The 288,358-nt window shown below is 40.9% G+C and overlaps 7 protein-coding genes across 8 annotated transcripts in view; 4 read left to right on the forward strand and 3 right to left on the reverse strand.

Annotated features, from left to right (window-relative positions):
- Positions 1-724, reverse strand: part of LOC139443627 (octapeptide-repeat protein T2-like) — a 2,931-nt gene extending 2,207 nt beyond the window's left edge. Inside the window, exon 1 of the mRNA XM_071224582.1 lies at positions 580-724. Coding sequence (XP_071080683.1) covers positions 580-724 — 145 coding nt within the window. The remainder of the gene's footprint in view (positions 1-579) is intronic.
- A 30,136-nt stretch (positions 725-30,860) lies between these two features.
- Positions 30,861-35,855, reverse strand: LOC139442514 (coiled-coil domain-containing protein 32-like). Its single transcript, XM_071223330.1, has 3 exons — positions 35,703-35,855; positions 34,274-34,515; positions 30,861-33,132 (listed from the first exon to the last, which is right to left on the reverse strand). The coding sequence occupies exons 1-3, from the start codon at positions 35,848-35,850 to the stop codon at positions 32,893-32,895; spliced, it is 630 nt and encodes a 209-aa protein (XP_071079431.1). The 5' UTR covers positions 35,851-35,855; the 3' UTR covers positions 30,861-32,892.
- A 63-nt stretch (positions 35,856-35,918) lies between these two features.
- LOC139443509 (dual specificity protein phosphatase 18-like) lies at positions 35,919-44,371 on the forward strand. 2 transcript variants are annotated; one of them, XM_071224498.1, is made up of 2 exons: positions 35,919-36,189; positions 41,543-44,371. In XM_071224498.1, exon 2 carries the CDS (start codon positions 41,801-41,803, stop codon positions 42,407-42,409), a length of 609 nt encoding a protein of 202 aa, XP_071080599.1. In that variant the 5' UTR covers positions 35,919-36,189; positions 41,543-41,800; the 3' UTR covers positions 42,410-44,371. The 2 variants fall into 2 exon arrangements, with proteins under 2 accessions (XP_071080599.1, XP_071080600.1); XM_071224499.1 differs by lacking the exon at positions 35,919-36,189 and adding an exon at positions 39,325-39,380.
- On the forward strand, positions 36,185-38,195 carry LOC139443508 (leucine-rich repeat-containing protein 40-like). The gene has a single exon (XM_071224497.1). The coding sequence runs from the start codon at positions 36,281-36,283 to the stop codon at positions 37,241-37,243; it is 963 nt and encodes a 320-aa protein (XP_071080598.1). The 5' UTR covers positions 36,185-36,280; the 3' UTR covers positions 37,244-38,195.
- A 62,954-nt stretch (positions 44,372-107,325) lies between the features above and the next one.
- Positions 107,326-136,964, reverse strand: LOC139443628 (SUMO-interacting motif-containing protein 1-like). Its single transcript, XM_071224583.1, has 5 exons — positions 136,772-136,964; positions 118,262-118,412; positions 108,848-109,766; positions 108,076-108,342; positions 107,326-107,337 (listed from the first exon to the last, which is right to left on the reverse strand). Exons 1-5 carry the CDS (start codon positions 136,962-136,964, stop codon positions 107,326-107,328), a joined length of 1,542 nt encoding a protein of 513 aa, XP_071080684.1.
- A 17,791-nt stretch (positions 136,965-154,755) lies between these two features.
- LOC139444160 (B-cell lymphoma/leukemia 11A-like) lies at positions 154,756-222,911 on the forward strand. The gene is made up of 3 exons (XM_071225058.1): positions 154,756-155,519; positions 192,750-193,166; positions 213,318-222,911. Exons 1-3 carry the CDS (start codon positions 155,468-155,470, stop codon positions 215,945-215,947), a joined length of 3,099 nt encoding a protein of 1,032 aa, XP_071081159.1. The 5' UTR covers positions 154,756-155,467; the 3' UTR covers positions 215,948-222,911.
- Positions 222,912-255,340: 32,429 nt separating this feature from the next.
- LOC139443629 (flotillin-like protein FloT) lies at positions 255,341-256,249 on the forward strand. Its single transcript, XM_071224584.1, has one exon. The coding sequence runs from the start codon at positions 255,341-255,343 to the stop codon at positions 256,247-256,249; it is 909 nt and encodes a 302-aa protein (XP_071080685.1).
- The last annotated feature ends 32,109 nt before the right edge of the window (positions 256,250-288,358 follow it).

Consider the following 288,358-nt stretch of genomic DNA (forward strand, 5'->3'; position numbering starts at 1 on the left):
CCCTCCTTGTACATTTTATTTTGCATTGGTGAACCTCGCTTAATTGTATTTATATTTTGTCAATGGCTTTTCTTGTGATCCTAAACTATTTTCCTGTATAAAATAAAATAAATACTGTAACAGTTAAGATTTGAATATTTTGTTTTTTTTATGACCCTCCCCATAATTCATTTTCTCCTTGCACGCATAAATCATAATAAATAACCGATCCCTCTGTCCTAATTGGATGGAAAAGGTGACAGTTTTGTTGATCTTCCTTCCTCAAAGATTCCCACATCCAACATGATGTGCAGAAGATACAAAACTATTACCGGTACATTCTCTGGTACTGTCCAGGGGTTGATTTAATGTCCCCTGCTGTCGGTGGGGCATGATCGTGTCAACATCCCAGGCTCAGCACGGGTCTACTAGAACACAAGATGAATACAGTATTGTTGTCAGGATATATGACTCACTGGGAAGTTGGTTCTCACTGGTGTCTCTTGAACTCACAAGGTAATCACTGTGATCTGAGTTGTAGCGGGTGCAGGCTCATAAAGATGCCACATATGTGGGATCTGGGCGCTGATTAAAACATGCAGGAGATGATGATGATGATGATGATGATGACGACGACGATGACAACGATGACGACGACGAGGACAAGGACAAGGACAATGATGATGATGATGATAAAGATGATGATGATGATCATGATCATGATGATGATCATGATGATGATCATGATGATGATGTATGTGTATGTGTGTTTGTTTATGTGTGGTTGCTTGTATTAGTCTGGACTGATGCTGATTTTAAAGTGCTAGGCTAGACACAGTGCTAGACACAGTATACCATCTCCGAGCCGACCAGTTCTTGTTTTATCCTCTAATGCCGAACGCCTGGCAGGGTAACAACAAGTACCATCTTTAATATTTTTTGGTATGACGTGCACTGGGATCGAACCCCTGACCTCTTGCACTCCGGTCAGATGCTCTATCACTAGACCACAGAGGTGGCCTGAAGATCATGATGATGATGATAATAATGATGGTGATGATGCACCATTACTGTGTTAACAAATGTATGTGATTATAAGTTGATGAAAATCAAACACAAAAACTGACTGTTCAAGTGGACAAGATTTCTAAGACCTATGAGCAAAGGGAGATAATCATGTCATTATTAAAAAAGTGTGGTGGTAGAGTACATGATGGTTAAAGGTAATTGTTAAACATCACATGCTGCTGTTCTTTTCGTTGTTGTAAAATAAAAGGTCAGCTGTATAAATGATTGGGATTTTTTATTTATAAAGGATTATACAAATCATGTCATGTCATGACAGATTAACTATAGTAATATGAAAGAATCGTGTGTTCATTAACTTCTTTTGAGTAGTGACCGCCTCCGTGGTCTAGTGGTAGAGCGTCCGGAGAGCGGAAAGTCCGGGGTTTGATCCCCGACCGCGTCATACCAAAAGACGTTAAAAGATGGTACTTGTTGTTACCCTGTCTGGGGCTAAAACAAGGACTGGTCGGCTCGGAGTCAGTATACTGTGTCTGAGTGGGGTATTCATGTTAACCTGCGGAATGGTATCTCAGTGAGCCAGCACTATAAATTGGCATCAGTCCGGACTAGTACAAACACTCACCTAACCTCTTTTGAGTAGTACATAAACTGACCTGCTTCATCAAGATTTTCTGTTGCATTTATCAAATACACTGATTTATTTATTTCATATAATGGAATACTTGGGTCTAGTGGTTGTCACTTGTCATCACTTGTTCCAGTTTGGTGAATGAATATGTAACTGTGAATCCTGAAGCATATAAACTGTGACCTGATCTGATTATCGGCAATAATGGAACTGATGAGGAGGTTATCAGCTGGAATGTGCATCGTCAGTGATGCTGACAGCTCCACTGTGACAGCAACGATTACAGCCACCGCACGGTCAGATAGAGACCTGGGTATCAGTGTGTATCTTCATGTAAGTGTGTCTCTTTACACAATTCACTTCCTTCATAGAGAGTGGGAGCACATGTAGGGACAGCCTGTGCTAGTTAACCAATACATTCACAGGGTCAGATAGAGACCTGGGTATCTGTGTGTATCTTCATGTAAGTGTGTCTCTTTACACAATTCACTTCCTTCATAGAGAGTGGGAGCACATGTAGGGACAGCCTGCGCTAGTTAACCAATACATTCACAGGGTCAGATAGAGACCTGGGTATCTGTGTGTATCTTCATGTAAGTGTGTCTCCTTACACAATTCACTTCCTTCATAGAGAGTGGGAGCACATGTAGGGACAGCCGTGCGCTAGTTAACCAATACATTCACAGGGTCAGATAGAGACCTGGGTATCTGTGTGTATCTTCATGTAAGTGTGTCTCCTTACACAATTCACTTCCTTCATAGAGAGTGGGAGCACATGTAGGGACAGCCGTGCGCTAGTTAACCAATACATTCACAGGGTCAGATAGAGACCTGGGTATCTGTGTGTATCTTCATGTAAGTGTGTCTCCTTACACAATTCACTTCCTTCATAGAGAGTGGGAGCACATGTAGGGACAGCCTGCGCTAGTTAACCAATACATTCACAGGGTCAGATAGAGACCTGGGTATCTGTGTGTATCTTCATGTAAGTGTGTCTCCTTACACTGCACTTCCTTCATAGAGAGTGGGAGCACATGTAGGGACAGCCTGCGCTAGTTAACCAATACATTCACAGGGTCAGATAGAGACCTGGGTATCTGTGTGTATCTTCATGTAAGTGTGTCTCCTTACACAATTCACTTCCTTCATAGAGAGTGGGAGCACATGTAGGGACAGCCTGTGCTAGTTAACCAATACATTCACAGGGTCAGATAGAGACCTGGGTATCTGTGTGTATCTTCATGTAAGTGTGTCTCCTTACACAATTCACTTCCTTCAAAGAGAGTGGGAGCACATGTAGGGACAGGCTGTGCTAGTTAACTAATACATTCACAGGGTCAGATAGAGACCTGGGTATCTGTGTGTATCTTCATATAAGTGTGTCTCTTACAATTCACTTCCTACATAGAGAGTGGGAGCACATGTAGGGACAGCCTGCTCTAGTTAACCAATACATTCACAGGGTCAGCTCCTAACACTTCTTCTATTTCTGAAATGGCTAGGTCTTAGGTTGCACATTGTTTTAGCCATTATGAAAAGAAGTAAGTGACAATAATTGGTGGCCTGTGAGAAGGAGATGACTGGGTCTGTAAGAAGGGAAATGGATGGTCTGTGAGGAGGCTGGATCGTGTGTAAGAAGGAGACTGGATGGTCTGTGAGAAGGAGACTGGATGGTCTGTGAGAAGGAGACTGGATTGTCTGTAAGAAGGAGACTGGATGGTCTGTGAAAAGGAGACTGGATGGTGTGTAAGTAGGAGACTGGATGGTCTGTGAGAAGGAGACTGGATGGTCTGTGAGAACGAGACTGGGTGGTCTGTGAGAAGGAGACTGGATGGTCTGTGAGAAGGAGACTGGATGGTCTGTGAGAAGGAGACTGGATGGTGTGTAAGTAGGAGACTGGATGGTCTGTGAAAAGGAGACTGGATTGTCTGTAAGAAGGAGACTGGATGGTCTGTGAGAAGGAGACTGGGTGGTCTGTGAGAAGGAGACTGGATGGTCTGTGAGAAGGAGACTGGATGGTCTGTGAGAAGGAGACTGGATGGTGTGTGAGAAGGAGACTGGATGGTGTGTAAGTAAGAGACTGGATGGTCTGTGAGAAGGAGACTGGATGGTCTGTGAGAAGGAGACTGGATGGTCTGTGAGAAGGAGACTGGATGGTCTGTAAGAAGGAGACCGGATGGTCTGTGAGAAGGAGACTGGAGGATGTGTGAGAAGGAGACTGGATTGTGTGTTAGAAGGAGACTGGATGGTCTGTGAGAAGGAGATTGGATGGTGTGTAAGAAGGAGACTGGATGGTGTGTAAGAAGGAGACTGGATGGTCTGTGAGAAGGAGATTGGATGGTGTGCAAGAAGGAGACTGGATGGTCTGTAAGAAGGAGACTGGATGGTGTGTAAGAAGGAGACCGGATGGTCTGTGAGAAGGAGACTGGATGGTGTGTTAGAAGGAGACTGGATGGTCTGTAAGAAGGAGATTGGATCGTGTGCAAGAAGGAGACTGGATGGTCTGTAAGAAGGAGACTGGATGGTCTGTAAGAAGGAGACTGGATGGTGTGTAAGAAGGAGACTGGATGGTGTGTTAGAAGGAGACTGGATGGTCTGTGAGAAGGAGACTGGATGGTGTGTTAGAAGGAGACTGGATGGTCTGTGAGAAGGAGATTGGATGGTGTGCAAGAAGGAGACTGGATGGTCTGTAAGAAGGAGACTGGATGGTCTGTAAGAAGGAGACCATATGGTGTGTGAGAAGGCGACTGGATGCTCTGTGAAAAGGAGACTGGATGGTGTGTAAGAAGGAGACTGGATGGTCTGTGAGAAGTAGACTGGATGGTGTGTGAGAAGGAGACTGGATGGTGTGTAAGAAGGAGACTGGATGGTGTGTGAGAAGGAGACTGGATGGTGTGTAAGAAGGAGACTGGATGCTCAGTGAGAAGGAGACTGGATGGTGTGCGAGAAGGAGACTGGATGGTGTGTGAGAAGGAGACTGGATGGTCTGTGAGAAGTAGACTGGATGGTCTGTAAGAAGGAGACCATATGGTGTGTAAGAAGGAGACCGGATGGTCTGTGAGAAGGAGACTGGATGATGTGTGAGAAGGCGACTGGATGCTCTGTGAAAAGGAGACTGGATGGTGTGTAAGAAGGAGACTGGATGGTCTGTGAGAAGGAGACTGGATGGTGTGTGAGAAGGAGACTGGATGGTGTGTAAGAAGGAGACTGGATGGTGTGTGAGAAGGAGACTGGATGGTGTGTAAGAAGGAGACTGGATGCTCGGTGAGAAGGAGACTGGATGGTCTGTGAGAAGGAGACTGGATGCTCTGTGAGAAGGAGACTGGATGGTCTGTAAGAAGGAGACTGGATGGTGTGTGAGAAGGAGACTGGATGGTGTGTGAGAAGTAGACTGGGTGGTGTGTGAGAAGGAGACTGGATGGTGTGTGAGAAGTAGACTGGGTGGTGTGTGAGAAGGAGACTGGATGGTGTGTGAGAAGTAGACTGGGTGGTGTGTGAGAAGGAGACTGGATGGTGTGTAAGAAGGAGACTGGATGGTGTGTGAGAAGGAGACTGGATGGTGTGTGAGAAGGAGACTGGATGCTCTGTGAGAAGGAGACTGGATGCTCTGTGAGAAGGAGACTGCATGGTGTGTTGGTATGTTTTATTGATGACCACAAGTATAGTCACTATAACCTAATTCAGGCGACCACAGCAAGTCTAATTATAACCTTTCTCAGATGGTCACAGCAAGGCTTGGCATAATAACATTAAGCAGATGACAACAGCAAGGCTTGGCACCTTTCCCTTTTTTCAGATGACAACAGCAAGGATTCGCATTATAACGTCATTCAGATGACAACAGCAAGGTTTGGCATTATAACGTCATACAGATGACAACAGCTATGGTTTTTCACACGACCTTATGCTTATTCAGATGACAACAGCAAGTATAACGTCATTCAGATGACAACAGCTATGGTTTTTCACACGACCTCATGCTTATTCAGATGACAACAGCAATTATCAGCATTAAAACATTATTCAGATGACAACAGCAAGTATTAGCATTATCATGTCATTCAGATGACAACAGCAAGGATTGGCATTATAATGTCATTCAGATGACAACAGCTATGGTTTTTCACACGACCTTATGCTTATTCAGATGACAACAGCAACTATTGGCATTAAAACGTTATTCAGATGACAACAGCAAGTATTGGCATTATAATGTCATTCATATTACAACAGCAAGAATTGGCATTATAATGTCATTCAGATGACAACAGCAAGTATTGGCATTATAATGTCATTCAGATTACAACAGCAAGAATTGGCATTATAACGTCATTCAGATGACAACAGCTATGGTTTTTCACACGACCTTATGCTTATTCAGATGACAACAGCAAGTATTGGCATTATAATGTCATTCAGATGACAACAGCAAGAATTGGCATTATCACGTCATTCAGATGACAACAGCAAGTATTGGCATTATAACGTCATTCAGATGACAACAGCAAGGATTGGCATTATAATGTCATTCAGATTACAACAGCAAGGATTGGCATTATAACGTCATTCAGATTACAACAGCAAGAATTGGCATTATAATGTCATTCAGATTACAACAGCAAGGATTGGCATTATAATGTCATTCAGATTACAGCAGCAAGGATTGGCATTATAATGTCATTCAGATGACAACAGCAAGAATTGGCATTATCACGTCATTCAGATGACAACAGCAAGTATTGGCATTATAACGTCATTCAGATTACAACAGCAAGGATTGGCATTATAATGTCATTCAGATTACAACAGCAAGAATTGGCATTATAACGTCATTCAGATGACAACAGCTATGGTTTTTCACACGACCTTATGCTTATTCTGATGACAACAACAAGGCTGTCATGAAAAGCTATGACCACAGTTATTAAAGGCTCATCGACATAACTTTCTTCAGACAACCCTATCCTGACCTTTTCAAGATCTGACGGCATGACTCTCCATGCCATGACACTCTTCAGTAAGTGATAGCCAGTTCTTATCTTGATAACCTTATTCTAGATGACCCAGCAAGAACTGTTCTCTATGACCTTGCTAGGACGAACATGACAAGGTATTGTTGCTTTTATCTGTGTTATGACTCATATTGATACCGATGGTATGTAAGTCAATCTTTGTCTGATTGTTCCCACACAGATAACAGACATAATGCTGGGTCTTGATCAGCCTGATTAGTGCACAGCATGGTCACCACTGCTACATCATCGCTGGTGATAATGTCACACTGCGACTTCCAAACTTCAAAAGTATACACAGTATGTTTTTTATTTACAAATTATTGTTTCTTTCTGAGATGGAATATGTTTGCAGCTATAATATCCAGTCTGAATAAATTATGTAAGGAATATTTAGATGTCTCAGATTTCATTTAGTTTGCAGGAAAGATGAGATGTGTACCTGGCATTTTTTTCTTGTTTAAGCCACATTCAGCATATTCCACAGCCACATACACCTCTAAACAATCTGGACCAAACAAACCAGTGGTTGATATCATAAGCAACATCCCACACAATCGGGGTGCCATAGCACAATCACCCAAATCTCAGAGCCTGCTTCACGGACTCATGTTAGTCGCCTTGTGACAAGCAAGGTAGTTGGGGACCTAATTCTACCCAGAATTCCCACATGGCAGTTCGCACGAAATTGGGATGAACATCTAAAATGCTCTGGAATCTATCTAGGATTATCTCTCAACATGGTATTGGAGACACAAATTGACAAACCTTACTTTCTTTCCTTTTATTCAAGTCAGACCTATTTATTTTCTTGCTTGTAAGGTTTTCCTTAGTGGAATTAGTGAAGCAAAAAATAACAAAAATATTTCAATAAAAAATCTTTTGCAAATTTTAATGGAGACACATCTTTGAAATAAGAAATTATAATGGTCCTGTATTACTTATTTTGAAAACTAAAATAACATAAGAAGAAAACACAATTACAAACATATTTTTCAGTTGCTATTTGAATACAAACAGTTTGTAACAAGATGTAACAAATCATTATACTGTATTCAACGTAATAAGTGCCCACGGCGATATTTGCTAATATGTTGGCTAGTGAACAATCCCAATTAGCACCCCTTCCGATTGATCAATGTACACAAGACCTATTTATTTGTGTATAATACGCACTCATGTGTAATATGCACCCTTAATTATGGGCAATTAAATTCTGGAAAAATATATCTGTCGTATATAAACATTTCAGGCTGTCAGCATAAACCACAAAATTTATCTTTCAACTCTGTTTTTTCACCAAAATAATATTGTAATAAGAGCCCACTATTTCTAATTTTGAGAGTGCCCTGGGTGCTTATTACGTCGAATACGGTACTTTAAATCTAAGGATGGATTGATATGGTTTGAATAATTCTGAAAAAAATAGATAAACACTCAGCTCACACATTCTTAATAAAAAAACACTGATAATATTAAAACGTCTAACCATCTACAGATGTGATGAATCAGATTTGGCCCAGGAAATGGGAACATATGTTTTCATTTAATTCTAATCATGAAGAAAAATAAATTAAGTGAAATTGTGCTGTTCATGATGCCACTTTAGAAGCAACTTTAGGCCTTTTATTTTTTATAAGTTGTTTTACAAATAAGTTGGTCTAAAATTCAATGTAGGTGGTCGAAAAAGAACAGTGAGCGAGTGATGTTTTACGCTGCTTTTAGCAATATTCCAACAATATCACGGCGGGAGACACCAGAAATGGGCTTCACACATTGTACCCATGATGGGAATCAAAATCAGGTCTTCGGCGTGACAAGCGAACGCTCTAACCACTAGGCTACCCGACCGCCCTCGAAAAGAATAAATAATATTGTTCAACTTCCATGTTAGTACTGCTACTTATGAATAAAAAATCAAACAAATTTTAACATGGCAAGATATCGGAAGACATCTTATTATTTTGGTTTTTTTAAACAAAGGTTTTGAAACATATTATTAACTATTTCTTAACATATTATTAACTATTTCTTATGAACAGTGGTGGCAACATCTTGTATTTTCTTATTTCACAAAATTGTCAAACAGAGTTGGCCAAAATAAAAAGTATCAAAAGTCATATTTTTTGTCTTCTAATTTCAGGTTTTTTTACTGATCCGTGTCTAACTAAACAATTATATATAAGGCCCAAGACATTTTAAGAAAAAACACATAAACATATTTTGAATTCTCTATGAACAAATAGTAATGTTATATGAGTACATGTCAACTGGATCGTTCACACACCTAAATTCAAATTTTATTTCAACAAAAGTTATGACCCAGGTTTTTATAGTGTGGAATTACTCAATTCATACCATTTGTATCACAGCGTATCATACAAGGAATTGCTTTGTAGGTCACATAATGTCACAGAGATTGTTCATTAGTTGCGAGTTATTGCCACACGTCTATGCCTACAAATCCTTGGTGTTCCTTATTGAAAGGCAGAAGGTGGGGAATTGAACCACAGCTGTCCCAGCTTAACACTGTATCATTCTATTTGTCCTGGTTGTGAAGAGACAATCAAGCTGTAAACAAGGTCACAAGTTTTTATTTTCTGGTTTACCGATTTTACTGACCGAAAATAAAATGGTTTAGGTTTATTTTCCTCTGCTCTACCATTTCAACTTTGATCAACTGGTTTCTAGAAAAATAAAAAGACAAAAGACAAAAAGTACAAATCTGATACAAATTTTTTACAAAAAATAATTTGTCAAATACATTGTTGGTGATATGTGGCGTCTGCAATTCTCTTTGTAACAGAATAAAGCCGTCTCAGATGCGGGGCGGTCGGGTTGCCTAGTGGTTAAAGCGTTCGCTCGTCACGCCGAAGACCCGGGTTCGATTCCCGACATGGGTACAAAGTGTGAAGCCCATTTCTGGTGTCCCCCGCCGTGATATTGCTGGAATATTGCTAAAAGCAGCGTAAAACCATACTCACTCACTCACCTTCTCAGATGCAGTTACAAAAGAAGAAAAAAAAAGAAGAAAATATTTTATTTATGTGTTACATGTTGTATGTGTACACAGTAGACATAAAAACTTGCATAAAATACATACAACATCAGGCCATAAAAGGCCCATGAGACACAATGAACAATGAAAAACATTATTTATATAATAGAATTATAACTTACAGGATTGCGAAACAATAAAAAAGGATTACAATTATAAGTGATGAAATCTTGCCTACATGCAAACATTTTTTAAATAAGTGTGGCAAGAGGTTTTATATACGTGTTACAATTCATTAAGAACACTGTCTGGTCCACAGGAGAGAATGAAATAAAAGTAGGATCAGATTTTATAATTCTCAACCATAAATCATATCTTAAGTTAGAATGAAATGGACAGTTAATGAGAAAATGTATCTCATCTTCTACAGCGTTATTATTACATAATTTCTATCCTGTAAAGGCGTGATAGGTTTAGCAAATCTACCCAATTCAACTTGTAAGGGTAACGTGCCGCAGTGTAACTTGCTTAGGATACTACGATGGGAACAGTTACACATGCAACTGACAAAATACTAAACATTATCAACATTTATTTTTTCCACTAAACCAACCCCCAACATCTCACTGACCAGTAATAAACAGCCTTTTTATTATTATTCGTTCTTATATGGATTTTGATACTGAAAACATCGGTCGGAAGGTCACCCTAAAAAATGCATTGTACACGATTTTTATTAATCATCTTATAGTTTGATTTGAATTGGTAGTTGATAAATATATAATCCTTGTTAATATTATAAATCTAAAATCTTACTTGTAATGATAACTAATCATTGGAAAAAATTCTGTTTGAATCAAATAAAAAACCCTTGGATTAATTTTATTGTCAAATCAATCTTTCTCATATATAAAGACCTTGTCAATTCTGATTTAATTATTTTCTGATTTTTTGATTGCTGATCCATAAACTAATCTAAAAAATGCAAGGCCTTACATATAAAACTGGAGGTACACACCTGTATTTTATTTTTTATTTCAACTGTCTCAAGTTATTTGGTATGAAAAATCTGTAAAATTTGAGATAAAAATGGGTGACCTATAGATGGGGTTCAAAGGTTTCTTCATGAGGACACATCAAGAGAAATTCCTGTGTGATTTTACACAATCTAGAGTCTCGGCGTTCTGTTTTCTCCGCATTAAAGTTGGAACGCCTGACTGAACCAGGCACCACCCTTCATAGTACCAGGGTGTGATGGCGATACTCCAATCTGACCCCACCCCTACCACCATTATAGTCAGACCTATGTCTCACTCCTCCATAAGGACACTTATCCAAAAAGTTAAATAATTGTTCAGACATTTAGTCAGAAATTTGGAAAACTGCACGTGATTCATATCCGTTCTCCTTGCCATGAGTGTGATGAACTTCAGTCATGCGAGAAACCCTACCAGCCACTGGCTATACAACCAGACTTACATAAACAGGGTTTATGATACTGTTTTTATTAAAGCCACTAATCCCTTTTCTTCTGACTCATTTGAAAATCATTTACCCTAAAACGAAACTTAAATTCAAACACTGATTTCGAATGATGTATCACGTCTGCACAAACACCATCTACGTAAAGAGGGAAAACCATTTGAACCAATACACCTGTATTATCAACTTACAATACTAAATAAAACCTTGTAGGTATAAATCTAAATAATGTTAGGTTTCATAATACAGGTATTATGAATGCTTGAAATTTTCACATTGGGTTAATTTGAAATATGAAAGATTGAAAGGAGTGTTCAGCTAAGATGTGAAAGATTCAGTTGAATTTATCATTATGAATCATGCATGCCCTGATATTTGAGAGTAAACTGTCTGTGACAAATAACACATTATTAGATGAAGCTGTTATTGTGTATCATCATTGGTCCCTGATTGAAGTGTACCGCCTCCATGGTATTTAGTACACGATGTTTACAATACGTCTGAGCCATCTCTGAGGCATGGATGCAAACAGGTTTTGAAACTTGTGAATCACAAGCTGTCCACCTTGTGACAGAATATCAGCATCGGACAAATTTGCACCTGAACATATCAATGTCAAAGAGAGAAGAGAAGAGAAGATAACTCTTACGTTACATCAGCAAAAGGTCTCAGGTTACTGATAAACACAAACACAAATAAACAAAAACATCACAATCATCAAATGTGGCGCTGGAGACTAAATGCTCAACAATTAATTTTAACAAAACTTTTTCATAGAACCTGGTACAAGCTGGTATGAATGAATTCAAGGCCCTGTTTGTTCTCAACATCGAACATCGTAGTCGGCAACAAGAAGGCGACGTGGCATGAAATGGTGTTTAACGTTGCATTCAAGATAATTACACTTGTGTGTGTGTGGCTGCTTGTACTTGTCCAGACTAATGTCGAGTTTATAGTGCTAGCCCATTGAGATACCATGCCACAGTATACTGACTCCAGGCTGACCAGCCCTTGTTTTAGCCCCTTAATGCTGAATGCAGACAGGGTAACAACAAGTACCATATTTTAATGTCTTTTGGTATGACGCGGAAGGGGATCAAACCCCACACTTTCAGGTCTCTAGGTGGATGCTCTACCACTAAACCATGGAAGTGGTCCCTCCGGCTAGAAGGAAGATGAAGTTGCTAGTCCTGTAAAACATGTGAGATATCACTTAATACCACTTAATGCTTTATAAACTATTTGCTGCTCATAAATACTACTGATGTCCTGAAGAGTGATGCCAGTGATTGACTTTACCATTTAGAGTGAGTGAGTGAGTTGGGTTTAACGATGCTTTTAACATTATTCCAGTTATATCACGGCGTGTCGGCTTAATGTGGGAGGAAAGCCCGAAAGCGATGCAGGTCTTGGACGTTTACCACTTCAGTGAAAACCCACGAGCATGGGTATGGTGCTGACAAACCTAGAAACATAACCAGGGCGAACTGGGATTCGAACCCACAATCATAGATTTCTGGCATGTCCAAGGGACGCAACTCTGCACAGCGAATTGGGGTGCCTTATACGACTGGGCCACCCATGCTCCCTTACTATTTAGAAGAGATGCTATCAAGGTATACAGATACAATAACTAGAAAAATGCAACGTCATATTTGTTTTTCACATTAATTCACAAGTAAATGGCATTTGATATGGAAAGTTGAATTCAGAATATGATCTTTTTTTGCTGAAGATATAAGGCACAACAGGTAAGGTCATATATACATAAAGAAAAGTTTTAAAACAAAACGCTTAAATAGTTCTCCAACACGTTTCATTTGTAAGATTAGGAGAATGTAACTAGTAATTGTGACGTCATGTGACAGTTACATTGATTATAATAGCTAATATTTAGGATATATACTTATTTATGTTCTCAAGCATCCTGTCTGTTACACTCCAGGTGGGGTATTGCTGTGCAGTTTTGGGAAGTTGAAGTGTGAACTCATTTGTCGTCCACTTGTGGTGGTGGTCCAATTAACCATACATATTCCACAAATCTTAATAATCAATGTTATTTTATCAGAATAGGCCGACTAAACATTTTCAGATGTTGCCTCTCACAAAATGTAACATGTCACGTGCTGGAGCGGTTGTAATTCCTTCACCATCTCGTAAAGAAACTGTCAGCGTAATTTGTTATCATAAAAATCACAAAGATACCATAAAGTTACAGTTAAATGACCAGGTGACCCTTCCCTCCTCAGTGTTTGACACTGACATATATCTAGCTTACACTTCCTTGATTCTCTCATCTGTCTATCTCTGTAAAAAGTGACTGCTCTAAAATAGTAAAAGAAAAATTAAAAACGTGTTTGATCGAAAATATTTTTTGCCAACATTCTGCTTGTATTGTTCTCTAAAATAAACCATGACAACATTTGACATTTCTTTCATTTTGCCTCGTGCCTTTTGGTATATTGATCAAGAAATTCAGTGAAACAAGAATTTAAGTTGGACTCGCTTATAAAGGAATCGTGAAAGCATGCACCAAAATTGTTTTAAAAAAAGTAGTTTTTATTTTCAAACCTATTCAAAGCAGCTGGAGAGCAATGATGGATCGTGATGGTTATCTTTTGTGGACTGAAAGAGTTTGGTATGCAAAATTGATCACTACAAAAACAGAACATTTATTTTAAAAATTCATTAACTGTTAAAAAAGTGTCATATATATCCTTCAGCACACTGCAGGATCCGACATCCGACTACTTAGTCCACTGACAAACATTAGACAGGATCATTTCGTCTTAATCCAGTCTCACAAGTTTCTCAATACAACAGGTAACCCAGCACGCAAGAGGCAAAAACTGCACAAAGTATTTACCGATGACTCTGTGCAGAATGTCTACAATTTACCAATCAATGCTGAGGTAAATACAGGATAAACAGTTGAAGTTGATGAAAGAGATAGTTTTGATGTTGGTGTTGATGCTGTGACTTGGGCACAACACAATCACCGATTACCACACTGCAGTCGACATGGGTCTATCTTACACCCATCAGGGGTAACACAGTCAGTGATTTATGTGTGAGATTACCTGAAGGTTACGGGAGAGCAGAATATCTGTTTCTGCTTGACAAAACACTGTGGTGTTATTGAAAAAGGTAATGGCATTCATTCCTCACTAGCTCTCGGGAAGGTCTTCCTTCCCACACTGACTACAACCGTCTATGTCTTCCTTCCCACACTAACTAGAACCGTCTAGGTCTTCCTTCCCACACTAACTACAACAGTCTAGGTCTTCCTTCCCACACTGACTAGAACTGTCAAGGTCTTCCTTCCCACACTGACTAGAACAGTCTAGGTCTTCCTTCCCACACTGACTAGAACAGTCTAGGTCTTCCTTCCCACACTGACTAGAACAGTCTAGGTCTTCCTTCCCACACTGACTAGAACTGTCTAGGTCTTCCTTCCCACACTGACTAGAACAGTCTAGGTCTTCCTTCCCACACTGACTAGAACAGTCTAGGTCTTCCTTCCCACACTGACTAGAACAGTCTAGGTCTTCCTTCCCACACTGACTAGAACAGTCTAGGTCTTCCTTCCCACACTGACTAAAACTGTCTAGGTCTTCCTTCTCCCACACTGACTAGAACAGTCTAGGTCTTCCTTCCCACACTGACTAGAACTGTCTAGGTCTTCCTTCCCACACTGACTAGAACTGTCAAGGTTTTCCTTCCCACACTGACTAGAACAGTCTAGGTCTTCCTTCCCACACTGACTAGAACTGTCAAGGTCTTCCTTCCCACACTAACTAGAACAGTCTAGGTCTTTCTTCCCACACTGACTAGAACAGTCTAGGTCTTCCTTCCCACACTGACTAGAACAGTCTAGGTCTTCCTTCCCACACTGACTAGAACTGTCTAAGTCTTCCTTCCCACACTAACTACAACTGTCTAGGTCTTCCTTCCCACACTGACTAAAACTGTCTAGGTCTTCTTTCACACAATAACTACAACCGTCTAGGTCTTCCTTCCCACACTAACTAGAACAGTCTAGGTCTTCCTTCCCACACTGACTAGAACAGTCTAGGTCTTCCTTCCCACACTGACTAGAACTGTCTAGGTCTTCTTTCACACAATAACTATAACCGTCTAGGTCTTCCTTCCCACACTAACTACAACTGTCTAGGTCTTCCTTCCCACACTAACTAGAACAGTCTAGGTCTTCCTTCCCACACTGACTAGAACTGTCTAGGTCTTCCTTCCCACACTAACTACAACTGTCTAGGTCTTCCTTCCCACACTAGCTAGAACCTATTTAACCTATTTATTCCTTGGCACAATATACCATGATATACTTGGCATATATAAAACAATATTTTTAAGTTTATTTCAATTAATATTGTTTATTGAGAACAAGAAAATATTGGCACCTGTACCTTCATTACTTTGAACAGTTTTCCAGTCATATCACAACATGTCAGCTTAACGTGGGAAGTAAGCCAAAATGACGCAGGTCTCAGACATTTACCACTGTGGTAAACCCCGTGAGCAGGGGTGTGGTGCTGACAAACCTGGAAACACAACAGGATTTGCACAGCGAACTGTGGCGCCTTAGACGTCTGAGCCACCCGTACCCCCAATAAGAGTACAGGATCTTTCAAATCACTACCAGCCAATTTCTCCAAAGGCTGCCTAGGCAGTTGTATTATCTACATAATCTCTCATCATCACTCATACCGTGCCCTTTATCTAGGCCAACAGAAAAATACAACACCAGGTGAAAAATTTAAAACCTTAATATCGTAATGCAATAATGCAGGTGAGTCAGCCAGCATAACCTTGTGCTGACTGTTGACTGCAATGGTACAGACAGTGGGCAGGTGAGCGTACTGCTTCACCCCCTTCACACCTGTACACAGGTACATAAAGTCTGACGAACTCCGTGTGGTATACACACTGGAGACTGACTGCATTGTTTAATGACATTGTAAACATATTGACAGACAGAAGAAATACCTGGAAATATCAACCTATGCATATACATGAATAAAGACTGAGAAAAAAATTAAGTTTAAGATTTAATTATTTTCAATCAGGCAAGATGTTTCCTGATTGTAGTACATAACTTGTGTTTTGGGTTGTTTATTGAGTATTACTTGTTGTTAACACGGTGCCTGTGTGATGTTCTGACATGATTAATACGGATATGTGCATAGTGATATCTGCATTGTGAAAGAGGATCAATATGAGATTCCTGCATGGTGAAGGACATCTTCATGAGGCAAGGGAATTAACTGACTGTAAACTAACGTGTCTATAGATGCAGATTTTGGTTGACAGCAGGATTTGCAAAGCATATGTAATGCCAACTCATCGTCAACAAATATTTTCCAAATCTTTTAATTTTTTAATCAAGGCGCTCACATGATTGATGCTCTTTGCAAAGTGAGACCCCTTTTATCACAATATAGATTTGAATTATCGATCAACTAGGTTGGAATTCCTAGGGCTCAATTGCAGCACCACCAGTGGCTATTATGAGTTATGTCCCTTCTATGCCTTTCTTATTGACCAATCAAATTCGACCCCTCATATCACTTGCATTTGCTTCAAATAAAATGGCAGCACCCATCAAGACAATCTGATCGATGATCAAGATATTTATTAAAACAAAACGAGTCTTTCCTTGTAAAGTGCATCAATTCACATGGGCACGTTGATTAAAAATATGAAAAGATTTGGAAACTATATGTCATACCCCTGTTGACAATACACATCAATTGCAAATCCTTCAGTCAACCGAAATCTGCACGTTGAAATCCATGTTGTTTACGAACCGGATGTCGATTTTGTTACGCGATTAGACTAGATTAGACTATCCAAAGACTTGTTAGTCCACCCAAAATGAAACTCCATAATTGCAGCCAAGTTTGGCAAGGGTGGAAACTGGACTTTTCCAGTTAGTTAACTACCTTGCCTCGGGAAGATGGGTGAAGGAGGGTTAATATGAGATACCTGCATGGAGAAGGAGGGTTAACATGAGATATCTCCACTGTAGAGACAATACTACAACACTGCATGTATGGCTGGTGTACATGCATTACTAGATGTACGTACCAATGCATGATGACAGTGTAAAGGTTAACATATTATCATCAACATGACAAATCAAGGGTTAACATGTATTCCAAGGTGTGAGTCAAGCAGTGGTTTTTGTGAATGAATAGATTTGAGTCCCCTCATAACCTTTATCACAATCTAGCCTCAGGGAAGTCTTTAGACTGCAGATTCCCCACAAAGATATAGAGTGTTCTCAGCTTTGACTCATCACAGTCCTCTGAAAGCATTCAAATACAATATTAGCAGAACCATTGACCTCAGTGAAGGCCTAAAATGGAAACTGTTACTTGACAAGCTCCAGATGATATTGACATAGCGCCCTGCTTCAGCAAGTTTGCCTTATGGATTTTCTACATTGTCCGAAACACCTGTAGGAATGTTTCACAGAATGGTGAAACTTAACTTTATATACTGCAGTACTCACTGACGTGCTGAGGTCTGCGTCAGCTATAGGCTGTACTTAAGGTGTCACACTGCTGCCCTGTGTTGCCAGAGCCTAATGACTTTGGGCTCCAGCTTTTTATGTGATCAGAACCAATATGTGATTTACAGGCACGTTATACAGATATGTCCAAGGATAAAACAATATAACTGATTTCTAGTTGGTTTGTACTTAGTATCTAGTTGTAATTGTTTGAATTTATCTCCATAGTTACCTTGTTTTCTAATGTATTTTATGGTGAATAGGTGAAATGGTGTCTACTTTTGTATTGTTTACTTGTTGCAGTTGTACCTGTGAGTGAGTGAGTGAGTGAGTGGGTGGTAGAGTGAGTGAGTGAGTGGTAGGGTGGGTAGGTGGGTGAGTGAGTGAGTTGTAGGGTGAGTGAGTGAGTGATTGGGTTGTAGGGGAGTGAGTGGATCGTAGAGAGAGTGAGTGAGTGAGTGAGTGAGTGAGTGAGTGAGTGAGTGAGTGAGTGCTTGACATAATCGGGGCGAACAGGGATTCGAACTCACAATCATAGGTTTCTGGCGTGCCAAAGGGAAGCAAATCTGCACAGCGAATCGCAGCGCCTTAGACGACTGGGCCACCCGTCATGATATGAGAGGTAGAATCTGATTGGTCAGTAGGAGGGACATAGAAGGGACATAACTCATAATAGCCACTAATGGCATTCTGATCGAGCCCAGAAATTCCAACCTATATTGTGACAAAAGGGGTCTCACTTTGCAAAGAGCATCAAAATCATGTGAGCGCCTTGATTAAAAAAATTAAAAGATTTAGAAAATATCTGTTGACGCTGAGTTGGCATTACACATGCTTTGCAAATCCTGCAGTCAACCCAAATCTGCATCTATAGACACGTTAGTCCAGCCAAAATATAACTCCATAATTCGGCAAAGGGTAGAAACTTGCCTTGGGAGATGCACAAACAAAGACTCCACAACTGTCCCCATTTGGGAAATAAAATCCAGGTGCTCTGTCTGACTATAAGTATAACCTTCAGATTACTGCGCCACACCTCCCACAAAGAGCCCGGGACCTGTTGCACAAAGCAATCTTAGCGCTACGACTGCCATAGGTTGATGTTAGGGTATGGCAATTACGATCACCTTAGCGCTAAGATAGCTTTGTGCAATGGGACCCTGATTTTATATACTGCTTCTCCTCTACCACGAGATGTGTACAATGTTATTCTGGAACTTGTTCCGTCTGGAAACCTCACTTCCTGGACGCTTACTGTTTGGAGTTTCCATATGAAGAAAGGAACTACTGACGCTGCCTTAATTTGTTTACCTAGACACTTTGAAACTTAAGTCTCTGAAGTTGTGTATGAATCAACTATTCTGAAACAATTTAATTTTATTTCAGCAAAATTCTAAATTCAAAATTATGTGCTTCATGTGGGCAATAATAGATATACACTGTCACTGATAACATCTCAGTGAAAAAAATGTTTCTTACAACAACATCTATTGAGAAAGAGAAGCCAAGGAAATAGCTATTCAAGAATGTGAAAAAAATGTTATGGTGAATATATGTATTCATTACAATAGGGGTGGTCGGGTAGCCTAGTGGTTAAAGCGTTCGCTCGTCCCGCCGAAGACCCGGGTTCGATTCCCGACATGGGTACAATGTGTGAAGCCCATTTCTGGTGTCCCCCACCGTGATATTGCTGGAAAATTGCTAAAAGCTGCGTTAAACCATACTCGCTCACTATTCATTACAATAGCAGCCATTTTGTACTTTAGTGATAAAAATAATTCCATTCATAACGCACCAAATTCCACTCAAGTAAAAGCTCATGGCGCTACGTTATTTTTACCCCCGTCAGTGGATCTGTGTGCACTTGATTTTCACTCCCTGGGGAGTATACAACCCAAGCTGCCTGTGAGGCAATAGCAGGTTAACAGTCACATTAACATCTCATCCTACCGGGTACCCATTCACTTTGGATTGGAATCTCTTGTAGAAAGTGGAAGGTGTCATCTCCATGTTGCCCAATAGTTGCCCTCGCTCAGTATTTGGCAATAGTACTTGCCAGGCAGCGCTAGATGCATAGAAACATGGGTTGCTTGGCAACGGTAGATGCAGGGCAGTGGTTGCTGCATTGGTAAGCAACCTGGGTTGCTTGGCAACGGTTGTTTTAGGGCAGCGGTTATTACATTCGGTTAGCTTAACAGAAGTTAAGCTAATTTTCAGAAGTCCCCCAGTACCTCCACATACGCGACCATTTCATCCAAATGATATCTCTTGTCTTAATTTCAAGTTCCGATATCATGAATAACATTGAATATAGAGGTCACTAATACTATATAGTAAGGCTGGTGAACTTGGGTCGGGAGGATCCTGAGTAGGACCGGGGTACCCACAGTTACATTATGTGATATTTTATATAATTATGATTTTTTTTATTAATTATCATTATTTAATGCCAAAAACTCACTATAGCTCAGTGGTTACACTTCAAGTCACTAATGTTCGCATTTCTTTCTGACAATGCACACATTCCTTTTGACTTGTATTTGTCTAAGTAAAGATAAAGCTTCAGTCAACTTCAGTGTACCCATGATCTAATTGTTTGATACATGCATCTAAATAGTTTTTTGCCAGGGCTGCGTTAAAACAATTCCCAAAAAAACATTTTCTTCACAACTCTTGAGACCTACAGCTGGTACCTGGGTAGGGTCGGGTAATAGGGGGTCGAGTACCTGGGTAGTAAATTTGGACTCGTCCCAGCCCAATATATAGCTCTTATGATTTTAGAAAATATGTCCAGACAGTTACATATTGATCTTGTTTCTACAACCAATCTCCATGTTGTGGCCCTACCCAGCAAATAGACAGCTATATCCTCTAACAATCAGCACTGAAATACTCTCATATCTATCACAAGCTTTGAACATGTTGTCAGATCGTATCCACAGATCCAAACTCCAAATAAGGACAAAGTATAATAAAACTCGGATAAAAAAAACACTTGAATCCCCAAACAAAGTTCAAACAGAACTCTTTTTATATTTCTTTAACTGCCTATTGTTAGCCAACATTTGATGAAAAAAACCCACACATATACTACTCAAATGAAGTTAATGAACACCCGATTTTGTTCACATTACCATAGTTATTTTGTCATGGCTAGTGGGTTCAGCAACATGCGGCCTTCCATTTGTTCATGTTCTTTAAGTGACAAACCATTTGATATTCTGGGAGGGAGCTAGGATTTTGTATGCGACTAGATATTTTGTCAGCTTCAGCTGCAAAACTAGATTCTTTAGATCTTTAATTAAACTCTGAGCCATAATATTTTTAAAAACCCATCTTTCAACAATGTATTTTTGGTGACTGATTTTTTTAACAGTCAGAAGCATAAATTTTTTATTAAAGCATTTTTGAGGACAATTTTGGAGGGATAAAATCCAACCCCTTCCCACCTCCAGAATATTAAATGGTCGGTCCCACCCTTGTTTTGAGTAGTATACATGCTGTAACTAAGAAGTTAAATTGGCCAGCATGACTCACATTCGAATATTGCCTCCCTGCATGGAAGACTCCGATGTAAGTCACTGTAATTTACTGCCAATAAGTGACACTTATATGCAATAACCACTACTATTGCTGCTTGTCAATGTGCCATTCTGCGTACCTAGCGACTATAAAATCTACTACATTCGTACATTACGTGACCACAGTATTGTAATAGTTCAGCATTTATTATCAAGTTTCTTCAAACTGCTCCTGAGTCATAGCCCAGTCATACACATCTACAAATGGTTTTACAGCTCTACAATGTTTGACGGTGGCAGTCACTGTGGCATTATAAGAAGTGTATTGACTTTATAGCTTCTTGTCATTTTGCATCCCAGTATATTGTATTTTACATAAACTACCGGACAAAGACAGAACACACCCATGTTTGATGGTGCCTTTAAAGGAAACAAACAAGAATTGGTTATTTGATAGTGATGTACTTTTATTCGGGTATCATAGTTGTGTTTAAGACCTTAAGTTTGCAGTGTTTCAGCGACAGTTTTCAGCCTTGTAACGTTTTGATAATGTTTATTATTTTGGGTCTAATCCAATTTTCAGCAACAGTTTTCAGCCTTGTAATGTTTTGATAATGTTTGTTATTTTGGGTCTAATCCAATTTTCAGCGACAGTTTTCAGCCTTGTAATGTTTTGATAATGTTTGTTATTTTGGGTCTAATCCAATTTTCAGCGACAGTTTTCAGCCTTGTAATGTTTTGATAATGTTTGTTATTTTGGGTCTAATCCAATTTTCAGCGACAGTTTTCAGCCTTGTAATGTTTTGATAATGTTTGTTATTTTGGGTCTAATCCAATTTTCAGCGACAGTTTTCAGCCTTGTAATGTTTTGATAATGTTTGTTATTTTGGGTCTAATCCAATTTTCAGCGACAGTTTTCAGCCTTGTAATGTTTTGATAATGTTTGTTATTTTGGGTCTAATCCAATTTTCAGCGACAGTTTTCAGCCTTGTAATGTTTTGAAAATGTTTGTTATTTTGGGTCTAATCCAATTTTCAGCGACAGTTTTCAGCCTTGTAATGTTTTGATAATGTTTGTTATTTTGGGTCTAATCCAATTTTCAGCGACAGTTTTCAGCCTTGTAATGTTTTGATAATGTTTGTTATTTTGGGTCTAATCCAATTTTCAAGTGTTTCCTTTCTTTTGATCGACAGTTAATATTTGCTCTTAACCATTTTTCATTCATAGTGACACACATATGTTACATGAATTTAATAATATTGGATCCAAGTTCAGTAGTAAATATGTTAATTATCTACTGCCATACAGGCATGGTGGGGCCTATTGCTGCTTATGTTTAATGCTACTATGATGTGAACCACTTCGTATATTCTACTAAAACTGTACCCAACCAGGTCAGCTCTCATTACCAGGTTCTAAAGGAAATGCCTGTGCGTGAAAAAAAGCATTATAAAATAAATGGAGTCAAATCCATTTATAACCTTGTCTTACGAAAGAGATACTAAATGACTCATATTACATTACATTACACTATGTTATCTATTCTATTCTATTCTATTCTATTCTATTCTATTCTATTCTATTCTATTCTATTCTATTCTATTCTATTCTATTCTATTCTATTCTATTCTACTAGTATCTGCTCAAATGTGGTTCTATTTGTTCCCCGACCAGTGGATCCGTTTGCATTCCAGTTATCATTCTCAGCTCCCTTGGGAGTATACAACCCAAGCAGCCTATAGGTGCTAAAGGCCAAGTGACAAACCAAATGGGAGATGAGTGGGGGAAAGAAATACAGACGTACAGTTAATGTGTTAATGCAACCTGGATGACTTCATTAAGAATGGTACCTTCCGGAATAACAAAGTTTCACTGTACAATAAAACACTATGCATACTCCCCAGGGAGCTGAGAATGAGTGCACACTGATCCACTGACCAGAGTAATAATGTAGCGTTATCACCATGCTTTAGAGTGTTGATTAGGTGCATTATAAACATGCACATTATTTCTATGACAATATATACTGTGACAACGAATGTGGAGCGACAATCTAAAAATGATTTAGATTCATTTATGAATAGTTTCTCCAGTTCCTATTCATGTGAATAGGAGAATTTCAATGTCAGGTGACAATAGAAATTCAAACTAACCTTATTTGCAAGAAAGCATTTCATTGGTTGCTATGTTTGAAATCTGACAATGTGTTATGAACACAACGAGTCACCTTGGACAACAACAACTGGCCGGTGTCTCATACGCGTGAGACACAGCTGCGAATAGAGGAATAATGTAATAGTTTAACAGCTTCTTGAAGGACGGGAAATAGTCATAAATACAGTCTGGTTGCTTCCTCTTGAATTCCTCTGCCCTCCTCTACCTAGAGTAGATCTGCCTTAAACAAGTGAATACTTCACTCAAGGTGGTCATTTGAAAATTCCTAACGCCAGTAATGACAGAAAATATAATGACACTTTTCAAATTTCACTTCTGAGGTGTTAACTGTTAAGTTGCTGTTCCTTTGAGACTGCTTGATTTAATCCCTCTCACAATAGTCTCTACTGCCCTCACTGTTTTAAGCCTATTTATATTCATATTTATTGCTTTTGCATTTTTTTGTTTTTCTAAGGATTGTTTTTCTTGGATAGTACAGTCTAAGGGGGACAACTCTTACAGCTCCTATATGTCAGTGCATTGTGTTGCTCTATAATTCACAGCTACTACCCTGTTCCACAAAGCAATTGTCGTACTAAGACAATGGAAATCCCACACTTTAATACAGACTTATGACAGATTTTGTGGAATGGAGCCCAGGTGTACATTATACATATTGACTTACATAATTGAAAAACATATTGTTGATTTGTAGATAACACCTGCATGAACTTTAAGAGCCTACAGCATTTGGTTTCCGATACCATATAAATGGTTTCAAGGGTCATTGCTTGAGAGTGATCTTATTCAGTCAACAATATTTCTCTCATAGCATAAAGTATTTTAATCAATCAAGCAAAGTGTTGTGATTCATAGAAAGACATCAATTTTGAAACAATTTAAAAAAAATAATACTGACAAAATTCATATTGAATGAGTATTTGAGTGATATTGGAGTGTCAGCTTGATGTGGGAGTAAGGACAAAGGTCATCACTTGGTGAAATTCATTAGCTTCTTCCTGATGCTGACAGACCAAGGCTCAGTATCAAGGCAAATCTATTATCAGCAAATCCTGGCACACTTAAGGGATGCAACTCTGCACAATGATCTCACCACCACTGACCACATGGCACATCATGCTGTTTCACAAAATGTAACAAAGGTTGGACTACTACCCATACTGTATTTTTAGGCAATATCAGGTTAATTGTCATCAAGTATTGAAGACAAAACCCTTGTGACAGATGTTTGTTTGTTTGTTGTTTAGCGCCGCACTCAGCAATATACCAGCTATATGATGGCAGTCTGTAAAAAAAGGAATCTGGACCAGACAATCCATTTATTGACATCGTAAGCATCGATCTACGCAAATGGGATACGATGACATGCATCGATCAATTCAGAGAGCCTGACCACCCGATCCTGTTATTCGCCTCTTAATCGTCTTTTACGGCAGGCATTGGTTGACCTAATCTTCCCAAAATCTTCCCAAGTTTTGTGGCAGATGTCTCCTACCCATGTCTGTTCGTTGTTTAATGATGACCGTAGCATTATTCCAGTGATATGACACCTCAATCTGACTAAATCAAGTCTGGATCAGACAATCCAGTGGTATATATTGTTAGCAATGATCCATGTCATCGGAGTACAAGTACACACTATCAACCAAGTCACTGAGCCTGACCACCTGCCCCATTAAGTCGTCTTAAGACCAGCATAGGTTACTGGGAAGCAATTCTAACCCAGATCCCCTCGGGGCTTTTAACCATGAGTCACTGGGTGAGTTAATATTGTAATACAGCCGACATATCCAATATCGTGTTTCATTGCACGGCGTTATTATCTGCACAAAATAAATGAGTTTACAGAAAAAGATATACCGCTCACACAATAAAATGTTAAATGTCATGCAATAAACTGTTAAGCCTGTTGGTATTTAAGTGTATAAATACAATTGTCAAGATTTGTGCAATGTCAGGGCATTCTGATAGCTTTGTGATTGTCTGGCTTGAGGAATTTGTGTTACAGAACATGGTAAAAACCACTGTTTTATAGATAGTTTTATAGTTTTATTTGTCGACATAACACCTCGTATCAGTTAGACATCACATAGTTTCTCAAAAACAATTATCATCATGACAGGGAAAAATACGAGTTCAGTTCAATGAGTATAATTTCTAACTAATTTACAAAATTATAGGTTTATAAGAAATAGTGCAGGTATTTGGTTAAAATCCCAGTTGTGAAAAAATAATAATGACAATTTGTTCGCTTTCTTGAAAATGAACTTCAAGTCTGAAAGAAGTTTTGTTTCCTTGAAGCAGTAATGACAACAAAAATATTACTCTCTAACAAAACTGAATTTCAGCCCATTCAGAAATACTGGTAATCTAAATGAATTCTTATCTGCTCTTATTCTCATTGGTAGTCTCTGGTCACTGCAACACTTCATATAAGACCAAACTGTTCTCTTACAGAAGTACATACCATATTGTCTTGCAGTGAACACCCAAGCATTATGCGCACTCCACCTTCAGGAATGCAGGATTTTGGAAAAACAGATTTTTTTTCGATTATGTGCAGTAGAAAATATATAGTACTGCTTCAGGTGAACAAACCTGGGATAACAAATTAAACTTGGTCAATAAAAACATGAAATTGTGATAACACATCTCCGGACATGATTATTAACCATATCAAGCGTACCGGTATTTCCTTTCTGCATTGTGTTGTATTCCCATATTTGGATTTCTGTGTATCTTTGGGCTTGTGAACTAAGCCAGAAATAAGTCAGCTGTGAAAATAGTAAGAAGTTCTGCATATGAAAAATCCAACCCCACAAATATGCCAAATAAATATATGTGTTCATATTCAAAATTATGTTTATATTTTCATTTAACCAAATTCAAACTACAATGTCTGTATTTTCCTAAAAAGTCAGTAAATGAAAACAGTGTCACCAAACCAATGTTCCACAAGAATGCTCCTAACTGTGTGAGATATACAATGATGGCTATCAGATAACTTGGACAGGTTAAAACAGCATATACTAATAACCTATTTCAGCCAAACAGGCTTGCTTTTCAACATAGGGATAATAGTGTTTCCATTCTGCCTTCTCGGCATCTGGAGAGGTGAGTTAAAATCGTATTTAATGTCGAGTCCAAAATTATTGCACACATAGGTTTTATAGGTGCATGGGTGTGTGCACGCTCTTGTACTAGTCTGGACGAATGCTGGTGTTATAGTGCTAAACCACTGAGATACCAAGTCGCAGTTTAGCAATAATACCCTACTCAAACACAGTATACTGACTCTGGCTGGTCAGTTTTTGTTTCAGCCCGAGCCGAGGCGAGCACAGGCAGGGTAACAACAAATACCATTTTTAAACATTTTTTGGTATGATGTGTCCGGAGACTGAACCCTCGACCTTCTGCTCTCCGAGCGGACACCACTTTACCAGAGGCAGTCAGGCATCTGGAGGAGTATGAACATTGATACAAGTGCTGACCACTTAACAACTACAATAATCAGGACGAATGGTTCATCAAATTGTTGAAACGTGGTGAGTCATCTTGGCAAAAGATCCGGCAAAACATGCAACAAAGGTACCCTGGCATCAAGACCAGAATATTAAATTCCAGGTAGCACAATTTCACGTAAAAAACACACTATATTTTTGGAAGTATTGGCTGAGCACTTTTTTATCTCGAACTTGTTTAAAGAGATATATCTTGGCAAACGCTTGCAAGTAGTGTAGAGATACCAGGTTGTGTACGAAACTACAAGGTCGGGTATAAGGTAGCTGACACCCGGCCTAATCTGGTGCAACTGGAGCCCCTGACAGGTGAGCAGTGCTGTAACCACTGTCGTGCTGCAGCCGCTCGGAGTGACTCACCGTCACGCTGTCACACCTGTACGTCACAGATAGTCTCACACCTGGAGAAGTGTGTCACAGATACATGTCTTTCTCACTCCTGGAGTGTCACAGATACATTATGCATGAACAGATGAAGCAGATTAACATCATACCTAAAATTAGTATTTACCGTAATACGCCTGCATGTGTGCCAAATACAGTCATGTTGGGTATCTCGTGTCTAGGACTGAGACAAGTGGCTGACTAGATTGTTAAACATGTGACTGGATTGATATAGATGTGACTGGATTGACAAAGATGTGATTTGATTGACATAGGTGAGACTGGGTTGATATAGATGTGACTAGATTGCTATGGATGAGACTGGATTGACATAGATGTGACTAGATTGCTATAAATGTGACTGGATTGACAGATGTGATTGGATTGACATAGATGAGACTGGGTTGATATAGATGTGACTAGATTGCTATAGATGTGACTGGATTGACATAGATATGACTGATTGATGCAAATGTGATTGGATTGACATAGATGTGATTGGATTGGCATAGATGTGATTGGATTGATACAGATGTGACTGGATTGATATAGATGTGACTAGATTGATATAGATGTGACTGGATTGACATAGATATGACTGGATTGATATATATGTGACTGGATTGATTTAGATTTGGCTGGATTGATATATATGTGACTGGATTGACATAGATGTGACTAGATTGCTATAGATGTGACTGGATTGACATATATATGACTGATTGATGCAAATGTGACTGGATTGACATAGATGTGATTGGATTTACATAGATGTGATTGGATTGATATAGATGTGACTGGATTGATATAGATGTGACTAGATTGATATAGATGTGACTGGACTGACATAGATGTGACTGGATTGATATAGATGTGACTGGATTGATATAGATGTGGCTGGATTGATATATATGTGACTGGATTGATATATATGTGACTGGATTGACATAGATGTGACTAGATTGCTATAGATGTGACTGGATTGACATAGATATGACTGATTGATGCAAATGTGACTGGATTGACATAGATGTGATTGGATTGACATAGATGTGATTGGATTGATATAGATGTGACTGGATTGATATAGATGTGACTAGATTGATATAGATGTGACTGGACTGAAATAGGTGTGACTGGATTGATAAAGATGTGACTGGATTGATACAGATGTGACTGGATTGATATAGACGTGGCTGGAATGATATAGATGTGACTAGATTGATATATATGTGACTGGATTGATATATATGTGACTGGATTGACATAGATGTGACTAGATTGATAGAGATGTGACTGGATTGATACAGATGTGATGGGATTGATGCACATGTGACTGACGGGATGGAAATAGATGCGACTGGATTGATACAGATGTGATGGGATTGATGCACATGTGACTGACGGGATTGATTTATATGTGACTGGATAGATATAGATGTGATGGAATTGATGCACATGTGACTGACTGGATTGATATAGATGTGATGGGATTGATATAGATGTGATGGAATTGACGCACATGTGACTGACTGGATTGATATAGATGTGACTGGATTGATATAGATGTGACTGGATTGATATAGATGTGACTGGGTTGATATAGATGTGACTGGATTGATATAGATGTGACTAGATTGATATAGATGTGACTGGATTGACATAGATATGATTGGATTGATATAGATGTGACTGGATTGATACAGATGTGATGGGATTGATATAGATGTGACTAGATTGATATAGATGTGACTAGATTGATATAGATGTGACTAGATTGATATAGATGTGACTAGATTGATACAGATGTGATGGGATTGATATAGATGTGACTGGATTGATATAGATGTGACAGGATTGATACAGATGTGATGGGATTGATATAGATGTGACTAGATTGATATAGATGTGACTAGATTGATATAGATGTGACTGGATTGACATAGATATGACTGGATTGATATATATGTGACTGGACTGATACAGATGTGATGTAATTGATGCACATGTGACTGACTGGATTGATATAGATGTGACTGGATAGATATAGATGTGACAGGACTGATACATACATTTAAAAGCAAACGCAACTGTGATCATTTTCACATTTTATGCTTTCAGAACACATGGCAAATTCTTTATACATTATATCAAGCAATGTTTGCTACTGATGTATTTAGGAAGTATGGGCTTGTTTCCATTATCTAATGGTGAGAGTGAGTGAGTGAGGAAGGGAGGGAGCCAGCACCCATGAGAGAGAGAGGCCAGTGATCCAGACAGTACATGGGAGGTAATTGTCATAAGCATGCGGTATCTGGGTCCTATCCTACTCCCAGGATCCCCACAGCATCCATAGATACACATGTACTAGACCCAAATGTGTGTGACCTGGCATTTGAGGGGTGACTGAGTGAGCTGGGTTTAACACTGAGGTCCTCTATAAACTTCGAGAATGAAAACAAGCCAGTAGGTAAAGGGAAGTAACTCTATTTACACCAACCATTCACTTGGAAGGGTTCCCATGAAGAAAATGGTCATTATGGACTATTGAAAAGCATGCACAGATATATAAAATCAGGTGATAACATTAAACCACATAACTGCCTTCCAATATATATGTGACTATTTTTGGCATTAAAGCAAAATAAACAATTTTTCATTATGTGATTGCCGCCTTGAATCTCTAGAACTTTGGACATCTGGTCCTGTAGTTGTGGTTGGTTCTTTTGGCTAAGGAAGTGAGAAGGAGTGCATACAGTATCAGCAATACCTCATCAAGAAGGGGAAGCATGAGGTGACGTGAAGTGGGATGAAACGTCGCGATCAAGATTACTGCACTCACATTGTGACATGCATGCACTCTGTGTGTGTTGGTGGGGTAGGGTGGAATGCCTCACTCAGACACAGCATACTGACTCCAAGCCACTGAGTCCTTGTTTTGTCCCCTTTATAATAATGCCGAGCGCCAGGCAGGGTAACAAGAAGGGCCATCTTTTAACATCTTTTGGTATGACACAGGCCGAGGACTGAACCTTCCTCTCTGCAGGCAGAAGCTCTATCCACTAGAACATGTAGGCATGTGTGCGACTGCTTCCACTAGTCCGATCTTATAGTGCTGTCCTACTGAGATACCATGCCGCTTGTTAACATGAATACCCCACTCAGATACATTATACTGACTCCGATACGACCAGTCCTTGTTTTAGCCCCTTAACGCCGAGTGCCAGGCAGGGTAACAACAACTGCCATCTTTTAATGTCATGGGGTATGACAAAGGCTGGGATTGAACGCCTAACCTTTCGCTCTCCGGGCAGACCCTCTACAATAAGGCCACAGAGGCGGTCTGTCTGCATTAGGATACCGATGGACTTCAATAATTATATCCATGACGGGAAAAGGCCTGGGTTTAAGAATAACCAACTAATGACCTTTATCCATAATCTGTGCAATAAAACATTTCTGCTCATTGAAATGGGAGCACATACGACCCAATGATAAACGTTGTATACGGCCAGGTAAAAACACTTCTATTGAATCAGCCAAACATGACAAATATATTCATGACAAAAATCACCATTTTTAATCAAAAACAACAAATCTGAAACTTAGAGAAGAACTTTATTCTTGAGTGATGATCACCACAGTAGATTGATGCATCAACAAATCACACCACAATCAAACCCTGATGATCTAAACATGATCCAATATTACACAACAACATGTGACTATATTCACACAATAATCACCATTTGACCATCTTCCAAAAAGTCCAGTTTCCACCCTTGCCGAACTAGGCTTGTATCATGGAGTTACATTTTGGCTGGACTAACGAGTCTATGCATAGTCCAATCAAAATCGTGAAACGAAATGGAAATCCAATTCGTAAACTGTTGTGCAGATGCCGGTCGATTGCAGGATTTGCAAAGCATGTGCACCGCCAACTCGTTGTCAACAGATATTTTTCAAACATTTTCATGTTTTTAATGAAGGTGCTCGCGTGATTTGATGCAATTTTATGACAATATAGATCTTGATTACCGATCAGATCATCTTGACTGGGCGCCGCTATTTTGATTGAAACAAATGCAAGTGATGGAATCTGATTGGTCCATATGAGAGGCTTAGAAGGGACATAAGTCCTAACAGCCACTGGTGGCGCTACGATCGACGAATTTCAGCCAAGTTCGGCAAGGGTGGAAACTGGACTTTTTAAGTTAACTCTCTTGCCTTGGGAAGATGCCCTTTGACCTGTGCCGCCAAGGTTTGTGTGCAGTGTGCCATGTGCACTGACTTCGATCTACATGCATGGAATGTTTCAACATGTAAAAATACCTGATGCTTCCAACTCTACACATACGATAAGCATCCATTGCAAAGTTAATTTTAGCCCTTGCGAATGCCGCAGTTAAACATGGATTCCACACTCATACCCAGTATACCGGTACTGACTCTGAGCCTACTAGTCCTAGTTTTATTCCCGAGCTCCATGCAGGGTAAAAACAAGTACCATATTGTGTATAGTGATGTTCATACACTAATGTGATTTTTACAGTGATAGTCCACTGAGATACCACACCACAGTTTAAAATTTGTTTGTTGTTTGTTGTTTAATTTAGCACTCTACAATATTCCTGCTATATGACGACAGTCTGTAAATAATCAAGTCTGGAAAAGACAATCTTGATATACATGTATCATGATCTATGCAATTGGGATACGATGACATGCATCAACGAAGTCAGCGAGCCTGACCACCCAATACCGTTAGTTGCCTCTTACGACAAATATCGTCACCTCTTATGGCAAGCATTTGTTGCTGAAGACCTATTCTAACCCGGATCTTCACAGATCAGCAATTTAACATGCTGACATGGATATCCCCTCTAAGAGTGAGTGAGTGAGTATGGTTTTAACCACCAGGCTACCCGACCGCCCATCCCCTATAAGACTTCAAGAGAAGCACATGGAAGTCAGTGTTGGAGATAGATGGGGGCACACAGTCTGTCCATGGTAGTTCTAAACTAATTGATTAAACAGGTCACAAGCCCTGAGTCTAACATTTAGAAGAAGTGAACAGAAAGCTCCAAGTCATACCATGTGTTTACTGGGAAAGGTCTATTTGTCACTGATGAACCTCAAGCTTGTAATGGGCAAAATATTTTCAGTTTAGTTTATCATAAAAGTGGTGCAGGTCACAGATGGTTGCCACTTGAAGAAACCCACAAGATTAAGTATGGTACTGGCAAAAAACAATATCTGTTTATACCCATGACCAAAGGATTCTGGGGCAGCTAAGGGACACAACTCTTCCCACAACTGGACCACAAGTGGCCCACTATGCTGGATTGAGCACTGCATGAAAAGCGAATCATGTTGACAACACAAACTGTCCATGGTATTATACATGTCATCTATGTGGACTTATCCTGTATGACTATGAGATTCTAAAATCACCAGTTTCTATTAGATAGCTGTCTAACCTCCTGCTCCAGCGAGTTTCTTCTACTGTACAGTGACAAGATGATGCAACAGCAGACACGAATGTCATCATACATCACAGCATCAATCTCATCAGGAAACATCTCAACGTACCGACATAAGTTCTGATGATGCTCTGATGTCTCCTTTTTAGTCTTAAGTCTTGTTCTCACTATTTTCCTGTTCACTGTCTACATTGGAAGCTCCTGCAAGATCTTCTTTTCTCGGACTACTTAATATCTGCACTTCTGCAACATCAGTTGCCATGCAAACAGGCTCTGAGGCTGAATCAGTTGTCTCCCCAGTCTTTGATATCACCATGGCAGCAGTGGCGTTTCCTGCAGCTAGTTCCTCAAGCTCCTGCTCTTCTGCAATTCTGTTCGCTAGGGCATCAGCCTGTACAAGAAGCTTACATGACAAAGAGAGCTAAAGATGTTTTTTGTTGAACAAATGAGCCAAAAATAAATTTGTAAAAAGATAATAATAAAACTTAGAGCATAAAATTCTGAGTTCTACCATGTACTTTTGTAAATATATAGTAATAGTACTATAGTCATGTTCCTAAAGCATATACAGCTGATCTCCAGCCTTCAGTAATCATGCATGTTACACTTCAAGTCTTACCCAAACAAAAAGTTGAGTTTACAGTTTCTAATAAATTAAAATCTGATTCGCCAGAGTACTGGGATATAACACAAAAGCAAACACATCAGTAACAGGCAACAACTCATATTTACATAGTTTGATAGAATTCAAAATACTTCAAATGACAGAAATAGGTATTTATCATAACTGATTATCAAATAGATGGTAGAAACAAATATATAATACATTGTAGCTTATGACTTATGATGATATTCCTGCAAGTTCTCAACAAATCTACCATAATATTATGTTAATATAGCAGTGACTTCATAGTGGCTGTGGAATAGGTCAAAAGTCATTCATTCATCCTTTGCAGGTGGTATTTAAGAAATAAATGACACCACAAGTCATATATTTCTTATATGATATAACAAACTGTAAAAGTTCAGTTTCCACCCTAGTCGAACTAGGTGTCAATTATGTAGTTATATTTTGGCTGGTCTAATGAGTCTATGCACAGCCCAAACAAAATCGTGTCACGAAATTGACATTTTAACAGCATGGAGACTGCCGTGGAGATTTCAGATGGCTGCAGGATTTGCAGAATATGTGTACTTTCAACTGGGCATCGACCAATATTATCAAAATCAAGTGATTTAATGCACTTTGTGAGGTGAGACCCATTTTATTACAATAAATGTCTTGATTATCTATCAGATCTTCTTGTTTGGGCACCGCCAGTTTGTTTGAAGCGAATGTAAGTGATATGAGAGATGGAATCTGACTGGTCAGTAGGAGAGGCATAGATGGGACACAACTAGTAATAACCACAGATGGTGCTACGATTGAGCCCAGAAATTCCAGCCTAGTTTGGCAGAGGTGAAAACTGGACTTTTTTAGTCAGTAAACTCCCTTGCCTCGGGAAGATGACATCACTAGTGATGAGACCCACCTGCAACAACTCTACAACTTCATCTCCAGTGACAGCCTGTTTCTCCGGGTAGAGGCGACGCTGGATGTATGATGCTGATGCGGCTTCTCCTCCACTTGCTAAATGGACAGCTTGTGTCTGACATGACTCCTCCTTCAGGAAACGCTCCATTTGATCATTTCGCAATTTTGACAGGGACTGGACAATATCTCGGGCTGTTGGTTCACGAGGTGCACGGCCCTTCAGTCTGTTTAGTTTTTTCTCTGGAATAATTAAGAATGACTAAGACATAGTATGACATTGAAGAGCTGACTGACTTGGAACAATTATCAAAAGATTTTGGTTGGTTTGTTCGTTGTTTAACACCTCGCTCAGCAATATTCCAACTGTATGATGTCTGTCTGTAAATAATCTAGTCTGGACCAGACAATCAATTTTGAAGTGAGATGTCGTTAACTGTGCTTTGAATTGTGCCGAAGTGGTGTCTCAATCAGGCAGAGAATTTCACTTCATAGCTGCTACAAACAATATCCAAAAGTTTTGAGCTTATAACAGAGGACAACTGCCTTCCTCTGGTTGCTGGAACATTGGGAGCTGATAAAGGATATGTTTGTCACTATTTTCATTCAAGGATCCAAGGGCTAAGGATAGAGTTGGAAGAAAGCTACCCTAACCTTAACACAACAAACCCTTAGGATCGAAGAGGCATGCACGATCGGTGAAGCGATACTAAATATTATGTCTTCGGTAAATCAAAATCTATATACATCTTTGGGTAAATCAAGATTTGAAAGTACTATTGAGCTGCGAACAGCTTCTATAATCACATAGACTAACATCTAGTCTCTGAAATGAACATATCATACAGAAAAAACAGTTCTTCAGTTATCTTAATCAAAATATAATAAAAAGGAGCCCAGTGACTCTCCTTATTTTCAGACACTGCAGTAATCTAGACTTGCCAAACATTATAGGCTTGCATAGGCTGTATTTGATATATATTTGTATCAGGGTCTGTAAGACAGACTAATAATCACACTGTACGTAGAGATCTTGAAGGAATATATATCGACATGACATCTGACATCTAATTTGGTGCAGAACCAGTTACACACCGATACACAAGAGACAATAGCTTAAAGTCTACTCTTAACTGTTGAGACATCAGCACTGATGTTTCGTGATGGAGAATATATCTGTACACAGTTACATCGCAGTGGATAAAACAAAGCTAATCAACAAACTGAGAATGAGATTGAATATATTTCGAACCGCAACAGAATATGTTCGCCTTCATTCAAGGATCCAGGGGCTAACATAAATAACCCCAATGATCGAAGAAGAACGCAGGATCGGCGGCGTGAAAGTCACGGTATCACTATTTCGTTCTGCAAATGGCCACGCCCCCTGATTCTCCAGAATGTATCTGAGCCAACAGAGTTGGGCATACCTAAGGATTCGATATACTTGTCAGAACTGATAAGTTGATGTATAGGGTCCACCGGGCACGGCATCACAGTCACGTTAGATGGGGGTTGGGGTGCCCACGGGTCATTCATGGCTGGAGCCGGTGGCTGTTCAATATCTTCGGCCGCCATATTGGAGGAAGTTTGAACTGCGCATGTACACAGGCTCTAAACACGGAAGTAAACAGGGGTTACTCACGTACCAAATATAAGCTGATAACGAAGTTATAATGTGCAGCGAGTGTCATAACTGCCACTTCACACGGGGACACGTACACCATAGTATACGGACAAAGACTCACAATTTCTCTACGGTTTGGAGCACTGACAATTCTTATTCTTATGAAAAACGACACTTGTTGAGCCCAGACCGTTCAGATCAGACCAGACTGTGTACAAGTTACTACAACAGACAACAGTGGGAGTTCAGATGTTAAGTTGGACTGACATTTGTGGATAAGACTATAAGAGGTGAGTGAATTGTTCAGGACGTGTCTCTGTAATTTGTTGTGACGGAAAGTAGACTCTTATTTGAAGGGAGTTAACAAATACAGTATTTATAATGCTAAAACGTGCTAAACAATGTCTCAAACGCACTTTCCCATTTCTGCCGATCGCTGAAGAACAAGACGACGACAATGAAGTTCCAGAGGCCCAGCAAATCAATGATCGGGATGTGACGTATGTTGTTCCAGACAAAGCAAGACCCATAAACAACATCACTTTTGTAGAAGTTGTCAACCATCGCCAGAAAAGTGTCAATTCCAATGTGTCAGAAGATAAAGATTTAAAAAAAGCACTGGATAAACACCGGAATCCCCTATCTGCAATAGAAATAACCTTGTCGCAATCATCAGTAGAAAACATTCCCCTGACCATCAGCAACTTTCAGAACCTGACGATACTTCGTCTTCAAGAGAATAAACTGAGAGAAATTCCATGGACATTTGTGTACCTACAACATCTCCAAGTGTGTGATTTATCATCAAATTGTTTGTCGGAAATATCTCCTATTATGGGATATATACCAACTTTAGAAGAACTATACCTCAAACATAACACACTTACATACCTACCAACAAGTCTGTTAAAACTCTCACATCTTCAAGTACTAGATGTTACTGGAAACTGTAATCTTGTATCACCACCTATGTCAGTCTGCACTGAGGGCAAGGATGCCATTTTCTCAGCTTTGAGTAAACGCCACAATCGTGTTGATATGTATTCAGAAGTTACCCCATGGTATAATGAACAGTTCCAAGTTCATCACTTTCAAAGCTTGGATTATGTCAAATCTGTGAGCAGCTTGATGCAGATAGCCGTTGACTGTATTCTAGAGTGTAGAGTGAATTATCTATCACAAGTACATGTGCCTCCAACCCTAAAGAACTTCCTGTTGAGAACGGAACAATCGTGCGTCAAACAGTTCCACATATCCAAATGCAGTACTTGTGGTGGCTTTTTCACCAACGAGCACAATTTCAAGAACCATCATTGCAAAAGAATTTGTATAACCTTATCCTGATTTTGAGAAATGATATGATATGTATGTACTCTTTCACTAATTAAGTCCATCTGTCCCCATAATGCCCAGTCAGATGGTCTAACTTCAGTTTCTGGGGTCTCAGTTTATTGTTAATTCATACATGATATTAATCACTGGACTGTATGGTCCAGACTTGATTATTTACAGACCGCCGTCATATAGCTTGAATATTGCTGAGTGCGGCATTACACGAAACCAAGCAACCACTAGGCTGATAGAATAATGTTTATATCCTAAACTGTAATATTTACCCGACTGTTTTACTGTCCTTTGTTAACAGGTATTTTGTTATGGTTAACTTGTTCTTATCGGTATGTGGCTGCAATATTGCCGATGCAAATATTGTTGCAGTGGTTTTAGCACCATGTTTTTTTCTGTTTTCTCCCGATTCCAAATATTTTGTGACTTACATCATGTGCTTGAATAACATATAAGCCAACTCCATTCATGCTTGATTAGTTTAAGAGTAACATTTATGAAAAAAAACAACAACTGATTATACTCTGTTGAGAAATATTGGTATTTCCTGTCAGGGCCTTTAAATCCTTTTGTTTTATATAAATTCAGGGACATGTGGTATGAGATTATGTGACTTATAGCACATCAAAGCAACAATGAACTTAATATTTAACCTTGGTTTTTTCTGTATTTGAGATGAGAGTCGTATTTTATTCTTGTATCAGCAGTCAGAAATACCATGCTTGACTGGGGTATCTTGGCCTTTTGTTGGAGATCAGATATATTCTATAAATGTTAAGGAGCTCAAGCATTGTTATCCCATACATGTTTCCATATAAGGAAGTATATTCTTTGTACACTTGGAAGCAAAAAAGGGCACATTATTTCCTTTACTACAATGCGAGCCATATATAACATTTGATTCAGTATTACAGGGGATTGATTATTTTTTCAGAACTCCAACCCCCCCCCCCCCCCCCCCCCCCGAAAATAATTATTATGATTATTATTGGGTACCCATCCCATTTTGTACAAGTCATTAACATGTGGGGCCAGGTTTTTCTCTCATACTTCCTTTCAAAGCATATGCATAAATACCCTCTTTGTCATGAATGTCATACTTTATGATTTGGTTTTGCAAAACAAAAGTTGTTAGTAATAAATACGGGTCTCATAAGGAATTATATTTGACATTAACATGATTAAGGTCACAAAATGAATTGAAATGAGTACGCACAAAACAAAGTGCATACTTTCAAACAAATGTTCCAGATGGTTGTGTCTATTTGTCTGTTTGTTTACCAACTGTATTCATTTCATTATGTTATATATCAACAACATGTTGTTAATAATAGATGATAGTTGACAAACCTGTTATACATTAGGTCAGAATACCTTAATCAAGTTACAACTCAGGTGCTGTAATTTATAGCAAATTTTACAAATATGTGACAATCTTGAAAAGAAATAGTACATTCTTAGTAATTAACTCAGTATTCTTGGTTTTTTTCAGTCCAGTGTTTGTATGCTCTGTGTGTTTAACGCTGCACTCAGCAATATTCCAGCTATATGACGGCGGTCTGTAAATAATCGAGTCTGGACCAGACAATCCAGTGACTGATGTCATGAGCATCGATCCATGCAATTGGGATAAGATGACATGCATCAACCAAGTCAGTGAGCCTGACCACCCGATCCTGTTATGACAAGCACAGTCGCCTATTACGGCAAGTATGGGTTGCAGAAGACCTATTCTACCCCGGATCTTCACAAGTCGATTGTATGCTACTTGATTAACAAGATATATTTTGATTTAGATTTTTATACATTCATGTTAACCATTTGAATACATTAGTAATATATGACATTAGAACATTCGAAAATTATGGGTATTATTATTTTACACAAAAACATCTCATGCTCCAAATTATCGATGGTATGGTCAAAGGGAGGTAACCCAACAAGGCTCAATGTCCTAGTCGCCACCAACAGCGTGAAAGTTTGAGGAAGGCTTTGTTGTCGAAGCAATGGAATGATAATTCTAATGTGCAGACGACAGGTATCGGATCTCCAGAATGAAAATCTTTAATCGCATCTGTTTTAGTTGACGTGTTCACATTTGCCTCGCTAGACACTGCAACAGGAAACGACCCCGCCGGTATGTATGGAGTTGGACACCATTGCAGTTAGGCCGAATTGAAACTGGGGTCGATAACATTATCCCATTCTGACAAGAAAAAACTCATCAACTTCTTTTACTGCTACACGTTTGTCGTTGATGGACTTCAAAACTGAGTTTAAAAAACATTTATTCTGTAAAAGATATCCACAACCTAGTTACTTCCCTTTGTGTTGTTTCGTATAAAAGGTTTGGGTTTTTCAACGAAACAAGTTTGAAATAATATACTTTAAATCAAAGTTTAAATTAGCTTGGATAAAAGAAAAGACTACTTGAGGCCAGACAAGACTCGCGTTGTGTAGTCGCAGGCTGTACACACGCTGAGGAACAGCAATTATTGTATGAAGCACACGTAAAATATGTTAACCTCGGCTCTCTGCTTTAGATTCGTTTGTCGGTAGATCTCACGGATTTCTAGTCAAAGCTGTTGACAGAAAGCACTAACGTTATAATAGCTAAAGCGCTGTGATAGGAACGGTCAAAGAGTTAGATAGGGGACTCACATTTCTGTTGTAACAAAAACAAGTGTCATGTACACCATTATTAATTTTATTTGAACAGCCCAAATCATCTCAAAGTAGACACAGTTTATGGATAAAACCTTTATTTTACAGTAATGGCGACGTGTCGGTATAGAGCCTTACACCTACGCACTGCTCACTAAGATACACACACCACAGATCAGACCAACGTCCAGTCCAGACCATACTGAAACGTCGCCATTACAGTAAAATAAAGAAGTTGTTATCCATAAATTGTGTCTACTTTGTCATCCGTCACCTTCTGGGACATGCCTATGAACAAACTAAATCATCATGTTAGTAATTTGGTAGGTGATGGTGTTACATTAAAAAAAACAGTTAGGCTAAAATCAACTTCGTTCATTTTTCACATTCATCGAAAAATGGACGATTCCCCCAGGGTGTCGTTGTACAAAGCGATCTTAGCGCTAAGGTGATCGTAACTTCCATACCTTGACATCGACTTACGACCGTCGTAGCGATAAGGTTGTTTTGTAAATGTCCGGGGAATGGCGTCTGAACATTCGTGACCAACTCGTGTTATTCCCGGGACAAGACTCGTGTCCATCTGGTGTCCATTTTTTACCACTGGGTCTCGTCTTTGCCCAAACGGACAAAGCTGAAAGAATTTTCAGCTCGTGGGACTACTGCCAACGTATATTTCCCTATATCTCACATACATGTGTACTATTAAAAACACATCGAACTTAAAGTTATTATACAGTATGATTGAACACATTTAACTGTATCGTGGGTGTATGTTTAGATACTAGACGTATGTAAAATCAAAACATATTCCTGGAGGATTCTTTGACCGAAGTACTTTGAAGTCAGACCGCATTCTGATTGCTTTGTCGTATTTTCGCACAAAACTTTCATCGATAGGCGGCCGAATCGTCTCGCAGATTACGGATAGGGGCGAGTGGGGTCGAATGACGCCTGACATTATTTCAAGATATGAAATTGCGGTTGGTATGTTGCAAATGTGAAGCCAACAGTTCGGCAATTCGAGCGTGGAACATAAGAAATATACTTCATATGTTAGAGAGGTACATTGAAAATAATAGAATGGTTCTCGGCTGAACCTATGCTGTCGTAAGAGGCGATCAAATGGATTGGGTGGGCAGGCTCGGTGACTTGGCTGATTGAGTGTCATTGTACTCAGACGACGTTGACCGTTGTTCACAATATCAATCACTGGATTGTCTTGCCCAGTTTCGACATTTACAATTGCGATCATTTAGGTGGAATATTGGTGGGTGCGGCGTTTAAAAAAACCAAAGCCAGTCCGCTAGTCTACCCACCGCTCCTTGCTAACAACGCCACAGAATCGTTCCTGGTGATTTGAGTTGTTGAAAATTATAAAGTTGGTCAACCCGGTCAGTGAGCCTGACAACCCGATCCTTAAGTCGTCTTTTACGACCAGCATGGATTGTTTAAGACCAATTCTAACCGGTAATTGCATGGGGTTCTGTGGACTTTCTGTATTGATAATACTATGTGAATTTTTATGAAACTGTTGAACCGTAGAAATGTTTTTGTATGCATTCGTTACGTTCAGTTACGTATTCCTTCCTTAGAAATAAGTACCCTACGTTGACCTATATCTGTCTATTGTAGGACTGACGTTCCATCACTGTCAACACCAGCAACGAAAGACGGCTTTTGATGACCAAAGTCATAAACAGACATCAAGGATGAGCCTACGTGGGGTATCCTCAAACAGTGCCAGCAATTCAGATAGTGTATCCACGTATTTTCACTGAACACAGTCAACCTCACCCTAAGATCACCTAATCAGCATTTGAAAATTTATTGAAAATATTGACGCTGGCGTCCCTCGCAGACCATATTAAGACTGTCTTCAGGCCCACTACAATGCGTTACTTCTCTAACCAGGTAGCGGAGATAACCGAACACGTGTATCTTAGCAGCGTGGGCGGGGTGACCCAGGAAAGGTCCCTGGAGGAGCATGGCATCACCCACATCGTGAACGTCGCCACGGAGCTCCAGGACCTGAAGTACCCACAGGATGACCTGAAGATCAAACGTGTGTCCCTGAGAGACTCTGTCACCGAGAACATCCTGCCCCACCTGGAGTCTCTGGTCGACCACGTGGATGAAGTGGCGAGGCAAGGAGGTAGGGTGGCTGTTCATTGTATTGCTGGCGTCAGTCGCTCTGCCACCGTGTGCATCGCCTACCTCGTGAAGCACCACCACATGACCCTGAAGCAGGCTTATCGGAAGGTCTATAAGGCAAGGGAGGTAATTTACCCCAATAGGAGTTTCTGGGCTAGTCTGGTGGCTTTCGAGGAGCTGTATCACGACAACAGCACGGTGGAGATGCTGCCTTACATCTGTGGGATGGAGCCCTCGGTGTACCAGAGGGATACGGAGATGAGGATCCGGCATGGTTGGATGGGAGAACTAGGGACCATGTGGCTGTTTCACCTGGTTCTGATGTTGGTGCAGGTGTATTTTGCTTGATGGTGTCACATTCCACGCCAAAGACTGGATGGAGATTCGTGTCAGAAAAAATGTAACTCGGGTGCAGGAATTCTGCAGCAAAAACTCAGAACTCACGTGCGACGTCTTTTTGGTAAGCCAAAGCTTCGGGGCGCGCTCAGACTCGACCTAACTATCATTGAGGGAATAGATTTATAGAATAAGACAGGACCACTGGCTGATGGCTTGTATCACGTGACTTCATCTGGCAACCGTGATGTGAAACACGAAGCCCCACGATTGGTATTGGTGGAAAGCTCCCTTGCTCCGTGCAACAATGATCTGAATCCTCAATGCTCGTGGTACTGGTTGATAACTCAGGAATGTTCTCACTGACTTGCTCCATAACGCGAGAAGAGTTTACACGCATTGGTTAAAGACACGTTGTATTGGTTGATAACTCAGGAATGTTCTTACTGACTGGCTTCATAACGCGAGAAGAGTTTACACGCATTGGTGTAAGACTTGGTTGTATGTGCTCTCTGGTTGAAGACTTGGTTGTATGTGCTCTCTGGTTGAAGACTTGGTTGTATGTGTTCTCTGGTTGAAGACTTAGTTGTATGTGCTCTCTGGTTGAAGACTTGGTTGTATGTGCTCTCTGGTTGAAGACTTGATTGTATGTGCTCTCTGGTTGAAGACTTGGTTGTATGTGCTCTCTGGTTGAAGACTTAGTTGTATGTGCTCTATGGTTGAAGACTTGATTGTATGTGCTCTCTGGTTGAAGACTTGATTGTATGTGCTCTCTGACTGAAGACTTGATTGTATGTGCTCTCTGGTTGAAGACTTGATTGTATGTGCTCTCTGACTGAAGACTTGATTGTATGTGCTCTCTGGGTGAAGACTTAGTTGTATGTGCTCTCTGACTGAAGACTTGATTGTATGTGCTCTCTGGTTGAAGACTTGATTGTATGTGCTCTCTGACTGAAGACTTGATTGTATGTGCTCTCTGACTGAAGACTTGATTGTATGTGCTCTCTGGGTGAAGACTTAGTTGTATGTGCTCTCTGGGTGAAGACTTGGTTGTATGTGCTCTCTGACTGAAGACTTGATTGTATGTGCTCTCTGGTTGAAGACTTGATTGTATGTGCTCTCTGGGTGAAGACTTAGTTGTATGTGCTCTCTGGGTGAAGACTTGGTTGTATGTGCTCTCTGGTTGAAGACTTAGTTGTATGTGCTCTCTGGTTGAAGACTTGGTTGTATGTGCTCTCTGGTTGAAGACTTGATTGTATGTGCTCTCTGGTTGAAGACTAAGTTGTATGTGCTCTCTGACTGAAGACTTGATTGTATGTGCTCTCTGGTTTAAGACTTGGTTGTATGTGCTCTCTGGTTGAAGACTTGATTGTATGTGCTCTCTGGTTGAAGACTTGATTGTATGTACTCTCTGGCTGACGATCGTATCGGTGTAACAGTGTTAAAGCGGAGTTGTCTACCACACTACGTTATATTTACTGCGCGTTATGTTATATTTCTATTTCAGATCTGGAAGTACAGTAAAACACCGTTGTGTCGAACTTTGAAGTGTCTCGAAGTAAAGCTTTGTGCTTGCGTATTCGAACCTCGGATAACATAAATATTACGTTGGACCCTTCAACTTCGACACAGTGGTATTTGACTGTATTTGAGTTTACCTCCTAATGGAACTACATATGGTTTACGCGTTCCTGTGGTTTTGTCTGTGTGATGTAAATAGTTATACATATATTTGGGTGCGTATATAGATATACATACAAATGCATATAGTTCCTGACTCGGCCGGGACTCGGCTTGTGAGGCAAGTTAGTCACTGGCCAGTGGCTGGCTGCTTGTGTAATGTGATCGTTTGGACGGGTACCGATTTTTTATGTTGTTTGTCCATTTTCATCTCGGGTATGGAATCTCCAAGTATTTATATTAACCTTTGACCTCACTGAACTGCATGATAACTGATATGTTTATGTGTGTCAATCATCAGAACATGATTTGTATTTGTCTAGTTGCAATTGTTTACTCAAGATATTGTCTAGTCTAATCAATAAAGAACTATTTCATTATTCTTATTTCTTCGGAAAAGTGTATGCATCAGGTACGCACTCGTCTCGTTTCATTAAAGCTTAATCATACACTAGTGACATTCAGCTACACAGCTTAACATCCAGCTACAACACGTAATATTTAGCTGCAATGTGTAACATCCAGCTACAACACATGACATGCAACTATAACACGTAAAGCTGAGTACAACACTAACATTCAACTACAAAGCGTATGATTTAACGACAATGCGTAACATGCAGTTAAAACACGTAACATTCAGCTACAACGTGTAACATGTACAACGTGTACAGCTACAACACGTAACGTGCAGCTACAGCACCTTACATCAATCTACAACGTGTAACATTAAGCTACAACGTGTAACATGCAGCTACAATACGTAACATGCAGCTAAAACATGTAACAAGCAGCTACAACGCGTAACATCCAGCTACGACACGTCATATGTAGCTACAACATTAACGTGCACCTACAACAAGTAACGTGCAGCTACAGCACCTAACATCAAGCTACAACGTGTAACATGCAGCTACAATACGTAACGTGCAGCTACGACACCTAACATGCAGCTACAGCACGTAACGTGCAGCTACGACACGTAACGTGCAGCTACGACACGTAACATGCAGCTTCAACACGTAACGTGCAGCTACGACACGTAACATGCAGCTACAGCACCTAACATTAAGCTACAACACGTAACATGCAGCTACAATACGTAACGTGCAGCTACAACACATAAGTAGCTACAACGCGTAACATGCAGCTGCAACACGTAACAAGCAGGTACAACACGTAACGTGCAGCTACGACACCTAACATGCAGCTACAGCACGTAACATGCAGCTACAACACGTTACAAGCAGCTACAACACGTAACAAGCAGCTACAATATGTAACAAGCAGATACAACACGTTACAAGCAGGTACAACACGTAACAAGCAGCTACAATATGTAACAAGCAGATACAACACGTAACATGCAGCTACAACACGTAACAAGCAGCTACAACACGTAACAAGCAGATACAACACGTAACATGCAGCTACAACACGTAACATGCAGCCACAACACGTAACATGCAGCTACAACACGTAACAAGCAGATACAATATGTAACAAGCAGATACAACACGTAACATGCAGCTACAACACGTAACATGCAGCTACAACACGTAACAAGCAGCTACAACACGTAACAAGCAGCTACAATATGTAACAAGCAGATACAACACGTTACAAGCAGGTACAACACGTAACAAGCAGCTACAATATGTAACAAGCAGATACAACACGTAACATGCAGCTACAACACGTAACAAGCAGCTACAACACGTAACAAGCAGATACAACACGTAACATGCAGCTACAACACGTAACATGCAGCCACAACACGTAACATGCAGCTACAACACGTAACAAGCAGATACAATATGTAACAAGCAGATACAACACGTAACATGCAGCTACAACACGTAACATGCAGCTACAACACGTAACAAGCAGCTACAACACGTAACAAGCAGCTACAATATGTAACAAGCAGATACAACACGTAACATGCAGCTACAACAAGTAACAAGCAGCTACAACACGTAACAAGCAGCTACAATATGTAACAAGCAGATACAACACGTAACATGCAGCTACAACACGTAACATGCAGCTACAACACGTAACATGCAGCTACAACACGTAACAAGCAGCTACAATATGTAACAAGCAGATACAACACGTAACATGCAGCTACAACACGTAACATGCAGCTACAACACGTAACAAGCAGCTACAACACGTTACAAACAGCAACAACGTGTAACACGTTACAAGATGTAACATGCAGCTACAACATGTAACAAGCAGCGACAACGTGTAACACGCTACACACAGTAATATGCAGCTACAACAAGTAACAAGCAGCGACAACGTGTAACACGCTACACACAGTAATATGCAGCTACAACATGTAACAAGCAGCGACAACGTGTAACACGCTACACACAGTATTATGCAGCTTCAACAAGTAACAAGCAGCGACAACGTGTAACACGCTACACACAGTTATATGCAGCTTCAACAAGTAACAAGCAGCGACAACGTGTAACACGCTACACGCAGTAATATGCAGCTTCAACACGTAACAACATGTAACATATAGCTACAACACAAAATTAAAAGTATTGAATTTCTTTTTTCCAGCTTGCTTGCTGAAAAGCTCAACGTGACAATTTTCTCCATTTGGGGCAACAATAAATATTTTGCATGAATATAAAATAATCCGTCACCTAACGCCTATGATAAAAACGAGTTTCTGACAAACAATGAGAGCTACGCTACCGACAGGTCCTGCTTTAAGTAAACTGCCAGAGAATTAGGATAACAATGGCTCAGGGATACGAGAGTCCCCCGTGACAACAGCTCCCGTGTGTCGACAGTCGTCTCGTGTGAAGTCCATAAACTACAAGTGCTTACACCAGCACCACGGCGAGTGTTGATAGCAACTCCAACATCGATACCTCAGCGGCTCACGACACCGGTAGCGGCACATCGCGTGTGGAGGCTCCTTACAGCGACATGACGTTGATGATATCACAACCGGGGGCGCTCAACTGTTAACTCAAGTTCTTACAATGTGTTAAGTTTAATAAACCATGCACGTTTACCGCCATTGCCGCACGTGTAGCCTCACTCGAACAAAGCCTTGCTTAAGCACCCTTAAAACTGATATCGTCAACCACTCATAAACTTACTGTGTAGCCAGGAACCGTGTGAATTTTGATATAAGTTATCAGTAAACGATACTTTCCTACAACTTGTCTGTTTCAAATTCTCCTGTTTAAACAGAAACACAAAGCCATACCCCTTCACAAGACTTTGTGGTTACCTGGTATATGCAATACTTCATTTAAAGAAAAACAAGCTGATGATTTACATCTGTTAGAAATATTCCACACTAACCTGTCTATGATCCACGCTAACCAGTGTATCACCCTAACTGGTGTATGATCCATCATAATCAGTGTATAACCCACCTTAACCAGTGTGTGATTCACCTAATCAGTGTATGGTCCGCCCTAACCAGTGTATGATCCACGCTAACCGGTGTATGATCCACCTTAACCAGAGTATGATCCAACCTAACCGGTGTATGAACCACGGTAACCAGTGTATGATCCATCCTAACCAGTGTATGATCCACCCTAACCAGTGAATGATCCACGCTAACCTGGGCATGATCCACCCTAACCAGTGTATGATCCAAGCTAACCAGTGTATGATCCACCCTAACCAGTGTATGATCCACGCTAACCAGAGTATGATCCACCCTAACCAGTGTATGATCCACCCTAACCAGAGTATGATCCACCCTAACCAGTGTATGATCCACGCTAACCAGTGTATGATCCACCCTAACCAGAGTATGATCCACCCTAACCAGTGTATGATCCACGCTAACCAGTGTATGATCCACGCTAACCAGTGTATGGTCCACGCTAACCGGTGTATGATCCATGCTAACCCGTGTATGATCCACGCTAACAGTGTATGATCCACCCTAACTAGTGTATAATCCACGCTAACAGAGTATGATCCACCCTAACAGTGTATGATCCACCCTAACAGTGTATGATCCAGTCTTACCTAGGTATGATCCACCCCATCTAGTGTATGATCCACGCTAACCAGTGTATGATCCACCCTATCAGTGTATGATTGATTCACTCTTACCAGTGTATGATCCACCCTAACCAGTGTATGATCCATCCTAACCAGTGTATGATTCACCCATACCACTTTATGATCCACCCTATCTAGTGTATGGACCGCGCTGACCAGTGTATGATCCATCCTAACCAGCGTATGATCCACCTAACAGTGTATGATCCACGCTGACCAGTGTATGATCCACGCTAACAGTGTATGATCCACCCTAACTAGCGTATGATCCACCTAACAGTGTATGATCCATCCTAACCAGCGTATGATCCACGCTAACAGTGTATGATCCATCCTAACCAGCGTATGATCCACCTAACAGTGTATGATCCATCCTAACCAGCGTATGATCCACGCTAACAGTGTATGATCCACGCTAACAGTGTATGATCCATCCTAACCAGCGTATGATCCACCTAACAGTGTATGATCCACGCTAACAGTGTATGATCCATCCTAACCAGCGTATGATCCACCTAACAGTGTATGATCCATCCTAACCAGCGTATGATCCACGCTAACAGTGTATGATCCACGCTAACAGTGTATGATCCATCCTAACCAGCGTATGATCCACCTAACAGTGTATGATCCACGCTAACAGTGTATGATCCACGCTAACCAGTGTATGATCCACTCTAACCAGTGTAAGATCCAAGCTAACCAGTGTATGATTCACCCTAACCAGTGTATGATCCACGCTAACCAGTGTATGATCCACCCTAACCAGAGTATGATCCACCCTAACCAGTGTATGATCCACGCTAACCAGTGTATGATCCACGCTAACCAGTGTATGGTCCACGCTAACCGGTGTATGATCCATGCTAACCCGTGTATGATCCACGCTAACAGTGTATGATCCACCCTAACTAGTGTATAATCCACGCTAACAGAGTATGATCCACCCTAACAGTGTATGATCCACCCTAACAGTGTATGATCTAGTCTTACCTAGGTATGATCCACCCCATCTAGTGTATGATCCACGCTAACCAGTGTATGATCCACCCTATCAGTGTATGATTGATTCACTCTTACCAGTGTATGATCCACCCTAACCAGTGTATGATCCATCCTAACCAGTGTATGATTCACCCATACCACTTTATGATCCACCCTATCTAGTGTATGGACCGCGCTGACCAGTGTATGATCCATCCTAACCAGCGTATGATCCACCTAACAGTGTATGATCCACGCTGACCAGTGTATGATCCACGCTAACAGTGTATGATCCATCCTAACCAGCGTATGATCCACCTAACAGTGTATGATCCATCCTAACCAGCGTATGATCCACGCTAACAGTGTATGATCCATCCTAACCAGCGTATGATCCACCTAACAGTGTATGATCCATCCTAACCAGCGTATGATCCACGCTAACAGTGTATGATCCACGCTAACAGTGTATGATCCATCCTAACCAGCGTATGATCCACCTAACAGTGTATGATCCACGCTAACAGTGTATGATCCACCCTAACCAGTGTATGATCCACTCTAACCAGTGTAAGATCCAAGCTAACCAGTGTATGATTCACCCTAACCAGTGTATGATTCACCCTAACCAGTGTATGATCCACGCTAACCAGTGTAAGATCCAAGCTAACCAGTGTATGATTCACCCATACCACTGTATGATCCACCCTATCTAGTGTATGGACCGTGCTGACCAGTGTATGATCCACGCTAACAGTGTATGATCCACCCTAACCAGCGTATGATCCACCTAACAGTGTATGATCCACGCTCACAGTGTATGATCCACGCTAACCAGTGTAAGATCCAAGCGAACCAGTGTATGATTCACCCTAACCAGTGTATGATGCACTCTAACCAGTGTATGATTCACTCTAACCAGTGTATGATCCACCCTAACCAGTGCATGATGCACTCTAACCAGTGTATGATTCACCCTAACCAGTGTATGATCCACTCGAACCAGTGTATGATGCACTCTAACCAGTGTATGATTCACTCTAACCAGTGTATGATCCACGCTAACCGGTGTATGATCCATCCTAACCAGTGTATGATCCACGCTAACCAGTGTATGATCCACGCTAACCAGTGTATGATCCACGCTAACCGGTGTATGATCCATCCTAACCAGTGTATGATCCACTCTAACCAGTGTATGATCCACGCTAACCAGTGTATGATCCACTCTAACCAGTGTATGGTCCACGCTAACCCGTGTATGATCCACGCTAACCCGTGTATGATCCACGCTAACAGTGTATGATCCACCCTAACCTGTGTATGATCCACGCTAACCAGTGTATGATCCACGGTAACCAGTGTATAATCCACGCTAACCTGTGTATGATCCACGCTAACAGAGTATGATCCACCCTAACTAGTGTATGATCCACGCTAACAGTGTATGATCCACCCTTACCAAGGTATGATCCACCCTTGCCGGTGTATGATCCACCCTAACCGGTGTATGATCCACCCTAACCAGTGTATGATCCACGCTAACCAGTGTATGATGCACTCTAACCAGTGTATGATTCACCCTAACCAGTGTATGGTCCACGCTAACCCGTGTATGATCTACGCTAACCCGTGTATGATCCACGCTAACAGTGTATGATCCACCCTAACCTGTGTATGATCCACGCTGACCAGTGTATGATCCACGGTAACCAGTGTATGATCCACTCTAACCAGTGTATGATCCACGCTTACCAGTGTATAATCCACGCTAACCTGTGTATGATCCACGCTAACAGAGTATGATCCACCCTGACTAGTGTATAATCCACGCTAACAGTGTATGATCCACCCTAAAAGTGTATGATCCACCCTTACCAAGGTATGATCCACCCTTGCCGGTGTATGATCCACCCTAACCGGTGTATGATTCACCCTAACCTCTGTATGATCCACCGTAACCGGTGTATGATCCACCCTAACTAGTGTATGATCCACGCTAACCTGTGTATGATCCACCCTAACAAGTGTATGATTCACCCTAACCAGTGGATGATCCACGCTAACCAGTGTATGATCCAAGCTAACCAGTGTATGATTCACCCTAACCAGTGGATGATCCACACTAACTAGTGTATGATCCACGCTAACCAGTGTATGATCCACCCTAACCGGTGTATGATTCACCCTAACCTCTGTATGATCCACCGTAACCGGTGTATGATCCACCCTAACTAGTGTATGATCCACGCTAACCTGTGTATGATCCACCCTAACAAGTGTATGATTCACCCTAACCAGTGGATGATCCACGCTAACCAGTGTATGATCCAAGCTAACCAGTGTATGATTCACCCTAACCAGTGGATGATCCACGCTAACTAGTGTATGATCCACGCTAACCAGTGTATGATTCACCCTAACCAGTGTATGATTTACCCTAACCAGTGTATAACCCACCCAAATTAGTGTATGATCTACCCTAACCGGTGTATAACCCACCCAAACCAGTCCATTTATGGCTGAAATAATTCCGAACTCTCTGAACCCATCCAGTGCAAGGCTGAGTCCAAGTCGCTGGTGTGTTGAAGCTGTTTATCAGAGGACGCCGAACATCAATATCTTGAATCGAGAGCCAGCACCCCCAGCGTCCTGAACGTCCGACCCACCAACCTGAGTTCCGGCTACATGTGTCGAGAATATCGACCCAACAGGTTACTTGAGGGATCGACACTTTCGGCGTGACCTTGTCCACGGCAAATACATTGTCTCACACAAGTGGCGCAGACTAACTGTCAGCCCCTAAACAAACCTGAGCCCGTTCATTGTAACATGTACATCGTTTGTGGCGTTCTTAGCAAGTCATTTGCTCCCAGTAACCAAGAACAAAGTTAAGTTTACCGTTACAAAAAAGGAGAAGCAAGAACAGACACGGTGAGCAATATGTAGCATTGTTTCCAAGTGTGAAGATCTTCCCTAGGGACTGATTAATTCCCTTGCACCCGACTCGACGCGTCGCTTGTGAGCGTGACCTTGCAGCGTTGTTAGGTGAGAGTTGACAGTGGGATGTGCTGGGCAACATACAAGCTGGCCCGTGTTTACTCAACAACCAGCTTGATCTATATACCCCGGTCCGTGAGCCAGGTCACTGTGACCTCAGACTATTTGTATACCCAGAGTTCGGGGTGGAGCTACGCTCGTCCTAGGATTTCCATGTGGCGTTTAGGCTCATTATTAACTCACAATAGCTGGCCTTACATCAGTCGATGCATAGCGAGACTGTAGCACAAGTTTCATCGACTTTGGCCAAGGCTTTGTAATATTTGCATATATTTATCACAGTGACTAACTCCACATAGCAGAGCCACACTGAGACATGCTTGCTGATTCGGGTCTCCATCAGTTATGGGCGCGACTTAGGATGGTGGTTACGTCATTAATGGCTTCCATTGACAGCGGCGGGTCAACCGAGGACAGGGCGGATTTATGACTAAGCTATAACAGTCCTGGCCTAGACAGGGTGGACAGACCGGTCGATAAGGCCGTATAGTAATATTGACGGCTGTCACGGGCCTTGCACGCTAAGCCGCGGATGTTGCAACTGTGACCCACTTAATTACCGATTGCCCGGGGGAGTTATAAAATACTGACCACCCCACGTTGGTAATGGGTTTGTTGCGTGACCCCGGTCCCACACTGGATTGTTTGACCATCGTTCAGTTTCAACGGCTCCGTTTCTATGCGGGATGGTGTTACACTGAATCGCTCGTGTCAAGACAATTATGTTGTGACACGAAGTTATGTTTCCCCTGAGCCCATGTATCATTTTTGTTGTCTCGGACGGCGGGTCAGGTCGAACTCTTGACCTAGGACTACTGGTGATGTACTTGTGATGAAAGAACGTCTCTCACGTCGTACACATCTTCTCAACTAATCCTACCGGGTACCCATGTACTACTAGATTATAGTTTTTCGAACAAAGTCACAATAAGGAATAGATTTTATAGTTGTCAACTTCTTTTTTATGAGGAACACAACGTTTCGGAGTACATGCTTACACCTTCATCAGGTGAATGAATGCCATGAGGCAGAGAGCATATATATGTACATGTAAGATCAACAAAATTAATAAGAACAACAAAAGCTGGAACTAACTAGAGAAGCCAACATTTATTTGCTGATATGTGATTAGCAATAGACAAGGGTATATATATATACACAGAGAGAGAGAGAGAGAGAGAGAGAGAGAGAGAGAGAGAGAGAGAGAGAGAGAGAGAGAGAAACTCTTTTATCAACGAGTGTTGATATATTTGATATCAAAAGACACAAGGGTGAGATTTTATTTATCATCCAACTTCATTCTTCCAACTTTTTCAGTTTGTTGACTACAATACTCACCTTTTATTTGACTTTTTAACAGAACAATTTATCTTTATCGACAGTGTAGCCATGAAACGTATAGCCATGACGGATTCGACACTACGTAGCTTTTGAACGATTCAGCATTTTGCACTCACATTTAAAAAATATCACAGATGGATTGTGTAGTTGAATTTAACACAGACTTATAACAGCGAGGGGGCGGTTGGGTAGCCTAGTGGTTAAACCGTTCACTCATCACGCCGAAGACCCGGGTTCGATTCCCGACATGGGTACAATGTGTGAAGCCCATTTCTGGTGTCCCTCGCCGTGATATTGCTGGAATATTGCTAAAAGCGGCGTAAAAAGCATACTCACTCACTCACTATAACAGCGAGAAGACAGAAAGACCCTGGTATAAACACGCATGAGGTTCAAACCGAAGTTTATGGGCGATAGGCAACCCCACATACCTGACCGCTACTGCCAATCCACTTGTGTGATTGAATGTCTGGTGTATGTTATTGAGTGTGAGTGAGTTGGGTTTAACGCCGCTTTTAACAGTATTCCAGTTATATCACGGCGTATCAGCTTAATGTGGGATGGGAGCCCAAAGTGATGTGTTCACTCATACTGTATAATCCCGCACGTCCCAATGTGCTTTAAATTGCATCTGAAATATATATAATACATGGGGAAATAATGTGTGAACCATTACGCAACGAGTTGACAATTGTTTTAGGTATGCCCGTTTGCGCTAAGGCGGAACCCGGTCACAAAAATGGCCACGAGAGGGGCACGAGTCGCTATTCGGCTTGTCCCGGAATAACACGAGTTGGACACGACTGGGCCACCAGTGGCCCCTACTGAGTGTGAGCCTTTAAAGAAATAATTCATTATCTTATCTTTGACTGCACTTCGCCCCTGAAAGCCAAAAGCATCAAACACACACACACCCCATGATGGACAGTAGGTACTCAGTATTGTACTTATTATTGCCATAGGAGCTGATGAAAACGGGGAGTGGATGGACACAATGGGTGCCATGGTAGATTGTCGCTATCGTGTTAGACTAACATTTAGTCACTGAAATGAACATAGCGTACCGAAAAAAACTGTTGTTCAGTTATCTTGATAAAAATATAATAGAAGGGAGCCCAGTGACTCTCTTCATTTTCAGATACTGCAGTAATCTAGACTTGCCAAACACTATAGACTTGCATGGGCTGTATTTGATATATATATTTGTATCAGGATCTGTAAGACAGACTGCTATCGTGTCTGAAGGGTATAGGTGTTCATGTGATTAGCCACATGTTTGTCTGGTCAAGATTAGATTATTTACAGCACGAATATTGGTGGATGAGGTTGTGACCATCAATGGACAATCTGTGCAATTATGTCACTCCTCATTACTGACTGTTATATGTAAGGGGTCGGTGTTTTTGCCTAGAGGTTAAAGCGTCCGCTCGTCACGCCAAAGTCCCGGGTTCGATTCCCGACATGGGTACAATGTGTGAAGCCCATTTCTGGTGTCCCCCACCATGATATTGCTGGAATATTGCTAAAAGCGGCGTAAAATCATACTCACTCACTACTGTTATATGTATGACTTCATCCATGTCAGCCTTGGTCCAGAGACGAAGAGAGAAGGTCCTACCCTTAGCCTGCTAACGTAAGGCTAGGTGTTTCGGAGGTCCAACAACCCACTACGACCATCATGTGCTAACCCGCCACATTGTGCTTCTTGTACATATCTGCTTGGTAGTCCAGTTTCAAATGTATTTGGGGAATAAATAAGTTTATATATGTGTGTATATATATATATAAAGCAAATTTGTTTATAACCCATGCTGCCGACTCCGTGTTGTCACTTCCTACCGGACCCGTGAAGATCCGGGGTAGAATAGGTCTTCAGCAACCCATGCTTGCCGTAAAAGGCGACTATGCTTGTTGTAAAAGGCGATCGGGGGGTCAGGCTCACTGACTTTGTTGATACATGTCATCGATCCCAATTTCGTGGATCGATGCTCATGATATCAATCACTGGATTATCTGGTCCAGACTCGATTATTTACAGACCGCCGTCATATAGCTGGAATATTGCTGAGTGCGGCGTTAAACAACAAACCAACCAACCAACCAGCCATGCTTGCCGTAAAGGCGACTATGCTTGTCGCAAAGGGCGACTAACGGGATCGGGTGGTCAGCCTCGCCGACTTGGTTGATGCATGTCATCGTATCGCAGTTGCGTGGATCGATGCTCGTGATGCCAATCACTGGATTGTCTTGTCCAGAATATTGCTGAGTGCGGCGTTTACCAAAACAAAAGCAAACAAACAAAACGTCCTACCGAAAACCGTACACCAAACATGCACGTAATGGCAATTAGCGTTATAAATGTACCCCCAACGTACAGCCAAATCGTTGTACTCCATGTTCGTTCTCAGCTCCCTGGGGAGTATACAACCCAAGCTGCCTGTGAGGCGCTAGACGGTGAACAGTCACATCATCATTTCACCATTGCGCATTGAGCATGTCCCTCATTGATGTTGACTTTGAGCTCTATTAATAGCCTTATTATTAATATCATCCTACCGGGTACCCATTAACTGTTGGGTGAACAAGTCATATTTCACACAAAGTCACTTGCCTCAGATGAAAGATACTCTCACTTGGAATACCTGTACAAAGATAGTGGTTTAATAAGGTCGGAGTGGAGACGTCGCACGGATTAGCAGAGACGGTGTATTGATTAGCAGACACGTTGGAATAACAAGGATGAGACGTCACTGGACGAAAGGAAACATAAGAAATGAGGTTAATCGTCGTCAGCATCACACTGAAGCTACTTAAAAAGCTCTCAGAGGACGGCAATGGTGATTGATCACTACCTATGATCTTACCTGGCTGGGATGTTGTCATGATGACCCCAATCACAAACGACCAATCATATCTTCATCAACAGCAAGCACCTGGGGCAACGTGAGCGTGCTGGCCAGAGGTGGTCATTACCTGGTCACGCAGAACGCTGGGTGGTGCTAGATGACTCACCCAGGCGTGTGATGGACGCTGGGATGTGTGTTAATGTCCAGATTATCCTACCTGTACAGCTGTCCCGTCATGGGAACGTGGTCAATCTATCGGACCCGCCTTGATAGGATGGACTGATAACTGGACTGAATGAATTATTCATGTTTAATATGCAGGAACGCTCAATAAAATGTAGATGTACCAACTGATTATGATGGTACTCTTATCACTACCTGGTTTGACGCACTATGAATTATGAAGCCCACTACAATGTATGATGGCGTATGCTACTCAAAAGAAGTTAAAGAACACCCAACATCGATTTTTTGTCATATGACTTTAAAAGAAGTTAACTAACACCCACTTTTACTTATAGGACTATTGTTATTCTTTCATAACATCTATTTTGTCATATGACTTTACTTTCTGTTATGACATATTAAAAATGCGAGTGTTCTTCAACTTCTTTTGATATTTCAAAGAACTGGTAGTGAGCGGGTTCTCCTGCCATACTTACCCTCGGATTCTAGCTCATTCCCGACCATACAAGTTGTGTGAAGCTGCTAGTTGAGGTAAGGCCTCAAGATAAGCTTACGGTAAAACCCGTTAATCTGGACTTACGTGGCCCTTGAGATAAGGAAACAGTTCAACCTCCTTTAAAAAACCCGTTAATTCGGTTTCACTCTTACTGACCTGTGTAATTGGCATTCACTTTTACCTGGATTAACGTTGTTCGATTTTATGCTTATCACACTCGCTAATAAAACTGAATTAACATGTATCCGGATAAAAGAATAATTTCTCCGTAGTGGTCTCCGTTTAACCATACATAGACGCGCCCATAATTTCACCCGGAACTAGATGTTCGGATAAACGAGGTTTCAGTATGCACAGCCTCACTGATCGACATTTATCAATGGTCGGAGAGCCTAGTCGCTGTAATTTCCAACCAGACTGTGTATGGTCGTGTTTAGGTGTAAACTATTTAGATATATTCAGCGTAAGGGAATATTTAGGTACTGTTTTATGATCTGAAAATCTGATCAAGAGATGTTAGCTGCGGCGGCAGCTGGATCGCTGACACGTGACGATGCCACCCTAAGACTGACAATTAGTAGTAAACCTAACCTGACATGGATTATGAGAAGAAAACGAGTGGCACTGTGTGGCATTAAATGTGATATTATCGGAGATATAGCAACACTGACACAATTTACACCTAGATTATAGGTCTGGATCGCTGCCAGCCCGTGACAATAAAAACTCTCCTCTTGTTCTCAAACCTTTTGTCAATCATTTATTCCGGGTTTATTATGCGTGTCCCTTTAGCTCCTCCCTCTTTTTGTCTCTCTGTTTTCCTTTTCCGTCCTTAAACTACATTCAGTCTATCCCTAAAAGTACACATCCCTTCTGTCTATTTATACCTTCTGTCTATCCCTTAATGTGATGAGCCCTTCTTGTCCTTTCCTTAATATAATAAGCATTCCTTATCTTTCCATTAAACCCATTTTGTCTTCAATGTATATATCCCTTCTATCTATCCATTAAGATACTTGTGCCTTCTTCTTTCCTTTAAAGTAAATATCCCTTCTGTCTTTCTCTTAAATTAGTGAACCTAACCCTTCTGCCTTGAAGTGCGTCCCCCTTCTCTTTCCTTTACAGTACTTAACCCTTCTGTCTATCTCTTAACGTCCTCACACCTTCTGTCCTCCCCTTGAAGTACATTACCCTTCTCTCTTTCCTTTACAGTACTTAGCCCTTCTGTCCTTCTCTTAACGTCATCACTCCTTCTGTCCTCCCCTTGAAGTACATTACCCTTCTCTCTTTCCTTTACAGTACTTAGCTCTTCTGTCTATCTCTTAACGTCCTGACTCCTTCTGTCCTCCCCTTGAAGTACATTACCCTTCTCTCTTTCCTTTACAGTGCTTAGCTCTTCTGTCTATCTCTTAACGTCCTGACTCCATCTGTCCTCCCCTTGAAGTACTTAGCCCTTCTGTCCATCTCTTAAAGCCTTTACTCCGCATGTCCTTCCCCAAATGTGACTTAGTGACACATCTTTCATTATATTAATATCGTAAAGTGCAGGCAATAACATTAACAATCATTACATGTTCATCTTTAGTCTTTGCTTCTTCATTCATTCATTCCTCACTGACCGTCGCCACGCCTTCGTGACAGTCCGTCACAGTGAAGAGATCTTCTGTGACGAACGCTGTGATCGTTAAGTCAGGGCTTTGGGTCAAAAGCTGGAATATACAAGATGCATCGGAAATCTTTAAAGTAAATCTAAGAATAATACACAAATAAATCAATAAAGTACTCCAGTTCTATGAGTGGACAAAGCATCTTTCTTGTGGCGAGTCTCATGACTACTCAATAACACTGAACATTTCCATAGCGCTATGGATTTATAATTTGTATTGAGCGCCTCTCTGTCCGCATCGTCTGTATCTTATAGTGTACTGCCGATCTCTCATCAAGCCAAAAACTGTAACGCATCAACTTAGAACCATGTTATGATAAATCTATACCGTTTTTTTCCGTATCACTTCTCATCCTGACGACAGTTGGTAATATTTGCCTGACAACATATCTACAGCGAGTTCCGCCTGCCGGTCTCTCGTTAGTGGCCGGCCATTGATTTGTGTGTCCGCTCTGGCTTCATTAAGTCATTGATAAAACACTACAACCACTGCAGATAATAACCGTCCTCAAGTAAAACGCAATCAGTCTGGAACAGATGAGACGCCGGCAACACTTTATTGGGCGGGACCCACCCTCTGATCCCAGCACTGAGAGTACAGGATCCCTGTCGAAACCCTCTGGCATTGGGCATGTAATACAAAAACACACCATGTTTACAGGGCGACATAAAAAGCCACATATCAACTAATACGGACTAGGGTGTAAATGCAGCTAAAACCCATGTCTGAGCGGTGTTCCCTAATCAGAAGGTTCGATCCGGGTTTTGAATACAACGTGTGTCCGGGTTTTACCACAAGATACGTGTTTGATGTACAAATTGGCATTGATGTAGTTAGTTACTTATGAAATATCTTTATGTACGATGTATGATTTAACATATGTAGCCATATTGTACTGACTTACATGGCGTGATCGTCCGATATAAGAAAGAATTGTTTTCTTGACATATGTCGATTTTCTTTTAAAATGCAACATTTATTACCACATTTAGAAATATTGTTTACGAGTTAGGGACAAACTGTTATGGTAGTATAGCTAGGTATAATCACAATTTGCTGTCTTCTAAAACCTTTAGAATAAAAGTCAAATACCTCCTTCTGCAACTCAGTCACGCAAAATTAAAGGGGATTGAACCAGAGACGGCCGACTGCGGTGGAAGATGGTATGAATCATAATCATATAACAGTAACCGTAGATTATCTCCCTTTCATTGTCAGCTTCTTCAGATCTCAGCACGGGGAGCCAAACGGCTAGCAGCTAAGCTTATTTGAATACCATTGATTCTAACAAACAATGAGCTTCAATTTAGTTTTATTTCGTCATAAAAGCCCGCTGTTGCCTAATGTCGGCGTGTTGAATGCGTTCCTGGATGAGGTCGAGGCACATGGCCAGTGTCGCGCGTATAACCCGATAGGAAAAGTAGTTTAATTCAGGATAGCCTGCTTCTTCGCCATTGTCACCCGTGTTGCCTTTGAACATTGACGTGGGCAGCGTGTAACCTGCTTTATCAATATACAACGGACATAAACACTGGGCGATATAGTGGAGAATGTCTATTGTGCAACATATAGAAACAGCCAGTGAATTATATATCGAGGCTAGAGTTTTATCTATGGGGAATCTGACTGAATGATTTATGTCCAGTAAATGGACTTCGATTCCATCTCTGATGCATCACATACATCGTTAATACTTCATATAAAACGTAAATGTGAGCGTATGCATAATATACAACAGCCACGTTAATACAGGTCATGTAACGCCATAGTTTAGCATCACGCCAGTTGGGATTCTGAAGGACACTGGCAGCGCAGGTCACCAAGGTAACATATAGTCGAGTACAAATAGCCAATTACCGATAATATACAGAAATACAACGTTTTGGAACCGTTTGTTGGCTGTAACATTATCCCTGTCATGTTGGCTTAAACTCATACCAGAAGAGGAAAACGGTAGAAATTCGTGTTCACAGAAAAATATAGACGCCCTGTTTGTTCATGATAATACAATAAAACGAAATCGTAGTTTTATGGCGTTAAAGATAGGAACTATTGATAAGTTTTCATGTTCTTCGCAAAAACGAGCCCACTAGCCAGACTGTGATGTTTGATGGGCGAAAACGTTTGCACTTTTAATATGTATTCATATTTGATGATGATGCTGGTATAAGCGTCTGCGTTAGGTCTTTTGAATTCATACATGCATGTATGACTTATGACATTCTGACATTGATGGTTTAATTCTATTTCTAATATTTTGTTGATGTGTGTACACACCATCACTATACCAGTGGATTCACTAAGAAAATGGAGTGCTTGCCCACAGGGAATACCCTGTAAACCTCATGTATAGGGACCACGCTGACGGGCTGCGCTGGGCTGATGACATGGACGGGGCTTGGTGAGCGATCAATGCACACCTGCCACAGTGTACAGGCTGGTGTTTCTAGGCTAGCATGTGACGGGGGACGTTTTGGTTAGTGGACAAACGCGGCCTCGCGGGGCAATGTGGCGGAAATTAAGCATTATCTGGGAAATGCTCTGTCAAGCAACACGTTAGAAATGTTGCGTGTGTGTGTGTGCGTGTTGCCTTCGTGTCAGTGCGTTGATTGCGTGTGTATAGATGTTGCTTGTGCGAATGATGTAGTTTGTCACACGAGTGGTCCATCTCTTGAGTTAAGATTAGGGTAGTCTTGTGGGAAAGTGTTCGCTTGTAACTCGGTTCGATACTCTGTCAGCGTTCTTATGTTCTACGACAATGCTACAGCGGGGTTACATTGATATCCCCACTCCCTAAATGAAATGAAAAGACTTTAAATAGGTAACGCCAGTTTATTCTACCAGTTAATTATATCGGAGCAGATGTTAACGGCTTTTCAAAGTTTAACCATAGAAGTCCTAACTTTTCCAAACGCCAGGCCCGGAGTACGGAAAGTAGGGGATTCGATCCCTGCTACGTCATACCAAAATACAGTACTTGTTGTTACCCTGTCTGGCATTAAGTCTCTCTCTCCTCTCTCTCTCTCTCTCTCTCTCTCTCTCTCTCTCTCTCTCTCACACACACACACACACACACACACGCACGCACGCACGCACGCACGCACGCACACACACACACACACCACACAAACCCACACACCACTGAGTCGGGGACGTCAGACGAACGCCGACACAAGACCATGTTTACCACAACTCCTTTGTTCAAACACGTCATCTCTGTGTGTCAATATAGATGTAACATTGTTAAGTGTATATTCGACCGGTACGAAAGTCTGACTAATGTACACATCTCTGTTTCTGTCGGTCAAAGAAACCTAAGTTTCTACACGACTGATCACAAGAGTCCCACAAACACATACTTGCGATGTAATTTACGACAATGTTGATCTAACTGTTCTGTAACCAGATAGTCCGATAAATTGTCGATTATTTGAAAGTCTAACTCAATATGTCCTTGCGTTTTATTTCACGGTATCCTAGCCTTTCTCCAAAGCTGCACTGAATGAGAAGTCTTTGGGTGTTTAGTAATTTTATCCTTACAACAGGCAAGTCTAGATAAGCGGACAGTACTCTCTAAGAACGCCAGTCTTTATAGGGTCAACTTGTTATATAATCTAGAAATTATTATTTAAAGTAATAATTCACGCCTTGAGCAAGTCTAACCGTATATGGCCTCGTTCTGTGGAGGAGTTATACATATCTGTGTTGGCCTTGACGTTCCTTATATATACATAATCCATAAACACGTTGTGTCCAGAGCTCTGAATGAATGACTGTAACCTAATGTTCTTCTGATCAATTCCACAGCCATTCTGCTGATTAACAGCGATATGACGTTATCTTCCAATGACGTAAGCCATTAGTAAAATCAATCATTGACCTTCGGGCACTGTTGACCCGTCTCGTGGCTCTGTACGCTTGGTATGCCGTCAATGGACTGACTGACTGACCACTGGTCACCTGAATAGTACCTTCCATTCGACACACTGAGCTGCTTCGGCGTAAACCTACCGTCAGAGTCGACAAAGCCTTCAAGGGTCATTACACAAAGATTTAGCACGTGGCCTCTGTTGATAATCCGTCATAATGTGATCATCGATCTCGCCCTGTAGACACAATATCAATAAGCACTACTGGGCGACCACTGTCAATTACCGCTATTCAAGCCTTACGCCATTACGGAGTTACGTCAGCGGAGGTCCATGTGGCCACGGCGGGACTGTACCGGCCCCTGGTCCAGCGTACTATCGATTACTGGCCATATAGAGAAGAGTCCGAGCACGCCAATGCACTCATTAAATCCGTGATGTGATGGCGATTTTTTTGCCAATACTCTTTGTCAAGTCCGAGATGTGATTATTTTCCCTTATACAGCTGTGGGGAGCATCCATGGTGATTCAGCGCCCGCGGTCGAGTGACCGGACATGAGGACAATACTGACGCACCTCCATGGATACCGCGGCCTAAACACGCACTGACCAAGGACAGGCCCATTGCGTAAATAAGGGGTGTTTGACTTGCTAATTGGGAAAACGAGACTAATTTATTTATGAGCATCGAGGGGAATGACTTTCAGGGCAGAAACTGGGCACACTCAGGAAGATGGCACACTGATTTAGACGGGCAGTAGGATGGGGATACACGGGGGTTGAAGATGATTGAGGGAGGGGGTTGATGGATGGGTTCGAGGGATGAGGGTTGGAGGAGGATATCGAGGGAGAAGGGTTGAAGGAGGGGAATTGTACGTATTGATTTAGAATATCTCCGTCATATTTTTTATTGACCAAAGATTTTAATCATTCTGTGACTGAAATAAGGGCTTATTCCTTTGTTTGTTGTTTTAAAAGTCAGGAATATTCCAGTTATATCACGAGGGCCTGTTAATATTCGAGTCATAGTCAGACAAACCAGGGTTGATATCATGAACAACGTCCTATGTCGTCGAGGTACAATAACACTCAATCAAAGAGCCTGACCATCTGGCCCAATCTGGTTGGTTAGGGTAACCCCGCCATTTGGTGTTCACGATGCTGATGTCACAGTAAACGATTGCTTTGGTGTTCACGACCACAGTTGGAAAGACGTCACAGGGTCCCCAATTCGATTGCAGTCTGAAACATCAATATCCTACATTCAAGGGGTGGCTGTATAGTTCTGAGATTATGCGTTGAAGGAGTTCACAAGTCTCTGAAAGACGAGTACGTCAATGTACACGAAGACGTTTTCGGGTATAAAGTGTTGGCGGGCCTGAAAATACAGATCAGTTTCACGAAGCGATCATAGCACTACCAACTGTCGTTGTATGGAAGTTGCGATCGTTTAATCGCTAACATTGTATTGTGGAACATTGTCCTGTCTCGCTTCACACTCGATTATTTACAGATCGGCGTCATATAGCTGGAATACTGATGAGTGCGACGTTAAGCAACAAACAAACAAATCACAAAGCGGTCGTAGCGTTTCCACTACGTTTACTCGTATACTTTCACACTGACTGACGACAGTATCCCAACACTCTGGCAGCCTAAACCTGTCAGATGACATCACAAATGTGTGGCAAGCTTCAGGAGTGAGTGAGTTGGGTTTAACGCCGCTTTTAACAGTATTTCAGTTATATCACAGCGTGTCAGCTTAATGTGGGAGGAAAGCCCGAAGTGATGCAGGTCTCAGACGCTACCACTTCGGTGAAACCCAGGAGCACGGGTATGGTACTGACATACCTAGAAACATAATCGGGACAAACCGGGATTCGAACACACAATCATAGGTTTCTGGTGTGCCCAAGGGACGCAACTCTGCACAGCGAATTGCGACGACTTGTCCACCCGTGCCCCCGACAAGCTTCATGACCTTCCCAAAGGTGATACTGGTCTGGAGAACGATGGCTATGTTGGGCGTATTATACAATATGTGATGGTGTTTCAATGTCAAGGATGATATTCAAAGTGAGTGAATGAATGCTGTTTTACGCCGCGGTCAGTAATAATCCAGCTATTGTACGGAGTCATGTGATGCCCCGAGTCTGTGTTAGGCAAACCAGTGATCGACAACATAAGCACCTTTATGCCATCAGGGTACGATAGTACACAATCAGCCAGGTCATACCCTGTGGCCACCTGTTCATTATATAATATGGCGTTTCACGTTCAGCTCTCCATTTTGACGATGTAGCGGCCCTCGGCTGATGTCATCTCTGTTTGACAGTGATTCATAAACACGTGCTTTTGGTGTAGTCGGAATCGTACAATGGAGATATTTGTTTTACGATTATGGATGTATTTTCCATTGACACAAGTTTGAACAACTATTTTTTCAGACAAAATATCCGTTACTGGACGATGACTGCGATAGAAGACCAGCGTTGAAAAGATCTACACATTTTAATGTCAGGGAACACGATGCCTGTGCATATAATGTACATACCTGGTAACGTTTGGGGTAAATAAAAGCAAGAGTGCATTGTACAAATCCGACTATATCATAAACATGTGTTTATGAATCACTGTCAAATAGTGATATGACCAGGTGTTCGCGAAAAGATGACCGCATCCTGCCCAAGTAGTGGTACCCGTCACAAACACATGCAAAGTCAAGGCAATTATTTCCTAAAAAACACGGGTACATATTACAAGTCAAATAGGGATTTGCATCGGATATCATTTGTGTCACTGACGCGTCAAATTTGGAAATGTCCTCCACGTCTACCAAGAACCATTTTGAAATCTTTACTAAGTTTTAAATAGTGTTACCCTGTTCAGACAACTTTAGAGCAAGAGTCGTATGAGGTTAATTGAAATCGTCGAAGAAAGAGTGTGCTGGGTAGTACCTTATACAAGTGTTTTCAAACACTGACCTCACCTTCTTCAGTGCTTTATCTTGATAACGTAACAAAGCATTGACAGGGATGCTTGAACAGACCAAGATGGCTGAACATTGCACTACCATACATGACGTTAATAATGTGCATTGCATAAAATCGCAATGAGAAGGGCCTATATGCACGAAGACGGCGCCCTAACTCGTGCGCTGACAATGACAAACGCTAGTGTATTGCCCAGCCTAGCAATTACTGTTTAGGATTTCAAGAAGAACATTTAAGTGGAGATCTTGTAATCGCAATGTGGACGAGCATGATTGATAGTGGTGATTTCATCTGATTGAGTCCGTCTGTTTTACATCTCGCATTAATGCTGAAACAATTTTGTGAGAAATACTTCTATTAACATTGCATATGACTTCTGGTACTTTTCCATATAAAACAACGCTTCTTTAATTGTAAGAAACTTGCCGTCTCTATTAAGATAATTGCAGTTGACTGCCGATCCGATTGTTACACTTTTACGACTTGTAATTAAAACCAGTCAACTACGCGAAAGCGTTGTTTTCGTACAATAAACTCGAGTTGGAACGGAAGCACGAATATTTGAAAGAATATACTCAAGTGCACTGATCGTGTCTCTCAACCGTGTCAGCGAGAAGGCGCCAAATGCCGTTTCACGTCGGCCATGTTGTTGCATGACAATCACTCTACTTCGGGTTTGTAATCAACATGTGAGTACGGTTGAGACAAAGAATACTTTTGAATTGTTTATTCAAGGTTTTGTCTACATTTCCGTGTGTGAAATATAAACAGTATAGTTCCCAGACATGCTGGAATCTCCTGCACAAAAGCTCCAGTGTTTTGTGCGTAATAAAAATTGTACAACGTGTGTTTAAATTAGTAGATAGCTTATCTAATATGAAGATTATGAGATGTATTGATAACATAACCGTGTATAGCTAGAATTGAGTGAGTGAGTTAAAATTTAACGTCGTATCGGTACTATGGCGACCAGCTGGGATTGAGTCTATGTGGTCGGATGCGTCGGAATGGATCGAGGTGGGTGAGCCTATGCACATTGTAACTTACAAATTTAAAACAAAAACATCCTTACAATGTCAAGACTCAATCTAAGCTACTGATGTGTAAATGCACCTGCTCACCTTGTTGGACGGTGTCGCGATGGCGTCTGTTACATGTGCAGTAGACTTCCCTAATCGACACAGTGTTCCCCTCAACTGGCTTCGGGGCGGTCGGGTAGCCTAGTGGTTAAAGCGTTCGCTCGTCACGCCGAAGACCCGGGTTCGATTCCCGACATGGGTACAATGTGTGAAGCCCATTTCTGGTATCCCGCCGCGACATTGCTGGAATATTGCTAAAAGCGGCGTAAAACCATACTCACTCACTCACTCACCCACTCAACTGGCTTCATTTCTTAAATGCCAAGAAAAAAGGTGTATCGACAGGGGATCGGTGTTCATCGTATAGTGGTTTCTCAGTAGAATGTTACAACATTGTATGATCCATTTATAGTTGAGCAGTTTCTTTGTACAATGACATTGTATGAGCGTTTTATAGTTCAATGAACTGTGCTCAGTATGCCCGACAGAAACCTATGATCGCTGGTTCGAATCCCGGATTCGCTATTATCATGTTTCTAGGTTTATCAGCACCATGTCGTTGCTCGTGGGTTTCACAAAAGTGGTAAACGCCAAAGGCCTGCTTTAGCCTTTACCACCACTGTTCAAAACGGTGTCATACCTAACTTGCAAACTGATAGTTTAATGGTTTCCCGGTTATATGTCATAACAGATATTTAAACATACTATTGATCATGCAGTGACAAGTTGGAGGTTAAACAAAGGGTGGTTAACGAACATACCATGTGAGAATGATGACTCGCTTTAGACAAATATATAGATATACATATCCAGCAACTGTTGAATTAAATGTAGTTACTTTTCATATAGCTTACATTGGGTACTCGGATCAACATGACACTCGTGAGTGAGTGAGTGAGTTGGGGTTAACGCCGCTTTGAACAGTATTTCAGTTATATCAGGGCGTGTCAGCTTAATGTGGGAGGAAAGCCTGATGTGATGGAGGTCTCAGATGTTTACCACTCTGGGGGAAGCCTCCGGTATGTTGATGACAAACCTAGAAACATAGTCAATTGAACCGGGATTCGAACACACGATCATAGGTTTCTGGCGTGCCCAATAGACGCAATAACATTGGTTCTGCATAACGAATTACGGCGCCTTAATGACACTCGTGACTATTAACACAGAATATCAATGGTCCAGATGATCAGGTTATTCGTTTCACGAAATAGCTTTGTTGTATTTTCAACTAGTTAGACACTTATACGTATATAAGAGTGGATACTAGTTTAGCCTTAAACTGACCACTGCGTGTTGACTTGTTTCTCCGATTCACGCAATCGTTGGAATGTCTAATAATGAGGCAAATGTTGAATTTAGTAACATTTTGAGATCTGGTGGTTTGTCGTAAAGACATCTTTTTATTAAACAAATATTATTCGGTACCTCTACGATCCTGGTCGAGACAGACACTGAGTGTTTCATGACCAGAGTAAAAAGCCCAGCGAGACTATAAACCTCTAATTGTGTTGCATGAACAGTATTCAGTGTCATGATGTGCCATAATCTGCCATGTTATCATGATGTGCCATGATGTGTCACGTGTCACGGTGTGTCATGATGTGGCACGTGTAATGATGTGCAAGGATGTGGCACGTGTAATGATGTTGCATGATGTGTCACGTGTAATGATGTCCCACGTGTAATGATGTTGCATGATGTGTCACGTGTAATGATGTGTCACGTGTAATGATGTGCCACGTGTAACGTGTAATGATGTGCCACGTGTTATGATGTGCTACGTGTAAAGATGTGTCACGTGTAACGATGTGGCATGACGTGTCACGTGTAATGATGTGTCATGATGTGTCACGTGTAATGATGTGGCATGATGTGTCACGTGTAATGATGTGTCATGATGTGTCACGTTGCATGGTGTGCAAGGATGTGGCACGTGTCATGGTGTGCAAGGATGTGTCATGATGTGTCACGTGTAATGATGTGTTATGATGTGACACGTGTCATGGTGTGCAAGGATGTGGCATGATGTGTCACGTGTAATGATGTGTTATGATGTGTCACGTGTCATGGTCTGCAAGGATGTGGCATGATGTGTCACGTGTAATGATGTGTTATGATGTGTCACGTGTCATGGTGTGCCATGATATGTCACGTGTAATGATGTGTCATGATGTGTCACGTGGCATGGTGTGCAAGGATGTGGCACGTGTCATGGTGTGCAAGGATGTATCATGATGTGTCACGTATAATGATGTGCAAGGATGTGGCACGTGTCATGGTGTGCAAGGATGTGTCACGTATAATGATGTGTCACGTGTAATGATGTGTCACGTGTAATGATGTGTCACGTGTAATGATGTGTCACGATGCGTCACGTGTCATGATGTGCCATGATGTGTCATGTCGTGTCATGCAAATGGTGCCAAGCCACAACTCGGGACAATACATGTGCCTTTGGTCATCGCGAACACCTGGTGTTTTTGTCGAGTGTTGAGATACGAATGTGAATATCTAGAAAGCCTTGGGTTAGATATCTCAACACAATTTACCTCGTTCACTTTATTAATAAACTATTTTCCTTCCACATCCACGCACCATGCAATCAATTAATAGTTACGGAAATCATGACGGTTGGTGGGGTTTAATATTTCAATAGACTATTACCCTTATTATATTATCCATTAAAAACAAACCATCCATGATGAGGCAATGGGTGGTTAACAGTAAGAAAGTTTCAAACAATCTCCCTTTATGAGATGCAGTAGCTCCGGGGGATATTGTGAGGGGCCCGTCACGAATCCCGGTCCTCAGCCGAACAGGTGATCAATGCTCCGACCCCGCTTCCCGCAACTACAAGAAGTCTTAGGTAACAGGCAATCAAAATACTTGTACGTTTAATCATTGCCCAGAGAGACGCTGCCCCTCAAGAGTGCCCCTCCCCACCTCACACCTGGCGCTCCCGGGACCCAGACGTGACCGGGGGATCGTCGATGCGGCTCTATCAACGACACCGCCATTTTGCTCCCTCATTATATCAGAGCAGTGACATCAACACCGCTGAACTCATTCAACCGGGTATTGACGGGGCAAGACGGGAAAAAGATACAATATTAGCTATTAAATCCCATAATTCGAATATGGACAATTAGGAAGTGTCAGTTTTCACTTAGTCGTGAGAGTGAGGACTCTCTAGCCGTGGAGGGCGGGACTTGGTCCGCTAAGAGCTCGTGCACCAATCTCGAGCAGACGACAGGTCACGTGGCTAAAGATATTTGGAAATTTAGAAAATTACAACAGCTGTGGTCAAAGTCTTTGTGATAAAAATTAGGACAAACAAACTTTTGAAACTGTTTTTTTTTCTCTCGATGACATTTTGAACATGTTTTGATTACAAAGCCGCGTCGATTCGTTCATATTTGATAATGAAACCACTTCTTAATAATTCACCGCTTGATGTTTGCCTATGTTTTGTATGAACTGTGTAAATAAACTCGGTATATGGTTCCTACCATAAGTCACATGGTCTGACATCACCGATGCAAAGGTTACCCAAATCGCCCAGGGCAGGCAAGACAGAAGGTCCGTGTTCTGAGTCAATACACCTAAGATGGTGGCCGTGGAACTTAGCGTCTCTATTTCCTCTCTTCCTTCAAGTTCTACATACTCATTTAGATGTTGTTGCAGAAAACATAACACCTGTTCATGTAAATGTTCCCATTCACGACTAGTCTCCGACAACTGACATTGGATGACTAGTGACTACGAATAACCATTTAATAAATACAATGAAGTCACTTGGGGAGCTTTCTAACAAAAGAGGGGAGAAAAATGGGTTATTTGATTTCTTAAAAGGACTGTTGGACCCAGTCATTGAGTCACCTGATTTGTTGAATGACATTGGGTTTTTTTCACAGAAAAACTACACTTAAGGGAAAAGGTGAAAATGTTCAATTGTTCATGAATATGATGTTTTCTGAGTGCGTCACGCATGAATGTGATCTTTCGTGTTTGGGGCGTCATTATCGTCATCTTTACGACCTTATAACCTTGGGTTATCACATGTGAACTCATAGCCTGCGTAATAAGCTATGTGAATCTGGTAGCATTAATCTATATGCCAGCGTCTTTCTTCGGTGTCTTCCCACCGCGAATTGTTGCAAGATTGACGGCGTTAAACAATTACCACTCACTCCTCGGTGTTCTCACATTGAGTAATACCCACCCAACCACCAACCCCCAAAACGATATTACATGGCTGTAGTTTAGTTAGCAGTTCTACAAACATGACTATTCTTAAATTAGTTCACGATTTCATTGTCAAAAGCAAAAGATTCGGGTAGCTGAATTTTATGCATGTAGTAATGGAAAACTGCCATATCTTATTTCACAGACACCACTTGTATTGGCTTCATATATTTCATTTGTGGATTTAGTATGTTTATGTTTAGCACTATCTTACATATAATCTTATATATCACCAGCTGTTGTAAAGTTATTACCTGGAGTGGTATTTACATTAGCAAATATGTTTAAACCATACCCGACCACTCACTCACTCACTCACTCACTCACTCACTCAGTCTGTCAGTAATCTTGTTTCTAACAATCATGTTACAACCCATTCACGGATCACTCTCTTCCATCGTATTATCATATTATTGTTTTTATAAAACAGTTCTTGTTGTTGAATTCCCGAACTGGCCTAAATATCGACAATTTGTTGAGTGAAGATTACATGACAACCATGTCAGTCTGGACTTCAGAAGATGGTGTCAGAGACAACAGAGTCCTAAGTATATTACTTACATCACAAACAGTTCCTCAAATGTCGACTGCACAAGAAGACGTTACATCACAAGAAGCAGACGTTCACATCCAATCACTGCATTGCACAACAAGAAACTGAACTGACGGACAAAAGAAAGTATGAAAATTGGATTTGACCAAAAATATTCCAAATGGTATCAAAACGTTTCCAGGCTGAAAACAGTCGCCGAAACACTGCAAACGTAAGGTCTTAAAACACAACTATGATTCCCGTATCAAATACATCACCATCTAATACGTGTAATCTTTTCTTGTTTGCGTTCATTTTATCCACCATCAAACATAGGTGTATACTTTCTTTCACCCGGCAGTTTGCTATATTATATTCCGGTTTTCATGATATAGCTCTGAAAATATTGAAATTCCAACATGATCGCTGCTGTTATCTTAACTACTTACTGGCAGCTAATCAGATATTGGCAGCCGAACGTTTGTCATGTGTATCTTACTAGAAATATTTCTTTACGATTATCCCTAATTGTCTATACTTCACGAGAACAATACACTCACAGCATAGGTAGGTATTACTAATACATACACTAATGGATGTGTGCGACCATCAGAGGCTAACTGAAATACGTACATAGATAAAGCTAAGCACGTGTGGTTTCGCAATTTTTGCCCGAGTGTAGAGCTGTTTTGAGGCGATTGTGATTATATCAACTTCCCCTCCATCGGCAGAGACGACAATGACGTGTGGGCAAATCTGTAAGGAAATTGATAAAGAAATAATTTGTCGAAAATTTGCTGAAAATATGCACCCCCTAAAATATACAAGTGAAAATGCCGAGCCTGTAACACGAGACAGTTAATGTTCCTGTAAAGTCACGACATCCTGTAAATAATAGAATCTGGGAATGTTTTCAATTTCTGCTTATCTGTCAATATTTCGAACAAACTTTATAATAAAAACAGTGCAACGACGCTGTACTTCACCTGAATATGTATTCAACGGTTTATGATTTTAACAATGGCAGACATTTAAGAAAAGTTGCTATTCAAAAGCATTGATATTCAAAAAGTTCCCGCATAAGTACCGTCATTGTATCATATTTGTTTTAAAATGGCTGTGATGTGAAGTGAAGTGGGGTTTAACGTTGCGTTCGAGATTGTTGCACTTATATCGCAAAGTGTGTACATGTGTGTGTGGCTGCTTATGCCGATATATAGTGCCAGCCCACTGAGATACCATGCCGCAGTTTAAAATAAATACCCCACTCGGACACAGTATACTGACTCAGAGCCCACCAGTCCTTGGTTTAGCTCCTTAATGCCTAGCGTCAGGCAGGGTAACAACAAGTACAATCTGTTAACGTCTTTTTGTATGACGCGTCTCCGTGCGGACAGTCTACCACGAGACCACGGAGGTGGTCTGTTTTAAAATGAATTTGTTATAATGTACTTCATTTGTATGCGGAATGTGCATGTGTTTGTTGCACACACTTACTGTGCATATAGTAGTAAAATATTGCCACTGTTTCTCCATGGAATGTTACGCAAAAAATATGTTATCTTTTCTGATCATATCTCACTGAGGACTAAAGAACTGTTAATGGATACCCCTACCAGCCAAGTTCAGCTCCGTCACTCTTGTAATTTCAGAGAAGACTACACAGTCAAATATGCATTTTGAGGGAATTTAGGAGAATGGTTAAAGGTCAAATAAAGGTCAAAATTTAATATATTGCTGAAAAAGGAACACGTGTTGAGCCCAACTACTAACTACTCATGTTTTATTACATTTTGTCTTCATCTACATTTTGAAAAAGAATGCCTGAGAAATGACCAAAAGAAGTTTCAGCTTTCAGTATAGTCGAAGTGCAAAGGTTAAATCAAGGTCAAAATTTTAATGATAGCAAAAACAGCCCTACTACTGAAAACACATGTACCCAATTTCATAACCTTTTGAACAAAAACGACTGAGTAATTTCCATATATAGTTTTTTTTCAATACGGCTGCCATATTACAAATTAACTAAAAACTTCTTGAACAATTTCAGATATCATCACTGGTGGTCCTGTGGTTTCTGCGGAAACGTTTACGACTGGCGACTGATACTAGACGCCAGACGCCGGACGCCGGACAAACAGGCCATGACATAAGCTCACTTGACTTTCAGTCAGGTGATCTAAAAATCCAAATATGAACACATTGTGTACCATTTCCAGTAGCAATAAATTATCAATCTTGCTAAACTTGTCAAAGGTATGCCAGTATGTCATGAGAAAGACACAATTTCTCACCTCTAGAAGTTTATTTTTTCCTGATGCTGATTTAGAGCTGGCTAGACTTGCTGTTCTGTAAATGTAGGTGGGTTTTGTTTTCATTAAATACATGTATTCCATAGTCATGATGCTGAACTAGGCATGGCTATTTTAGAACAATTAAAACAATGCATACGTGGTTGGGTGAATGTATTGAAGGCTCGTGGTCTGGGCTATATCAAGTTCAATTAGGACATGGTACAGAAATGCCATCTAGAAGAAGGTGTTTATCACACATGAATATATAACATAGTTAGTGGTGTATGCATATGCACAGACTAGTCGAACACCAAATGTTGTTATCCAGTCACAGATGACGCCTTTTCTTACAGTCTACGTTGGAGCAAGTTCCAGTCACAACCCCACCTCACAGACAGTACGTTAGATGGATCCGTGTGTGTGTGTGTGTGTGTGTGTGTGTGTGTGTGTGTGTGTGTGTGGAGGGGGGGGGGGGGGGTGTTTGGGTGTTGAACACATAATGTAGTATGATGTTGCAGTAAAATGAACTGAGAAAGGATTTGGGCACCTACCCTTTAGAAATGCTGGATCCGCCCTTGAGTACACAGGCAGTTTATTAAATTGTCACACCGAAAGATCTTAAAATACAGTTTGGAGACGGATAGGTGGATCAAGAATTATAGGCGAGGTGAAATGGGGTTTAACGTCGCGTGATCAAGATTATGAGATACCATGCCGCAGTTTAACTTGAATACCCCACTCAGACACAGTATACTGACTCCGAACCGACCAGTCCTTGTTTTAGCCCCTTAATGCCGAGCGCCAGGCAGGGTAACAATTAGTACAATCTTTTAACGTCTTTTGGTATGACGCGGCCAGGGATCGAGCCCCGGACCTTCCGCTGTCCGGGCGGACGCTCTACCACTAGACCACGGAGGCGGTCGTCAATAATAATAGAATAGACATATAAATAAAATGATAAAATAAAGAAGGTATATCGGAAAACATATTACAATTGAATATATGTTGGGTAGGGGATCGTTAATCCCTCGCATGGAGTGTAACCTTAATGACTTAATGACTGACATTTAGTCCCAGAAATAGTTATCTTATTTAAAAATATATATCTACAAAATAAATAATATAATATATTCTCTAGGGTCTGACATACAGACTAAGCTTAATGACTTTAGTAATGTAAGCAGTGATGTTGGCATTCTCAAATTCACGAGATCAAACTATTTCTTTCATTATTACGGTCGTAGAAATTTTCTTACGACCGCCTCCGTTGTCTAGTGGTAGAGCGTCCTCCCGCGTCATATTAAAAGACGTTAAAAGATGGTACTTGTTGTTACCCTGTCTGGCGCTCGGCATTAAGGGGATAAAACAAGGAGTGGTCGGCTCAGAATCAGTATACTGAGCACACACACACACACACACACACACACACACGTCGCAATATAAGTGCAATGAATCTTGGGCGCGCCGTTAAACCCCATTACACCTCAGCTTTATTCTTACTATTGTACTATGACCTGGTCCTTGACACTGACATTATCATTTACCTTGACTCGACGACGTTACGACCGATAAAACACATGACATAGACATTTTGAAATAAAATATTAAGTGATTTTGTATTTTTTCTCGGGTCTTCGGGTAATTATTTTCAGTAAATTAGTGCATCAAAAACCTCTTACCCACCCATGTAATATATGACCGGTACCTCACAGTGCTACTCGGTCTGTTTCAACCAGATAAACATTTATTATTCGACACCGCTTGCCCCTTTCCATAACCTGCAAGAAAATTCGTCCCACTGTCGATGATGACAGTTATGGGCAAAAATACGACAAAGCAATCAGAATGCGCGTTTCACATCAAGCACTTCGGTCAAGGAATCCTTCGCGAATAATTTTTGATGTTACCCACGTCTTGTATCTAAAAATATGCCCAAGATACAGTTAAATGTGTTCAATCAACTGAAGACCGATGTGTTGCAAATAACATCTGCAATATATATTATAGATACGGGGGAAATATACGTTGGAAGTAGTCCACGAGTTGACAATTCTTTTAGTGTTGCCCGTTTGCGCTTGGACGGAGCCCAGTCGCAAAAATGGCCACAAAAGAGGCACGAGTCGGTATTTTTCTTGCCCCGGAATAACACGAGTTGGTCACGAATGAAACAGTTATATGATACAGACATAATTCTCATGACATTCCGGATCTCCGTGTCACTGGTTTATCCACTTATTCCCATTACCGAAGATGTGGAGAAAGACGCACCCTCGGGTCCTGAAACACTGACCAACCTCGAGTATGTCATATAGCGGCTTAACAATTCATCACGGATATTACAGGCGGCATATCAGTTGGCCACATTTCTCTTAACCACATTTTCCTGAAACGTCATTTTCTTTTCCAACCTAAAGTGATAACTAAATTGGAAATATTTCTGGATGGCAATAATTTTAATCTGATTCAATGAGGTTAAATCAGCGTGTAATGTGATATGTTGCAAGGAAGCTACGATATTGCATGTTCAATCTGCGCGGCTGACCCGACTCGGCCTATGCGCGAAGCAATATCCTTCTTGGAATCAAAGTATTACGTACTACTTTTCTCCCAAGGGGGTAACTCTAAATAGATCCAAATGGGAGACAACAAAAAAGCGGTAGTTCTTTAATTAGTAGATTTAATTTGATCATAACATCATAGTTTTCTTCAACAATATGTCCTTCGGGTTTAATACAAAAATGTTTTGTACAGAACGACTGACCTATTTATATATATCACTGGCAAAGTTCCATGGCGTTTTGAAACCATGCCTTTTTCGCAATGTATTCAATCAGTTCTGTAACAGTCAACATTTTGAGAAGAGATTGTTAACACTTTTCCTTACTGATAAAACACAAATGCATCTACAAATGTCTGCTCTGAATTTAAAATTACAATTAAAGTTGAACATTTAGCATTTCCAAAATACCGTTTGGCAAAAGAACGTCCGATTTCACACATAACCACTGTGGTATCACGCTTCGAAAAAATAATTCTAATAAAACTTGAAAACAAAGACGGAGAAACTTTGCGAGATATATTAACGCCAGAGAAGTACTAGAGAATATTCCAGTGGGTGTTTCGATTATGCAATAAGCGTGGCTCAGTCAATATCGCCTGCGTTATTGACGGGTGCAACATTCGCAACAAAAGGTGGCGAAATGGGTTCCGCTTAACCATGTCCGTGTTTAATGAAGTGTACGTGATTTATGTAGAGTGTGCAGCCCCAGTTACCATTGACTGCGAGCAAGCAGTACCATGCATTAGGTGGGCTATGAGTGGATAGGCCTAGATAATACCACGTTCTTGGTCCACCGGTCGCTCTTCGTGGCCTGGCTGAGACGCCAATCAGAGAGGATGCTGCCTAACGACCTCTGAAATTGTCTTTAAATCATCTTGTGTATCAACTTATGAATGTCTTTTTGTGAATAACCCGAAAACATGCTGTCACTTACATTCGAATAATTGGCTTGATCACAGATGGATTTGGATCCGGCGATAAACGAATGACTTATGGTATTGAGGGCGCAATGCACGTATTTGCTTTCTTAACTTGATGTAAAAAGTTGGTATTTCATTTCACCACAAAATGGCTGACATTGACATATGTCGTTACATTAAGTCAGCTAAACTCAACATGGTCGTCGCCCTCTTTTGGCAACCTCTACTGACGTGTCTGAATTATTCAAATGTAAGTAGATTTGTTCTCAAATCAGCATCTTTATGACACAATACGATTCTCTTGAAAAGTATGATTTATTTGGAATACATTGTAGGGTGGATGCATGCCTCGCCCGCATATCATCATATGGGGTTGATAGCCTTGCTCCGAGGCTGTACTAAGTGATAGGTCAACATGAGTACAGTAATTCTATCCTTATTTCAGGCAAGTCTAGATAAGCGGACAGTTTGTAAGGACGTCAGTCTCTTATAGGGACAGCTTGTCCTTATTATTAATACAATCTAGAAATTATGATAAAAACTAATAATTATTGCCGTAGAGACTTGTGAAAGTCTAGGCTGTTAACATCGGAGCGTGTACAATGTTAACCGAACTAGAACAATCACAAAGGATTGTTTACATACTGACTTTTTATACAAATTGTTTGAGCCGCGGCTGCTACCGGTAGAGCAGGACATGCTTTCGCGAACATCTGGTATCATCAGTGATCCATTCATATAATTTTCACCACTATTTTGCCTTTTACGCCCAAGGAACCTACTTCGGGAGATAGCCGAGTCTGATTATTATCTCGTTGGCGTCATATATATCTGGTACAGTTTAACGGTTTGCGCAAGAAATGAATAAAAGGTATTAGTTCTCTTTGTCCTTTTCTGAAGGTGTTCTCACACAGTATCAATGTAATTAACGGATTGTAGAATCACATTCCCCCGTTATATTTGTGGTTCGTACACCTCGCAAGGTTAGAATCTGCGCCAATTGATTGTATCTTGGTTTCTGTGTTAAAAGACTTGATGTCAAAGTGTGATACATAAAAAAGATCAACAATTATTTATTATATTTTGTCATAAAGTAGTTTGCATCTGACATTTCCCTAACCATTAAGAAAAACAGAGACGTCACAATGTTCCGTGTTACGTACTCCAAAAGGTAACTAACATCAAGTCTCCGAATTTATATTTTTAAAAGAAAAAAAACAGTTGTTAAATCATTTTAATAAAATATAAAATGGAGCCCAGAGACTCTCTTCAAGTCTCTCTGAAACTAGTAATCTAGACTAGCCAACTATCATAGACTTACGTGGACTGTATTGGGTATACTAGTATTGGTTTCAGGGAGTGACAATATAGTATAACAAGTTCTGCTTTCATTAGAAGAATGATTTTCTGGCTATTCGTTGGGCTAAATGAATACATTCAATCTGTCACTTGCTATAGGATATCGGTAAAGGACAAAATTGCTTGTCGACATTCATCTCAAATCAACGACATCTTATCATATCTACTTAAAACAAGGATGCTATTTGTTATACGGAAATATTACATAATGCGTTTCGTTTCCACCTAACGAGATTACGGGTGCAAGTCCACCCCTCAGCGTCCGATTAGCCACAACTGAGCAGTTACTAAGTGGTCAACAGAGATCGCTGCCACCAACTGACCGCCATCTTGGTTGGAGGGCGTCGTTATAGCTTATTGATCAGCTGACCACGAGATGGTCACTCAGTGGTCAGTGATGGTCAGCAGCTTTGACCATAGCTCCGCCTCGGCCACGCTCCTGGTTGCACCCCTTTTGCACACGGCTCCTATTTACTTCTCTTATATCAACCAATCAGAATTTCAGAAATGTGAAGGGGCGGGCAAAGGCTCCCAATGCGTTTTGTAGACGTATCAGACCTAAAACATTGTGTAGAAATATTGAAACGTCAAAAACAATGCTTTTACCTCTGAAAATATAAATTTATGATTTATTTCAATTGCAATTTCTACAAACTTCAGGTTGCTAATCATTTTAATTCAAGGAAGGAGAGCAAATGCATTTTAGAAAGAGATGTATATCAATTTTTGTATTTGTATTCAAATCAGCTTCAGTTTTAAAACCAATAAATCTTCTAAAATACATCTGTGCCTGGTAAATATCCATAATCTAATTATCTTATATTTTATCTGCATCATGTATGGTCATGCAGCTGTCACATGTATGTGCAGAAGGCAAGTTCAGTGCACTGATACCACATGACAGATAGTTCTTTGATGTCATAGTTGTTTTGACCTCAAGTTGGCAGTGTTTCGACGACTGTTTTCAGCCTAGTAACATGTTGATAACGTTTGTAGCGTTTTTGGTCAAATCCATTTTTCAGAGTAAACTTTGTGCCGGAAATACATGTTTGGGACTGGAAATTAACTTCGAGACAACCGTAACTTCGACATGTCATATTCGACACATCAATGAATTAAGATTTAAACGCACGGACCAAGCCTCTTCGTTGAGACAACCGTATGTTCGACACGTCCTAGTCTGATCCCCGTAATACCGAGCACCAGGCAGGGTAAAACGTACAATCTATTAACGTCTTTTGGCATGACGCGGTCAGGGGATCGAACCACCGGCCTTCCTTTCTCCAGGCAGACGCTCTGTCCACTACGCCACGGAGGCGGTCATAATTGTATGTCGGCCATACACACCAGTAGTTGGTAGAAGAGCAACGATCCACGATCTGTGCGATGAAATTTCTAGATCGACGGTTCGTGACTTGGTTAACATTTGAGGTTTATAACTAACAACTACACCATAACCGCTGGGTCAACCTACATTTTGGAATTGTCCATTCCATCATGCTTGGTCACATATCAGGTGACATGAAGTAACGCTGGCGGCGGAGAGTAGTTGACTGGGTGAAGTGTGATCGTGGAATTCTGTTCCTCTCAAACATGGAATCACAGGGTGTCAAAACACATGCTGCCTATACACGCCTCCGAACACCGAGCTGTAAATGGGTACCCGGTAGGATGAAACTCCAATGTGATTGAAACCTTGCATGCAACACGCAGTTTGGTTTGTTTAAATGCCAGGGAGTTGAAAATAGACATTTACACAAACTGGGTTAATAATATGTCATGTGTTTTAAGAATGTCTATATGTTGGAGACGACAAGTGTACTATTATTATGGTTATAATACGGAAAAACAATATCTTTCTGCATTAAATTAGATGATGAAGATGGTGATAAATAGGCTGTAAAGGAAAGTATACACCATGTTTCATGGTGGCTAAAATTGAAACAAACAAGAAATGGTCATTCGATGGTGATGTAAACTACTGGTATCAAAGGTTTTTTTACCCTAAGTTTGCAGTGTTTAGGCGACTGATTTCAGCCAAGTAACTTTTTGACAACGTTTGCAATTATTTGGTCAAATCCATTCTCAAGCGTATGCTTTCTTTTGCCCAAGCAGCATAGTTAAGTCTAAACACCAGCGTTCTGTATCAGTTGGACTTTAGTTACAAAGTACATTAGGTGAGACCAGACACAGCACTGTGACACCTTGCCCGTCTGTCTGTGTGGACATGGCCAATACAGACCAGTCCCCACAAACACGGCCTGGACATGGTCAACAAATCTCGGACATCGTCAACAAAAGGCTCAGGGGCCCCGAGGGCCAAGCGACGGTTGGCAATTTCAGGGATCAAAAACCAAGAATGTACAAATTGATCTTGTCGCTTCGGACAAGCCTCTGGCGAAAACCGCGAGATAGGCTTTGGACGCGTGGCTGGAACAAAGACAGAAGTCGGTCATTTCAAGTGGACATGATCTAAACCCATCGTCCATTACAGAGGCCGAAAGCAATTAAATGGCCCCTGTGAATCTGTTTGACGGAAGACGCGCCCCCGCGTGCAGGAAGTGTCCAGTGGCTATTGTTAAGTGGACAGTCACCAACTGGCGACTGGCGCGTGCTGCCAATCTTTTAACCTAACATTACCAACACGAAATCATCTTTTGTTACTTTTTGACCAAATTCAAAAAGATTGAAATACTACTGAGTGACCACCTGGTCACGTGCTACAACGGAAAAGCGTCGGGTGATGCACGTGCGGCCTTATTGGCGACAGCGAGACAAAGGGAGTCAAACATAATGTTATGCATTATTGTAGACGGACAAAGCAGGGCGAATGGCCAAAGGGGCGTGACCAATGTCCAGAGAGCTCAGAACGAGGACAATGTGAAAACCGGACAGTTAACCCTTCGTGATATAAAATCAAAGATGACCACGTACATATTTCCGTTGGGGACGTATTCGGCGTCGTATGGGAGAGGGCCGACCGGGGATTACCAGCATGGCAGTTGGACCATGTGGTATAAGCACCGCCATTGTTGGGGGCGTGGTCAGGGATCAGGTTTGAAGGGCAAGGTCACGTAACCTAATCCCAATGCGTTCTGTGGCGAGGTAGAAGATGACTTAATCTCCTCAATCTCAAACCTGCGGGATCCAGTGAAACCTGCAAAATTAGAATTTTATGATAAAATCGATTTTGGAAGCTTTGTGTCTTCTTTAGGAAGATAGTGGATCTTGGAGAGGTATCTTGGCGGCCAAGCCCTCAGGACAGTGCGTAGTAGTGCTCACTAATGAGGTCTTTGTACCTCGCTCCATCTATCATGTCTACATCCCTAGCCAGATTATACAGGATAAATTAAACATAAAGCTGAAGAAAAGCGCCCAGCTTCTAATTTACAGTGTGTTTTTTTTAATCTCACTTGATATTTTTTTTCATATGTGTCCTTCTAAAATCTGCATGTGCAGTAAATTCTGTTGGAATCAATTTTCAGAGACATTTTTGTCAACGACACAGTCTAATACAGACTTGATTCTTTAAGCCTTTATATTGTATATCACCACCCAGGATAACGCAATGTCGTGCATACCATGTATGGTCATAAGATGACTATATTAATTTCGCATACATTAATCCTTGATTGAATTCTGTATCGATCTTAACAAATCGTCATCGGTTTCCACTGCTTATAGCTTCTATAGCTCTCTTCCTCCCAATCATGGAATCACAGGATGTCAAAAACACGTGGTGTCTATATACGCCTCTGAATATCCAGCTGTGGATGGGTACCCGGGAGGATAAAATTTGATGTTATTGATAACCTTGTTGCATGGGTTGATCGTATACACTCCAGGGAGTTAAAAATAAGTAATAATATGTCATGTACTGTAAGCATGTCTCTTAGGTGGAATAGAGACACATTTGGCAATTTGTAATATTTGTCCTTGGCGAATACAGAGCTCCAGATATTGCATTATTGTAATGGAATACACCCCCTTTCAGTTGTGTCTTCTTGTGCATGTACGTCCCTGGTTCCTGTCAATACCACGCCAGCGATCAGTGTCTTAATCAATCGCTGGTGCCTTTGTAGCCCGCATTACCTTTGAGAACCACCAAATTACGTATTACATACCCTGGGTCATCTTCATTCAAGGTGCCCTGAACATACTGCAACTACATAAGATGATTGCCACGTTTCATTTTAAATGTAGGACAATTTCATCGATTTGTTCGTTTGTTTAACGCTGCAATATTCCAGATGGATCAGACAATCCAGTGACTGACATCATGAGCATCGACCCACACAATTGGGATACGATGAGATGCATCAACCAACAGACCAAGTCAACGGCCTTGACCAACTGATACGGTTTGTCGCCACTTACGATAAGCATGGGTTGCAAAAAAACAACAAATCTAACCCGAATCCTCACAGGGTGAGAGTGCGAGTGACCTTGTGTGATAAATGTGAAGGGCTGGAGCCTGACCACCCGATCCCATTGAAGCTATCCATGAAGTTATCAACTCAAATGTCTCGTCTTGACCTCATCGAGAAAAGAGGGACGAAGTATTGCTTATCGAAGAACATTGCAATGAACTATGGAACTGTGTGACATGATAGTCAACGTCGGTATCACATAGCTCATGACAACCTGCCGTGACAAGAAATTAAAAACATTTTTTTGCAAATATACAAATTATATTAACAAGTGGAAATAACTATAATTGTTTTATTTTAAATTGTAATTATTTTTCTTACTTAAGATTTTGATTACAGATTTGAGTCTCTGTAAATGGCTGGCTTCTTTCTTTGGATTTCGATGAAGTCCTCTTTGGTTGATGTTGGTATGGAGAATGTTGCTTTGTAGCCAGACTGACTGAATATGATATTACGCCGCTTTTAGCAATACTACAGCAATATTACGGCGGGGGACACCAGAAATGGGCTTCACACATTGTACCCATGTCGGGAATCGAAACCGGGTCTTCGGCGTGACAACCGAACGCTTTAACTACTAGGCTACCCGATCGCCCCGGTTTGTAGCCAGACAATGTGGTGGTAAGGAATTTTTATGAGATGTTCCGAAAGGGTAGATTTCATGTCAGTGTTTTCAACAGATGTCCTGTGTTCCTATATTCCGGTGGCTATGGGGCGGAAGTCTCTCCAATGTATTTGTGTCCACAATTGTACGATATCTCAGAGACACATCCTCTTGGGGTTTGGGGTGATATAAAATTAATTGTTTCTTTCGTATTAAAGTCCGCTCATTCACATTGAAAATACCATTCGTGACTAACTCACGTTATTCCGGGACAAACCGAAGAGCGACTTGTGCCCCTCTCATGGCCATTTTTGCGACCAGGCTCCGCCTTAGCGCAAACGGGCATACCTAAAACAATTGTCAAATTGTTGCGTAATGGTACACATATATTTCCCCATATATTATATATATTTCAGATGCAACTTCAAGCACATCGGGACATGCGGAATTATACAGTATGTTTGAAGACATTTAACTGTGTCTTGGGTATAATTTTAGATGCAAGATATATATATAATCAAAAATTATTTCTGAGGGATTCTTTGACGAAGAACTTGAAATCATACGCGCATTCCGATTGGTTTGTCGTATTTTCGTACATAACATTCATCGATAGGGGGACGAGTCTTCTTGCAGTTTACGGAAAGGGGCGAGTGGTGACGAATGTGAAAATACAACGTTTATATAGCGGAACAACTCTATTCCCCCCCCCCCCCCCCCCCCCAACCCCATGAAGAAAATTAATATCAGCTCCACTCTATAATGTGTTCCACAACACGAACTGACCATTGCGATCAAAGCAATGTAAATATTCATTTATGTTCCTGAACAATATATTTAACTTTGTTAAATGTTAATTTAAATATTAATGTAAATACATTAACTTGTTTAATAGATGGCACCGTTCCATGAGACCAATTCAACTTCTGCGTCAAAAGTTAATAATACCTCAAAATTAATTATTGTCATCATGGATGCAACATGTATTAAACATTGCTGTAAACAGACATTGGAAATCAAACCATATTTGCAGAACCTGTAAGGACATATGTTAAGTCTAAATTGGCATCGTTACAGAACCATTAATTCCACATTGGGGAGGGGGAAAAGAAGACTCCTGTGCCTTATTTCAGGAATGGTATCACGAAGAGTTAAATAAGTAAATATATTAAATCAAAATTGAATCCAACTCAAGTCTAGAATGATTTGTCAAGTCTCGATTACCTCAGCATCAGAAATTAAGCACTGCTCTGGGCTCAATTTTGTATTTGACTTTGTTTTGTAGATAAAGAGAATTAAAAATATTAAATTAAAATTGAATTCAACTCAAGCCTAGAACGATTTTGCAAGTCTCGATTGCCTCAGCTCTATAAATTGAGCACTTGTCTTGGCTCCATTTAGATTTTACTTTTTATTTTGTCGATAAAGAGAATTCAATATATTAAATTAGAAATTTAGCATTGATTTTGACTCATTTTGATTTTAAGTTTGTAGATATATATTTCTATACACGATGACTTTATTTCTGGGACTAAATGTTGGTTCATCAAAGGACTAAAAGCATAAATAAGAAACTATATGTGTCCAGACATGTCTTCTATTCCCGCTTCTTCTTGGCGTCACTTCTTCCCCCTCGAATTCAAAAAGTGACCGTTACACCAAGCGAGCAGCGGCCGTTGTCCAGTGCATAGTATACATGACACGTGTACACGTGATTAATGTGATCATTATCGTCCAGTCTGGGGACATTAAGAACATAATGATACGTACACATGGACAGAAAAGACTCGCTGCTCTCCCACGCGGTAGGGTCAGCTGTCCAGCCGCCCCACCCCCGAGACAACACCCCCTCCTTGGTCCACACGTCCGGCAACATCCGCTAACACCAAGATCGTTGTAAGTAATTTAATGACCCGTGTCCAGAGCGGCACAGCTGTATGTTAATACAACACAGGTCAACGGCTAAGGTCCAGCGGCGGAAACACTGGACATATGATGGATATGATAGCTAGTGGCCAGCAATAAACTGGCGAGATAAAAGCCTCCCTGTCACTATCAAAGGACAGGGAATAACGTTATATATGTACAGGAGCACCTCGGCCATAACTTAGCGGGATTAGTGAAACCCGAACGAGCGTCACCTCCGCCACTAAACCTGTTTGCATTAAGTGACCAAATTGCTACCACGGACAATACGTGGACAGCGATGGACAATGCAGGACGCTCTTCGATGGCCTTTAACGGGGGTGGGGTCACTGGACAACCGACTCGGGGGGACGATAATTCGGGGGTAGTGTTGGATCTCAAGCAGCTTGCAGAATGATGCAGCGATTCCTATGGGAAATGTTGAGATAGACAATAGGACGCCAGTAATGATCCGTGTCAGTGTGTGTCCACCAAGATTATACAGCTTTATATCTGCTCGAACACATCCTCGCCAACAGGTGCTAGTTTCTGTATACTGCACATCTGCTGGACACAGTGTGGGAACGTGTCTATATGTACATACTGACCAGCTGCTGACCTGGGAATAGCCACACGCACGTGCAGGCTGAGCTCAGCCCTTAAAGGGGTTATACAAACTTGCGAAGGGAAAAATTCAAAATAACATCACAAGGAAGGCACCCTTCAATTTAAAAACAGAAGCCTTGTTGTTGGGTGGATTCGGCTTATGTTATATATGGGTGGAGGGTTTGGGTGAGATTAGGGGTTGATTGAAAAAATAGGGGGGAGGGGTCGCCAAAATTTATCACAATTATAGGTGGAGGCGTGAGAAAAATGACCCAGCAATATTTTTTCACGTAATTTATTTTATAAAATTGAACATTATTTAAGAAGGCGACTATCGGGATCGGGTTGATGCATGTCATCCCAATTGTGTAGATCAATATTCATGATGTCAATAACCGAATTGTCTCGTCCAAAATCCAAACAAACACTATCGCAACGATTGTAGTATTAAAGCTGAACATATTTTTTATGGGGGTACTTTAGTTCATTTCCGGTGCATATCTGTTAGTGATCGATTAAACGTTTTGTTTTAATTTTGAACTGCACTTGTTTACTGATGTGTTTATATTAACATAACACATGTCGGAACACATAGCGTAGCTATTTATAAAGTAATACATTTAGAAGTAATTATTGGGACCTATGTGTTCCGTAGGCTGTGCATCCAACCGGATACTTTCAAGCTGGAGGACGCACCGATGTACTTTTGATCTATGTTTAAGTCTTTCTACTACTTTAATGAATATGTTTATTTCCGTCATTAAAAGTCGGTATTAGTCTTAATTGTTGTTTTTAATTCATCAACTCTAACAAAACACAAGCTGTTACACTGAACGCATGGTAAATAGAAAAGCAATTATCTTCTTCGACATTTTATGTGAAAACTCTACCTAATAAACGGTAAACGATGTCTTTGAGGCAATGCCATCGAGACCAATACACTTCGCTTGCCACGCCAGTTCATTGGAGCACGGAAGATGCTCGAGCTTTTATTGGCTGCCAACGGTCATCTAAGTAGATATGGGCGTGGCCTATCGTAATTCGTCCAATGGGAAACGTTTTTGTGGTGGCGAGCAAGGTCAGGTCGTGGGTACAGTGTGTTATGGGACATTGAACACATGAAGGTCAAATCGGCAATTTCTACATTTTTTTCAGCGGATATTTGTTTTGACCAGATGTGGTCCAGACGAGGTATATAAACAAGAATGCCGGAGAGGAGAGCTCCAGTTGTAAAGGGCGGACACTGGACACGTTCTGTCCGTGAATTTATCACCTATTTACGAAAATTGTCGAGGTCTAACCTTTCACAAAATTCCACTCTTTTTATTGTCTAACTTCAAATAGATCTGCGGTTCTTTCTAGGAAATTTTCTTTTACGTTTAAGTACGTCTTTGTTTTCGACAACGAAAATTGTTTACCCGAAATGAAATGAAAAGAAGCAAAAAGAATATTATGCAGAAGAAAGAAGAAGAATCGGTTTACTTTCGTGTCAATTTAATATTATAAAGACGAGTTTCCAGGTCTCTTTAGCTAACCACTACAGTAGGTAAAAGTGTAATTTCAACTTGGAACAAAGCGTCATGTTATACGTGACGACTTAAGGAGTTGATATTAATATTCATATACCCATATATTGTATTCCGGAAGTAAAGCTCCATTAGGAAAGGTCCTACAAATGTTTATTGTCAGCACTTTCGAGTATCGTAAAATACTGAAAAGGCCACAACACATATATAATTTATTCATCTGAAAAAGTAGGAATCATTAAAATGTTGAATTGTTGTGTTGATGACAAACGGTTTCTTGCTGCTCATCAAACATTTACTGGTTTAAATGTTAAGATGGGAAACCTAGACTGTGAAGTAATGAAATATTTTAAAATTCAAATAAGTGTATTTGTAACCGCTTCTCTGATGCAGTCAAAATGATTTTGTGTCTCGTGGTGCAGATAAGTAGCGATGTGTATTGCTCATTATCACATGGGAATTGGCACTATGAGATACGGCTAAGAAGCAATTAAAATACTTAAATACGAAGGAAACAATCAAGGGTTTTAAGCACGTATCTCATAGGTCAAATCTTATTTACCTCGATGTCTTTATAGCATATGAATAAACAAACATCCCCTAGAAAGCCTCGTTCCCGCAATATAATAGGTCAAGGTTATTAATTTGTTTTCGGATCCACTTAGAAACGATTTTACAAATGTGAAATAACATAGGATTTTTAGAAACAGTTTTAAGTAATTACACAGCAAAAGTAGATGGATGTGGATGAGGAACCTTATTCGTTTCACCTTTTCGATCATGCTGTTTAGATTTACTTTTTCCATTGAAATATGCAAAAAGACCTTAACGGTTACCGTAATTTCGTTTCACACAGAAGATATAGAGATTGTCTGCTCATGTGTAGGCCCTGACGCTAAATTGTGATGAACTCAACAGAGATTCTAATGTACCATGGTTATCGAAGAACCGACTAATGTGTGTTTGTTGTTTAACCGCACTAAGCAATATTCCAGCCATATGACGACGGTCTGTCAGTAATCGATACCGGATCAGACAATCTAGAGATTGATATCATGAGCAACACGCCATCGGGTTGCATTGACAGGTCATCAACCAAGTCACCGAGCCTGAAGTCACCAAGTCACCCCCAGGATAGGTTGTTAGTGGGGGGGGGGGGGGGGGGGGGGGGAGGGGGGGGGGGAGGGGGGGGGGGGGTGTAAACACAGACTCTCCACGGTGGAGGTAGCCAATAAGGTGTTTACAATGTATGCCTGGCTGATTGTGTGTCATCGTACTCAGACAGCGCGCTCATTCTATCAACCACTGGTTTTGTGGGCAAGACACGGTTATTTACTGGCCACCCTTATCGCCGTGGTATAGATGAAATACTGACTGCATTGAACAAAATATTAACGCACTCCCAGTGATGTGACCGTAATAAGTGTATCAACAGCGTAAAGAGGCATGCGTTTGAATTACGTTTACAATTGCATTGGGTATCCAATCTGTATGAGCGAGGAAGTGAATGTTATTTTACGTCGCATACAGCAATCTTTGTATAATTTCAGTGTAAACGTAAATACCTTCACATAAAACATATATCATGACTTCAGGTATGTCTGCCACCGGGTGTTCTTCAAACCATCGCGGTGTTCACTAGAACACTGTGGTGATATAGAAGATAAATATGTAAACAGTGTTGTTCCCGTGCCCATAGACCGTTTCTACAACTGAAATAGCGTTATCATTATTCATTTTTTTCATTCACAGCTCGATTCATATTGCCTAAAGAAAGTTTGTTTTATAACTGATACCGGAGTTAAATTATATTAAAAATATTGATACATGACAATTCTTTACAGATAACAACTTATTTATTCTTTGTAACGGTGTTCCATTGCCAGTGGAAAAAAGAAGTTATCATCCATGGAAAAGCGTGATGTTTTCATGTTCTGCCAACTTATAAATGCCTATAAAAGATTTAATTAAAATATGAATTAATATAAATATATGTGAGTTGGTCATAGAAGAATCACTTGCAATAACCCGTTCTCTATCTATTTTTCATGTAATATTATATCTAACTCATTTTACACCTCATAGATAATATTCATGTGTTCATAAATAATGCTGTTATTCAGACAAAACATCTTTTTCGTCATTTCTGAAGCTTCCTAGCTGTAACATGTTAGAACTATCATATCTCGAAGACATAGATAGCCTTGAAGCAGAGGAATTCCGTGCCATGTTAATTCAAACCGACACCATGGATGGTGTTTGTTGTATGGTATGAGTACACACCATAGTAATATTATAATTATACGGTAATCTTCACATCTGCTGGTCGATTTCACCTCCCAGTGACAGCGCTTATAGCATGGTCACGTGAGTTCATTGTTGAGCCTTAGAGACATTTTTGAAATTGAAATTCTGAAGTAGTGATTTAAACGCAATATGACCACGAATCACCATTGACGCCGAGTTCTTTGTTTATGTCGTTCAGAAGGCAGTTTGATGAATTTCGGTTGGAGGCGCCGAGGGCTGAGTTACTCAACAATATGCAGGTGTTGTCTGGGATCAGGCTAGTGTACATCGGTATCACAGACTCCATAGTGCAAAAATACACTCCAAAAATCCGATACTGTTTCCTTTAATTGCGTTTTAATATTGCTACCGTACACCGATAATTGTAGTTGAGGGTGGAGTAGCCCTCCATTGCCCATCAATGTCGTAACAGCGTCCCTACCCCACCCCACCCCCTCGACCCCAATCAACCCCACCCTCCCGCTGCTCCGTAGTGACCCCATTCCGCTACTACTACCAGGCGCAATTTAGACCGAGTCCCATAAACTATGTTTTCCAAGTACTAAATGAATGGCTTCTGAAGCTATATTACGCCTTTCAATCGTGAATCGGGTGGGCCCGGCTATTTTCACAGGCGATCGAATGACCTTAAGGATGTGTCAACAGACCCCGGATGAAAGCCAGTGTCTCAGGAACAGCCCTCCGGCCCTCGACTTACAATATCTATTCACGTCTGTACACCTTCTCAAATATTCTCCCAGTGAAAAGTGTTCCCCTTAGCCAACATTTGCAGTGTCGCAACAATGGCGTCATCGAAGCATTACAAGGTAGTCCCACCTGGCCCACGCCCCCTACCCCGGGGAGATGTCTGGCTGACCCAACCTCACCCCGGCCCCCCGGCTTGCAGGGGACAAGGTCAACTCGGGCCGAGCGTGGGTCTGCTGTTTTGACGGTGATTCTGTCCCCCTCAGACGCTAATCACAGTCTGCCTCGGCTCCACACACACGACATAATAGCAAGGTCAGAGGTCACCAGGTGGTCCCTTTCCTTACGTCACGAAGGACAAGTTTACGTCCCCCGGTTGAAAGGGCGGATGGCAGGCTTTGTGCAGGGAGAGCATGGTCATGAATTAGCCACGGGTTGGCCCCAGTACAGCTTTCTTTGAACAAGGGTGGTTGAGGATTATATCAACACCTAATGGTGTTGCAGGATCTGAATAGTGCTAAACGCAACCTACCGCAAATGCCTCGGGCTGAGCATCTCCTAACCTCTGTTCAATCCATGGTTGTAATTCGTTCGGCCCTTGTCTGTCGACTTCGGCAGACTTCGGTAAACCTCGGCCAATGTCCGACATGTGGCCAGTCTTTGGCTCCGGCTGCCATTTCTAGACAGTAATCTCAGGAACAATGCGGCCTCAACCCGCCCTTACAGCATCACAAGCTTTCACTTCTCAACTTACCTGGCATAATGGGTTTGTTGGGTTGTTCTTTATGTCTTACGTTCGGGTTTAAGATTTCAATTACATTTCTTTCAAGAATCACATATGGTCATCGAGGTTTGGCGCCAAGACAAAGAACTCTACAAGAAAGAAGCATTACCCCGGGAATGGTAGAAAATGGAGAGAGATTTCTCTCCTATGTCATTACTACTATTGTTGATATCTATAATTAGGTCAACCCTCAGCATCATGATTGATAGTCGACACAGCCATTGTATGCTGTAAGTCTGCATTGTTGAAAACAGCCATGTTCACTTAAACGAGGGCTAGTATTTGAGTCAGTAATACAAATCCTCAGCCTTATACATTTTTATAATCAGACCTTCGTTATATTCACTAAAGACAATATAAACCACCGCAGAGGATATCAACAATTTCAAGTTGATGAATAATGTATATTCCTTTCAACCATTTGTTTCAATATATGCGTCTATTGAGTATCTGTCCCTTCACTGTTGTTTGTGTCAAAAGCAATATATTTTCGAATGATTTCTAGGAATAGTACATGTATAAATATTTCACAGACTTTAAAGATTATGCATTAATGAAATTGTATAACATTTGGCCTGACAAGCGCTGCCCTATCGATGCAGTTTGGAAAGAGCCAGCATCGAGAAACATTATTAAAGTATTATCGTACTGTCAGATTGGCACTGGTTTATTCTGGCGCTGATGTCAAGAAGTACGTGCGCCACAAGATGAACTGTTGGTGTTTGGAATCTCGCAGCGCCTTATTAGGCATACAAGGTATTAAATAAGACGGATTCCAGTCCCCGATAATGGTTGGGAATTATAGTTAGGCTTGGTGTAATTATTAATAATAATAAGTGCATTTATAATGCGCCAGCTTCCATTCACCAAGTGGATGCTCATAGCGCTACACTATTATTACCCCGGTCAATGAATCAGTGAGCACTCGATTTTCATTCTCAGCTCCCTGGGGAGTATACAACCCAAGGGTTGAGAGTATACAACCCAAAGTGCCTGTGAGGCGCTAGAAGGTTAACAGCCACATTACCATCGCATACTACCGGGTACCCACTCACTGCTGGGTGAACAGAGGCACATTTCGAACAAAGTCACTTGCCTAAGGAGACACCACATGTGGTACATGTGCTTCAGTGTGGAACAGGACCGAAGCCCTAGAAACTCTCGGGAGTCAAGCTGCGGAACCATTGCAACCATTCTTTGACTATGGTGATCGTAACTCCAATACCTCAACATAGACTAACGACAGTCGTAGCGATAAGGTTGTTTTATATAACGGCACTCTGGGCGCTAAGATTACTCCCATTCTTTAACATAGACTTACGATAGTCGTAGCGCTAAGGTCGCTTTGTGGAACAAGGCCCAGGAATGTGTGTCTTCGTTCACCCTCTGCATGGAACTTTGCTCTCACTACTGACCACTGGTCTGCCGGGTACAGGACGGTGATGCGGTCGGAATATTGCTGTAATTGTATTTAGTCCAAGAGAATTGAAAACAATATTTTAGAGCGGGCGTACGATACCATAGCAAGGGACACAGCTATACTGAGAGGTGATCTTCTGTGTTGATCTGCTTAGTGGCTTGAGATTTCACTATATGATACCAATGTAGCCTATTATACTACAAGCGCGTGACACTACAATAGGACTATATTGATATTGCTCAAAATGACGGGCGGTGGGTAGCCTTGTAGTTAAAGTGTTCTCTCGTCACGTCGATAAAACGGGTTCAATTCCACATGGTTACAATGTATGAAGCCCATTTCTGTGTCCCCCTCAATGACATTGCTGGGATATTTCTAAAAGCGGTGTAAAACCACACTCGCTCACTCAAAATCTCTGAAATCATAGTCAACAGCAAAATGATTGCCCGTAACAAAAGATCCATCGGCATAAAAACCATCGATGTTGTTGTTCTCACAAATCGGAACCATGTCCCAACTACAAAAGTAATAAGGTAAAACTGAGAATGCCCCTGCCCATCCCGACCCCCTTCCCCACTTTAGGCACCCGCAATCACTACTCTCCCCGTTATGCTTCATTACAGTTGACCCTTGTTTGGTAGACTCTGTGTCGTAAAGCGATCGTTAGACTCTGAAATGAACATATCGTACAGAAAAAAATAGTTGCTAAATTATCTAAATAAAAAATTAATAAAAAGGAGCCCAGAGGCTCTCTGCCTGATATTGCAGAAGTCTAGACTTGCCAAACATTATAGACTTGCATGGACTGTATTTGATATATTTGTATCAGGGTCTGTAAGACAGACTAATCGATCGTTGTACTGCGACTCTCGTAACTCCCACTGTTTAACAGAAAGAAGAAGAATTGTGTCACATGTTATATGTACAGTATGGAACGTTTAAAATAACTATACGACAAACAACATCGGGTCATTAGTCCCATGAGCCACATTCAAACCCATTTAATAAAATATAAGTAAAAGTTGACACGGTCAAACATAACATTGATGCACACGCTTAGGGAGGTATGACTGCAGCACCGCGACAACAGCGTATCGCTACGACTGCTTCGTAAAATGGGCCTTTTCACAAAGCGATCGTTGCGCTGGGACTTTCGTAAGTCTATGTTAAAACATAGGCGTTACGGTAATCGTAGTATTAGGATAGCTTTATGAAATGTGGCCCAGTGGCGTTTCATACTTGCTTCGTGAAGATCATACCGACGACAATCAGACTTACGATGGTGTTCAAATGTTTGGGTGATTGATTATCGATGTGCGAGTTAGTGACCGAGGGTCTCAGCTCACACACTTACTGACTTCACTGTATGCTTCTATTCAACAATTCCATAAATTATCGTCAAATCATAATGCCCCGTGTAACAGTTGGCAGAGATGCCGGTCAGCTGATATTGTCTTCATCAACAGCTGTAGACGATACAGCGTGCAGCAGCATTCCCTGGTTCTGAAACCCGGCCAGTGACCCACATTACAGAGTGGGACTTCGGCTTTGAAACAGAGCAGTTCCATGCAATTAGAATTATAATGATGAATAGATGGATAAAAAAATGAATTAAACAATGGATTGAAAGGTTAATGGGTACCTCATACAAAGTGAATGAATGAATGAACAAACAAACAAACAAACAAACAACTAACTAACTAACTAACTAACTAACTAACTAACTAACTAACTAACTAACTAACTAACTAACTAACTAACTAACTAACTAACTAACTAACTATGCGTCTTTCATCAGCATAATTTTAAAAATTATTATACATGTACATTTGACAGCCAAACAGCTGTAATATATCGACGCTAATTAGCATATTACAGTGTTGCAAATATCCGTGCACGTACTGGCCCTTACGTTCAGCTGTTCGTTCCGTCACATTGCTCTCTTCCCCCGCGATCTTATCTTCTCCTTTCTCCTTGGCAGGGAACATACGCCGCCCGTAAAGACGTAATGGGGCATGGAATTGCCACCCACTGACCGCTGGCCAGCCGAGGACACGTTGTACGAGCAGTTCATCTGAGGACGCGGGCTCACCTCGATGGACAGTGAAGTCCTGCGTGGATGATAGGGCATATAAGGCCATGAAAGCCCTCGCTGCCAGAAGGCCGCACCGCACACTTTCGCCTCGATGGACGACAGTCAATCCCATTGGTTACAGCGCTAGTGCATCAATCCAAACATTCGGGTGGGGTTCAGGATATTTCGCATCTTTGATGCTCCGCGTCGGTACGGGCTGATCAATGATATAATCCCTTTCCATTTATCTCAAGAAAATAAAATTGGGTATTGCAGCCCGAACCTACATGTTATCTTAAACGTTGAAATTCGTTACTCTTAGACAAACATTAAGGCTCTGAAATGAAAATATTTTAAGATATTGTGCGGTTAATTGTTTTTTTAATTTAGAATTGACTTCAATACTTTTTTGCGTTTATGGAGCCGGTGTGCGAACTGTAAATCAGTACATAACTCCACATTGAAGCAAATTCTCATCAATACGTGTATCAGCAATAATAAGTTTGTTTGTTTGTTTGTTGTTTAACGCCGCCCTCAGCAATATTCCAGCTATATGACAGCGGTCTGTGAATAATCGAGTCTGGACCAGACAATCCAGTTATTGACATCATGAGCATCGATCCACGCATTTGAGATACTATGACATGCATCAACCAAGTCAGCGAGCCTGACCATCCGATCCCGTTAGTCGCCTCTTACGACAAGCATGGGTTGCTGAAGACTTATTCTCTACCCGGATCTTCACAGGTCCATTACTAGTATCTATTATTACAGTATATAACCAATATCATGGAACATCATCTATGAAAGCTATCGACGAACAACTATTCTACCCTGGATCGTCATGGGTCCAATGATAAGTTCACAGACTACTGTTCACAATCTTCTAACTTAATCATTAATGCAAAAAAAGGATCATTAACGTTAGACAACAATACGAAATCAGTGACAGTATTCATCGCAATAATGCAACACAAGCCCCGCCCATTATATTATCAGCCAATCAGGAAACAGTAGTACGTTTGTGGGCGTGGTCTAATTATGTTATAAATAAATGGCTTGGTTAGCCAATCAAATGCCACGGAATCACTTGCATATCATATAATAGACAGGTGCCCGCAAAGTAACTTTATTTGAAACTGAAAGAATCTCGACTTGCCAAAGTATTGTAGACTTACTTGCTCTTTTCTGATATATTTGTTTTAAATGTATTGTATGATATGTCACTGTGAAACTATTGCGGTCTATATTTTATGCAGGTCAAGGACATGGAGTCCTTCACATTTATCACAGAAGGTCACTCGCACTCTACACCCTGTGAAGAATCGGGTTAGGTTTGGTTTTTGCAACCCATGCTTATCGTAAGTGGCGACTAACGGTATCAGTTGGTCAGGGTCGTTGACTTGGTCTTTTGGATGATACATGTCATCGCATCCCAATTTCTTAGAACGATGCTCATGATGTCAGTCACTGGATTGTCTGGTTCAGACTCGATTATTTGTAGCTGAGTTTAATATTGCTGAGTGCCGTGTTATAAAACAAAAAAAAACACATTCGAACACTTACTGCTTCCAGGTCATCCCAGGTCATGTAGCTAAATATCCCAAAGACATAATTACAGGGCATGACATCCTTCATTTCAAGCAGGGTCCATGTGCACAAAGCGATCATAGCTTTTAGCTATGACATGATTCAGTGTGGGTATTTCATGTGCCCTTCCTTTGAAACAGGTCATATCAGAACATAGATTCCTTCAGTTTATTACAGGTCAACCCAGGACACGGAAGAAGGTCATATAGGACGTAACGAATTTAACCTGAGAAGATCACAATGCCTTTAACCTAGGAAGATCAAAATGCCTTTAACCGAAAGAAGATCACAATGTATTTAATCTGAAGAAGATCCCACTGTCATTTACCTTGGAAGATGACAATGTCTTTAACCCAAAGAATTCACAATGTCTTTAATCTGAAGAACACCACAATGTTTTTAATCTGAAGAAGATCACAATCCCTTTAACCTAGGAAGATCACAATGCCTTTAACCTTGGAAGATCGCAATGCCTTTAACCTAAAAAAAATTACAATGTCTTTAACCTAGGAAGATCACAATGCCTTTAACCTTGGAAGATCGCAATGCCTTTAACCTAAAAAAAATTACAATGTCTTTAACCTAGGAAGATCACAATGCCTTTAACCTTGGAAGATCGCAATGCCTATAACCTAAAAAAAATTACAATGTCTTTAACCTAGGAAGATCACAATGCCTTTAATCTGAAGAAGATCACATTGCCTTTAACCTAGGAAGATCACATTGCCTTTAACCTAAAGAAGATCACATTGCCTTTAACCTAGGAAGATCACAATGTCTTTAACCTAAAGAAGATCACATTGCCTTTAACCTAGGAAGATCACATTGCTTGTAACCTAATGAAGACCACAATGTCTTTAATCTGAAGAAGATCACATTGCCTTTAACCTAAAGAAGATCACAATGCCTTTAACCTGAAGAAGATCACATTGCCTTTAACCTAGGAAGATCACAATGTCTTTAACCTAAAGAAGATCACATTGCCTTTAACCTAGGAAGATCACATTGCTTGTAACCTAATGAAGACCACAATGTCTTTAATCTGAAGAAGATCACATTGCCTTTAACCTAAAGAAGATTACAATGTCTTTAATCTGAAGAAGATCACATTGCCTGTAACCTGAAGAAGATCACATTGCCTTTAACCTAAAGAAGATCACATTGCCTTTAAGCTAGGAAGATCACATTGCTTGTAACCTAATGAAGACCACGATGTCTTTAATCTGAAGAAGATCACATTGCCTTTAACCTAAAGAAGATCACAATGTCTTTAATCTGAAGAAGATCACATTGCCTGTAACCTAAAGAAGATCACAATGTCTTTAATCTGAAGAAGATCAAAATAACTTCAACCTGATGAACTTGGTCCTCACCCAAGGTAATGAAATTAAAGCATATAATTTGAAGAAACGGGTAGTGCGAGACACCTGGTCTTCCATCTCATGCATGTTATCACAGGTCATATACAGGTCTTCCACAGACACATTTATTCACTGATTATTCTCGAGCTACAGCACAAGCAAACAGCTGACCAACACAGCATCGGCCCGACTTAGCGCTATGCTGCGGCTCTCGAAACTTCCGTACTTTAACACGTTCTTACGACAGACGTAACGTTACGGTGTCTTTGTCCAACGGAGCCCAGCTGACATAATCTTCATGTGGCGAACGTAGCCAATCTGACCGATTGCGGACAATTGATGTCCGCCTGGCCAGGTGACATCAATGTGGCTCTCAGTGAACAGCTGTCATTGGCTTGTCTAAGTGTGTTATCATCCCACACATACAGTAGTCAATAACACAATGTAGGTCACAGATATTCGCATTTGCCATGAACGTATAAATCACATATATCAAAGCCGTGGATACAATAATGTTGACATTAATTCTGTCTACACACGTTAAAAATGTAATTAGATTTGCATAAATTACGTTTAGACTATTATAAACATATGTTATTATCCCTGAATACTATAAACCAGGGCTGTATTATATCTAAACTTTTTATAATTCCTTTGCAATGTGTCACCAGCACAATACGCCTATATTCTACAGTAGGTTTCAATGTCAACCTTACTAATTCTATGAAATCGTATCTCTTCGGCCTCTTGGTCTAGAATCAAGATAATAAATTAGTAATAAAGTCCAACTCAAGTCTAGAATTATTTGGCAAATATTGATTACCTCAGCTCTGATATTAGGGACTATTCTGAGCTCCATTTGGATTTTCATTCATATTTTGTGCATATATATTATTAAATAAGATAACTTTATTTCTGATACTAAATGTCAGTCTAGCGTGGATTCTGCATGCTATCTACCCCTGGTTTGTCGGTAATTCAGTATTGCGTCTGTAATATTGTGGCGTAAAACGGCATTCACTCACAAACTATGGATGTGTTGGAAATATCCCAGGTGAACATGCCTCATTGACGTTGGGCAGTTAAGGGCAGTCATTATCCATACCCTGGGGGCATAAAAAGTGCGCTGGTATTAACGGTCAATATGTGTGATACCGTACCGTTATTACCACGTGAGAACAACAAATTAGCCGCGGTTTGAATGACCAATGGTCATTCGCTAGAACCATTACCGTGACACTATCGCCGTGTGGATCTCCAGCCATACTAAACAAGCATCATTAACACTCCCATCACGGGGTCGGGGGGTCGTGTGTTGTGTTTCAAGTGAGACTGACCACGAGATTGACCTGAGGACGCGGTTTACTGTTACACCCAGCAAGTGCTTTCAAGGTCAAGGATGTTGTTATTCCAGAACTCTTAAAAATGCTTGTACTTAATCACTTCTTAGAAATATTATTAATATGATAAGTTATTATTTTCAATAATAATGATATAAATAAACATATAATTTTAAAAATGTATTAAAATATAATAAAAAATAATATTTAAAAGTATCAACGTTATAAATCCGGCATTCATGATTTTTTTTCTGATCAAGATATAAAAAACCCTCATTATTTTAAATTTATTTCTAAATTGCAAAACTAAATATTACTAATTTTTCGCATTGACATGGTATCAAGGAACCGTTGTAGTATCACGCTGATGGGAAATATAACAATAGCAAAGAAACTTTGATATAGAAATATTAAAAGAATACAAAACTCGCAAACCGATGACCTGCCCAGAACGGACTTGAGCAAAAGGTCTGGCGAAAGAAAGTATGCACCCATGTTTAATCGTGGCTAAAAATGAAACGAACAAGAAATGGTCATTTGATGTTAGTGTATTTGATACGGGTATCGGAGGCGATATAACATGTACATCTCAATAAGTATCTCACAGCAAGTCAGCCTAGTAACGTTTTGACAACGTTTGTAATATTTTGGTCAAATCCAATTTTCAAGTGTATACTTGAACCTTTCCCCCGGCAGTTTATTTTAAGAAATCAGCAGCTGCATGCATGGTAATTATGATATTGGAATGTTTGGATAGGATCACCATGTTAATATATAACTTAAAATACCATATTGTGCTTATTGTCGTAAACTTATTTTATGACCTAAGATATCGAAAAAAAGGACATCAATATTTCCATTGACCATCGTGGCTAATTCAAAACGAAAGAACAAAGAATAATCAGTTTCGATTATTTTCCTAAACAGATTCCTTTGTGTGTGAAAGTCAAAATAGCGCTGAAAATTATATGAATGGATACAAAATCAGTGTTGACACCAGATGTTCGCGGACACGATAAGCATGCCCTGTCCTACCACATTCGTCAGAATTAAGATGCATTCCCATTATGACGATTCTAACATACTAAAGTATGTAGGGCGGTCGGGTAGCCTAGTGGTTAAGGCGTTCGCTCGTCACGCCGAAGACCCGGGTTCGAATCCCAACATGGGTACAATGTGTGGAGCCCATTTCTGGTGTCCCCCGCCGTGATATTGTTGGAATATTGCTAAAAGCGGCGTTAAACCAAACTCACTCACTAAAGTAAGTGTGACAGAGGAATTCCGACTTTTTGAATGAGTGAATGTGTTTTAACACTGCAGTCAGAAATATTCCAGCAATGTCACAGCGACCTGTGAACAATCATGTTTCGGGCAGACAAACAAGTGAGCGAAAATATGAGCAACGACCCAGTGGGTCACGATGACACGCAGTCAACCAATTCGCCTGACCACCGGATCACTTCACATGTTCTTACAGTCACAAAGTTACCGAGGGCGAAAAGGGCGATTAATGAGTAAAATTCAATAGTATCTCACGCGTGTTGTAAAGGTCTACTAATGAGGATTGCGTGATTACAGTGTTTGTTCTGGGTAACTGACTCTGACCTTGAAAGCCCTTATCCTGCTGGAATTCATCCCTGAGCAGCTAATCAATACATTCATCACTAAAACACTGGAAACAATTACTAATTACGTCTGTAATAAGTTCGAGTTTAAACTACTGGCTTAATGGCTTTGCGCTCAGATATCATGTTTATGAGATCGAATTAATCAATTTCCAGCTAAACACAATTCAAATGATATATGTAGTATTTTTCAACAGTGCACAATATTAATGCCAAGATCACATGTCGTGACTGTTTCCATGATAGAAATTATCGATACTTTAATAAAACTAATGAGAATACCTGATCGAAACGTTACACACACACTTAATCATATTTTATTATAGTCGACCCTTAGCACAAGGACAATCAAGTTCCCACGCGGCATTAATGACGTCATCGATAGTCCAGGAGTCTATGGTGACCGCGGTCAAGGTAGAAGCCACGCTCTCAGCCTGGTCGGACAAATGACCAAGGGCGTTTATGCTTGTGTATTACCTGTTTATGGCCTGTAAAAAACACTCCAGGTGAAGAACTTAAGAGGCTGCAAATCAACTGATGACGTGAAGCACGCGAACTCAGCATAGAGGAGTTAGTTAAAGGGTTCAGTATAACCAGTCGGTCTAATTATTGCTGCTGAGGTGCAGCGCCGCAGACAGGTAGGCCTTGTTCTTTGTTAGGCGTTGGCTACTGATTGGTGTTGAAGACATTACCCTTTGTACAACACAACCATTGCAGCTAGTTGGGTTACTTGATAACAGTCATTTGGTAAGTGTTTCCCAGGGCTATTTCCTGGCGATAGACCAACTTCCTTGAAAGAAAAAGACCCGTTATTTTAACGAGACTAAAGAGTATTACATAAACATATTCTAAAATGCTAAGTTCATATTGCATTACAGTAAACTACGGTTATAACGAACTCAAAGGGACCACTAATTAGTTCGTAATAACCGTAGTTCGTTATAAGCATATATACAGCATATATGCAACAAATGGCCGGGACTAAAAAACGTGTTCGTTATATCGGTAAGTTCGTTAAAAGCGTGTTCGTTATAAACGTAGTTTAATGTTTTGAAAGGGAGTGAGGGCGCCCCGTTGGCACAGCGTTCGCTCGTTACACCGAAGTCCTCGTTCGATGCCCAAGCTGGGAACAATTTGTGACGTTGCTGTAATGTTGATGATGGTGTGTACCTTTTCACTCTCTCGCGTGTCTGGAGTGGTTGAGTGAGATATGGTTTTGGCAATATTCCAGCAATACCACGGTGGGGAATACCGGAAATGGGCTTCACATATTGTACCCATGTCGGGAATCGAAGCCGGGTTCCCAGTTCCATTCCCCTGATGGGTACAATGATCCCCCACACGCACGAACACGCACACACCCCACCGATATCAATAAGTTATGCACCCACCCCACTCTGCATCTCTTGTCAAAGGTCACCGTGGAGTTCCAACATGTGGAATCTATACAGCCATGGAATTCAAACATTTAGTTAACCGTATTTATGTACATTCCTGGAAATATGAACATCAAAGACGGAACCTCAGCTTCCCTATGTCGCGCTGCTGCAGGCGGCCCAAGTCGCCGGGTCAGTTGCGGGCAGTAATTTCACGCCGTGCCGCTAACAGTCTAAGTCACTAAGTCACAAGTTATTCGTCCTGTCACTTCGCCGATAGTGCAGATTTTCTGTGTCACAATAAATTAGAAGTTACGACCGACACTACTTTTCGGTGTTTTACGCACTGACAACCTCCTTGGCTGTCATTATACATGCTGTGATTGTAGCCTGCCTTAGTGGGAGAACGGTACCTTGTCAATACCAAGATGACACAGATGCAGCTGCAACAATGCACGTGTACTGCTTCTACACATAATGCACGTGCTCTGATTTTGTGGACACAATGCAATGGTCACCGGATTCCTGGACACAGTGTTCTGTTTAGACTAACATCTAGTCACTGAAATGAACATATGGTACAGAAAAATAGTTGTTAAATTATCTTGATAAAAATTTAATAAAAGGAGCCCAGACTCTCTTCATTTTCAGATACTGAAGAAATCTAGACTTGCCAAACATTATAGACTTGCATGGGCTGTATTTTATATATTTGTATCAGGGTCTTTAAGAGAGACTATTAAACTAACATTTTGTCTCTGAAATCTTATATTACACAATATCCTTCTTGACTCTAAAAAAAATAAAAATTCCTACGCTGATTTCAGAATGGAATAGAGCTAGCTTGAGCTGGCTAGACTTGCTTTTGTAAGCATTTCTAGATTATTATTTTTTCATAAAATAAATATATTCCACGGTCATGGTGCAGGACTAGAGAGACTGTTCTGTTCTCTAGGACACGATACGTATGTTCATTTAGACACATTGGATACTGGTTGGGAAACAATAGGGTCTGTTTACTAGGATATAAACACATCATCTTTAAGGTGCATTTAAGAAGCTGGAGTTATGGAGACAAAGTTGACTTGTGGATGTCAACTTCCTTTATTCTTTCAGAGCGACGTTTCAATACGGATGCTAGTTCATTTCCCAAGCAAACGTTGCTTATATTCTTTCAACGAGACGTTTCTGTACAGATCCTATACCTTTATTAATTTAGAAGAAAGTCCTTGAAATCCACAACACGATTCACATGCACACTTTCCTAGGACCCGCGTTCGGCTTTTTAAGGACACAACACACGTGTACTGTCTTGGAATATATATATTTTTTTGACACAATAAATGTGTACATATTTTCTTGGCACCCTACATGTGTCTTGCCTTCTGGGACATGTACAAAACACGTACACTATGTCGAAAATAATAATTTGAGTATAATATTACAAACCGTCAATTGTCCCTTGTCAGTGTGTTCATAAGTAAGCTATGTGAAGCACTTGTCCGAATTCTGCCTCGTTATAAAGCTCAGTCATGTACCAGCTGGCGAAGGTAAGGAGATGGTAGTTTTATGGGCAGTATTTACGCTGACGCGGCAAGATATAAACCTGATCTACAGGTTGTCGGTGGTTTCCACATGGCTGAGATATCAAGAAGAGGGACAAGAGGTCATTTAACAATAATCATGTGGGGAAGCGAACCCGGTCTTTCTGGGTGAGGGGGCACGGGTGGCCCAGTCGTCTAAGGCGTGGCGATTCGCTGTGTCCCTTGGGCACGCCAGAAACCTATATTTGTGTGTTCGAATCTCGGTTCGCCCGATTATGTTTCTAGGTTTGTCAGCACCATACCCGTACTCGTGGGTTTCACCGAAGTGGTAAACGTCTGAGACCTGCATCACTTCGGGCTTTCCTCCCACATTAAGCTGACACGCCGTGATATAACTTGGATACTGTTAAAAGCGGCGTTAAACCCAGCTCACTCACTCACTCACTTTCTGGGTGATAACAGAACGCTTTAACCACAAGGCTACCCCTTCGACGTCGAATCCCCATATGGGAAGATATGGGAGATATGAGAAGGTGAAATGGGGTTAACGTTCAATATACCATGCCGCAATTTTTAACAAGGCTACCCCACTCAGACACAGTATACTTACCCTGAGCCGACCAGTCCTTGTCCAAGCGCCAGGCAGGAGATATCAAGTGCCATCATTAACCATATTTTGGTAGGAACGACATGGAGTGGATAAGTTCTCTTTGTAAATGATTTTAGTGTATAAGATTAAGGTATGGATTATGAATGGATTATAATGAACCCGGACAAGACAAAACATTGGCTAACAGCACCAGCAACGACAGTGTGCCCAAACCATCATTCCCAACATAGGTTCCTTTATCGCCGAGAGACCTTTAGAGGGACACTTAACGCAGAGGTCGTTAACATGACGAGGCACACAACTTGTACTCGCGACGTTCTTAACCATTCTGGGGCGGTCGGGGAGTGGTTAAAGCGTTCGGTCGTCACGCCGAAGACCTGGGTTCGATTCCCGACATGGGTACAATGTGTGAAGCCCATTTCTGGAGTCCCCTGGAGTATTGCTAAAAGCGGCGTAAAACCATACTCACTCACCCACTCACTAAACCATACTGTGAACACCTGGTGTCGTCACGTGTTATTTTATCATATTCATGGTCAATACACTACGACACTGTAGTAACTGTGAACTGTCAATACGTTATCCATCCGCTTTTCCAAAGGCATTTACTATCACACGCCCAGCTGATCAGCTTGGGGCTGTTTTGATGATAAGGAGACATTGATTACATTATCTAACTGACCGATAACAGACTTATTGTGTATACTGTTAATCGATATACTTTGCTTTAGAAATTACCTTTAGGATTTTAACAATACGTTTGTTTTCGAGAACAATTGAAAATGGTAATTGACTTCTGATACTGATAAGTATGTGATGCCACGTGTTGGTAGATCGATGGTGTGCTGGAACCAGGAAGCGCAACTATGCTGCGTGCATATAGATTCAACGTAACGGAACATTGGTTCATATGACTAACCTTCATGCAACTCTGAATTTATGTAGACAATATAAGCACATGTAGTTATCGGAGGGGCCCGCGAAGAACCGGGTCAGAAAAGATCTTCTGCAACCCATGCTTGCCGTAACAGACGCCTATGCCTGTCTATGACTCTGTTTAAGAGGCGATTAATGCGATCGGGTGGTCAGGCTTGCTGACTTGTTTGATGCATGTCATCGTGTCCCAATTGCGTGGATCGATGCTCATGATGTCCACGACTGGATTGTCTGGTCAAGACTCGATTATTTACAGACCGCCGTCATACAGCTGGAATATTTCTGAGCGCGGCGTTTAAGGAGAGGGTTGGTAATCGGGTTCGGGGGGGGGGGGGGGGGGGGGGTTGTGGTGAGTAGTGATGGAGAGTTTTGAATTGGAATATTTTTACAAAGAAATCAGATATTATATTTCAATTATTAATGGTTCAGTATATTTCGTTGCTAATCGAATGCATGTGAACATTGTTTTCAGCCGATTGTAGCAGAATTATGATACTACCTCGTGCACATTGGCTTCAGGCGTCGACCCCTAACATGACTTGAGGGAGTGTTTAACCATAGGCCACCGACCCTATGTCCGATGTACCGGTAAGGGACCAAAGCAGCCAATGATAAGATGATCAACTCGCGTCACACCCAATCTCATTTAAATCAGATCTAAGTTCTCGCTGCCGCTAAACAAAGAGGACATCCCAATACGGGTCACGTCAGAACGACCTTTCGCGAACTTTGACCGACCACTGAAATGTCTAACAAGAAGTCGACATCAGCCAATTAGAAAGCAGCTTTCTCGAGTTTTACGGCACTCCATTTCAGACTATGCTTGAAAAATATGTTGACACAGTTCTCGATTAAAATTTTTTTGAAAACTGAACAAACGAACATTCCGGAATGTCTAATATATGGTTGAGATTGTATGGCAGTGCTTTCCGCTTATTGTGCAACGCCTCCCCCGATCAAATGTTTATAGCTAGAGATAGACGATAAATTTGACGGAATCAGCCGTAACTGTCGTTCGGAATACCCCGTGTTAACGTTTTCGAGGTTGTATGACCAGAAAACACATTCCGAATGTCACTTTCATGATCTGGTAAGCTATGCTTTCATTGGTCGTATGAAAGGTCGCTCTGACGTGACGCGTAATGGGATGTCCTCAGATCTTTGTTTAGCGATAGCGAGAACTAAGAGCTGATTTAAATGAGATTGTGACACATCTGCATTACCATGTAACCTTTGCCACCCGTTCAGTAGATATAAAACTACGAACATGGAATTGCGGATTACCTGTCTTGCGGAGGTATTTACAGCACTCATTCACTAGGGACAGCTAATCCTTAATTCCTTTGATCTTTGCCATGTCACGAAATAAAGAAAACGTATGAAATGCCAATCTCCCAGATTTTCACTGAAACCAACCTATTGTTTGCATGACGTAATGTTAACAATTTATGACGTCATGAAACATAGGTTGACGTCATATAATACTGTAGTTAACAAAAAACACTGTGACGTCATATCGCTTCAACCGACCAATTATCATTAAAATGCACACGTGTATATATATCAGGTGATAACACTCGATCGTTCGTCACCTATGGGGATTTATTTTGTTGTCGCGGATTCAGCATTTATCAGTTGAATTTGACCATGGAACAGATTCTGTTGTTTTGATTAAATAAGTCCTTACTTGTTTCGGTCAGGGAGAAAGCCATGTGGGTATCAGATAGGGTAGGAGACATAACGCTACGGAAGCGCTTTCCTTCACAAGCGTTGTCAGCAAAAAACATCCAACTGTGAATTTTTTAGCTTACCTTCCAGCTGTCCTATATATGTTTGTACGTTCAGACCAGAGATTACACAGTGCGTGGCGTGTTTTTTCGATTTGGTTGACTGACCCATTTGGGGATAGTTTATCTGTCCGGTGACAGGTGAGTGGCTTCGATCTGGATCACTGTCTGAAAGGCTGACATGAATGTCCTTGAGATGACTGCGAACTATCTTTGTCCCGATACGTCTGACAGCATCTTCATCTACAACACAATCTGAAACAACATCTCAGCCAAATTACATTATCCCTGACATCGCCAACACAACATCATCATCCCCGACACTACTGACCATTACATCCCTGACACTACTGACCATTACATCCCCGACACTACTGACCTCATCACCAACACTACCGATCACATCACCAACACTACTGACAACGACATCACCAATTCAACTGACCACATTCCCTACAGTACCGATCCCGACATCACAAACACGTCTTCAATCCTTGCCATCACCAACACTACTGACCACATCAACACTACTGACCACATAACAAACACTACTGCCCACATCATCACTACTGACCACATCACCAACACTACTGACCACATCATCACTACTGACCACATCAACACTACTGACCACATAACAAACACTACTGACCACATCAACACTACTGACCACATCATCACTACTGACCACATCAACACTATTGACCACATAACAAACACTACTGACCACATCAACACTACTGACCACATCAACGCTAAATGATCACATCACCACTGACCACATAACAAACACTACTGACCACATCACAAACACTACTGACCACTTCCACACTACGGACCACATCAACACTACTGATCACATAAGAAACACTACTGACCACATCAACACCACTGACCACATCAACACTAAATGATCACATCACCACTGACCACATAATCAACACCACTGACCACATAACCAACACTACTGACCACATAACCAACACCACTGACCACATCACCAATACCAATGACCACATCACCAACACCACTGACCACATCACCAATACCAATGACCATATCACCAACACCACTGACCACATCACCAATACCACTGACCACATCACCAACACCACTGACCACATCACCAATACCAATGACCACATCACCAATACTAATGACCACATCACCAACACCACTGACCACATCACCAATACCAATGACCACATCGCCAACACCACTGACCACATCACCAATACCAATGACCACATCACCACACCACTGACCACATTGCCAACACAATTGACCACATCACCCATACCACTGACCACATAACCAACACTACAGACCACATCAACACCACTGACCACATTGCCAACACAACTGACCACATCACCCAAACCACTGACCACATAACCAACACCACTGACCACATCACCAATAACACTGACCACATAACCAACACTGATGATCATGACCACATTAACACTACTGACCACATCAACACCACTGGCCACACCACTAACACTACTGACCACATCCCCCACACTACTGACCACATCACCAACACCACTGACCACATCACCAACCCTGCTGACCACATCACCAACACTGCTGACCACATCCCCCGCACTGCTGAGCACATGACCCACACTACTGACCACATCACCACACCACTGACCACATCACCAACACTACTGACCACATCACCAACACCACTGACCACATCACCAACACCACTGACCACATCACCAACACCACTGACCACATCACCAACACCACTGACCACATCACCAACACCACTGACCACATCACCAACACTACTGACCACATCACCAACACCACTGACCACATTACCAACACCACTGACCATATCACCAACACCACTGACCACATCACCGACATCACTGACAACATCACTAATACCACTGACCACATCGCCAATACCGATGACCACATCACCAACACCACTGACCACATCACTAATACCACTGACCACATCACCAACACTACTGACCACATCACCAACACCACTGACCACATCACCAAAACCACTGACCACATCACCAACACCACTGACCACATCACCAACATCACTGACCACATCACTAATACCACTGACCACATCACCAACACTACTGACCACATCACCAACACCACTGACCACATCGCCAATACCGATGACCACATCACCAACACCACTGACCACATCACCAACATCACTGACCACATCACTAATACCACTGACCACATCGCCAATACCGATGACCACATCACCAACACCACTGACCACATCACCAACACCACTGACCACATCACTAATACCACTGACCACATCACCAACACTACTGACCACATCACCAACACCACTGACCACATCACCAACACCACTGACCACATCACTAATACCACTGACCACATCACTAATACCACTGACCACATCACCAACACCACTGACCACATCACCAACACTAATGACCACACCAACACCACTGACCACATCACCAACACCACTGACCACATCACCAACACCACTGACCACATCACCAACACTACTGACCACATCACCAACATTGATGATCACATCACCACTGACCACATAACAAACACTACTGACCACATCAACACTACTGACCACATCAACACCACTGACCACATCACCAACACCACTGACCACATCACCAACATTGATGGTCACATCACCACTGACCACATAACAAACACTACTGACCACATCAACACTACTGACCACATCAACATCACTGACCACATAACAAACACTACTGACCACATCAACACTACTGACCACATCAACACCACTGACCACATCACCAACACTATCGATCCCGACTTCACCAACACGTCTTCAATCCCCACCACAACAAACACAACTGTTCATTCCCGCCAGTACCACCCCCCACAAGATAACCGCCTCGCTTCTTCGTTAGACTCTCACATAACTGTACTGGTTAATTAAGCAAACGTTGTTATATATAGAACTGCCATTAAGAGGTTCCTGAAGATAATGTTAAATAACTATTTACTTCTCCATTGTGTTCTCAAGGTTAGTGTGTTAATCGCTGTGGCTAATCATCCTGATATAATCAGCTGCGGTCTAAAGATTTTGGTATAAAAGTTTCAATTCGTGCATTCAACATATGGCTTCTTGTATCGATCGTAATTACCGACTCGTTTCCATGACAACGATTTTTATGATTCATTACTTTGAATTTAAACCTGATGAAAATCTTTGACCAGGCCGAATGGTGTATCGTTATTTTACCTTGCCGCTACTTGCGGTGAAATTGGGTTGCAGAAGATTTTATGTCGAAGCTGACTAAGATGTTAAAGATGTTAAAAGAGTGAGATGATTTTTTTCTGGTTTTGATTTAGTTTAATTCTTATTCCTCGCGTGGTCAGTATACAAAAGAACAGCGCGGACTTTCATCACGAGACTGTGTGTATTTTATCCAAACATTGTACTGTTCAAGATAACATTTGTCATACTACGACGATTTGGAGCGTCAATTCCGAGTCCAATTGATTGCGTGAGATTGTTTACGCCGTTTTAGGAATATTCCAGCAATGTCACGGCGGGTGACACCAGAAATAGAGTGAGATGATTTTTTTCTGGTTTTGATTTAGTTTAATTCTTATTCCTCGCGTGGTCAGTATACAAAAGAACAGCGCGGACTTTCATCACGAGACTGTGTGTATTTTATCCAAACATTGTACTGTTCAAGATAACATTTGTCATACTACGACGATTTGGAGCGTCAATTCCGAGTCCAATTGATTGCGTGAGATTGTTTACGCCGTTTTAGGAATATTCCAGCAATGTCACGGCGGGTGACACCAGAAATAGAGTGAGATGATTTTTTTCTGGTTTTGATTTAGTTTAATTCTTATTCCTCGCGTGGTCAGTATACAAAAGAACAGCGCGGACTTTCATCACGAGACTGTGTGTATTTTATCCAAACATTGTACTGTTCAAGATAACATTTGTCATACTACGACGATTTGGAGCGTCAATTCGAGTCCAATTGATTGCGTGAGATTGTTTACGCCGTTTTAGGAATATTCCAGCAATGTCACGGCGGGTGACACCAGAAATAGAGTGAGATGATTTTTTTCTGGTTTTGATTTAGTTTAATTCTTATTCCTCGCGTGGTCAGTATACAAAAGAACAGCGCGGACTTTCATCACGAGACTGTGTGTATTTTATCCAAACATTGTACTGTTCAAGATAACATTTGTCATACTACGACGATTTGGAGCGTCAATTCGAGTCCAATTGATTGCGTGAGATTGTTTTACGCCGTTTTAGGAATATTCCAGCAATGTCACGGCGGGTGACACCAGAAATAGGCTTCATGCATTGTACTCTTGTGGGTAGCCTAACCCGTGTCTTCGGCGTGACAATCGAACTTTTTAATCAACAGGCTACCCCACCTACCGACCTGAATGGTTCGCGAGGGAGTGGATAGGTACCTAACACTGACCACAACACAACCCTACACTGTGGTGAGTACACACTGACCACAACACTACTCACAATGACCACAACACAACCCCACACTGACCACAACACTACCCACACTGACCACAACACTACTCAAACTGATTACAACACTACCGACACTAACCACAACACTACCCCACACTGGCCACAACACTACTCACACTGACCACAACACAACCCTACACTGACCACAACACTACCCCACACTGACCACAACACTATCCTCACTGACCACAACACTACCCCACACTAACCACAACACTACCCTACACTGACCACAACACTACCCTACACTGACCACAACACTACTCAGACTACCCCACACTATCCTCACTGACCACAACACTACCCCCACTGACCACACCACTACCCCACACTGACCACAACACTACCCTACACTGACCACAACACAACCCTACACTGACCACAACACTACCCTCACTGACCACAACACTACTCACACTGACCACAACACTACCCATACTGACCACAACACAACCCTACACTGACCACAACACTACCCTACACTGACCACAACACAACCCTACACTGACCACAACACTACCCTCACCGACCACAAGACTACTCACACTGACCACAACACAACCCTACACTGACCACAACACTTCCCCACACTGACCACAACACAACCCTACACTGACAACAACACAACCCTACACTGACCACAACACTACTCACACTGACCACAACAATGCCCACGCTGACCACAACACTACTCACACTGACCACAACACAACCCTACACTGACCACAACACTTCCCCACACTGACCACAACACAACCCTACACTGACCACAACACAACCCTACACTAACCACAACACTACTCACACTGACCACAACACAACCCTACACTGACCACAACACTACCCACACTGACCACAACACAACCCTACACTGACCACAACACTACCTCACACTAACCACAACACAATCCCACACTGACCACAACACTACCACACACTGACCACAACACAACCCCACACTGACCACAACACTACCACACACTGACCACAACACTACCCCACACTGACCACAACACTACCGACACTGACCACAACACTACCCCACACTGACCACAACACTACCCTCACTGACCACAACACTACCGACACTGACCACAACACTACCCATACTGACCACAACACTACCCTCACTGACCACAACACTACCCCACACTGACCACAACACCCCCCACACTGACCACAACACTACCGACACTGACCACAACACAACCGACACTGACCACAACATCCCCCACACTGACCACAACACTACTCACACTGACCACAACACTACTCACACTGACCACAACACTACCCATACTGACCACAACACTACCCTCACTGACCACAACACTACCCCACTCAGACCACAACACTACCCTCACTGACCACAACACTACCGACACTGACCACAACACTACCCATACTGACCACAACACTACCCTCACTGACCACAACACTACCCCCCACTGACCACAACACCCCCCACACTGACCACAACACTACCGACACTGACCACAACACAACCGACACTGACCACAACATCCCCCACACTGACCACAACACTACTCACACTAACCACAACACTGCTCACACTGACCACAACACTACTCACACTGACCACAACACTACTCACACTAACCACAACACTACTCACACTAACCACAACACTACCCCACACTAACCACAACACTACCACACACTGACCACAACACAACCCCTCATCACTTACCATAACAACTCAGGCTGACCTAAATGGGTGAACACCTTATACTTGGACACGACGCACACATCCATAACAGACCCGTGAAGATCCGGGGTGGAATAGGTCTCCATCAACCAATGCTTTCCGTAAAAGGCGGCTATAACTGTCGTAAAAGGTGACTAACGGGATCGGGTGGTCAGGCTCGCTGATTTGGTTGATGCATGTCATCGATCCCAATTGCGCATGATAATAATCACTGGATTGTCGATTATTTACAGACCGCCGTCATGAAGCTGGAATATTGCTGAGTGCGTCGTTAAACAACAAACCAACCAACAACATCCATAACATCATGGGATCTTAGGCACGTGTTTCATATGTATTGGAACTGGAGCAGGGGAGGGGGGTCGCAACTCATTACTTTACTTAAAGGGCCTCGAACAACTACAATACACATTCGGCTCCTAATGGAGACATTCTTCACACAATCCCTCAGCTTAATCCGGGGCAGAGGACAAATCCCAAAATATTGACATAACCCACGGATGTATTAAGCACATGAGATAGTATCCCCCGTTTATTGACGTAATATATTACCAAGTAAGCATGACGGGGTGAGACATCAATTGACGTGACCCCGGGCAATCACGGACCACTCTGACAGGATAGATCTTTTCACTGCCTCTAAATCCCCGAACCGGAAACTCATCCGCCGTGATATATTTGGGATTATGTTTTACAATATGCGTATATGGCAAATATGTCTTGTCCAGGGGACATGGCTGGCGGCCGGAACCCGAGACTGAGCCGGGGACATCCCGGGGGTGGGACTTCACCTGGCGATCACACGATCCATCATAATTAATAGCTATGTGATCTTACAGGCCTAACACCACACACTGGACACCTGTAAATGTAGCAACGTGAGACATGGTAAAAACGTACAGCTGTGATAAACAAACGATGTACATATAACATGGTTATATCAAAATGTGCAGCTGTAGTATAATACCATGTCATAGATATGTATTATATATTGTACATATACCAAGCCATGGATATATCATATTGTGCAGCTGTAGAATACATGGTACATATACCACGCCATCTCTATATCATAACCCAGCTGTAGTATACAAGAGACACTATAGATACATATATATCATGGTATACACCTTCTGCACATCGATGGGATACCCTGACCTGTGCTATATTATGAAGCGCTTCGTTTCAAATGTCTAGTTTAGACTTAAACATTGTTTCGACTATATGTCTAGTATTTAAGGAGATTACTCGCGTTCGCCATGACATCGATGAAAACGTTGAATTTTCGCTCAGTGGCCTTACAATACTCGTCCATATCGATACGAGCCAGTTGTTAGTCAAAATAATCTTGACAGCGAGGAAAGCGAGGAAGATCTACCGAGTGAAGCCAATCAGTCTGATGTCAACACGGAAAGACTAGGAAACACAATCTGGTGTTATAGGCTATCCTGACATTTCTGAATAAAATTAATGATGTACGCAAAAGTTCCCTTTATATATTTACTCTTTTTCGATATAATTTCCGTTATTTTACTTGAATCGCACCATTTTATCAATGCTTTTGAGATTTGTGTAAAGTAGTATTCTGATTTAAGGGGTGAGTAAACGAGACTTAACTGTGAAAATGTAGAAAAGTTCAACCTGCATGTTTTGTGACTGATATAAGAGAGACTTTTCCTGCAGAATCAGACAAGGGTTCCAAGTACGCAAGACCATGAACTGAATATATGCCCACTACATAACCTTGTATTCTGTTCAATGCGCTTGGTCCTTTGTAATTGCTGTAGTCAATCATGGATTATATATGACAATGAGTGCTAAATACATTTTCGTAACCAAGTTCGTTCAGTTTATGTGGATCTCTCTCACAGACTGATGCCTAAAATGCAAGAATAACAAAACGACACGTCAAGTCGGTTGCCATAGATAACATCCCTTTATCCAAACTTTCCTCCTCGCTAAGTCGGCCTGTGCGCTCGGAAATTTCAAGAAATGACTCTTGGTACTTTTGTTTGACTAGTTCACCACATAGCCCACACAATGCCCAATTTTACGTCTTCAATGCCCAGATAATAACGGAAAATGACTTCATTGTCATGTAGATGAATGCATTGAAAATGAAACAAAATGGTGGACGTCTCTCCACTATGACGTCACAGCTACAACTGGGCCTTCAGCTGGGATTTCAATCTGCATTCGCGCAGGTTGTGGGATCAAAGCAGTTGTTTGTTGCTTTTTAGATAACAATGAAATCACATATGACTCTTTTTGGTGTAAATATGTTCTTTTTACGACTCTTTAACAAGTTTTATAAAGATTTTGTCAATAGATCTCTTTTAACCGGAACACTTTCAATTCCAAATGTCTTGTTAAAATATAAAAAAGCTCATGTCCATATGTCTAGATAAGGGCTAACACATTTGTCTGTATGTTGTGCTTTAAGTTAAAAAGTTAAATTCCGTGTACTTTGTTAAAACTAAACTGTTAGTTACATTGATCATGAATGTTAAGGACTGTTTATTGTCAGACCATATGTATGTTTACGTACTATAATCATACAATGATAATTAAAAAAACCCTCATGTATCACACTCTGATTAAAAATGTCCTATATACATACGTGGTACATCGTTTTCCTTGAGTGATCGATCTAAGTCTACGACGAGGCCCGAGGGTCAGTGTGATCTAGTCAAACGGTGCTGTCACCTGATGTGAATATAATACACTCTAATGTTAATTGCTCTAGCCGGGGAGAAGGGGGTTGGGGGGAGGGATTGGGGGGGGGGGGGGGGGGGAAGGGGGCACAGGGCACAGCCTCAGGGTAGGGTTTTACGTGGCTTACCCAGAGGATGAACCTGATTGACTGATTGTACCGACATATATACGGTTGGCACAGCGATGGTACGCGTTGTTTTCAACAATGCTTGCTGATATTGCTATGCCCATTGGTTGGCCTTCATGTTATATATATCACCGTGTAAATTCTACTAACAATATTATTCTACTTGACAATTTCAGATCAACGAAGTAATTACCTCGACTTGAGCCCTGTTGATAATTCGATTTCAGCTAATACCTTTAAAATAACCTTGAATCATATTGGGGAAAGTCTTTCTTCAGAAACCGTGCTCACAATCGATTACGTCACTCTGTGGACGACAGCAAACCACTCAATTCTCCCATGGGAGGCTCCATGATATATTAATTAATCCTTTACATCATGTTCAAATGTACACTGCAGTGCACCGCGCTCTGTCAGTCAACCATATCGAAGCGACACCACGTGACGTAAGTCTGTCCTGAAGCCCCACCTGAGATACCTGTCCAAATAGACTCGTCGGCTTCTTTGATGTCCAGTGAAGCGCATCATTCAAGTCTTCCTCGATCTGTCTCCCTGCACCTGCTTTTAACTGAGGGCAGCTCCGTAGGGAGAGGAGACGGCCGTTCCGGCTCACTGCATGTCACACGGGCTCAGCCAAGGAGATGCATCTAGCCCATCTATTATCTAATCGAGTCAATGTAATTGTTATTTCGACTTTCAACTGTATCTAAGGAGGAGGGGGTGGGGGATGGGGGTTGGGGGTGGGGGTGGGGGTGGGGTTGGGGGGTTGGGGTTTGACAGACAAGTCGATGGCTCAGATAGGTTTTAACATTGTCCATAGTCAAAAGTGTTTTCATCTTGGTAAAATATTTTAGGAATAGTTATAGAGTTAATCGCCTTGGTTAACATGTTATGAAATATGAATAACGATTTTAAGTCACTACAACCACGCAAAGACAAAACTTGCTTTAACACCATTTCCATTAAACGACGATGCACTAAAATTAAACTAATTCACCATACGTGACATATTAATAACCACTCATAAATATTTACTGTATAATACCTATATAAAATCTCAATGAAATTAGTATAATGCAAACGCGAGGTGTGCGTGGGCATATTGTTGGGTTAGTACAACCCTTCTAACAATATATCACCGAGTACGTACGTGGTTATTTAAAAAATTCATTTCAATCATAATTCAGAAACGAGAGTGATTGAAAACGCAAACACCGGTTAAAAACCTTGTGAGTTTGATTCGACGTGCGCGGTCCCGTCCAGTAATAGAAGTAACTCCACCCGCCACAAAATCTGCAGATACTATTTCTACATATTGTTAAGGTTATTACGAGGAACAACATTTCGAAAGGGTCTATAGAAAAATGGGGTAGTTTACCATAAATATACTGATATTAAAATATAATATGATAGTTAAAATTGAGTATTAAACGTGACGTATATACGAGCGTCACGACAGCAACGCCAGACACACGTGTCAATCAGCACTCCAGAAAAGGTGTCACAACTGAAAACATTTCCTTATAGACAGGAGGGGACGCTATGAAAATGAAATTAAATGATATAATTTTCCCTATATTGTTTGTGTTGCGCCCGCTGTTATTGCGAAACTAGCCGGGCATGGTGAAGAAAAAGCCCAGTGGCCGGTAATTGCTGCGACTTTCCACGCGACTAACCCTAATGTTGGGTCTGTCATGCTCGGAAAGCTACAGTGTCGATGGGGAAGTAGTATTGTGTCGCACAACAGAGCAGTCGGGTTGAGGCGAGGCGAGGCGAGGCGGGACTGCCCAGTCAAGTTTATATAGATTATATTACTTACACGATATCATTACAGCATCCTTGTTAAAACACGTCAAGTCTCGATCGGGCGAGATTTGGCCTGTTGATCGAGTGACAGTGGAGGTTAATGATAGATGTAATTGATGAAAGCAGGAAAATAATGACTGGTGTATTTGTCTCACGCATGAATCAGCGCATCGTCATTCAAAATATATATCGACAACGAGAAACTTTGATACAGGAATGATTGATAAAACCACCATCATGATAAAATCTAGGATGCATAAAGAGCGAATTTATATCAATGAGGGTGGTGGTGATGATGATGATGATGATGATGATGATGATGGTGGTGGTGGTGGTGGTGGTGGTGGTGGTGGTGGTGGTGGTGATGATGATGATGAGGTGGAGGAAGAGGGGAGGAGGAGGCATCACTTCAAAAAGAGAAATCAGATAACAGATTATATTCGGGTCTAGACAAGGGCACAATTAACAAGGTCTAGACCCACACTGGATACAGACAACGATATAGGGCACAATTAACAAGGTCTAGATCTACACTGGATATGGACATCGATAAAGGGCACAATTAACAAGGTCTAGACCTACACTGGATACAGACAACGATATAGGGCACAATTAACAAGGTCTAGATCTACACTTGATATGGACAACGATATAGGGCACAATTAACAAGGTCTAGACCTACACTGGATACAGACAACAATATAAGGCACAATTAACAAGGTCTAGATATACACTGGATATGGACAACGATATAGGGCACAATTAACAAGGTCTAGACCTACACTGGATATGGACAATGATATAGGGCACAGTTAACAAGGTCTAGACCTTCACTGGATATGGGCAACGACATAGGGCACAATTAACAAGGTCTAGACCTTCACTGGATATGGACAACGATATAGGACGCAATTAACGAGGTCTAGACCTACATTGGATATGGGCAACAGACCGATGCCCTCTTAAATAAAAAAGATTCAATGGTCTTTAAAAATTCTTCGTGATGCACAGATGCGCCCGGACAGCTACTTGCTTTATCAAACAAATCACTTGAAACACCATCTCCCCGTCACATGCGGCTATGATACAAGCAGCTGCTGTATCTGACCGAATTATGGTGTGTTTTTTAGACGAACATATTGGTTCGTGTAAACATTAGTTTTAAATATGTTTTTACTTATTTGAACACAACACAATACTATTCATGCTATATAACATTCGTATATAGTATTTACTAACTAATTATAGAGATGATGAACGAAAAGCACAGGTGGTAGGATTGATGCGGTAATGATCACATTCTCGAATTGAAGATTAAACATTTTGTAACTGTTAAATTAAGATTTGAAAATCATTTCTATCTCTTCTCGTAGAGTACTCTTTTTGATATATCTAATTTGATACTAATTTATTTTAAACAATTGTTTTATTTCAAAGTAACATTCAAAGTAAAAGTGTACATATGATGTTGAAATAGTATCTTTTAAAGTATTTTTCTTGGCAATATTCTGATGATTATACTACACTACTGGGCAAAATAAGTAAACACTTGAAAATTGGATTTGACCAAAACATTAGAAATGTTACCAGGCTGAAAAACAGTCGCCTGTTGTGAGATACTCATTGATATGATACAAGTGATATCGCCTTCGATACTCGTACCAACTATTTATTGTTTGTTTGTTTGTTTGTTTTTTACATCATTTATTCATGTTAATTGTTCACGATTTTACATGGCGTACCATTTACATCACCATCGGATAATGAATAACGTCTTCTTGTTTGTTTCATTTTTAGCCACCATCAAACAAACATGGGTATATATTTCTTTTGCCCGACAGTATATATTGAAAACAAAAAGCCAACGCCAGAGAATAACCAGTCTCGATTATCTGCCGAAACAGATTCCATTAGGTGTAAAAGGCAAAACAGCGGTGGAATTTTGATGAATGGATCACTGATCAGTGATGACACCAGGTGTTCACGAAAATGGTAAGCAAGTCCTGGTCTACAACCTGAAACCATGTTTACTTTGAGTGAGTGAGTATGGTTTTATGCCGCTTTTTGCAATGTTCCAGCAATATCACGGCGAAGGACACCAGAAATGGGCTTCACACATTGTACCCATGTCGGGAATCGAACCCGGGTCTTCGGCGTGACGAGCGAACGCTTTAACCACTAGGCTACCCGACCGCCCCTGTTTACTTTGAACCGAGATGAGAACAGCTCTGTTTACTGTGGATATCTTGGTGGTGTTTCGTTTACTTTGAATCCTGTAAGTGTTTCTCTTTTTGATTTTTATATTACGTTGATGCTGTTTTCTCAAACGTAGAAAATATATTTTATATATCAACCAGTGATTTCTATGCCATGTCATTTTTTTAATATACTGATATTTTGTAACATTTTTTTATATTTATATATATCTATATAAATCAACTTGGGTTTATATTAGTCTCGCATCACCCTGTAAAGAATTTACAAGCGGCGTTAAACCCATCCTCTCTCTCTAAGGACAGACAAGAGAAGGCAACAACTGTTGCGAGACAACGCACTGACATGTCTCAAGGCCAGGTGCGTTGTCAGTGCGCTGAAAAATAAACTATCAGCTGACTACACGGTTGATTTCTCATTGACTACTACTAGTCAATGGGATGTCGCAGCCGTGTGAGAAATCGATACCCAGTCATCCCACCGCAGAGGGATTCATCCTGTTGTCTAGTGATACACTAATTATTAATTATGATATGGTTAATAGATGCACTGGATCAAGGCTGACGGGGAACACTGATCTCGTTGACGATGTACTGGACCACTCGTCTAAAGATTTCACATGTCGTCACTGATTATGGACCCACAAGACAAGAACACAATCCACAAGTTCAGTGTCGTCCAGATCTTTCGTGATCCCGTGGTCCTTGAAGGCGTGTTTGGACAGTGTAGTTTCCGACAGTGTTCCTAGATAGCTTTCCCCGGCCGTTTTCGTGGATAGTGGCCCTACATAGTGACCATAATATGACCAGAGTTATGTTGTCGTAGATAATTTCCACAAAATATTATTAGATATCTGTCCCAGGTCATTGCCCTAGCTGACTATCACATACAGTGGTCCTCGACAGTGGTCCGAGATAGTTGTCCAGATAGTTGCCCTCGACAGTGGTCCAAGTCATCTGTCAAGAGAATTGTCCTAGATAGTGGTCCTCGACAGTGGTCCAAGTCAGTTGTAAAAATAGTTGTCTTTGATAGTGGTCCTCGACAGTGGTCCAAGTCAGTTGTAAAAATAGTTGTCCTAGATAGTGGTCCTCGACAGTGGTCCAAGTCAGTTGTCCAGATAGTTGTCCTAGATAGTGGTCCTCAACAGTGATCATAGATAGTTTTCCTAGATAGTGTTCGTCGATAGTTTTTGATAGATGATGTTCCATGATATTGGTCCTATACTATAATACTAGATAATGGACCTGGGTAGAGAATAAGTCTTCAGCAAGACATGCTTGCCGTAAAAGGCGACTATGCTTGTCGTAGGAGGCGACTAACGGGATCGGGTGGTCAGGCTCGCTGACTTGGTTGATGCACGTCATCGTATTCCAGTTGCGTAGATCGATGCTCATGATATCAATCACTGGATTGTCTGGTCCAGACTGGATGATTTACTCACCACCGTCATATAGCTGGAATATTGCTGAGGGCGGCGTTAAACAAGAAACAAACTAACTAGATAATGATTCTTGATATCGTATACAAATATCGATTAAAGCAAACATGTCGCATCACTATTTACTGTACATCCCTCAGTCTACTATGAGTCAGCTTGTGGTTCAAACCAAGATTTCAAGCAGATTCCGTACTTAAACCAACTAACGTTATGCTGGGATGCTGAACCTTTATCTCACGCCATCTATATAATTATTCCAGCCGTATCCACGGCGGGGTACACTAAGCAATGTGTCCACACTTTGTGTCCATGTGAACGGTTGAACCCGGGTCTTCGGGTTGAAACAAAACCAAACGCGTCACCTACTGGGCTACCCACATACCCACGATGTGCCGAAGAAAAATAAAAACGGAGGGTTCTACGACTCTTTTAGCAATATGCCAGCAATATCACGGAGGGGAACACCAAAAATGGGCTTCACACATTATACCTATGTGGGAATCGAACCCGGGCATTCGGTGTGACCAGCGAACTCCTTAACCACTAGGCTACCCAACCGCCCCAAATACATACAGTGGATGAGTATGGTTTTACGCCGCTTTTAGCAGTATTCCAGCAATATCACCACGGAAACACAAAAAACGGGCTTTACACAGTGTACCCTTGGGGGAATCGAACCCGGGCTTTCGGCGTGACAAGCGAACTCCTTAACCGCTTTGCTACCCAACCGCCCCAAATAAATAGAACCCTCGCGAGAAGGAATACATAACCACGAATAAATAACCTTAATGCCATTTGTCTCTGACTGGTTTGGGTTTGTACATGTTGAACTCGTCTCACATATCGTGTTCCTGCACATACATTACGTTTTAACGAGTCAGATACAATCAACTGGAGGTGGGTATTTTTCCGAAACATCCACTACACTGGGTGAACTAGCCATCAGAGATAGAATCTATAGATCCTGCCTCATGTGGCGTCCTAGATTATCTGAAACAGCCCCGTGTGTGGCTATTGAGTGAATGGCATTGCAAGACAACGGAAGGAATTATTTGGTCATAACGCACCATCCCGTGTATACACGAGGAAAAACGACGACATCCATTCCTTACGACGATGCTGAGCGCTTGTAGTTCAGTTCTCGAACCCAATATAAAAATAATTGTATAAAATAACCAAGCGCCTCTAACCATATATTTTCATACAAAAAATGGCCATTCCCAAAAATGTATCCTGTATAAAGTTTCTGACGAAACACACTTGTTTTTGTTAACAAAGTGTACCATATCACGTTCCTGCAACCATCTGGAGGAACATTCAGCGTTCTTGTAGCAACTTGACATCAGACATCCGTACGCGTGGTACACTTACCAAGTGTGGTCAATACGTGTAGATATGTGTCCAATAGATACGCGGAAGTGCGTAATATATAAAAATATCGGAGTATGGAACTGAAAAATAAAAAACATAAAAACACAACAACAACAAAACAAAAAAACATCATACAGTTCCTTTCGTTTATAAGCCTATAGCTACAGGTAACAGAATCAGAAAACGAGTAGACGTTAATATCGTCGTGTGGCTTTACTAAATAAATGCGACAAATCATTTCCATTATCATAAGAACTCTCTGCTAAAAGCAGCCTATTGTTGGATTTCGACTAGCAATAGCATTTTGAGCATATATAGCATTTAAGTCCGACAGGCTCACTCACAATGTCATAGAAGCCGTATATATATATTTTTAATGAATCAATATTTCTGATTAGACACTTATGAACACGCGCCCAATTTTCCCATTGAGGGAATCGAACTCTCCACAGTGCAATAGTGACCTTGACCTTCCTACACAACGTTCCAAAACGCGATCGTACCGCCAAGACGATCTTAACTCTTAGGCGTTAAAGGAATATTTTCCTTTTCTATTCTTAAGTAATAACACTTCATATTTTTCACATAAATTTAAAAATATAAATTCTAATTTAGGAGAAAGGGTCACTAAATATGCCAATCTGACGCTGTTCGGTCATTCTATTGGGGCGGCCATGTTTCTCGCGAGGCAACGAGAGTAAGAAATCGCGAGATTATGATGTGACCACCGAAAGCGCCGAACCCTGTGGAACCCACTGAACCACAAATATAATACCAGGCGACGTCTGTACTGAATCGATAGCACCTGCGTCGCCGCCATGCTACTTGGGCAAGTTAATTCCTTATGCAAATGACTTACTCAGTTACCTATTATTGCCTAGACAGGTGTAAAACAACAACATACAGTACCGATGTTAGATCAAAGTAACCACTCCCCGGAGTTCCGCTTGACCCAGACGCAACGTTCGAGGAAGATATACCTGTACGGCATTAATTAAATTGTTTGATAGGCATTACTTAGAAGTTGACGGATGACAAAGTGGTGATAATTTATGGATAACTTTTGAGACAGCGGCGTTGAACAGCATTCACTCACTCAAGCACAGACATAGTTCGGAGTAATGCCGTTATCACTTGTTGTCCATCCATAAATTATTATCCTTACTTAGTACTCCAACTTCTAAATGTCTATCAAAGAACTTCATGATGAGAGGCTGAGAAGGAAAGGCTGTGTGCGTATGTGTGCGTATGTGTGCGTATGTGGGCGTGGTTGCGAGCTGGGGACGTAGTGTCTTCGGACCATAACAACTCGTTTTATGATAGCTGGAGTATTGCTGATTGTGGCTTTAAACAACAAACGTATGACAAACACAGGACAAATTAGCCTTGTCCAATAGATATCCTCTGAAACCCACTGTACATTTTCATCATTGTAAGCTCTTGCTATTGTTCGTTTTTTTACCTTTTCCCTGAACCGTTATGGTTTTGTAATGACCCGAAACAAAGGACCTTGTCAAATAACGACGGAAGATGTCTACTCGGCCACGGCTCCCGATCACGTTGACTGTATGATGGAGCCATATCCGCGGGCTGCCGCCATGTTTCTTGTCACATCGTGTGTCGCGCTAATTCACGATGCGTGTTGTGTTTAATACATATATAAATTAGGGTTCTAATTTACGATATTATCTCTTTGACAACGCTGTTTGTAAGCTTATATGTTGGGGCATGTTTGACATGTTTGATGTATTGTAACGTGAGACATTGTTCTCTTCCTCTGTGCCTGTCTCTCATTCACTGTTGGTATCTCTCTTTACGTATCTGTGTCTCTCTTTCCCTTTGGCTGTGGCTTCTCCTGCGTCTGCTATCAACAACCACTGGTGTACCTGGCTCACCTGGCTCTCACTGTACAGGTAGATGTGATATAGCTGAAATATTGCTGGTGCGTCATTCACTTGCACAGATGCAGAACTGACGAAAAAGTCTGATTAAAAATGATTTAGGTAACTCTTTTGTCCATTGTCCTGAAATTGTAATAGTATGGCTTTGTTCACCGTCACACAGTCAATGTCTATCCAATACACACTCTCTCTCTCTCAGAGCGGAAGGTTGGTGGTTAGTCAGCTCGGCACTAAGGGGCTAAAAAAAGGACTGGTCGGCTCGGAGTCAAATTCCCCCACCTCAACTCACCCCAACTCAACTCAACTCAACTCAACTCAACTCACCCCACCCCACCCCACCCCACCCCACCCCACCCCACCCCACCCCACCCCACCCCACCCCACCTCACCTCACCTCAACTCAACTCAACTCAACTCAGCGTTGGTGAATGAAAGGTTGTGTACGTATGTGGTGCATTCGGACCATAGTGATAGCCCCTACCGCGCATTATGTATAACCATGCATATAACAGTAATTATGCTGAGGGTTGAGTTTGGGGTTGTAAGGCAGGTAATCCGTTTAGTCATTGTCATCAATCCAGGAACTGACAAGTTACTGGCTTCTGGCTTCAATATGCGTTAGATATGTAATTTATAGCTTCTAAGACATCGTCTGAATTCGTGGGTACAGCATGATGCAGCATGAATGATTGAGACGCAAGTGTCTTGTCAAACGCTGTCGTGTAGTTAAAAAAAACATCAGCATTGACAGACCTCAAGCTGTGTCACTGCGTACAGATCCGGGCCACAAAATAAAGAAATATCTTTTATTTAATTTCCATATGTATTCCGATAATATAAACCCCTCTCTCAAAGGCAGTCTGTACATCTACCAGTCCTAGAGAACTCAGACGTTAGACTCATTGCCCGTTTCTGGTTAAATAAATAATTGGATTGCTTCCGTATATTCTTCTCATAAAGGCAATCACTGTGTCTGAAATCTTAAATTATTTACACATAGTAATGTTTAGTCTTCGCTATCAAAGTTACAGGGTTAACTGTCTGGCAATATACAGTCAACAGGTTAGAATTTAATACTGAAATCAGCATATTAATGATCGTGATAATAACGACGGCCGCCTCGACCTCGTTGCCTGGTGTTATCATAGAGAACATAACGAGTGTCAACACCCTCCTAAACATTTATAGCAATGGGCAGTTAATACAATGTATCGATTTTCAAAGAGATTTCTTCATAATGAGGCAGTCAAGTCTGATTTGGTTACATTTTGAAAATATTCAATTTCCTATTAAAACGATGTCTTTGGTGCATGTTTTATCGCGAATAAGGTAAAGTCATTTCTATACTTGGTGTTCGGATTTCCAAGACTAAATCGTCAACTCTAGGAGGAAAAATGTTTGGGGCATGACAGACTAGTTACAGAGGCAAAAATTGGAATAAGAAACATAAAGGTGTATTTTATTTTAAATTACCTAATGATAATGCTGTTTGTTATATATGTCTGACAAGGGTATTGGACAAAAGAGTGAAGCGTTAATCTATTTTCAACAGTTCTTTTAGAAAAAAATCTAAATATTGTTTTAGGTTCCTTCAGCTTTTGAAAAGAATATCTGATTAAATATTCATATACAGAACCTAGGCCGTTATGACCAGGTCTAAACTATGAGCAGCGTGGCACAGACTGTACTCGCTCCTCTAGCGATATCACACAACAATTATTGAATAATATACGCACACACACGCACACACACGCACACACGCGCGAACGCATGTACGCTAAAACACTCCCTGATACGTCTGAAGAAAACATGGACTTAAAGTATAATCTAATAATTTTTTTAACATTGCCAATCTATCAGTAAATTAGATCCTAACATCTACAAAACAACTATCAAATTCTTCAAGTTCATCCGAAACAATTGTTTCATATAATGAGAAAATGGTGAATTTGCTGTGCGGTGGTGGTTTCACTAACAGTAACAACGTTTGTCATACGCCTGCATTCCGTAATATTCATGTATGTTTAGAATATCTACAACCCTGTTTGAAAATATTGATAATATAGAAAATATGCTATAGCTCTGACATAGCTCCAAACCCGTTGAATCTTGAAGATTGGAGTTAAAACAAGAAGTTATTTAGATTATAAAAGAGGCTTTTACTTTATTTCAAAAGTGTTAGTGATTGTATGGTATGTTTATAAGATTGGTTGGGATATGAGTATTGGTATTTGGTCTATCCAACATTGTCCATGGTCGTCGTGGCGCTATAGAATCCCAGAGGGACATTGTCGCATTGTCGCCCTTACAAAAACAAGCAAAATGTGTCAAAATTAACAAAAAAAGCGCGACAATACGACAACGCGAAATTTTAGCTTTTTGTGGCATTGCATACCACTCTCTGTATATCACTTGCTTGATAACGGTGTTAGAACCTACACCGAAACGTTGCTCCTAATTTAATAGAGAAGTTGTTCATCCATTAATTCTTATCCTTACTCCAACTTCTAAATGCCTATCAAAGAAGAAGTCGCATCGTAACGTTGTCGAATTGTCGCGCTTTGTACAACCTTCTTTCATTTTACCAAAAGGCGAAAATACGACAACGCGACAATGTCCTTTCTAGGATTCCATATGGCGCACATTGCAAGAAAACTCGGCCACAGCACTGATGAGCTGGCTGGAATAGACACGTGACCGTGCTTGGAATTGTAATGTCTTTATCAAGTGAATATGAGATGTATCACTCTCGTTGTCAACCCTGTATCAGACATAGCGGAACATAATTCCCTGTAATGACATCATTATTGATAAGAATATCTACACACACGGCATCGGCGTACTACTAATATACACATTACATTTAATGTCTCACGACTTGAACATCTTGCTTGGCTTGGCATCATTGACATACTGTCATTGACGTATGCCATGGCCTTCAGATAGACAGCGGCCTCGAGTCATATTATGAGGGGTCCCCGTTGGGGGTAAAGGGGTCATATTTGGGTTGGGGTGGGGATGGTGAAAAAGGGTTGTGTTTTTAGAACTAAGGATAATGTGTGTGGAATATAATTGGTGTAGAATGAGGTTGGTGTGCTGTGGAATGGAATTGGTGTTGGGTGGAATGGAATTGGTGTGGGGTGGAATGGAATTGGTGTTGGGTGGAATGGATTTGGTGTTGGGTTGAATGAAATTGGTGTTGGGTAGAATGGAATTGGTGTGGGGTGGAATGGAATTGGTGTGGGTTGAATGGAATTGGTGTGGGGTTGAATGGAATTGGTTTGGGGTTGAATGAAATTGGTGTGGGGTTGAATGGAATTGGTGTGGGGTTGAATGGAATTGGTTTGGGGTTGAATGAAATTGGTGTTGGGTTGAATGGAATTGGTGTTCGGTTGCATGGAATTGGTGTGGGTTGAATGGAATTGGTGTTGGGTGAAATGGAATTGGTGTTGCGTTGAATGAAATTGGTGTTCGGTTGCATGGAATTGGTGTGGGTTGAATGGAATTGGTGTGGGGTGGAATGGAATTGGTGTGGAATGGAATTGGTGTTGGGTTGAATGGAATTGGTGTTGGGTAGCGACGTGCTTGTACGTGTGTGTGTGTGTTTGTGTGGCTGCTTGTACTAGTCCGAACTGATGCCAATTTATAGTGCTAGCTCACTGAGATACAATGCGCAGTTTAACATGAATATTCCACTCAGACACCGTATACTGACTCCGAGCCGACCAGTCCTTGTTTTAGCCCCTTAATGCCGAGCGCCAGACAGGGTAACAACAAGTGACTTCTTTTTTCTTTTGGAATGACGCGGCTGGGGATCGAACCCCGGACCATCCGCTCTACGGGCGGACGCTCTACCACTAGACCACGGAGGCGGTCGATAAAAGGTAGATTGAGTGAGTGAATATGGTTTTACGCCGCTTTTAGCAATATTCCAGCAATACCAGAAATGGGCGATAAAAGGTAGAGATAAGATTGGGATGCTGGTGGACATAGGTAGATGAGGGGATGAGGATTTGTAGTAGTATTGATACAGTGTAGGTGGCGATTTGTAGAAGATAGACAAACCGTCTTGAGGTATATACGCCGATGTTTTGGACGTCTAGACAGTTCCCGTCTGATGCCCCGAGCGACTACCTCAGCCTCATTTTTCATCCACACGACGACATCGAGACACTACTATACCTACGTTAGGAGATAATACAGTCTTCACGTTGCCATACGACAGAGGACATAAAAGGTGACCTAGTTATTTTAGAACTGATACGTTGTCAGTATGAAATACAGTGTCCCTCAATAAAATATCGACCGTTAAAGGTAACGGAGTTTTTAAAAACTGACTACGTACGTGTCTTACTAAAAGATCCTGTTAATTTATATATTTCAGCATCATAACTGAACTTTTGATCGGAACGTGATAAGGAAAAGTCAAGTGTTCGCCCTTTCACTAATCTTAAGAATTCTCTGCTACAACAACGTCGTCTACAACTTACATATGTCAGGGTATATGTTAGCCCTGAGGCTGAAGTGTTTGCTCGACAAAAGTGTCGGGTTCGATTGCCATGTTGGGTGCAGTATGTGTCCGGGATCTGTCTCTGGTATTGCCGCATGATACTTTCAACCATGAAGTTTGATTTAGGATTCCATAATGTTTCTCGGCAACGTTTTTAGAAACGTTTTGAAAAAAAATCGTCCACAAATTTTAATTTTAAAACGTTTATTAACATTTTTGTAATCATTTGCAAACGTTTTCAAAACGTTTTAACAAGGTTTCTGTATAAGCTGGAAATGTTCCCTAAGAGCGGACTGAAGCTCCATTCTCTGGTTGACCAGGCACGTTACATTGTACAATCTGAGAGGCTTCCATACCTGAGCCTAGATTCTTACCAAAACCAAGATTATGATTAAAAAGTCAACTTGTATTTTTATTTCGATTACCGACCAAAGGGTTTGAGAGACACAATACACAAACAGATTACTAATAAAAGAAAGGCCTAACGGTAAACAATGACGTACACTGATACTGTGAACTCAAGCTCCTCCACAGCCCGCAAGGTGTCGCTCATACACAACGCTGTCATGAGTCGCTGCAACTGCTTTTCGATTACGTGACGTACCTCGGTTTTAGATATGTGACTTGGATTTAGCTAAACCACCAGTGTAGCTTTTTTACCTCATGTGTCTATATTGTCAATGGCCCATTAAGAAATGTTCTTTTGTAAAGCAATTCGTAACTGGCAGCAGTTGTGTAACGGTATCGACACACGAGCGCCACCTGGCGGAGCTTTAGATGAACTATAGCGTTAGGGAAACACGTGCTTCCAGTTCCCTCTGTGGTTGTGAAATTGAAATGTTTTGACATAACGGTAAAGATATCCTGCAGTATTGCCATATAGACCCGGTTTCTTGCATTAGTATGACCCCGGGTACCCACCTGGTTTAAGTGTTCGCTGGCCAATGATTGGGGTTCTATCCACCGTTTTTGGAGCCTTCCCAGCTAAGCTAAACTGTCGGGCAAAGGAAATACACACCCGTGTTTAATGGTGGCTGAAAATGAAACAAACATGTAGTGCATTTGATACAGGAATCATAGTTGTGTGTTTGGACCTTAAGTCTGCGGTGTTTCAGCGACAGTTTTCAGCCTATGGTAACGATTTGATAACGTTTGTAATTTTGGGGTCAAATTCAAATTTCAAGCCTTTACGTTCTTTTTCCAGACAGTTTATGAAAGATTCAATTAATGAGCTTGAACTACATGCACGATATTAGCGATTGTCTAACAGGCGACTATGCTTGTCGTAAGAGGCGACTTACAGGCAGGCAGGCAGGCAGGCAGGTAGGCAGGCAAGCGGGCAGGCAGGCAGGCAGACAGACAGACAGACGGAAATACAGACTTAGTGTATGTTTCTATGTGTTAACACAATCACATAAAGTGTTTATTGACACAGCAGTGTATGTTTCCATGTGTTAACACAATCAAATAAAGTGTTTCTTGACACAGCAGTGTATGTTTCCATGTGTTAACACAATCAAATAAAGTGTTTCTTGACACAGCAGTGTATGTTTCTATGTGTTAACACAATCAAATAAAGTGTTTCTTGACACAGCAGTGTATGTGTCCAGTGAAGATTCGGGTTAGAATTGATCTTCATCTTGTCGATTGCTTGGACCGATGCTCATGATGCCAATCACTGGATTGTCTGGTCCAGTCTCGATTATTTACAGACCGCCGTCATATAGCTGGAATATTGGTGAGTGCGGCGTTAAACGACCAACCAACAAACAACCTTACCCTGGACTAAAATCGAGTCTCTGAAATGAACATATCTTACACAAAAAAACAGTTGTTAAATTATCTTAATAAAACTATAATAAAAAGGAGCCCAGAGACTGCAGTAATCTAGACTTGCCAAACATTATAGACTTGCATAGGCTGCATTGGATATATTTGTATCAGGCTCTGACCCCACGGAATGGCTTGCGCCCGTTGAGCCGTAGTTGTATCGGGTCTTCTGTCTTATAAGCAGCCGGGTATTATGTTTGAGAATACAAAATACGAAAATGCAGCCTAGGTTGTATTCTTACAATCCATAGTTCTCATTTCTGATCGGTCATTTAAACATAACTGTGTGAAAATGTCAACGTTTTCCTAACGGCCCTCTGTAATCCGATAGTCCATACCAGGCCATTACCAGGCGATTCTCTCAAGAGAAGAGGCCAAGAATCATCGGGCATTTAAGACCGTTGCCATTTGATACGAAAGGAATGCGCATAAAAGACATAGATATATGAATATTTCACAGCCCTCGAAGCAATCAGTCTTATTGTTTATCTTAAAGGTCCACCCGCAGAGAGAATGACCAGCGGACCACTGATTGTACCTGTACGCTGTATATGTCAGAGATACCGCGGTACATGGTATTTAGTTCCATTCGTGATAACGGAAGTATGTCACACAGAATATACTTCATGAAAAGCACTGAGAAACCATGAAGATTGTAGCCAGGGCGCCGTTCCACAAAGCGATCTTAGCGCTAACTCGGTCGTAACTCCCATTCTTTAACATTAACTTACGACAGTCATAGCGCTAAGATCGCTTTGTGGAACGGGGCCCTGGTGCTTATTTATGTTCAGCCATGATAATGTCGTCATAATGTATTATACTGTTGCAATGTAAACATGTGGATGGTGTTTTTGTTGTTGTTGCTGCGGTTGTTATCATTGTATGTTATACTGTGGTACATGGTATATATGATGTTGTTTCCATGTATACATTATGCTGCCGTTGTGATGTAAATATTATGGTGGTGCTGTTGCAATGTATACAGTATGCTGTTGTTTCGATGTATACATGTTATGCTGTTGTTTCGATGTATTCATGTTATGCTGCTGTTGTGTCCTCGTTTGTATCATGCTGTTGTTGTTTCCATATATATGTATAGTGTTGTTGTTTACATGTATACAATATGCTGCCGTTGTTGTAATGTATATATTATGCTGCCGTTGTTGTAAGGTATATATTATATTATGGTGTTGTTGCTGTAATGTATATATCATGTTCTTGTTGTAATGTATATATTAAGCTGCCGTTGTTGTAATGTTTATATGATATTGTTGTTTTAATGTATATATGATGTTGTTGTTGTAATGTATATATTAAGCTGTTGTTTCCATATGTAAACTATGCTGCTGGTGTTCCCATGTATATATGATTTGTTGTTGTTTAAATGTATATATATTATGCTGCCGTTGTTGCAAAGTGTATTGTATGAAGTTATTGTAATCTTTAATCTATGCTGTTGTTATAATATATGTATATACAACTTTAGTTTCAATGTATACCTAAGCTGCTGTTATAAAACTTGTATGTTCCCGTGTTGTTTTCAGGTGAACAATTGCCATGCCTTTGCATGTGTTTTTGACGGGTGCCACCGGTGGAGCAGGATACGCTCACCTTTTCGCGAACACCTTGTATCATTACTATTTCATAGTGATTCATAAACACATGCTCATGATGTAGTCGGAATCGTACAATCGACAATCTCTTTGTAGAGAGATTTCTATTGGATATGGAAAGGGGTTTGTCGCTTATATTTTCATTATATCATAAGTTAGATGTCCTATACGATGGACGATTTTGCCTGATCATTTCGTAAATGTCAGACATATATAAAAGATATGACTGATATTTTCTTCAAATCACCACCAATGTTCAAGAATGTAAAGAATTTACAATTTTTCACAAAACGATGAATAATTATATATGTTCTTTTTTTCACAATTAACAATCTGTATGAATTATAAAATATTTACACATGGAACTCGATAATAACATGTACATCGTCAACATGTCATTTATAAATTATTCTTGAAGCGACTACACGTTTTATCAGTAAAACATTTACGCTTACAGATTAGCATGCCAGAGAATGAGCATTATAAAAATCAGGCATGTTATCTTCTGCTTAGAAAAATACCATTGTTATTTTTTTAAATAATCACTATCAATTATATGTATGATCGAAATGTTAATCATCAAACAAACTCTATGTCTTTACTACACTGTACAAAATACCTTAACATAGACTTACGACTGTCGTTGCGCTACGATCGCCTTGTGGAACGAGACCCTGGCCCCCGTTCCCCAAATCGATCTTACCGCTAAGACGATCGCAAATCCCATACTTTAAGATAGTCTTACGGCAATCGTAGCGCTAAAATCGCTTTGTGGAACGGGCCACAGTTTTAGAATACGATGAATCTACTGATGCTGTCTAATGGGGATGGTTCAATACGCTCTTCGATACATTGGTACTCTTGTTCTGCATCTTCTACAGTCTAATGATGGGGTCCCTTTCTAACACCCATCAGTTCGTAGTTATATCATAATGGTACTTCTCTACGTCATTAACGACACTGTAAATATGTACTTAGTCATTTACGTTGGCAACCAGTGATTCATATTGATAATAACAAGTATCTGCTTGTAAATATAGAATTATGTCATTCTTCCAGGCATGAAGAACAAACGGCATAAATTGGGCAATCATGCGCATCATGCTTTCAGTGAACCGAACACAATTACAGGTCCTTCCGTTTAATTTCATCCATATTTTAAACACTTTGTGAAATATGACAATTTTATGTTTTTTTATTGCACTTTGCCATTTTAACGCCAAATTCCATAGATATTTCGAAATATTGCGAATTATAGCAAAAAGGTTACCCAACGTAGATACAGATAACATTCCAGTCTGGTCACGGAGTGGTGGGCAAAAGCTTTCCTGTTTTTTTCTAAAACTATATAATATATTTTAACTGTTATCGAGCTTACTGTATTTTTAATGTACACTCTAACAGTATGCTAGTATGCATCACAATGTGCAAGAGTCTGAAAATACAACACTGATAATAAGAATCCAATATTCACATGACAATATCGTACAATAATCACAGAAAAAAGGGAAGAAAACGCAATTGTTAGTTAGTCATAACACGATAAGTGCATAACTATCAAAAGTTCAATTTCAACAAAATACGTGATCTTCGTTCAGCTGGCGATGGGGAGTTGTTTGATAACGCCTAATCGTTATGAGATGCCTTTAAGTAATTCTGAAAAATATTAACTTGTTACTTTATGTATAATTAAACACATTGGGTGTTTGAATATGATGTTCGCACGATGTATGTCGTTCACGGGCACGTCGTTAATACCACGCTTATAGTTTCAACGCATCTCCACATTCTGATTATTCAATTAATATTATTATTTCAGTTAACAAGAGTCATTGTCTCTATTAACAACCTGTTCTCATTTACGTTAGGCATTATTCCGAATCAATCAGGGACACGGATGGCACCGCTGGCCCTATCGTCTTAGGCTCACCTCCAGATTATGTTTCAAGGTTTGTCAGCACTAAAGTGGTAAACGTGCATCGCTTCGGGGCTTTACTCCAACATTGAACTGACTGGCAGTGATATAACTGGAATAACTCACAATCCCTGACTCACCCACTCACTCACTCACCACCCTTGACTCACTCACCCACAACGCCTGACTCACCCACTCACAACCCCTGACTCACTTACTCACTCACCACCGTTGATTCACTCATTCACAATCTCTGACTCACCCACTCACTCACTCACAACACCTGACTCACCCACTCACTCACTCATCACCCTTGACTCCCTCACTCACTCACTCACCCACTCACTTACTCACCACCCTTGACACACTCACTCACAACCCCTGACTCACTTACTCACTCACCACCCTTGATTCACTCACTCACAATCCCTGACTGAAGTCGTAGGAACTCTCAGAAGGCAAGTTGCCGAACACGATCACCCATCCAACTACTCTCCGCAACCAGCGTTGTTTCCTTCACCTAATTTATGACCCATGCTGTGTCCGAGACAGCGTGCCACATGTCAACAACAGAACAACACACGACGCTAGATTTCTAGAACACAAGTGTATGTTTTCACTCCTGTGTAGTCTGTCTTACAGACCCTGATACAAATATATATCAAATACAGCCCATGCAAGTCTATAATGTTTGGCAAGTCTAGATTACTGCAGTATCAGGACAGTATGCAGTATCAGCATCAGTATACATGAAAATGAAGAGAGTCACTGGGCTCCCTTTTATTATATTTGTATTAAGATAACTGAACAACTGTTTTTTTCTGTACGATATGTTCATTTCAGAGACTAGATGTTAGTCTAACTCCTGTGTAGCTAAAAGCCGTGTTACGGATCGGAACATACCGATAAAAGGCCCTTCCACCTCGTATTTTGTAGTTTTAAAGAGCCTGTGTTGCTGCTGGTTTACGACGTGTAACGTCATTAAATGATATTGGGTGTAATGTGTCATTAATTCTCATTGCCCTTTCATCGCTTTCTAATAAAAATATAATCAGTAACAATAACACTTCTATCGCTGTTTTTTTTATAAAACAGGGGAACAAGACAAATGTGATCTGCCCTCTTCCCTCCCTCGGTGTTACCCTAAAGGGTCAAGCAAAAGTTCAAAAGGTTGTGCTTCTTTAAAGCTCTAGCTGTGAGTTAATAGATAACGTTAACGTAAGAAAATAACCAGTTTTGATTATCCGACGAAAAAGATTGCACTGGGCGTAATAGGCAAAATAGCCGTGAAAATCAGTGATGACACCAGGTGTTCGTGAACAAGATAAGCATTTCCTGCTGGTAAATAAAAATCATCATTCAAAATACAACAGCCTCTTCAGTCAACAACCATTTCTAAACGGTATCGTTATTTTCATATTATATAATCGTATGTTTGGTCCTTGTTATGTTTTATAGTGATGTCAATGTTTTCTTTTTCTCGATACATGCATGTAGACAAGAAACTGTCTGCCTCGGGATCAATACAGTTTAATCATGTTGGTATTACCACTCTCCGCCATGTTCGCTAGATTCACTGGTAAATGTGTTCATCCTGTGTCCCGTCATGCGTTCTCCTCATTTGATGCGTCCGACCAGTGGCACTTGAAGCGTTCTCCTCATTTAATGTGTTCTCCTCTCTTGATCCGTTTTCCTTTCTTGATGCGTTCTCCTGACTTGATGTGTTCTTCTCTCCTGATTTGATGCGTTATCCTCTCTTGATGTGTTCTCCCTACTTGATGCGTTCTTCTCACTTGATGTGTTCTTTTCTCCTGATGCGTTCTCCTCACTTGATGTGTTCTTTTCTCTCTTGATGTGTTCTCCTCTCTTGATGAGTTCAACTCACTTGATGCGTTCTCCTCGCTTGATGTTTTTTTCCTACTTGATGTATTCTCCTAAGTGATGCGTTATCCTCTCTTGATGCGTTCTTCCTACGTGATGCGTTCTCCTCTCTTGATGCGTTCTCCTCACTTGATGCGTTCTTCCTACGTGATGTGTTCATCTCTCTTGATGCGTTCTCCTCACTTGATGCGTTCTCCTTACCTGATGCGTTCTCCTTACTTGATGTGTTCAACCTGTGTCCCTTGATGCGTTCTCTCACATGGTGCGTTTTTCTAACTTGATGCATTTTCCTCACGTGATGCGTTCTCCTCACAGACAACACGCCATGATATAAATAAATCTTTCAAAACAACAAAGTTTTTAAATTGTTTATTTTGATGACATTTGTAAAAATTACGCATTAGTGACAATAATGTACGATGCAATTCCCTATTTTGACCTGTACCACATGTTCCCTTGTCTTTTCAAGTGACCATTTGACTTGCCTTTGCATGTGTTTGTGATAGGTGCAACCGAGGGGGCAGGATACGCTCACCTTTTCGCGAACACCTGGTATCAACAGAGTTTGATAGTGAACATATGCTTATGATATAGTCAGAACATGTCTTATAATTATGGAAGGGGCGGTCGGGTAGCCTAGTGGTTAAGGCGTTAGCTCGTCACACCGAAGACCCGGGTTCGATTCTCGACATGGGTACAATGTGTGAAGCCCATTTCTGGTGTCCCCAGCCGTGATATAGCTGGAATATTGCTAAAAGCGGCGTAAAACCATACTCACTCACTATTATTACGGAAATGGTTTTGCCGCTTTTATTAACAATATCTGATTATAATGTATTCCTAAAGCCATAATATAAAATAGGAGTTTTCACAAGGAGCGCCACATTTACAGGAAGTCGTGCCAAATAAGTTAGCACGATACATGTCGTCATTTTTATAGAGTATTATCAAATAGTGATGACACCAGGTGTTCGCAGAAAGGGAAGTGTATAGTGCCCCACACTGCTTTATTTAGTGACTTAAATCTAAATGTTCCATTATATACAAATATATTCCTGTTTGTTTGTTGTTTAACGCCGCATTCAGTAATATTCCAGCTATATGACGGCGGTCTGTAAATAATCGAGTATGAACCAGACAATCCAGTGATTGACATCATGAGCACTGATTGGGATACAATGACATGCATCAACCAAGTCAGCGAGCCTGACCACCATCTATTCATGCCTGTACAGACATTTAGAGAAAATATTTAATTTATCAATATAGTCATACCCATATTCAAACACTTAACTTAATACTACTTTGTATATGCATAAGACGTGCATTATTATTACTATCCTGCACAGGGTGGGTATCCACATTCACCATCACCTTTGGTATAGCTGTAGCACTCGCGCAGCCCCTTTGTCTTTTGGACTATAAAATAACTAAATCCGTTCCTTAAAATTTTACAAAGAAAATGCAAAATATAGTAATAGGTGAAGGTGTGAGGACATGCTTATTAGTTTCGCAGACACCTGGTGTCATCACTGATTTCAGTAATCCATTCACAAAATTTTCACTTCTATTTTGCGCTTTTTTCCCAATGGAATCTCTTTGTACCGATAATCGTGACTGGTTATTCTCTTGCGTTGACGTTTTGTATCTAATTAATTTCACTTTAATTATTAATCGCCTCAATCGGCTTCGGGAAGACACTATACGACGAGGCACTTTTACTTTTTATTTGTCGAGATGAAGTTGAGGCATATGTAATGTAAGTGTGTGGTATACATATTATTTTAGAACTTTATAAAAAAGACCTCCGGTTTATATACCACGAGACCCGTGTAGAATAGGTCTTCAGCAACCCATGCTTGCCGCAAAAGTTGATTATGCTTGTCGTAAAAGGCGACTAACGGGATTAAAGATGTATAGTGTCCTATTGTCATCACAAGGCGAGAGGCGATGTGTTAGCCTAGTGGGTACGGTATTAACTCGGCGAACTCGGGTTCATTTTACCATCTAGTAAGAGCAATAAGCTGGGGACTAGTAAAACAGAACAGTATCGGGGATTTAAAGTCCTGCCTCTTTTGCGCTGCACTGTGTCAGCCCTGTTGCATGGATTGCACTAGCCTCTCTTACAGACACCAGAGCATATATTGATTAAAACATTTACCCCAGTCCATTCCATTCCCCATCTCATTGTCTATCAGCCTATACTCATTCCTTCTCTATCAGTATATACCCACCTATTCTTTATCAGCCTATACTCATTCACCTCTCTATCAGCCTACACTCACCCACTTCTCTATCAGCCTATACTCAATCCTTCTCTATCAGCATATACTCACCCATTCTCTATAAGCCTATACTCATTCACCTCTCTATCAGCCTACACTCACCCACTTCTCTATCAGCCTATACTCAATCCTTCTCTATCAGCATATACTCACCCATGCTCTATAAGCCTATACTCATCCACTTCTCTAACAGCCTATGCTCAATCCTTCTCTATCAGCATATACTCATCCACTTCTCTATCAGTATATACTCATCCACTTCTCTATCAGCCAATACTCATCCACTTCTCTATCAGCCTATTCATCCACTTCTCTATCAGCCTATACTCATCCACTTCTCTATCAGCCTATTCATCCACTTCTCTATCAGCCTATACTCATCCACTTCTCTATCAGCCAATACTCATCCACTTCTATATCAGCCTATTCATCCACTTCTCTATCAGCCTATACTCATCCACTTCTCTAACAGCCTATGCTCAATCCTTCTCTATCAGCATATACTCATCCACTTCTCTATCAGCCTATACTCATCCACTTCTCTATCAGCCTATTCATCCACTTCTCTATCAGCCTATTCATCCACTTCTCTATCAGCCAATACTCATCCACTTCTATATCAGCCTATTCATCCACTTCTCTATCAGCCTATACTCATCCACTTCTCTATCAGCCTATTCATCCACTTCTCTATCAGCCTATACTCATCCACTTCTCTATCAGCCTATTCATCCACTTCTATATCAGCCAATACTCATCCACTTCTCTATCAGGCAATACTCATCCACTTCTCTATCAGCATATACTCATCCACTTCTCTATCAGCCTATTCATCCACTTCTCTATCAGCCTATTCATCCACTTCTCTATCAGCCTATACTCATCCACTTCTCTATCAGCCTATACTCATCCACTTCTCTATCAGCCTATTCATCCACTTCTCTATCAGCCAATACTCATCCACTTCTCTATCAGTCTATACTCATCCACTTCTCTATCAGCATATACTCATCCACTTCTCTATCAGCCTATTCATCCACTTCTCTATCAGCCTATTCATCCACTTCTCTATCAGCCTATTCATCCACTTCTCTATCAGCATATACTCATCCACTTCTCTATCAGCCTATTCATCCACTTCTCTATCAGCATATACTCACCCACTTCTCTATCAGCCTATTCATCCACTTCTCTATCAGCCTATTCATCCACTTCTCTATCAGCCAATACTCATCCACTTCTCTATCAGCATATACTCATCCACTTCTCTATCAGCCTATACTCATCCACTTCTCTATCAGCCTATACTCATCCACTTCTCTATCAGCCTGTACTCGTCCCATTCTCAACTCAAGGAAATTAACAATTAACAGGACTTAAGAATTCCTTTAAACACGAGGGTTCCCTTAAACTAATGGTGTGGCACCATGAGCAACACTTGGTGAATGGAATCTGGTGCATTATAAATGCACTTATAATTATTATTATTATAAAAAAATATGTTTTAACCTTACACATAAGTATATTCCACGGAACTGTATGTTAGTTTAGGTTTACACGTGCATATTCTTATCAACATCAAGTTTGTCGCGATGCACATGTATTTGTCTTCATCAAATGAGGATCAAACATTGGACAGAGCTCAGCACAATGACATCTCATAGAGCGTGAACTTAAGACTGACCTGGAGAAGAAAAACATATTCGATACCTGGCCAGGACTGGCGTGTCCCGCACATCTGCTACCATGACTGTTTGATAGTGATTCATAGACACGTGCTCATTATATATCCATAATGATACAAAGGACTCCGTTGTTAGCGTAGATTTCTTATGGTTATGAAAACGTTTTAGTCGGGTTTATCTACACTATGATAGTTCTGATTAAAATTTGTTACAGTTCATTGTTTAATTGTGTCCTCACACTGAAATAATGATTTCCAATTCAATTCACTATTGTAACTTGTACCACATGTCCCGTGTCTTTTCAGGTGAACAAATGAGTGAGAGTGAGTATGGTTTTACGCCGCTTTTAGCAATATTCCAGCAATATCACTGCGGGGGACACCAGCAATTGGCTTCACACATTGTACCCATGCCTGGAATCGAACCCGGGTCTTCGGCGTGACGAGCGAACGCTTTAACCACTAGGCTACCCGACCTCCCCTAGGTGAACAATTGACTTGCCTTTGCGTGTGTTTGTGCTGGGAGCCACCGGTTTGGCAGGATACGCTCACCTATTCGCGAACACCGTATCCTCACTATTTGATAGTGATTCATAAATACATCCTCATGATGTAGTCGGGATCGTACATTCGACTGGTTTTGGCAGGGGTTTCTTAATAATATGGAAAAGGTTTTTGTCGCGTTTATTGATACCACGAAATAGAACACTAATTTATTGAGACCACTAAATGCAACACTGATTTCTTGAAACAACTAAATGTAATATCGTCCTTCGGGGGCCACAGTAGTGACAGTGTAAACTGTTGAATTATTCTGTTAAATTTGCGAAGTATTTGGTGGTAATTGTATTTCTACTTTACTTCTGTGCAAATCATCCAGTCGATAGATACCATTCGGGAAACGGCCATACACCATGTCGAGTTATTCAACATTCTTAAACTGATTCCTGATAGCGACTGATGGTTTTGAATAATGCGTCGGATCATTGAGAGTTTAATTGTTACATGTCTATTCTATATGTATACCCTAATCAGTTGCTCATAAAACAGCGCTTATATGACTTAAATTTTTAACTCGCCCACCTCGGTCGTTCATATCTTACGTCAACTGACATACCAGGCCTACCTGCATTGATAATAAATGCACCTGAGTCGTATCAAGGCAGGTAAATGTCACTACAGCATGTGGGTATATTAGTCTGTCTCACAGTCCCGAACTATATTATTTCCCCTTCCGTTAGGCCCTTACCGTTATGCTAGCGCCCTAAATGAAGCAAGTCTTTCCACAGGCTTTGAATCTCCCATCTCACCGGGGCTCGTTTTCAATATACATGTAGTTGCTCGTTTCTCTCAAAATTATAATTTTTCAGAGACTTAGCGATAGTCTAGTGGACATATATATGCCATGTTTATTAACGAGCTGCAACCAGATTGCTTTACCCTACTGACCGCTAGCTGCAGTCAGTACGCCTACAAGACTGACATATCGTGTGGCAATAATTATGTTGAAGATGAGCGTCACGTTTAACTTACATGTCCTATGCATTCAGACCTGCGCTTTATCTTAGATTGTTTAACAATATATTTTTAAAACGAATTAGGTGTTTTATCTGATTTCAAAAGCCCTGTTTAATGTTCAACTGGGGCACAGCGGTTAATACTGCCCAATTACTGCTCAATATTAATTATAGTAATTATTTTTCTTCGACTAATCATGGTGTTGTTTTTATTTGTTTTCTCAAGATGTATATATCTCACGTTGACAAGGTATATATTTCTGAAAAGCTTATCAAAAGAGCTTCCATTCGATATGTGCCATGACACAATTTTTAAGAATAATTTTTAAAAATCATAATCTCACATAAGTGCTTCTGAGCTACCGTGACTTCCCTGACCTTTGGGGTCAAATTTGGAAGACTATTTTTATGTTATAAAGGGATCATTTCTGAGTGTAAATCAGTTGAAACCATTTCTGTTGCAATTTGTGGTGGGTGCCCTGCTAATTTGACTTGACTAAAACCCTTTATTTAGCATATGTTACCTCGACATCGAGCATTGTTATATTCTTAATGCCTAGATAGTTCGTGTTATTTATATATAGATGTACTGCTGGGGTCAAGACAAGCGTTCTACTCACTCATGTCATCACTGATCACACCTGCAAGTCCAGACAGACGCCACCCAAACACGGTGTCTTTGCTCTTTGCGACTGCACCAAAGGCCGAGCCAGCGCGCACCTATTGTTTTAGCTGAAGTACTCTACTCAGTGCTAATGAGTGGTGCTATTTGGTGTGTGATTGGATTAATGTAAGGTTGGATTAAGGTTGGGATTCTCCTGTAAACCTGACAGAGGACATTTTGTTTAGATACAAATCCACTGATGCTTGAGAGGAGGGGGTGTCGCATTCAAATTGATTCGCATTTTTGCCTAGGGGCCAGCCGTCGCATTCTTTTGGAGACGCATTAATTTCACGTTTTACAGTATACATAGTTAAAAAGTTCTATGGGGGGCGGTTGGTATACTCGTATCTGTGTTTTAAAACTAAGAGTTGTTGTACATAAGGTGAGACTTTGTAAACTGCTGTCTTTTCTGTCTGTCCGTCTGTCCGCCCGTCCGTCTGTGGTTGTACAACACTGATCAGTGCTTATCCAGTTATGGACACCGTTATACAACAGAGACCGCCGTGGTTTGTACTGTTTATGACGGACTTACAATATCGGAAGAGAATTTTAAATTTGTACAATACCTGTACAATTGATAGTATAATATTGGTCAGTGATTGTATACAGTACAAGTCACAAATTGTATAGTTGGGTCACGATATGAAGGTCACTGATGGTAGAGTATTGATAATTAATTGCACAATACCGGTCAAGAATTGTAAACTAATCGGACAGTATAGGTCCCTATTTGCACAACATATTAAACTATTTGTAAAATATAGGAAAATAATTGTACATTACGTCGGAATGTTTGTACAGGAATAATCGGACATACCCCCGATCTGATGTATGCTTTATCGTACAGGACCACGCGAGCATATTAAAATAATCGACAGATAAAGAAGATGGTGGGCTACATATGCCTTGAGTGTGTATTGACAGATACGTACGTGTGGCATCGTGTCCAGCGCAGTATCCCATTTGTTCCATATGTTCCCATGTTCCTTCAGGTGAACAATTGACTTGCCTTTGCTTGTGTTTGTTACAGGTGGCACCGGTGGGGCAGGATACGCTCACCTTTTCGCGAACATCTGGCACCATCACTATTTGATAGTGATTCATAAACACTTGCTCATGAAATAGTCGGAATCGTAATAGACTGCCATTTTGACAGACGAGAGTTTATAGAGAGTTGTAGAAGGGTACATTGTCTCAATGAACGTTTACATCTTTAAGTTTTCTTCTTTGGGTTTTGAAGAGTACACATCTCGTGTTCTTCCGCTCGTTAATTCCCCCAGTAACTCTCCTTCTTGACCTTGGGTATCAATTATGTAGACAAATGAATTACGACTAAGGGGATTCCCCGAGCACAAAAGTAATTCCGGTTCTATAAATAGCCCAAGAAAACGATCGCCTGTAAACTGTGATATGTGGTTGTGTGCTTGTTTACAAAAGTACTTACTATTAATGACGAAACGTTTAATCAATTTTACCTATTCCTATTTTTAAACGTCACACTTTCCTGAACTCAACACTTATAGTGACATCATGAACAATATACGATTCAATCCCCTGTATCTCTTTTGATGAGGCGGTTGAATATAAATACGTCTTCACACACAAATGTATGTCATGGTCTGTCCATATACCTATTTTCATTCAATTTTTAACCGCAAAATCATTATAAAGGAGTAATAGACCTATAGCATTATATCGTCGTTTAACCCTTGCTTTTATAAGGATTGAATTCCCATAATTCAGAAGGAACTCCGTGGGGATTCTGGGTAAAAATAGTCTGCCACAATGAGGATCGGGTGGACATTGACTGGGGTGATTGGGTGTCATTGTACCCTGATAACATTGGACGTTGATCCTACAATAAAATACCTGCCCGTCTGGGACAGAATGAAATATTTGGAATATTGATGACTGCATCGGGAGGTAAGGTGAAATGGGGTTAAATGTCGCTTTCAAGAGGATTGCACTCTGTGTGTGTGTGTGTGTGTGTGTGTGTGTGTGTGTGTGTGTGTGTGTGTGTGTGTGTGTGTGTGTGTGTGTGTGTGTGTGTGTGTGTGTGTGTGTGTGTGTGTGAGAGTGCGTGCATGTGAGTGTGTGAGAGAGAGAGCGAGAGAGAGAGTGTGTGTGTGTGTGTGTGTGTGAGTGCGTGTGTGTGTGAGAGTGTGTGAGAGAGAGAGAGAGCGCGCGCGCGAGAGAGAGTGTGTGTGTGTGTGTGCGTGTGTGCGTGCGTGTGCGCGCGCTCTGTTTGTACTAGTCCGCAATAACGCCGGTTTTATAGTGCCAGTCCACTAAGTGTTTACATGATACAACACCCCGACACATTATACTGACCTCAATCCTTATTCAGTTCCCTTAATGCCATAGCCCTTCCGCTCTCCGTAAAAACGCTGTCTCTATCCACAAGACAAGGACACACGCACACGCACACGCGCACGCACGCGCATACACAAACAAAACACGCACGCACACTCACGCACATTCGAACACACGTCGCTACTTAAGGGCAGTAATCTTGAACGCGCCGTTACACCCCATTTCAGCATTTCGCATCAACTTGTTCTAATATCTGATTTCAAGAAACAGAGGTTCATGGCGGGTGTACGGTCCACAGATGAAATACTGGCTCAACGACTACACAAGTATCATGAGACAGATTTTATAACCGACTGTTTGATTAATTAGTTTTCTTGTCAATTTAACACTACAAACCCACCAGCCAGCTATAGCAGCACGACAGTTAATGGCGGACTATGTATTATATATGATACGGTTAACCATAAAGGTTCTTGTTCAAAGAGATGCAGCAGAAATGACAAATGTCTTGTGCTTTGGTAATCAACGTTCCTAGCTTCATTGAATGTCCAAGACGTCGACGGTGCCGTTCCTCAATATATACCAGTTCGGGTCATTAGGCTCAGGATGCAGTCGATACGCTCATCAACACAAAGTTTAAATCACTAAAAGGGTTGCTAGATTCATGTGAGTTCATATATCGACCTCAAAGCGTTTAGCGATTTATATTGTATACTTTTCTTTTGTGTCTAGTGCATATGTGTTGATGTGTCGTGTGTTAATTTGCCCTGTCAACACCTACATTCTCACCAACACTTCCACCTATGCACAGACGCACGCACGCACACGTACTCTTCAACCTATGCACAGACGCGCAGACGCACACTCGCATACGCGCACACACGGACTCATCAAGCTTTGCACACAAGCACACACAACCTCTACTTAGACATACAATCAAATCTCCAACAGAATGTTTTCTTTGTCCTTTTTCAAGTTTCGTAGGAACAGAAAATGCAGAATCATCACAGAAACAATTTTAGAATTGCGTTGGCAAATGACGATCCGTCATGTCAAGACCTTGCACCCGGACGATGTAATTTCAAAGAAACTTTAAAACTTTAATTTGGGTTTGATCAGGATATATTAACTATTGGGCAAGGGAAAAGTATACTCCCATGTTTGGTGGTGGATAAAGGTGAAAAAAATATGGGGTGCATTTGGAAAACATCGCCGTGAACAGACATCACCATGCACAACATCGCCGTGAACAGACGTCATCATGGACAACATCGCCTTGAACAGACAATACCATGGACAACATCGTCGTGAACAGACGTCAATATGGACAACGTCGCCGTGAACAGACATCACAATGGACAACATCGTCGTGAACAGACATCACCATGGACAACATCGTCGTGAACAGACATCACCATGGACAACATCGCCGTGAACAGACGTCACCATGGACAACATCGCCGCGAAAATACGTCAGCATGGACAACCTCGATTTAAACAGACATTACAATGGACATCATCTCCATGAACAAACGTTTCCATGGAAACCTCGCCGTACACAGACGTCACCATGGAAATCTAGCCATGAACATATGTCACCATGGACAACCTGGCCGTGAACTTACGTCACCCTTGGACTACATCGCCGTGAACACACGTCATCATGGACAACCTCGCCATGAACATATGTATTGAGAGCATCAATGACCAACAATTATGTTTCGGAACATATATACCACTCAACGTTTGATAGGGATCTGCCAATCATTCCAGAACAAGTCAAACTGAGTGAGTGAGTGAAGTTGATCACAGCAAATGGACGCAACGCTGCACAGCGAAATACGACCATTGGATTATCCACATATAACATCTGCATGTGTATCTAGGTAAAAGGACACTTCACAATATCCCTGTCATGTTGAGCTGCATGTACGTCATCTCCGTCGGTCTACCTGCCCTGCTGTGGTAGAGAACGATAGTACCAGTCTTTCGCGACAGATGCGTAACGACGATAAAATATCTTCCCACCTGGCTCCAACCTCCCCGGCGGACAGCAACGGTCGCCCGGAATTGAAACGTGTTACAGATATATATAAATCAAAAGTAGTGTCGGGGTTGACTTGAACTTTTGTACCTACGAACATTTTCATACATGTGGCGGCTATATAATTTGGAATAACTTTTGATGCGTGGTTTACACGATATACGTTTTTGCCATTGGACGAGAGGCCACATGACCGCGAAACTGACGTTCATAAGTGTATGAACGACACAATTTGACGTTCATACGTTTTTCACGAGACTGTATTCTTGAAATGACGCACGCACTGACGGACTACTTCCACGTTCCTGGGGAAAGCCCTGGCATTCCCTACCACGAATCCATACAGAAGCATTGTTTTTACCCTTTAATCTTGAACTACGCTCTATAGCATAGTCTGAGATTTTGACTGTATGATCGCTATGCCCATCCTGATGAACGAAACGAGGAAATGCACATCGAAACTACTGTAGTATCAACTCCATCCGTGTCAATCTCGATTTCACAGCATTTTATGAATATACCTTAGTATCTATAAACACATCTTTACAATCACCTTCCAATAATCGGCCAATTGATCAATGATGACTAACACTTGTAACCGCCACAGGTTCATCAACAACTTCAGAAATGCCACGTTGATCGTGTCGGCCATTTTGACGTCTTGATGTAAATGTATTACGGAGCGTTGTGATGATGAGTGACTTACTGGGGTGGTTCGTGACAGACCTTTTTCATCTAATGATGATATTATTTGAACATATTATTGTAAACATACCACATAAGGTGTCTCTGAAGAACAATCTAAGCTCTCCTTTTGAGGGACTATTTTATTCCGCGATGCAGATGGCTGTAGTATGGCTGACAGTGTAAACATGAAGTTACACATAGGCTAACTAAAATTGTGTTTAGAACTACATCATTCGAGGTAACATATAGTGGTATAAAAGATATACAAAATGACTTTCTCTTTGTTTGAGTTCATTGGGGTATGAACCTTCATAGAGTGAGGTCGATTATATGGCTGAGTTACTGCCGATGTGACGATAAATTTTACCTCACTCACTCATAGAGTGAGGGCCAAACTGTATGAACGTCGGAGCATAAAATTCTTAAATGCAGGCGAGCATCGTCATGTTCATAATAGTATTTTTTGTGATTCTGATTTGTTGTTTTTAAGACGTTTCTGAAAATACTCAGGGCTTTACTGATATTTCCAGTTTACTTGTCTAAAGGATGTCGACTAATTCGAATGAAAACTTGTGATTCTCGGAAAACTCTTAAAATATCGAATACTTGTCCATGTCTCTTATGGGTCTCCCTAGTTATCTAACCGATCTATTTGTTACCTGAAATGTCTGTCCACGTCTTCTTAGTGGCTTTTTTTCATAAATAAATTGCAAGTGATTCTGTGGTATTTCATTGGCTAACCAAGCATTGATTTTGCGTTTTTGTTTTCATAAACCGAAAATATATTAGACCACGCCCACTAACGAACTACTGTTTCCTGATTGGCTGACAATAGAATGGGAGGGGCTTGTGTTGCATCATTGTGCTGAACAATGGCACTGATATGTTCGACACATCCAGAGCATATACGTTACAAATGTTATACTACATTAAAGACCACTAAATAACAATCTGGTTTTTTTTCGTTATAATTCGTAGAAATCCAAAACAATATGAGGATAAACAAGGAAAATGCGTGACGAGCGAACGCATTGACCATGCGGCTCTTTCGTAATTCACAACACGGTCACAGTCGCAAAGACCGTTCGTCACCTGCAAGAACACTCGTCCCCACTTTCAATGAATGTTATGTGCTAAAATTCGACAAACCAATCAGAAAGCGCGTATGACTTCAAGTACTTAGGTCAAAGAATCCCTCAGCAATAATGTTTGATTTTATATACCCTAAATGCAGTTAAATGTGTTCAATCACACTATATAAATACTGTTAATCCGATGTGTTTTAAATAGGATCTGGAATATGTATGACAATGCTTTTAACTATGCCCGATTGCGCTCAGACGGAATCCCAAATATGGCTACGAGAGGGGCACGAGTCCCGGAATAACACGAGTTGATCACGAATGTCACAAAGACGTCTTTAAGACCCGTGAAGAGAATTGGTCTTCAGCAAACTATGCTTGCCGCGAGAGGCGACTACGCTTGTCGTAAGATGCGAATATCGGGATCGGGTGTTCAGGCTTGCAGACTTTGTTGATGCATGCCATCGTATCCCACTTGCGTAGATCGATGCTCGTGATATCAGTCACTGGATTGTCTGGTCCAGACTCGATTATTTACTGACTGCCCTCATATAACTGGAATAGTTCTGAGTGCTGTGTTAAACAGCAAACAAAGACGTGTATAGTAATGTGTTCAGAGTTTACGAGTTGGGGCGTGTAGGCAACACCTCAGCTCGGACAATTCCGCAACACCCGATAAAGACACATGTAACTTGTTTATCATTGCGAGTCACAGAGATATATTTTCGTTGAATATATTTGTGTATAAGATGTGAGATACTTAAGGGCCTTCTTTTTGTGCCGACTGGAATTGACAATTGAAATTCTTTGAAATATTATTATGAAATGAAATTAAATACTTACAATATTCACTTGATACACATCACATAACACACACCCATCACATCACATGATACACCACATCACATGACACACCACATCACATATCACACCACATCACATGATACACCACATGACAAATCATATCACATGACACACATCACATCTCATGATACACCACATCACATTGATTCACATCACATGCCACACCACCATCACAGCACATGACACACCACACCACATGATACACATCACATGACACGCCACATAACATCAAATGATACACCACATCACTTGATACACTTCACATGATACACCACATCACATGACACACTACATCACATTACATGATACACCACATCACATGACACACCACATCACGTCACATGACACATCACATGACACACATCACATCACATGATACACCACATCACTTGATACATATCACATGCCTCACCACCATCACAGCACATGACACACCACATCACATGACACACCACCATCACAGCACATGACACACCACATGCTACATCACATGACACACCACATAACATGACACACCACCATCACATCACACACCACATGACACACCACATCACATGATACACCACATCACTTGATACACATCACATGACACACCACACCACATCACATCACATGACACACCACCATCACTTGACATGGCAAGACAGAGTCCCGTGATATGACCTGTACAGACGGCTCTACTGCACTGGAAGCATGATGTATATTGCGGAGATACCAGGGCTGGGCGACTGGGTTAATGAAAACTTTTCCATCGTGTTGAAACTAGAGCCATGTGTGAACCGAGAAATCAGCAACTTTAATATTGATCTAAATCATACAACCTGGCTTCCAGACAAACAAAGACAGTTTTCAAACACTTGAAACAAATTTGTTTCCCTTTAATACCAGCGCCATCATTGGGTACAAAAGGGAGAGTATCCTGGTGCAATACCCAATTTCCAAAGTCTATGTTTTCTCCGATTTCTATGTATCCAATAAAGTCAAATCTAAAGCAGTTTCCATCAGTTTGGACAAAGTGAATGAAATAGTTATACATCGAGCATCTTTTGTAAATAGACTTAGAACTCGCGATTACTCAAATTACTTCATTCTATATCATGATTTGAAAAAGAAAAGAAAAAAGAATTTAAATAATACCATACTGCATGATATATCCAGAACAAATTCCATTCGTGTTAATTTCCAAGAAGGTCTAGTCACAAAGAAACCCATTCCATTAAGGTTGTGAAAAATGACAATTCCCATTTTTAACAGAAGGCATGATCAGCGTCATATGTGACATAAAGTAGTCCCAGGCGGCAGTAGACGTAGTGAGCAGGTTCTGCATCACCGACATTTGATGAATAATTAAGATCATGGTACATGTACCAGATTATGGTAGTGTACATTGCCACACTTGGAGCAACTCACGTCGTCGACTTTAGTTTAGGAAGAAACTACACAATTTGAATACAAACAGTATGACTATGGCAGACATTCAGGTACATAAATGATGGTCATTTAAAATTGATCGTTTGCTATCAAATAAGGTAGCAGTACCATGTCAGGTATGAATAATTTTGGCGATGACAATCGCAAGAAAAGTAAGAAGATAATTTATTAATTATTAATATATTTATGTAGACAAACTATGTGCACATATCATATTTCAATTTTATCCAAACGGACATTTGATTCCAATGTCATTTTAGAAAGGAAACATTTTGGAATACCAGCATGACCATTGTGCAGCGAGCTCGGTATTCGTTACACTATCCGCAGTCTAGATGTATAACTGTTGAAATAATTTATTTGATTTTCAGGCGAAGAATATCTACCATACTTGTTTAGGAAATCGAAAGAAAATTATAAACGACTATTTGAAATAGAAGTGATGAATGTAATCCGCCGTGTATGATATGCAATACTGTATGTGTGTAGACGGACGGACGGACGGGCTGACAGACAGGCGGACGAACGGACGGACGGACGGACGGGGTACATACTTAGTGTATGTTTCCATGTGTTAACACAATCACATAAAGTGTTTATTGACACAGCAGTGTATGTTTCCATGTGTTAACACAATCACATAAAGTGTTTATTGACACAGCAGTGTATGTTTCCATGTGTTAACACAATCACATAAAGTGTTTATTGACACAGCAGTGTATGTTTCCATGTGTTAACACAATCACATAAAGTGTTTATTGACACAGCAGTGTATGTTTCCATGTGTTAACACAATCACATAAAGTGTTTATTGACACAGCAGTGTATGTTTCCATGTGTTAACACAATCACATAAAGTGTTTATTGACACAGCAGTGTATGTTTCCATGTGTTAACACAATCACATAAAGTGTTTATTGACACAGCAGTGTATGTTTCCATGTGTTAACACAATCACATAAAGTGTTTATTGACACAGCAGTGTATGTTTCCATGTGTTAACACAATCACATAAAGTGTTTATTGACACAGCAGTGTATGTTTCCATGTGTTAACACAATCATATAATGTGTTTATTGACACAGCAGCGTATGTTTCCATGTGTTAACACAATCACATAAAGTGTTTCTTGACACAGCAGTGTATGTTTCCATGTGTTAACACAATCACATAAAGTGTTTATTGACACAGCACTGTATGTTTCCATGTGTTAACACAATCACATAAAGTGTTTATTGACACAGCAGTGTATGTTTCCAGTGAAGATTCGGGTTAGAATTGATCTTCAACAACCCATGCTTGTGGAAAGAGGCGACTTACGGGATCGGGTGGTCAGGTTCGCTGACTTGGTTGATTCTTGTCATCGCATCCAAATTGAGTGAATCGATGCTCATGATGTCAGTCACTGGATTGCCTGGTCCATACTCGATTTTTTTTTACAGACCGCCGTCACATAGCTGGAATATTGCTGAGTGCGGGGTTAAGCAAAAAACAAACAAAAAACAAAACAAATGCTATCGTAATACTCTAAAGGTACACAGTAATACAATTTAATTAACTGCCGGGCAAAAGAAAGTATACACCCATGTTTAATGGAGGCAAAAATGAGAAAAAGAAATGGTTTCTCGATGGTGATGTATTTTTTTCGGGTATCATAGTTGTGTTTTGGACCTTAACTTTGCAGTGCTTCGGCGACTGTTTTCAGCCCAGTAACGTTTGGATAACGTTTGTCTTCAAGTGTTTATTTTATTTTGTCTGGCAGTTTATGTACAAATGGTTACTTAGTATGATTTTTTGCAGGCTATGTATGTCACAAGATGTCATTGTTTTGTTCCTAAGCTAGCTATTTGTAACGGCAAACTGCAATAATCAAATCTAGGCAATAGGTACACCAGTAACAATGATCCACGCAGCGCCGGGCAATCAGCCAAGTCACACATTGTAACCATCCGATCCTCAATAGTCGTATGTTTGCGAATAATCAATATTTAGTTAACGTTATTATATATTATGCCTAATTCTAAATGTGTTCTAGTTCACCGGTGTTCATAGGGTATTAATTATTTGAAAATTAACTTTATAATCGGTATCCATTTCTTTAAAGACAGTAATTAGTACCTTTGACGAAAAGATATTTTGTGAAATCAATGTCAAAAACACTGGCGGATTCTGTGACGTCACTGGCAATATGGAATTGAAAATCTATGACGTAAAAGTAACACATTCGCGATGACATATAACTGTATCTGTTTTTTTGGTATTTCGATAATCTCACGGGGAAGTGAGGCGACAAGTGTCCCTCGCACCTGTTCTTCAAAGCAATTGACATCTTATTTAACTTTGAAGCCGGCATGGGAAGCGCTGTCCTGAAGCCATAGCATCTGCCAAGTCAAACAGCCTTTACGTCAGCTTTTTGCATATTTCATACTCAGTGGTAGCATGGCCTTTATCAACCAAAGAATTACATGGTGAACGCGAAGGGCTTCTTGTGCGAAACAAGACTATCACCATGCGAGTTCGACCTTCATCAAGGAATTACAGATCCATTCCAAAAATATACAACAAACAATCCATATCTACCCTGAATTTAAAGAGAACACACTCGTTGGTCGTGTCTGTGGATTGAAATTATTATTATAGGGTGTACGTGTTGGTAACCATTACAAACACGAAAATTGATTGACATATGTATACAAAGAACCCTAGAATGTCAGAAAGTAAAGAACTGCCAATGTTTTGCGTCCTTCTCGTTCTATTGAATACTGGAATCTACAAAACTGCAGTAAAATCCTTCCTTTGGCTCGGTCGATCCTCCGTCAGTGCTAGCAACCAATGACGACGATATGCACAGTGCAGTTTCTAACAAATCGCGCGACGTGACACGGTATTTAAACTTTCGCTCAGCAACTGAAATCTATTTAACGAACGAAAGCAACAGTTACCATTTAATCGTCTTGCTAGTCAACACACAGAAAACTGTGAATTGAGCGGTGCCCGCCAGAATCGAGTCAGCTCCGCCCCGCACTATCAGTGTACGGCCATAGCCCTACCACAGCAGTCGGCAGGACGGACAGCCAGCCAGCCTGCCAGCGAGCACCTCTGTCAGACATCGGGCCGGCCTGTCTCGGGCCGCACTAGTGCCCTATATAGTTAGGTCAATACTTCGGCATACATTACGCGCGCGGGGTCAGTGGTCCGAGCTAAGGACACGAGCTTGCTCGCGCTGGTCAGTCCCCGAGCCTGAGCGTGTATCGATTACATGCGCCCACAGGGCAGAGCTCGATAAGACAAGATAATAGGACTGTCCATTCAATAGAATACACAGTATACATACACATGTTTCCCTCACAAATATTGTCATTGGCCATGGATACCTAAACGTATATATATACGTATATATTTAATGAAAGCACGTGTGATAAATAGAGAAAATAAGTTTCCCGTTTAGACACGAGGAGATCATCTTATATCCGCCTTCGCGAACCCTTCCCGGCCTTGGTTTCAGCAGACAACTGTTACGTACGCGCGATCATGAGCTAATGTCCATACGCTATAGTAAAACCTTTCACCCCTACAGGAAATGGACTGGGCCGGTCGGCGGGGTCAGCCAACTGCAACACACATTGGGGCCACCACGCATCACTTGACCACGAGCCTTTCGGGGCGTTCAGCAGCAGACGGCTCTTAGCTGGCGCGTTTAGTTTTTTACTATCAGTGTATAGCAGCTCGCCAAGTCAACGGGGCTAGACTTCGGAGATAGAAGTTACACCAGCCGAAGTGGAGTCGCCCTTAGTATTTGAGTGATCCACATGTTTCAGCGCGGACATTGGCCAAACATTTACTGTTACACATGTGCTGAGTGACACAATTCCTAGAATGACCAGTCTTCGCTAACAGCTAGCCGTGTCGCCAAGCACTCCGATATAGTGGCAGCGGTCAATATACCGTGGCTCAACGGGAGTTATTTATAGGACTCAGGACAGCGGTCAGCAAGCCCCTCCCACCCAATAAGCTTGGGTCACCTTAGATGAACCCACTCCGGTAGCCGAGTAGACGGCTCGCGACTTGACGGAAGGACAGAAGGAAGAAGCTAGACAGGGAGAAATACGGCAGGTGCGGGAAATTGTTACCCATGATTCAGCTGGAAAGGCCGCCATCTTTGTTGATACTCTTTGTCCAGATGTAAAGCGACAAGTTCACGATTTTAATGTTGAGGCCATGTCACGGCGAAAACAGGGCCGACCACAGCAGCGGAAAGCCACGGACTCATGTGAGTTTCATGTCACTCTTTTATTTCATTGATTTCACCCGATTTGAGAGCTGTCACCCCCCGATCGCTCCTAGCGTCAGCGGCCCAGTCACTGGTCAGGGGTCCACGGCCGACCATATACTCTCTTTAGGCCTTTGTCGAGCCGATCATGTTGCACCATAGGGGAGGGGTAACACATATATTACGAAAGTTGGTAAACTTCTTAAACAAATTCTATCAACTTAACCATTATTTTCTACCGGTCATTAACAGGGTCGCGGATTGGAATAGCCAACGCTTTGGCGCTAAATTTATCGTAGGGTCTACCAGGATTTTGACATTGAAGCTCTGAGGCGAACCAAGTGTATGACGTAATGGATGCGTTGTATAGTTATGACATTCGGCAAATCTAGCGTATTAGAAAAGGATAGGGAAGTTAAAAAGAGAATGACACGTGAATTGTCGCAATGTCACAGTAGCAAAAGCATTCTAACTGAATGAATGACCAGTGAGTTCAGACGTACCCAGGGTAAAAGCCGATGTCTCGTCTGACGGACACGTTAGGCACATGTATGTTTGACCAAACGGAGGACAGGCGCGAGGGTATTATCCATGAAACACTCTGTCTCTCTCACTCTGCTTCCTCGGCACTTGGGTATGTGATCTGATGTATCCAGTTGGTTCGGCTGAGATACAACACGTGATAGCAACTTCAATACAGTACGTCAATCAAGTTGCGCCGACTCCAGGGCTAGAACAATACAGAGGAATATTGATATAACTGAGGTGTATAGCATTTACTGTTTATGAAAATCGCTTTGCGGAGAGAAGTTACGTATGTGGTTAGAAATATGATAGAATGAAGGGACGAGACATTATTATTGGGTCGCTAGAAGTGTCTTGTATTGTATGGAAAGTCTATTATGATACTGAGCACTGGGATTACATAGTCGGAAGAGGTATTGTCTTTTAGACATTTATTTGTACAATGTTGTATTTGGTGTTATCTTTCACTGCCTGTTTGTACTATTTATTTTCTTACACTGTTTATATCTTTCAACAATGTGTAACAGTTAAGCAATCAACAGTTTGATATGGTTGAAATTGCCTGAAAAAATATTCTAGTGTGTTGTTACTATCTGCATGTTTTGTCAACAGTGTTTTTGTCATACTTAAAAACAGTTTCTCTTGGTGAATTATTTTTATGGAAAGTTTGAAAATGTTCTATATTGTCAATCCTGTCATCAATGACAATTTCATTTTTTAAAGTTTTTATTTTATTGTCTTTGCTTTTAGATAATTTCTGATCTTTTAGTAGATCTAACTGGATTTTAGCTTGATGTTAAGATGTGATAATTTAACTTCTATTTGTATGTAGTTGAAAAAAATATGCAAAATACTTTTGAAAAATGTATTAACTATAATAGTCATGTGAAAAACAATCACAAAAGATTTCAGTAAATGTGTATGCACTAACAGTAAGTATTGGTGGTAAGCCTGTCTCCCAGCAGTAGCCTGGAGCTAAACATACACTACAAACGCTACATTAGTATAAACAGATTAAGTCAGGAGGTGGTGAACAGTTTATCACAACAGTCTATATGCGAACATAACATTATGCAATCAAGTACTGATCCACTGGGATCTGGAATTACTGATTAACGAGCTGTGAAGGCTACGTAATTAGTTTAAATTGGATTAGCCAGAGCAATTAGCATAGGGATTAATTAATGCTGCCAGCAGTGTTACTGGCCACACCCTTGACTGTAATAGCTGTTAATGGCCAGTTGCCTCCGCGAGGTGGGTACTACGGTAGGGGTCGGCAGTCCCTTGGTTGTATGAATCACCCAAGTTTAACAGTGACTTATGACTTCATGCTGGCCCGCAGGGTGCATTCAGCCATCAATGTAGGCACTTGTCTAGTCACCCCAACTGTATCTGGTCTTCTACCTGCAGAGTCTATAACAGGTGATTTAACTGATCAATGTTATGCACTTAAAAAGTTTTTTTGACATCACCAGTCTCTACTGCTTTGAACATTTTGTTATAGGTTAGCTATAACCAGAATTGGGTTTAAGATTTGACATGTTTCAAAGGAGTGTAAAGTTGGTTTTATTCGTTGTTAAAATTTCTAAAAATGTCCACTCTGAAATATTTATGGGTTAATTTTCTTTCTTGAAAGATTATCTTACATCTTGAATTGTAGTGGTTCAGTGACTTGTCAGTTTCTGCTCGCATGACTTAGTGGTCGCTGACCTTAAAGGGAAATCACTGGAGATTAAATATCGTAGTGAGATTTTTTTCTGCTTGAATAGTCAATACATAACTTATTTGTTTTATCTAGGATATTAACACATGCAAGGCTGGCAATTCCTATCATGAACACTGGAATTATATCATACTTTGTCCTGTGTGTTTGACAACACGGTAGCATAGTTAATCAAAATGCAAATAAGATATTGTCAGTGATGAATTGTGAGCATTGCAAGACAGAATTATTGTCCTGTCGGGTTTTTTTTTAGGAAGGTCAGACCTATGTGGTTGCTGCAGCTTCGCTTCTAAATGTTTTTCTGCAACACGAGGAAGTGCAGTTTGACCTGTGTGTGACCTCAGGTGTCACTTCCCTGACTTAACCAAATATATATATATTTAAATGTAGAATTAACATGGAAATAATTGTATTCAGTTTAAGCTTGAATTTTCAATTAAAAAATCATTATGAAGTTGCTGTTTGAGTCTGTGAAAACTGCTATTCCTATACTGAGGATCTACTGAGGACCTTAGCGTGGCTATAAAACATCTTTATTTCATTGAACTTGTGTTTTTACGACCTGTAACATTGAACCTTACATGCTTCAATTTAAAGGAAAGCTATATATAAATCTGGCTCTAAAGAAATCGTAAAAAATGATCAAACACCAAGAAAGGGGGAAAATGCCAATTATGTTGAATGGAGTAATTTCCCAGGTTTTGAATATTGATTTTAAAAAAAATTCATTTTGACTACTAGCGAAAGGAACTGGTTCCATCTGATTAGTTAGTTGATTGAGATATTCACATGAATTGAGAATATTAGTATTTCTGTAAATAGGGAAAAGAAAATGCCATATATTTATGAAGAAAGGTTTATGACCTGAAAACCTTTCAACAGATTTCTAATGAAGGCCGAAAGATTTTCTGTGTTCATTATACGGTTCAGATACTTTGTGGATTCTCAGTAAGAAAAAAACTCATTATTTATTTAAAGATAAATGCCCTTTCTTTGTGCTTATTCTTAGTTTTTTAAAGACTGACACTTAGGAAACAAAATTGTCTGGTGCATTAATGATAGAGTGGGCAGATTTTGTTCATGAGTTTAATCCATAGGTATATTGACGCAAAGATGGTAACAAGAACGATACAAGAACAGGATGGATTGGGAACTTTTCTTGCCAGACATTCTGAGAGACGAGACATTCCAGTAGATAAAAGCACTGATGGATATAGAAAACAGATATAGTGAGAGGTTAGATAGGAAACTTGTGAAAAGTTCAGTGTTTTATTTCAGAATTGTTATTTGGAAGAGAATTAGAACTGTTTTATGCCATGAGTATTAGATGTTCTTAACATAAAAACACTTTGCAGTAGGACCTAATCTTGTGTTTGTTTTATCTGACCTAAAAATTATTTATTCTAAGTTACAAATTGAAGGTCTTTGAAAGGCATTTAGAAGTGATACACATAAGGAAGAGAATATACAGTTGACATCCATATATTCTCTTCCTTACAAATTAAAGGTCAGCTGATACACTTTGGTTTATTTTCATGGATGTTTTGAAGATAACTATGATTATGTATTGGACAAAAGTTGAATAAGTTCTGTTAATCATGTATCTGTTAATAATTGCAATAACATTATTTTGTCACATGTTTAACATTCCTATTGTCCAATGTCATGTGATTAGTGTTAAAAGTCAGATGGGTTAAGTTGCTGTTGTCACTTAGGTCCATTGATCTTAGCTTCCGTGTAAAATAATGTCAATACATAGTGTTCAAGAAAAGGAAGAAAGAACAGTTCATTTCATAGACATTGAACAAAGAATAAGAATTAATGCTCGATTCAGAATGTCAAGCTTGACATGAATATTGTTTTAAGGTTATAGTTACTGTTAATATTAGTTTTTAGAAGAAGACGATTTTGCTCCCGGTTTTATGCTGGCACTGAAACGTCTTCATGGCTGGCTTGACAGGAACCAAAGTGAAAATTACATCATGACATTAGTGAAATGAATGTAATTTGTGGGAATTAGGAAAGTCAATTCACACTTGTCCTGTAAACGTTTGGAGACATTAGGAATCCCTGAAGGTGTTGCTTAAAAACATGGGGTAAGAATGGCGATGCCAATCACATCATTTGTGCTGTGTTTAATAATTCCGCGAGATATATATGAAAGTAGTTTTTATCACTGAAGAATTTTTAAGAAAGTATGTGAAGCAGTTTTTTTATGTGAACCAATGTTTACATAGCACTATTACAGTAAGAGTTAAGAAGCAGTATTACAATAAGGGTTAAAAAGCAGTATTACAATAAGGGTTAAAAAGCTGTATTACAATAATGGTAAAAAGCTGTATTACAATAAGGGTTAAAAAGCAGTATTACAATAATGGTAAAAAGCAGTATTACAATAAGGGTTAAAAAGCAGTATTACAATAATGGTAAAAAGCTGTATTACAATAAGGTTTTAAAAGCAGTATTACAATTAGGTTTTAAAAGCAGTATTACAATAAGGGTTAAAAAGCAGTATTACAATAAGGTTTAAAAGCAGTATTACAATAATGGTAAAAAGCTGTATTACAATAAGGGTTAAAAAGCAGTATTACAATAAGGTTTTAAAGCAGTATTACAATAAGGGTTAAAAAGCAGTATTACAATAAGGGTTAAAAAACAGTATTACAATAATGGTAAAAAGCTGTATTACAATAAGGGTTTAAAAGCAGTATTACAATAAGGGTTAAACAGCTGTATTACATTAATCGTTAAGCAGTATACCGATAATGATGAGGGTTAAAAAGCAGTATTACAACACAGGTTAAAAAGCAGTATTATAATTAGGGTTTAAAAGCAGTATTAAAATAATATTTATGTATTTCGCACCCTAATATGTGTAACGAAATTTGGGGTGAAGAAATGGGCCTTAGCATCACGAGAAATTCTCAAGAGTTGTCGTCCTGAAAGTGTACGTGACTGCACAGTCCAGGTTGGTACACAGGTATGGTTTCCCATATGCATCATTTATGCCTTTACTACATGCTGAAATTTGATACTCAATCAAATCACTCAAAAAGGTACAGTATCCAGAGCATTCTGGAAATATTGCACTGCTATCACTTACTCTGTGTGATAAGTTTTGTCCACCATGCTCAATATATTTATCTCAATGGAATATAATAGGACTGAATATAGGTCTGACTTCGTGGATCTGTGTATGTGTAACCAAAACACACTTCCTATGAGTAGAAACTGCTCTTCGTCAGTGTGGATGATGCTTACACAAGATGCTGTCACCTGCTGACTGCTAATTGATCACTTTTCATTTGACCTAACTGTCAATGAAATAATGTCATGTTTCTTATTATTCAGCTCTAATAATGCCAGAAATCTCTTTCTGATTGTTGTCCTAAAAAATTAGAGTTGCTGTCATTAGGTTGGCAATATTATATATATTTGTTCTTAGTATTCATTTTATTAATGTGACTTACGTATGTATCAAATTCATCATGAGCTAAAACTTTTAAGATTTTTTGTCAAAATTTTCCTTCATAATGCACTGTTGCTTATTTTCAAGGTACCATACCTTAAGTATGAGTACCCATGCCACAGTTTCATTTACTTGTCAAATAAATGAAAGATCAACTATCACTCTGAATTACAAGTTGATTTTACTGACTAAAGAAACACAAACATTTGTGAGTGAGTTTGGTTTTACCCCGCTTTTAGCAATATTCCAGCAATATCACGGCAGGGGACACCAGAAATGGGCTTCACACATTATACCCATGTCGGGAATCGAACCCGGGTCTTCGGCATGACGAGCGAACACTTTAACCACTAGGCTACCCGAACACCCCTCCAAACATTTGTGAACTTCAGACCATAATAATGGCATTCCTGTTTCTTTCGCATGCTGTTTTCTGCAGTGTTAATGTGACTGAAAACACCGAATATTGCTTTACAGAGCTAAAGAAATTTGCAAAATCTTCGTAAATTTGCAATAAATTCTGGTAAAGAAGATAATGTGAAAAATTACTAAAACAATGTCCCTTCTTGCTGTGACAGTTTAAGATGGTTCCAATTTCATTGCTCGCAAACTTTGGTTTGGCCAGTGATTTATTCTTTAAGTTATCTCTTCTTAAATATCAATTAGTAATTAATATGTTTATGTGTTTGATTTTAAGAAGTATGCTTTTTTCAAACGCAATGGCCTAAGTGACATATATTCTATTTAGATTTTCCAGCTGTAGATTGTAAAGAGTTGAAACAGTCCAGTGATTAAGAATTACACACAGCTGTCGACACTCTCCATTGATTAAAAAGTGTGTATCATGATTCAAATGACAGTTGGTATTTTCTTAATTTGTACAGAAAACCGTGATAAAATGTGCTCCCTAAAGTCAGAAGTAAGGCTCTTAATTTCAAGTGTGTAATTTTTTGTCCAAAATTTAAAAGGTAAAGGGTCCTTGTCATTACCCTAACGTAATTGCTGAAGGGCTGGTATTGTCCTGAAATTCAAATACCACAGAGATTCAAATACCATAGCCAAAGCACCCCTTAAGGATGCCAGGATCACCCTAATTACTGAGACATTATTTTGATACAGTCAAACACCGTTTGATGCGTCTTACTTACTGTTGTCTCGAAGTAAAAGCTTGGTCCCTGTGTATTTCGTCTTTATTCATCATTTTCGGTTGTCTCGATCGAACCTTGGCAAACTTGGAAATTTCACGTAGGTCCCTTAAACTTCAACACAACAGTGTTTGTATTTTGCAACATGTTTCTTTATAGTTGTATGATGGTAGATTCTGTCAGAATTCATGGCTTATGATATAGTATGATGCAGCTGTGAGATATATGGTAACTATCTGTATCATGATACCTATGTGTCCACATCTTGATGATTGGAAGGTTGTAGCCTGTGGCTTCTGATGTATTATTTTACAGCCAGTTCTTTGATTTTGGCTCGGTGATCTGTCACAATAAGAAGGGTGGACAATGCCAGTGGTACTCTTGTCATAATAATGTACTGGCCTGTGTCTTGCTGTGTATGTAGCAGTGTGTTATATAGGGTTTATCTAGAATAATGTACTCAATGATGATCCCCTATTGGACAATAGCCTTGAGCTGTGCTTTATATCTGATTGTTGTATCAACTTGATACACCCCAATTCTTTCAAATCTTTTGTATCAGTACTAGAAAAGAAATACTGAGTGTAATTGCAGGCAACAGTATCATGATGCATTGAGCTAAAGATTGATCGTGACACCCCTATTTTGACACTTCTACTGCTGAATGCATTGTATTTCACAAGACCAAAATGTCATTAAATGCCTGTTACTAATATCCCCTTCTAACCACCATTAGGCCACAGTAAATGAATCATAAGAGTTTTAACCAGATTTTATTAAAAAAAAATTGGGTAGGAGGAATTTTAGTTTCAGCTCACCTGTCCTGAAAGGTCTTGTGAGCTTATGGCATCGTAAATGGTCGTCCATAAACCATTCTCAAATTCTTCTCCAAAATGGCATGATGGGTTCAGTTGAATTTTTGTGGATGTTTGTTACTATGAGTAGGTTCAAGCTAGTTCAGGCATCAGAATTGGAATTTCAATATGGCCACCAAGTAGACATCTTCGAGTTTTAAAAATATATATTCAATAATCTTCTCCATAGATGTGAAACTTGGTGGGTCAGATAGTCATTGTATGTAGTTCCAAGTTTTTTCAAGACATTTTGACCAAAAATAAAATATGGCTGCCAGACTGAGGAAGTTAAATTTTGGCATGTGTGGTTCATCATTTTAGTCTTAGTTTTTTGTCAGTGTTCATGCAGGAAACATGAGGCAGGGTACTTGGTAGTGAGGCAAGCAGTGATGAAAAACTACTAATTAATTAATGGTAGCCTAACTGTGTTCTCAAGATAGTAGCCGGTGTCTATTACATGGCGAGGTATTACATTTTATCTCGTACTGATGGTGCAGATTACTTTAGATGAAATTAACCCTAATTTTGTTGTATGTTCTTGATCTTTGGGACTCAATGAATAAACTGGTGTGATTGAGAGCAATATGACTTTGTCAAGGCATTCTCTATTTCTATGATCCAACTGGGACCTGTGTAGATTTTTGTAAGATCATGACCATTAGGGATTTTGGCTAAATTACTTGCTTCCATGGATCGTGCATTTGTGAATATTTCAGAAAAGGTTGCCTTGAATTTCTTTGAAATTTTTTTTTTTTCATATTTGTATGTTTAATCAAAATAAGCATATATTTATGTTTTTGAGATTAATGTATAATCTTGAAAAGTGATGAAAAAAACATCATTCCACTGGCGAGTCTGGAGATGTAGACAGTGAAATTAGGTGAATGACGATTGTTGATCTTCAATAGCAAGCATTACTGGCCTATGAAATATACATTAGACATAATTGATCCTTTTTGCATAATTAGGTCCAGAATGTTAATTTCTACTTTCATTATTGTCTGGGTCGTCCATGGTCTAGCCTCCATGCAACTTTGCTAATTAAGATAGTCCTGGTAGGACAGCTTTGTTCGGAGACCAGGATGTTCGGAGCTGCTCTACTGACCCGCGTCAAGGCTGACATTATACCTCTGCTGGCAGATATTCACTCGAGTTGGTCACAGACCTTTCAACAGTTCAACGTTTATGTCAAGATTATTAATATGACTCCAAAAATAATGTTAATGACTTCAAATTTGGATGTGCCCCTTTTGTTTGCCACCCCATGCTATCACATAATTATTTATTATCAGGATTTGACACCGCTAATTTGATATATACTACTCAAAAGAAGTTAAACCACACTTCTTTAATTTTAATATAGTTAATATCAGAGTTAAATAGTTAAACACATTAAATATAGTAATATGAAAGAAGTGGGTGTTCTGTAACTTCTTTTGAGTAGTATACATAATAAGATTTGAGTTAGAAGTGCCATTTGAGTGACTTGAATCCAGCTTTTGAGGGTCGCTATTTGGCCCCAAGTTAGTCCCCCTTTAAGATGTTCCCCCAAAAGAGCCTGTCTATCAGTATTTGACACTGCATGCCATACATGAAATTGGCTGAGTCAATATGTTGCATAAGCCAATGTGTATTCTGTTCCCCATCATCAAGAGACATAGTTCCTGTTCTTAATTGTATTGAAGGTTCCATTCCTACGTCTGTGGCTTGATCTATAGACTTGTTTTTGGTAGAAACAGTTATGTGAGCAGCAGTGTTTTATGATAGTGATATACACATGCAATGGTTATTATTTGTTACAAGTGCAAATAGAAGACAGCTGGGTCAGATTCAGAGAAACTGGTAATTGTCACATCTCAGTGTTTAACATTAAAAACATGAGTCAAGTGTTCCTTTACAAACCCTTGAGTTATTAATTAAAGATTTGGGAGATCCTAGGTTAAAACAATATTGCAGAAAGCCTCAAAGACCAGTAGACCCTTTGTGATTTCTAAACAATTCAACAATTACTTCGGTCATGGCTACAATAAGCACGAGATTCACACAACATATAAGGTTTGTTTCATGTACATTTAATGTGTAGTGTCGACATTTTGCTGGTATGAAAGTCAAGATAGCACATGCTAGTGGGATGTTCCATGCATGCTGAGATGTTTCCTTAGATAGATAAATGCTTTATTTTATTACGTTAACCCTTAAGACCCACTGTACAATGTTTTACAGTCACATTTTACCAATCAAAATCAATCTGTTTCATTGTAGTTTTGAATTATTCAAACTATATTAAAACTTGAAAAATGCTGAACTGCCTCTTAAAAACTATGACGTTATAAGTTTAATGTACATGTTTTTTAGGTATCCAGTTTGAAAGTACTCATGCATTGTTCCATTTCACAAGTAGGAAGTGAAGATATTGCAAGAAGTGACTATTTGTGAGTGTAACCATCATAGTTTTTCTCACGGGTCCAAGTCTGGTTTGATAGTTTGTGTCAAAAATAATTAATATGTTTTAAAGTCTGCTGTCCTATCTCTCCTGTTAGAAATGTTCACACCACTCAGATTTTAAACAACTTTCAAGGTAGTAATACCTCCCTCATCATTTTTCCCCATAATTATCTCAGTGTCGCCACTAGCAAAGGAAACAAAGACTTGCACTGGACTGTGGACAATTCACACCAGGCTACTCATAGAAACCTCCTTTCATCAGATTGATGAATTTTGTAACTGAAAAAAAAAAGAAGCAAAAAACATTTTTGAGAGAGAAAACTGTAATCTTGTTGGAATAATGATTTGAAAGGAAAAAATTATTACATATGAAAGAATTTTAGTTAACACTTTGAAACAGGTTAATTGTTTGTTTTTTTGTCCCAAGAAAACATATATCCTTTTAGAACAAATTGTTTAAAAGTCTTGGTTTATTTTAAGTGAAGTAGTCATATCTACCTACTGCTATACAACTTTAAACCTACTGCTATACAACTTTAAACAGAACAACCATAGCACACATTTTTAATTTATTATCTGAACATGTAAATTCATTTCATAGACTGCAATAAATATTCAGTGAACTGTATCCCCAAGGTCTGTAGGTGTTACAAGAGAGAAGCTAGATCCCTCACTGCACTGATTGTTCATGATGTGTCTACAGCCTGTCTACACTTGACATCATTTAATGTGGAGGCATAGACACACAATTCACATCAAAACTTACAGCATGGGAAGCTTTTTTGAAAATTGTCCCCAATTTCTTTTAATACAATTTGTATATGTTTAGCATAGCTGGATTGCAAACTTTGAAATGGCTTGAAAGAAGATCTGTCTTCAGCATGTAGCACAACTGTCTCCCATAAGTGTGTTTTGTTACCTTTCTGTCATAGCCTTGAAACAGGGATGTTATAGCCTTGAAACAGGGATGTTATAGCCTTGAAACAGGGATGTGAATGTGTTATCAGTAGTAACCCATCATGGTCTTCCATTTCCCCATTCAAAACTTAAAATTAGTTATCATATACCACAAATGATGATTGAGAATATGTAACATCATGTGCCCCTACTGGTATAATGGTATAAAACATGAGTATATTTTAAGTTGTTACTTTTGTTAGGCCACATTTGGTGAAATTGTTATTTTTTATGATTGTTTTATCAAATTATGATGAAAATACTATTTCTGCATAAAGTAGATGCCAAAGATAAATGTCCATGTAACCACAATTTTTTGTAGATGCCAAATGTTAAAGTGAAAGAAGTGTTTTATTGTACATGATCTTGAGTTTACAAAGTGGCTTTCAAGCTCGGAGTTCTCTCTCTTCCCTACCCCCCCTCCAGTGATTGACCGTCAGTAGCAGATGTGTCAGTTGTGTGGTTTGCAAGATCTTTGGTGGTTTTTTTCTGCCAAGGAGTAGGGGAAGGAGCTAGTCAGTCAAAGAAGATTCCTCACTTATATTATCCTCTGTTGATGGCTAACCAGGAAGTACTATCAAATGTTCTGAAAATAAATGGACATTAGACACTGGCAGTTTGGAAAGGAAACTGAGCAAGTTATTTTATCTCATGAATTGTTAGTCTTTAAGAATTTCATGAGAAATCATTGTCAGCTACTCAAGGTTACTCCAAACATGATCAGCTTTCATATTGTCTGTACTGGCCTCTGTGGATAGGTTTTCTAGGGACTGTATTTGCAGTAAATAACTATTGTATTTGAACAGATGACATTACCACCTATTGAAAAGTCGTTGTAAAGCAGCTGTAATCGGCAGTCAATAGATCCTTTCTCCCTTTTAATGATCCATCTTTGTTTGCTCTCATGACTAATCCAATGTATCTAATTATCTCTATTTTTAGAAGTTGTTTTTAATTACATAATGTATTGACCTGTCTCTATTTGCACAGTGAGCGAGGCATTTGGAGAGATAATATATAGGTCAGGGGTGAACATGGAGGCCCCGTTACCTCTGTTTGCTGGCCAGGAGACTGGTGGCAGATAGGCAGTTTGTTGGCAGTGGTGTACTCTCATCCTTGTTGGTGCGACTTCTGGTACAAGCAAGTTCACAGCTGTTTAAGGGGAAATGAATAGGGGCAAGCAGATGTCTGCTTGAAAGTATGGCCGGTTGGCCGGTGGGCTGTCTGGCTTGTCGGCTGTTTGTGGCTGGCTGTCCTTTTACATTGCCCGGGCAATTGCCGTAAGGTTGTGTTGATACAGCCACATATTATCCCACACTGGCCCTCTGTCTGCTTCCTGCATTGGCTAACAGCCTTGTGTGAAGGGACATCCTTTCAATATTACCTGCGATGACATAACCGCCCTCGTCCCAAAATGGCCAGTTGTTGGGGTATTTGTTGACCTGCCAAGCCCGTTGCCTAAGACTGGACATACCAGTTGACTGGGTAGGGAGTGAGTCACTGCCCCTTGACAGCTGGTGAAGTGGGGAGCTTCTCCCCTCCCCTCCTTTCTCCCTCCTCCTCCCCCCCCTCCAGTAATGAATGCCTTCTGTGCGTCCTGATAGATAGACAGGCCAGCCAGCTACCTCCACACAACCAGCGCTTGGGCAAGTTTATGCGAGGTTGTGTAATTTTAGATAAGCAAGGTCAGGTGAGGTGACCCAGGTTGTCCTGAGCTGATCCTGTTCCCAGGTCTGACATTGGCCACCACTTGGCTGGCCATTGTCAGGTCTCCCTGTCCCTTCTATGAGGTCTTAGTTGCCTAAATTGAGGGCGTCACTCAGGTCTTCAATCATTGAACATATAGGGCACTGTTCACTGAAGTGTTCCCACACAGGACACGCTACACTGCCCGCACAGCAACTTCTTTACAAGTTTCGTCTGGGCCATTTATCCTAGCAACTGCTCATCAGAGGGTATTAACATAGTCTAAGGACAGAGAGGGGGTCATCTGAGGTTTGATAACTAAGGTAGTGATCGAGTACACAAAACGCAGGAATCTGCGCACTGATTGGTCAGCTCAGGTTATGTGCTCAGCAGGATACCAAAGTGGCTATTTTTTTCACAAGTTCAAGAAGTTTTTTCAAGAGGCTTCTTAGCTTGCCGAGTCTTATTATCACAAGAGATATTCTTGTCTGTGTCTGACAGTTGCCTGCTTCTTACCCAAAGCAATTGTTGAGAATGTGACTGGCCATTCCAAATAACCATGTGGGCGAGAAATAGCCACAGCTGTATTCTGCAGTTGTCCAACATTTGTGTGGCGAGTGAAAAAAAGACTAACTAATTGTGTGGGGAATAGATGTACTGCATAGCGATTCTCTCTCTCGCTATAACACGGGTGCTGGTAAAAGCCATAACATTTGACCCTGTTGCGTATGAGTGGGTTGGGTGAATACGCTATATTTGTGGCACATTGTCACCTTAGCACAGGAGAATAGGGAGGTGTAAACAAGGATGCCTGTATAATGCCCGGCCGCCACCCCACATTACATCGGGGCGACAGTGGGCACCTTGCCACCTAGGTCACTGCCTGGCCAGCCGAGGGAGCTTGGAGTTGCCACTGCCACAACTGCTCGCTCGCTCCTGCGCATGCGAGGGCGCAGATCACTTGCGCTGCCCGTTGTGTTCTGCCTGCCGCCACAGTCATAAATGGTCGTGACATGCTCGCTTTGCATGTTGCACACTTGGATTGTGCATGGCCACCACTCTGCATTACGAACTACTGGCAACAGCTACAAAGAAAGTGATAGCCTCTCCGCTATCTGTTCAAACAGAAGAACCACATTTATCTGGCTCTCATTTGCACATGGTTTATCTATTTACTGTTTGTTGACTGGAGAGGGCAAAGAATAATACAAGAATTGATTACAGGAGCTTTGTCGCCATTTCAGTTACAAGAGAAAATTGATAGAAAATTGAAAAATTTGACTTTCGAGCCAGTGTAAAGGTTTTTCGTTTAACATCATACACAAGTAATAAGGTTAGAATTGGGTGTCTAAATGAAAATAATATCACTATAGACCTTTGGATACTAAATAGTTGCTTTAGACTTTCAACAGATGATATTTTTTCAATTTAAAATCTAAAAGTATGAAGACAATTCAATGTGTCCTTATTATGCGAGTTACTTTCACATATTTTGTTTCCACAGCAACATGTCAAATATTTTCATTTATCTATTTATGAATAATTTATTTAAGTTAATTGATAAATAAATACAGCCAAGAAACAACAAATATGTTTTTAGAATTAGGTTAGAAGATTATTCCATGATGCGGTTTAGGTTTGTTCAGGAATGTTCTGGTGATTGATGATTGATGATTGCTCTCCGAAACAATTAAATGAAAAACTGTATGTGTCATTAATCGATTGTGAGAAAGTTAATATTTTGTATTAAAAGTTTGTTTAAAATGTAGTATAAATGTGTCGCAATCACAAATTCTCATCTGTGATATTTATCCAATATTTTCTTTTCTGGAATAAGATATTGAACATTTAAAATCATCAGAGTACTTTGACTTGAAATATCTGTTAAAGTTTTCAAAACAATTATGTTAGATGATTGATCATTTTGAACAAACCGTTTATTAGCCAATGATGGTTGTACTGTGATGGGCTTTCAGCTGTGATCCAACTCCCACACAATGGGGTAGGTTCATGATACATACACACATATTGGTTGTTTACACGCGGGGAAGTACAACTGAAATGAACAATATTAAAAATAAATATTTGTAATTAATTACAGATATTTAGTATTCACATCATTCTAGTTGACATACTGACAGGTAAATTATTGACCTGTTATGGTCGGAACATAGAGTAATCATTCAAGAGTTGTGATTAGGCCTTGGATAGCAATGTTGTAATTTTCCTGAAGTTTTTGTTGAAGATGTAATATTTTTAGGTAATTATGAGGTAAATAATATACATAGATGACAGGCCACAAATTTGTTTATTTGTTCAAATAGACCTAATTAGTTATGTTATCAAACAATAAATATCCTATTTGTAATGTTTTCTAACGTTGCTATTAGAATTTATTGATTTGAAATTATTTTGTACATTAATGGTCTCGCACATGTTCCGGCTATTCTGATATTGGAGATTCAATTCATCTATTGCAGTCTAATGTGTAAGTGAGGCAGTAAATAATTCAGGAAATACATTACAATAAGGAGAATGCACTGAAGAGAAATATCAACTGTAGAATTCGGACGAGCCAAGAAAAATTTGATAACAAATATGATTACTTAATATTTCAGGAAAAAAATTGTACATTTTACAAGGACAGCAATTAAGCAGAGAGGTGAAATATGTTCTGCATCTTAAAATTTTGATTGCTTGTCATATTTCAACTGTGAAAAGAAACATTGCTTGTGTTTGAAATATTTCAAGAAGCATGATGGCAGCCCCAATTGCACTGTGGACTAGTTATTCAGAGAGGTGTGGTTCCTAAGGTTGAGAGTGGACAGGGCTTGTTGCCGACTTGCCAATCGGCCAGAAAAAGGCCAGGAATGTTTGCTTAGCCTTGGATTACATCACCTGAAAGTGTCCATGCGCTAACAGAACAATGGCTGTCTTATTTCAGATGACCAGCAGTGCGGCGACACTGGTGTTTAGAGAGCCATGTTTAAATCTTGGTGTAAGTGTTCCGCTTGTGGGGCCGATACCAAAGACCAGTGATGAAAGATATGTCTCAACGGTTTCCGTTACTTGCCACCTCACTTGGCAAATTCTTGCATCCTTCATCTCCATATTCTTCGGGTTACTGTTCTTGAGGGCTGCTAAATCTTGGCTTTGTTTTCAAATTAAAGAGTAGAACTTTGAGTGTAAACTTATATTTGTTAATTGTTATTAATATCTTCAAAGAGAATATGTCATTTCATAGCCCAATAGGGTGATATTTATTGCACATTACTACCAATTGGTAAGAAATTATTCACATTTGGACGGTTACATATTTTTGTGATATTTGAAATATATTTTTAAGTTTGATTCTGATTAATGACAGAAGAAATCAACAGCACATGTAAATCATATATAGCATGCTTGGTGTTATATTCCTTGACATGCAAGGGAACATGGTAATAAAAGAGTTCATACTGTGCCAGTCAGTGTTCAATATATGGATATGACAGTATTGAGAAGACAAGAAGCTTTTGTATTTTTCTTCTCAAATTGGATTTGAATACAGTTCTTGTATGACTTCACAGCTACAGTTTAAACATGCCCTTCATTGACTCGAGCTGGTCGGTTGTCTGTGATGATGAAAATATGGCACTGACCAATCACTGCTGTTGATTGGCCCAGTGGAGTTGCCCTTTCAAGAGGTGAGTGATGTCAGGAGGTAGTGTCCCATCTCCTGCCACATACCTGAGCCCGACTTCGCCCCACATTTGGCGAGGTGGCACATGGTAGTTGTTGCAGGCTATTTAGCCTGTCAGTGATATCCTCACGGCACTGGGATTACTGACAAAGCTTGGAACATCCCAAGACATCCTGCACTCTACGACATATTAAGGAATGAAAGTATAAATTACTTTCTTGCTGCAAATTACAAATGACACACCAGGCATATTTTGAGGGGGGCTCCAAAAAAATATTGGCAGTTTCCATCAGTGCCAGCCCTTTGACCTCAAAAACTATTTCCCCCTCAACTATTTGTGTTCCAGACAAGCTGGTCCGGTCATGAGGTCTGGCTTGGGAACCAGGGCAGGCTTTCAATTTACTTGGGACTTGAGTATGTCAGCAGTGCTGTGGTGGTTACGTTTGTGGGGGTTGTGAGGGGGTATAGGGTTACCTCACCACAGATGCCGAAAGAGCTGCCGCAGACTGGCCCAAGACCTAGTGGCAGGCTGTGTATGTACACTCTTTCCTGTTGGAGCAGGGAATCACACCACTCTCCCTCCTCCCCCTCCCCCCAGCCAGACCATCACCCCTCCACACTGACTAGACAAGAGGCCCTCTTCGGTCATCGGCAGTCATCACTTGAGGAACAGCGTGCCAAATACTAAGATGCTTGACTGATTAAAGAAATATTAATGTCCATCCATTTCAGGCTTTTCATGTAAGATTCTGTACAAGACACTGAGCTGCCTGGTGATGTTGAACTTCAAGACATTGACTGAAATATAATGTATACTTTATTAGGAGTGTCAGGTTTGTTGTCTTTGAGAGCAATAAGAAATGAGACAAGATGTTGATAGCCTTTATCATTACTGTTCATGGTCATTGTAAAGGTCAAAGTATCATGTTCTTTTCAATATTAGCTAGAATGGTGTTATAATAATTTGAAATGATTGACATGACCATCCTTAAAATAAGGTAATTTCGTTGACAAGTAAAATATTTTGTTTGATCATTGTCCAATAATGTGAAACATGTAAGGATGAGCTTCAAACATATGATGACATTAGACGTACATACCTGTACATGGACCCACCCTTTTCTGTTGGTAATCTCTGTGTGGGTATTATGTAGGGATTCAGCATGACCCAACATGTTGATCCGAGATTATGGAAATGAAACAGCCCCGGGTTATGTCACTTGTACAGCTTGACTGGGCACAGCTAAGATATGCAGGACTAGGGTGGATCTGCTGACAGTGGCTAAACAAATTAACTGGACTCATTTCACTGTATTCAAAGTTGTATATATTTCAAGTTACAAAATGGCTCCATTGGAAAAATTAAAAGAAAACACAAATGCAAAAATACATTCCAGAAATAGGATTTCATATCTGATGTGGATGTCATGGGATTCTTGTGTTTATAAAGTATAGTGGGTCCCCAGTGAGGTGTTTTGAAATGTTCAGAGATGAGTCCAACCTGTGGAAGGCCTCTTCATACTGGGTGACATTATGTGGGAGTTGGAGCCATACTTGCAGCCTGGTACCAAGACTGTGATGGAATCAGGTCAAGGGAGAGAGGAAGTGACTGGCATTCCAATGTCACCCTAACACATAAAATGCATCGTCCCCTTCCTAGCACACACACCATCAGTAGCCCCAGCAGGCAGGGTAGGGTCCACATGATGTGTCATGTGACACGCAGATCATGTGTCCTTTCCAGCAGACCCTGTGTCATGGGACACTTCTTTTGTGACAGAGGCGGAATTGATCGAGTGGTCATGTGACCTGCAGACCATGTCTCATACTCTACAGACCATGTGTCATGGGACTCATAACTGGGGGTAGTAGCGTGGCGAGGTCCACCAGTCAAGGGAACTAGAGACATGTATTAAAATATAGACCACAGGTGTCCAACCCTGCATCAAGTCGAGTATGCCCCAGAGAATCTCTGTAGGCAGAAGGTTGCCTAATGTTGATCAGTCAACTATAGAGCATTTATACATTCATGTATCCATCATTTATGAATTGTGCATGTCAAATATTTATCACTCAGTCCATCCAGATTTTTTTGGTTTCATTACAGCCTAACTGTGATGATTCTTTGAATACCAGTAGAGTTTAGTTACATGTTAGATCTTTTAAATCTAATGCCACTTCATGTGACAATCCGCTAGAGTATTCCTAGATAATTTGCGGGTTTATTGGTTGCACATTGGGCCATGAAATGGAGGCCTGGGCAGGAATTTCCACCCAAGCAGTTGTGATGTATTTCACAGTGGAGTGAGACAAGAGCACAGAGTTGTCTCCCCTGGCCCTTTGAGCTTTTCCCTTAGCGTGGGTTTGCACTGTGGCTAACAGGCTCTAAACACTGTAGTGTTTATGAACTGAATTACAGTTGGCGAGAGTGAGCCACTTGGGTTTATTCAAACATTGCATAAGAATTCACCCATTATTGTGGGTCAGAGAGGAGAAGTAAAAATTGTCCAGACATACTATGTCCTAACTTTGATGGAATTAAATTTGTGATTGTTGTGGTGGAGGCTTGCTTAATGATTTGGTGTTGACATCAAGTCAGGCTGATGTTTCCTTTAACCAAACAGATATGTTAGGTTAAATAATAGCAGGAACACTGACATTCTGTTCAGGCACACATCATTCTCAGACACTACTTATTCTGATTTTAAAATTAAATGGAAAATGATATTTGAAAACCCTAATGAGGCAAAGTGATTTAAAACAAATATATTTCAAATCAAGCTTGTGTTTGTAAAATGTAAGATTAGATCTGTTTATTGGAATAGAACAAATTATGTTGTCTGGCAAATAGAATGAATTCAATATGTTGCTTTTATTCCTGCAATATTGAGTAAAGAGTGTAGCAAACAGGTTGTGATTTGTACCTGTACTCTCGATGTGTACCTGTTTCTTGAGTTGCACCTGCTGTCTACTAGCAACAGATGTGTGCACAGTGGTCCGGTGGAAACAGCTTGCAGTAGCGCACCTGTAGACATTCAGAACAACGGGACCATGCTCCCCAGGTCAAACTTGCCAGTTTTCTCATAGTATTCAATATTCTAACTTAGGTTTCTCATGAATGATTAATTCCATACAAATTAGCACGTACAAATTTAAAACTCACATTATATATATCTAAATTTTTCTTTGAAAAAGTTAGTTTTATACAAAATTTAGAACTATATTCATAAAATTCCTCATTGGATAATTAATGTAGCCATACTTTAAAAAGTTACTTCCATGAGTATGGAGATCTTCTGAATTCTTTATGATTGACTTTTGTTTTTAGAAAGACCAGCATTATGTATTCAACAATATGGCTATTGTTTCAGCTATTTTACATGAAAAAATTATGCCCTCATTTTATATGGTCAACCCTGGAGTATTAATACCTTGAAAAGATTAAAATTCATTAGACTAGAAATCTCGGGAACACAGAGGGGGCTTGTTAATGAGAGATTCAGAGCTCATTTGTGAAAGTTCATGTAGCATACCTGAGTCTGACACTGATAAAGGTGGGATAAAACATTTACCAACAACCAAATCTTCTTAATATATTTTGCTCTCTCTTCAGTTTCATATTTCTTGAGAGGCGGTAGGGTGGTCTGGTTAAAGTGTTCATTCGTCACACCAAAGACCAGGATTGATTCTGCACATGGTACAGCCCATTTGTGTGAAGCCCATTTCTGGTGTCCCCTGCAGTGATATTGTAGGAATAATGCGAAAAGCAACATAACTGAATTCACTTATATTTCTTAAAAGTGTTTATGGACAAAATGTCTGATTATAGATTATACCATTTATAGTGTTGAAGTCTAGGTAAACTAATTTTGGTCACTTTTGTTTAAGTTTGAAATTATTCTGCATCACACTCGTGATTTCTGAGAAGTGATCATGTTTGCATGTTGAGGATACTTTATCATTGGATGCAAAAGGTTATGTATATTAAACATATATTTTATTCATAGGTTAATCAGTCAATAATACTCATGTCTCTTTGGATACTCTTTGTGCCATTATCATTATTTATTTCATTTTCATCTTGGTTTTAGTTCACAGCATCCAAATGTCAAGTGAGTGTAAAAGAAAGCTATCATGACTACTGTTAGTTATGAAGAGTCTACCATTTGATTGTATGGCGGTTCACTGCTGACATCAATGTTCGTCAGATCCGGAAAAATGTAATGGTTCAAAATCAAAGTCTGTTGAAATGGATTTCGACAAATGTCTCTTACATATTGTTTTTGAATCAGCAGAAATGGGCTATTAGCCATTTATCATATTTTTGATGAAATAAACAATAATAAAATAGGCATATAAAATGAATAAGGCTAGAGTAATTGGAACCATTGAGATTATTTTTTTGATACATAGCTGATGTGCGTGATGCTCTGGTGTTTGTCATTGTCATTGGTCATCTCAGTTGTCCTGAAGACCCCCCAGGATCTGAGGTCATCACTGGACTAGATAATTGGTATTTAACCTTATTGGCTGCCAGTCCATCAAGGCAGATTATGTCCAGATTTGACCTTTCACCTCCCATTGTGTGTGTCCTCATCTGACCTGAGATGGTCATTTGTACAGCCAAGGCTTCATGCTAATCTCCCTGCATGTCCAACAGGATTGAAGTGATTGATGGCTGATGCACTGCCCAGTCCCACCCCCAAGTGGTGGTCAGTTCTTGGGCACTGACTGGTCGGCTGTCCCGTCCAGTCAGGAAGCTTCTTCTTTGTCCTATCAGGAGTGAACACTGCCTTGGCCTTGATACGTCCACTGGTTCAAACTCTTTGTATAGTTAAACCAGAGCATGGCCCTACCTTGGTCTGCAACCGACTACCTGTGTTAGACTTTGCTTCATTGCCAGAGTGGAGATGACCAATATCCTCTTTGGACACATTTCCAAAATGTTCATTTAAAAATTTGATCTTTTGAAATTCATTTGTCTAGACCACTAGACATTTCTGAATTGCTCTTAACTTTACTTAATTTTTTTTTGTCCATTAATTTTTCTCCATATGGAAACATTTTAAAACTATTTTATTTCTAAGGTTCTTTTACTTTCATCACTTTCCAGAAGCTAAATCTTAAAGATATCTGTATTAACTTCATTAGACCAATCTTGAAGTGCCCTCAGACCTAGATCCACCTCCAATTGTGCCTTGATTCAAGCATATGCCTTCCCACCAAGACCTCTCCTTCTATGAAGCGTATCCCACTTCTCATTGGTTCCTTACAATGGTCAGTCCTCTTGTAGACTGCCCAGCAGGGATTAAATCCCTCCCCACTCACTGGCCAGTTGGTTGTAATTGTCCAGCCTTGATGACCATAAGGCTGCAGCCATTGTCCAAGCGGCTCTACTTCACCCGCCTCCAGTGTTGTATTCCCTGGTCAAATGAATGACCAGTCATAATGACCACCCTTTACCTGTAATTATCTGCCCATATCAAGCTTCTCATCCCCCCAAGTGACATTTCTCACACCTACTTAATCACAGGTTCAGCCCACTTTAATCAGGGTCAGCTCAGGTGAGACACCTCAGCTGGGCATCTGAAGCTTTGCTTTTAACATACCATATTCGGTGTAATAAGTGCCTAGGGTGCTCTCAAAATTAGAAAAAGGCGGCTCTTATTAGAATATTATAGTGGATGAAAGAAAAATTTCCTGGTTTATGCTGACAGACTGAAATGTTTATATACGACAGATATATTTTTCCAGAATTTAATTGCCCACAATTAAGGGTGCATATATCACACAAGCATGTTATATACGAATAAATAAGTCTTGTGTACATTGATCATTTGGAAGGGGTGCTAATTGGGATTTTCACTAGCCAATATTAGCAATTATCGATGTGGGTGCTTATTTGAGCGGGGCGCTTATTACGTCGAATACGGCATGTTAACATTGTGTGTCGAAAATATGATGCAGGAAATAGTTCCTTTGATCCATGCTGTACATTTTATGTTAAAATTATTTCCAAGATTATCCATGTTAGACAAATTATGAACAATGACTTGTCGATATAAGAACAATAAGTTTAAAGTCATTTGTTTACTCAATGTAGATTTGGACAGGTCTTGATGGACAGAGTGAGACACCAAAGAGGTTTTATTCTAAATAAGTATAACTGGTATGTGAATACTGATAATTACATCAATTTATTTGTGCTACAACCATAGAATGAATGTTCCACAGTGCTTGTAGGTCGTGTCCAGGTGTATGTTAGTAATGACTATCATGGTGTTATGTGTATGGGTTGTAGTGGTGAGTCAACTGAAGATTGTCTAATTACTTGATGTGTGTGATGGGTGTAGTGGACCACGACAATTAGCCTCATCTGCTGATGGTAGTCATCTATTCACAGGCAACTGTTTTGCTGTGCTTGACTGCATGGACATTTTTATTTGTATAAATTATATACACAACTTCATCTATCTTTAATTAAAGAAAACAGAATTCATTTTTAAAATCACATGATGTTGACAAATTTCAATGTCATGTAAGTGCATGTTTTAAGTGAAAATAGTCATGTTTTTTTTCCAATTAGATATGAATATTTGGTATGTGAACGAGATTATTATTGTTGGTAGTCAAATCACACAAAAAATGATTAAAAACACTCATCACGAAGTGAACCTAATGGGTGGTGATGTTCATATTTGCATGGACAACTCTCTTTCTGGACAGCAGCAAGCGAGACGACATATGCATACATAATAGTACATTGTGTGACCTAGTCCGTGACCAGGTTGCTGTTCATCTACCTTGTTTGTCAAGTCAGATAATGCTCTTTGCAAGGTCCTATATCTGGGAAATATGTGATTATATACTCAACAAAAAATATCAGGGATCATGAATGTTTTGGGAAATTTTTTGTGGTGACGACTGAAAATACAATTTCATCCCTAAAACTGTATTATACAGTAAATATTGTGAAAGTAATTAAATAGTCTATTTCAGTCTCATATTTAAGATCTCAACTGGGGGCAGGGGTGGCCCAGTCATCTAAGAGCCACAATTCACCACACCAGAAATCTATGATTGTGGGTTCAGGTCTTGGATTGTCCCATTTGTGTTTCTCGGTTCGCCAGCACCATTCCCGTGCTTGTGAGTTGCCCCAAAGTAGTAAACATCTGACACCTACATCACTTAAGACTTTCCTTCACATACCAAGCTATCATGTTGTGATATAACTGGAATACTGTTCAAAGCAGGATGAAACAAATGCACTCTCACTCACTCTTTGGAATTGCACCAAAGACGTGTTCAGAGATGGTCAATGTTCAGATATTTTGTCAGTTCTCATTACAAAATATTAAACTGTGTCTGAACAGTGACCATCCCATCCTAGTCTGAGCAGCTCTTAATGAGTGCTGCTTGGATGGGATGGTCAATGTTCAGATATTTTGTCAGTAAAATATTAAACTGTGTCATCCCATCCTAGTCTGAGCAGCTTTTAATGAGTGCTGACATTCTATCTCATTGTGGGATGAACTATACAGATTTTTAACTGTTGTCAGTTTGGTATAAACAACAACTGAAATCATTTGGAAACTAATACTTCGGTGCTTTGACCTACATGTCCGTGTTGAATAATTCATGTGGTGACAGACAGATATTGCATGGATGACTGAGTTGCATAACTTGTTCATTGTGGTTGAGAGGAACGGCAGACGTCAATACATCAGCAACCAAGGTTCAGTGATTTGTCAGTTTCAATGGACTTGACCCATGTCTGGATATTAAAAGGTCCCCTTGCCCCAAGTCCAGACAGTTAGTGGGCTAGTTCAGTCTCCTCAGACACTTTGTATTTGTTTTGTATAACTACAGGTAACAGTGAATGTCCATGCAGCCTGTGTAACAATAAACATCAAAAACTCAAGTGATGGCTATCCTTCATACCAAATGTCCATTGTGTGTCTGGCCTGTTTGAGGGGTTGCTTGTCCTTGTGGGCCATGAATGTTTTGTCTTGCATAACTAAAGCAAAGTATGACGCAAATGACCCTGACAGGATTTGCTGTCTGGGCAGCTGACTATGCCATGGCTATGCCACGTATTACAACAGGACAAGCAGTTGGTGGCAGCGGTGAAATACTTGTCGCCATCGCCGTTGCGGCGGAGTGCACAGATATTGACCAAACCGGCCAGTCTAGCATATCGTCAGAGCAGCTTAGTTGTGATCTAACAGTGACGCTGGCTAGCTCTATAAATAATTGACCGGTTTTATACAATATGAGGTGTCTTGAGGTGTCGCTTGAAAATGCTAGCTTACTGGTTTTCTAGGGTGGCGTTGTCACCAATGGCGATGGTTTGGGTCCCACTATTATGTCACATTGTGTATGTTTGCTGAGGGAGGGTAAACAGCCCGCAACTATAAGGTGAGGAAGCAGAGAGGCCGGCTGTTTGCCCATTGTATCAGTGGTTAAATTAGACCCTAATCCCGGCACCCACACCACAAAGGGCCATAACTCTCGCACACTGGACCTCTGCCTAGATAAATGTCTCAACTCGCTGTATAAACCCTAGTGTTTGTCTCTTTTTTAAAAGGATTTTACCCTAAATGCCGAACATTTCAAAGCTTTTAAACCTGTTTTCTTTTAAAACTTTTTTCTGCCTGAAAATTGGTTGGCCGTATCTCGGTCTATGTTGAAATACGTGTGAAAAGGGAATTGTGTTTTTGTTTACCTGTGGGGACAAGCAGTTCATTATGAGGGTGACAAGACCTCATTCCATTCACAATTAGGTAAATCTTGACTTGGGGGAAAAAAATTAGGGATCAAACAATGCTGAAGAGAATTATTTAGACTCCATTTTGAAGTATGTTGTGTCACGGTGACATTGGTGATGGTGAATCTTTCATCTTTCATTAATAATTGATGTGGCTTAATGACTTGAGTTATGTAGTATGAGCCTGAAACATTAAAAGACAACCAATTATGAGCTGAACTCGATAAACTGAAGTCGCTCTGGATTTGGGACATTGTTGCTGACAAGAATTTTTTCCGAAGCTCTTAATTTTTTTTGTTCATATGTAAAATGATGTAAAGATGATATGATTTTGCTAATGTTTCGAAAGAGGTGTAAATTAATATTTAATTTAAGAAAGAGTCTTGTCAGCAGATATGACAAACAGCTTCTCTGACACTTAAGACAAAGCTAAGAGCTGGTAGGAATATTTAGATTTTGCTTCTTCTTTGTTGTTCCCTTTCAACAGGGGGTTGGTTCCATCAATCTGGTCCTGTTTTGTGTCCAGATCATAGGTTGAACCCCATTAGTGTTACTGTATGAATCTTTTTCGTGCCTTTGGACCAAGTAGTTATGAAGCAAGCTGTTGACATTTAGGATATTTTTATTTTGTATCTCATATTTTTTCATGGAAAGAAGATTAAATACAAATGAAAACAGGACTTATTTCTTGAAACAAAAACAACATTCAAGTTGTCTTAATCAAACTTTGTACAAAGACTGTCTGAAGGATCTTCTATTCTTTGTCATTTTAGATTTTTATGGCTCTTTCTTTGGAAACTTCTGGTTTTATTAGGTTAGAGTTAGTTTTTCAGTCCTGATATAAATATACTTAAAACAAACCAGTCAAGGTATTTTTATTATCTTAACAAGAAGTAAAAATTGTTAATGTGACTTTTGGCATTTCAAAAACAAGGTCACACTATACTGATAGCCTGATGGGCTTATTTCTGAATTCCAAAAGTTGTTCATAAAATATTTTCATGACACGCATTGTACACACATCCAAGTGGTCAAGTGGTGCCCTTTGATACTCAGAATGTCTTTTCTTGCAAATAATGATAAAAATCTTGGTAATAAGAGAAACAACAAAAATAAAGAAAATAATAAAATTAGGTAATATGGGGGTTTCACTGGATTGCTTTGAAAGTGAAGGTTATGGTTGAAAACTGCGGACACTGAAACTTACGAATTTTGCTTAATTTTTACCTGACTCTATTCTAATTATGTTGGTTTTTTTTAACTCCAAATGTTACATAGTTTGCAATTTTCAAGCAGCAGTTATATTTCATGGACATCTTAATGGCCTGTTAATAATTCTACTCAAAGGTCAAGGTAACTTTCTTTGCATATTTCCTATAAGATACTTTGGAATTCAGTGATTGTAATGCTTTCAGAATGTAATTCTTGACACACACACCTGTATTCACTGTCAACAATCCTCATCATTAAGGTGACTGCCGCCCAAGATTCCCTTTGGAGACTTCCGAAATGCCTGTTATAAAGTGCTACCATTTAATTCTGTTTAAACATCCTTGTGCCAACCCTACTGTCCCTAAAGTTTTCAAAGATTGAATTCTACTTTAAAAAATGATTATCTATTTTCATTAGGTTTGGAATTGGTCTACAGCAAGCCATGCTTGTCCTCAGAGACAACTAGCGGGATTGGGTGGTCAGGCATGCTGACTTGGTTAGTGTATGTCATCGTATCCCAACTGCGTAGGCCGATGCTCATAATGTCACTGGACTGTGTGGTCTGGTCAAGACTTGATTATTTACAGACCACCTTCTTCTAGCTGGAATATTGCTGGTGTGGCACTATAGAAAATACAACAAACAAAAGGGAGTTCATGTTGCGAAGTGTTTATGTTAAAATAGAGACACTTTTTGTTTCCATTAATCTTTGAGGCAGATGGTTGTACATCCTTTCTTATATTAATTGCTCTGTAACAAAGTCATTGCTCTGTAACAAAGTCATTGCTCAACCTGGCTAAATGCAAAAAACTTCCTGTATGTGTCCAGAGCGCTTGATGATGTGACATAAGCTCATCACCTTGGATGGGCAACAATTGCTTGTGATGGGATAAGATTGTGCTTCACATACACCTTGACCTAGGCCTCCCTGGTGTAAATGTTCCCTTTTAATCATCAGCATTATTGACACATTCATCACAGCATTGGCTTGCCAAGCAATCCCCCTGGAGGAGATTGCAGTGACGGGAGTTTGCTGAGAAGAACCTGAATCGTTTCTTCCCCATCCTCGTCTCTGCTAGACTTTCTGGTGGCGGTCTTCATGTCCATTCCTGTCAGGTTATGCTGGCTTAACGCTCCTGGCTTTTCATAAAATTTGTTTCAGAAATGATTTCAAACACAAAATAAACATGTTGACGTTAAAACCTGTTGTTATTAGTTTAATGTGAATTGAAAAGTCAACAGTTGACTGTGTCCTGTTGCTTGACCATGGTCCAGCGGTGACCGGTCATGGTCCGGACAAGCCCGGCTAAGCTTTCACGTTGTGAATGGGCTAATCAAATTTTAATGAAGTAGTTTTTCCTTGACCATTACCTTTGGAGTGGTCAACTGTGGTCAGTGAGTTGACAACAATTGGGTGACCTTACAGAGGTCACAGGGGCTAAAGGCAAAGTGCCTAGGAAAACTGTTACCTGTGAAAATAAATCCCAGGCAGGATTGTTTAGGAGGTTTAGTCTTACTGAAAAAAAGTGGTTTTAGTTTTATGAATTGTCAAAGAATCAGTGACATAATTTACCTGAATAAAAGCAACATTCTTTTGTTACTATCAATTTTTTAGTTTATTTGGTTTTATGGGTTTTTTTGTTTTCGAGTTAAATTCTGTAACTTAATATCTAGAGATTTTTTAAAAGATTGTTAGTAAGTAATCTCTTTCTCATGACATTTTGTTTGCATGAACAAAACATAAGCCCAGCACTTTAGTTGAAGTATGATTGAAAGTCAGAGCGGTCCAAATTACAGGGGTAATAAATTCCCCCTTCACCTGTTATTCCCCTGACCACCTGTGTCCCGAGCATGTCCACCCAGCCGTGAAAGAAAGTGACCTCTACTGGTCAGCTGTATTTGTCATGTGACCAAAACCCTCGTTATGGGCTTTTCACTATATCTTTTATGGGAAAAGTACATGAAGCCTGCAGAAAAAAAAACGTGGTCAGTTTTGAGATTGACTTTGCTATGGAAACATGTGTGGTGTGCTTATCAGAAACAAGGTGTTGGACTGGCTGAAAAACAGTGAGTTGCCTTAGCATATGTCTACATGCGTCCTTAAAAATACTGATATAAGAATACATGGGAATACTATTTGTGTCCATTTTCCATTGAAAGATCTAAAAAGGTATTACCAGAGAATCAGTACAACTTTGAAATATTTTTTGTAGATATTGCATTTGTTTTTAAAAAAATTAGAAATGGAATATTATGATTGAGAATGTCATTTCAATTATGAAATTGAACTTGTTGGTAATTTTGATTGATGAAACTACTTTTGAAAATACAGTGTTTCTTTTAAGTTGGATAATGTGTTGGACATAATACTTTTCGGTGCTCTGGATTGGAATTGCTTTGGAATTTTTAAAGTTTAGTTTTAGGTTCATTATGTTCGAATATATTGAAGTTATTATAAAGGTATTCTTTAGGAAGGTAGTCTAATGTCAGCACATTATATTTACCATCCTATGTTTAGGAATAGTTGTGAGGATTATATGAGCCATATTTTACTGTGACTATTTGTGTAAACATGACAGAATAGTCAGGCTTGAAGAAGGATGGATTTGTTACCTGACCTACAGGTATGGTTGACACGACAGCCGACAACTGGGAATATATGCCGTATCCCCATGTGTTATTACACTGACATTACAGGAATTTTAGTTAAATTTTATTCCTTTACAGGTGTAATCATGGAACTGCAGCAAAATGTCGTTGAAATGAAATACAGATTTTGATATCAAATTGGAGGAAGAAACTTTTAAATTTTAGATGTCCTTGAAGAGATGTATTTATCAATGAGTATGAATGTGGTGGGAAGATACTTTAGTGTTTGGTACAAGACTGTAAGATGAAAATACTGTATGACTTTCCCTTGACATGGATACTATAATTTACTATTCATTTAAATTAAGTTTGAGGTTTCCTTTTTGAAACACTAATTTGAATTTATTGTGATATCGGTTTAAAGTTGCTAAAAATCTGGATATTATGTTTTGAAAGAGATCCATGTCATTGGGCAGTGTATTTCTAGCTTTAGATCGAGGAAGAGGGCTCGCGGATTTCGTAGCTATTATCCTTGTAAAACCCGACCTACTGGCAATCCTGACGTCAGACCACAAGGACTCATGTCATGACACAAAAGGGACATTAATGTTTGACTCAATAGTGGTATAGAGGTTAGCCATGTCTATATTTAATACCCATAGACGGGTTGTCCAACTGGCTTCAGTTTCTTGTGGTTCCCTCAAGCGGAACTTCCAGACAGCAATAAGCTCAAAGTTCCTAGCCTCAAGTACACACTTTATCTACATGACTTCTTTGTTCCCTGGGTCACTGGATTTAGGATGTTGAAAACCCCGTCTCGGAATTCACACCACAATTTAAATTGTTTTATGGATCATAGATAGGGAGAACAGTTGTTTGAAATGGTAGAAGGTTTCTTTGAATATTTGTCTGTGAAGTATTTTCTGTGATGTTTTTTAACAATGTTAATGATTGTGGAATGAATAGAAAAAGCAACCTTTCCATGTTTAAAAGAAAATGCTGTACCTTCGAAGACTTGTTCCAAGGGAGTGTGAATAGGGGTGTGATGGGTGTGGATTATCACACATATGGCATCTTCGAGGACAATTCTCTCTCATCACACACATGATATATAAATGAAAGCTCCTCTTGTCTTTATTAAGTCCCATCAGCCGGATAAATTTAAAATAAATTTGAGACCACCAATATTAAATGTCATGGGTATTTAGGAAGGAACAAATGTTATTTTTCTGTTCCTGATATTTTATGTAGAGAACTTCTGCTGGTATTTAGGATATATTAAATTTTAAATCAGAATTGTGTCGTGACATGTATGAATGAAACTCATTGATTTATACTTTGCAAGTTTTTTTCAGTGTTCATCCAAACCATTTTCTGAAGTGACCATAACAATTTTATGAACTCAATATGACATAAATGACAAATATCATGTTGAAACTCAATGGAATTATTTTAAGAAACTCATGTAGAATCGAACTTCTTTTGACAGATTTCATCCTGTAATCCTGTAATTCATGTAGCCTTGACAACATTTCATTTAGACCATTTGTCGAGTTAGGTCTGCGATCTATATCAATGTAATTTCTGTACAAGACGTCTGCTCCACTTTACTGCTAGGCACTTTACTGTTTTATTCATATAAATGTAAAGGATCTCATGATGGTGAATGTCTTAGTATTTCAACATATTTCCCAAACAAAGTGACATGCTTAAGCATATATTAATTATGCATGGGTGACTGACTTACGTATGTGCTTCACTCAGGACAATTTTCCTTGAATTGGGTACTGGAAAGTGGAAGTAATTTGCATCCATTTATTATTGCTCAGAAACTACTTTTTAGAAGAAAAGGCATTTAAGATAATGACAAATATTATTAGAACTTCTACACTGCCAATCTCAAATAATGGAATCTTGGGGATGAATAAGTTGATTATGTATTTATGATACTTCCCAGGTATTATTGTTTCTGAAGCTTGGTTTATTGGGAGCTGCATAAAAATGGGAGAGTTCCTAAAAAAATTACTTTCCCAATTGTATAGATTTAAATAATTCAGTGATTCATTGATTCCGCTGCAAAGGACATAGATCAAAAGATTGTTATTTATGTATGAATATGGCTTCATTAGGCCTAAAGATTTAAATGTTATTTGTTCTGATTGCATGGCTATTGAAAATTATGGTCGTTTAACAAGGTATTTTTGTATGTATTTTTTATTGAATCTTTTGTGAAAAATTTGCAGAAATTACTGTAATTATGTCATTTGGTATAAACGTTTAAAGAAAAAGTTCGCTACGTAAAATCATTTTGGCAAATGATTTTGTGAACTCCTTTGCCCAACGGCTGCATTTTTTCAGTGTCACTTCCCACGTTTACAGGGTAGCTTTCCACAAACAAAGAATTTATTTCAGTATATTATCCTGTGTGGCATGGCTGTCCCTCCCACACAAGGCTGATACTGTTCTCTGCTTAATAAAGAAGGGACTTATTAAATCTCAACTCGCATTGTTTGTCAGACTGACCACGGACTGACCACGACCCTAGTCAGTTTGTAGCCATCGATGACAGGTGTCCATTTTTTAAGACCAGCCCTCTATTGAACCAGCTTGCCAGGTGGTTTAAGAAAAATAAAAATTAGTAAGGGTCACAGGATTTTTTGCTGCGGCGATTAATGTTCCTCAGTCCATTGGTTGCCTCGGGTTGAACACTGCTGAGGTCAGAGGTCGGTCCAGGTGATGCAGTGTCAGCACGGAAGTGACAATACAATAGCAGTAACAATAGCCATCACAATAGCTGCAGTGACCGGACACAGCCGACTTCTGTGGCCACGGCTTGACCACTTGTTGGGGACAGTGGTGGGAACGAGGCTGGGAAACGTTCTGACAGTTTGCTATCGACCAGGGGATAGTATGAACAATTAAATAGTGAATGGGCTGTGTTTGCTGGCCAACAGAAACTTAAGACAAATGACCGGTGGAATGAGCTGCCTTCGTACCCAGATCTCTAATTGACTGTTTGTACTGGTCACCCGCTGACCATGCTAGCCACCTGTTGGCAGAACAATCCATACTTTTTGGCTATAACAAAAAGGTCGGAAATGAAAGAAGAGAATTATTAATTGCTTCTGCCCATGCCATGGAAAATTTGTAGCCCTTAATGTTTGCCAATAAACGAATTGCAAACACAGCCGTTCTTATTTGAATGTCCAATCAGTTATGAAATTTGTTATTAATGGACATTTTTATGAAAGCCTTTTTTCATGTCTTTCAAAATGACTTTTTCTTGAACTTTAGACAGTCAGTTATTTCAGTGACTACAAATTCATGTTCCCTTTCTCTCCTACTTATGAATTTCTAACTTTCCACAAGATTTGCTTTTTGTTACAATGCTGTGGAACTGGAATAGTCTTCATCATATTCCTCCATATTCTGGATCATAGCCTCATGTGTTTCCTCTCAAACAGAAATAGGTCAACTGCTGGAGGAAACTCCTCGTGTGTTTGGCAATAACATCTAACTGTCTGTAATGATTGACAGGTGAGTGACCAGTGAGTGGTCAGATGAGAGAGAGTGAAAACAGACCTCTAACACATGGCACAGTAGGCAACAGGTCTTAACATCTACCTACGCAGAAGGCAATGTGCTTCTGTCTATCTGGCTGTAGATGAGCCTGGCCAGTAAAACCAGGATCAGGCTAACTGCTTATCAACATTGACAGGATTGATTAACAGTTATGGCCATTTGTTAAGGATAGTGGGGTTTTCTTAAAGAGGGTTAGGCCGTTTACCGATTCAAAATAAACTGGTTTTCAGTGAGAGGTAAACTTTCTTGACACAGGCATTTTACTAAGAGATAATGGTAATAAGAGCTAAGAGCTTTGGGCTCCTGGTAAAAAATAAAATTAAACCATGCAATGTTTCTTTTTTTGTTTCACATAAACCTTAAGTCAAAAACATTTATATGATACTCAGAACCTAGGATTTTTCTGTTTCAAAATTATTTAATTTAGTAATTTAAATCTTTCTTTAAAATATCTTAAGTTAATATTATAGGAACACTAGTGGTGTAATGTTACAGTTTTTCAAAGCCTTCGTATGTTCAAATTAGTGTGAATGCAAACATGTTTCATTTGCAGTGAAGATGTGGTCAGTTAGACTAAGAAAAATGCAACTATAAAACCACACATTTGAAATAAATATATCCTGTTCTGTTCGCAGGAAATCTATGGACATTTGTCACATACTGTCACATTTGCTGTGAATGACTGTGACACATGTATCAATATAACATGTACTTCCCTGAAATGTGTTGATTATCTGGTAGGAAAAAACACCTAATGTTTGCTATTTCTCCTTTAATACCAGCTCTGTCATATCTCATGCAGAAAATGACACTGTAATTACTAGTTTCACTGATTGGGAAATACGGCAATCAATAGTTAGATTAGTAAATACAATGAAGGCATGCTGGCCCAATGACTAGTCATCGATCCCACCCTTCCACATACGGGGACAGTAATCAGAGCAGTGAGATCCAGACTTGGATATCATCATTTTATGTATACTAGGTCATCGCTGTAAGTCCTATATATTAAATAGGTCAGAATTATGCTGACCATTGGCTGGCTTCCAAACGGCCCAATGAAGATTGCTATGGGGAGTATGTGGTCGTATTCTTCAGCAGGTGTGGGAGATTATCTACCTCAGTGTTGGTAATCGAGTTGCCAAGCTGCCACGGTGTATGTGAGATAGGTTTAGCATGATCCATATATTGCAGTCATTACTACCTTATTAATTGATATGTTTCTATCGGGGATGGAATGTGGTTAGAACTGACCTTTTGTCAAGTCCTGAATCTCAATAGATGAATATGTGCTGACACAGAAGGATCAAAGTGATCTCTTTTCCTTAAACATCTTTACAATTTATGTCCGATTGTAATGTTTTTATGTTTGTTGTTAAAAGGCAGATGGGTAGTTTACTGGTTCAAGTTTCTTCTTGTCAAGTCTTCAAGATGAGTTCATATATGGTACTATTTGAGAAACTCAAGGCTTTAACACTACTCGAAGTCTTCATTGAAATATACTATGATGAGCTATGATACATGTCATGACCTCAACACCTCACCTTTAGTATAGAGAGCCATGGCCTGCTGTTGGGTACTTCTTGACGAAGTGTAATGATGTCTACGGAAAGGTTGATAATCAACTGATTAAGAACTGTGTATTAGTTGGTTTGATATTGGGGTACACAGAAATCCCAAGGACTAAATGTTCATAGGCAGTAAGGAGAGGTCATTATTTAGCTGACACACTCATGAACATGAACATGGACACATCTTGCTTGTGAGTGCTTAGAATACTGTGTATAGTGTTGCATCTGTCCACTAGAGTCACTCCATCCTTATTGTCCGAAGTTGCTGTAGTCGAAATAGAAACTACGCCATAAAATATCAGCTGAGTTACAGAATCACACGGCTGCATCGTCAGGCTTTGGTGTCCCCCACCTGAGGATTGTAACAAAATACTAATTGTAATTTGGGAAAGTTGGCAGCTTAGCATTCAATCACACGTCCTGAACAATATTGTAAGCCGTGTGATACAAGGTGATCTGTAAGTGCATCAACTATATAGGGGGAGTGGAATCATCATGGATATTGGTTGTCATTGGGCAGTTAAGAAAGCAAACAGGATGTTACGGGAGATACATGGAGACAACACACAGAAGCCATCAATAATTTACATCATTGTAAGAGCTTGCCATTCAGTTTAAACCAGCACTACTTGTTATTCAACATACAGTTGATTAGCTAATTAGATCCACAATGCAATGGCCATCGTTTCACATCGGGTACATCCAGGTGTTCTGAAAGGTAAAAGAACTTGATGCTGTTTGTTGTTCAGTGTCAGTAGTGACCTTTGTTGCTGACTCGACAACTGCATCTGATCCGCTGGCTTGGCTAATGCCTCAATATTTTGAAAACCTGCGTTGATTTTGATGAACTTTTGTGTTGTTTGTTAAACATTTTTGAAAAATCTATAAATGTTGGAATGCAGAAAATTATGAGAGAATGAATTTACGTAACTCTCATATTTTCAAACGAATGGAAATTCTTTAATTCAGTGTTGGAACTAAATGCAGTGTTAGAGGTTAATTCAGTCTTGAAGCTTAATCTATGTTTAGAGGTTAATTCACTGTTAGAGGTTAATTTCAAGCTTCATGATATTCTCAAATCATGGCTGAAGCTTTTCCTAGGAAATCTGCTGTTTTTCTATGGTCCCATTCAGTGTTTTATATGCTAAATCTGATCTGATATTCCGATTGTATGAGGGTCAGGGAATAATAATCCTATTATCCATATGAAGTATTTATAGCTTTCAACACAACTGCTCGATGTCCAGCTGTCATTTGAAACACATCAACATTTGGTTATGACCTGAGCATGAGCAAACCCTATATATCCCCAGTAAACCATTGGTCACTTAGTATGTCAGGGTTTTTTTATGACAGTTAATCCAATAAGCTGAATACACTACCTGCAGCGGTCCCTACAGCATTACCTCCCTCGCCACTGACCCATGCAAATGCTGGCCTTTTAATGTATATCGGTCAGTTCGATTTGGCCACCAGCTGGCTATTCTATTGGTCAGCGCTAAAGCAAAGGCTTTAAAAACCAATAAAGTGGTTGGGCCCTGTCAAATGTTAATCAGCCTATGTCCAAGGGTGGAGAAGATTGGGCTGATAACCAGATAGAGGCTAACCGATACCAGATATGTCGGTCAGTCATCTCTGCCCCGCTCCCTTGCGCTCAGGCCGGCCTGACCATTCAGGGTCAGTTGGGGAGAATTAAGGTCAGCCAAACTGAATATGATTGTGTTGTCCACACTGTGAAGCCCGAATGGACGTTAGTTCTCTTAGGCAGATGGTTAGAGTAGCTCCGACCACAGTGGACATTGGTTTATGAATATGAGATGTGGATTGAAACTGACCAATTGTGATCAATCTTCCCTATCCCAGAGGATATCTATTTAATGTGAGGTCAGCAGAGACTGGTGGTTGATAGAAGATCTTCACTGAGACTTGTTAGCAGTGATTTGTGTGTGGAAGAGATGATGATCATAGGGTTAATTGTTTGAGGCCATATTTAACGAGTGACAACAGTGTGGCTTGACCTGACATGGACACTGTTCTGGATACCTAGTGTTGGAGATGGCAGATACTGGAACAGGAGATATGGTCACCTGTGTCACACTATGATAGGTACATTGGCTCACATTTCACGAATAGCCCAAGGTAAATAGATAAAATGCTGTGTCATATATGAACAGGTTTTTTATCACTTTAGAACACTTAGTTATACTTTTATTTTGGCCTCATCCTGAATACATTGTAAACCATTTCAAGGAATTATATTCTATTTGTACTGATGTTCTCTAATTGTGGGTCTCATCCTGAATATTCTGTAAACCATTTCAAGGAATTTTGTTCTATTTGTACTGATGTTCTCTAATTGTGGGTAAAATGCTGACTATTTTCAGACCACGTCTTACAACAGTATACTGGGAAGGATGTCTAATAAATATTCTTTGTAGAGGAGGTGTAGGCCATGTTCAAAATAACGCCTGACCATAGGCCTGTGGCAGTTAGATCTCATGTTGGGTCCTAAAATCCTGCAGTAAATTTATTATGTGTCTTTATTTTTGTCATAACAAGCTGCAGGTTGTTTTAAATGAGGGACTTTTGAGTTGCATCAGGGCCTTCAGCTTCTAAACTATGTGGGTCCTGATGGCAGCCTGACAATTATATTTATTTCAAACACCGGGTGTAGGATGTAAAATGCTCCATGTTCAGGGTTGTAGGATGTTGAGGTTAGAAAGGAGTGTCAACTAAAGGAACTGAGCATATTTTTGTGCCCGCGTTTTAAAATAGTGGAAAGTTTGATATGGTTGTAATAAGCCATGTTTTCAGGAACCTTGTACAAGTGTAAAGAAATGCATACTCCATGAATATTTTTCCGGATATTGAATTGTTGCTTACTTGTTATTAAGTTTTTTATGTTATTGGGGGATTTCAGTTTGACTTCCGTATATTATGTTATCTTGTTTTCAGTATTGCTGTGTTGCTGATGTGTATGTTTCTGAGTTTATACTGAGGATGTGTTTGTTTCTGTGTTGCAGTGGAACAGGAGAATGACCTGCTGGTGTGCGGAGACTGCCAGGCCAACTTCCCTCTCCGGGATATCCTGCGCTTCATCCGCCACAAGGTCCGGCGCTGCAACAAGGAGAACATCGACTTGCTTGATGGTGTCGACTTTGACGAAGACGATGCAGACTCCGAAACTGCAGCCTTGGCATGCATTGGCTCTAAACGGCCCAGCATTTCCGCTCCAATCACTCGCAAAGAGTCGATTGAGAGTCGCCCATCGCCCCGCCCCTCATTGGACTCACAGAAAGACCTCAACTTTGATGACAAACCGCCGCCGCCCCTACAGCACATGGTTACAGATGAAGACGATATACAGGACGAGGCGAAAGAGAGAGTACCTCTGATGCCCAAACAGGTTGTGGATGCGGAATCCAACACAACATTATCAGGTGAGGCATTGCTCGTTCTTGTTTGTTTTTTGTTTAACGCCTCACTCAGCAATATTTCAGCTATATGACGGCAGTCGGTAAATAATCGAGTCTGGACCAGACAGTCCAGTGATTGACATCATGAGCATCGATTCACGCAATTGGTATACGATAACGTGCATCAACCAAGTCAGCGATCCTGACCACCCGATCCCGTTAGTCGCCTCTTACGACAAGCATAGTCGCCTCTTACGACAAGCATAGTCGCCTTTTACGACAAGCATAGTCGCCTTTTTTGACAGGCATGGGTTGCTGAAGTGCTTATTCTTACTACCATTGTAATGAAATATGTTCGTGACAAAGAGATGTCGGGTATGATTGTAACTTTGTCAGGTCTGTAAATGTTAGTAGAGCTGATCCGTTGTTGGCCATTGTAACCAAAGATCTCTGGTTTGTCTGGATTTGTCTAAAGCAGTACGGGGCGGTTGGGTAGCCTAGTGGTTAAAGCGTCCGCTCGTCACGGCGAAGACCCGGGTTTGATTCCCAACATGGGTACAATGTGTGAAGCCCATTTCTGGTGTCCCCCGCCGTGATATTACTGGAATATTGCTGACAGTGGGGTAAAGCAATACTCTCACTCACTCACTTTTGCAGTACAGACTTTGGCCTGCATGACTTCCATCATTGCTTGCACATTGGTTGCAGTGGTTGAAAGGGTAAAGCACATATTGGGTTCTAGATGACACACCGTTGCAAAATTGGCTTTGATAACCTATGCATGAGATAATAAAACTAAAAGTGAACTAAGTTGGTTTTTCTACATCATTTGATTCAGTTATTTACTTAGTAAATTGCCCAGTAATGATCTAAACAAATGACAGCAGTACATAATTTATAATGGTAATAGTACTCAGTAGTAATAACACTAGGCTATGTATTAGCAATCAGTTGGCTGGCTTGGAAACAGCCATTTTGTGTGATGGTAATTGCTTCAGCAGTGTTACTCTTAATCTTTCACATTTTTAACCCTTGCATATTTCTGTTGTCACCATAGAGATTGATATGAAATTACTGAGTGACAAAAGACCTGTATCCTTTAGTCCTTTGACAACTTAACAGCTGAATCATTACAGATTAGCATAGGGGTATTGAGCTGGTTCACCATATATTAAACTGGTCCTTGATGATGGATGGATAGCAGTTGATAGCAACCAGTCAGGCACAGGTATGATCTGGATGATATTGTGAGACAGTGAATGTTGTTCAAATCCTCAGTCAGCAATATTCCAGCTACATCATGCTGTCATGTAAATATTTGAGTTTGGACCAGACAAACCAGTGACTAGAATCATGAAGGAGTGGTTTTACGCTGCCTTAAACAGCCATCCGGTTATATCCCACCTGTCAGCTTACTGTGAGAGGAAAGCCTGAAGTGATTCAGGTCTCTGGTGTTTCAGTGAAACCCACGGGCATAGTATGGTGCTGACAAACCTAGAAACATAATCAGGGGGAACATAGATTTGAACCCACTATCATAGGCTCCTGGCGTGCCCAAGGGACACATCTCTGCACAGAGAACTGGAGGCTTTAGACTACTGGGCCACCCATGTCCCCTCATTCCTTGAATGGTTTGGGCTGTTATTGAGGTGGCTGCTGGTTTGCCTGATCCAGGTTAATCCTAGTCAGGATGCCATGGTATGGTTTGAATATTGCAGAGTATGGCACAAGACTCGCTCACTGTCCCCTTTAGTAAGTAACCATGGAGCTAAGCATCAAGCTTCTCCAAACAGGCATTGTTACCTTTTCTGGAAAACTAATTAGATAGCTTGGACCTGTGATGTTCCTCGTTGTAGGATATGCAGAATATATTTTCTGCTTCAGTGTGTGATGATGAACATCTATGGCCAGTAGTCTGGTATATCCTAGGGGTAGCAAAGTGTGGAATGTTGTTACAGCTTCGCCCTGTAACACTGTATGAGCGGCATGGTCTTGAAGATGGAATGTTAGCAGCCACAAGGTTTTGGCTAAGTCTGCATAATAACTACCACGTGTGATATAAAAACTGGTGAGTGTCAAGCTGTTAACACCAGAGTATAGCCGAGCGTGGCAGAGACTCACCTCAGAGAACGAGGGGAGGGACCCACACACCAACTGCTGTTCGTGCCTCCTCCGCTACTGATGTTGATGCTATTTCAGGCTGCCAGAAGATGAAACCAGTCATAAATCCATCCTGAAGTCAAGCTCCCACTAAATATTGTAGATGTATGTAGGTAAACTACTATGTGTTAGTGTGCTGAGGTAGATGGATATATTAAAGCTAAGGGGATGAATATTGGCGCATGATAGGATTGTCACCGTGGTCGGTTTCATACAGACATGTTCCAGCTTTTTAGTATCAGTACTTTCAGTGTCATTTTGGACAGCAGTTCTTTTTGTGGAACTACATCAATCGTTTTTGCTTGTTGTATAGTACGATCAGGATCTCATGATGAGTTAAACACAAGAACTGACGTTTGTGTTTTATGCAGCTGTGCAAGAAACAACGAGAGATCTACAAATACATGTTTTGTAAACTGAGGTGAATTAAACAATGTAATCACTGGAGACCTCAAGTTAATTAATAACCTTCCAAAGTATGCAGTATTTCGAGTTCATTCTAACACCACTGAAACAATATTTCCTTATATTTATATGTATTTTTTTGTTATGAATTAATTCATGGACTCTTATGGTGTTGAATAATTAGACCAAGCCAGTTATCGCTACATTTCTTCATATGTGCAAGGTGCATATTTAGGCCCATGTGATTCGTGAATTGGTGTTCTATTTCTGATGAAGATGACTCATGAAAGAAGACATGCTTTTACTGACATTATGCTTATGTTTCTGTTAGGCAAATAACCATGAAGAATATAATTTTTGTCATCTAAAGCTGGTTCCCATTGGAGATATGGCTGCAATCAAATATTGCACATTGCTTTGCAGACCATTGTGACGTCATTGGTTACCATGCTGTCACAATCAAATGACATCACTACACTCTCTGCCACTGAAGCTGGTTAGCTGTACTTTTTACACTCAAGACACTAGTTACTACTGTTTTCAAACTGAAAAAGATGGAATTATTTAGGATTATAAATAGCTCAACCTTGAATGATGTTGAAAATTTTAATGTTTTCTTAAAATTTAGTATCATTCACCTATAATTTCAATATTATTATATTATTTCTGAAATATGTAAATGAAATCTGATGACTGTATTTTTATGCATTCATAAATTATTCAATATCAAGTTGATCTAATTATTTTTTGCCAAGAATTGTGATTGATAAGTCATGTATTCAAAGTATGGAGTTCTGATATTTGGTAGTTGCTGTATCCATATTCATGAAATATGACAGTATCAACATTGTTCTGGCAGATTTGGTTATGGTATCTTAATGGTAGCTCTCCATACCATCAGTAACTGGTGAAATTGGTGTAACCCTCCACATGACATTAATATTGTGTATTACTGCTAATCACTGTTTTCTTAATTGTCTCGGTTTTATGGAAATTATTCGTTCACAAAACGCCTGTGCTCGTGGGTTTCACCCAAGTGGTAAACGTCGGAGACCTGCATCACTTCGGGCTTTCCTCCCACATTAAGCTGACACGCCGCGATATAACTGGAATACTGTTAAAAGCAGCGTTAAATCCAACTCACTCACTCACTCACTTTGGCCTCTCACATCATGAGATGTACATCCTGGGGCAAATATACAGTTCATATTGGACCAACTCGAGAACCTTTATCAATCACATAAATATTCACCCATGTGGTGTTTAACTAACAATTCAGTTAATGCTCTGATAAATGAAATGTTGAGATCCACCTGATTCAAATTTTATGTTGATTGAGTGAGTGAGTTAAAATTTTACTTTGTATCGGCATTATTTCAGCCATATAGCAACGACATGAAGTTGATATAGTCACGGGCGAGTCATAGTGCAAAGTTATGATTAAAAACAAATTTTATCAAATTGTTTTGTCTTACCATAAGTTTCCATTATGAGTAAAACATTATTTTCATGTTTCTAAACATCAACTTAATCAACTGAAATTTTATTATGAAAGTGTTACAAAGTTTATGGAATCATTTCCCTTGTACTTGTTGACCTTTACCATTTCATAAAAAAAAAACATGGATGTTGAAATTTCTCTTTTGTGTTCAAATATCAATAACAAAATGGATATTCTGTTGGTAAAATTATAATGGGAAAACATTTTACTGTAACCATTTCAAGGCAGATGTATGATGAAAGTTTGACAAATTCATGTTACTTACTTTTCGCTTCATCAAGTTCGGTTGAAAGTCGTGTAAGATTTTGACAACTTCTGAATGGATATACTGACAGGTAGCTCATCTTAGTCATACAGGAAATAAAATTCACTCTCTACAGTCATGCATTAATGTATCATAGCACATGGAGAAAGCGAAAAAATGACAAAAGTTCATGAGTTGAAATATTTATGACAGCCAAAAATCCTGATCACACAGCACCTCGTCTGCTGCACTCTCTTGATTGGCCTGAAGTCATTCGTCGTAACTGTCATCAATTAAAAGCCACTAAAAGGTTGTCTGTTCAATGGCTTGCATCAAAATGATCTTTACAATTTGCATATGGTTGACAGCTAAGATTAGGGTTGGCTATAAAGTTTGATTTTTGTCAATGGGAAGAAATATTAATGATTATCGATATGAAATTATTGTCATTGATAAAAACTTACATAAATAATTGCGATGAAATAAAGTTTAGATTTTCTGAAACATACTTGTTATTGTCAATAATGTCAATTGTCAAAGAAGGAAAGCAACTGTTTTTGTTATATATCAAATGTTCACAAAGTAATCCATGCATAAATGTGTCACTGCTCATCAGTGGTGTGAAATATGTTGATTTCTTTCGGGACTTTCTTGCATATTTGCTGAATGTTACTTCTCCAATATTTATCAATAATTGATCGATATTTATTTAGCGATTATCAATCTCTATAGTATACATTGATAGCCAGCCCTAGTTAAAATGCTGTATTATTATCCTAGATTGAGCCTACAAAATAATGTGAGTGCTTCATCATATAGTTTCTGACCTAACATGTGAGTGTGGTGGTTGGCAATGAGAAGCATGGTATTCTGAAGATGGTCTATCTTAAGCTGGGCTGGTACACTTAATGTCATTTATGTTAGCTGAGTTTGGACATTAACCTGTCTTGTTAGCTTTTAGGATCATAGCCAATGCAGGTGAATTTTCACAAGTGAACAAATAGTAAGAATATTATTCTGGGTTGAAATATTCTAAATTCTTTAAAAGGGTTTGTGTGAGATTGATGTTTTCTTTTTGAAAGTTTCATGTAGATGTGAAACTGTAACATATGTAGGTCATGTGAAAATATATCTGACTACCTTGCACAGAATTTTTTTAAGTTTGTGCAGTCATTTTGTATGGATGATCATTGGTACAAAACTAGGTATAGTTAAGTAGTTCAGTGACAAGTGCATTCACATGTTTCACAAGAACTAAAGGCTCAGATTTCTTTCTTAAGTGTAAACAGTTTTTAAAGCTAATTTTTCACTCTTACCCACAGTGATTGAACTGAAAATTGTGGAGACTGACAACAAACAGTTACTCTTAAATTTTGCAAGAATACAACGAAATCTCATGAAATGATGAATGCACATGTTCTGCTTGATGCTAAAGCTCTTTCCATTTGCCCAAAAGAAATTAAGGGACTGACCATTTTATATTCTGGGGGGGGCTTGGGATCTTGTTGAAAAACTAAATAATGGTAAAAAGTTGGGGGGTTTTCTGGTTTAAGAAAAAAGAAAAACTATTTGCAGTGCTGGACATGCAGGATGTTCTGAAAAAACTGTGTTGTGAAAAAGAAGAAAAATGTGTTCGCATCCTTGTTTCCGCGTGTGATTTTTTAAGGATTTATTTGGTGACATCAGATATCATTCTATGTAATTTGGGAAAAGAAGGTAAGATGTAAATATATCTAATCCTTCTACTAGTTTGGAAGACACATCAGATAAATAATGTTTAACATCTACAGTGGATGGTCTTATTTGCTTTCATGTAGACTGTGAACTTAAGTTTCACTGTAGAATGCTGTGAACATACTCAATGCACTGTCTGTTAATATTCTAAATTTTTATTGATCTGTCAACAGGAAAGGTTTTGAATTCTTTATTTGTCTCTCAAAATTAGAAACTAAGCATTGATGCTGGGGTTTATGTAATTGATTAAATTGTTCTGATTGCCTCAAGAAATTGCTCCCTTTGCAATTTGTCTTACAACAAATGAGATGTATTTCTGTGCCAGACCTTCGATGAAATGTCAGGATTTTGGACCCAAGGCCAATATTCCATAAACCACATGTCGTCTTTCAAATCCTATGGGATGTGTTTTAATGAATAAATAAAGGTCTTGGTATCGTGGTATCTGAAGGCAAAGGATTACACTACCCGAGATGACCCCAACACCATCTTGTTTGTTGGACCTGTCAACAATACAATTTAATCCAGTCTCATTTGCAAGTAGCCAGGGGCTGTTGTCCACTATTGGGCGATTGTCCGAGATGAACAATAGAACCAGGGAGTCACCTTCCACTTGAGCTAACCCCTGGAGTCAGCCATAAGACCTGATTATCTTGGCTAATGTATTTGACCATCAGTTGAATGGGGCTTGTCACGAGGTGCTTGACCCCAGGTAATCGGGTGTGACCTGGCTTTCAGATGTTGTGCCATATTGGACAATGCAATAAGGAGCGGTCACTCGATTTAGTACGAACCACTTTACGCCATGAACAGTATATAGGTATCAGATGTGACCTCATGACTGCTCAGTGTCCCATAAACAGCAAGAATGTCCCTTATCAGGGTGTCGATTTGGTCCATTATATTGGATATTGACTGATTGTCACCCAGAATGACCTAAAGATATCCTCTAACTTTGGTTATGATCTAGAAGAATGTCGTTTCAAAGTTACGTCTCTAGGAAAGCATCACTGCCACATGCTTCTACTTGAGATCTGTGATGTGGGCACTAGTGATCACTTGGGGGGATACACAGCTGTACATAATGAACTTGGGTTGTTTCAGGATACAATTGATCCCTTAAATGTTGATGTTTTGTATGTAATACACATGACGGTAGGACCAATAGATTACAATATCTAAACACTAAATAATGTCTTTGTATATATTTAATTGACTCCAAAGCTGTCATGAATAGGTAGGTCCCCATTTAGAAGCCTCTGGTTCTTTATTCTTTGTTTTAGAGGCAAGGTTGGGTAGCTTGTGATCAACACGTTTGCTAGTCATGTTGAAAAGCTGGATTTGATTCCACACAAGGTACAATGTGCGAGGTCTTTTCTTGGCAACCCCACCATGATATTGCAGAGATATTGCTACATACAAGTGATGTAAAAACTCATTCACTCACTCTTTGCTTAAAAATTATTATTTGGAAGACAAAATTGATTATTTTCCAAATTTGTTTATGAAAATTACATCATCTTAGAAATATTCTATAAAAATTGATTGTCCTCCTCGAAAGCCTAGTGATTAATCTAATAATCGATGGAGTTCTATGTTGTCATTTCTAGACCTGTTTTCCGGCCACTATGCATGCAGTGTCAGTGGTAAGCTGCACAATCCCTGATTGTTCCAGAATCTGCATCTCCTTGTCATCCGGCCTGCCTCCATTATCGGATTGCTTGTTAACGTCCCTCTCCATCTTCCTCCAGTTCACCTCAACATTTTAATGTTCCTTCTAACCCCATATTGTTAGGGAGAGGCTTTACATAGCCACAAAATTCTCTAACTGTCACACCAGGAAAACGTTATGGTGGTTTTATCTAATGTTTCTAATTATTTCACTTGGTGTGATTGACATTTGCCCTTGCAAGACTTCAGTTTAGGACCACAGTTTCTTCTGCTGGCCACAGATCAGTACTTTCTGTGTTGGTGGGTGTCTCAATGTGGGAGAATAAGAGCTTACACTTCCCGGGAATGGTGACTTTGGTGTTGTACCTTTTCCATTTTATTGGAAAAAAAGGAAGAAAAATATTATTGTTTTAGGAACATGACTTTCCTACACGTAATACAAATTTTATGTGCACTATCACCTGAATTTTCAAAGTGAAGTCTCGTTTCCATGGGTTCAATTTCTTTACTATTCGTTTGTATGGCTTGTATGTGATAATTATGTCCTAGCTGACATTCCATGTTATGGTTCCAGAGTGAAAGGGTTGCCTTTTCCCCCACTGGTTGTGGTAAGAACCAACCAGAACTTGTTACAATGTGTTACATAGCATTCATCATGGGCAAGGTATCAATCACTGTTTTTTCTGTCCAAGATTTGATTTTTGTACAGACTGAAATGCTGTAAGTGATGTAAGAGTAAAACAACATTCACTCACTCTCATAGTCATCTGAGAAGGTGAGGCTTCCTTTTTGTTTCACCCGTACAGTCCTCACAGCTTGTCCAGCTTATATGGACCCTTGCAGAAGTCCAAAACACAGCAGAGCAAGACTATAATCCATAAATACCTGTCCACTCCCCCCATACAGACCCCCCAGTAACCCCATTTAGACCCTCACCTGTAGTCCACGATACAGGGCAGTAAGGCTGTAATGCATATTCTCTCTCCATTTACCTGTCCACTCACCTTATCTGCAGACTACATTGAGAACAGGTGACCTCAGCTCGGGTACTGAAATTTATAGTCTGCGTATCAGCAAGTATCAGCGAGACAGTCCTGTCCTTCCAGTGTTTGCATGGGACGAGTAGGGGCCAGCTAGCCAGACAGCCAGATTATCTCCTTACCCAACTATGTGTAATAGTACCAACACACTGAATGCCCCCCCAAATGCAGGCAAAAAGCTGCATCATGTTTGATGAATTAATTACTTTCGTTAGTACAGAACTGACCAGTTTGTTTGTTTAGGTTATTTTCGTTGTTTATTCTGATCCAACAAAATGTTTAAGCGTCTATGAGGTTACATGCTCAAGTTCTCGGATTACATCAGACATGAAATGAGGCTAATGATGGAAGTGTGTAGATAGTCGAAAAACAGACAGTGGTTTGGTCAAGGCAGGTGTGCTGTGCCCCGCAACCAGCCAGGTAGATTACTGTGAGGTCACTGGAGGTCAGTGTGCGACTGTTTGACCTTGTAGCCCTAATTTGTCCTGTCAGTGTCCCGGATATCATATACTGCTAGTCTGCTCAAGCACAACTACTTATATATTCAGCCCAACAACTAGACACAGTGCCATCACTGACAGTTTCCCTATGCCAGGGCTATTATAGGATTTCAAGTCAGAGTAATCCACTGGATTTCATGACTGTACAAGATTGATAAGCCTGTCTCATGTCTACCTGTCCACATGCATCAGCAGTTATGTGTCCTTGGGTTCGGTGTTGCTGACCTCGAGTAACAGCATGCAACTCCATGTTAATGTTAAACTGGAACACATCTTATGGAACGTAAACATGGAATCAGAAACAGGATAATTAAACATGTACACTTTCATGAGTTCCTAAACTGGTAGACAAGTATGGGTAGACTTACGTGGGTGATTAAACTGGAATGCAAATATGGGTACACTTACTTGGGTGCTTAAACTGGTAGACAAGTATGGGTAGACTTACTTGGATGCTTAAACTGGTAGACAAGTATGGGTAGACTTACTTGGGTGCTTAAACTGGTAGACAAATATGGGTAGACTTACTTGGGTGCTTAAACTGGTAGACAAGTATGGGTAGACTTACTTGGGTGCTTAAACTGGAACACAAATATGTGACCACTTACTTGGGTGCTTAAACTGGTAGACAAATATGGGTAGACTTACTTGGGTGCTTAAACTGGTAGACAAGTATGGGTACACTTACTTGGGTGCTTAAACTGGTAGACAAGTATGGGTAGACTTACTTGGGTGCTTAAACTGGTAGACAAGTATGGGTAGACTTACTTGGGTGCTTAAACTGGAACACAAATATGGGTAAACTTATGTTGGTGCTTAAACTAATACACTAATATACACTTCCATTGTACGCTTACATGTGCTTAAACTGGTAAACTGCAATGATGCTTCATTGATACACTTAATGGATGCTTAAACCGGTACACCAACATTGGTACACACGATGGTAGGTAGCCTTGCTAGGGCTAGCTGAATGGTTTAGGAGACAAAGTAAATACTCTTGTATGGTTCAATTTCTTTCCTCAAAAATTGACAGACTGGGTACACAGCAAGGGAGGTAGAATAAATGGTTGAAGTAGCTGGTTAATGGTGTCCCGTGAAAGGTATATAGATCAAGATGGGCAGTACCAACCAACAGCTGCACAGCATGTGCGTCACATAGGTAAATATTGGGGTAGATGCAATGTAGGTAAGCTGTGGAGCGCAGGTAAGCCGCGTTGTGAGAGTTCACGTTCTCACCCCACTTGTCAGACCAGCCGGTTGTCATGTGCTGGCGACACGGCTTTCAGACGCTACAACCTCGGACACTTGCATTGTGTCTGTGCTGGCCTACCTTGAATATGTCATGTTTTGAACTTTTTAAATCCATACCTCATAGCGTTCACTATTGAAACGCTTTGTAGTTTGAGCTATGAAGGAGGTTCCAACTCACTCATTGAAAGGATATTATTTTTTGTGGTCTAGAGGCCTACAATGTGTCATGGTTTATGAGCAAGGGTTATGCGCGTTCTTTGATGAAATATTTTCAACTTTGTGCACAAATCATGTAGACGTTTTTCCTTTGATGCATATTAGCTTAAAGCTACATTACAGAAAGCTGTTGGTAGAACACACACAAATATTATGTATAGAATATTACACTGATGATAATGTCATGGTCTGATCTATATTTATTTTCCATTGACAAGCTATTTACATTTTTGACACTTTTATTAAATTGAACAGTATGAGGGTGATCAAAATGTCATGAATGAATTTACTTTAGGGTGATTGTTATATCTGTTGGTTTCCATTTCTTTCAAGTTTGTTGTTTAATATCATAACACTTACCATTGTTTATAGATGGTACATTATGACTTTGTCTTTCATTTAGTAAGACTGCTACTTAAGGTAAATGAATCTTTCTTAAAGACAAATAATGGCAGTTTTAAAGGTACTGTATCGAAACATTTAATTGATAATGGCCAATTTGTTCCAATAGTCTGTCAAGGTTGCCATGATAGATTCTATTGCTAATTATTGAAAATCGTGGATATTTGAAGTATAAATATATGGGTAATTAGGCCTTAGACACATGAAGTTGAGTTATTGGTTGCTATGTTATGAAGATGGTTGTCAGGCGAACAGTGTTCTGTTTCCATGGTAGAGCTCCTGGTGTCCTCTATGTCTTAGAAATCAGGATTCAGCTGTTGTGAATTTTAATGAGTAACGGAATCCTGAATTTATCAGTTTCGGGTTACCTTGTTGAACGTTCTTGGTGCATTGAAGTCTGTGTTTAATAGACAGTGCAAATGAAGGCTGTATGGCCTGTGTGGGAACTGGATATCGGAGATAAGTATGCATGTTATGTGTATTATAGCAAGGGATTTAGCTAAAAGTAGACACACATGTAGACACTTTTACATGTCTTCACAGTGGCCCATTGCGTTCTCTTGACATTTAAACCAGCCAGATAATAAGTGTCACGATTGATTTATGCTGCTAAACGTTAGATAGGGATACTGAGATATTTCTTACTGTGACGGAACTTGATGACAATTAACTTTTTGAACTGTGCATTTATATTTAATGAAATTGAATTGAAGCTGTTCCAGTTCCATGGCAAATTTGAATACTATCCGTATGACAACATATCTGAGCCATCAGTTACATTCAGACCCTACCTGAATACTCCTTATCAAAAGTTGAGTAGTATACTACTCTCCAGAAGGACACCCAATTCTTTCACATAACTATAGTTAGTCGGAGATGTCATGACAGATTAACTATAGTAATATGAAAGTATCAGGTCGTCCTTAACTTCTTTTGAGTAGTATATATTATATAACATCTCGTAATATATACATAAGCCCTATAGAAAACTTCCACATTTCATGTCGTTCTTGGTCAGCGTGGTTCACCCTAATTCTAAATACCCATCTGAAATATTTATGAACAGAGTGGTTGATTGTCTGCATCAAGTGATACATGTTGGTGTAAGATTAGACATGTTGCTTCTGCAGTGATGTAAGACACACTGAAGACCACTGACGTGGAACCTGAGCTTGTGTGACATGGTGAAACTTGCATGTTCGTATTGTATAGCATCAGACAGGACATATCTCTCGTATACTCCAGGTAGGGTTGGTCGGCTGGGCAACTGATGAGATAGTACCAGGTCTTGTGACCTAGTCTAGGACAGTGGGCAGTGTTGCGGAACCAGGGTCTGCAGTGAGTTGGCGGGGATGCTCAGTGAATGCACATGCTGCAGACTCTATTGTCCGGGGAGATAGGGTAATCATTGAAAGTAGCTTATGGGTAGGCTAAAGTTTAATCACTTAAAAGGGGCATAAATTGTCAAAGGGTTTAAAGTTTGCTTTAACACAGACATTCATCAAGCATGTTTCCTTAGCAGGTTCATGACTCCATCAACCCAGGAGGGTCTATGGTGTAGGACGCATAAAAATTGGGAGATATTGGGTGCTGGCTCACACTGCTATCTTCACAGGACATTGGTTCAGCGATAAAGGAAAATGTACACGGTTCTAGGCAGTATTAATTAGCACTTGTGCAGGGACAGAGTTGGCCAATGAAAAAAGCAGTAAAGCATTATGTTACATACATTACTTCACTCAATATCTTAAGGTGACGTGACAGGAATTTAAGACTTGATACATGACTGGTTCCACTGTAGATACGAGGATGAGAACAGTTTACTGATGTTGTTTTTCAGAAAGGAAATTTATTTTTACCCTAGCTGTTTCATTTGAAATCTTTAGGGTGTGGAACTTTGAGAAATGGTGCTTGATTAGAATATTGTGTAATGGAGTTGTTTACAGAGTCCTTCTGTGGTAGCAGGTTGCATGACAAATGAATACATGTCTCCTCTTTTGTTTCCCCTCTTTGTGGGTGGACCAACATCGTGGACCAGGTCTTCTACCCATGCTGTCAAGGGCAACAGCAACCCCAGTATCCCTTGCAGCAACTGCAGGACTATCTGGCTTCCTTGTCATATTTTTTTGGCTCTAACTGGATATTTTGAACAATTGTGGGTATTTTCCCATGCCCTGAGAAGCCCCAACTGTTGGTGTGAGAGCGAGTGGGCGACGATGACTGTCCTGGTCTTTGTGTAGACCCTGAACCACGCAGTACCTTTGTCATTGCTGGATGTGCTGTGCTGAGGGAGAGGGAGGGTGGGAGGGAGCAAGCACGTGGCTAGCAGCTACCGAAAGCTCCGCCCATCTTTAATGCTGGCCAGTCACTGTAGGCCTTATACTCAATAGCAGGTGGCCGGATTTGTCAGAACCGTCCAGAAATTTAAAACACTTGAGTAGTCATGGAAAATTGGCATGATTTAAAAAAAAATTAGATTTGCTGGAAGAATATTCAAAGACATGAGCATTCTTTTCAGATTATGATGGATGGCGAATTAATGGTGTGTTATTACCTCATGGTCTCAGAACAACGGTAGCAATAATATCCACGAGGGCGTAAGTTAGGGGACACAAAAAACTTTGTGAAAAACTAGCAAGCTACACATGTTAAAATTAACCATCATTTTCATCAAATTAAAAATGAGACTGAACCAGCATGCTATCGGGGGGCTGACAAGTTTATTTGATTGTTATGATCAACTTGAAGATTTGGTGCAATTGCACTACTCCCTGTCAAGTGATCTGGATATGATATTGAGGTGGATTTTAGCAGGTTGAGATGATGTACTGAACAAACTGAGTGTCACCTTTGCCTTGTGTAAGTAGTGCTTAGAGTCTTGTTCATGTTCATTACTTTTTGTGGTGTTTTGGTTATCTGGAAGCTTTACTTGACTGAGTCTGTTGTTTTATTTTACTGACCATTGATAATAGGAAATTAAGAAAATAGACAATTAACTAATTGATTTCAAATGTAGACATAAAGAAATTATATTTAATTATTTATGAGTTAATTAGATTAATGTTGGTGTTTGAATACAGTGGTGATACAAGAACACCAATCTTAAAATCTTTGATGTTATTATTTACGTTTTGAATATTCTTTCAAACATTTTAAAAGTTTATCTGCCAGTGGTCTAAATTTGAAACGAATCTTGGGAATAAGTTAACACAATTTATGTTACAAACATGGATCTATGTATCCATGTATCCACACAGGCTTGGCACTGATGAGGAAGATGTGTCATCATCCAAGAGAAATTGATTTGTGCAAACAGTCTTATGAATATCACAAAACTTACATCATAGTGACAAACACTGTCAATATTTGATATTAAGGACTGAGACATTATTCAAATTGTGCCTTTTCATGCTTCATTGCACATTCAGTGACAAGCCCAGCCTCGTCTATAGCCCAGGGTGGTGGGCTGACGCTGGAGTATTTCTTATAGCTTACCTCAACTCTGATGATCCGGGTGCTGGGATTTTATTGAGTGGGAATAGTGACCTATCACCTTTCAAGACATGTAGATCTGGTGTGCAGTCTTCCCAGTGTACACCTGTCTAGCTGGACAGCTTAAACCTGCTTGTCTAATTTATGGCTGCATTCTTTCAGTGCGTCCTGTTGTTTTGTTTGCTTTGGCCTAAAAAATATGTGTAGTGGCTCAGATTACATGAATTTCAAAATTAGATTTGGTTGATAGGGAAATATTTTTAACACGTGTATTTTTAATGAAAATTCTTTTGAAGTCCTGCTGAGTATTTGTGATGAAGTTGATATGAATGGAAATGAAAATGTTATTGTCTGCACTTCGATATGGGTAAAGTAGTTGGTCATAAATAGGGTTAGTCTGTGCTTTCAAATTGATATCTGATTAAGAGAATGAGACTGTCATCATTGCTTCAAATGTATTGAATTTAGAAAATTTTGAAATATTTTTTAGATTTTACAGAGATGCTTAATTTGTGTAAAAATTTCATCCAGAAACGTTCATATTGTACTTGAAGCCTAATGGTATGTGTGGAGGGTTTGTTACGGATATTACATGTTGCCTTTCCACGCTCTTGGTTGATCTGATCATATCCCTGTTGGTTGTGAAAGTGTGATCTTGTGTGGTGTATGACCTGGTAGCTACCAGAGTTATGTCATAGGATATATCCCATGGGTGTAACAGACACACAGGTTACAACATGTACACACTGTTGGCTGGTATTGTTACAAAGTGTACACGCCACACATATGACATAGGAACTATTTAGCCCATCAACTACAGGGTTTTTATTGACTGATGATGCATCCCTGGTACTTCACTACCCAGGTAACAGGACTGCATGTCCTATAGGTAGTGTTAAAGAAGGAAGTACTTGATATAGCTGACACGTGGCAGGCAACGACTTGGTGATAATACCTGCCGGCTCTAGCGGGTGCAGTAGGTCACATGTGCACTAAGTCACACCAATGTCCATTGCTTACTATTACCCTCATGATATGCAGTGCAGGACATTCATGCTACGTGCGCTAACTGGCCGCACCCTTGTGCATTCTGCACAGTGCAGACTTGCTGTGCAAGCAAGCGGTACAGGCAGAGCAGATCAAGGGATCTAGCATGAATGTCCGTCCGCTGGTTTGGGAAGGCAGGCGGGCCATGTATGGCACTTGCTTAGATGACATAAGATCCCTCTGTTGGACAGAGTGGCCTCCCGGGTGTGCCTGATTGCCTGCTTCTCACAGGCCGGCCTGCCTGCTACCAGCCTACTGGGGGAGGTAGCTACACACATGCGGCGGGGCTCTCCACCAACTAACTCACTGCATATTATGCAATAAGCTGATCTTCGTCATTTTCAAATTCCATTTATGGTTTCATATCCAAAGCTTTGTTCTCAATCTTGATGAATAAATCGATTATCGCGATATAATTTTGAATTGATCAGCTTTTACAGTTTAGAATAAGAGGAAGATATTTCTGGCAATATCAAGACCGATGACCTTGTCAGCTATGAAGGTTTGACCATAAGACAGAGGGTTTAAATAAAGCGAAAGATCAAAAGTATTAAATGTAACTTGCATGTTGTTTCAGTTGGCACAAGTGTCTCATGGTCTCCATGTGTGATGCATTTGTGGTTCAGCAGCTGTATGTTATGCTGTGTGACCAGTATCTTGTGTCCCTCCTTGTGGGTAGGCTGATGTCTCATGACCCCTCGTGAAACTTTCACTTTTCCTTGTGTGACATCGAATATACTAGTTATTGTGTCATAGGGTACATAATAGTTGCTGTGTGATTTGGTAAATGGTGAGATCTGTGTGACATGGTATATGGGATCTGTGTGACATGGTTTATACAGTGTCTGTGTGACATGGTATATAATGAGCTCTGTGTGACATGGTATATTGGATCTGTATGACATGATATATAATGAGATCTGTGTGACATGGTATATAATGAGCTCTGTGTGACATGGTATATTGGATCTGTATGACATGATATATAATGAGATCTGTGTGACATGATATATTAGATCTGTATGATATGGTATATACAGCCTCTGTGTGACATAGTATATATAGTCTCAGTGTGACATGGTATATACGGTCTGTATGACGATATATATGGTCTCAGTGTGACATGGAATATAATGAGATCTGTGTGACATGGTATATATGATCTCATGATTTATACAGTCTCTGTATGACATGGTATATACGGTCTTAGTGTGACATGGAATATAATGGTCTCTGTGTGACATGGTATATATGGTCTTAGTGTGACATGGTATATATGGTCTCAGGATTTATGCAGTCTCTGCATGAGATGGTATATACGGTCTTAGTGTGACATGGAATATAATGGTCTCTGTGTGACATGGTTTATACGGTCTTAGTGTGACATGGAATATAATGAGATCTGTGTGACAAGGCATGATACATTCAGTTTGACATGGTGTATGTCATCTGTGTGTGACATCTCATGATATCTGCATGATGTCCTATCTCAAATCTATGAGACACAGCAGCTCCTGATTAACTGTCCATGTCACTCATGTGCCCTTTGTTCTGGCACCAGCGGTCTTGGTGAAGTCTGACCCCGTTTGTGTGATGTGTAAACCAAGTGGAAGGTATGTAACATATCAATGGCATAATGTAAGTGTGAATGCTTGCTTGTAGTGGGAGTCTGGCATTCCCATCAAGTGTCAGCCCTGTTTGCCAGCTTTACCATGATGCATTCCCTGCCCAGCCTCTTCCTTGATGGCCAGACCACACAGTGCCAGCACACACCAAGCACAGACCAGCCTGCTCTCAGACAGACCCCCTCGCCACCCCTCCTCCCTCACCCCTGCCCTAGTTTGGCTTGAAATGTTGGGGGTTATTTATAACCACCAGGGTGTATAAAAACAGGAGGATAGGTTTCCATGGCATAGCTGGAGGAAGCTAACCTCAGTAGCCAACGCAGGTTGTGGCGATGTCAGACAAGTGCACACGGCTTTATCAGTCCTAGACTGCCATGTCATATAGAACCAACCAATGGCCGAAAAACCGATTCTTTGGCTCCTGTTCAACTTGCAAACGGAAGGTTTTTTTCAACAGAGATAGGACTATGAAGACCTGGCAGTAGTGTGTTAGTGATGTGTGAACTGTGAGGTCTCGGGTCAGATTGGGTCTTATTCTTCAGTCTGACCAGGAAGTAAGCCCACTTTAACCAACACTTTATAAATGTCTATGGTGGGCTTCTGTCCTTCATTTCGTCTATTTTTATGATAGATTCCAGCCTAGTGATTTAATGAGATTGGTGAGAAAACACCATCAAGATTCCTAACATTACACATTTTCATCAAGTGATGCACCGTGTGTGGATCTAATTCGCAATCAGGACAGTCTCACCCCCTCCCCCCTAGGCTCCCCACCCTCCGCTGCCACCACCTGGCCACCAGCCATTTCTTCTGTTTGGGGAGACAAAAAACTGTGGCCTGATGGGAAACTTGAGAACGAAGCTTTCAATCTGTCCATTCCATCTCTGGCAGCTAGGATGCTAAACACAGGCTGTTGCAGTAAGCATGGGCAACAGCTAGATCGCCTGTCTGTGTCCCTGCCCCTCACTGCATCCCCTCCCAGCCATCATTCCTCTCCCCTCTCCTCTCCCCCCTCTTCTCTCCATCACCCCTCGGCCAGGCCTTAGACACATGTTCTGGGAGCAACATGTAATTGCTAGTGCATCAGGAGATATTTCTGTCAAAGTATGCCGTCACACCCAAATGTACAGCACTGTTGAGGTCATCTCTCCTGTGTTCTATGAAACTGTTTATGAACTATCTCCCTCCCGTTAACCCAAGGCTGATATGATTTCAAGGAAAAGATTATATGATTTGATATTGCTAATTACTGGTCTTTAACAGCTTGGTCTTGGATGAAACTCGACATGTATCCTGGTGTTACCATGCCAGCAAGCACTGTGTTTGAGTGGATGCACTCACCATGTTATGAGTCTTTCACACATGGGCTGTGTTGAAGGAATTGTAGTCCTGCCCCATGACTATTACTCTGTAGAACCGCCTCCGTGTTCTAGTGGTAGAGCATCCGCCCAGACAGCGGAAGGTCCAGGGTTTGATCCCCAGCTGCGTCATACCAAAAGACGTTAAAAGACGGTACTTGTTGTTACCCTGTCTGGTGCTCGGCATTAAGGGGTTAAAACAAGGACTGGTCAGCTCGATGTCAGTATACTGTGTCTGAGTCGGGTATTCATGTTAAACTGCGGCATGGTATCTCAGTGAGCTAGCACTATAAATCAGCATCAGTTAAGACATGTACAAGCAGTCACACAAACACACACCTTATGTGCATGTCGCTATATAAGTGCAATAATCTTGGACAATATGTTAAACTCTATTTCACCTCACCTCACCTCACCTCACCTCACCTCACCTAACCTGTAATTTAGAAAAACAAAACCAATCTATATTTGAAAAAAGCAAGCCAGTTCTATTCCATAGAATCAGAAAAAAAATATAGTTTTAGAGAAGAGAGTGAGTGAGTTGCGTCTAATGCAGCTTTGAAAAATATACCATGTATATCATGGCATGGTTGCTAAATGTGGGAGGAAAGCCCAAACTGATTCAGGCCTTGGACATTTACCACTTTGGTGAAACCCAATTAGCATGGGTGTAGGGGAGAGAAATGTATTGTGTGATACAAGATTTCCGACTACATGTATATGTTGGTCTAAGGAATGGTAATGATGGGGAATGTTTATCACAGAAAATTGAATGACACCTTTGTGTTGCAATGTCTTATCCTGACCGTCATGAAGAAGATGACATTCGTTCACCAGTGTAAATATTTGTTCAAAAACAAATGTCTTGCGTGTAACAGCTCATGTCATCAGATAAAAGTCGGTATCATGTCACTAATATGAATTCTTATGCAGCCTAATAAATATTCAGGAATGGTAATAGTGAAGAAAAATGACTTATTGTCACCCTTTAAAGTGATTATCAATTTATGAGGAAAGAAATGAGTTTCTTAGGTGAATAACAATGTAACGCCTGTCATACCTTATTACTGTCAATTTGCTGGGACAAAAAAGGCTTGACTTCGTCTAGAATTAGGCGGTGTGGTTGTTACACTCATATTCAGACATTTTTGGGATGAAATAAAAGTGTAATTTCAAACAATCTTGTGATTTGATCAACTATTTCCCAGTCTGGTTTTATCCCAGAAACACTGCTGATGGTATGTTTGAGTTGCACGTAGTGCATTGGTCAGATTGGCCAAGCTTCATCAGAATGGATTTATTCATCCCTGTAGATCAAGGTGTGTTGATACATATTTGAATGTTATGATGCATTGGGAAATGATGAAACCAGAGCTAAGGGCTATAAATAGCATTGATGCAGAAGAAATTATTGACATGATGTAATAAGAAATGGTATGAAGGATCGGGGAAAAGTTTAAGAGATCCATGTTTATCTTTCAAGACACAAATGTCATCATATTAAGGTTTCTTTCCGTATTTTTCAGAACCCTCCAAGTTTGTGTGCGAGAACTGCAAATCAACATTCACTTCAGCATGGACCCTGCTGCAACACGCTCAAAAAGAACATGGTATGAAGATCTACACAACCCCACCTCCCCCACTAGACATCTCAACGCCATCACCCAGACCAAGCACCGAGCATCGAACTCCTCCTTCGGTAATCAGCAGTGGGCCAGAGTCGCCATTTCCACACCCGTCACCTTTCCCTCCATTTCGCCTCCCCCTGGAGAATGTCCAGCCCCCTCACCACGGCTCACCGCTGCACATCAGCTCGCCCCTCAGTCCCTTCAACCGTCCACCACATGGGCTGGATTTCCCCCTCGAAATGATGAACGAGCATCACCCCTTCAGGATGAGACCCAATCTGATTGGTATGTCACCAGGGATGGAGCATCATCATCATCATCATCCACCTCCTCCTCCTCCTCCATTCAGCCATCCAGCATTTGATCCGGCATCCAGATCACGACACTCAATAGAATCACATATGGATTTTTATTCAAAGCGATTACAACAGCTGGCTCATGCAACTCCTGTGATGCAGAAGCAAGGCCCTCCATTTACCCAGGCAGCATCTGTACTGACATCTTTGCATCAGCATCAACATCAACAACAACAGCAACAGCAGCAGCAGCAACAGCAACAGCAGCAACAAAATTCACCACAGATGCAAAGGCAATCGCCTCAGAATCAACAATCGCAGCCCTCAAGACATCAAGAAGGTGTTCAAAGCCATCCTCAAGATGGTATCTCAAGACATCTATCTCCAAATGCAAACAAGCCTCTCACTAACAAAGCTTGTGAATTCTGTGGCAAGACATTTAGATTTCAAAGTAACCTTATTGTTCATCGAAGGTCACATACAGGGGAAAAGCCATTCAAATGCCCACTGTGTCCACATGCTTGCACCCAACAGAGCAAGTTGAAACGCCACATGAAGACACATATGAATAAATCACCACTATCTGGTGTCTCAGGCTCCAATGCCTCCAACTCTGATGGCAGTGTTCCATCTAGTAGCAGTACACCAGATTCCAACAAGAACATCTTCCTGAAGCTGGATGGTACAGGCTTTGGATTGGAGGATGATGATGATGAAGAGGATGAGGATGAAGATGAAGATGATGAAGAGATGATGGACGAAGACTTGGAGGAGGATGAGATTGAGGCCATGAATGAGGAGGCCGAGGAGGATCGGCGTGCCCAGGAGGGGCAGACCCATCAGGTTAGTGCTGACCGTATCAATGATGATCAGCAACAACTGGCGGGGGACCACAGCAACAACGACATGGACAGTCGCAGCAATGATAACCGCAGCATAGATAATCGCAGTGTTGACAACCCCAGCAATTGTTCTGACAAAGATCAGGGGTCTACTGATGGCAACTATGTGAACCACAACGGCACCCCTTCAGGGGCGGGATCTCCAGAGCTTAAAGATAAACCTCAGACGTCCAGTTTGCTCACTGAGGTGATGGAGAACTCTGGTTTGAAAAACATTCAACAATACAACGAAGCTTTTAGACAAGCTCTAGAAGAGAACAACTACAGGCATGACAGCTCAAAGGAATCTGACACTGAGAGAGAGAAGGAGGAGAATGGACGAAGTAGTAGTGAGGACCTCAAGAGAGAGTACTCCCCAACTCAGATGTCTCCCAGTGACAGGTTCCCCCTCTCTCACCCACTCCACAGTGCTTTTAGTTATGGTAGTCCGATCTCAGGACCAAGTCCTATCTCAGACCTGCACCTCAAGCATGGCATCAAGCGAGAGCCAACCTCCGAACCCCTCAGCAACATGGAGGCTGCTATATATTCCCGTTACTGGTTTCCCCCTGCTAATCCTCTGCGGGACATCTACCCTGCTCTCAACCCATTTGGATTGCATAGAGATTTTGGGAGAGAACAGAATGGCTTCAACTCGGCAGCAGCCGAAAGTGCCTTGAAAGCTCTAGGTATGCCAAAACCTGGCCCAAGTACACCTTCGTCTCCCGTCAATGGCAACCCTCTTGCTCGAAAAGATAGTCGACGGAACGATACTTGTGAATATTGTGGAAAGGTGTTTAAGAACTGCAGCAATCTGACAGTCCATCGTCGCAGCCACACGGGTGAGAAACCGTACAAGTGCGGCTTGTGCAACTATGCATGTGCCCAATCAAGTAAGCTCACACGACATATGAAGACACATGGGCGACTTGGTAAAGACGTCTTTAGATGCAAATTCTGCAATATGCCCTTTTCTGTGCCAAGCACACTGGAGAAGCACATGCGGAAATGTGTAGAGAGCAGACAAGCTGGCCGGCTTCAAATGACCGAGAGTGAGCGTCAGGGACTTTTGTCCAACGGTGGTGATAGCCGATCTAGCGGGATGATGACCGATATCGAGAACCGCACAGGAGGGTCGATGGCCGATATCGAAACCCGCACGGCAGGAATGATAAACGACATCGAGAATCGTCCAGGACTGATGGCTGACATTGATGGTCGTCAACCAGGATATCCAGATATGGATGGTCGTCGGCCGGGATTTCCAGACATGGAAAATCATCGGCCAGTTGGCTTGATGGGTGACATTGACACATCGGACACCAGTAGTACCACTGCTTCAAACCTATGATTGCTCACTCAGCGTAGAGACATTTATATCATACCTTGTTGATTATTGACACTATTGTTATTTCTTATTTTAAGATGTTTCTTTCTATGGCACAAAGTAACACTGATTATCTATCCAATGAACGATTCATGTATGAAACACTTGAAAATACTCACATTCTCTTTCCTTTCTTACTGCCATATTCATGTTAATGCTTACGATGCTCTCTGGTTTTGGAGTCTAAATGCCAAGTTATACTACAAAAGTAATCCGTCTTGTTTCAGTATGGTTGTACAGACGTGTAGGCGTGGTTAGGGGGATGCTGTTATAAAGTCATATTGCACAGGGGAGGGACCCAGCTAACCAACCACCAATCTTGTCTGTAGAGCGATACCATTGATATTGGTACCAGTCCAACTTTAGCTGTTTGATAACTGTTTGAATGTTATGCACTGCACTTCATATACACACACGAGACAGTAATCTGTCAAGTCATGTGACCTGTTGATAGGTGTCCACGATAGCCCACATGAACGGTGTAATCTAGCGTGTTGGATGTCCACCAGTACTTGACAGGGTCCTATTTTAAGTACAATCTGTACATTTGAATGCCATACGGTGGCTGAAATATGTTGTAACATTTCCATCACATTGTTGTGACTTGTATGCTTTGGTTAAGACAGAGATCAGCTATTTCACATATAAGCAGAAATCTTGCCAAGAAATGTCAGTCTCCCTGTGATGATCTTCATGTTCAGTGATAAGTTTCTCTAGAGCAGCTACCCACAGGAAAAAGGATCCCAAGTGGTATGGATCACACGATTGTTAAGTGCTGTTTAGTATTGCATGGTCACCTATATGTTCCTAGTTTTACCATCACAGTAGTCTGTGTATCAAAGTGCTATGGCATGATTGTCTCAATAATTTTACTTGGTTAATCAATTAAGGGTTATCCTATCATCTGTAAGTGCTATTGTTATTTTATTTACAACTTGTTGTTTGATAATGCCCCCAATTGTTAGTGCTGTTTTTAAAGTTACATATATGAGATATTGTAGATTTTTATGTCTTGTTTTAACTGTCTTTAAGAATTGGCAGTATATAAGAACAATGAAATCAGTTTTGTATGATGAGCGTTCCACTAGGGGCATAACGATACAAGGGATGAGATCAGATATGTATCGCGATACAAGGATTGCAGTATGATTGTACCATTTTACAAAAATTGAATGTTTGAGGTTTACACCATTTTTTTGTTAAGTTTCCTTTTAATGAGCACCTTTTGGTATCTTCTCGTTCAAATTGTGAAAAAATTTAGGTATCATTCGTGTAACAATACAGACTTGTTAACCATTGTATCACAGCGGTATCGTTTCCCCCTAGTTTCCAACATATTTCAGTCACACCTATCCTCCCGCAGCAGCTAACAGTGCTAAATGTACCTAACATCACCCTGTTGCAACATCGTACTCATGTGTCTGAGTGGGCCATATTGACTGGTGCTTTGTGGGAGTTAGATTATACCGTTACTATTGTGTTAATTATACTAGAACCATAGTGCCTAAGGATTACTGTGTACAAAGATAATACTACTTTGGGGTTCTGGAAAACAATGTTTTTTATGGCTTCGAAGAAGCCCACAAGATGGACTGAGTGAGTGTGTGTGGTTATCCAATAGTTTAGATGTTATATTTTTTCTGTCTATTCTACAGGTAGAGAAAGATTTTACTCTTGCTTATTACCTTAGTCAGGTCAAATACTGACTATAAACCCATACCTGTGAAAAAGACTAACTTTCTGAAAAAATATACTATACCTTGTTTGGCTTAAAGCTTCCTGCAGTGTTGGATTGCCTATAGCTTGAAAAGCTGTTTGTTCTTAATGCTTCCATATGCAAAGTGAATATTTTCATCTGTTTGTGTTTCCTTGTCAAAGTTTACTTGAAAAGTAGGTCTGTAGCAAGCACTTGGTCAGTGCCACCATATGTTCGGCCAAACGCACTGGGGCAGCTGGTAGCTTGAAGAAACATTGGACAATTACAAGCAACACTGTGTCTGTGCAGGGGAAGATAACTCCATAGTTGAAAACTATTGTTTAATGGCAGCAGAACTTGTTAAATTGAGTTGCCTTGAAAAAATGACATATGCTGAGGATTTTGCCAAGCCTTCGCCTACAAACAGGATTGTGGTGATGTTGAGAGGGCAATGTTTGTTGTGCCAGGAGTGTTAGCAAGTCCTCCAAGAATGCCTGGACGTGATTGGACGGCCGCTAGCATCGCCGCCATCATTGTTGTTGTTGTCATCGACATGGAATTATGGTCCTTTTGAAGCAGGGACGAGAAATGGTGATACTTTTTTAATATGCAACTACTGCCAGTTAGACTGGGAAGCGCATAATGGGACTTGATCCGGGAGAAGCAAGAGTGAAACTCCTGTACTCCAAGGATCATAAAGGGCTGTTGAATCCGGTGCGGTTTGTTTTGCAACTAATATACGGCAGCTAGTGAGCTAGAGGTGAAAGCATGTGAGGGCTTTTATTACACAGTTACTACTTGAAAAACTTTGCAAAACTTATCAATTAGCAGTGTTTTAGTTACTTATTGCATGGTTAATGTGTTGTTGGCGGTGCAGACGAGCATATGACTACAATTATAGACAGTGTATCCGCTATTTTGTATTTAGCTTGAAAGGCTATAGCTGACCCTATCACTGCGGCCTGGTGCAGTCTAAAACACCCTGGACTTCTCTGTCCGTGCAATACGCTATTTATTGCATTATTGCATAGTATTCTTTGTTGGGCTAAAAGCTGATTGGATAATGTCTGTTTTTTGTATAAATAATTTCAGACCAGTCAAACCTTAGATCTGTGGGTGCAAGATTTGAATCATGCGCCTGAAATTAGGAAACCAGAACTGCAAAGACAAAGATAGTATTTGAAATCATTTGCAAGTGTTGATGTGTTCATGATGGTAATTCAGCCCTCGGACAATACAAGGGTTGACTGGTTTGATAATTACGATAACTGTACATTAAGTTAAGAATATTTCGGTGAAGAATTACAAAAAAAACCTTGTTATGTTTTCAAAATGAACAGCAACAATTTGGTGCCATATATATGTAGTAATTCAACGTGAGACTAGGTTAACTATTTGCCTACATGATGATTGTGAATCCAAGAACACTGGTCCAGAAGCACCGGAGGTTGGAGTAGAACAATAGACCACTAGAAATAGTTTATTTTTGATGCTTTGTGTTGATATTTATCAAGTTCCAACTGTAGTATCAGTCCTGATTGGAGATGACCACACGAGATGTCCTATACTATGTCTGATACTAGGGTTGTGTGTCCAGTCCTCCTCATACACACTATAATGTCACGAGTTGTGAAGCTGTACCATGAGGAGGTGCAGTGATAAAGACATTGCCTGCTCCAGAAGAATGCAGCACCACCAGTTGTGCAGTACGAGAACCAGTGTGATCTGTTGTCCATGACAAGAATGCAGCACAAATTGTTGGTCCACTACAAAAATGAACGCCATCTGTTGTCCACTACAAGAACGTAGCGTAATTTGGTCAAGAACAAGAACACAGCGTAATTTGTTGGTAAAGAACACAAATACAGTGCCATCTGTTGTCCAGTATAGATCTGCAGCGCCATCGGTAATCCGCAATGGGACAGCAGTGCCATCAGTTGTGTAGTATGAGTCCAAGCACCATCTGTTGTCCAGTTCTAGATCACAGTGCATCAGTTGTGCAGTATGAGACCACAGTGCACCCTTTGTGCAGTGTAAGGACAGACACGTCTCGACTACGCTGACTATGTGTATAAGTTTATGTGTATAAGGGTTGTCCTGACTTTACTAGTTTAATTCTGAAAACTGTTGGGTTTCGTTTTCTCCAAGTGCCATACATTTATATTACTCACCAATGTATTCATGGCTGAAGGGTGGATCCTTTGTTCTAAAACACCTTCCAGTGTTTCTCTTTTTTGACATTTGTGGGGCATTTCATTTGTTGAAGAAAGATTTGTAGCAAAACGTCCAATTTTTAAGGACTTTAAATTCAACAATTTATGCGGGTGTTATTTATGGATTTTTGGGGAAAGATGTAAGCTGAAGATTGTTGTCCATTATGTCGACTGCATGTTCTGGACAGATTTGTAAACAGTTCACTTTAGTATATTATTGCAAGGTTCCATTTATGTTGTTCTCTGTGGGTTTTTTTTTCCTTGAAAATAATAAATCTCTCAAAGGTTTATGACTTTGAAATCCATAATTTGAACCACAAACATTTTGTACAGTAAATTGACTATTGGAATATTACATTTTTTTACATTAGATACAGTATGTGGTCATACATGTCCACTTTTAGTAATGTAAGAGTCGTGTGACTGTTTTTTAAAGTAATTAAGTCTACTCCAAATTGTATAGGAAATTCTGTTGCTTGTAATTGCACAAACTCTTGTCTGTTTACATTATTATCTTATGTATGGTTCTTTTGTAATTCTGATTTAATCAGACAGACTTTGCTAGGAATGTTATCTCAAATGAATAGATATTTAAAGTGATTTTTAAGATTTACAGTTGTTGTACAGTTAAGACATGTTGTTTGTGTTTTCAGTGTTAAAACTCAACTTTTTTACGCATCTAATGACTGTTAATCATCACTGAAGATTTGATTGAATACAATTGTTAAGGACAACGTTTTGCTACATATTTTACTGGCGCCAACTTGGGAGAATCCTTTGTAACATTTATTCAGAATTTGCATGGTTTACTTGAAAACTAAACCTAACAATGATATGAAATGTTGCATTTTTTTCAATATATTTCCCTAACCCCTAAGCTCATCTGAACTCTCTTCTTTAACATGTTCAATTTCTGATGTCTTCTAACTTGTATCAACATCATGACACGATTGTGTTTTACTAGAGTTTTGCTTCAGCTGCTTGTGTAAATGTTGCATGTCCCGCCCCTCCCCCTGTCAGAGCCATGGGGGGTGGGGCAGTGTCTACAAGGGACCCTGCTCCCATTCTTGTTACATACAATTCATTTGAATCTTGAACATTTTCATTTGTATACTGTGTGTAGTTTTGCTCATGTTATATAGATCCAGATGTAACATAGAGGGTCTTGAAACGGATTGAAAATGGCATTTAATGAATTATTAATTACAATTTGATTCCACTGTAGATTGGTAAATTCCATCCTCATTTCTCCCCGGTTCTGTTATTTGATGTTTCCATACAGAGAATGAATATCCAAAATACAGCTTCATGCATCTAGAAGAAGAAAACAACATAGGAACAGTTTTTGTTATTAAGAATTTGGAAACTAAGAATTTTTACAAATTCATTTTCAAGATCCTAACACTCTAAGTCTGAATTTCCTAGCTCAATATAAGCATGTAAAAGGCCTGGAGATGATTGTTTTCTGTATGGGGCAGTTAGTTAATGTTTTACATTCAGTGTTCTAATTCATAATGTGTATAGTCTCTCCACATCACTCTTGTAGTACCATCCCTTGTGATTAACTAACTTTGTGGATTATGTCCAACAGATTGACTAACTTAACACACATAAGAAGTTTAATTTTATGATTCAACTCGAGATAATTGGAGAAGAATGATAAAATATATTAACAAATACTGAATTCTTCCACAGTGCATGGTAATGCCAATCTGGTGGGCTAAGAATGGTTCTATGTGACATGAATAATGTGTGATGCTGGTGACGAAAAGCTTGTACTGTTATCTATTTCGTATAAAGGGATTCCGGTCTCTCAATATTGTATGTTATGTGATCTACAGCCTACAGCAAATCACTTTATGTTTTATCTTCTAAGCATCACATGTTTTTCATGCTAATTATGTTGTGGAAAACACCATCAACTGAAGGAAAATGTCCCCTAGCTGTTAGTGTTGGCATCGCTAATGGTAACATAACACCTTTTAGGCAGCTACTCTGATTAGTACCAGAGAGGGTTTTTGATAAAGGCCATCCGAAACATTTGTAATTACAAAATTGACATGTTAAGACATGGCATGATCTCGCAAAGAATTCAAACCTAGGAATCTACAAAAATGTCTCTGAACGTCAATTGCAGCAATGTATTTGGCCTTTGGTAAGATTTGAAAACATTGCTAAATATTAATAACTTGCAGCATTTTATAATGAACCAGGTCAAATACAACCCCAGTCTCTGAAGCTAGAACTTGATCTCAATATTAATGTATTTAATTCTGTGTAGCAAATCAGAGAAGTGGCTGAGATTTTTTCATTAAATATGTACAGCACAATCCCTCGAGGTTTTTTTTGTTGTTATTTCAACAAAATGTGACTGTGCTAATGGTAATGGTAAGCATCTTGAATTTTTATTATTGATATGAAAGTTTAAAGCTGGATGTCATTCTGTCTACAAGAACATATAGATATGAATGATTTTTCCTTCATGGGATGGTTCGTTCCTCACTTCCTCTGATCTCTCTATGGTTAACCCTGGATGTGCCGGGCAACATTACAAGGGTATTGTCAATTTGAACAATTTAAAAAGTATATTTTGAATTGTACTTGTTATTAAAACTATCACGTTTTGGCGGGAATTACATCATGTGAACTTCTGTGATGTGGAGCTAATATCTTACCTCCCTTATATGGCGAATATTATTACGTTTTAGTACCACAACTAATGGAGATTTTATGCAAAGAAAGTATATATTATTTTTCTTGAATTCTTATGGCGTTGTTACATCTTTTTTTTAATTTCCCTCTTGTTTGAGATGCATAGTTTCTCCCACTGATCTAGATGAAAGTGCTAAGCTGTTCTGTTCTCCTCCCTGTTTCGCTCGTGCCTTTATTTATGACGTGACCTGATCGTACGTACATGTAATGTACTACTATTAGACCGGCTTAATGTACGTATTTATGACGTGGATTATCACTTGTAATGACAGTACATGGTACTCGTATACTTCAATAAAACTCTGTCCAGGACAACAAATGTAGCAATTCGTTTTGTTCTGTTTCAATATGTTTTGTTCTTTTCTATTTGACCTACGCGTTTAGCGTCTGCCCAGAGAGTGGTTCGCCCCGTCTGCTTCCTACCAAAAGATGGTACTTGTTGTTTCCCTGCCTGGCGCTCGCCATTTAGGGGATAAAACAATATACTGTGTCTAGGTGGAGTATCCATGTTATAACTGCGGCATGGTATATCGGTGGGTTTGCACTATAAAACCGGCATTAGTCAGGACTAGTATAAACAGCCACATACAGACGTATGTCGCTATATAAGTGCAATAATCTTGAGCCCGACGTTTCACTTGACCTCACCTCTTTTCTATTTCTTCATCTGCCCAAGTAACGTCTCATTGCAGGACAGTTTGAAGTTGGTTCGCCGGGCTAGCAGGTTTTGTGTTTCATCTGTGATAAATTAAGACTACATGTGCGATGAACCGTGGCATATACATCCTCTGGTGGAAAGAAAGCAAGGGGTACATAAACACAACCCATATTTATTAGAAGGTTAACTGTTGTAGTTAATGTTAACGCTTTTGTATGAACAAAATAAGAGTGAATCCCTACTGTTAAACTTCGCCCTTCACTGGAAGGCCGGATCAGATTCCCCATAATGGTTCAATGTGTAAAGCCCATTCTTGGTGTCCCCATACTAATAAACCTAAGTCACTCACTTATTCTGTAACTCCAGTTAATTACAGGAGACTGGTTGGTTAGTTTTACAAATAGCAAGTCATGCCCTTTGTATTTGCGTGCAAGACACCTATCATCGCGGATTTGAATTCCGGTTCGCCCTGAATGTCTCAAGGTTTGTCAGCCCAATAACCGTGGATTTCGGGCTCTCCTCCAACAGCCTACACGCCGTGATAAGAAATTGAAATCTGTTCAAAACTGAATCAAACACAACTCGTCAGTGCCCCTTTCCACAAAGCGATCTTATCGATACATGATCGTAAGTCTATGTTAAAGTGTGGACGTTTCGATCACCTTAGCGCTGAGATCCCTTTGTGGAACAAGGCCCGATGTTCATACACCGGCCACCGTTCCATGTCCGGGTTATGGTTGCAGTGGTGTCTCCAAAACTCCAGAGAATAAATTAGAAAATGAGTCCAACTCCTGTCTGGAATTATTTGGCAAGTCTAGATTGCCTCTGAATTTACGCAATGTTCAGGGCTCCATTTGGAGGAATTTTTTTTATGTGTAGATATATATGTTTAAATAAGGTAACTATATTTCTGGGACTAAATGTTAGTCCACGGAGTCAACATCTGACCGGTTTGCTTGGGAATGGTGTACTGACTGCCTCACCTGGAAACTGATGCGTAAGTGTCATCCTCCTCTGCAGCCCTCTTGGCGGAAGTCTGATCAGACAAAACATGATGCCACAAGTAATAACGGTGGTATTAGCGTTTTCTGTCAGAAAGAAAATCGTTTTCTCGTCTTTCTGCAGTGGACCAGAAGTATGCTTAATGCAACGTTACAATTTTCTCGATTAAAGATCGGACAAAAATATACCTACATAAACCTACATAATTTGCTGTACTCGAGGGAAACCTGTTTAGTGAAAGAACCAGAAATGTGCTTGTTTCGTTTGTGCAGGGATCTGGTTATTCTGAACTCTTAGGTAGCCACAAAGTTGTCTTAGCACTGCGAACATCGTAGGTCTATGTTAAAGTATGGGAATTATAATTGTCCTCGGATAGCTTTATTGAACGGGTCCCCGTGCTATCCACGATGACCGACCGTACGAGGAAGCATGTGACGTTCTAACTGACTACACGCATCCCAAGAAATTTGTGAAATTATTTGATTAAGATAGCAAGAAGTACGTATTACGACCAATATGATCATATAGAGATATTTTCTTAACATTAATTTCACGGTGAAACATGCCGCTCTTTTAGTGAAACGTTTTTTTCAAAGGCCTTCCTTTAGCCGAACATTTAGGAAAAGCCAATCCATCCCTGTTGAACCTTTTGGGGATTCCATCAAAGATTAGGTCCCCAGTGACCCTTGTTTATCGTAAGAGAATTCTGAAGGGGATTATGCATTGTGATGGCACATGTTTGCCAGACTCGACGATTTATAGACCGCCGTGGTATTGCTTAAATATTGCTTACTGCTATCTTAAACAACCACCACTGGTACTTATTTGTCGCGAAACATGTTCCGAAACCTTCAAAACATTATTTTAATAATATAATAATCCGTGGAAAAAACTAATCTCGGGATACCGTGTTTCCTCAATTGGACGGTCGAGCGTCTGTTGATTTCGAGTAATACGTTGTTTACCTGAATTTGTTTAAAGGTGGCACAGTGGCAACTCACCGCATTACCAAGCCCAACCTCTCTCGCCATAAAATGTATACATTTTCAGAAACGATCATTGTTAATCACCAACATGTCACAGTATAAAATAGGTAACTGTTGTCTTGGGCATTGATTGAATTTTGCATTCCTTCTCATTAGAGACGGAGAGATGTCCAGTGTGTAATAGAGGAAATATGGTATATAGTATCATGATTTGTGTTTCGAGACACAGTCCAACTCCTACAAAGATGTGTTCACAACTAAGGTCATCCGTCGGACAAACCTAAATCTAGCAGATAGTGCACTGGTCCCCAAACCTTCTTTATTTCAAAACTGAAGAGTAGAAATAGGTACTCGTTCGCTGAGAATGAAACATCGAGTGCACACTGATCCATTGACCCGGGTAAAAAGAATGCAGCGCTTCGAATACACATTACGTATTGAGTTATGCGTTTAAAAAGCGGATGATCATGATTATGATGATGATGGTTTTAATATTTTTATTTAGGTATTTAGATATTTTTAGTTATTTTTTTAATTATTTTTTTAAATTCAATATTAGAATTGTTTGAAATATGTATTTTTATCTGAATTCTATTTGAAGTATACTAACCTTTTTTTAAACCGCTCTTTGTAGCTCGGAAAAAAAATAGATGCTTGCAGGCAATACGTCTTGGGTGGTTGGTTGGGAGTCTTTCAGGTCATATTAGGTGTACACGCTATCAATGCCCCTCCCCATCCTTAATTGTCCAACACACCCAATATTCGTCATCTGCCACCAAGAAACGGCGCTCGATGGATTGTGCATCCGATATCTGTAGCGTTGCAAGTCACATATGACCGTCATCTCAAATTTCTCTGTAATGAAAGACGACAGTCTCCTTGTTTGAATTGAATTCAAATGTCACATCGAATATTGTGGCGGGCATATTTAGCTAATTACGTTGTGTCTCGTTATCTCGCAGCCTACCTGTACATATCGATGGCATTGCGATGTTGTTGCCGACAACAAGGTAGCGTACGGTACCGACCATTATGTAGCTTATTCCGTATCTTGAAATGTCAAAGAGTGTTTCAGGGCAATAAAACAACACAGGTGCTTTTCAGGCTCGCATTTTAGAAAATCTTAAGAGTGGATGCATTTCTTGACTACTGAATATTCATGATTGTGTCATCGACACTTGTGCTTCCTTGAAACCAGATGACGTCTGTCTACGTCTCCTCTCTGTTGCGTTACCCCTGAGCACTTTTCAAACGGCATCAATTAAATATGAGTCGGCAAAAACCGTGCCGCGTAACATTATCGTATGAAATATTACTTGCACTCCCAACATGGCAGGAGTCGAACCGCAATTCCTCGCGTGGTACTTATTTGAAATATGCGAGGTGAGATTAGTATGAATATCGACCAAAAAACCCTATCGTGAAATATGTGAGACACACGCACGTACATTTGAGAGGTTGATACTTCTTTTAATTCTTTAAATAAGTGGGGAACCAATTTCGGCTGAGGGTAGTCCTTGCCTGGTCAATTACTTGCTGAAAAACAATGCAAAGTGGCGCGTTGGCCCATTGTTGCGGAATAATACATGGTCCTGGGGAAGTGAAGCAACGGAAGCGGAAACACATGCCTAATCACGCAGCTGACCATTGCGCTATCCAAGGAGATCAAAGTGCGGGCTGGGTCACTCCCAAACGTTGTTCATTATGTATTGATCGATGCTGACGTCCGTCCTCTAGCCAGTGTTGTGGTGGGAGGGACTAGGGGCTACGGTACGAGCCTGCAGTGGCTAAGTCTTGGATAATGAAATTAACGAGTCTTGATGATGTTCTCACCTCATAATCACAAGGATTCAGATTGTGAGGGTTCCCGTGTCTTAAAATGGCGGTGTTATTAATATGTGTCGGGTGGTCGATGAAATAATTCAGTGGTCTAAAATTTAGTTCACGTTTCGGCACTAGTGTATACTGCCCTCGTGGGTTTATTAATTTTAGACGAAGGTCGTAGGTATCTCCCTATGGGATCGACAATGTTATATTCAAAGCATGAGTAGGGAGATGTCACAATAACTTTGATTCATTCACAGGGTGAACATAGACGTTTATTCTCTGTGAGACACAGGGAATGTTAAGGAATGCAAGGCCACCTTTAATTGCTTCAGTTGAAGACATGTTATCTCCGTGTCCATTGTGATATCTCATTCACGTGCCTGTTTCCAGTGATTAGATTTAGTAATGTGTTCATGCTTCAAATGTAACGATCGAAGTGAAATGTAAACATCAAGGCTTGGTTAAATGGGGTTTAACGTCGCGTTAGAGATTATTGCACTCATATAGCGACGTGCATGCACGTATGTTTGTGTGTGGTCGATTGTACACTTCTACACTAATGCCGGTTTTATAGTGCTAGACACTGAGATACCATGCCGCAGGTTAACATTGATAACCCACTCAGACACAGTATACTGTTCCCGAGCATACCCGTACTTGTTTAGTCTCTTGATACCCAGTACCAGGCAGGGTAACAAAAAGTACCATCTTTTAACGTCTTTTGGTGTGACGCGGCCAGGCTTGAACTGATATAGGATGAATCCTCTCAATATTTACACCGACATCATCCTAACTGAAACACATGTCCGGATAACTAGTTTATATTAGTTATACGGATTGATGACCTTTGTATAGACGTTGACCAACCCGTGGTCTAGTGGATAGAACGTGTACCCGGAGCGCGAAGATCAGTGACATTAATGGGATGAAACAAGGACTGGTCGATCTTGTGTCACTATACTGTGTCTGAGCGGGATATGGTATTTTAGTGGGCTAGCGGTAAAAAACACACGGGCGTGCGCGTACGTGCATGCACGCTCTATATAAATGCAATAATCTTGAAGGCGATGTTATACCCCATTTCACCTCGCCTTATATTGACCTAGACGTTCCGGAGGAGTTCCGCACTGACTAATGTTATATTTTGTTTTATCGATAAAATTAAAAATTTGAAATTATATATAGTTTGATAACGTGAAAATAAAAGCGCCACAAATGTGTCCATAATCTTGAGAAATATATTCTTAAAGTAGAGTCCATTATACGATTCCGACTTTATCATAGGCATGTGTTTATGAATCATGATACCAGATGTAAGCGAAAAGGTTGGCGTATCCTGCCTCACCGGTGGCAGCCGTCATAAACACATACACAAATCAACTGTTCACTTGAAAAAACCCACGGGAACATATGGTACAAGTCAAAACTCTGGTCACTAATGCGTCAAATTTGGAAATGCCCTTATACTATGTCGCTGTCACAAGGCAATACATCGCTTGTCAATCTTTTATGGAGTAAAGAGTGAAAGAAACTAGCAATCCTCTTGCGTCACAGATTTTCCCTATTTAAAACTTTCCCACCACCAAACTAATGTGCCAATGTACGGATGTATTCTTACGCGATGTAGTTCTGTCTCCGAAGCAAGCGTCGACTGCTGACGGCGTTGGAGCGCACGTGCGTAGTGATGGCCTTACGTGTGACCATTCTTGGAAATGAAACCCACTTTTAAAACCCCTTTCAATAAACCATGAAGGAAAAACCTTTGTTTTTGTTCAGTTTTAATTTGAGTTACAGCTCGAGATTTCTCCAGCCAATCAAATCTGCTGCACACATCGCTGGGGACTCCTCTCTCATGCTCACCGCTCGGCCGTACAACTAAATTATGTAATGGCGGTTGTACATTATTGATAGTGAGAACTATTCAACGTTGTGGTCTGGCTGAGCAATTTCAAGTTGACTGATGCAGGGAACCGCTGACCAAGAATAATGTTACTGAATTATCAACAAAAGAAGCGTAAACGTAGCATAGGATAAAACTACTGTTACCACGATATAGTTTAAATTCATACGACTAGCGTCACACTTAAACAAATAAAAGCGAAAACGCATTTCCATAATCTTCATAAATATCCGCTCAAAGCAGAGTCGATTGTACATCATGAGCATGTGTTTATGAATCATTATCAAATAGTGACGAAATGTGAGCGTATCTTGCCCCACCGATGGTACCTGTCACAAAATCAGTTTTTTTTCCTTCCCGGTTATATTATTATGTATTGTTCCGCGTCGGTTCCCAAATTGAAACGATATGTTAACCCAGAAATCTGTACGTAAATTAATATAGTGTGAAACCAACAAATGGTATACAATCAACAATATAAATTTTACTCAATTAACTGGGTTAAAAAATCAATACAAATTATTGCACAGCAATTACAATGGCAGTGTGCAATAGTGGTGGTACAAAATGTAATGGCAGTATACATTGTGAGAGCAGTGGAAATAACAATGACAATGATAATAATTACCTCGCCAATGATAATAATTACCTCGCCAATGATAATTATTACCTCGCCAATGATAATAATTACCTCGCCGCAGCAGTGGTCAAGTTTACGAGATAGACCTAGGTAAGGAATTCAGGTTAAAATGTGATCGTCACTCAAAAGCTAGTCTTGATGTAATGTCAGAGGAAATATGAGATCAGACGGAGACGCACCCGCTCCAACATATAGGCTAACCAGTTTCCAGCACTTTGCACACAGTGCCGGACCAGTCTAGTGCCACAGATCACAGAATATTCCACATGTTTCTATAACGCTAGACACCCATCCATGCTGATAATTCGAGCATCTAAATATAATAACTTCCTCACCACTGCTTACACTAAATAGTACTACATTCATGACAACAAATCATTGTCAAAATACAATGCAGTGAACTTCTACTGAATCTCTACAGAAACAATGTGGCACAGTTACAATCATTTACCCAGCTTAAGATGTTGGTATTTCTCAGATTCATCAGGCTGTTTACTCGTAATATGTCTATGTTGATAAAATTTATCCATATCCGTATGTTGAGCGAAATATGTTAAACATCTAAATGTAGATGTATACTTCTGTTGTCTTGCCACATTTAAATCTGTTATAGTCACGTTTACATACCACCACAGCATAAATTATAATCACGATTATATATCGTCATTTACATAAATTATGATCACGTTTACATATCGCCATTTACATAAATTATAATCACGTTTACATATCGCCAATTACATAAATTATGATCACGTTTACATATCACCATTTACATAAATTATGATCACGTTTACATATCGCCATTTGCATAAATTATAACTGCGTTTACATATCAGCATTTACATAAATTATGATCACGTTTTCATATCGCAATTTACATAATTTATAACCACGTTTACATATCGCAATTTACATAAACTATGATAACGTATACATATCGCCATATTCAAAATTTATAATCACGTTTACATATCACCAGTTACATATGTTTTTGCCGTGGTTTGTAAAATCATAAACAGATACACATCTCAGCGAAGCGGCGGGAGTATGGCGCTTTGAAGCAGGAACCATACAATGGAGAACGTAACGCTAAACGTTGCTGTCGCATATGACCTTATGCGATACATAATATTGGTTTTGCTGGAACTATTACTCTATATTTATAAATCATGATTCAGTCGAAATTTATTTCAACTGCTTCGACGGAACTAATAACGCAGAACTGCAATCTCCTCGTCCGATAAAGGGCTATTATTTCTGATACTTAAAGTGAATTGCATCGCAGTAGTCTCGTATTACTGACTGGTTCAATGCGGTATTAATATTGTGTAACTTAAGAGGAAGTCTACGGGCTTCGCCAGCGTCTTAGTACTGTATAAACATTGGTCATATCAAGGATCCTAGTGTTGGTCTACCGTTAATATTCTTGGTCATCACTTCACAGAGGGAAGACGCTCATTCGGGTTCCCACATACGACACATGTGTGAAGAGTGGTTACATCCGGGTATGGTGGCGTGTGATTTGTGTTGACGTTATGACTAGTATTAAAATCGAATTCAAATAAATAAAAGCGCCAAAACCCTAGTCATGAGAAATCTCCACCGAAAGCAGTCCACAAAGAAACGCACCACATCCAGCCCATTGTTAATGTCAATGGCTCGGGACTGCCGGCAGAGTTTTCTTTCGACCAGTCAGAAACACAAATTGATAGTACGGTGAATTCAGACAAGATTGCCGTTGTTCTAAGTAAACACGACCGTAATGTTGACCATGGCGTTTCTTCTTCGGCCTAGAGGTCCCCCTCTTACCCAATTTCCCCCATTCTCGCCAATACACGGGCTGTCGGAATCAATGAGTGGACGTGAAATCGTTCCCGTCCTCGCTGTACGTTGTCATGGGTCCTGCCTGGTCAGCCTCGTTCTGACTAAGTCATCAAGGTGAAGGAAACTATCAGGGGGTAAATAAATCGTACTCATTAACCATTGAAAAGTAGCTCGGATTTCTTGATTTATATGAGACGAAGCAAAGGCCGAACCCTGTCGCCGTCTTTCTTGAATAAAATAATTTTGTGAGAAATGTAGATCTTTCGCATTCGTTTATTTTCAATAAATTAATTGTATTCACCATCCCCTCCCTGTCCGTCTCCACATATCACATGCCGGTTGCTAGGGACAACGATATAATAAAATCTTCACTCAGAAGCCTCAATTCAGTAACATTTCTAACAGATCTCCCAAATCCTGCATCTACTTCTGCCAAAGTATTTCAAATGTCGTATACCAAATGTCTATTTAAACATCATCGGTATAATCTATGCGAACACAAGTTACCAATTTAGAAAATTCTACCTGTAACTACATACATATCCAGCTTGTTTATATGTAAATTGATTATCTTTATCTTTCTATGTATAACTATTTATGTATTGTTCTGTCAGATATATATTACTTGTACTACGTTTGAAACATGTGCTATGGGGACGTTCTGTACAATAAACTTCTGTTCTGTTCTGTTCTGTTCTGTTCTGTTCCGTTCCGTTCCTGGTGTCCCCCGCCGTGATATTGCTGGAATATTGCTAAAAGCGGCGTAAAACCACACTCTCTCACTCACTTAAACATGGCGGGAAAGGGCACGGACAAGCCCCGACTATGTTTCTAATCGTATATACCACGTGTGAACGTTGATAGTGTAAGGTACAGGTTCAAAGGACTGTCGACTTGGGTTCGAGTCTCTCTTTGGTACAATTTGTGAAGGGCAACCTTGGTGTCGTCTGTCGTATTGTCCAGACCATTGCTTAAAGTCACGTCACAACATACTCACTCAGTGCGGTTTGTGAGTTTGTGAGTTCTTGGACGCCCTCCTTCCTCATTACCGATAACAAGGGTAAGTTCGCCAACGACATGGGCGTGCATGGCTACAACGACTTCGCAGCAGTCTCTAGACGGGTATCACTTGTAGATGATGTACATCGGTTCTTGATTCACCGTTGGTTCTGCCTCTTTTCACAAGTTGAGCGCATCTCCGATAAATCACCAAGACAATACAAATTTCTCGTTTGGGGAACTATTCTTTTCTTTGTGAGGAAAATAAATGGAACAGCTTGCCTTGTTGATTGTCTTGAAACATGTCAGCAATTTCCTGGGAATATTACGTGAAATATGAAGATACACAGTCTTTGTGTTGTACATTGATAGAACAGCTTGCATTGTTGATTGTCCTGCAAAATGTCGGAAATCATTTACCTTGGTATACGTCAAATATGAACATAAACAATGAAAAGACCTTTCACAGAGAAATCTGCGTAGTAAATCACGTCAGCATAGGCATGTTGTATAACATCCCCAGGTTTAACCTAAATCCACCTCTACCGGTAATGGTCCTTGGAAACTACAATAGGCATTGCTGGCAATTGGACGTTATCTCGTGGTGTCATCTTATGAACCATCATCCGCATATGTAGGACGGGGTCGTGGGTGAGAAGATCAAACATGCTGATCTTATACTAATGTAGAACCCCTCGGGCATTTTACTCCAGATAAATTTCACCTCATTTAAATCATTTACATGAAACATTGACCGCCATTGATTTACATCAAGAATGCTCACCATGGCGGACCTTTGAAAGAAGCTCAGGTCGGGGCAGCGTGACACGGGGTTGGAGGGGACTGAGGGTGTGTGACTGGAAGGAGGGTGGGGGTTACTTCTGGGCGTTAGCTGTTCATCTTCATCTTCGACAGAGATGGTCCCTCGGTACCAAACGTCCATCCCACAACACGTGACTGTTGACACGCGGTCTTGAGGGAAAGTAGACGACACATAGCTAAATACTAACATGTAATTCGTTTAAAAATAAATCACCTGCCTAGAAGCCAGGGAGATACCGATATTGATTCTGCCAAAGACCTCCTGCCTGGTAATCAAGTTTTTTTTGCACTCAACGGGCTCTTCTGACGAGGAGTAATTTAAGAAATAATCCTAATACACCTGAGATCTTGAAATTCTTATCAAATTTTGTCATCCGAGTCTCTGACATGCAGAAAGCTGCGTTAATTTGTCTCCAAAGACAGGTAAATTGCACGTGTGTTTGTAATGCACGGCAAATAGCCAAGCATGGAGGGGAGTAGTATCGGGAAGACGTCCGCCCCCCATCGCGTTCCCAGCGCGTTGGTTGTGTCCCCACCTGCCCCTCAAACAACCTATCACCCCCTGTCCCCCCGTTACGCGTTCTATATCGATCTCCGCGCGCTCATCGGCAATTTCTTCGCATTTGTCACCCGTGAGGGACCTCGAGCCAATGTATAGTGACATGTTACATGCCGCATGGACGCAGGGATCCTCAGGGGCTGGCTCGTCGTTCACAACCATGTAGGTCGACCTAAGTGATCACGAGGTTGGGGCTTACTCAACAGCACAACGAGTTCTCCCCCTTGCCATCAACACAAATAAAGCATTGTCAGGCTATTCCGGTTGATTTGTAATAGGTTTAAAATTTGAAGAAAAAATATTCAGAATGGATTACATAACACCAGTTATCTCCCTTTGCCTTTTCAAAAACGCAGAATCTAGCATTACTCTTGTGGGTGTTATGCGGGTTGGAGACTGACAAGACACAGGTTCTTAGATCAAACTCCCCCTGGTCGAGGCTGATGTGAAAGTAATATATACCCCCGTCGATAATTGGTGTTGGAAATCCGGAGATTAATTATTTCTGTAAATTCGCCATTAGTGTGACGTGACATAATGTTAGTGGCTGAAGGGGTCTGCTCCCCGCGTTTCACTACAAGGGGAGCGCATCATTATCCCAGCCATTGATTTACTTCCAGCAACCAAATCGTCCCTAATACACACCGATTGCTGTATTTAGAGAACCCTTAGGCCCAACCAGTCCACACTGGTCAAATCTAGTCCTTTAAAAATATTACATTCGTCAAACTAAAATCCACATAAGTCCCGGTCGTCAATCATTGCAAGGAAACACCGGTTGCCATGTTGGATGCGATTGTCCTTGGTCTAATACGAAAATACGAGATATGCAGTCTTAAGTTATCTGCCCTGTAAACAGAGGGATATACGTTCGTCCTTTTCAGGGTTGTTAATTGAAAGCACGTGTATAAATTTTCATTCACTGTCAGTGGTAACAAAAATAATGAAGTTCTTGCTTGTCACGACTCTTTATGGGCGAGATGTGCGGTTCTGCATTGTCAGGGCTGTTAGGAGAAGAAACGTGTACTTATTTCGTGTCAGTGTTGTTAAAAGACGAGATATGTTGTTCTTTATTGTCAGTGCTGTTAGGAGAAGACATGTGTAGTTATTTCGTGTCAGTGTTGTTAAAAGAAGAGATATGTTGTTCTGTATTGTCTGTGTTGTTAGGAGAAGACACGTGTAGTTATTTCGTGTCAGTGTTGTTAAAAGAAGAGATATGTTGTTCTGTATTGTCTGTGTTGTTAGGAGAAGACACGTGTAGTTATTTCGTGTCAGTGTTGTTAAAAGAAGAGATATGTTGTTCTTTATTGTCAGCACTGTTAGGAGAAGACATGTGTAGTTATTTCGTGTCAGTGTTGTTAAAAGAAGAGATATGTTGTTCTTTATTGTCAGTGCTGTTAGGAGAAGACACGTGTGTAGTTATTTCGTGTCAGTGTTGTTAAAAGAAGAGATATGTTGTTCTTTATTGTCAATGTTGTTAGGAGAAGACACGTGTAGTTATTTCGTGTCAGTGTTGTTAAAAGAAGAGATATGTTGTTCTTTACTGTCAGGGCTGTTAGGAGAAGACACGTGTAGTTATTTCGTGTCAGTGTTGTTGATAGAAGAGATATAATGTTCTTTATTGTCAGTGTTGTTAGGAGAAGACACGAGTAGTTATTTCGTGTCAGTGTTGTTAAAAGAAGAGATATGATGTTCTTTATTGTCAGTGAGGTGAAATGGGGTATAACGTCGCGTTCAAGATTATTGCACTTACATAGCGTCGTGCATGCACGTGTGTGTGTGAGAGAGAGAGAGAGAGAGACAGAGAGAGGGGGTTATCCCCTTAAATCCGAACGTCAGGCAGATGTAACAACAAGTACCATTTTTTTACGTCTTTTGGTTTGACGCAACCGGGGATCGAACCGGGCAGACGCTCCATCAACTAGACCACGGAGGTGATAGGTGTTGTTGAGAGAAGACATGTTGTTTTACCGTATCAGTGTTAATAAGGAGATATGCGGCTTTACTTCACAGCTGCTTTGTGACAAGATAAGCTGCTCACCATTGTCAGAGTTTTTCAAGTGAGAATATATGTGGTTTACTTTTGTAGGTTCACGTATGTACGGGCTTCTCCTATAAGTGAGGAGGCACGGGTGGCCCAGTCGTCCCTGAGTTGCGTGCCCTGGACACGCCAGAAACCTATGATGGTGGGTTCGAATCCCGGTTCGCCCCGATTATGTTTCTAGGTTTGTCAGCACCATACCTGTGCTCGTGGGTTTCACCGAAGTGGTAAACGTCTGAGACCTGCATCACATTCGGGCTTTCCTCCCACATTAAGCTGACACGCCGTGATATAACTGGAATAATGTTAAAAGCGGCGTCAAACCAAACTCACTCACTCACTCACTCACTCCTTCAAGTGAAGAGCTACGTTTTGTTTTTGTTAAATGCCGAATTCAACAATATATATGTGACGACGGTCTGTAAATAATCAAGTCTGGACCAGACAATCCAGTGATGGACATCATCAGCATCGATGAAATTCATCAAGTCAGCGAGTCTGACCACCCGATCCCGTTAGTCGCCTCTTACGACAAGCCTGGGTTGCTGAAGACCAATGTTTACCCGGATCTTCACGGGAAGAGACAAGCATAGGTTGCTTAAGACCAATGTTTACCCGGATCTTCAAGGGAGGAGACAATCCTGGGTTGCTGAAGACCAATGTTTACCCGGATCTTCAAGGGAGGAGACAAGCCTGGGTTGCTGAAGATCAATGTTTACCCGGATCTTCACGGGAGGAGACAAGCCTGGGTTGCTGAAGACCAATGTTTACCCGGATCTTCACGGGAGGCGACAAGCATGGGTTGCTGAAGATCAATGTTTACCCGGATCTTCAAGGGAGGAGACAAGCCTGGGTTGCTGAAGACCAATGCTTACCCGGATCTTCACGGGAGGCGACAAGCATGGGTTGCTGAAGATCAATGTTTACCCGGATCTTCAAGGGAGGAGACAATCCTGGGTTGCTGAAGACCAATGTTTACCCGGATCTTCACGGGAGCAGACAAGCATGGGTTGTTGAAGACCTATCCTAACCCGGATCTTCAAGGGAGGAGACAAGCATGGGTTGCTGAAGACCAATGTTTACCCAGATCTTCAAGGGGGGAGACAAGCCTTGGTTGCTGAAGACCAATGTTTACCCGGATCTTCACGGGAGGCGACAAGCATGGGTTGCTGAAGACCTATCCTAACCCGGATTTTCAAGGCAGGAGACAAGCATTGGTTGCTGAAGACCGATTCTAACCCGGATCCTCACGGGAGGAGACAAGAATGGTCAGCTGAAGACCTATTCTAACCTGGATCCTCACGGGCCTGAAGAGCTACGTAGTTCTTCACCGTTAGTGTTGTATGTTACATAATGGCGTCTCGCCCCCTTCATTTTGAACGGTGAAGGAATCCTTGGTTCCATTGGCTCTGTGAGGTGCTCTTCCTTGTTATGAAGTCAATGCTGATTGTTCTTCGGTTGTCTTTCAACAGGTGAAATTGGGGGTCAAATGCTGCCTTAAACAAGATTTCAGTTATATCTCGGCTTTTAGTGAAGAAAGTCCAAGGTTAACGCCAATGACGAGGTGAGCCCATGAGCGCGGGAATTGTGCTGACAGACCATGGACCATTATCAGACTCAAAGAGCAGCGGATCCCTGTAACAAAGGGACGCAACTCTGTACAGCGAACAGATTATCCCATCCGTCTGGATATGGCTCCGTCATATTGCCATATGTTCCCAAGCGCGCAGAAGGCTCCAGTCGGAACCCATTTCGACTCGAACGATGACGTCATTGCAGCTGTGGGGAACCTTTTGGAAATTGGGATAAAATCCTTCCCACATCGATGGCAAGAGTATCAATGTGGAAAGAGATTATGTTGAAAAATAAATCATCTTAATGTCTTTAAGACACGCCCTTCTTATCAGGCTCAAAACACATAAATGATCCATCGAGTGTCATGTTAAGTAATGTAAGAACTATATTATGTAGAAGAATTCGAAACACTTCCTTTTCAAAAAAGCTTTACCTTCGCAAAACCGACCTTCACATTTTGTACCGTTACTTTTATTGACATTGCTTTGACTATTGGACATATAAAAAATTACTACTGTGTATGACTTATCGATGTTTCTATTGGTACGACACATACTGCGGAAGGATGCAGGTGCTCTGGAGGATGATAGATCATTGTCCCTTCTCTGAACCTTCATCCTGGCTCCCTGGCTATCGCGGTTTCCAATTCATATTTCATGGCTCCTGCCATTTAATGTTTTATTTGAGAAGTGTTGAAATATGCTTGTATGCGACGTCCGTTGCCGATAGAGGATGCAGCGTCGCTCAACAAGTTGTTACAATCGATCCACCGCTGCCCGATGTCCCTGCAGGGGTTTGTCAACTGTACGCTACTTATTGCGGAGCACACTCCTCACTGCAACACAAGGAGAGCTTTTTCACGGTTTGACTTTTTAAATGTGTTTTCATTACCTTTGCTAATTAAAAACAGATTAAGTAGATAATTTTATGAGATACACTTCTTTCCATAATTGTAAAACTATCTGCTAAATCAGAATATTTCAATCACTATAAAATAATCATGATGAGGTGTTTGCGAAACGGCCAGCGTATCTTCCCGACCGATGGCACCACGCATAAACACATGCAAAGGCAAGTGAAGTGTTCATTTGGACAAACACGGGAACATATGGCACAAGTCACAATAGGGATTTGCAAAGGTCAAATTTTAAATGTCTACATGTCTGCCATAACACTCTCTGAAGGCTATACTTATGCCTTGAATCTTGTAACCCTGATTAAATAAATTTTTGAGCAAGACTCGCTGAAGTGATCAGACACTGCTGGATGAGGTGAGCACTTATGCCCTGTTCTGTTTAAAGAAGAGTTTAAATTTGACTTCATCATGGGAAAAGAAAATAATTGACATGAGCATCCCTGTGGTTTGGGATGCTTTCAACTGATGAGACTTCTTTACCCCCCGCAGGATTCCCCCACAGGTTTCCCCCGCAGGATGCCCCCGACGGCTCCAGCCTCGAGGTGTGTGACGCGAACCGTGTCTTAAACCGGACATATTGTTTCCGGTATGACATTGATGATTGAATGTTTCTTTGTTTATTTGTTGATTAACGCCGCATTCAGCAATATTCCAGCTATATGACAGCGGTGTGTAAATAATCGAGTCTGGACCAGACAATCTAATGATTCACATCATGAGTATCAATCGATGCAATTGGGATACGGTGACATGCATCAACCAAGTCAGCGAGCCTGACCACCCGATCCAGCCAGTCGCCTCTTACGACAAGCATATACGTTTATTACGGCAAGCACGGGTTGCTGAAGACCTATTCTACCCCGGATCTTTGCGGGTCTGATTGAATGTACTGGTGATGTCAGTAACAGTGGCACTATGAAGAAGCTGGTTATAAGAACGTTCGCTGGAACCAATTGGTCATATAAAGGTTCATGTTGGCTCTTGTCGAGATTGGTAAACTTGTGAGACCTGCATCGCTACGGGATTTCATTCTACGTTCAGATTACACGCCGCTATATAAGTGGAATACTGTTCAAAGCGGCGTTAAACCCAACTCACTCACTCATTCTCATAGAGATTCGGATGGTTATTGGGACCTGGCCGGATGGACTTGTATCGTGATACTACGGAAAGTACCTAATACTGAACAACGGATCCCGCGTCCTCGGGACGTGCCAGTGTTTTGAGGACGTACCTGTTACACCCTGCAGTGGCTGCAATACCACGTTAACTTTGAAACTTAATATATTCCAGTGACATACAACCCCCCCCTCCCCCTTTTTTTTTTTTTGTTCACCACCTATTTCAGCTATAGGGGCGGTGGTGTAGCCATGTGGTTAAAGCGTTCGCTCGTCACACCGAAGACTCAGGTTCGATTTCCCACATGTGTACAGAATGTAAAGCCCATTGCTGGTGTTCTGTGATTTTGCTAAAGCGGCGTAAAACAATACTCACTCACCGTTTCAGCTATGTCATTGTTTTGCATTTTGGGAAATTGACGTTGGCTTTCATTGTTCTTTCATCCTTGACAGCAGTTTCACAGACCTTTTCAAATGTGTGCCTTTGTATCCCTAACACACGCTCCTTGGATCGACTGGTTACAATGCCTGCTCTGTGAGAGGTCTTGGATCTGGCCTCAGCTGTGACCTAATTGATTTTGTGTCATCGAATCCAAATGTCTGCTCGGTATATCTGGTCTGTCTGGTCCAGGATCGATAGTTATACAACCCGACAGAGCCGATACATATATTGTCGAATACGCAGTAGTGCCTCTTCACTCACTCACTCACTCACTCACTCACTCACTCAAAGAGATGATCGCCTTATCCTACAGAGATTGGGGTTGTGAATCCACGTTGATAGAATAAGCGGTTCCATGGCACCTTTCATTCTATAATGAAATATGTCTGTTGAAACACCTACCCCCTCACCACTCCCTCCCCCACCCTTATTCTGATCGATTATAGAATTACAATTTCATCTCGACAAGATAATAACATTCCGTGAAATGAATATCTGTCAACCTGCCCCAACTCGCCTTCCATCAGTGACACGTGAAGAGCAAAAAACCTTCACTTCCTTACCATTTTTTTCTATTTTGATATTTCGGTGGGTTTTTTTTTTAATTTCAATTTTGTATAATTGTAAATGCTTGCGGAAGAGCTGTGATACATTGCCACATGTAAAAGTGTTGACCTGTGTGCGTGAAAGGCCATTGTCTATGCTGATCATTAGGCGAGGTCCATGTGAAGCCATCGGTCAACCTCTATCGTAGATAATCGCGAGCTTTATGTCCATGATCCGCTCCAAAAATGCGTCTTTAATTTGTCCGTGGAATTTCTGGATCCATTGCACTCATCACTCTCATTAGACTTATCACTCTCACCTCAGTTTTTTCTCCACTCTCACCTTTCTCACCGCTCTCGGTTATCACGCAGTTCTCACTTCTCTCGGCACTCTCGCTGGTCGCGCCGTGTCGATGCTCTGTTCTCACGCAGTTCTCACCCTTCGTCATTCTCGCTGGTCGCACCGTCTCACCGCACTCAGTTCTAACGCAGTTCTCACTTCTCTCGTCATTCTCGCTGGTCGCACCGTCTCATCGCTCTCAGTTCTAACGCAGTTCTCACTTCTCTCGTCATTCTCGCTGGTCGCACTGGCTCATCGCTCTCAGTTCTCACGCAGTTCTCACTTCTCTCGTCATTTTCTCTGGTCACCGCTCTCAGTTCTCACGCAGTTCTCAGTTCACACACACACGGTTCTCCATTCTCTCGCCACTCTCGCTGGTCACGCCGTCTCACCGCTCTCACTACTCTCAGTTCACACACACGGTTCTCCATTCTCTCGCCACTCTCGCTGGTCATGCCGTCTCATCGCTCTCACTACTCTCAGTTCACACACACGGTTCTCCATTCTCTCGCCACTCTCGCTGGTCACGCCGTCTCACCGCTCTCACTACTCTCAGTTCACACACACGGTTCTCCATTCTCTCATAATTCTCGCTGGTCACGCCGTCTCACCGCTCTCACTACTCTCAGTTCACACACACGGTTCTCCATTCTCTCGTCATTCTCGCTGGTCACGCCGTCTCATCGCTCTCACTACTCCCAGTTCACACACCCGATTCTCTATTCTCTCGTCACTCTCGCTGGTCACGCCGTGTCACCGCTCTCACTACACTCAGTTAACACACCCGATTCTCTCGTCACTCTCGCTGGTCACGCCGTCTCACCGCTCTCACTACTCTCAGTTAACACACACGGTTCTCCATTCTCTCGTCACTCTCGCTGGTCACGCCGTCTCACCGCTCTCACTACCCTCAGTTAACACACCTGATTCTCTCGTCACTCTCGTCACTCTCGCTGGTCGCGCAAAGTTGTTTGTCTCCTTTAAATTGTATATCTTGAAACTCTGTCTGAAAATGTTTCTTTTTCAAACAATAATTCAGATATACACACTAATACCGCTTTGGTTGGACATAGTCAATTTGTTTCGGTTTGAACAAAATTTGTGTATAGACGAGATCAAAATGAATGGAATAATGTTTGACAGAAACTGATCATGTCTCTTTTTAGCTATACATGTTTTAAGATTGTTTGTAATTGAAACCAATCTCGGTACATTTCACCCTAAAAGACATTATATACGCAAGAGAAGAGCCGTGTCCCCGAATGTGATGACGGAAAATGTATTGAAAATTATGACTTAGGGTGTGAAATTTCAGTGTGATTGTCACAACGTCTACCAGCACATTCTGATATTTGATGTAGTCATAAGATCTTTGTGGCAATTGTTTTAAAGACAATGTAATGGATTAGTTTTACGTCTCATTTGCCGTCGTTGCCATCAGCAGTTGCTTAATGTTTTATTTCTAGGAGAGTTTCGAAATAAAATACGACATAATATCACTCCCGCCTACTGCATACTCCCGGTAACTTGTAACATGTGGCAATAGGGTTGGGGGGTGGGGGGAGGGAGGTAGTGGGCAAGGTGGGGTAAAGGGATCAACCTGGCAAAGACTATTTAGATCTCGTTTGATTTAGATTGGGTTTGAGCATATTGTGGATATAGCTGAGCCAGTATTTGATATTATCCGCTTCCGATGGGCTCCGTTCTCTCACCATTCTTATTACTCCCACTACTCTCTGTTCTCTCCTCACTTTATCTTCTCTTCTCACTATATCTTCTCTCCTCACTATATCTTCTCTCCTCATTATAGCTTCTCTCCTCACTTTATCTTCTCTTCTCACTATATCTTCTCTCCTCACTATATCTTCTCTCCTCATTATATCTTCTCTCCTCACTATATCTTCTCTCCTCTCTATATCTTCTCTCCTCACTATATCTCCTCCCCTCGTTATATCTACTCTCCTCATTATATCTTCTCCTCATTATATCTTCTCTTCTCGCAATATCTTCTCTACTCACTATATCTTCTCTCCTCACTATATCTTCTCTCCTCATTATATCTTCTTTAACCTCTTTCACTTCTCTCCCAACTCTCGGTTCTCTTACAACTCTTATATCTACATCGTCACGCCGAAGACCCGGGTTAGATTCCCGACATGGGTACAATGTGTGAAGCCCATTTTTGGTGTTCGCTTCGTAATATTGCTGGAATATTGCTAAAGCGGCGTAAAACGATACTTACTCACTCATTTCTACAACCACTGACACCACGCCCACAACAACCACTGTCACCGCACCAACTTCAACCACTGCCACCACGCCCACTAAATCCACAGCCACCACGCCCACTACAAACACTGACACCACGCCCACTAAATTCACTGACACCAAGCCCACTACAAACACTGACACCACGCCCACTAAATTCACTGACACCAAGCCCACTACAACTATTGCTACCACGCCAACTACACTCACTGCCACAACGCCCACTACAACCACGCCCACCACTACCACTGCCACCATGCCAACTACTGACAACCACTGACACCACGCCCACAACAACCACTGCCACCGCGCCAACTATAACCACTGCCACCACGCCATCCACTGCCACCACGCCCACTAAACCCACTGACACCACGCCCACTGAATCCACTGACACCACGCCCACTACAATCACTGCGAGAACGATCACTGCAACCACGCCCACTACAATCACTGTCACCACGTCCACTACAACCACTGACACCACGCCCACTACAACTATTGCCACCACGCCCACTACAATCACTGCCACAACGCTCACTGCAACCACGGACACCACGCCCACTTCAATCGCTCCCACCACGCCCACTAGTACAACAACTCCCAACACGCCCACTAGTACAACTCCAAAGACAACTACATGTACATATAAATGCCCACACACGGGGAAAAATACATACGATTGACCCTATGGTCAGTGAATATTCCGTCGGCCCAATAATCTGATTTACTAAATGTTGGTTTAACCTGCTAATCATCCAGAGCATCAACTACTTGATCGTACTACCCTCATCAATCTACTGGCATGGGTAGAATATAACAAACTCCTAACAATAACCATCTTTCGAAGTGTGGCGAAACAAATACACACGATTGATGGCAGCGCCGACCTCATCTATTAATATAACCCCGTTAAATGGAATATTTTGAAGTACTTTCTACCAAGTTTCCATTAATCTTGTAAATTGAATATTAAATTCTTGATTTGCACAGTCCCTGTGGTAAAGATTTTTTTTTAAAGCGAACAAGGCACAATGCAATAATACACTTTTTTATAGGTGAACTGTACAACATTTTAAGAAATGTAGTTCCCATTTGTAAAAGAATCCCGGGTCAAACGATGCAGTAGATTGAATAATGTGTGCATTTAACTTCGGATGTAACGAACTAAGGGGAAGTAACCCACACTCTTCATTTGTATCTGGTTTGTGAATACCAGGTGTTACCACTGCAACTTTACAGTGAGTGAGTTTGGTTTTACGCCGCTTTTAGCAAAAGTCCAGCAATATCGCGGCGGGGGACACACATTGTACCCATATGGGGAATCGAACCCGGGTCTTCGGCGTGAGTAAGGAACGCTTAAACCACCAGGCAACCCCACCTCTGCCAGCGTCTGGAGCAGACAATCCAGTGATTGACATCATGAGCATCGTTCTTGCAATTGAGATAGGGCGAATCGGGATTCGAACCCACAATCATAGGTTTCTGGCGTGCCCAAGGGATGCAACTCTGCACAGCGAATCGCGGCCCTTTAGACGACTGGGCCACCCGTGCCCCCTGCCTCTTATGAGAAGCTTGGTTGCTGGGGACCTACATCCTTACCCGAAATCCCCACGTCTTTTCAACACCGTGACTTGTGTTGTACTGCCACAATAACCATCTTTGCATCAGTTCTAGATATTCTCTTAATACATAGGATTGTTCCATGTGCTTTGATAAAAAGTCACCTTTTATGTCCAACAAACATACTCCTATCTCGCTCCCATATTTGCTGACTTAGAAAGATTGAAACACAATCATGGTCTGATCATGTCTAAGACCATGGTGGACAAAAGCACACTGCACATGCGCAGTGTGCACATTCTAACACTTCTTGCACGAACGAAAAGCTTCCATCAGACGTTAGGTCACGTGGTCCCACGACAATCGAGTTTTGTGATTGACATGTGGAACAACAGTGAATTCTAGCATGTCAAACTGTCAAATTCCCTTTCGGCTTGCCGAAGGAATTCTCTGAAAGTCTCCCGCGGCATAAAAAGTTTTCTCCAAAAAATAATAGTTTGGTTTCTCTTTGAAGATAAATATTCCACTTAAGCAGATGGAATTATGTCATGGAGTCTGAGAATTGACGTTTTTCATTTTTAATTCTTTCCTTATCGACGTCTTGGATCGAAATGGTAATGTTTCACAAACGTCGGTATATTTGTCTTACATGCTACAAATCTGCTGTTATACGGCGTTACAACTAGGGCCTTATGTCCCCGTGTTTTTTTTAGGTGAACAGTTGACTTTCCTTTGCATGTGTTTGTGACGGGTGGCACCGGTGGAGCAGGATACGGTCACCTTTTCGCGAACACCTGGTGTCATCATTACTTGGTAGTGATTCATGAACACATGCTCATGATATAGTCGGGATCGTACAATAAATTCTGCTTTTAGTAGATATTTTATTATTAAGATTATGAAAATGTTTTTATTTATGCACGATATTCACTATTAACATGTAAAAACATTAGGCTGCTAAGACCGCAATGGTAATGAGTATACATCACAGTGGTGGTACTGACAAGCTGGCCCATCTGAGAAACAAGCCCCTAAAAGTTTCTAAATAATTCTTACTCTCCCTCTAAACAGTGTTTGTCTGTTTGGGTGTTTGTTTGTTTGTTTGTTTGTTTGTTTGTTTGTTAAAAACATCAGTATGCAATACTTCAGCTATATCAAAGCGACCTGTAAATCGTCGAACCAGTGACTGCAGTCATATCAAATTATTTACTAGAACATCCTCATACAACCTGTACCATCGGGTACAATGACCCACTCACCACGCCACTCACTGATCACCCAATCAATGTAGTCGTCTCTACAAGCAAAGGTTGCTGGGGACCTATTCTAACCCGGATTTCACACAGGGTTATGAGTGAATGTTGTTTTTCGTCGCAGTCAACGACATTCCAGCCATATCACAAGACACGTGATTTATCGTTTTGGACCCCGTCGAGACTGAATTTGGTTAGAATTGGTTTGTGTTCACCAACCCACGCTTGTCGTAAGAGGCGACTAAAGGGGTCGGGTGGTCTTGTTTGACGACTTGGTTGATGCATGTCATCGTATTCCAACTGCGTAGATCGATGCTCGTGATATCAATCACTAGATTGTCTGGTTCAGGCCAGTTATTTACAAACGGACGTAATATAGCTGAAATATTGAGGCGTTAAACAACAAACAAACAAACAAATAACTGTGTTGGAGCCAGTTAAACTTGTGTCGGGGGCATAAACAGCGATCCGTGGTGGCACGGTGACACACAGTCACCAATGGCATTCATTCCACCCACCTGTTCACTATCCGCCGCCAGCTAACCACCACACAATGGGTACTATTCTGCCACGGACCCCCTCTGCACGGTGTGCACAAAAAAATACAGAATTCATATTTTTTAAACCATTGCAAACGAGTCAATAAAATATTACAAACTTATCAATATTTTCAAAGGTAAAGAGCGGGTTAAGACTTATACCGACCCTGCTGCATCAACGCATCTAAATGCATCGACCAAGCACCAGTGTATCTCTCTGTGCACATAGAGGAGGCAGCGAGAAGCCGTGTTAAGACCCCGGTTAACAGTACATGCACATCTCTATGCACTCAAAGAAAAGAAAAAACTTGTCTACACTGCAAAGAATACAAAGTATTTTTCTAAAAAGAACGTGGCAATTTCTTCTTGTAAATTCTTTGTTGCATTTAATTTTCTTGCCTCCAAAAAACACGTAGCCTGGTGAAGTGAAATAAAAGATCTTAAACAGGTATACGTTTGATTTGAAAATAAAGGGGTAGCTCTGACAGCGTGAAGTCCCGCTGCAGTGGCTGATGCCGTGGAAAGGTGGTAACCAGGCATATTAAGACATGTATATAAAAAGTTAGACTTTGACGTGAAATCAATGTGGTTAGATGTGAGATTGAATGCACTGCGCCTACAGTTAGATATTGACCGTTACTCTGGTCTGGCTTTAATCAGACTGGACTTAAATGTTAAAGGTGCTTCTAGAAATGGAAATTTAAACAAATTGAGGTTTGTTTTTTCAAGTGTATCGATTCTCTCTCGGTATCGTGCCTTCCCACTTGACCCGTTCGTGTCTAATCAGTCTCCTGTATGCGGCCTCAACGCTGCAGTGACCATAGCACGAACATCCAGGCCTCTCCGCTCTCAGCATGGGAATTTGACTTTTGAACGCAGCAGTTAGAAATTACCTTAATCAACATCCATTCGTCGGACTCTTTCACAAAAATCACGTTTTCATTGTGGTCGTGTATATATATCTAGTGTGTGAGATCAAAACTAAATATTAATATTTATATATTTTCTCGTGACTAATAGAATAGGATATATGTCAAACAAATATGATTAGCCCTTTTACATAGATATATGAATTGTGCCACGTGTCACGTGCTTAGGTTTATGTAATCGACAGGCCTGTATATTCGGGCTACACATGCATGAGCCGGGTTTCTGAGAGTGGTCGAACTTCGCTCATGCCAATGAGCCGTTCGCTGCACTCCGCGACCAATGACAACCTGCTTTGATGTCCTAATGCTTGTTTGACCTTGCACCATCTCTATATCTCGTGTAACTGACCGCGGAGTGATACAATTATAGCACGCAAGTTATCGATCACTGACGTCCAGCGCAGGCGACCTGGAGCTATTTCACCAGTTTATTACAACATGGTCGCACAGGTGGACGGACTGGGAAGCTGTATTACGACATCTTGCTGCATACCCTGAAGACATGCGCTCCTCTCGCAACGACATCAGACCTGTCGTGTTTGCCAAATTGGAAAGAAACTGCCACTGATTCCACTGGAGACCACTGCACATTCATTATGTTTGAGCTTGAATAGTAATTTTGACAAAGGAGAAGAAACCCTGTTTTCTTTCTGTCAAGTAGTCCCTGTCTCTTGTCTCTCCTCCCATTAGTTTCAGTTGTTAATGGAACAACAATTCTGTTACAGTAACATTGTTAGACATGTTAACATTACATAACCACATTGAAATAAACTTAACACTACGTTAATAGCAAGACTACCTCTAATGTATCGATATACAATAAACTACGTTTATAACGAACACGCTTATACCGAACTGACGGATATAACGAACCGTTTTGGGGTCCCTTCAATTTGCCGTATATAGGCTGTATATGCCTACAACGAACGACGGTTATAGCGAACTGGTCCCTTTTAGTTTGTTATAACCGTAGTTTACTGTACAACGAAACCCAGTTAACCTGAAGTCTTTGGGACCATTGAATATGTGTCTATTTATCTGTAATTCGGGACAAGCTATATCGTGATATTTGAACTATAGTCCCGATAAGGATTTTCTCGGGGCATCGTTTTAAACGAGACATCAATACTTATGGAGTTAAAACGGTAGCACTCGGTCTGAATAAATACAGGGTCATAATTAATATTCAAACATGGCAAAAAGCAATGCCAGCTTAAGGTTTTATCCTTCACTGGCTTGTATACTGGTGATCAAACGTTATGCAAACCTAGAACAACCTTTGAAGCTATTTCGGAGTATCCAGACTGTTTTTATTGAAATTATTATCCATTATCATTGACATCAAGTGTATATCTGGATGAATGAACTGAGCAGCTACGACAAAATGAAATTTGATGGGGGTTTTAAAAAGGGATAACAGGTTTATCGTTTCTGAATAATAATATAAACTTGAAATATCGCAACGTTGTGAGTTGAAAGGTTGAACATATATTCAGTGATGTTTTCGTTTTATTACAGAATAATTATTCCATGGCATTAACATCGAATGCCACAGTGACAATTGTTATTATTGTTCGCGACGTCCCTATAACGGTTAAATTTGCCTCACAAGCAGGTAATGTTCAAAGCAACGGATCACTAAAGGCAAGTATAGGGTGTTTTTTTAGCTAGAAAAGTATATTTGGGGCATTAACGCTAAATGTTTATGCTGCTTTCGATATACGCCGTTACGTAGCCTTTCATCATCAGTATAGACATTGCAATATACATTAGATTATTATTCTATAGGTTAATGACCTATTCATATGGTGCAAATCTCCGATAGTTCAATCATCTGCATCGATACATATGAAATCATACAAATATAACATATACATTTATACTTCAATTATCTATTCTACAACAGTGGCTTTCATTCATTATTCAACACCAGCACTCATTCATTTGACAAAACTGCAACTCGACCATTCTATAATACTAGCACTCGCTCATTCAACAACACTACCTCTCACTCCTTCTACAACACTACCACTCACTCATTCTACAACACTACCACTCACTCATTCTACAACACTACCACTCACTCATTCTACAACACTACCACTCACTCACACATCATAGAACACTACCACTCATCCTTCTACAATACTACCACTCACTCATTCTACAACACTACCACTCACACATTCTACAACACTACCACTCACTCCTTCTACAACACTACCACTCACTCACACATCATAGAACACTACCTCTCACTCCTTCTACAACACTACCACTCACTCATTCTACAACACTACCACTCACTCATTCTACAACACTACCACTCACTCATTCTACAACACTACCACTCACTCACACATCATAGAACACTACCTCTCACTCCTTCTACAACACTACCACTCACTCATTCTACAACACTACCACTCACTCATTCTACAACACTACCACTCACTCATTCTACAACACTACCACTCACTCACACATCATAGAACACTACCACTCATCCTTCTACAATACTACCACTCACTCATTCTACAACACTACCACTCACACATTCTACAACACTACAACTCACTCCTTCTACAACACTACAACTAAGTCCTTCTACAACACGACTCACTCACACATTCTACAACACTTCCACTCACTCCTTCTACAACACAACCACTCACTCCTTCTACAATATTACCACTCACTCATTCTACAACACTACCACTCACTCATTCTACAACACTACCACTCACTCCTTCTACAACACTACCACTCACTCCTTCTACAACACGACTCACTCACTCATTCTACAACACTACCACTCACTCCTTCTACAACACTACAACTAAGTCCTTCTACAACACGACTCACTCACACATTCTACAACACTTCCACTCACTCCTTCTACAACACAACCACTCACTCCTTCTACAATATTACCACTCACTCATTCTACAACACTACCACTCACTCATTCTACAACACTACCACTCACTCCTTCTACAACACTACCACTCACTCCTTCGACAACACTACCACTCACTCCTTCGACAACACTACCACTCACTCCTTCGACAACACTACAACTCACTCCTTCTACAACACTACAACTCTCTCCTTCTACAACACGACTCACTCACACATTCTACAACACTTCCACTCACTCCTTCTACAACACAACCACTCACTCCTTCTACAATATTACCACTCACACATTCTACAACACTACCACTCACTCATTCTACAACACTACCACTCTCTCATTCTACAACACTACCACTCACTCCTTCTACAACACGACTCACTCACTCATTCTACAACACTACCACTCACTCCTTCTACCATACTTTGGCTCACTCATTCTACAAAACTACCACTCACTCATTCTACAACACTACCACTCACTCATTCTACAACACTACCACTCACTCCTTCGACAACACGACTCACTCACTCCTTGTACAACACGACTCACTCACTCATTCTACAAAACTACCACTCACTCATTCTACAAAACTACCACTCACTCATTCTACAACACTACCACTCACTCCTTCGACAACACTACCACTCACACATTCTACAACACTACCACTCACGCATTCTACAACACTACCACTCACACATTATACAACACTACCACCCACACATTCTACAACACTACCACTCACGCCTTCTACAACACTACCACTCACTCCTTCTACAACACTACCACTCACTCCTTCTACAACACTACCACTCACACATTCTACAACACTACCACTCACGCCTTCTACAACACAACTACAACCTTCATTAAAAACCTACGACTGATCATTACGTTATGACTCGTGACGTCCGCTGCTCCCATGCCCTGTATGGTCTGCTAGTGTCAGAGTCCTGCAATCTGCTGCGCAGCCTTCAGGGCATACCAAATGATGTCACATAAGACAACATCAAACAGAGGTATTCATGTTAAAGGATATTTCAATTACCGTAATTGGTACGATTAAATATTTTTATTTCCATCGACCGTAGTCGGTTGCTCAATGGCCGCTTGATCCAGGTAAAGATTGCAACCCTCTTTCATAAACAAAGCTTTCTTGGCTGAATCTTAGGCACTGTACTCGCTGATTAGAGAAAAGCTGACAAATCCATAGCGTTTTTAGCAGCCGTTCACAACGAAACAAGGCCGACCGTTGGGTGACGCTAATCAATGGCGGGTGAGGATAGGAACCAGCGATGAACGTCCAGCTACAACGTTTCCAGAATCTAATGACGTCTTGGACATTGAGGAGTACCACGACGTTACAACGACGGTTCTGAGTTGGATTTCCTCTGGCACGGATTAGAGTCCTATCGGTGCTTTGATCTCCTACTTTTTAGCGTCTCCCAAATGTACAGCTTTCTTCAGAAGTCGTCGAATAAAAACATGTAAAAGAAACTGGTTTTTTTAATCATAAAAGGAAAGTTTTTGCAAATTGTACTTTGATCAAAAATGGAGATTTGAAAACGACGAATAGGAAGACTAAGTTGATACGGAGATAGTCGGGAATTTAACTCAAGGTGCGTCAAGTCCTCGCGATACTCAACATGGCCGGCAAAGTTCAAAGTATTCCTCATCTTTCATCGCCAGTAAGCTATCAGCGGTGCTGACGGCCATTGCAGAATGACATGTATCTCACCAGCATACAACCGCTCACCTTACAGTACCGTGTCGCATGTCTGCTTATGTGTGCTGCTGTCTCTCTGTGCGTGCGTGAGTGCGTGCGTGCGTGCGTGCGTGCGTGCGTGCGTGCGTGTGTCTGTTTGTACTATAGTCCGGACTAATGCCGATTTTATAGTGCCATCCCACTAAGATACCATACCACAGTTTTACATGAATACCCCACTCAGACAGTATACTGACTCCGAGTTGACAAGTCCTTGTTTTATCTCCAATGCCGAGCGCCAGACAAGATAACAACAAGTACTATTTCTTACCGTCTTTTAGGATGACGTGGCCGGGCATCGAACCCCGAACCTTCCGCTCTCCTGGCGGACGCTCCACCACAAGCCCACGGAGGCGGTCCCAGCTTGTTGAAGAGTCGCCACACTGTCACACTGATATTTCTGACAACGCAGCGTAAAATGAATATTTTATTCATATCGCGGAAGGACCAATTGATACAGATTGGGTTGTAACCATTTTTTTAAATGACAATGACGAATGAGGTGCAGACAAACCAAGAATATAATCAGGTGGAATCTGGGATTAAAACCCATTGGATCTAGCACGCCTTACAGGATGCAACTCTGCACGGCGATTTCGATGGTTGGGTCATCTTTAGCTCACATGTTAATCCCTCTAAAGATGTACGTAAAAATCTGACTTAGTATGTTAATTGCTAAAATGGCTGCGATACCATCTGCCTCTCGATGTATAAAAATAAGTTACTGAACCTTCTCTAAAGGACCTTTTCGCCATTGTCTCAGTCAGTTTTACGTTCCCGTATCACTGTTTCAATATAGTAGAGTGAGTGAGTATGGTTTTACGCCGCTTTTAGCAATATTCCAACAATATCACGACAGCGGGACACCAGAAATGGGCTTCACACATTGTACCCATATGGGGAATCAAACCCGGGTCTATTCGACGAACGAACCAGAAGGCTACCCCACCGCCCCGAAATACAATAGCGTGTTTAATTAATCAATTAAAGATAGGAGTGCAATATTGTTTTGTGCGATATCTTCCACATGTTGTAGTATTGCTGTACTTCGAGTGAAGACACCAGAATCACACGTCGTGGAACTTATCAACCGTGTCGTTCTATCAGATACCCATACGCAGCGATGAATCGTTACTCCCCTTTTCGCTACTACACTAATTTCTACGCTCACAACCCCGCCCCCAAGCCTACAAACCCACCCACGTCCTGAACTTTCCAGCTCCTTTCTACACACAGGGCAGGCCGTGAATATGTGGGTGTCACTTGGAGAGAGAGAACTCAGACGGAAAGTCACTTTACTGTTCGATTTATGTTGTTAAAGTCTAAGATGGTATAGTTATCGCTAGAAATAAATCACGACTAACGAGGCCGACTTTGATGATGCCGGGCGGTTATGGAAGCAAATGCTAGGTAACATCGTCGACCTGGATACATCTTTAAAGGCATGAGCAGTGAATAGTTTAATCTCTACGTGAGTCCACCACAACTGGACAACCTCCATAGGATTGCAATAACTTTCTATAAATGTATGCAAGGGATGGATGAAACACATACGAGAAGAAATGTAGCCAGATGATGTCATTTAAGAAAATAATTTTTGCTAAAACTGTAGCGTCTTGATAACAGAAGATGGGGCGCCTGATGAAGGATAAAGCTGCGAGAAAGGAGATGATTAACATCAAGAGATGCATTTCTGTACTTTAAAAAACTAGACTTCAATCTTATCATCTGAAGACTCACGAGGACTTCTTCCAACGGGGGATGGTAAGACTGTGAATACCTGTGCGGACCCGTGTTAGAGGCTTGGGGATCAACTACATAAATGCTGTCTGGACGGCTGAAAATAACATCTTTCATTGTACATGGACAAAGTGCTGGACAAGGTTGCTGTATGAGGGTGAGGCAAGAGGACAGGGTGTATTTATCGTGGGGTGGGGGATAGAATGGGATGGGGGATAGATTGAGTTACCTGGAGTGGGGTGAAGGATAGAGTGAGTTACCTGGAATGAGGGTTGTAGTGAGTTAACTGGAATGAGGGATAGAGTGAGTTAACAGGAATGAGGGAAAGAGTGAGGATAGAGTGAGTTAACTGGAATGAGGGATAGAGTGAGTTAACAGGAATGAGGGAAAGAGTGAGGATAGAGTGAGTTAACTGGAATGAGGGATAGAGTGAGGGATAGCGTGAGTTAACTGGAATGAGGGATAGAGTGAGTTAACTGGAATGAGGGATAGAGTGAGTTTACTGGAATGAGGGATAAAGTGGAATGAGGGATAGAGTGAGTACTGGAATGAGGGATAAAGTGAGTTAACTGGAATGAGGGATAGCGTGAGTTAACTGGAATGAGGGATAGAGTGAGTTAACTGGAATGAGAGAAAGAGTGAGTTAACTGGAATGAGGGATAGAGTGAGTTAACTGGAATGAGGGATAGAGTGAGTTAACTGGAATGAGGGATAGAGTGAGTTAACTGGAATGAGGGAAAGAGTGAGTTAACTGGAATGAGGGATAAAGTGAGTTACCTGGAATGAGGGATAGAGTGAATTTACTGGAATGAGGGATAAAGTGAGTTAACTGGAATGAGGGATAGAGTGAGTTAACTGGAATAAGGGATAGAGTGAGTTAACTGGAATGAGGGAAAGAGTGAGTTAACTGGAATGAGGGAAAGAGTGAGTTAACTGGAATGAAGGAAAGAGTGAGTTAACTGGAATGAGGGAAAGAGTGAGTTAACTGGAATGAGGGAAAGAGTGAGTTTACTGGAATGAGGGAAAGAGTGAGTTAACTGGAATGAGGGAAAGAGTGAGTTACCTGGAATGAGGGATAGAGTGAGTTAACTGGAATGAGAGAAAGAGTGAGTTAACTGGAATGAGGGATAGAGTGGGGAATAGTGAGTGATTATGGTTTTACGCCACTTTTAGCAATATTCCAGCATAATCACGGCGGGGGACACCAGAAATGGGTTTCACAACATATGGGAATCGAACCCTGGTCTTCGGCGTGACAAGCGAACGCTTTAACCACTAGACTACCCGACCGTCCCCTGTAGTGGGGAATAGGGCATGTGTCTCTGATTTGGGTGAGGGAATTGGGCGTTTCCCAGTGTAGGGTGATGAAATAGGGCGCGTTTCTCTGAGTGGGTTGAGCGAATTGGGCGTGTTGCCCAATGTGGGGTGATGGAATAGGCGTGTTTCCCAATGTGGGGTGATGAAATAGGGCCTGTTTCCCAGAGTGGGGTGATGGAATAGGGCGTGTTTCCCAGAATGGGATGAGGGAATTGGGCGTGTTTCTCAGGGTGAGGTGGGGAAATATGACGTGTTTCCCAGTGTGGGGTTATGAAATAGGGCTTGTTTCTCTGATTTGGGTGAGGAGACAGTGGCGTGTGTCCCAGAATGAGGTGAGGAAACAGGGGCGTGTTTCCCAGAGTGAGGTGAGAAAACAGGGGGGTGTTTCCCAGAGTGAGGTGAGGAAACAGGGGCGTGTTTCCCAGAGTGAGGTGAGGAAACAGGGGCGTGTTTCCCAGAGTGAAGTGAGGAAACAGGGGCGTGTTTCCCAGAGTGAGGTGAGAAAACTGGGGCGTGTTTCCCAGAGTGAGGTGAGGAAACAGGGGCGTGTTTCCCAGAGTGAGGTGAGGAAAAAGGGGCGTGTTTCCCTGAGTGGGGTGAGGAAACAGGGGCGTGTGTCCCAGAGTGAGGTGAGGAAACAGGGGCGTGTGTCCCAGAGTGAGGTGAGGAAACAGGGGCGTGTTTCCCAGAGTGAGGTGAGGAAACCTTGGCGTGTTTCCCTGAGTGGGGTGAGGAAACAGGGGCGTGTGTCCCAGAGTGAGGTGAGGAAACAGGGGCGTGTTTCCCAGAGTGAGGTGAGGAAACAGGGGCGTGTTTCCCTGAGTGGGGTGAGGAAACAGGGGCGTGTTTCCCAGAGTGGGGTGAGGAAACAGGGGCGTGTTTCCCAGAGTGAGGTGAGGAAAAAGGGGCGTGTTTCCCTGAGTGGGGTGAGGAAACAGGGGCGTGTTTCCCAGAGTGAGGTGAGGAAACAGGGGCGTGTTTCCCTGAGTGGGGTGAGGAAACAGGGGCGTGTGTCCCAGAGTGAGGTGAGGAAACAGGGGCGTGTTTCCCAGAGTGAGGTGAGGAAACCTTGGCGTGTTTCCCTCAGTGGGGTGAGGAAACAGGGGCGTGTTTCCCAGAGTGAGATGACCATGCTAAGTTCTTTGACCACGTAGTCTGAATGCTCTTTGACCATGAGATCAAAATGCTCTTTGATCATTGGATCAAAATGTTCGTTCACCATATAATCTAAATGTTCTTTGACCGTGTGTCCAAAACGTTGTTTTACCCTGTAGTCTGAATGTCCTTTGGCCATGTAGTCCAAGTTTTCTTTGACTTTGTGAACCGAATGGTCTTTGATCATTTAGTTTAAATGTTCTTTGACCATGTGTTCTGAATGTTCTTTAATCATGTAGTATGAATGTTCTTTAACCATGTAATCAGAATGTTCTTTGACTATGCAGTATGAATGCAATAATATAATTATATCGAATTTTATGCAAAATATTGCAATTTATTTTATGACTAAACAATTATACAATAACAAAATCATTATTTTCGATCCACTAGTTCGCATTCCACTGTTCTTCCTGAATCATCGCACATGTAACCCATTCCGTGCTGTAGTCGAAGTTATCTGCCGAGAAGCAACTACATGTGTAGTTTATCTTCCACTGACTAACGGGGTTGCCTGCAATCGGCAGTTGACCTGCGTCCTAAGGCAGCATTTACATGGGAAAGTGAGACGTAATACCCATCGATCTCATCCTCTCACTGCTAATGACCCACGCTCCCCACCAGCTTTGTCGGTCAGTGGCCTAAAAAACTACCACTGGTCCTAATGACCAATATCGTCCGTGGATTTCTCGACCCTAATAAAATCAATCCCACCATGCCCACGAGGAATCGAAATTTTTTTCCTGGTCAAATGGGAAAATGTCCTCGCACTCTGCATTCTGGCAGTACATCGGAGTCTGTCTGACGTAAGAGCGCTGGGGGGAGGGAAGGGGGCTACTTAGGGGGGATGGGAGGTCTTTGAGATACATAATGCATTGTTTTCACCGCCACTCCTCCCCACTCAGATGCCTTGAAGAGAGTCCTTTCCTGATATATCCTTTTTTTTTAAAAAAACCCTCTGCACCACGGATTTAAAAGATGCTGGTAGGAAATTGGAAATTCATCAACTATCCAGGAGAAATCATCTCCAACGGGAAGGCTGAATCTGAAGGCCACGATCCGTTGTATGTATTGAGATGGAAAAAACACTTTCTCGTTTCATTTTTTTAAAAATAGGATAAGCATATAATAAGGATGAACACGCAAATGCCAGAGTTAAATTTCGCCGAAATGGTATCCCCGTGCTGGGCTGTAGGATACTAGGTGACTGTACAAGAATCTAGCTACAAGATACAAGGCGTACAACGTTCATTTCAAAAGCAAATAAATGTTCACTGAGAGCAACCATGTTAACGAGATATATTAATTGCCTGGAATTCCGTTCTGTCGAAGCTGGTGGTACCATCACTCAATACGTTATATGTTTCGCCTCAACAGCATTGTGTGTTCCATTCAGGGGGGAGATCTCGTTGGGTTAAGTAACCACTGTTGTCCCGTGTGGTAGGGCCGCCTCCGTGGTCTAGTGGTATAGCGTCCGCCCTGAGAGCCGAAGGTCCGGGGTTCGATCCCCGGCCGCGTCATACCCAAAATGGTACTTGTTGTTACTCTGCCTGGCACTAGGTATTTAGGGGATAAAACAAGGACTGGTCGGCTCGGTGTCAGTATTCCGTGTCTCAGTTGGGTATTCATGTTAAACCGCGGCATGGTATATCAGTGGTCAGGCACTATAAAATCGGCATTAGCCCGGACTAGTACAAGCAGCCACACACATGCACACACGTGCATGCACGTCGTGGTTTATGTCCAAAAGTTTTGAACGCGACGTCAAACCCTATTAATCTCACCTCATCTCACCTCATCTCATCTCATCTCATCTCATCTCATCTCATCTCACCTCACCTCACCTCACCTCACCTCACCTCACCTCATCTCATCTCATCTCACCTCATCTCACCTCATCTCACCTCACCTCACCTCACCTCACCTCACCTCACCTCACCTCACCTCACCTCACCTCACCTCACCTCACCTCACCTCACCTCATCTCATCTCATCTCATCTCACCTCATTTGTGGTATCCTATAAAACATTTTTATTTTTATTTCTCCCCGTATTATAATAACGTATATACAAAGGACAAACTAGCAGACACTGAATGAGGCATCGATCAGTGGGTTTTGGAATAACCTTATGGTTCAAACGTTCGCTTATTGCGTCGTAATTCCGGGTTCGAATTCTAAAATGGATGATGTATCATATGTTCTATGTTCGTAATTCTGGTAAACGTGAACCTTGTGTATTCACTTCATCGATCACTCACTCACTCATTCACACGAGCACTCACTAATTCACTCAATCAATCACTCACTCATTCACACTAGCTCCAACACATTCACTCAATCAATCACTCGCTCATTCACACTAGCACTAATGTATTTACTCAATCAATCAATCACTCATTCACACTAGCACTAATGCATTTACTCAATCAATCATTCGTTCATTTACACTAGCACTAATGCATTTACTCAATCAATCACTCACTCATTCACACTAGCACTAATGCATTTACTCCATCAATCACTGACTCATTCACACTAGCACTAACGCATTTACTCAATCAATCAATCACTCATTCACACTTGCTCTAACACATTCACTCAATCAATCAATCACACATTAACAGCAGCACTAACACATTCACAATCGATGGTTCACTCATTCACACTAGCACTAACACATTCACTCAATCAATCAATCACTCATTCACACTAGCACTAACACATTCACTCAATCAATCACTCACTCATTCACACCAGCACTAACCCATTCACTTAATCAATCGATCGTTCACTCATTCACACTAGCACTAACACATTCATTTAATCGATCATTCACTCATTCACACTAGCGCTAACTCACTCATTTAATCAATCGATAGCTCACTCATTCTCGCTTGAGCTAAATCACTAATTCATTCAATCAATCAATCAATCGATCGATCGCTCACTCATTCACACCAGAGCTAAATCACTCATTCATTCCATCAATCAATCGGTCGCTCACTCATTCGTACTAGCGCTCACTCATTCACTCAATCAATAAATCTCTCACTCATTCACACTAGAGCTAACTCACTCACTCATTCAATCAACCAATCGGTCGTCCACCCAACATAAGGGCTAGACGCCCATGGCCTTCCAATATACTCAAGGTGTGACTTGGTACATTTTATAACTACGCAATACCCGTTACTATACTGACGAGCAAAAGAAAGAATACACCAGATTTGATGATGGCTAAAAATGAAATAAATAAACATGGTTATTCGATGTTAAAAGATACGGGTATCTAGGCGATTGTACATGCAAAGAGTATTCCACAACAGGTCAAGTGCACGTGACTCGTCTCAAGGGACATGGGGGGGTGGGGGTGGGGGGGGGGGGGGGGGGTGTCGCAGTTTCACAATACACAGTGATGAGCAGAGTGAACTGTGAATTTCAAGTGTGCGCTTTCTTGTACCCAACAGTTTATATGCTACTCTGTACGCTTTATTTTCCATCATCCTAGACAGTTATGGCACCAAGAACAACGTTCCAAATATAAAAGAGATCATTTAAAAGGAACACAAACCACACGACGGAAGTTAATGTACTCTTCTAGAGTTGAAATTAGTGTCATTAAGAGACACGATTGAATAACAAAAACTATTTCATTTGACACCCTTCTGAACCCAAGTCATCGTTCGCTGTGGGGATTCCGGGTAAGAAGAGGTCACAGGAGCCTTTTCGGTTGTTTTTTTTTCATTTTGCCAAACCGAGCAGAAATCCTGACTCGAGTGTGCAACGTCACATATCAACAAGGAGTACAATTGGTGCCCATGGGGGATGCCCTCTTCTTGCCATAATGTTCTAACCCCAAATTTTACGTAGACGCAACCCAAGAGGATGCGAGATAATTCACAAATGTACTGCCCCTAGAATAAGAAAACACAGGATTGAGAACCCAAGGTCATTTAATCAACTGGTTTTGATTAAATTTCGTCATCCGTACTAATTTGACTGAGTGAGTACGGTTTTACGCCGCTTTTAGCAATATTCCAGCAACATCACGGCGTAGGACACCAGAAATGGGCTCCACACATTGTACTCAAGTAGGGAATCGAGTACGGTTTTACGCCGCTTTTAGTAATATTCCTGCAACATCGCGGCGTAGGACACCAGAAATGGGCTTCACACATTGAACTCAAGTGGGAAATCGAACCCGGGTCTTCGACGTGACGAGCGAACGCTGTAACCACTACGCTATCCGACCGCCCACATACTGATTTGAACTAAGTCACATTCGTTATGTCGTTAGATTCGATTTCGTTTTATTCGAAGATGGGTTGAAAGGAGTTCATGGGGGGCATGGGCGGACCAGTCGTCTAAGGCGCCGCAATTCGCTGTGCACAGTTGCGTCCCTTGGGCATGCCAGAATCCTATGCTTGTGGGTTCGAATCCCGGTTTGCCCCAATAGGTTTCTGGGTTTGTCAGCACCAAATCCGCGTTCATAGGTTTCAACAAAGTGGTAAACGTCTAATACCTGATTCCCTTCTGGCTTTCCTCCCACATTAAGCTGACACGCTGTGATATAACTGGAATACTGTTCAACGCGGCGTTAACCCAACTCCCTCACTCCCTCCTGCATATTAACCAATCCTCATGTCTTTGGTTCAGTGCCAACCCACACATCTCATATGCATGTTAACTTCATCAGTTCCGGAATGATGTTGAGGCGTATAATTATCCCCGCGATGTGTAAATGTAAAATTGCGTTTTGTCAGTATGTTGGAATAAATATTGCGGCAATCGATCACTTCCGTTTTTAGCAGTCTTCGGGGACAGGTGTGAAATATGCTACTGCATCACGTGCAGAGGCTCCGTGGTCAACACAGTATCTCTTGGATGTGGTACGGATCTTGTATTAAGGTCTTGTATTACGGTCTTTGTATTAAGGTCTTGTATTGAGTGTCTTAGTCTCATATTTTAACTGTTACTCTGATGCTAATGAGCGAATGTTATTTTATGCCATCGTAGGCAATATTACATCTATATAGAGGCAACATAGATAACTGAGTATGCTTTACGCCGCTTTTCGCAATATCACGGTGGCGTAAATATTTTATTTCATTTTATATTTTGTTATGGGAAATCCGGTGCTTGATAGTATGAGCAGCGATCCACGTTTTTAACGGGTATACTGATGACCTATTCTGTCCCTGGATCCCCGCGGGTCGGATCTTTATCCTTGCTTAAACATCCAGTTAAACCTCGTCAATTCCTTGACCTTCGAGCAATATGTCTCGCTATTAGACGAATATTATGTGGGAACTCTGCACAGTCACCTGCAGTGTCAAAGACAACAGGGCCACCCGTGCCCCGTACAGTATAAAGTGGGGTAGGGTAGCCTAGTGGCTAATGCGTTCGATCGTCACTCCGATAACCCGGGTTCAATTCCCCACATTGGTACAATGTGTGAAGCCCATTTTGGTGTCCCCCGCTGTGATATTGCTGGAATATTTCTAAAAGCTGCCTAGAAACATACTCACTCACTCACTCACTCACGCAGGAACGCATACAGTATACACTTGACGTTTTTACGATATAACATCGTTCAAGGTTATTGCGCTAATATAAAGATACTTACGAGTACACAACCAACAACAGCCTGCAACAAACATTATTCAATAGTACTATCCACTGACGTCAATTCTTAAAATAAATAAGTCAACAATATCAACCTCAGAGACTTATTTGATAATTAAAACAATGATCAGTAATGATTATCATAATGATACAAAATCAGCGCCATCGTTCGGCGAAATAAGAAAACACAGCCCCGCCCACTCTAGGGTCAGCCAATCAGGAAACAGGAGACCGCTAATGGACAAGCCTATATATTTAAGTTTATGGAAACAAACGACAAAACAAAATACGTGTTACCAATAGAATCACTTGTAATATATATATTCCTAAATGTCACTACTCACCAACAGACCCGTGTAGATCCGGGGTAGAATAGGTCTTCAGCAAACCATGCTTATCGTAAGAGGCGACTAACGGGATCGGGTGGTCAGGCTCGGTGACCAGGTTAAAAAAACAAAAAACAAACTCACCAACAATGTGGGTCAAGTCATATACGATTCACCACGCAATGTTTACAGCAAGGTTTTATGAATCAAACTTATTATTAGTGTTCTAAGTCCTATCCTAAAAATCATATGCAAATAACACAGGTCATTGGCGGGTGTTAAGTACATTATCCTGAAAATTCTATGTAAAATATGGGAAGCCAACGCCAGAAATAATTAGCCTCGATTATCCGAAACAGATTCCATTGAGCGAAAAAGGCAAAATAGCGGTGAATGGATAACTGGAAATCTGTGATGACACCCGGTGTTCGCAAAAAGATTAAGCTATTCTGTTTTACCGTTCTGTGGTTCTGTGAACCTAATTCTGAATATCCTATAACAAAAAAATAAGTATATTACGTATGATTATAAATTTCTTCGTAACTAATCACGAATATTCTAAGATTAACTCTGACAAGTATTATTCGCAAGCTCTGACAGTAACCTTAATATCTTTGTGTGCCCTAACTACATAAACAACAGGCTATAAACAACATTTTATGATAACGTTATAACCATTATACGTCACTTCCGTGTTTGAGTCGTTGACATGTGCCACAGCCTCCGCATCAACGTCGACAACGATATACACGGTGACGATGAAAGGCCGTGCTTAAATTGCAAGCATAATCAAAGACGCATGCCTACCTGGATTAAGCCTACCTTTGTAATCAAGCACTTAGGCAAGAGCGATATCTCACATACACAACACACCATGTGACAGGGATCGATACAAGCCGATGGTCATCTCCTTGTGATGACGTCACGATCCACGTGAAGATGTTCTGTCAATCAGCAATCCATGCGGTTATTGCCAGGATTCTGCAACAACAAAGCTTTTTTAATGACAAGGCATTGAGTTGATTCTTTGATGTAAGACTCCCAGGGAACACGTAATTGGACTAGCCCAGATTTAGATTTGACACATGTTTTAACTAACGTGAAGTGTAGAGAATACCCTTGAAGCGTAGAAATAGCACCCTGTGCCTAGTCACAGTCAGTGGTGACATCTGGGGTCGTCATCACTTTTTTTGTAGACGCAGTATTTAAACTACACAAGAACCACTCACATCTTCTTGTGTATATCAGTATCATTCTATCATAGTCATCAAAAACCGTCTCTTTATATAAGGAAACCCCAGTCATCCCATTATTGTGAATGTAATCATGTGTCTTTATTTGATATAAGTATTTATATAAGAAATGTCCTCAGTTTTAGCCGATCCTATGTCTTGTCAGGGAGCGGTGACCGCATGTATTCCATAACAGAGTACCGGCTCTTTTGCCTTTAAATGTATTTGTGAAACAATTGCTTTGACGTCTTTTTGTAGATTCAAAGAAAAGGGAAATGGTTCTTGCACTGAAATCCTCTCTGGTTCCTAAAACAAAGAGCTCAAAAAAACGAAAAGAACTTTGATGCTTTGGTGACCAGTCGGTTATAATTAAGACTACGGCTTGACGGACTGGCGGCGAGATCCGCCTCCCGCGCTCTGGCAGTTGTGACATGGAGGTTGAGCATGATGCATAAGCTGGTGGAAAACAATATGGGATAGCAGGCTATTTCGCCAGGAAGCTCATTTCCATCCAGAATCAGATCACCCTCGAATCAAAAGGTCGTTACAACACTGTTTAGTTCATATAACACTCTTTAAGAGTCGCATAAAAGACTCCGTTGTCATATTAGGATCTGATTCCATGGGAAAAAACTGTGTAGTAGATGTCGTGACCAGACGATGAGGTTGGTTGTAAGTTTCCATGATATACTACTTAAAAGAAGTTAAGGACACGATTCTTTCATATTACTAGGCAGGGTAAAAACAATTTCCTCCTTTTAACGTATTTTGGTATGACGCGAGATCGACCCCGGTCCTTCCGCATCGCTCTCCGGGCAAACGCTCTACCACTAGACCACGGAGACGCTCGTTAGTGTATGGAGCTGCTTAGCTTTATTATTATATTCGTTGATAACAGCGGGCCATACATATGTGCCACATGATGTTTATGAAGTATAACGTGTAACAGTGAAGACCACCTCTGTGTCATAAGTGATAGAGCGTCTGTCCGGATAGAGCCTTTAAAATATAGTACTCAATGGTTGTTACCCTGTCTGGCGCTCGGCATTAAAGGCTAAAACAAGGACTGGTCAGCTCGGAGTCACAATACTGTCTCTGAGTGGGGTATTCATGTTAAACGGAGGCATGGTATCTCAGTGGGCTAGCACTATAAATCGGCATTTGTCCGGACTAGTACAAGCAGCCACACACATACATGTGCATGTGTATAAATGCAATAAGCTTCAATGCGACGTTAAACCCCATTCCGCCTCACCCGACAATATTGTATAAATGTATGTCTGTTTGTTTGTTGTTTGACGCCGCACTCAGCAATATCCCAGCTATATGACGGCGGTCTGTAAATAATCGAGTCTGGACCAGACAACCCAGTGATTGATATCATGAGCATCGATCTATGGAATTGGGATGCGATGACATGCATCACTCAACAAGCCTGACCACCCGATCCGGTTAGTCGCCTCTTACGACAAGCATAGTCCCCTTTTACGGCAAGCATGGGTTGCTGAAGACCAGTTCTACCCCGGGTCTTCACGCGTTGCTTAACAATAATAATATGAAAGAATCGAATGGTCCTTAACGCCTTTTGAGGGGCGGTCGGGTAGCCTAGTGGTTAAAGCGTTCGCTCGTCACGCCGAAGACCCGGGTTCGATTCCCGACATGGGTACAATGTGTGAAGCCCATTTCTTGAGTTCCCCGCCGTGATATTGCTGGAATATTGCTAAAAGCGGCGTAAAACCATACTCACTCACTCACTTAAAGTCTTTTGAGAAAATGAAGAGGTCGCTCCTTCAAAATGCGAATGTTAAGCTTAATGACCCAACGTTAAATAGATTTTAGAGTATTATGTTTTTTCCAGGGCTTAATTAGCGACTGACGATTAACCTAGGAGAATTATGGAGTCTAGCTCTTTCGAGAAGTTCTATGTTTAAAGCAAATTATCCATACAGCGTACACAAACGTCGACATGAATAGATTAATTATTTCCCATGCACGACTGACAATTGGGATCTTGAAAATGCGCTTCCAGTCGGTTCATAAACCTTTATAAACCACTTTCAGGAAGAAGAATGGACACACTGCCGCTGTGTCTTCCAAGTAGTGCTTCTACAGAATATGCCAAACACAGTCAATGGTTTCTGGTACTAATGACGTTCTACTTCATCACGAGAAATCCCTGTTTGGAGCACAACAGCTCTCATAAAACAAACGTGTTTAAAATGTATGAATGCTGAAGTCTAGGTTATAACCAGCATATCCCACTGCAATAGTGTATGAATGTATGTCTGTCCCTCGTTCTGTCTCTCTGTCTCTCTGCAACCCTAACACGTTTTAATTTTCTTTTGCAGCACAGCTATTAGAAAATATATTTCGAACCATATAAGCCCACCAGTAGGAAATCCACAATAGTTCCAATCTTATAATCATAATACTTATCATGTCATAATGACAATAGTTGTTATATAATGTACACAATATTCGTCATGCAATTTGCACAACAGTTTCCATGCAATATGCACAAAGGTGTTCATGCAATAAACACGATATATTTATGCAATATGTACAATAATTTCAATGCAATAATACTCAATAGTTTCCATGCAATAATACTGAATAGTTTCCATGCACAAAACACAACAGTTTCTATGCACAAAACACAATAGTTTCTATGCGCTATACACAATAGTTTCCATGCACTATACACAATAGTTTCTATGCGCTATACACAATAGTTTCCATGCACTATACACAATAGTTTCCATGCACTATACACACTAGTTTCCATGCACAAAACACAATAGTTTCTATGCACAACACACAATAGTTTCTATGCGATAAAAACAACAGTTTCCATGCAATATACACAATTATTTCCAAGCAATATACACAATAGTTCCTATGCAATAAGCGCAATAGTTCCAAAACAATAAACACAATAGTTCCTGTGAAAATAAGCACACGTGTTGATATTATTTAGCACACTAGTTCCGAAGAAATCGGCGCAACCAGTTGCACTTTTCAACGCCAATATAACCAGGAGAAAAGACATCTATTCCAATAAGCGCAACAATTGGACAACATTTCTGCTGCAATAAACGCAATTGGTTGGCAAGATAACAGTTCTTCTGCAATAACCGCAACAAGTCGGCAAGACAACAGTTATGCTGCAATAAGCGCTATTTCTGGACACTTCATCTCGTGTAGGCTCGTGGTGACTAAGGCCTAAATGAGAACTTCCATCAAACTGACCCACTCTCGGTTCCCTGCAATCACTCACGGTGTTTTATTGCGGAATTAATGTGTCAAATTCGGTAAGTGACTCCACCGACGCGAGATCAAACCCTGTTGTTGTCTATCTACAAGCCCCCGATAGCCATCAACACTGTTGCCCAACATGACAATCAGCACCACGGTGTGTCACTTGTCTCTTCCGATATGTTCCGAATGGGTCATGTTTTATTCGACCGGAAGCCCCAAGCGTCCCCGAGCGCACCCTCCCTAACCGCTTGAAGGGTAATCACAAGTATTTACTTACTATTGATTGGTTGTAATCCCCAGGCAATCAACTCTTTTGGCCACCGACTTTTTTTCGCCAAATTGCAACGTCCACAGTGCCATGATGGGCTTTTTACACTTCAGCGAAGAATCGGAGTTCTCCATTCCTGTTTTGGACAGTTTGTCCATTACCCCCCAACCCCCATCCCCAGCCGCCCCCTAATGAGAGTGAGTGACACGTAATTACCATTCTGTCAATGTCAGCCAGTATACCCCCATCTGTGGGGCACATGGGTAAATAACTAGCGCAAAATGACCCTGCATAATTCACGTCTCTGTCCTCATTCACCACCCATTATTAAATCTTAATGAATAGTTATTGGATTTAATCATTTATATATGAATTTAGGCTTAGAAAGAGCTTACGTTCTGAGTTAAAATTCCGAAATGGGATTAAATATTTTAGTAAAACATGTTTTGTGACCAATGATGTCACACGAAGGGAAATAATGAACGTCTCAAAACTATCGTCATTGTGACTGATGATTGATATGTCATTAGTGTAAAGTGAATGTATCCTAGTATCTAATACTCAATATCACTCGGAAGTCGAAAAACAAATTATTATCTCCTGCTTTGATGACGTAGCATTAAACTACTGGGAGGGACACACTTCAGTTTTGTAAAAAGAATATCGCGTTGGTTTAACAATTATTTCCCCCGTCTCTTCATTTTGAAAAAAGGGTGAGCTGGATAGCCTTATAGTTAATGCCCTCGCTCCAGACACAGTGTGTGGCAAGTCTTAGTGTCACGGACTTTGATGTGGCTGGGCAAACAAAACAAGTCACAAAAACATTTCCATAACCACAAGAAATATCTGTCAAAAACAGGGGGCACGGGTGGCCCAGTCGTCTAAGGCACCGCGATTCGCTGAGCAGAGTTGCGTCCCTTGGGCAAGCCAGAAACCTATGATTGTGGGTTCGAATCCCGGTTCGCCCCGATTATGTTTCTAGGTTTGTCAGCACCATACCCGTGCTCGTGGGTTTCACCGAAGTGGTAAACGTCTGAGACCTGCATCACTTCGGGCTTTCCTCCCACACTGGAATACTGTTAAAAGCGGCGTTAAACCCAACTCACTCACTCACTCTGTCAAAAACAGTCCATCGTAAGTTTCCGACAATATCAGTTATACATGTGTCTTTAGTTCATTATCAAATAGTGATAACAACAGGTGTTCATATCAAGTTATATTCACTTCTTCATGCATTTAAAAACCAGAAAGCGGGTATTCTGTTGCAGTGATACTCTATTATTTTCACTAGCTGTTTTAGAAATTTAAGTAACTCAAATTACACGAGATCTGTTAATTTAACAGTCGCTAACCCCAATACAGGAAGAGAGACCCGTAAAGATCCGGGGTAGAATAGGTCTTCAGCAACCAATGCTTGCCGTTAAAAAGGCGACTATGCATGTCATGAGAGGCGACTAACGGGATCGGGTGGTCAGGCTCGCTGACTTGTTGATGCATATCATCGTATCCCAATTACGCAGATCGATGCTCATGATGTCAATCACTGGATTGTCTAGTCCAGTCTTGATTATGTACAGACCGCCGTCATATAGCTGGAATATTGCTGAGTTCAGCGTTAAACAATGAATAAACAAACAAACAAACAGAAAGAGAAGGTTCGTGTAGCTAGCAGAGTTGCCAGATCGCACAGCTAGCAGTACACTTGGTCAGGCAAGTGACTTTGTTCGAAATTACTTCTGTTCACCCAGCAGTACCCGGTAGGATGAGATTGCGAGAACTTTTTGGAGAATGTGAAGACTCCCCAGCATTGCCCAGATTGTCAGAAGGACTGTATTCCTGGCAGCAAACCCGGTCACCGAGAACAATGGGGAGTCGGACAACTTGGTACTTAGGATGCAAGTGTGACATTTCGAAAGCGAAGTCCGCATATTTGCCATGTTTTTCCTGAATCTTGTCAGTCACATAAGTCTCAAAAGGGACAGAAAAATCAATGACATAAATTATTTCATTTGATTTATCGAAAAGGATCAGTTTTGTTGGCCTGGATTATTTTTATTTTTTTATTTTTTTTATATTTATTATTTTTATTATTATTATTACTATTATTATTATTATTATTATTATTATTATTATTATTATTATTATTATTATTATTACTACTATTATTATTATTATTATTATTATTATTATCGTCGTCGTTGTTGTTGTTGTTGTTGTTGTTGTTGTTGTTGTTGTTGTTGTTATACTGACGCAGTATCAACTCCCATGTCGGAAGCTGTCCTTGTTTTTAACATGATTCCCATGGTCAAGTACTGATTAAAAGTTGCTCAAGCAGTCGGCGGTATGTTTCTCATCTACAAGGAGGCGTGCCGCTCGTCCACGTTGCTGGGCTTCAGAGCGACGTGCCGACTGCCAATATCTTGACGTCAACACTGCTGAATTAAACAGGAAGGGTAGCTGTAAGCGTGTTTAAATTCAGTCAGTGGAACATGTACCATGCGATCACATAGCATGGAGGTTTGATCTGCATAAACGTTATGCGCGGTACATAATTACACAGCCCAATTACGACTCACATTATGCCGTGGTCAATCATTTATATATTTATTCATTGTTTCCATGTAGTTAATCGTTGTTTTTTCCTAGCTGAGAATTCACATGTGTTAAATCTCCACATCGACGTACAGACGGGGGTACATTCCGTTGCGATCAGTTCACACACAGTAACGTACCCCTCAACGCAGTATCACCATTAAACACAGTATGTGGACACCCAGGCGCCAGCAATGCATCCTCATGCAACCTCCTCCACACTCGTATATAGATATAGATACTTTCAACATCAATAACACATACAATCATACAAAGTACACTCAAACTCAATTGTATAAACATTATGACGTCACATTGTACCACTCAGTGTACGTCACACTGACACACATATTACGTCATACTTTAACAGACTTTACGTCATACTGTCACATGCATTACGTTACATTGACACATACATGACATCACATTGAAAAACACACACATATTACGTCACACTTTAACAGACTTTACGTCATACTGCCACATGCATTACGTCAAATTGACACATACATGACATCACATTGAAATACACACATATTACGTCACACTTTAACAGACTTTAGGTCATACTGCCACATGCATTACGTCACATTGACACATAAATGACATCACATTGAAATACACACATATTACGTCACACTTTAACAGACTGTAGGTCATACTGCCACATGCATTACGTCACATTGACACATACATGACATCACACTGAAATACACACACATATTACGTCACACTTTAACAGACTTTAGGTCATACTGCCACATGCATTACGTCACATTGACACATACATGACATCACATTGAAATACACACATATAACGTCACACTTAAACAGACTTTAGGTCATACTGTCACATGCATTACGTCACATTGACACATACATGACATCACATTGAAATACACACATATTACGTCACACTTTAACAGACTTTAGGTCATACTGTCACATGCATTACGTCACATTGACACATACATGACATCACATTGAAATACACACATATATTACGTCACACTTTAACAGACTTTAGGTCATACTGCCACATGCATTACGTCACATTGACACATACATGACATCACATTGAAATACACACATATAACGTCACACTTAAACAGACTTTAGGTCATACTGTCACATGCATTACGTCACATTGACACATACATGACATCACATTGAAAAACACACATATAACGTCACACTTTAACAGACTTTACGTCATACTGCCACATGCATTACGTCACATTGACACATACATGACTAACACACATACTGAAACACATACAGACACACACATTACGTCTCTTACACTACGTCACTCAAACACACTCGAGTCACACTTTTACTCTCTGAGCTTTGATCGACTCACACGTGTGTAACTTTTCATTAAAAGCGGGGGCGGTCGGGTAGCCTAGTGGTTAAAGCGTTCGCTCGTCACGCCGAAGACCCGGGTTCGATTCCCGACATGGGTACAATGTGTGAAGCCCATTTCTTGTGTCCCCCGCCGTGATATTGCTGGAATATTGCTAAAAGCGGCGTTAAACCATACTCACTCACTCACTCACTCATTAAAAGCGACAAAACCGATTCCATAATCATAAGAAATCTCTGCTAAAAGTTTAATGTTTTATCAAATATTTCTGCGAAAAACTCACCGAAGTCGAAATAGCCTATAATATACTGATATCACTGTTCTCTGCTAAAAGCAGAGTACATTGTACGATTCCGACTATATCTAAAACATGAATTTTTAATGAAGCCCTATCAAATAGCGATGATACCAAGTGTTCGCGAAAAGGTGAGACTACCCGGGAATTTGAAGATATTATCTCGAAACTCCTCACAGCGACAACAGGCATCGCACAGACACAAAATGATGTTTTCCCGTCGCAATTCACTTATGTCCAGATTTAGAAACAACTTTTCCCAACATTCTATGGCCACAACATACACTGTATGGAACTGTCTGTGACAAATTACTACCATTCTATCAAGTTACATGTGTTTTTTTTATAATCCTGCGTGACATCAAGACGGCAACATCTTTAAATTGCAAAGTAAATCTACCACTTTTGTGGCTAGCACCAATACCAGCTGACTTCTCCAAAGGCCGACCGCACCTTCGACCACACTCGATTATCAGTTTTCTTCATTGCATTGCCCGGCGCGGGGGATTTCTACAAAACACAGTTACGAAACTTAAAGCAAAGATAGTTTTGAAAGTAAAATGTACTTTTGGAACATTCTTTGTATGGGTTATCCCACGCTGGTATTGACGGCCATAATAAATTGATGACAAACCCGTAATCTAAAAAAGAAATCTACATTTGGAGGCTTTTAAAAAGGGCTATTGGTCTTTCAGGTCACATTTGAGGCCATTGGTGAGTTGTAGTCGGATTAGGGAAAGAAATCCCCTGTCTTAGCTCTCCCACCGGAAACCTGATTCCACAGCACTGCATTGTGGGCCGGGGGGATTGTCCTTTAAGAAACCTCGAAACCGGGGTCTCACGAAACAAATACCTAGGGATTGCCTTGGTCTGCAAATAAGTAATTAACTTTGCTACCAGACCAACTTCAATTTCTTTTCTCTAGCAGTTTGTTAATAAAAAAAAAGAACACGACGAAAGGAGCCCTTGCAAACGTGGCCTCGTGGTTTCATTCAGGTTACCAAGTAAGACGGTTGATTAAGACACTTTTCACTTCCATGCCGCTTCCTTGACCAGGCCGGGAGTCGGCCCCGCCGTGATTCGTCAGCCAAATCTCTCGGCTAATCAACTCGGTGCGGAATTTCTATTTCCCATCCGTGTCCAAGTGTAATCAACACTAACTAGTTTTTTGCGGTCAACCGGGATTCAAGACTTGTCCTTCATTATTTTTTCGTGGCAAGTAGACACAGCGTGTTCAGTATCCAGTTGCCGATATTGGCCACAAGGGGGCGCTGACGAACTTGGAAGGCGCAGGAAGGTTAGACTTGAGGCAAACTGAAAACTTGGAGTTAAAGTTGCTACCTACACAGTGTAACCCCAGTTTAACCCCTATTTAACCCCATTGTTGTATTTGTCCCATTGTAGCGTACGTTGTTGTTTTTACAGTTATATATACTTGAAGGGCCAGGCTATTTTACTGGACACGTGTGTGTGTTGTGTGTTAGTGTGTTTTTGTGGAGGGGGGTGATGGGGGGGGGGGGGGGGGTGGTAGAAGTGTGGTGAATGTGATGGGATAGGGGAGAGGGGTTGGTGTACGAGCGTGTGGGGGTGGGGGTGGCGGTACGTGTGGTATGGCAAGCAGTATTATTACAAGGAGCTTCCGTTTGAAATCTTTTCTTCCTTAAGAATTATAGATTATATATTTTCTGGCGGTACTGTTCCTTCCTTTCTTCAATATAGAAATATAGTGAGTGAATACATGTTTATGCCGCATTTAGCATTAACATGGCGCGCCCTCCAAATCCAAAATCGCCACGATTGTGACCTTTGTTAGTCAGCTCTATGACCCTGCTCTGGATCACTTTTACTCCTTCAAAAAGCTGACACGCCGTGAAAAAAAGTAAAATACTGTTCATAGTGGCGTTAAAGCCCAACTCACTCGCTCAGGAGGGAGGGAGGGAATATATGTTTTATTATAGCAGCTGACATGTCCACCATAAGAAAACTTCATGGCAACCTCTGTACCGCCTACAACTAAAACCACCCGTGAAGATCCGGGTTGGCATTGGTCTTCGAGATTCGGGTGGTCAGGCTGGGTGACGCGGTTGATGAATGTCAGCATATGCCAATTACATAGATCGATGCTCATGATATCAATCACTTGATTGTCTAATTACAGACCACCGTCATATAGGTGGATATTGTTGAGTGCGGCGTAAAACAAAAAAAACAAACAAACAAACCTATTCGGTCCCAGATTCCAAATGGTTAACAGATAATTATGTAATACGCTTGTCTACGTGCATTGTCACGTTCCTCACAGCAAAACAGACGTCATGTGTTTTAGCTTTGTATTTTTATCCATAAATTGTTGGGTTTTTTTGACAAATTTAACTAAGCATAGACGTTTATTCATCCGGTACCCTTTATGCCTCTTTCTATGTTAACCCCCATCTATTTTATATGCAACTCTCTCCCTTGGGTGAAGTCAAGTTAACGGCGTCTCTCCGCGGATTGCTGCCTCCACCCACGTCCCACCCAGTGATGCTTCTGTCCCTGGAGATCCCCCCCCCCCCCCCCCCCCCCTCAACTGTTTCCAACCTCCAGGCGCCGAATAGCGTGTGTGTAGCATGTGCATATCGCATTTGCGGACAACAGGAAATGCGCTGTGATGATGACGACAGAGAAATTCCACATTCTTTTCGATATTTCTTAGTTTTTTTATACTTTACTAGTCAATATTATTCCTTCAAGTCAATATATTTTTACGATGTTCTTCGCGTCTGGACTTTATTACCCAACAAGGGTCTCCGGGACCGAGGCCGATATTGGTGGCTATTTTCTCACCGAAGATATCTGATTGCACATACTACCGAGGGCTAACGCTGTCGGGCACTGCCTGACACTGGCGACCTTTTGTAGCCTTCCTATACTGGACACTGCATGACACTGGCAACCTTTTGAAGCCTTCCTTTACTGGACACTGCCTGACACTGGCGACCTTTTGTAGCCTTCCTCTACTGGACACTGCCTGACACTGGCAACCTTTTGTAGCCTTCCTCTACTGGACACTGCCTGACATTGGCGACCCTTTGTAGCCTTCCTATACTGGACACTGCCTGACACTGGCGACCTTCTGCAACCTTCCTAAACTGGACACAGCCTGACACTGGCGACCTTTTGTAGCCTTCCTCTACTGGACACTGCCTGACATTGGCGACCTTTTGTAGCCTTCCTATACTGGACACTGCCTGACACTGGCGACCTTTTGTAGCCTTCCTATACTGGACACTGCCTGACACTGGCGACCTTTTGTAGCCTTCCTATACTGGACACTGCCTGACACTGGCGACCTACACAAGCCAGCTACTGGACACTGCCTGACATTGCCGACCTACACAAGCCAGCTACTGGACACTGCCTGACACTGGCGACCTACACAAGCCCTCTACTGGACACTGCCTGACATTGGCGACCTACACAAGCCAGCTACTGGACACTGCCTGACATTGGCGACCTACACAAGCCAGCTACTGGATACTGCCTGACATTGGCGACCTACACAAGCCCTTTACTGGACACTGTCTGACATTGGCGACTTACACTAGCCCTCTAGTGGAGACTGTGTCATATTTGCCACCATCAGTAACTCGTTGTTGATACTTTGCATGACAATAGCTACCTATATTATGTTTCAACCCAGTTGCAATACCCGAGCAACGTAACATCAGGTGAATAATGAATCGAACGACCTGATTTGTCAGTGTCCTGGGCCTCGATTCATCAGGAGACGCCTGCAACTGAAGACATGGGAGTTTGGTTTACTGTTATACCATTATTGCTCACGAGCCCGGGAGTTATTGGAATATTAAGACCAGGCCTCAAGTGAAAACTAAAAGCACGATACTGGGTACTTTGCAAACGCAACGCTTACTTCTGTGATTGATAATTTACAGATAGTGTTAGGACTGTAATAACTACCACTGGCTCTCGTGGAAGCAATGACTCTCCTCTTGACGCTGAGTAGGTCCCATCAAGGTATGCACAATGTTCAGCTTCAACACATTCAGTGTTTGAGCACTGGACACAGTGTGCCTTGTATCCCATACTTGTCGGTAGAAGCACCCTAATTTGGTAGTTCATAGATGCTGATGCCGACACTGGCATTACTGCTGCTGCTGATGCTGATGCTGCTGATGCTGACACTGGCGTTACTGCTGCTGCTACTGCTGCTGCTGAATATGATCATTTTACAACTTGCTGCTGCTGCATCATGATGATGATGATGATGATGATGATGATGATGATGATGATGATCAATTTACCACTGGCTTGTCTTCTTCCAGTCCACATCAAGCTTTGCAGGACGCCATGATCTAAAATAATATTACTCCAACGTTTTTCGTCCCAGATTCGCTTCTTTTGTTACCCTTGGTTATTCAGCACCAAAATCCAGCTTGTTGCTCCTACCAAAGCGGTAAACGTCTCCGACCCGCGTCCCCATCGGCTTCCCTCCCAACTTAGGCTGATATTTCATAATATAATCATAATATTGTTCAAACTCAACTCACTCACTCATAATATTGTTGTTGTGTATGTATTTGTGAATCAGTAACATGCTACTGCAGACTATAACGGCGTTTCACCTTGGTCTCCATGCATCTAGCTATAGAATAAACAGGTTCCTCCCTCGCGCATCAAAACAATGCAAGGACACATGAACGAAGCTGTTGGCGGTCACTGAGGCAAAATAAAGGTTTCATGCGCTGTTTTGCTGGACGTAAGTACTTCTGGCGGCCTCCTTCAACAGCTTAGCCATTTCTTGTGAACTTGAATAACTCACTTAACACCGACCCTCTCTCGCCACGTGCCGGCCAGCAGACGATATTGTGTTTTGGCGGTAACTGGCAAGTCGTTGGGGGCAAACATCTTGAGGGCGGTGCAGACGGGCGGACGGACGATGTCCGCGCGGGCCCTAGCGACATAAACACATACAATTTCCTCCTTCACTTGATTCTAGTGCAATTTGAACCCCCTGACACCGTCAGTCCTTCGCCATTGCGTATAATTTCCGCCATCTTGAAAATGTACACCTCTATTACATATTGAGGCCAATGGCTTAGAGCGCTGATTGTTGTAGTGTGATCTAATCAACAATATGGCGTGTGGGGGTAGTTGTGTGGTTACAACACACAGTCGTTGTTTCCTTGTTTGAATTAGCCCTCGTCTGAAATAATCGGCTTCGGGATGATGGCGTCTGGCGATATCATCTCTTTTAAATAGGTTTCGTTCTAAATCCACCAATGGGGTGCCAGTAAAGATAGCATTTGCCTATATCACATACCCCAAATGCCTGTCCATTACGTATTGTTCTATATATACCCTGCCCCAAGTTTCAGTTCCATTGGTTTTACAATAAACACATCCGAAATCAAGTTCAGTTCGTATTCATCCTAATATCCCACCCAAATGCCAGCCCGATTAGTATTTTACTTAATATCCCACCCAAATGTCAGTCAACTGGTGCTGTTTTATATTCCTTATCCCAAATTCCCGTCCTGGAAATATTGTTGTATTGCAATCCAGTTAGTATTGTTTTCAGCGTCCATCACCTCTAGTGCCAGCCCATTCAGTGCCCTTCTCCATGCCCACCCCGAGAGTAACGCCATTCAGTCCTACATGTACAATGAAGGCGCTTCAAGGGACTGTTACGTCCGGCAACCTATGACATTTTCCTGCTAATTGGCAGAATCTCACATCTTCCCCACGCAATCTCCACTCTTCAACGACACCGGCTTATAATAATTGCGAAGACATGGAATTGACAATGTGGGATGACTTTCTTTATTAATTCCATATCAAGCATATTTAAATTACTGCTTGTGTTGGTAATTTCACTGCGTCCTGGCCTGGAGAACCTGCGGCCCAAGCAGCATGGAATCTCTGTGATTCCTCAATTCCGTCCCCCGGCTCTGAAAGTAATAGCTCAAAACCTCGTACCGCCTCGCCGCCATCAAAACATAGAAGATGCTTTTTGTCCGTTTGCTTTTTGTTGGAACTTTTGACTTACGGCACGAAAGGAGAAAACAGCTTAATGAGGACTGCGAACAAAGATAACGGTCACTTTGAAAGGCAGCGTCCAGTTTTTTATGTTGTTATTTGGTCATTACCTGGATCATTTGAGATGGCCAGAAGAAAGGCTTCATCTTCTAGCCCAGGGATGCTAGTTGGAGGTCAATAAATAGTCAACAGAGATGAAAGCTTTGTCTTATTACGATTTGTTTCTGAATAGCGACAGCAAATATCTTGACCCGAAGTTTGTTGATAATTTCACACTTCAAACATGAAAGGTACGTGGTCTCGCAGGTAACCGTGGTAGGTCAGACATTATTAGAGAACAACTGAAGTTATTTGTGTCGTGTGGGGCTCAGATGGCGAAGTGGCCTATGGCGTAATTTGTTTTGTCCCTAAGGTTTGCCAGGATGCAATGATAGTGGGTTCGAATCTCACATTCTCCCCATTTTGTATGACCCTTGGCTTTTCAGCACCATACCCGTGCCCGAGGGTTTTACCGCACTGGTACAAATCTAAACTCCGCATTGCGCATTACTTTGAGCTTTGCTCCCGCATCAATTTGAAACACTGTGAAATAACTTGTTCAAAGAGGCGTTACACCTCACTCACTCACTCACTCCGAACCGGTTTGTTGTAACCTAAGCTTTGGCCATGTGCGGTTTTAGTTAGCCGAATGTTATTACATGCAATAAGGTGAATTAGTGAGTGTTGTTTTACGCCGTATTTAGTGATAGTCGAGCTATATAACGGAGTCAATACAATACATTTACACAATGCAACTACACGATTTTATGTTATTCCGCTCTTGCGGCAAGTCTGACTATCTATTCTGCCCGATTTCCCGCGTATTTATTTTCGTTAGCCTTACCTTTTTAACCTGAATATATCGTTTAAGATTATGTTACAATATGGTCTCAGAATTATTTTGATATCGGCATGCGGCTAGAGAATCACATCCTCGTAGGTTTTTTAAAAATTAAATATATTAACATGGAGTCGATAACAGTTTAACCATTTTTTAATTTTATCGACGAGTTTTGATATCAAAGAACACAGGGTGCTATTCTAAGTATCATTCAAAATTATTCTTCCGACTTAGCGTTTGTAGTGTACAAAATACAGTTAACTAGCTTCAGTTGCAGATAGATTAGTGATGTCATTTAAAAGTTACGTCATAGTAATCGATGACGTCACAATATTCAGCAAAGAATTGAGCTGCAATTCACTCAAGCGATATCATCCCCCGGAAGCCAGTATGGCATGAAAACTTGATATATTTTCGCTAGCCCCGGAACCTAATAGATTGATTTATTGAACATTCAAACATGTGTTCTGAACCGAGTAATGTTTTAAGGGGGACTGTGATACACGTTTAGGGCCAGTATTTTGCATCAGTAGTTAATACTACTTCAGAACCTGAGACAGTGTCTCGATGGGTGAGTATGGTTTTATGCCGCTTTTAGCATTATTACAGTAATATCGCGGCGTCACACATTGTACCCATGTTGGGTCCGAACCCGGCATTCGACATGACGAGCGAGCGCTTTAACCACTAGGCTACACTACCACCCCCTTGTTTCTATACAATGAAGGTAATCATTAACTTTTAAATTGATATACATCCTAAGATTTGAACTAGAAAGTATTTTAAGAGGGACCAGAACCAAATGTCCTTGGACTGCCAATAAGTCCGACTCGTTCCCCCTTTCCACAAAGATTCCAGACTCGACAAAACTTGTAACGAATTCAAATTAATTCATTAATTTAAGTAGTCGATATGTCAGTCCGCTTAGACAATTTCCGAAGTAACGGCAAGTTCTTTAACTTTAGTGCATGGCGCGCAATTTGTTAATGGAATGTCCAAACATTAATTGTATATTGTACACTCGTATGTGCACACACCCCGTCATCGCAACACATATTGACCACATGTGACCTCGTACGTTCTTACTGTAACGCGGTATTCAAGGCCAACTAATTGAAAATAGACATGCCTTCTGCACTGTTCTACAATCTCACATCTCATCTAATGCAACTCGACGGAATTTGAAGGTTTTCAACAGATAACTGCCTTTACACTAATGGCGATATGGGGAAGAAATCTGCCCTAAGCTCGTCGTTTTGACCGGCGTTAAGTCCACGAAACAGTCTCCGCGAGATATTGGTCCGAATCTATCGAGGGTGTGAGTGCGGAGAAATTGTTGCGTAATGTTTTTGTCAATCAGTAATCCTGAAGGAAAGCTATTCTAGTCGATCACAAATCTTCCTTCTAGAGAAGTAAATTAATTCTGAAATTATGCAAAGATGGACATCTCGAGTACTGACCCCGAGGGAGACGAGTGTCTTAGTTCCGGAAGTGCGCGTGCGGTAGACCGACGTGGCTAGTTGTGCTGATGTAATTCAAATCAGGCTCTGCAAGGCCGAAAGCACTGGACAGGGTGACAATCAATCGATAAGTTTTTTAGTCCAAGACTTGGTTTTGTGAGGGTGCCAACAGGCTATACTGGTCGATAAAGTTGGCCAGAAGAGGATCTGCCCATGCTGGGTTAGTTGGTGATTCAATATAGATGAACGTCAATATGAGACGTAATGCCCCTTATCACTTTCACTGAATGCAATTTCAGCATATAATCTGCTATCGCTTCTCGCCGTATGCCTCATCTCGTGAAGAAATCTGATAGATGCGATTTTCAGACAAATGTTTCTGTGACCTCTATGCAAGCCGGAATATGACCTTTAGAATAACGCATAGCTCAGTGTCAATCATTTACAAAGGTCACCTGATGCGACGCTCCCGGCGACAGAATAGTATCACTATGTTGACAAATCTCTCTGATGTTGTTGACTGTTTAATTAAATCTATCAAGAATGAATATTTTTATCAAATAACAGTCGTTAAAAGGTATTTTTATCCACAGTAAATTTGTGGAACACCACGGCTTAAGGTAGTAATACCTGTTTACACACAACGTACACTAATACCGACTAACCCAGACTAGCATTATCCCTCCGACTAGTCCCAACTATAAATGTAACAGGCTTCCATTGTCACACCGACTAGCCCCGTCAACCTTTGTTTCACCAACAAGTTCAGCCTACCATTGTCTATATCTCACAAACCACGCCTACCTTCATCTATATCTCACATACCCCGCCCATCACCATCTGTATCTCACATACCCAACCCACCACCATCTGTATCTCACATACCCCGCCCACCACATCTGTATCTCACATACCCAGCCTACGATCATCCCTATCTCACATATTCCTCCTACCTTCATCTGTATCTCACATACCCCGCCTACTATCCTCTGTATCTCACATACTCCGCCTACCATCATCTGTATCTCACATCCTCCGCCTACAATCCTCTGTATCTCACATACTCCGCCTACCATCATCTGTATCTCACATACTCCGCCCACCATCATCTGTATCTCACATACTCCGTCTACCTTCATCTGTATCTCACATACTCCGTCTACCATCATCTGTATCTCACATCCTCCGCCTACAATCCTCTGTATCTCACATACTCCGCCTACCATCATCTGTATCTCACATACTCCGCCTACCATCATCTGTATCTCACATCCTCCGCCTACAATCCTCTGTATCTCACATACTCCGCCTACCATCATCTGTATCTCACATACTCCGTCTACCTTCATCTGTATCTCACATCCTCCGCCTACAATCCTCTGTATCTCACATACTCCGCCCACCATCATCTGTATCTCACATACTCCGTCTACCTTCATCTGTATCTCACATCCTCCGCCTACAATCCTCTGTATCTCACATACTCCGCCCACCATCATCTGTATCTCACATACTCCGTCTACCTTCATCTGTATCTCACATACTCCGTCTACCTTCATCTGTATCTCACATACTCCGCCTACCATCATCTGTATCTCACATACTCCGTCTACCTTCATCTGTATCTCACATCCTCCGCCTACAATCCTCTGTATCTCACATACTCCGCCCACCATCATCTGTATCTCACATACTCCGCCCACCATCATCTGTATCTCACACACTCCGCCTACCTTCATCTGTATCTCACATACTCCGCCCACCATCATCTGTATCTCACATACTCCGCCCACCATCATCTGTATCTCACATACTCCGTCTACCTTCATCTGTATCTCACATACTCCGTCTACCTTCATCTGTATCTCACATACTCCTCCTACCTTCATCTGTATCTCACATACTCCGCCTACCTTCATCTGTATCTCACATACTCCATCTACCTTCATCTGTATCTCACATACTCCGTCTACCTTCATCTGTATCTCACATACTCCGCCTACCATCATCTGTATCTCACATACTCCATCTACCTTCATCTGTATCTCACATACTCCGCCTACCATCATCTGTATCTCACATACTCCGCCCACCATCATCTGTATCTCACATACTCCGTCTACCTTCATCTGTATCTCACATACTCCATCTACCTTCATCTGTATCTCACATCCTCCGCCTACAATCCTCTGTATCTCACATACTCCGCCTACCTTCATCTGTATCTCACATCCTCCGCCTACAATCCTCTGTATCTCACATACTCCGCCTACCATCATCTGTATCTCACATACTCCGTCTACCTTCATCTGTATCTCACATACTCCGCCTACCATCATCTGTATCTCACATCCTCCGCCTACAATCCTCTGTATCTCACATACTCCGCCTACCATCATCTGTATCTCACATACTCCGCCTACCATCATCTGTATCTCACATACTCCGCCTACCATCATCTGTATCTCACATACTCCGCCTACCATCATCTGTATCTCACATACTCCGTCTACCTTCATCTGTATCTCACATACTCCGTCTACCATCATCTGTATCTCACATTCTCCGTCTACCTTCATCTGTATCTCACATACTCCGCCCACCATCATCTGTATCTCACATCCTCCGTCTACCTTCATCTGTATCTCACATACTCCGTCTACCATCATCTGTATCTCACATTCTCCGTCTACCTTCATCTGTATCTCACATACTCCGCCCACCATCATCTGTATCTCACATACTCCGTCTACCATCATCTGTATCTCACATACTCCGTCTACCTTCATCTGTATCTCACATCCTCCATCTACCTTTATCTGTATCTCACATACTCCATCTACCTTCATCTGTATCTCACATACTCCGTCTACCATCATCTGTATCTCACATTCTCCGTCTACCTTCATCTGTATCTCACATACTCCGCCCACCATCATCTGTATCTCACATACTCCGTCTACCTTCATCTGTATCTCACATACTCCGCCCACCATCATCTGTATCTCACATACTCCGTCTACCATCATCTGTATCTCACATACTCCGTCTACCTTCATCTGTATCTCACATCCTCCATCTACCTTTATCTGTATCTCACATACTCCATCTACCTTCATCTGTATCTCACATACTCCGTCTACCATCATCTGTATCTCACATTCTCCGTCTACCTTCATCTGTATCTCACATACTCCGCCCACCATCATCTGTATCTCACATACTCCGTCTACCATCATCTGTATCTCACATACTCCGTCTACCTTCATCTGTATCTCACATCCTCCATCTACCTTTATCTGTATCTCACATACTCCATCTACCTTCATCTGTATCTCACATACTCCGCCTACCTTCATCTGTATCTCACATACTCCGCCTACCATCATCTGTATCTCACATACTCCATCTACCTTCATCTGTATCTCACACACTCCGTCTACCATCATCTGTATCTCACATACTCCGCCTACCATCATCTGTATCTCACATACTCCGCCCACCATCATCTGTATCTCACATACTCCGTCTACCTTCATCTGTATCTCACACACTCCATCTACCTTCATCTGTATCTCACACACCCCGTCTACCTTCATCTGTATCTCACATACTCCATCTACCTTCATCTGTATCTCACATACTCCGCCTACCATCATCTGTATCTCACACACTCCGCCTACCATCATCTGTATCTCACACACTCCGCCTACCATCATCTGTATCTCACATACTCCGTCTACCTTCATCTGTATCTCACATACTCCGCCTACCATCATCTGTATCTCACATACTCCGCCTACCTTCATCTGTATCTCACATACTCCATCTACCTTTATCTGTATCTCACATACTCCGCCTACCATCATCTGTATCTCACATACCCCGCCTACCATCATCTGTATCTCACATACCCCGCCTACCATCATCTGTATCTCACATATCCCGCCTACCATCATCTGTATCTCACATACTCCGCCCACCATCATCTGTATCTCACACACTCCGTCTACCTTCATCTGTATCTCACATACTCCTCCTACCTTCATCTGTATCTCACATTCTCCGTCTACCTTCATCTGTATCTCACATTCTCCGCTTACCATCATCTGTATCTCACATACCCCGCCCACCATCATCTGTATCTCACATACCCCGCCCACCATCATCTGTATCTCACACACTCCGTCTACCTTCATCTGTATCTCACATACTCCGCCTACTATCCTCTGTATCTCACATACCCCGCCCACCATCATCTGTATCTCACATACTCCGCCTACTATCCTCTGTATCTCACATACTCCGTCTACCTTCATCTGTATCTCACATATCCAGCCTACCATCATCTGTATCTCACATACTCCGCCTACCATCACCTGTATCTCACATACTCCGCCTACCATCACCTGTATCTCACATACTCCGCCTACCTTCATCTGTATCTCACATACTCCGCCTACCATCATCTGTATCTCACATACTCCGTCTACCTTCATCTGTATCTCACACACTCCGTCTACCTTCATCTGTATCTCACACACTCCGTCTACCTTCATCTGTATCTCACATACTCCGTCTACCTTCATCTGTATCTCACATACTCCGTCTACCTTCATCTGTATCTCACATACTCCGTCTACCTTCATCTGTATCTCACATACTCCGTCTACCATCATCTGTATCTCACATACTCCGCCCACCACCATCTGTATCTCACATACCCCGCCCACCACCATCTTTATCTCACATACCCGGCCTACAATCATTTTTTTTTCACATACTCCGCCTACCATCATCTATCTATCTTACATTATTCGCCTAAAAGACCAAAAAGATATAATGTTTTCTGCGGATGGTGTCCATTGCAAATATACCACTATTATCAACAGACAAGCTGAGAAGCAGTCCTTTTCCCATTTCAGTTCTCAAAAATATTCACGTAATCACTTTTGGCGTCGCAAACAACTGCTTTCTGTTTTTATTCAACGTCGTAAAAAATGTTCCTTTTCAAATCCCCTTTCACTCGATCGGCGAAGTACATTTGGATACACTGAACTTTCAGATGATTTAAATGTCTCGCGGACATTTGCCGTCTGAGATTTTTTCTCTACGGCTGACGATGGACGGCGCCTCTTTCCAACAACTTGTCAAATGTTACCATGTGCAAATATCCACTACCGCGATCTAATCAACTATAGCCCCATCACAAAAATCTTTTCGTTTTTTCCTCCTCGGTATCCTGTTTTTTGCGTGTCCACGTGCTAAGGCTGGTCAGATTCAGCGATCGATCCGCCTCACTCGGCCAGCTGATTGCGGACTAGAATACAATTTGCCCTGTAGCCGTCCATCGAATGACGGGCTCGCTTCGTCCCCAGCCTCGTGATTGGCTCGAACACACAACTTTTTAAAAGTATTTCAGTTTTTTATTGTCTTCCAGCTGTACTTTTTTTTTAATTTCCCGACAAACGCGGATACATTCTTTCGATGAAAGATTTCTGAAAAGTTTAAGGAGTTAAATGTCACGTGATACGAGGAAGTAATTTTATGAAATATGGGCTTTTAATACTCGAGAAAAACGGCGCGCAAGAGAGAAACAGTTGTGGCACCGTGTCTCAGATTTCTTGCGAAGACAAATGATTAACATATGCAAGAAAAAAGATGATTAGCGTGTAAACTAGCTTGTCACTTATCACTTAAGTGATTTGATAGACACGAAGATTCAATTGTAAACGAGTGCACTACTGGATTCATCCGGACACAGCCGGATAGAGCCAGTAGTGGATATAACTACGTCACATGTGACGCTGAGTTTCTGTTAGAAAAACAATCTCACTTAACTGTTACGTACTATAATCAAGGTATATAATTCAAAAGAAGAGTTACCGTTATGTTAACGGTAACACCGTTAAGAATGTGAACTATTGACTTGTTTGATAATAATGATATTAAACACACAATCTGAAATCACTTGAGTCAGGACCAGACAGTCAAGTGATTGACATTATGATGTCTTGAACAACACCCGAAGCCGTCGGGATACGATGACATGCAATCACCCAAGCCAACCAGCATGACCACCTGATCCATTTAGTTGCCTCTAACGGTAAATACGTAGTCCCTCTAACGCTAAATATAGGCTACCGGAGAACACTTCTAACCCTGAATCTCCACGTGGGTTCTGCTAGTGCATTCATCGATAATGTTTATACCTTAAACTAAGTACAGTAAACTACGGTTATAACGAACTCATAGGGACCACAAAGTTTAGTTCGTAATAACCTTAGTTCGTTATAAGCACATATACAACAAATGGCCGGGACTAAAAATAAAGTTTGTTACATCGGTCAGTTCGTTATAAGCGTGTTCGTTATAAACGTAGTTTACTGTATGGCAGATTCACTAATAAAGGTGATACTTACACTTGCCAGACTTCATCGATAACAGAGATATCAAACACTAGCTATGTAAGTGACGTCATCGATACCAGAGATATCAACACTAGCATGTTATAAACGTCACCGATAATGGAGATATCAAACTCTAGCTCTGTTAGTTACGTCATCCATAATGGATATATCAAACTCTAGTTCTGTTAGTTACGTAATCAATAATGGATATATCAAACGCTAGCTGTTAGTGACGTCATCGATAATGGAGATATCAAACTCTAGCTCTGTTAGTTACGTCATCCATAATGGATATATCAAACTCTAGTTCTGTTAGTTACGTAATCAATAATGTATATATCAAACGCTAGCTGTTAGTGACGTCATCGATAAGGGAGATATCAAACTCTAGCTCTGTTAGTTACGTCATCCATAATGGATATATCAAAATCTAGTTCTGTTAGTGATTTCATCGATGATAGATTTATCAAACTCTAGCTCTGTGAAGGTAGACACAATTTTATGGATAACAACTTCTTTAATACTGTAAAAAGCGACGTTTCAGTATAGATCCTTATACCGTTGTCAAAATTGTGTCTACCTTGTCATTCGTTAACTTCTAAGTAATGCCTATCAAATAATCTAGCTCTGTTAGTGACATCAACGATAATAGATATATCAAACCCTAGCTCTGTTTGTCACGACATCGTTAATGGATATATCAAACTCTAGCTCTGTTAGTGACGTCATCGATAATAGATATATCAAACTCTAGCTCTGTTAGTTACGTCATCAAAGACAAGCTCTGTTAGTAACATCTTCGATCAAGGAGATATCAAACTTTAGCCCTGTTTGGGGGATCATTCGATAACGGAGATAACAAACTCTAGCTCTGTTGGGGACGGCGTCGGTAATGGTGATATCAAACTCTAGCTCTGTTGGGGACGTCATCGGTAATAGGGACATCAAATATGGCTGATATATCGAACTTAATTTACAGGTTAAAGTGGACCTAATATAATTAGAACATCGCCATAAGAATGGTATTTAGTTTCTCAAATTATGTCACTAAACATATATGGTTAGATACAGTCACTCCCTGCTCACGGACGTTACGTCAAGGACATTTCGAGTTTAGATACCAGCACAGACGGGCACTAACATCAAACAAGTGACAGCACCTGCTAATGCACATGCATCAAACGACTGACAGTACCTGGACGTGCACTAATATCAAACAAGTGACAACACCGTGCGCGTGTACTAGAATCAAACATCTGCCTACACCGTGCTCGTGTACTAGAATCAAACAACTGCCTACACCATGCACGTGTACTAGCATCAAATAACTGACATCACTATGCACGTGTACTAGCATCAAACATCTGCCTACACCATGCTCGTGTGCTAGCATCAAACATCTGCCTACACCGTGCTCGTGTACTAGAATCAAACAACTGACATCACCATGCACGTGTACTAGCATCAAACAACTGACATCACTATGCGCGTGCACTAGCAACAAACATCTGCCTACACCATGCACGTGCACTAGCATAAAAAATCTGCCTACACCGTGCTCGTGTACTAGAATCAAACAACTGACATCACCATGCGCGTGCACTAGCATTAAACATCTGCCTACACCGTGCTCATGCACTAGCATCAAACAACTGACATCACCATGCGCGTGCACTAGCATCAAACATCTGCCTACACCATGCTCGTGCACTAGTATCAAACATCTGCCTTCACCATTCACGTGTACTAGCATCAAACATCTGCCTTCACCATGCTCGTGTACTAGCATCAAATAACTGACATCACTATGCACGTGTACTAGCATCAAACATCTGCCTACACCATGCTCGTGTACTAGCATCAAACATCTGCCTACACCGTGCTCGTGTACTAGCATCGAACAACTGACATCACCATGCGCGTGTACTAGCATCACACATCTGCCTACACCGTGCTCGTGTACCCACATCACAAGATCTATCATCTGGTTGGGAAAGAATGACGAGAGAGATTACTCTCGACGCTTTCAAGAGCGACAAAACGCATATATATTCGGTTGTTTTGTTTTCAATAATCTTTACACATGGGCACTCTAAGTACCTCCCGTCGTTTGTCATGGCCTTCTAGCACAATATCGATGGGGGCAACGAGCTCGGTTCAGAGTGACAATAAATCTGTAGAAATATAACACAAGTTCCTAAAACTAAATTGTTTAAAACATTGATATATTTTTCTTTTGAATCTGAATATGTTTTAACTATCTTTAAATTTGAATGAATCAGTTTCTTTTTAACGAATAACAGTGGAATTTGTGAGGATTTAAGCAGAAGAGAGGTTTCTTCGATGTTGAAAATT

Source organism: Haliotis cracherodii, unplaced genomic scaffold, assembly GCF_022045235.1.
Source record: "Haliotis cracherodii isolate W230 unplaced genomic scaffold, xgHalCrac1.p SCAF_5, whole genome shotgun sequence".
Classification (NCBI taxonomy): Eukaryota; Metazoa; Mollusca; class Gastropoda; order Lepetellida; family Haliotidae; genus Haliotis; species Haliotis cracherodii.

Coding starts and splice junctions, on each gene's coding strand:
- LOC139442514 (XM_071223330.1), bottom strand. CDS start 35,850: ATGGCGGCCGAAGATATTGAACAGCCACCGGCTCCAGCCATGAATGAC. Junction 34,516..35,702: donor CAAGTATATCGAATCCTTAG/GTATGCCCAACT, acceptor TAATTATTCCAG/AGAAAAAACTAAACAGACTG. Junction 33,133..34,273: donor AAGTTGTAGAGTTGTTGCAG/GTGGGTCTCATC, acceptor CTTCTTGTACAG/GCTGATGCCCTAGCGAACAG.
- LOC139443508 (XM_071224497.1), top strand. CDS start 36,281: ATGCTAAAACGTGCTAAACAATGTCTCAAACGCACTTTCCCATTTCTG.
- LOC139443509 (XM_071224498.1), top strand. CDS start 41,801: ATGCGTTACTTCTCTAACCAGGTAGCGGAGATAACCGAACACGTGTAT.
- LOC139443628 (XM_071224583.1), bottom strand. CDS start 136,964: ATGCATCAAGTTAGAAAAACGCACCATGTGAGAGAACGCATCAAGGGA. Junction 109,767..118,261: donor GATATAAATTCGCTCTTTAT/GCATCCTAGATT, acceptor TTATGTGGTCAG/TGGTGATGTGACCATCAATG. Junction 108,343..108,847: donor TCAGTGGTGTTGGTGATGTG/GTCAGTGGTGTT, acceptor CAATGTGGTCAG/TGGTGTGGTGATGTGGTCAT.
- LOC139444160 (XM_071225058.1), top strand. CDS start 155,468: ATGTCACGGCGAAAACAGGGCCGACCACAGCAGCGGAAAGCCACGGAC. Junction 155,520..192,749: donor GCGGAAAGCCACGGACTCAT/GTGAGTTTCATG, acceptor TCTGTGTTGCAG/TGGAACAGGAGAATGACCTG. Junction 193,167..213,317: donor ATCCAACACAACATTATCAG/GTGAGGCATTGC, acceptor CGTATTTTTCAG/AACCCTCCAAGTTTGTGTGC.
- LOC139443629 (XM_071224584.1), top strand. CDS start 255,341: ATGACGTGTTTCCCAGTGTGGGGTTATGAAATAGGGCTTGTTTCTCTG.